At 40.8% G+C, this 274904-nt stretch overlaps 34 protein-coding genes across 38 annotated transcripts; 20 read left to right on the plus strand and 14 right to left on the minus strand.

Moving 5' to 3' along the window:
• Nucleotides 1-13052: 13052 nt before the first annotated feature.
• LOC145899566 (3-galactosyl-N-acetylglucosaminide 4-alpha-L-fucosyltransferase FUT3-like) lies at nt 13053-21576 on the plus strand. Its single transcript, XM_082988412.1, has 3 exons — nt 13053-17388; nt 18296-18527; nt 19069-21576. Exons 1-3 carry the CDS (start codon nt 16901-16903, stop codon nt 19675-19677), a joined length of 1329 nt encoding a protein of 442 aa, XP_082844538.1. The 5' UTR covers nt 13053-16900; the 3' UTR covers nt 19678-21576.
• Nucleotides 21577-23205: 1629 nt separating this feature from the next.
• On the plus strand, nt 23206-25775 carry LOC145901660 (kinesin-like protein KIF6). The gene is made up of 2 exons (XM_082989420.1): nt 23206-24681; nt 25091-25775. Exons 1-2 carry the CDS (start codon nt 23279-23281, stop codon nt 25347-25349), a joined length of 1662 nt encoding a protein of 553 aa, XP_082845546.1. The 5' UTR covers nt 23206-23278; the 3' UTR covers nt 25350-25775.
• A 787-nt stretch (nt 25776-26562) lies between these two features.
• On the plus strand, nt 26563-37053 carry LOC145897992 (uncharacterized). The gene is made up of 24 exons (XM_082986449.1): nt 26563-26763; nt 27048-27159; nt 27324-27423; nt 27792-27944; nt 28167-28284; nt 28443-28608; nt 28919-29048; nt 29321-29544; nt 29872-29979; nt 30330-30443; nt 30682-30801; nt 31132-31236; nt 31676-31803; nt 32058-32207; nt 32760-32993; nt 33787-34092; nt 34539-34637; nt 34728-34865; nt 35268-35377; nt 35519-35726; nt 35826-35946; nt 36201-36358; nt 36609-36779; nt 36847-37053. Exons 1-24 carry the CDS (start codon nt 26626-26628, stop codon nt 37051-37053), a joined length of 3618 nt encoding a protein of 1205 aa, XP_082842575.1. The 5' UTR covers nt 26563-26625.
• A 217-nt stretch (nt 37054-37270) lies between these two features.
• Nucleotides 37271-39296, plus strand: LOC145898003 (RWD domain-containing protein 2B-like). Its single transcript, XM_082986459.1, has 4 exons — nt 37271-37701; nt 37805-37901; nt 37992-38257; nt 38760-39296. The coding sequence occupies exons 1-4, from the start codon at nt 37271-37273 to the stop codon at nt 39007-39009; spliced, it is 1044 nt and encodes a 347-aa protein (XP_082842585.1). The 3' UTR covers nt 39010-39296.
• Nucleotides 39297-39514: 218 nt separating this feature from the next.
• LOC145911508 (peregrin-like) lies at nt 39515-47713 on the minus strand. The gene is made up of 18 exons (XM_082998889.1): nt 47327-47713; nt 46746-47133; nt 46441-46617; nt 46035-46286; nt 45630-45965; nt 45384-45499; nt 45128-45284; nt 44778-44921; nt 44391-44584; nt 44181-44289; nt 43792-43897; nt 43320-43455; nt 42501-43207; nt 42266-42416; nt 41855-41979; nt 41388-41524; nt 40785-40939; nt 39515-40424 (listed from the first exon to the last, which is right to left on the minus strand). The coding sequence occupies exons 1-18, from the start codon at nt 47665-47667 to the stop codon at nt 40199-40201; spliced, it is 3957 nt and encodes a 1318-aa protein (XP_082855015.1). The 5' UTR covers nt 47668-47713; the 3' UTR covers nt 39515-40198.
• Nucleotides 47714-48968: 1255 nt separating this feature from the next.
• LOC145912862 (phosphatidylinositol 4-kinase beta-like) lies at nt 48969-61082 on the plus strand. The gene is made up of 14 exons (XM_083000356.1): nt 48969-49793; nt 49947-50137; nt 50349-50656; nt 50852-51050; nt 51626-51755; nt 53300-53525; nt 53811-53962; nt 55118-55299; nt 55819-56032; nt 57816-57947; nt 58166-58317; nt 58749-58881; nt 59041-59161; nt 59652-61082. Exons 1-14 carry the CDS (start codon nt 48978-48980, stop codon nt 59831-59833), a joined length of 3138 nt encoding a protein of 1045 aa, XP_082856482.1. The 5' UTR covers nt 48969-48977; the 3' UTR covers nt 59834-61082.
• A 522-nt stretch (nt 61083-61604) lies between these two features.
• On the minus strand, nt 61605-70738 carry LOC145917714 (glucose-6-phosphate 1-dehydrogenase-like). 2 transcript variants are annotated; one of them, XM_083002984.1, is made up of 12 exons: nt 70565-70738; nt 68525-68562; nt 67755-67863; nt 66330-66547; nt 65435-65593; nt 64865-64990; nt 64454-64547; nt 63922-64138; nt 63209-63417; nt 62736-62812; nt 62579-62671; nt 61605-62359 (listed from the first exon to the last, which is right to left on the minus strand). In XM_083002984.1, the coding sequence occupies exons 1-12, from the start codon at nt 70688-70690 to the stop codon at nt 62272-62274; spliced, it is 1554 nt and encodes a 517-aa protein (XP_082859110.1). In that variant the 5' UTR covers nt 70691-70738; the 3' UTR covers nt 61605-62271. The 2 variants fall into 2 exon arrangements, with proteins under 2 accessions (XP_082859110.1, XP_082859109.1); XM_083002983.1 differs by lacking the exon at nt 70565-70738 and adding an exon at nt 69143-69435.
• Nucleotides 70739-75415: 4677 nt separating this feature from the next.
• Nucleotides 75416-76222, plus strand: LOC145889635 (uncharacterized). Its single transcript, XM_082980630.1, has 3 exons — nt 75416-75566; nt 75634-75813; nt 75936-76222. The coding sequence occupies exons 1-3, from the start codon at nt 75416-75418 to the stop codon at nt 76220-76222; spliced, it is 618 nt and encodes a 205-aa protein (XP_082836756.1).
• Nucleotides 76223-76866: 644 nt separating this feature from the next.
• On the plus strand, nt 76867-80876 carry LOC145902161 (vacuolar fusion protein MON1 homolog A-like). The gene is made up of 10 exons (XM_082990034.1): nt 76867-77166; nt 77464-77717; nt 77786-77879; nt 78036-78150; nt 78215-78386; nt 78637-78768; nt 78956-79099; nt 79393-79507; nt 79814-79969; nt 80182-80876. Exons 1-10 carry the CDS (start codon nt 76951-76953, stop codon nt 80320-80322), a joined length of 1539 nt encoding a protein of 512 aa, XP_082846160.1. The 5' UTR covers nt 76867-76950; the 3' UTR covers nt 80323-80876.
• Nucleotides 80877-81373: 497 nt separating this feature from the next.
• On the plus strand, nt 81374-84848 carry LOC145907003 (prostaglandin E2 receptor EP4 subtype-like). The gene is made up of 9 exons (XM_082994447.1): nt 81374-81621; nt 82443-82544; nt 82814-82951; nt 83075-83236; nt 83463-83560; nt 83651-83789; nt 83853-83972; nt 84202-84326; nt 84512-84848. Exons 1-9 carry the CDS (start codon nt 81442-81444, stop codon nt 84732-84734), a joined length of 1287 nt encoding a protein of 428 aa, XP_082850573.1. The 5' UTR covers nt 81374-81441; the 3' UTR covers nt 84735-84848.
• Nucleotides 84849-84892: 44 nt separating this feature from the next.
• Nucleotides 84893-99466, minus strand: LOC145891647 (zinc finger SWIM domain-containing protein 4-like). Its single transcript, XM_082981986.1, has 22 exons — nt 98927-99466; nt 95685-95751; nt 95350-95509; nt 94782-94974; nt 94336-94457; nt 93487-93634; nt 92823-92978; nt 92208-92396; nt 91571-91723; nt 91379-91507; nt 90769-90851; nt 90236-90344; nt 89550-89664; nt 88819-89087; nt 88319-88488; nt 87945-88061; nt 87450-87606; nt 87110-87245; nt 86841-86983; nt 86516-86638; nt 86159-86310; nt 84893-85892 (listed from the first exon to the last, which is right to left on the minus strand). Exons 1-22 carry the CDS (start codon nt 99450-99452, stop codon nt 85758-85760), a joined length of 3552 nt encoding a protein of 1183 aa, XP_082838112.1. The 5' UTR covers nt 99453-99466; the 3' UTR covers nt 84893-85757.
• A 2403-nt stretch (nt 99467-101869) lies between these two features.
• Nucleotides 101870-106032, plus strand: LOC145906594 (uncharacterized). The gene is made up of 5 exons (XM_082994050.1): nt 101870-102102; nt 102705-102772; nt 103268-104070; nt 104271-104409; nt 104871-106032. The coding sequence occupies exons 1-5, from the start codon at nt 101993-101995 to the stop codon at nt 105917-105919; spliced, it is 2169 nt and encodes a 722-aa protein (XP_082850176.1). The 5' UTR covers nt 101870-101992; the 3' UTR covers nt 105920-106032.
• A 352-nt stretch (nt 106033-106384) lies between these two features.
• LOC145897451 (uncharacterized) lies at nt 106385-109826 on the plus strand. Of its 2 annotated transcripts, none has more exons than XM_082985757.1 (13): nt 106385-106552; nt 106652-106787; nt 107277-107421; nt 107501-107571; nt 107628-107727; nt 107903-107965; nt 108028-108198; nt 108363-108439; nt 108516-108727; nt 108785-108898; nt 109080-109292; nt 109360-109495; nt 109625-109826. In XM_082985757.1, the coding sequence occupies exons 1-13, from the start codon at nt 106459-106461 to the stop codon at nt 109743-109745; spliced, it is 1653 nt and encodes a 550-aa protein (XP_082841883.1). In that variant the 5' UTR covers nt 106385-106458; the 3' UTR covers nt 109746-109826. The 2 variants fall into 2 exon arrangements, with proteins under 2 accessions (XP_082841883.1, XP_082841892.1); XM_082985766.1 differs by having other exon boundaries at nt 107906-107965.
• Nucleotides 109827-109873: 47 nt separating this feature from the next.
• Nucleotides 109874-111503, minus strand: LOC145897466 (small ribosomal subunit protein eS28). Its single transcript, XM_082985777.1, has 4 exons — nt 111455-111503; nt 111345-111392; nt 110637-110760; nt 109874-110134 (listed from the first exon to the last, which is right to left on the minus strand). Exons 1-3 carry the CDS (start codon nt 111488-111490, stop codon nt 110638-110640), a joined length of 207 nt encoding a protein of 68 aa, XP_082841903.1. The 5' UTR covers nt 111491-111503; the 3' UTR covers nt 109874-110134; nt 110637.
• Nucleotides 111504-117367: 5864 nt separating this feature from the next.
• LOC145887754 (MAP kinase-interacting serine/threonine-protein kinase 1-like) lies at nt 117368-124060 on the plus strand. The gene is made up of 11 exons (XM_082978966.1): nt 117368-117630; nt 118038-118357; nt 118454-118572; nt 118659-118841; nt 118904-119060; nt 120311-120471; nt 120581-120780; nt 120855-120962; nt 121043-121190; nt 121423-121563; nt 121872-124060. Exons 2-11 carry the CDS (start codon nt 118234-118236, stop codon nt 122109-122111), a joined length of 1581 nt encoding a protein of 526 aa, XP_082835092.1. The 5' UTR covers nt 117368-117630; nt 118038-118233; the 3' UTR covers nt 122112-124060.
• Nucleotides 124061-125093: 1033 nt separating this feature from the next.
• Nucleotides 125094-128748, minus strand: LOC145893940 (exonuclease mut-7 homolog). The gene is made up of 3 exons (XM_082982348.1): nt 128622-128748; nt 128426-128545; nt 125094-128075 (listed from the first exon to the last, which is right to left on the minus strand). Exon 3 carries the CDS (start codon nt 127993-127995, stop codon nt 125230-125232), a length of 2766 nt encoding a protein of 921 aa, XP_082838474.1. The 5' UTR covers nt 127996-128075; nt 128426-128545; nt 128622-128748; the 3' UTR covers nt 125094-125229.
• A 57-nt stretch (nt 128749-128805) lies between these two features.
• LOC145893958 (histone deacetylase 11-like) lies at nt 128806-131628 on the plus strand. 2 transcript variants are annotated; one of them, XM_082982371.1, is made up of 8 exons: nt 128806-129114; nt 129190-129335; nt 129400-129500; nt 129594-129620; nt 129929-130165; nt 130270-130442; nt 130785-130950; nt 131165-131628. In XM_082982371.1, exons 1-8 carry the CDS (start codon nt 129056-129058, stop codon nt 131321-131323), a joined length of 1068 nt encoding a protein of 355 aa, XP_082838497.1. In that variant the 5' UTR covers nt 128806-129055; the 3' UTR covers nt 131324-131628. The 2 variants fall into 2 exon arrangements, with proteins under 2 accessions (XP_082838497.1, XP_082838507.1); XM_082982381.1 differs by lacking the exon at nt 129594-129620.
• A 53-nt stretch (nt 131629-131681) lies between these two features.
• Nucleotides 131682-134909, minus strand: LOC145893949 (RIB43A-like with coiled-coils protein 2). The gene is made up of 11 exons (XM_082982360.1): nt 134891-134909; nt 134677-134817; nt 134538-134619; nt 134298-134475; nt 134167-134239; nt 134005-134098; nt 133818-133936; nt 133608-133747; nt 133374-133461; nt 132762-132928; nt 131682-131853 (listed from the first exon to the last, which is right to left on the minus strand). Exons 2-11 carry the CDS (start codon nt 134791-134793, stop codon nt 131772-131774), a joined length of 1140 nt encoding a protein of 379 aa, XP_082838486.1. The 5' UTR covers nt 134794-134817; nt 134891-134909; the 3' UTR covers nt 131682-131771.
• Nucleotides 134910-136223: 1314 nt separating this feature from the next.
• LOC145906518 (b(0,+)-type amino acid transporter 1-like) lies at nt 136224-139469 on the plus strand. The gene is made up of 7 exons (XM_082993953.1): nt 136224-136926; nt 136987-137134; nt 137195-137346; nt 137419-137618; nt 138110-138297; nt 138458-138664; nt 138823-139469. The coding sequence occupies exons 1-7, from the start codon at nt 136442-136444 to the stop codon at nt 139045-139047; spliced, it is 1605 nt and encodes a 534-aa protein (XP_082850079.1). The 5' UTR covers nt 136224-136441; the 3' UTR covers nt 139048-139469.
• Nucleotides 139470-139623: 154 nt separating this feature from the next.
• LOC145888041 (ADP/ATP translocase 3-like) lies at nt 139624-140811 on the minus strand. Its single transcript, XM_082979030.1, has 2 exons — nt 140188-140811; nt 139624-139980 (listed from the first exon to the last, which is right to left on the minus strand). The coding sequence occupies exons 1-2, from the start codon at nt 140779-140781 to the stop codon at nt 139663-139665; spliced, it is 912 nt and encodes a 303-aa protein (XP_082835156.1). The 5' UTR covers nt 140782-140811; the 3' UTR covers nt 139624-139662.
• A 618-nt stretch (nt 140812-141429) lies between these two features.
• On the plus strand, nt 141430-142761 carry LOC145888089 (large ribosomal subunit protein eL29-like). The gene is made up of 4 exons (XM_082979032.1): nt 141430-141458; nt 142117-142180; nt 142521-142585; nt 142642-142761. The coding sequence occupies exons 2-4, from the start codon at nt 142144-142146 to the stop codon at nt 142720-142722; spliced, it is 183 nt and encodes a 60-aa protein (XP_082835158.1). The 5' UTR covers nt 141430-141458; nt 142117-142143; the 3' UTR covers nt 142723-142761.
• Nucleotides 142762-144851: 2090 nt separating this feature from the next.
• On the plus strand, nt 144852-148600 carry LOC145888057 (uncharacterized). Its single transcript, XM_082979031.1, has 4 exons — nt 144852-144925; nt 145506-145672; nt 145779-145929; nt 147396-148600. The coding sequence occupies exons 1-4, from the start codon at nt 144853-144855 to the stop codon at nt 147536-147538; spliced, it is 534 nt and encodes a 177-aa protein (XP_082835157.1). The 5' UTR covers nt 144852; the 3' UTR covers nt 147539-148600.
• Nucleotides 148601-150778: 2178 nt separating this feature from the next.
• On the minus strand, nt 150779-153689 carry LOC145889646 (uncharacterized). The gene is made up of 12 exons (XM_082980641.1): nt 153564-153689; nt 153361-153495; nt 153066-153236; nt 152866-153002; nt 152697-152799; nt 152542-152631; nt 152268-152448; nt 152129-152206; nt 151965-152073; nt 151825-151902; nt 151583-151767; nt 150779-151522 (listed from the first exon to the last, which is right to left on the minus strand). The coding sequence occupies exons 1-12, from the start codon at nt 153687-153689 to the stop codon at nt 150966-150968; spliced, it is 1950 nt and encodes a 649-aa protein (XP_082836767.1). The 3' UTR covers nt 150779-150965.
• Nucleotides 153690-157098: 3409 nt separating this feature from the next.
• Nucleotides 157099-169181, minus strand: LOC145892753 (uncharacterized). The gene is made up of 17 exons (XM_082982032.1): nt 168951-169181; nt 168579-168689; nt 168378-168510; nt 168097-168206; nt 167868-168037; nt 167651-167804; nt 166984-167154; nt 164386-164547; nt 163389-163586; nt 162660-162750; nt 162530-162567; nt 161522-161642; nt 160838-161086; nt 159763-159891; nt 159254-159402; nt 158671-158928; nt 157099-158294 (listed from the first exon to the last, which is right to left on the minus strand). Exons 1-17 carry the CDS (start codon nt 169074-169076, stop codon nt 158163-158165), a joined length of 2502 nt encoding a protein of 833 aa, XP_082838158.1. The 5' UTR covers nt 169077-169181; the 3' UTR covers nt 157099-158162.
• Nucleotides 169182-171161: 1980 nt separating this feature from the next.
• On the minus strand, nt 171162-172858 carry LOC145889655 (beta-1,4-galactosyltransferase 7-like). Its single transcript, XM_082980649.1, has 4 exons — nt 172583-172858; nt 172391-172489; nt 172246-172329; nt 171162-171347 (listed from the first exon to the last, which is right to left on the minus strand). Exons 1-4 carry the CDS (start codon nt 172856-172858, stop codon nt 171162-171164), a joined length of 645 nt encoding a protein of 214 aa, XP_082836775.1.
• Nucleotides 172859-173955: 1097 nt separating this feature from the next.
• Nucleotides 173956-175594, minus strand: LOC145889664 (beta-1,4-galactosyltransferase 7-like). Its single transcript, XM_082980661.1, has 6 exons — nt 175236-175594; nt 175038-175164; nt 174873-174971; nt 174706-174789; nt 174534-174638; nt 173956-174156 (listed from the first exon to the last, which is right to left on the minus strand). Exons 1-6 carry the CDS (start codon nt 175592-175594, stop codon nt 173956-173958), a joined length of 975 nt encoding a protein of 324 aa, XP_082836787.1.
• An 807-nt stretch (nt 175595-176401) lies between these two features.
• LOC145900635 (uncharacterized) lies at nt 176402-190869 on the plus strand. The gene is made up of 11 exons (XM_082988871.1): nt 176402-176538; nt 176647-176782; nt 176938-177122; nt 177267-177403; nt 177763-177840; nt 178520-178666; nt 179778-179882; nt 181263-181364; nt 182728-183103; nt 185510-185563; nt 188495-190869. Exons 1-11 carry the CDS (start codon nt 176451-176453, stop codon nt 188500-188502), a joined length of 1416 nt encoding a protein of 471 aa, XP_082844997.1. The 5' UTR covers nt 176402-176450; the 3' UTR covers nt 188503-190869.
• An 18621-nt stretch (nt 190870-209490) lies between these two features.
• Nucleotides 209491-212321, plus strand: LOC145892380 (transcription factor Jun-like). Its single transcript, XM_082982001.1, has one exon. It carries the CDS (start codon nt 210256-210258, stop codon nt 211486-211488), a length of 1233 nt encoding a protein of 410 aa, XP_082838127.1. The 5' UTR covers nt 209491-210255; the 3' UTR covers nt 211489-212321.
• A 4654-nt stretch (nt 212322-216975) lies between these two features.
• LOC145901748 (acyl-coenzyme A thioesterase 11-like) lies at nt 216976-226111 on the plus strand. 2 transcript variants are annotated; one of them, XM_082989529.1, is made up of 16 exons: nt 216976-216998; nt 217385-217459; nt 217661-217748; nt 218209-218339; nt 218591-218692; nt 218812-218886; nt 219226-219362; nt 219469-219576; nt 219830-219949; nt 220624-220774; nt 221599-221802; nt 222240-222379; nt 223822-223956; nt 224284-224410; nt 224802-224945; nt 225338-226111. In XM_082989529.1, the coding sequence occupies exons 1-16, from the start codon at nt 216993-216995 to the stop codon at nt 225338-225340; spliced, it is 1746 nt and encodes a 581-aa protein (XP_082845655.1). In that variant the 5' UTR covers nt 216976-216992; the 3' UTR covers nt 225341-226111. The 2 variants fall into 2 exon arrangements, with proteins under 2 accessions (XP_082845655.1, XP_082845647.1); XM_082989521.1 differs by lacking the exon at nt 216976-216998 and adding an exon at nt 217114-217253.
• Nucleotides 226112-226715: 604 nt separating this feature from the next.
• LOC145889673 (uncharacterized) lies at nt 226716-233846 on the minus strand. Its single transcript, XM_082980673.1, has 15 exons — nt 233653-233846; nt 233305-233415; nt 232847-233050; nt 232125-232169; nt 231998-232060; nt 231446-231623; nt 230911-231059; nt 230291-230481; nt 229681-229837; nt 229013-229171; nt 228705-228881; nt 228186-228290; nt 227842-227940; nt 227324-227503; nt 226716-226951 (listed from the first exon to the last, which is right to left on the minus strand). The coding sequence occupies exons 1-15, from the start codon at nt 233774-233776 to the stop codon at nt 226716-226718; spliced, it is 2178 nt and encodes a 725-aa protein (XP_082836799.1). The 5' UTR covers nt 233777-233846.
• Nucleotides 233847-237088: 3242 nt separating this feature from the next.
• Nucleotides 237089-241000, plus strand: LOC145889682 (uncharacterized). Its single transcript, XM_082980683.1, has 2 exons — nt 237089-237179; nt 237291-241000. The coding sequence occupies exons 1-2, from the start codon at nt 237098-237100 to the stop codon at nt 240998-241000; spliced, it is 3792 nt and encodes a 1263-aa protein (XP_082836809.1). The 5' UTR covers nt 237089-237097.
• A 922-nt stretch (nt 241001-241922) lies between these two features.
• Nucleotides 241923-248914, minus strand: LOC145889691 (uncharacterized). Its single transcript, XM_082980695.1, has 16 exons — nt 248839-248914; nt 248689-248780; nt 248418-248598; nt 248135-248179; nt 247981-248055; nt 247817-247876; nt 246884-247079; nt 246506-246660; nt 245889-246079; nt 245248-245404; nt 244809-244964; nt 244287-244457; nt 243658-243759; nt 243061-243159; nt 242596-242775; nt 241923-242152 (listed from the first exon to the last, which is right to left on the minus strand). The coding sequence occupies exons 1-16, from the start codon at nt 248912-248914 to the stop codon at nt 241923-241925; spliced, it is 2166 nt and encodes a 721-aa protein (XP_082836821.1).
• Nucleotides 248915-249667: 753 nt separating this feature from the next.
• Nucleotides 249668-255252, minus strand: LOC145892348 (uncharacterized). Its single transcript, XM_082981999.1, has 13 exons — nt 255056-255252; nt 254752-254901; nt 254215-254426; nt 253908-254087; nt 253522-253622; nt 252811-253238; nt 252688-252744; nt 252108-252307; nt 251692-251797; nt 251272-251409; nt 251087-251185; nt 250612-250790; nt 249668-250484 (listed from the first exon to the last, which is right to left on the minus strand). Exons 1-13 carry the CDS (start codon nt 255191-255193, stop codon nt 249851-249853), a joined length of 2622 nt encoding a protein of 873 aa, XP_082838125.1. The 5' UTR covers nt 255194-255252; the 3' UTR covers nt 249668-249850.
• Nucleotides 255253-256690: 1438 nt separating this feature from the next.
• LOC145892364 (DNA excision repair protein ERCC-8-like) lies at nt 256691-271535 on the plus strand. Its single transcript, XM_082982000.1, has 12 exons — nt 256691-256854; nt 257031-257114; nt 257358-257468; nt 257872-258004; nt 258336-258417; nt 258720-258785; nt 262008-262074; nt 267760-267863; nt 269510-269620; nt 270257-270474; nt 270917-271080; nt 271380-271535. The coding sequence occupies exons 1-11, from the start codon at nt 256763-256765 to the stop codon at nt 271076-271078; spliced, it is 1230 nt and encodes a 409-aa protein (XP_082838126.1). The 5' UTR covers nt 256691-256762; the 3' UTR covers nt 271079-271080; nt 271380-271535.
• Nucleotides 271536-274904: the final 3369 nt, after the last annotated feature.

Consider the following 274904-nt stretch of genomic DNA (forward strand, 5'->3'; position numbering starts at 1 on the left):
TACCCGACAAAATGCGATTTCGCACTTACTTTCATTTAAGAATTTTGGTTATTCTGTCTTGGTATTGAACGTGTCTAGTTTGTTGCCAAAAGCCTGAAAATGGCCGAAGTCCTAAAGGACCTAGTTTATGCGCCTCCAGTGGCAAAAACATTCTCTTTTATGTTAGGAAATGTGAATTTCTTGCTTCCAGTAACCACCAAAAAATATTTGGCGAGATAAGAGCCGGAAAATCTCATTTTATAAAGGTCATCAATGTTATGATGCAATGTATGTTCTTCCAAGTTGTTGGAAGAGGTTGAAGGTATGATGGTGCGAACTTTGGACTCGGTATCGTCGGCATTTCACATTTGCGATAATTACGACGATTTGTTGTGTGTACGTGTGAGAGGCATTAGCAAACCGCCCTGAAAGATCCAGTCTGCGCTGTTGCATGCATTGGTGATCGCTGCCGCATCGAGGGGAGCGCAGCGCGCGGCGCCGTACGCGGTGAAAAGCCGCGACTTCGGCGAATTTACCGACCCGGCCCAACAGCCTGTTTCCACGAAGAGCGGGTTGTGTTGTGGTGCTCGGCGGCCGCAGATATTTCAGCAATTCGTCGCGCGACATCGCGACACCGTTGCGCTGCGCGAACTGTTTGTTGCGCGACCGGAGACGAAGCTAAACCGCGAAAAGCTGTCCGCGGCGATGCTGTTTGACGACAAGCGCAGTGACGTCATCAAGAGAATTCGTGCACAACGAAAGCGGGAAGAGACGGTGTTTTTGGTTGAGTTGACAATGTTTGGGCGGGAACGCGGGATGCAAGATCCCAGCGGCAGATTACGCCGAATGGGCGCCATTAGCTTTTGGTGACGTCGCGTGGCCGCTGCGACCCGCAAAGCTATAAAGAAGCCGTCGTGAATGCGATAGACATCGCATTGATTTCAGTCCAGAAGCCACACCGAGGAGCGCCGTTGTGGGACCAAATACGCTTTTTATTCGACTAAGAAACTTCGCTCTGTTGCCGCAACGGCCAACGTGTCGCGTGACGTCATATGAAATGTTGCGCTTGTCGCAAACATAACCGCGACGATTGCACGCTTTTCAGCGCTTTTGCTCCAATATCGCTAGGCGCGGAACTTGCAAAACAGTCCGGCGGTCTAAAAACACCTGTAAGAATACCTGTTCTTGCAGGCAAGAGTTTTGGTGTTGCGATTTCCGCCGAAATACACACACGTATGAACGTAGGTAAACAACGTGGTTGCACAAAAAAGTATTCACAAAACATGAAATTTTGACGTTTTGCACATCACAAAATATTAACGATTCTTGCGTTTGTTTGTCGTTTGATCATTTTGCGTTATATTTTTGAAGGTTGTTCAACATTCTACGCCGATTTGGAAAACATTCTATGAATTTCCACGCATGCATACAAGTTATTGTTTTTTTTCGTTTATTTCGGAAGTTCGCAAATAACGCACCCGTTCACACGAAAGAAGAAAATCCTGAGTGAACGACATCAAAAACAAATATTTTGGCACAAAATCCAGGTTGGCCGACCTGTACCACATTGATCTGCAGTGATTCCGATCCATCAATGTCTCTCTGGTGGCTCCAATCACCCTTCCGATTGCTAGAAAGTCAACTAATTAAACCGCACATTCGGGCGGAACATAAGTCGCGCTTTGTGCTTTGAAAGCTATGACCTCGCACTGGCACAGGGGGTTCCCCGGATGAGCTTGGCCTTCCTTGCGACAAAAGCAGCTTGTTGATGTTTGCAAAATGCGCTTGCTCGCCTTGAGAAGCGATTACGCGTCAGGGAGCGACGCTAGGAATTCGAGTGTGGCAACCGGTAGTCGCTGAGTGCTTTGCCATCTTGACACAATCGAAAACATATTTTGAGAAAATTTCACGATAACATGGCCGTGCGAGTATGGCGAGATTTTCTCAAAACACGTTGGGGGCATTTTTTTTCTCTTCCTTGCTTCAAAATTCCATTAGCTCATTCCTAAAATTATTTCAATTTGCATTAGCTCATTCTGAGAATTATTTGAATGTGTGAATTTTATTTCTAAACAAAACTTTATTTGTGATAAAATTGCTCGTGAAAATGGAACCAATTTTGTGAACGCAAGAAGGGATTCGGTCCGCGGGGCCAGGATTTTCCTGGAAGTAAAGTGTTTACCGCTGCCGGTGAGAATCAGTTCGCTGCAAGTTATTTCGCCGAGGACCGAGCGTCATAATTAGGAAGGCGAGACCCATTTAAAGTGGGGGCAAGAGTCACTTGCGCCTTTAATCGCATGCATCTATCTGCAACAACAGCCGCCAGTGATGGCACTTGCGTTGAGGCGGTCGGGCCGCGAAAACCTCTCCGTTCTAACAGTTCGCGACCGTACCAGCAACGGTGGGGCATCGTGAACTTCGTCTTTCCCGGGAAAGCGGCACGAAAACTCGAGAGTTCTGTGAAAAACTGAATGCTTTCAAACAACTTTTCAAACAAAAGCTCGCGCGCGGAAATCAGATTAGCTGTGACATAGACCAACACTGTTCGGCGTGGGATGATTTCCCACACGGGATGAGACGCAAAGTACAATTACGCTTTACATTCCCAGAGCGAAATAGCTCACGAAGTCGAGGTATGCTTGAGGCAAAGCTCCAATAATGGCGTGTTTTTCAGCGTATTTACCTTAAGAGCCAAGAGGCGTTTTTTTTAGGTGACGTTTCTCATTATAGTTTTCTTATGTACATTCTAATGCTTCTGCAAATGACAATGTCTTTTCCGTTTGCGATTTTTGTGTCCCGCTCGCAGAGATACTGCAGGATCTTGCACTGCGGTATGGAAACCCCGGATTTGCCAAAGTTGCCCTCTTGAACTGGTGGTTTCACGGTGCCAGTAAACGTTACACAATCGCTCCATTTTTCTCCGGCTGAATCTGGTAAACATTTTACTAAAACGAAACCTAAATATACCGCGCAGTGCTGTGGCTGGTTTGTTTCAAAGTTTCAAGAAATCTGAAAGATGCTGATTGGTTTAAAATCTCATTTGGATTCATTTGTCATTTTCATTTGGTCGCTATCTGGAATCCGTCACGATTCACCACAAATTTATGATAGTAAAATTGTAAAGGTTTATACTGTCAATATGCGCTGTCGCCACCGCTTCGCTTGCGTCTTGCTGCACAGTAGCCGTGTTTGCATTCGCCCGGGGTGTCCACCCATCCAAGCCCGTTTCCCAACCGACACGAGAACAGCAAAGGGAAACTGACAAAACCAGTGATTAATCGAACCAGTGTTTGTTCCACAATCGCGACCTGTTTGCATTTCGCCGACGCTGGAACGCGATTCAACTTCGCCGACGTTCATTGTTGCGTCACAAATCGAACCCTTTTTCAAGCAGGTGCGTCCCTACGGCGTGGCTACCGCACGTAAAGCCCATAATAGCCCAAAACGGAATTTGCCCGTTCGACGTAATTCGTCCAATAGAAGCGACGTGATTTATTTAGAATTCGGTCTGTGAATGGACATTTGCGGACCTGCCTGCCTTTGTGTCAATATAAGCGAGGCTATATTGGGTAGTTAGTCGGATCGTTTCTTCCAACTTAACAATGGCACTATTGAGACAATCTTTTTTACCGTTAATAAACAACGTTGGAACCCTAAATTGCATCCACTGTGAAATTTATTGCTGCTGCCTTGCGGAAAAAGTGTGTAGTGTTGTTCTTTGTTATAAAATGGCGGCGATATAACGAAGGTGTAATGGCCACCTGCCGTTTGCGCTAACGCATAGCTGATCAGCGAAACAAGCAAACATGTATGATTTACTAACTTGATAAACTTTGGATTATGAATATTTGGTTAACAAACAAGTTTTACAAAATTATATTATGTTTTTTGCCTTCATTTCAGAATTTCTTTAGGAAAAAAAGTGTTGCATTTTTATACTTTGATGAAAGGCACTTTTAGTGTTCCGAATAGAGCGCAACAATGTATTTTACAAAAGGTTGTATTTCGTTATATAGCTTAGTTGTAAACGTCGTAAGCGCTCGCTCAACGCTTCTTGTGACGCAGTGTGGGATTATAAATTCCGGTAGAATGCAAACACTGCACAGTTTTAACGGGAAGTTCAATCGCATTAAAGCGGGAACGTCTTCCTGTCAAGCCAGCTACTCAAACACCCCTGCAACCGCCGTCGGCTTTTTGACAAAACTCCTGGCAAACAAGCGATGCGGGCAAGCTCGAACAAGTTCGGCGCAATAAACGGGCAATCGACGCTTTCCGTTGCGGGGTGACGCTCACGCACACACGTCATAATGGGCGCGTGTTTAGAGGGGCAAACAGGGCCGGACGTGCCTTGGCGCACGGGCCCACGCAACAGAGGTAAAGTTCAATGCAAGGCTGGCTTTAGGAGAATTGCTGACTGGCGATGCTATTTGCAGGGAGGGTATATAAGATGCGGCGCGCGCCGTCAGTCCGGCCGGACGAACAAATTCCACTGGCGGAGGGTTTATTGCTGGTAACGAGAGCGCTGAGACAACGGTATTACTTGTGCGGGCAAACAGACCTTTGACGACATTGCGTATGACAAACCATTATTTGTGTCGTTAATATCCGAGTAGCCTGAGAGTTTCTCTCATAAGTAAATTCGTCTCCTTTGCTGTGTCCTAAGGTCAACCTGGTACCTTTTGCATGACGGCCGCTTTCCAATTACGCATTTTACCGAGTGTCTAAAATGCGTGACCAGGATTACAAACAACAATTCAATCTTAAACATTTGCTTTCACATTTCCTTTCATTTTCTGGTTGTAGTTACCTTCACCATAACCATCCACTGCTGTGAAGCTGGGGTTCTAATCTTCAGCTTTTCTCTTGACTGCACTTGGTGTAGCGCTTTGGCTCCGCAAATGGCAAGAATGTTTACGATCAAATCCAGAAAACAAATTATTTCGATCATGTTAACAAAAAACAACTGGTTGCACAATTTCTGTAATGTCATGGGACGGAATATATGTGACATGTATACTTAATAAGCCACAAATGTTTTTCCTTGAATTCTTCTTGCGAATCGAACCGTGAGTGGGCGAATTCGTTTGCAGATGTCAATCAAATGTCAGAACTTTGGCATTTACGTGGAAAGGGCGACCTCGGTTAAACCATAATAGAAGGGTTAAGGTTCGGCTGCGGCATTTCAACAGAGTTACACTCACCAAATTAAGCGTTGTATATTTCATAAAGGACTACAGTACATCTTTCATTCGGACCGTGGCGTTGTTGTTTTTCGAAATCGGTTCACTAAGGGTGAATAATCTCCAGTGCGGATATTGAGATATTCTTATGGAACGGGTGAGCGCCTTTTCACGCCTCCATGCCAAGGCCGCCCAGTGGCATTTTGCCGGTTGGCCTGTTTTGAATACGTAGTCATACCTATAGGGGCAAGCTATATGCACGCCACTTGAGATATTAATGTTCGTAAATGCGCAAAGGATGATTTGTCTTTTAAGTGTTTTCACATTTTAAAAGAAAACTTTTAGTAACTTGGTTACTGCGGCCCACATATCAACACACATGCGTGAAAGCATTCAACAAAAGCTTTAAATTTATACATTGCTGAAATGAATATATAGCCAGCCCAAGGTTTATCTGCAAAACAGGGTTATTTGAGAAGTTGCATAGGAAACATCTGTGCAAAACAAAGCCTCTTTCATGTAAACTCTAAAGAACACACGGAAGATCTCTTCCCAAAGCGTGCAGCATCACAGTCTTGGGCGTTGCTTTAAGACGAATTACCGCACTGACGGACATATTTCAAAAAAAATCGTTTCCGTTCTGACAAGGAAGCCCGGTTGTTTACTCCCGCACCCATAAGTAACGGTTCACGTCGAAACGGAATCCTAACCACCTACGCACGTTGAACTTTCAGCAGCGGCTTCTGGTTGCACGGAATAGGGGAAGGGGCTGTTGGACCACAAACGCCAATCGACATAGCTACGTGCGTGGCCAGGCCTTCAGCCTCAGTCGTGCGTTAAACCACAAATAGCAAGGCACCGAGGCGCGCTTTACGTGGGCATTAGGTCAATGCATGGGCAAATCTCAGTCGTCGCGTCATTACACGCGAAGCAAAATGCACGTTTTTATACATTTAATGTGTCCCCCTCGCGTGGCCCCTGTGTCGGTAGCTCCCGGTGCCCAGGTCAAATGTCAAGCGGTGTATTGGTTTTGGGGGGTGTCGGTCATAACTTGCGTGAGAAGACATCGGGGCAGTCCAAACTTTACTGTTCTTAACAGATGTGTTTTTCTTTAAACTCAATGAAGGTTTCGTTTAAAGCTTCGAAGCTTAAGGTCATACAAAATAGTAAAGTACTATACAGTTTGGGTTACGTCCAATACATTCATCAGCTAAATAATGCTCATAGGCCCACGACCAATCTTACTAAAAAATTGTACTACATTTTGTTTAAATTCTTTTATAAGAGTAGTTGGTTATGATGAATTTTGGGAAATAGTTTTGATTGCGCAGAGCTTGGTACAAAAAAGAAGGTTTCTCCACATAAACGTTTAAGTTTATTTCGAGCCACCTTCATTCAGCACTTTTCCTAAAACGTTGTTTAGCAAATTTCCCAGGGTTACTTATTGGAGAAACTTTTCACAACATCTCGTCACCTGTCGGCGCACGGGGCACGAAGAGTCCACGCGTTTGGCGCATGGGCGTCCACTTTCTCCCACAATAAATCGCGTCACGGCGCATTGACGCGCGGCGCGAAAATTCGCGATCTCCAACAATGGGATCGCGCGGCAGGCGAGTCCACGTAACCGCCGGGGCAGTTAAATCCCGCATCGCGCGATAAAGAGAGGGTTATAAGCGGGGAATGAATTCTAATGCGGCTTCATTAAGTTGCGCGCCGATCTGCCCGTCGACGTGCGACCGTACGCGCCGGCCGACCCTCGTAAACACGCAGTTCGTCACGCCGTTGGACATCCGTTGGACTTGTAAAGTTGTACGGACGTGTGTTTGTTTATTGGCGCTGCGTGATCAAAGCACCTGACTAGCAAAGAAACTTTCGCATTTGCGCGTCGTTGATCCTACACAAAAAATGGATACGGACTTCATTGGCAAAGTCTCGCAACAAGTTCACCTGGCGCACCTTCGGTAAACTACGTCATTTCCCTGTTTTATCCCAATGTTCAATTCTTTATGAGAGGCGCCTCTTACTCTTTTGTTTGAAAATGACGCACATTGAACAAGAATTTCGCCGTTAAAACACGCAATACCCCATGTCCTTTTCTTAATAGTCGAAGTGAAAGAAACAAAATGTAAGCGTGTATACTAAATATTTAACAAAACAGAGAGAAATTGCACCGCAAAAAGATGGCTTTCCATATAGGAAGTGACAATTGGCTAGAACCTTAGGCCAAAAAATTAAAACATCCAATGCACTGACATAAGGCCTACATGCTTAACATAAGGCCAACACATATTGATGTTTTGTTCAAGCAAAAATTCTTCCCCCTGCTATCAGTCGCAATATACGCTCAAAGGCAAAGGTAAATTCATTGTTTTGTTATTTTAATTTTGTGATAAACCACAATAACTGAGGCTGGTTAATAGAAAAGCAAAGGAAATTTACGTCTCGATCAATTGGAAACGTAAGGTATTTGCTCCGGGTTCTGTTAGTTGATTGATTGTCGTGACTCTTCAGGGGGCCAAATTTGGCAGGTTCAGTGACTTGCCGCTCCCTATTATTGCGTAAGGCGTATCAAACCGCAGGCATCTGGGAACGTCAACACCTAAAAAACGCGCGCACGCGGCGTGACTCCGCGTAATGTCAAGGGATAACGCCTGTATACGTTTACACAGAGCAGCGACAGTCGTGCTCCAACTCAATGGGAAGATCCGTTCACTCACCTTTCCGACGGAACTTGTAAATTTTACTGCGGAGCGTTTGCATCACAGTTGACCACACAGGACGGCAGTAAAGTACGGCGTCACCTTATGGACGATTCCGCTCGCATTCAGCTGAATCAACAACTTACTGCGGTCGATAATACCCTGAGGACGCGCTTGCTGGGTTCTGTGGCACGTTTTCTTGTTGGTCGAGAAGAGAGGTTTTGTTGCCCTACCGTTTACTTATCCCGATGGAGCGAACGGCCGCTCTTGTCCACGAGTCGACCAGCACAGATAACGGAAATTAACAGAGGCGCTGGTATTTGGACAGATTTGTGATTGGAGTTGTTGCTGCCAAAACCACTGCCCGCAATTAGGACCAATAAATGTTTGTTTAGGTAAATGTCGATCGTGACTGGGCGGCAACCATAGAAGTATATTCGCCTCCAAACACCCACGCATCTTGCTGCTGAGGCGCCCATGAAATTAAGGCTGCGCTAATGGCCCGAATCCAGGTTCTTCCGGGTAACCGTTGACGTAACAAGGATTCCGGGGCAATGACATATTCCGATGCGGTAAGTAGCGGCATCGCTCGCGCCGATGGAGAAGAATCGGCGATAAACAGTTAATCGGGCCTTGAGTTGCAGGGACACGACTTTGGGGTCGACGCAGCTGCGCTACCAAACACTACAAACAATTTACGTTGTTTGTTGAGCGGTTGCGCGGCCCTTGGCACGCCGCAGCGGAAGGGCCTCGCCATGGTTATGCGCTCTTGCAAATGTCATTCACAAAGTAAAAAACTTTATTTAAATTGTAGAAAATTTTTGTGGATTGTCTTGATAACACATTGCAATGTCACGGTGTAAAAAAGCATCCACATTTGTCCCACAAACAAGTTCCACATTTGCTATACTATAATACACTGTATTCAACGATTGTGAGGCACAAGCAATTGCAACAAAGCAGAAGGTCCAACTTATTCGCCGGTTTGCCAGAAGTGGGTTACCTATTTGGCACGCTCCAATCATGTCGTTACGAGGATATCAGAGTGGCACAGGCTGCCGTTCAGGGCCGGACTAAAATTGCTCTAATTTTTGCTCATATCTAAATTTTCTCGATCAAAGTCGCCGAACTGCCTTTTGCAAAGGAGAAAGGATACGCGTCAATTCGATCGTACGACACCATGCATTATTGAAATGAATTGCATTGTTATTGTAACTTTTGCAGAAATAAATGTAAAATACATTTGCAGAAAAAAATTAGATACATATTTGTAAAATGCTTTCTTTGTTTTGTAATATATATATTTCGCATTATTAACTTTGTTGTTTTATCATGCATACAAGTGAAAAGCCGTTTAGTAGACATGTTTTTAAAGTTAAGATAACACGGAATCTTTTAAAAATGCACATTTCTTATGACGTTCACGAGTGAGCGGCAACAACAAGGAAGAGCTTTTTGTTTTAAATCAACGATCAAAGTGAAAAAAATTATCTACTGCTTGTGTCTGTTCTGGAAAGGCTGCTTGTGTCTGTTCTGGTGCGTTCATATCCAAATACAAACCGATTAAAACGCTTACTTTTTGGCCCAATAGCGGTAAAGAAAGTCTGCAAGAACCAGAATCGATGGATCGTCAGTAATCGTACAATTGCTGTCATTAGTAAGAAGTCGGATGGCACCCGATTCTCGGCGGCGACAGTCAACACCACTTACGCTATTGGCCAATCATAGCTGCCTCATCGGGTAACAGCTTCAAGGTCACGCGGTCATCGATGGACTGCGACTTGTCGACGCGCAGATGCGCGCACGACCGAGGGGGATTAGATCGAAATGGTTCGAAATTGGAAAACTATTTGAATTGGGTTATAACTATGTTGTGCAAGTTGGACTGATATGTTCTGATGCGAATTTGACACCTTATGATATTCTGATGATTACACTTATGGCAATTTGAACAGGCCGGAGCCGGAAACGGACCAGGGACGCATTTCGGCCAGATCATCACCATTTGATGGGGCCAGTTTTTCTGTGTAATAATTGGACAACCGTACAGGAAGTAATAGGCGGTTCTGGTTGGCCATATTATGCACCGACAACCGTATAGGCGAGGTATTTTTGCAAACGTTGGCATAAGCGCCTCTAGTATAATATTGAGAATATGGGATTATATTAATGCTCGTACCGATAATTATTTCCTGGTACAATCGAACAGCATAATTGATGGCAAAAATACGGTGATAAACTGACCGACCAGTCATGTCTTCCCAGTCCAGCATGGCAAAAATTAGTGCATTAGCGCCACACTGTGGACACAATTAATTGTACCGTTTACTGCTTGGTGCTGCCACAGTTCGTAAAATTTTAAGTTCGCGTACTTTGGCTTACGTGCTCGCCACAAATTAAATAAGTAGCCTATGTATGTATTACAATGTGGGATTTGGACAACAAAAAATTAAACTTAGTTGTCTGAGTTTATAGTGACCATTTGGTGGAAAAAACTTGTCTAAAGTTTACACAGAAAACGACGGGCTCTAACTGTCAGGTAGCGCGACAACAATAGACGGAACTTTATTGTTTCGACACGACTTCCGTGCCTGGGCCAATACTGACATCAAACTTCCCTATTTTGTACGTTATGTCATCGTAACACCAATTAATGATAATTATTTTTGTTTTTTTATTCATCATTAACAACTTGCGCTTAAATCAGCAGATATACTGCAAGTTAAGGCAGCAGGCTGCATTGCATTTTATTGATTACCGATTTCCTGGTTTGAATGTGTGGTGCTGCGTCCTGTATTTGCCTGCCTGTTTGTGCTGTCCTTGGCTATGCCTATTCCTTGTTGCTTTGCTTTAGTGCACAAAAATCATAGCAGAGAAAGTCAGGTTATGTACGTTCATGCTGCAAAAACACAGCATGTAAAATAAAATTGAATTATTGCACTAGCGTAGTGTTCATGATGTTGATGCAGTAAGTCGTAGTATTTAAAATGATTGAGCTGTATATTTCACGTTGACAGTGTTTTCAGCACTTAATGCTGTTTCCAAACGCTGTACTTTTCACCTAAACAGGATTATGAGTATAGTTGGACTGGTAATGCCGACAATACTGGATTATTTGCGTTTTTGTCAGTTAACAATCGATTGTATTGAGCACTTTCCTTGTTCAGCAAATGAACAATTTGAAGTACCAACTGGTTCATTTTCGTTTTATTTGGAACAAGTGAATGTGGAATACAGAACGTAAGACTGTAGTGCAGCCATGTACAGTTTTGTCACATGTGCTGCAACGTTTGATACGATAAGCCAGGGCCAAAGATCGATACAACGCGCCCTATGTAGCCTTGTCAGGAAAGCAGTTGTAAAACTGTTTAGCAAATGAAAAAATCGCTTTATTGTAACTCTTTTTTATTGCACGCGCAGAAACGATGTACCAGATTACCAATTTGGTTTGGAAAAACCCAAACTTCAGATGTTTGTTAGCGGTCATGGCTTCTATGCCCATGCAAGCACTCTAACTGTACGTGAGGAAAAGAACGAAAAAGGTTTACAGACAAACATAGCCATGCTTATTAAACCTGAGTAAAAAATTCTACCTAGGAAAAACGGTTACTTGTATTTTGGTCAAATCGACCGCGACAGGCTGGGCTGGGCAATGGGGCACAGTCAGAATGTTACCTTTGTTTAATGTGAACAAAAGTAGGCATCAAGTTACATTAAGAGACTGGTTTAGTTGTTGAGGTATATAATTGAGAGAAACATGATAGTTTAGCATGGGTTTACCAGTAGTTCCTGTTTTGTTCTATTAACCTGGCAGTACGTATTAAGCGTCCAGTAATGGGTCTGGGTGTACCTTGTAGAACACACCTTGTAAATAGAACTGGCTACTGAGACCAACGTGCGAACATGGTGTGCGCATGTTTTATGTGCGTCATTTCAAAAACAGAACATTGATCAAGTCTTAGCCAACCAGCATGCCATAGTAAGTTTTTATGTCCTATGGAAGTGGTTCTGGCCGTCATTACATTAAACGTTGCAGTTTATGCGTTTTGTAGTGTATGATTAGGCGGCACATTGTCCAAAAAGCCTATTCAGTAGGTTACAGCTTGAACCTTGTCAAAATAGGGCCGACGCCATTTTAAATGATATGTTGTTTTTCATTGTGAGGCTTTCGTGCAAAACCTATGCTGCCAGGAATAATAAACGCGTTTTGCGAAGCCTTTTTATGGTTGAAAGAAGCTCTCTTTTTATATTTTGTATTTCAAGGGAAGATATTGTTTAGCATTACTTTGTCTCCATTCTCTTTACGTTGATTAAATCCAGCCAGTGCTGAAAGGCTGATGCCTTCATGTTGATACTATTACACAACCCAGATGCACAACTCAACGTATTTGAGATGCCTCGACGTAATATTGCGCTTTATCATAGGGTATAAACACTGCAGCACCGTATAAGGTGTACAGATATTTACCGTACGGTGACAGTGACAACGCAAAATGGTTATCGTGGTTTCAGCCTATTTATAGCATTGTTTAAACAGGAACCGTATTGTTTTTCAGGGCATGATATATACAGACTATAGCGAGACTGACAGGGAAGTCGGTTTGCAAATATCCAGGAAGTTAGATTAACTCAATTGAAGGGTATACAGATGACGACAGAAGCGGTTACAAATTGACTGACTGGCTGGCAGGGCCGAATGGAAACAGTATGAACGTAATTGCGCTACATCCTGTATAACAGTGGACAAACGAAAACCGGCCGATGAACGCATTTGTCTATTTGCTTATGATAAGGCACTTAGAGTGTAAGCTTTTTTCTGTATATTATTAACTGGATGCAAACTTCAATAATGTAATTATGGACTGGTTTCGACGTAACTGCTGTAGACCTTACAACGCTGCAGTTTAAAGTGTTTGTTTTTGTAAAACTATTCAGTTACTTGTTTACAAAAGTGTTTACAATGGTTGTGTGAAAACATCAAGTCGATAATATATTATTTAAGGGTACATTCGCGAATTAGACACAAACTTAGTCGTCCTGTTGGCGTTTTACGGAGCTGGATGAAAAACATTTAAGTATCACAAAAAGGAAAGCTTCAACAATAATTGTGAGCCACATAATCAAAAAAATGGAAAAACGCGTGCGTTTAATCACAATTTTTTCGGGGCAAATTTTACCAACATTAAAAATATGTATGATCTATGTATTATTTACATGTCTTCTAATAGCTACAAGGCATGGGCTAGTTTACATTCTGACATTAATGATAACTAAGCCGTATTGTTATAAATGCTGTCAGTAGCTGTTATTATTTCCTGGTACAATCGAACAGCATAATTGATGGCAAAAATACGGTGATAAACTGACCGACCGGTCATGTCTTCCCAGTCCAGCATGGCAAAAATTCGTGCATTAGCGTTACACTGTGGAGACAATTAATTGTACCGTTTACTGCTTGATGCTGCCACAGTTCGTAAAATTTTAAGTTCGCGTACTTTGGCTTACGTGCTCGCCACAAATTAAATAAGTAGCCTATGTATGTATTACAATGTGGGATTTGGACAACAAAAAATTAAACTTAGTTGTCTGAGTTGATAGTGACCATTTGGTGGAAAAAACTTGTCTAAAGTTTACACAGAAAACGACGGGCTCTAACTGTCAGGTAGCGCCACAACAATAGAACGAACTTTATTGTTTCGACACGACTTCCGTGCCTGGGCCAATACTGACATGAAACTTCCCTATTTTGTCAAAGAATTGCTGGCTTGTCGTGTCATTAACAGTTATTTTTTGTGATTTTCTGCTCGCGGCTTCTGAGGAATGATTTTACCGTACTGCGCTTGTTCACAAGCCGAAAACACTGCTTTTTATTGATTTAAACTGCAATTGTCAACACGTTTATAAAAGCGTCAGGTGTATGTTACAAATGTCTAAAAAAAAATATCTACCCTGCAGCATGGAAGCATTTCGCCCAGGTATTGTGTAAATGAATACGTGTGACGCTGTTATACCAACACTATACTAGTATTCTTTGGTTATACACAGCGGGCGATGACTAATAGTTGTGCTTGTACAAAATTTACGCACTTCCTGCCGAAAAAGTTCGGTGTAACTAGGCGCGCCCCCCCTGCGAGCTTGCAATGCCTTTTCAATATCCCTTGGGAATGGCTCAACGTTTAATTAGTTTAAAGACAAGTTTTCCACTTCCGAATCGATTTGAGTACGTTATGTCATCGTAACACCAATTAATGATAATTATTTTTGTTTTTTTATTCATCATTAACAACTTGCGCTTAAATCAGCAGATATACTGCAAGTTAAGGCAGCAGGCTGCATTGCATTTTATTGATTACCGATTTCCTGGTTTGAATGTGTGGTGCTGCGTCCTGTATTTGCCTGCCTGTTTGTGCTGTCCTTGGCTATGCCTATTCCTTGTTGCTTTGCTTTAGTGCACAAAAATCATAGCAGAGAAAGTCAGGTTATGTACGTTCATGCTGCAAAAACACAGCATGTAAAATAAAATTGAATTATTGCACTAGCGTAGTGTTCATGATGTTGATGCAGTAAGTCGTAGTATTTAAAATGATTGAGCTGTATATTTCACGTTGACAGTATTTTCAGCACTTAATGCTGTTTCCAAACGCTGTACTTTTCACCTAAACAGGATTATGAGTATAGTTGGACTGGTAATGCCGACAATACTGGATTATTTGCGTTTTTGTCAGTTAACAATCGATTGTATTGAGCACTTTCCTTGTTCAGCAAATGAACAATTTGAAGTACTAACTGGTTCATTTTCGTTTTATTTGGAACAAGTTAATGTGGAATGCAGAACGTATGACTGTAGTGCAGCCATGTACAGTTTTGTCACATGTGCTGCAACGTTTGATACGATAAGCCAGGGCCAAAGATCGATACAACGCGCCCTATGTAGCCTTGTCAGGAAAGCAGTTGTAAAACTGTTTAGCAAATGAAAAAATCGCTTTGTTGTAACTCTTTTTTATTGCCCGTGCAGAAACGATGTAACAGATTGCCAATTTGGTTTGGAAAAACCTAAACTTCAGATGTTTGGCAGCGGTCATGCTTCTATGCCCATGCAACCGCTCTAACTGTACGTTTGGAATAGAACGAAAAGGGTTTGCAGACAAACATAGCCATGCTTGTTGAACCTGAGCAAAAATTGTAGCTTGGAAAAACGGTTACTTGTATTTTGGTCAAATCGACCGAGACAGGCTGGGCTGGGCAATGGGGCACAGTCAGAATGTTACCTTTGTTTAATGTGAACAAAAGTAGGCATCAAGTTACATTAAGAGACCTTTCAATTGTATGATTGGCAAGGTCTTAGACTGGTTTAGTTGTTGAGGTATATAATTGAGAGAAACATGATGGTTCAGCATGGGTTTACCAGTAGTTCCTATTTTGTTCTATTAACCTGGCAGTACGTATTAAGCGTCCAGTAATGGATCTGGGTGTACCTTGTAGAACACACCTTGTAAATAGAACTGGCTACTGAGACCAACGTGCGAACATGGTGTGCGCATGTTTTATATGCGTCATTTCAAAAGCAGAACATTGATCAAGTCTTAGCCAACCAGCATGCCATAGTAAGTTTTTATGTCCTATGGAAGTGGTTCTGGCTGTCATTACATCAAACGTTGCAGTTTATGCGTTTTGTTGTGTATGATTAGGCGGCACACGATATTGTCCAAAAAGCCTATTTAGTAGGTTACAGCTTGAACCTTGTCAAAATAGGGCCGACGCCATTTTAAATGATATGTTGTTTTTCATTGTGAGGCTTTCGTGCAAAACCTATGCTGCCAGGAATAATAAACGCGTTTGCGAAGCCTTTTTATGGTTGAATGAAGCTCTCTTTTTGTATTTTGTATTCAAGGAAAGATATTGTTTAGCATTACTTTGTCTCCATTCTCTTTATGTTGATTAAATCCAGCCAGTGCTGAAAGGCTGCTGCCTTCATGTTGATACTATTACACAACCCAGATGCACAACTCAACGTATTTGAGATGCCTCGACGTATTAAAAAACTTTAGGTGCTGGAAACAGGGAAATGTGCCAGCTGTTTCAAACCGCGAAGGTGCAGACTAAAGAGACCTGTGCAGGTTTTATGTTTGCAATTTGTCATTGCGCTTTATCATAGGGTATAAACACTGCAGCACCGTATAAGGTGAACAGATATTTACCGTACGGTGACAGTGACAACGCAAAATGGTTATCGTGGTTTCAGCCTATTTATAGCATTGTTTAAGCAGGAGCCGTATTGCTTTTCAGGGCATGATATATACAGACTATAGCGAGACTGACAGGGAAGTCGGTTTGCAAATATCCAGGAAGTTAGATTAACTCAATTGAAGGGTATACTGATGACGACAGAAGCGGTTACAAATTGACTGACTGGCTGGCAGGGCCGAATGGAAACAGTATGAACGTAATTGCGCTACATCCTGTATAACAGTGGACAAACGAAAACCGGCAGATGAACGCATTTGTCTATTTGCTTATGATAAGGCACTTAGAGTGTAAGCTTTTTTCTGTATATTATTAACTGGATGCAAACTTCAATAATGTAATTATGGACTGGTTTCGACGTAACTGCTGTAGACCTTACAACGCTGCAGTTTAAAGTGTTTGTTTTTGTAAAACTATTCAGTTACTTGTTTACAAAAGTGTTTACAATGGTTGTGTGAAAACATCAAGTCGATAATATATTATTTAAGGGTACATTCGCGAATTAGACACAAACTTAGTCGTCCTGTTGGCGTTTTACGGAGCTGGATGAAAAACATTTAAGTATCACAAAAAGGAAAGCTTCAACAATAATTGTGAGCCACATAATAAAAAAAATGGAAAAACGCGTTCGTTTAATCACAATTTTTTCGGGGCAAATTTTACCAACACTAAAAATATGTATGATCTATGTATTATTTACATGTCTTCTAATAGCCACAAGGCATGGGCTAGTTTACATTCTGACATTAATGATAACTAAGCCGTATTGTTATAAATGCTGTCAGTAGCTGTTTGAATATGAGTCAGTTTTCGAGCCTTTCAAACCTGGCTGGGTTGGTCATGATGATATGTCTGCTGGGATTGGCCGCTATGTACAGGTGGACCGCCCTGATGCCAAACATTGCACAACCTAATTACCGCGTCAAGTCCATGGTAAGACATTTGGAAAATCCCACTGTGAACACGGATGGTAAAGGTACCAACAACAACCAATCCAATGAAATGGAAATTAACAACAAGACTTTGGCGCCGGAGGTAAAGTTACCCACTAAACAAACACTAAAACAGCCCTCTACTAGCACTACCACCAGTACAACCACCACAACGACGCAAAAGCAAGTCATTATATTGCAATGGGCTCATCCCTGGGGAGTTGACAGTGAACCACCGTATGAAGGACAGGAGTTTGGCAATTGCAAGGTAACTTACGACCGCTCCAAACATGCCGAGGCGTTGGCAGTTGTCTTCCATTACACGAATGTGCCCCAACCTTACCCTTTGCCAAGGTAATTTCCTTAGATGTTTTTATTGCCATAACAATGTCAAATATTTAAGTATTATAAAGCGATAGAAATGTTTCATGCAACCGCACGGCGCAGTGTTGCCTGCTGCACAGTTCGTTTACTTTGCGATCACAGTTTATCTTATCGAGATCATTATAAACCGTTATGAAGCGATATTGATTAAAAAACGTTTTTTAAGGTCTTAACTTTCACAAAGATTTGTGTTGGTAATGTAAGGTGAATGCAAGGAGGACAAACCATTTTAAATTTGCAATTGCTTAACACTGATGCCAGCGCTGTCAAATCTTGCAATCCAATTGCTTGATCCGCTACAGTTCTTAACTCGGGATACACAAGATTTTCCCAACAATAATACATCCGCTCCCTATTCGACAATTAGCTTCTAAATATAATTTGAATTGAACTGATATTAAGTGAGACATCAGCAAAAATGTTCTCCAAATTGCTCATTAGTGGTGGGATTCGTTACGATTCTGGGCAAAATATCCATAATCTACCGCCAAAGCAGTGTGGTATTTTCAAATGTTGTTCACACGCACCGCTGGCATTTTCACCTCCTTTTCATCGTTCGATTTGTAACAGCTGTGTCTGTGGCATTCCGAACTGAAGTTAGACGTTCATCAAAACCCGAAGAAAGTTGAAGAAGTTTATTTTTCAACCCAATTACCTTTAAGGGTCAATGACAGTAACCTTTAACGCGAGGTTCACTGTCGAACAACAATAAGTAAAGCGCTACTTAATGCATCCGTTGCAGATTTCACAGTGTTTAAAAAAATTGGCCTGGTGATCCACGGACCTTGACCTAATATTTCCAAATTTCTCCTGGCTGCTTTCATTTCGTTGTTTCATTGTATCGACACATTATAACACATTTTTCCTATTTGTCCAGAGACCCGAAGCAGTTTTTTGTTTGGTATTCCTGGGAAAATCCTTGGGTTGTAAGATGGATGGAAAACAAGGACTTACACCAGTTCGACAACGGCTTTTTCAACTGGACGATGACGTACAGAAGAGACAGCGACGTTTACGCTCCGTACAGCCTGATGCGCGATGTCTACAATAACTTGCCGAAGGGAAAAGATGTGGTCGACAAATTGGTGACAGAAAAAAAGAAAATAGCGGTAAAAAATCACCTGATATGTTTGTCGGCTTATACCTAAACGTTATCTTCTAAGACGTTGACGCATTTCTTACCCCGAGGTTACATTTTGAATGTTGCAAGGAATTTTCCTGGTATTTTTTATTTGATTTGGGATTTTTGGTTGTCTATGGGATAAGCATTTTTTAGGAAGTAGTCCAAAACGAGCCAGCCACTGCAAGTGTGCCCTGGCTATTGAAATCGTAAGATAATTTACAAAATTGGCTAATAAACAAACAGCTAAAAGCAGTAGGCACGCCACTATCACCAAAATACTAGTATCTCATATGCTGTCCTTAAAAAAAAATTTGGACTTAAAAGTTTGCGAACCATTGATTTAAACAATGTTATATTGAGCATACTCAATCCTTTTTTTGTTTTGCGTCATTTCTTTTGGTAAAAAAATGCGAGACCGACTATTTCGTCAGCTCGCCTGTTATGTGTTTTTGGTGGTCGACGAGAAGCATGGGTTGTTGCCATACCATCGTATCAAATCTCTGTACTGAATCGATGCCTTTCTTTAGGCGTGGGCTGTGAGCGAATGCAAAGGCAAGAAAGGCGCGGTTTGGCGTATGGCGGTCGCGGAAGAGATCTTCAAAGTGATTCCAGGTCTTGAGCGATACGGAAGATGTTTCGGTGATCGATGGCCTCACTCCAAGATGGCAGAAGTCGTGCGCGAGAGCAAGTTTTATCTTTCGTTCGAAAACTCCCTCCACTGTCGAGATTATATCACTGAAAAATTGTATAGAAACGGTTACATGTACGGTTCCGTGCCTGTAGTGTGGGGCACAGCAAAAGAAGATTATCTCGCCATCGCCCCCCCTCATTCTTACATCCACGTTGAGGAATTCGACTCTCCCACGGAGCTGGCAAAATATTTACTCTATCTGGACTCAAACGATACCGCATACAGGGAGTATTTTAAATGGAGAGAGGATCCTGACAAATCGTGGGACGACCAGAGAGCTGAAATCGAAAGGCTTAACCCGGGAGTTACGACTCCAGACAGTCACACGTTTTGGTACAGGAGACTTTGCGAAATGGTCTCAACCGGGGCGCCGCCAAACGTTATCCCTTCCTTGAGAAAAGTGTTTCTGGAAAACGATAGTGAAGATTGTGCGGCGAAAAGTTAACGTTCTAAAGAACTGTCCTTCTGAGTTACGTAGATTTTGTTGTAACCAAAGTTTCGTCTGTCATCTGGCGAGACTTCTTCAGGGTTATGCAGCAGCATTTACCATGTACCGTATTTACTCGATTGTAAGCCGCGGCTTTAAAGTTTTTTAACCTACCGTTTGTGGCTTACAATCGAGGGCGGCTTACATTATTTAATGTCACGCAGATATTTTGTCTGCGCTCTGCTTTTAATGAAATTTACCATCAACTCGCTCCATCGTACCAAAATGTTTTACCTCCCAAGGTTGTCAGCGTATCTGACAATTTTGAACGACAGATTTGTTGACAATTATTGTTGTAGGGCACCTAAGTTTGTCTTTAACATTAACGTGCGGCTTACATTCGAGGGCGGCTTATATTAATTTTTGAACACCTTCACATGCGGCTTACAATCCAGGGCGGCTTACATTCGAGGGCGGCTTACAATCGAATAAATACGGTACGCAGCACAACACCACAAAAACTTAAGTTTTGCGCAATGGAAAGTGCTTCCTCTGTTTCACTTTATCATGTTTTTTTCTGGCATACTCGTCTGCAAGGGTGAAGTTATTTGAGCATTTTTGTGTGCAGTGATAGTGATGTGTATATGAAGAAGTATACACTTGGTCATACACTCTTATTCCATTACCATGTCACCAAGCTATGTAATCGTGATTATTAATTCTCGTTTTACGATTCATGTGTTTTTAAACATTGGCCTTGCTCGCCTTTTACCTTTTATGGTGTGTTCGATTATAACAAAGGCCGGCCAACCAAGACTTTTGAGCCGCATGTGTTTTCTTTTTCATTCTTCAGTACTTGCTCCACAAAAATCGGCATCCTCATTTAGAAAAAATAACAACAACGAAAATAAATATTCATCATTTTTCGGTGCGCTTTGGCTTGTCTACACTTTTTGAGTTTCAATGATATCGGTGCTGGAAATGATCACTGTTTGTTTTATGTGCGGCAATGCAAGCCCTTGCAAACTTAAAATACTGCTCTTCACGTTACCGATTTGTGGACTAAATTGTATTGATGTTGTTTCTTGTTCATTCTTATGATATATGCGTGTCTGTGGCATTTGAATATTTCTAGGGAATCTACTCGCCTCACAATGTGATTATACCTGATGGTGCGTTTTGCTGCTATTTTGATTACCTTGCATAGCTAAACACGTGAAATGAGTTACCTACAACCTTTCAACATATTTAAATACAACTTTCACCTGAAAGTAGAATTCGAACATCTTAAAACGCCAAGGTTAAGCAAACGCGCGCTACACACACTCGGTAAACTTGAAGTTCGACATTGTTCATGTGTCAATATTGACGCCGTCGAACGTTGCTGGCTAAACCACTGTGAGAAAATCACGTGACAAACTGATTGTTAATGCTGCGGATGTGACTGTTTGTACGTTAACATGAAACACAGTTTGAGCTGGATTTTTTCACAAAACGTCTGTCTGATGTTTACTTTTGGCGCAGAAATCCTTTTATATTCTTACTTGTTTCTTCAATCCGCAAAATGTGTTGGATTTGCGTGTTTTATTTGTGCCACTTTTTGTAAATCTCTTAAACATTCCTGTTTTTTCTCACAAGTCCATTATGAAAAAAAATAAAAATTGTACACACATAACAATTTTTTTACTACGACTTCAACAACAAACATATCGTATCTCATTGAAAAAAACGTTCCATAAATTATGAATGCTATTGTTACAAATCCTTGGTTAGTGATGTTGAAAGTAGGATAAACATAATTCCTTTCATTGTATACGCTTATATTTTCCCTGGCATTGTCGCCAATCCTCCCACTTCTGTGTTTGTTTACTGTTGGCAGTGATGTAGGCCTAATGCCTTCCATGGTTATGCATCAAACAGTGTCTTTGTAACGTAATTTTACGTTACATATCAATGTGCATTTATGGAAGTAGGTTGCATGGCCAGTATGTCATTGTTCGGAATTTCTCATCATTGGGTAGGGTAAAGTCATAAGTAGGGTTGTCTTGCCAGGCCTGTTCATTTCATACATTTTCAGTACGTCTGATTAAATTGTGCAGTTTTGTGTCACTGTATTTTAGAGAGCTGAAAACGTAGCTACCCATGTCGTTGGGAAGTTAATGCATTATTTCTCAGAGTTGGAGACATGAAAACGTTACTTAGAAGCATTTTTGCTAATTCCAGTATTTCATTAGCATCCTGAGATTGTACGTCAATGATAGTTGGCTGACTAGACTTAATGGAAAAAATTTTTTTTGAAAACATCTTGGTCAAAAATATTGAATGCAAAACAAAAAAATGTTTAACATCTTGGTTAAAAACCACACCTTATATGTCTCAAACGAAGTCTACAAACCAATACGGACCGCTCAAGTCCTCAGCGATCGGTTTGTGAGTTTAACCCTTGAGATAGCAACATCTAAATGGGCGCAAACCACTTGAAGACGTGAAGGTACAACGAGCTATTATGTCATGTTTCAACAGTAAGTGAGGTCGGCACGCGGCATTTCCGGGGCAATAAAAGACGAGAAAAGACGAACTACAAAAGCCACGGAGCTGTGAAAACAAAGTGAAAGTGGCTCCTCTTGGGAAAACCACAATCCCTACTCACAGCGAATCTAGAGTTCGCTGTCCAATTGCATTTGTACTTTTCGAATCAACGTTAATATTGTCAGTTAAAACAATTGGATCCGAGCTGCATGAAATATCAATAAACGCAGGCGATCAGTTAGTTTTTACTTAAGAGATTAGAGAAAGATCGTTACAAATTCGAATGCTATACCCAGGGATTACAAACACATAACCGTGTGAGCCGTAACACGGTGTTGTGGCATTCGTCCACACAAGAAACCGACCACTATTGTTAAAAATGGTAAACTGACACTGTGTAGTACAATGGCTGAACACATTCTCCCCGTGTAACAGGCTGGCATTGAACAGAATCGACTTGTTTTTTTGCCTGTTCAGTCGTTGAGCGTAATGTGTGCTGAGTCAATTTGCGTAAGCTTGTGTGAGTATTTGCAGTTCAACTAATTAAATCAGTTTATTGCAAGGTATTTCCAACCAGTACTGGTTTATTACGTCGTAAATGATGGAGAACATGAAAGCTTTCACGAAAATAGCCTCGGACGTTAACCGCTGATTGTATGTGAATAACCAGTCGACCCACACCCAAATCTTATAGCTTGGTCGCCATGATTCAGCAATACGACGAATTTCGAGTGAGCAATTCATGAAAACCTAAGTGCCGATACTTGAAGGTTGTCCCCTATACTATTAAATAGTTCAGACCCTGGTATTTGTTTGCTGTATTATTGGCTGTTTACCGAACATACCTTGTCAGTATTATGGAAAATATTAACTCGACAGCAGAGTGCACAGGACGTTTTCAAGTGAGTCAAACAACAAAAGCAGGTTGAATAAGACGCGTTTATTTAATACAGCACAAAGCTGAAATTCTAACTTTTTTGCGTCCAAGAAACTAATTTTATTGTTGCTTGTAGAAATAGTTGTGCGACGATAAGTCAGGAACGTGTTTTTTCGTCTTGTCATACCTTAAAGCAATCACACGAGGCGAAAAATGATAAAAAAAAGTTTAAAAAACGACCCGCAGCTGCCCAACAGCGAAGTTATCAAAGTATTTTTGCGTGTGAAGCCCAATCTTCGACCGGAGGCGGTGGAATACGAAGTAGACGAAGGCGGACATTTTCGCGGCGCAAAACGCAAAGGAAAAGTGAGCACAATTAAATTTGAGGCGCCGGATGACTTCATAGAGAGACACGCCCTAATTCCCGCGTACAAGTTCTCGTTCGACCACATCTTCGACCAGCCGGCCGAGCAGGCTGAAGTGTATGAGGAGGTAGGGAAACCGGTGGTCGAACAGGCATTAGAAGGTTTCAATGGAACTGTGTTTGCCTACGGACAAACGGCAACGGGAAAGACCCACACCATCTTGGGGCCTCCGGACATGAATCTGGAGCTGATTCTCGCCGATATGACGGAGCAGAAAAGAAAGGCTCGCCGACTCGAAATGGAAAGGGTGAAAAAATCGACACAACGCCATGCGTCTGATGATGATCAGCTGGACGAAGGGGTGGCTGATGTGTTTGAAAACGAAAACACTCCAACGCCAGAGGAGGAAGCTGCACCGACCCCGGAACCGGCCAATGCCATTCCGTCGTCCTGCGGCCTCATCCTACGCGCCTTGGCACACGTTTTCTCCTTCTTGGAGCTACAGGAGGGCCAAACTTCGGTGGAGATTTCGTACATGCAGATCTACAACAACGAGGGTTTTGACTTGCTCAGTGGCAAGCCAGGTATTGGGGGTGTCCGGCACCTGAAGGACTTGACCAAGATCACGGCAATGACGGACGCCCGGCAGAAACTCCACCTCAAAAACCTCTCACTGCATATGGCAAACACCATTGAACACGCGACTGAGTTGTTGCAATTGGGCAACGCTGCCCGAGAAGTGGCCGAGACGCACATGAATGAGATGTCCTCGCGCTCTCACTGCATTTTCACCATGCATGTTGCGTACAAAAGGCGCGCCGACGCCACAATTATCCGCTCCAAGATCAACCTCGTCGACTTGTCGGGGTCGGAACGTGTGAGCAAGTGGGGGAAAGTGAACAAAACACGACTGAAAGAAACTCGCAACATCAACCTGTCTCTCCACCACCTACAGCGAGTAATAGAAGCGCTGAGTCATCGCCAGCTCACCACTAATCCGCATCACCGTCACCAGCACGTACCTTTTCGCAGCAGCCTCATCACGCTGGTGCTAAGCGACAGCCTCGGAGGCAATTCTGTCACCCGCATGGTGGCGACGGTTAGCAACGAGTTGCCGAACCTCGACGAAACGATATCGACTTGCCGTTTTGCTCAACGCGTCGCTTCGATCCACAATAAAGTGATATCGAATCAGTCGGCCGATTCGGATTTGCTTATTGCCCGACTGAAGAAGGAAATTGCGGATTTGAGGTCAGTTGTTGCGTATGTAACAAAAAGAAAATCATGCACCGGTTTACCGTTATCTGACCGGACTGGGTAATAAACACAGTATAAATAAATAACGAATGTAAGTTATAACCCTCATAACGCCGTATAAGTGAGGGCTTTGGCAAAAACTAAACAGTTATTAGTGGCTGGATTAAGTGAGCATCATACGTCTACGCATTAGGCGTGTGGCATTTGTAAATCATGGCCAATGATTTGTTCTTCCTTTACGGACTATATGCAAATGCCTGTCCGCAGCTCCGTGGTTGGAGGTCGCTGATTTAAATCAATAAGCCACAAAAAATAAAACATTCGAATACCTACAACACTTAAAAAAAAGAGGAAAGTTTACTTGTGTCATAAAAATTTTCACAATTTGGTAATTCTCTTCAAGGCGGAGCATGGCAGACAGTAACACCCCCGAGTCACACGACGGACGCACACAGACCTCTCCCGTGGAGTTTGACGAGGAGGAGCTTGAGGCTTTGGTGGTTAAGTATATAAACACCCTCGACAAAAGGTCGGTGCTGGACGTTGGGTTGCAAAACGATGTGGTCCAGTTCTGTTACCGCAGGATTAAGAACCAAGTGTGGACGGAGAGAAGAGGAAAGTCGGAACCGACGAAAAAGTCAAAAACCTGTACGATTTTGTAGCAGATAGATGCACTTCTATAAAAACGCGATTTACTGTGAAACTACATATATATATATAAGCAAGCTGTGAGCAACGTGATTTCCCTCAAATGCTTGAACATATACTGTATTGTAACTCACTTTAATTGCTTCGCATAATGACGTTTGTCGCAAAGACAAGAAAACCGTCCAATGATCTTTTTGCGCTTTCGCTGCAGTTTTTCCAAGTTTATGTCAATTATGTTTCTGTACGTATTCAATATTGGTCGATTTCTCGTGGTAGAAAATGACGTTTGTATTGTTGATAGTGAGCATTGTTAACTCTTGGTTAACTCTGAAAATCTACTATCTTTTTATTTACTATGTGAAAGTGTTACGTTTGTTTTAATTTTGTATTATTATTATTACACTAGCATTGATTTGACTTTCTTGTTATACAGTGGCGTAATATACAATGAATGTTCTTATCTTTGAAATGGTTTTGCTCTGTGAAAAAGACCCTCAAAAGCGACCTGCAAAGATTGATGGACAAAATCAATTATTTAATTATTTTAAAATAATACCAGATTATTTTTGCAACGATAATCAGAAACCGTCTATTGTAATGTAAACACGTTTTAATTTAATTGATATTTTTGGTTTAACCAGCGGTTCCCACCCTTTTTGCAGTCACGAACACCTTTTAAAAAATCATCCACAGGTTTAACTAATCAAATTCAACACCAGCTAAGTTCACGACTGTAGAAAAATCCAGTTGACGAACTTGTGTTTGTGTAAAGCAATCTGCAACAGTAAGCTGACGCAATGCACTTTAGCTCGATCCCAGCTCCCAACAACACCTGGATTGCGTTTACTTGATGCTGGATATGTCCACGTATTGATTGGCACATCCCTTGTCCTTTGTATGGAATAGTCTTATGATGAGGAAACACCTTCACCTAACGAGCTTATCCCCCGTTGTACCTGCTTCCAGTCGGTTCTTTTAGCATGTTGTCTGGTATGTACTTTAAGATAGTCAGTCAGGATTTTATCATATGTAAGTTATGATGGCGAGTGGAGCAGACTGGAGCTGATGGTTTTTACCAACCGGTAGTTGTTGTGAATGAAATAGTTGTTAGACTCGTTATCATTAAAACTAACCTCAAGTAGTTTTTTTTAACATAAAACTTCTGTGACAAGTGTTCAAAAACTTACATTAAATGATATAAGTTTAAATAAGTTGTGATGCAGAACAATAAAACAGGTTGCAAGGTATAATGTATTTGTAAGCAATCTTGGCTACACGTGTTGTCAGAATATGGAAAAACAAATCTCGATGCGGTTTCTTCTCATCATAACGGCATCGCTGGTTCTTGCAACAAGTGAAGCAAAACGCTTGCGGGGTGGAACCGCCGCATGGCGTCCAACACACAACTACGACGACCAAAATCCAGAGGTTAGTTGTACACGAATAGCAAACAAATCATTTGGAAAACTTTTTTTAAGATCGTCCAGCATTTTATGTGGTAAACGTGCACATATAAAGAAAGTCATTTTATCTTTTGTTTTCTGCGATAGACTATTATTCTGATACAGTTTTAAGGCTACATTTATTTTCAACTGGTAACCAAACAATCACCTATGTACAAGTCATAACGTCACGCTTTTAATTTAAAGTTCTTACTCTCAGTTAAAAAATTAAAGCGATTTCGTGTCGTTAAAACAATCTTCCATGCTAAGATCGCAGTCGTGTTTCGAGTCGGCTTTCAGTTGAATTTCTTCAACGACCAGAACAAAAGTGAAGTGCTGAAGTGGAGATGCACCCGCGGATGTTCCGCCAACGTCCCCAGTGGTGAGGCTTAACCAAAAAATGTTGTAAACCGCCCGTAACATGAAAATGTTACATTTACATTTTCGTCGCAAGATTTTAACAGAGATATAATATATTTTTCGATCTGAGATAAATTTCAAATCACTGCCGCCCGCAATTTGCAGCCGTAATTTCTTTTGTTTTAGAATTTATACCGATTGAAAACTGCAGTCGCGCCAACTGGTTGTGGGGTGGGAACCAGTTTACACTGAAACTTCACAAGCAAGCCCAAGACTTCGCACTCATGTAAGTAAATGTAGCAAATGTACTGAGTAGTAATATTTACAGAATCTTATTGTGAAAAAACATTCAAAGGCTGAGGTATTAGCTTTTAAAAATGTGCTTGCGATAATAACCTCGTGTTTTTGTTGCCTCGTTTAATTTTATGAAGTTTGCAATTCCAGTAGAATTATCATGGGGAATATATAGCCGTAAAGAGTGATTCTTCTACAACTAACATAACAGGTTTCAGTTTTAGGCAAAATTTTCTCTTGATAAAGCATTAATTAAACTCCCTTGCCATTATTCATGCGAACCTTATTCTATAACAAACAAACAATTTAAAAATATATAAATACAGCTTAGTTTTATCCTAACCTCCAGATGTTTCACAGTCACAAGTACACTGCTACACCTGGATTAGAAGGAAGTATGATATACCGCTCAATGGTATTTCGCTCCATAGAAGTGAGCGGAAAAACGGGAATTCGTTCAGACACGGAACGCGCGAATTCATCACCTGTCTCCAATATGCTTCCCCTTGTCACGTAAAAATCTAATTCCGTTTCAATAAATTCTGTTACAATGGATTTAACATTTTTTCGCGCCACAAAAATTTACAACAAATTTTATTTTTAGCAAACGCGCCGTTAACAAACGTTTTGCAGAAATTTTGTTTCCTATAAGCCTAATCGCAGCTATGAGGGTACAACTAAACAGACTAATACTGTGAACATTTCACCAACACAAGATTTTTTTGTATTTTCCAGGCTGGAAAACACTAACACATCGATAGACATTCCAGTGGGAGACATAGACGGGGATAAGGTGAAATGTTTCTTCCAGAAAGGAATTCCTCAGATGGAAAGCATATTTTCTATCGACAAGGCAAGTGCTAATAAACGTTACGTACGTTTTGTGTCGTACGTCCAGCCTATCGTTAGTTAAAGAATCGTTTTTAGTTTTGATTTTTATTGCTCTGCAAAATTCGTTTAGCATCCTCGAGCATACGTGTCAATATGTAAAGTTAAACAAACGTTTTGTAGGAAAACTGCAAGCTGAAATACGTACAACGCGACATTCCGCTTGAGGAATATGTCGGAGTTTATTTGATCATCCAAGATTATCCTAGAACGAAAATCAACCTACATGGGTTTGAACACGGGATACACAAACCTCTCAGCGAAATTCCGCTACAGTTTTTCGTACATTGTGAGTCAAACGACACTTACATTCAACAAGCCCAGGAATGCAACATGTATTCTTATAATAAACATACAGCCCAAACTGATGTAATAAATGTTTATATGTCATAAATGCCACAATAAGTAAAACGTCTGCTTTTATTCATTGGGAAAGTTTAATTGGTATTCCGTTCATTTTTACAACTTAAGTTTCTTGGAATTTTCCCCCTGGGATAGACTCAATACTATTTTAACGTGTTACAAAACTTACATTGAATTTACGAAGGTCACGACCAACGTTTTTCGAAAAGCTTTTCAATGTCCAAAATTTTTCACAGTTGTATACAACGTTACGACACCGACCGACCAGGATGGTTTTATGCCGCAAAACAATTTGCCCGCGCATTACAAAGCGAAAGTAAACTCAAAACTTTTGATTGGCCCCATCCCGATACAATTTCGCAAAGGGTGAGTTTTACTGTTTCTGCCGTTGGTTGGGCATTTAGACTTCACAATCTTCACATATCCTGAGTTTGTCCGGACCATACAACAGACCATTGGTGCTTTGAATAAATGATGAAGATTAATCTCATTTAAATTGGGAGTCGTCGTCGTTTTAATATGACAACTTTTTCCACCCAGGGTTGAAATCCCACAGCATTTTATTGTGAAGTTTATTTTAAAAATAATACCTTTTATGCATTATATATGCTTACCTTACTTTAATCTTTCTCCGACAGCAAACCGCATTTAATTGTTGTTGGTGCAAGCGGGTTGGTCCAATTCGTCAGAAGGCCGAAAGTTGAAATATCGAAGACGGGCGGCAAAGTGTTCGAGGTTTACGTGAAATGGAAACCGAAGTCTCACCAAATTGGGTCGTACGTCCTTTGTATGACCTTTGCCGACAGAAGGACTTATCTCTACGGAAATCATAGCATAATCTGCACAACCGTTTTTGTTACAGGTATAACAGCAAAATGGCCTAACTTTAAGCTGTCTATCGTACTAAATGAATTAAAAAAACAGTTTGAAATTTTCAGGAATGTAACGCATTCGTGGGTATGTCGTTTTGGTCGATTCACAATGAACTTACTTTCTGCATTTTTAGCCCTTATAAGGGGTTTGCTGGTTTGCGCCGAAAGAATTTGCGGCCCGTGATGCTTTCAAACTTAGAAAGTTATACCAAATATTCTCAGCATTGAATATGATATGACCCAATTATTGTAACATTACCATTAGTGCCGTTGCCGAGAATACTCGACAGGCAAATAAAGAAAACATTGTGATGCAGATCCCTGTTACCCGAACCGCTGCCGACAGGGCGGTCACTGTACGGTGATGAAACGTCGATTTAAGTGCGATTGTGGAGTCGGGTTCACCGGGAAAAAGTGTGAAATCGGTAGGAGAAAAAAAAGTTAATTTGCCTGCTCGAATGCGTGTTTTGTGTGAGTATTTTAAACGACAGACACTATTCTTTGCTTGCCCACATTCTGCGAAAACGATATTTTTGTTTTTGATGGCCAATTTAAATAACTTGCCGACCACAAAGATGTTCAACTTTATATTACAAGTTGAATACTTAATGCTTTTGATTAATGGTAAAACTCTGAACTGCGTAAAACATGTCGTCCCCGTACTTTGCTTATTATTGCATGAACTCCTGTTGGATTAGATTGTTGTTGGCGAACAAACAGGGCACTTTACCGTTTTTGTTTTGTTTTTAAAAACGGGACAATTTGTTTTTACTAGAAACTATTGAATGCGAGCGTGGAACTTGTTGGAACAGCGGGTGGTGTGACTCGCAAGCGAACCCGTCTAGATGTGTTTGTGTCACAGGATTTCAAGGAAAACATTGCTACGATGGTAAAGCTTTTGATCTCAAGTCGTATCTTTAGTAAAGAATGGTATGGAAGTAGGAATACTCATTGTAGCCCTTTGCTCGCAAAAAGCCTACTTGAATGCGGAATAAATAACGTGTACTGCTGTGGTGAAGTAGCAAAACATATCAGCTCTGCCATAGTAAACAAAAAATAATAGCGCATTTTGCAAATGATTTTTTTCTGTTGCTTTGTTAATCAATAGTTTTGTTGATATGTAATAGACGTGGACGAGTGCGAAGCTGGAGCTTGCGCTGAAAATGCAATTTGCAAGAATGGGTTCGGGACATATTCTTGCACATGCAAGCCTGGTTACAAAGGCGACCCGTACAAGTACTGCACAGGTAAATGAATGTGCCTGGCTTTTGGGTTTTGCCAGTAATATTTTATTAATGAGAATTTCAATTTGCGATATAGAACATTTAAACAGAATTGTTCTTGGCTGTTGGAGCTGTGTACAACTGTAAGCAAATTGTTTTTAAAGAATGCCAAACGCGGTGTTCAACACAACCGAACTTTATGTTAAGTAACCAGGCAGATTTAAATTCGAAGGGGCGCTTGCTAAACATATGACAATGTATTTTATTAGTTAGTTTGGAAACACTACAAAGCATGTGTGTCAGTAGTAGATAATAGTTACCATCCACATTTATTCGGCCATTTTGTGCCATCAGGGTTCTGTGCGAACGAGATCCACTTCTCTGACAACGGCACCTTCTCCTTCCCTTCTATCTTCGCCAAGCTGACGGCGCTGTCTCTCGAAGTTTGTCATGACAGCAGTAAGTGTTCGGCCTGTCTTCACTGCCCGCACGCCACACCGAAGTTTACCACTTATCTGTCCTTTTCACTTGTCTATGTCGCGACTCTGGTGTTTTCCCACGGTTTTGCGGAGTCCTTTAGTTTGTGAAGTCCCGTTATTTGAATTACGTCTTTTCGTCTGTTATTTCAATGGTCGTTTTTATTTTTTCGCAACGGATTTTGCGATGCAATGTAAGCGAACTTCTGGCACCATGTACCTGTTTTACCTATTCGTGACTTGTGTTGAGCGTTCGGCTTCCGCTTCCGCTTCTATTTCATTTGTTTCTGTTTTGCTCTTTTCGCCTTCGGATTGTTTTTCGCAAGTACAACGTTCGCACAACTTTAAGCTTTACCTAAAAGATTAATTTAGACATTGTTAGACTTTGGTCTGTGTGTCGTCTAACCGTTCCATCTTCTCAGATCGGTCGATAGCTTCCATGAGATGCGCGAAAGGAACCGACGAGAACGGAAACGTCGTTTTCAGATTTGATCCAAAATCGTTTCACCATCTTGCGTGTGACGTCACGTTGGAGGCGGTTGACTTGGAGGTTCGTAAAAATGTAAAGGTTTTTGATACATTCACAAACCTGTCATTACTGGTGAAAAATTTTGTTGTTGTTGCCAACAGAAAAATGTATTGCGTCATTAAACACTCGGATTGTACCCATCCGAATCTCTTAAATGTTATTGCGCGTCCCGGTACTAATCGAACAAATAGAAACAAAGATCTTAATATTTTTACAATATCGCAATGAGACAACAATTTGTGCTTTGTATTTGGAAACACATGATGACGTCACAGTTGAAATCAAATGCAACTTCGACTGCAGCTGTGAGCAATGCGGTAAAAAATCTGGAGATACTAACAGCGGGTGGAGCTAATAACAGCAACGAGGAAAAGGCAGCAGAAATGCTGAAGACAATCAGCAACCTTGACGTCACAACAGACGTGGTAATGATTATCGTGTTCTCCAAATGGTTTCAATATTTAAGTTATTATAAGAAAAAAAATTTGGGTCATTTGTCATTATGTTCTTTCTAATATATATTTTGCCTATGCAATTAGGCATCGTCAGTATCACTTATTCTCACGGAATTCCACAAGTGACTTAAGTTAATTCTAATATAAGTAAACGAATAATCCACACACTAAGTCTTTGTTGCCTATAAGACTGTTTGGTGAAATCCGTTATAATTCAAAAAGTTCTAGAAATATGTTGATGAAAATAAATCAAGCCATTAATGAACAAGATTTGTAAAGAGCCCATGTACGAAGAGACAAAATATGCGGTTCTTTTGTTATAAAATTTATAAATACACCGAAGGCGCTCTCCATTTTTCATCTGACCTGGTGTTAAAAAATTAGAACTTTTTTCTTTTTTGCTCACCAAAAAGTGATCTGTTCTTGCACGATCAAGGAAAAAATGATATCAGCCTAGAAATCAATATCATCAAGTTTATTAGTTTGTCATTTGAAAAATCAAATTTCTTCTTTAATTTGTAGGAAATACTCACCAACTTCGTGAGCGCCGCCAGTAACATAATGGAACACATACCAGACACAAGGCAAGAAGCACAGCCGGAATCCTCCGACCTAATGGACGTTTCTTCCATCGATCAGGCCACGTGGTTACAGAGAAACTCCATTATAAATTCAGTCATGAGTTTGGGGAAAAAGGCCCACCTTCCTTTGAAAGAAAGCAACGTGCTCGTCGACACAGCCAGGATAGCAGTTGAGGTGGGAATTTTGATTTATTAATTTTCCCCCGTTTTGCCTGGCGAACACTTCACAATGTTGGTTTGGAAAACATCATATATTTTAAGCAATGATATACACGTACCTTTATTACAAGCATAAACGTAAGTGGAAAACTGCGGATTCAACCCTTCGTGACTGTTGGGAGTCATTTATCCCCACGTCGAGTTTCTGGAAAACTTGACACGAGTTGTTCAGACTCTGAAAGTAGATGAGTTCTACTTGCGTCACTTCCAGGGAGGGGTTGACTTTAACACGAACCGTTTTCGTTGTTTCATTGGTGGTGATGTCAAACGCAAAAGTTTTTGTGACACTTCCTTCTCCGTTGCTGTCGCCCACTGGCGTATTGGTTGTATTCACTTCTTGAGGCATCGGGATTTCCTCTGTATGACTGACGTTTACTGTGGGAAAATACTGGGGTTATATGCTATCACTGTGAACCGAAATTGGTATGCGAGAACAATCCCACCCAAACGGTTGCCATTTTACCACGCAAATAATTTTCAGTGGAGATTACGTGAATGTGTGTTAATTAATTCAGTAAGTCCTCAGTATATTTATTTTCGATTAGTGAAATACTCTTTACAACAGCATTCAAGCACACAAATATGCATCTAATTTTTTACGATATTTCTTTTATCACTTTTTGCGTCGACACACGCGTGGCGAATCTGTAGAAAATGCAACAAATAGTAACAAGTGCAAAGTTACCCAACTTCAGAACGACGAAGCCCTACAGCTAGTTCACATGCTACTAAACCTTTTAATCTTTCAGATAAAACAGCTGGGCAGCGACGACGGGGACCTCGTCGAAGAAATGTTGGACTTGGAAAATGAAACGTGGCGTGACGTAGTGACCCTGTCGCCACGGATTTACACAGACGCGAAGCTTGGGGTCCAATCGAACCCAGTGGCCCTGGCTATACCGAAAAGCATTTACCAACAACAAGCCACATGTAAGGCGTCGACGGAAAAGTGTAAGGGTGATTTCGCCACTAGCGGCGTGCGAGCGTCACTGGTCGTGCACAAATCCACGCCGGGTGGAAAAAATGGAAATTCTATGGGTGATAGTTTAAACCAGGTGGGTTTGTTAAATTCTACATTGTGGTTGACACAGATGTAGTAGGAGTAATATCTTCCATGTTGATTTAATTGTTGCCTCATGAGCGGCAAAATGTAATCTTTCGTACAAATAATTCCCGACTAGCGTGATCAAAGTGGCAGTTAGCACATTATGGCTTTTATATGGTGAACGAATCAATCCCGTTGGTTCTGTGAACTTCGCTGTTGTGAGCCAGAACTTACCATTATTAAAGGTCATTTTTAAGGGGATCTGGGCTCTTGTGAACTTAATATGATCCCATGACAGAATGTAGTATCGTGAAAAAAACAAAATTTTGCGACATGAACTTGTCAAGAGACACACAAACTGCATTCAAGTTTCAACATTCTTGTGGGAAATGTAGTTTAATGAGAAAAACTTGGGTTTTTGGCATTTTACCCTTTGTTACATTTTATTGTCACCAGATTGTTGCAGTCGAATTATCATCAATAGACACGTCATCACTTACAGAACCGATCGCGCTCTCTTATCGGGCCAACAAAAATGAGAACACAAGTGTAGAGGTGAGCATTATATTCCCAGTGGATCCAATTCAGCTAAGAGACAAACAAAATGAAACGATAACAAATATTGTGTTTTTTCATATATCGCAGGACTTGCCCAACTTTCGTTGCGTATTTTGGGACGAAACTGCCTTGGAATGGTCTGGTCGTGGTTGCACGCTTCGCTCATCCAATGAAAACGCCACAATTTGCGAGTGCAATCACATGACCACCTTTGCCCTCTTGGTGGTAAGTAATGCTTGAACCAATAGGCCCTAAACGCATTTCAATATGGGTTACCGTCCCTTATGTTATACTGCGCTTGATTCATTATTGTTGACATAACCCTGGGGAACAATAACCCTGGGGAAGTCTCGCCGGATGGCAGACAAACGTCGGTTTCAAACAAACACTTTAGAAAATCAAGTGCAAGAAGAACAATTCTGATTAGTCCCTTATGTTAGCTTATAAATATGTTGCTGCATGCAATAATTGCAGCATGCAACAATAAAATTACAAGGAAATGCCCATCGTGTGATAAACATGTGGTTTGAAACCTTTGTAGCAGTCTTTATTATATGGAGTTCACACAGTACATGTTCAAACAAGATTACCCCTTTCTACATATACATATTTGTATTGTGCGTGCAGAGCGTCTCCGAACCTAACGTCGATAACATACTCGACATTGTGACACAAGTCGGATGCATTCTTTCATCAGTATGCCTGGTTCTCACAATTGTCATTCACCTCGCCATAAGGTACCCGTTTTCATGCGAAAACAGTCAAAATTCATAATTGTGTGATAATTCTTTGTTGGTAGTTAAAATAAAAATGATCACAAACATGCAGTCACAAGAAGGGTGTGGCACCAAAATAATTATCCTTCGTGTTTACACAAGTCAACTTCGAAACCGTCGTCCCACTCCTATCATGGTGAATCTATGCGCAAATCTGCTCATCTCGTACTTGCTTTTCAATTTCGGGGTTGAAAGATTCGAGTCGAAGATTTTGTGTCACATAGTCGCCGGCGTACTTCATTGGTCGCTCCTGAGCGCTTGGTGTTGGATGGCAGTGTACAACTACTCCATGTACCTCGCCTTCGTTAAAGTAAGTGCACGGTTTTAACTGAACTTGCTGGATTGATTTTTTATAAATTGTACACCAAAAACTTTGGGGAAACAGACTCGCTAAATTTTTTTAATTAAGGTTCTGAACTACGTGCGAAAGCATTTCTGGCTGATGGTGTCCATGTTTGCCTACGGCATACCCACAATTATAGTAGGTACGTCTGTGGGCTATTTTGTGGTTTACATCGACGGAAACGCAGGTGAGAAATAATGTTAAAGTTAGCATCGTAGTTGGCACAATAATAGCAATAACACTCGATTTTCCACGTCTAATTGTGGCATTCAATATATCGTGTCCGATATTGAAACAAAAGGGCACATGGTAATTATAAGCATTACAGTAAGTGCCACTGTTTCTACTTATCAGGTCTCCAATGCAAAAAAAAGACAAAAAGAATGCGACCTCAGTGATGCTATCGACATAAATCACATTCGCACATGTTTTTTTACGCAGTAAACGGTACTGAGTCAGTTTACCATCTGCCTGAATTGTGTTGGCTAAGAGACGACGCTCTTTACTACACATTTTTGGCTCCTATCGGTGTCCTGCTGTTATACAATCTTGTCGTTTACTTTCTTGTCATAAGGAAATTGACGTGGAAAAGAACGCAGGTTTGTTTTCACTGAATGTCACTCTGTTGAAAAGAAATATTTTACCATTTACTCTCACAAAAACGTCATACAAAAACATGCATCCATCTGTATACAGGCCATTTCACACTTTTACGTCAGAATTAACTACCACATAAAGTTACGTTTTTTTTTCATTACAAATTGGCGAAACAACACATCCGTCAACACCAAAACATTTAGATCATTATTATGTGTAAGCGTAACTTGTTATTTTAAATCTTCAACCCAGATTCAATCTACAGTGAAGAAATCAAGTACATCTCATGAGTTGGCAATGGGGATTTCACTGGCAGCCTGTCTTGGCCTACCTTGGGTATTTGGATATTTCATGCTTGTCTCGACCGACTATTACTTCCACATGATCATGTCGTGGCTCTTCACGGGTTTCAACGCATTCCAGGTAACACATCTATTGCCCTGAATGTTGAAGACCGGTCAGTATTTTTAGACAACTTCCTTTATTGCAGGGCCTTTCTATCTTCATTATTAGCTGCGTCCGACAGCAGCACGTCAGGAAATTGTGGGTGAGGTATCTAGTGCGTTCCAGGATATATAAAAGCATCACCAGAAATAAGAATGGGAAAAGTAGCGACCAACAACACAGCAAAGCCTCGCCCACTCAATTTTCGCGAATTACACCGAGCGATCGCACAATCCGACGTAACTTTCATTGACCGAACTCGAACCCTGACAAATTAAATGGAGCTGCTGCACTGTAATTGCCTGTATTCACTTTTTCGGTTCATCCGTTTACCACTTAGAGCTACGCTCTGCACATTTCTGGTTTACCAGACGAACCATGTATTGCACAGCTGTACATGAAATCCTACTCATGTAAATTATATGTCGCAAAAGAACTACAACAATGTGAATCACTAATACCGCTGTCTTATGTTGAGTGTATATAAATTTCAATGTGATGAAAATATTGTATTATTGTTCAGGAAAAAAACATGCTTAGTCATGACACGCACTAGTAAGTGTTTTGTGACGCGGCAAATTGTCGAGATTCAAGGTTTGTATTTTGCCGAAAATAAACATCAGTTTCATGGAAAAATGGTTGACATAGTAGAGGTTCAGTTGTCAGAAGTTGATGTGCTGCAGAGCATATTTCCGAACGAAAACGAAATAGTAATCGAAGATGTTGTAACTTACTCCATTATGAAGCGTTTCTTGGAAACTAATGGTGAAAGTGTTAGACCAAAAAAGATGCTTCCTCTCATCCTAAATCTCACTTCCGACGAACATCAATGTCCGATCGAAATGAAAGTATCCATGCCTCTGAACTATCCCGAATCTGAGTTGCCAGAAGTGTTTTTAAGGTGCTTAGTTAGTGTAAGATCATTATTTGTGTTCACATACTTGACAAAATTCATAAAAACTGTTCATAGCGTTCTGCTTAAAGAAATCGATTTGATTTTTAAGATGTGACAAACTTACGAGAAGTATGCAACAAAAACTGAATGAGGACTTGAACAACTACACAGGCACATTTGAACTGGGTGAAACTTGTTTGTACCAGGTAAGAAAAAATGCTATTACAACTTTTATAAACTAGCTCTTGCTTCTGGCTGCATGGCTTACTAAACCGTTTGTTACTCTTTTTTTATAGATTGCCCAATGGACCATAGACAACATTGGAAACTATTTGATTATTAAACCAAGTGACACACCAGAAACCGAAACCACAGCGCTTGTTTGCAATGCAACTTTCACAAGACTGTGGATCTATAGCCACCACATATATAACAAGGAGAAGAGAAAGTGCATTTTGGAGTGGGCAAAGGAATTGTCACTGACTGGTTTCAGCATGCCTGGAAAACCTGGTGTAATTTGCGTTGAGGGCTTACAGGAAAACTGTGAAGAATATTGGCAGAGGTGAGTGTTTAAATCCGTACTAAGGTGCAGGACTTCCAAATCTTATCTTGGGTAAAACATGTTCAGAGTTAAGCGAATGAGCTGGAAACATATAGAGATAAGGCACAGAGACAATGTCCCAGTTGATTTGGAAAGCAAATTTAAAGGAATGCATGAAGTTAATTTTGAAGTTCACGGCCATCGCAACAATCATATGGATATGGGAGCGTTTTTTGCCTTTTTGCTGGAGCACGATTGTGGCATGATTTTTAAATATCTATTTGGCATTGAAGGAAAACTGCCAACTACAAAGTAGAACACAGGGTGTGTGAATAACATTATCTGTCATTTACTGTGGCAATATACAAGCTAATCTATCTGTCATACGAAGCATAATGATTTTGTCAAAACCAAATTGGTTTAAAAGGCTTTTATGACAAAATTATTTCACAAAGTCTGAATTGGTGTTGCTTGCCCAGCATTAGCAGCACAATTTTACAGAAGATGTTGTTGTGCTTTTCAGACTGAGAAGGCAGACATGGAAAAGATTAACAGTTGCTCACAGAGAAGAAATAGTGGCATCGCAACAGGGTTCAATGACCTTGGAAACTTTTCGTGACTTTCAAACCCCTGTAGTTGAGATGGACTTTGGTGTGCACGGTGGAAGAGATTATCACATGGACTTGGGAAAATTTCTCCAGTTTTTGACAGATCACAACAGCAAACACATATTCAACATTCTGTTTGGTGTAGAAGGTACGCTGAAGGCATGAGTAGATCTAATGGGTAAATTCCAAGTACGTGGTGGTCTACAAGGCATAGAGGGTACGCAAAAGTGGGGAATGATGTGGCGGAATAGAAACTCACTTGAGCATAAGCTTGGAGATTGATTTTGCAAGATGGAAACAAAAAGACAAGAATACTGATGATGCTCGACTCAAAATATCCTTTGACCTGATGTTGAACTCCCAACCACAGATTACATTTTCTCTTATTTAAAATGGAAATTGTCTGTGGTTTGTCTTGTATTTTATTAAACTAAAAATGTATACTTTTGCACAAAAAGTAGAATATACTCATGGTGCTTTGTTCTTTAGTCTAAATAACAATATTTGAAATATTACACAAACATTTCTTGCAATATGTTAAGGGCTAATTGAGAAAAAAAATGAGGATTTTTTCAGATACAAAGCCCCTTGTAGTCAAATTCATATTAAACCACTGAAAAATTCCAAACTGACTGTCATGTATGACCTTTAGGATATCACACTCACAACATCATTGTTGTCATTTTACTATAAACAATATCAGAAAAATGCACTGGAAAAGTATGGTATGCATACAGAAGTGTGCACATCCAACCGAATAGCAAATAAACCAAGAAAAATTTGATGCAACATAGTGTGGCAGTTAACATTAACATGACAAAGCTACAAGGATAAACATAAATAATTTTGCTAAAATCAGAAGGTACCATTGAGTGTAGCAGTTAATTGTTGAATACAGTTTTCATGCCCCAGAATTTTAGCACATTTTTGCTGCAAGAATATTTTGTGGTAGGAGCTTTGTTTACTTTTTGCGACAGAAAAATGTGTAACCAGTTGATAAACTGTGATGTGTAGGAGGAGCAAAAAGACGGCATTTCCTAAACCAAATGGACTTTTGTTGCTGATTGAAAGGCAAAATTATCAACTTGTCTTAACACTTCTACAGGCCTGTTCATAGATTTTACTTGCGTTTGTGAGAAACCTCACCAAAGATTTCATTTAAATTCCACTCCAAAAGTGAAAATTTGTGTGTCTTTAAGCATAAGAATACTCCAACAGTAGCGATCATTATCATGTAAACAAATTTCCTTTCATATTCTCACACTCTACCCCTCGAGCGTACAAACTTTCGACGTCACAATAGACAGCAGCTATATAAGTTAACGGACAAACCCCCCAACAGTCCAAACGTTTATCACGCCTGCAATGGAATGTTTTCCAAATCGAGAAGGTCCGAGTCTTCAGTTTCCTCGTCACTGTCAGGTATCTGACCGGTTACTCGGCTCCGGTGAAGCAGGGCCCGCTTATAAGCCGCTTCCACGTTCTTCCGAATACCCGGTCTCCTGCCTTCCAGAAGCTTCGACTGGTCGGCTTTCTCGTCCACCCCGAGAGCCTCGAGCTTGTTTCGCGGCAGCCACTGCCTACAATCGGTTACAATAGACGTTAACGACGGACGATTTACAGCAAACGGAACAAGGAATGCATGATAAAATAAGGAACGCCTTATCGTATAGATGGTGTTATAAATTTGTATTTTTACAACAAGACCGACTAGTGTTTTTATACTAGTGCAACCTGGCTAAGCTGTTGGAAATGTGGGGCCTTGTAGATATTTGTGGTCAAACCGGTCCTGCTACACGGACGTCAAGCAACATTATCCCAGCTAAACAATTGGCGCAAACTTAACAAAGTTCAAAACACAGCGCACCTAACTGTAGCAAAACGGTAATTATACAAGTTACAAGTTAACAAGCAAAACGCGAGCACAACATGGAACATACCAAGTACGTTTTGTGTCGAAAAACAACACTAGATACAGGCGACGATTTCCATTCTCAACGCGCTTGTCTCCAACTTGCAGGACATCCAGTGGAGGAACAGGAATAGGGACACCGTTGTGCAAGCAACCGTTGCGCGGCATCTTCGGGTTGATCAGCTGAAATTCGACAAATATTGAATTAAAAAAAGCAAATCCGGAAAAAAAAACAAATCCAGAGTGCATATTTATTAAATTTATTTCACGATGTAAATTTGGTCCAAACGGATTGTTTCTAAATTTTACGCTTTTTTTGGGAGCAGTGTTTTAGAAAATAAAAATAATCTTTTTTATTTTTTTAAATCCAGGTGGATGTATGTAAATGAAACATGTCAATGTTTTCTGTAGTAATGGTCAGTTTCTTCATTCTCAGAATTATTGAGTGAATTATTAATGTTTATAAGCCTGTTAACTTTTTACAAATGCTGTAGGCCTATTCTAATCTAATTAAGGTTATTTCACACAAAACCCCATAATTATGTCGTAAATAATTAGTAAAAATAGGTAAGTTAAAATCCACAAACAAATTTCAAAACTAAGATATTGCGTAAGTATGGCGGTTACTCACCAGTGCAGGGTAGGGGGGATATCCCCGACATTTTGCCCACACAAGATCGAGGAAATCGATGTTGGGAAGATCGTCCTCCTCCTCAAGCTCATCTTCCGTAGCCGAAGCGCAACTTTGCTTGCGGAAGTGGTCGACACCTGTGGAAGTTATGACTCTTACATATTTGTATGTCGTACTTTAGTCGCTGCATGGCCACCATATAGGCAAGGAAACGTTGTAATTGACGTGAATACGCGTGACTTTCTTGGTTGGTAATATAATTATAACTTAACTTGCTCGGCAATGCGGGCATACAGCACGACTACGATAATAATCAAGCTGTATATGTGGTGCATTTGACCACAAATTAAAAAGAAAAGTGTTCCAACGTCGGATTTCACAGTTTGTCTTTCGCAGAATACAATGAACAACACCGATAAATAACAATAGATTGGCGACGGCGTTTCATGTTTAATAAAACTAATTACCTCGATTATCGCCGAGTCCGGACGGTTCGTCGTTGGAAGTTTCACTCGTACCGTCCGACACCGTAGATCGGATGAGGACGTCGCCACAACTCTGACTGCGTTTCTTTTTCGGACTTCTCTTTTTTCTGCAAAAAAGGTTGGTTTTAGGCGAGAACGTGATTACTTCAGATAGATGCGTCTTTGCAAGGGTGCAAACAAACATGTATCGTTATGATAAGCAATGTGGAGACCTTTTAGGTCGAAACAGTGGCCATCTGTCTGCAGCTTACACACAATGTATCGTTATGTTACAAAAATGCAGGCAACTTGAACAATTACGCTCAAAAAATAAAAACCATAGTAGGTTTTCGAGCAGAAAACCAACAACAAAGTTTTCACACTAGAATTTATCCGGTTTGTTACATGTGGTACCTTTTAACCGTTCCATTGACGCTTGCCCCAGATGACGTAGTATCAGAATCCGATGTACTTCGCGTTCTCATTCCCGTGTGCCCCTCTCTGTAGACGTGAAAGCTCTCGCGTCGTTTGAGGAGAGGGCGGTCTTGGAACGCACAATCCTCTGCTAACAAAATCCGTTTTTTTAATAACTAATAAACCTTTTTTATTTTGACATTAGAATCAATTTGTGAAATCAAACGCGTTTTACCTTGAGCAACATCAATGCCGTTGTACAACACCTCCTTTTCCTCAACGCCCAGCGACGAGTGCTTGCGCTTCTCCGGCACCAGGTGACCACTGGTGGAACGCCGACGCTTCAAAGACGCAGCGGTCGCCTTCGGATATTGTGAGTCCTCGGGTGTGGCGTTACCATCCGCTAGGAAGCGCCCGTTCCCTCGCGCGCCTGTCGACGGCCGCCTGCCCCTGGGTTTTTTCTTGAAAAGTACGGCGGTTCGGCGACTCACACTCCCGCTTCCACTTCCGTTGCTGCTCTCGCACGATTCCGGATCGGGTGACGGCCGCGGTTCGGTCTTGACTCGCGCTTCAAGGTCAATGTTCTCGCAAAGGCGCTGTGAAGCCGACACCCCGTTCACGACCTCCTCGGTGGGAGCGGGGCAGCTGGGAGAACGCGCAAGGCGAAGTTTTTTCAATCTAACGTCGGTGGTAGCTGGGGACCTGGCGGACCAGAGCCGTTTGCGGCCCCTTCCACGACGTCCAGGGGCGTGGAACCTTGCTTTGGTCGCGGCGGATTTGAAAGCTCCGACGTCTGAGGTAGCGGCGTCGGTATCGGCCGTTGACGAAACGCTGTCTACGTCATCGGCCGAGAAGCGTCTTTGTGAAGTTGGGATTCCGTCTGATTTCGGTTTCTTTTCGGTGTGTGCGTTCGCCTTTGGTCCATTGTCTCCAGACATTTTTCTGCTCGACGGCAAATAATTAGCATTGGTGTCAAATAAACTGCAATAATCGAATAAGCTTCTCAAAACAAATACAACGGATGTGGTAAAGGTTTCATTCTATTGTCGCAAACCTTCTAATATTGTTAATCTCTTGCCGAATCTTCCTCGTCTTTCTACCGTTCAGGATAGCGCTGTCGAGTCGTTGTATCATCAGGTCGAGTTGTTCCTCAAGTGGGAGCTGGAGTCGGGTTTCCTCGTCTATGGAAACTAAAACATCACATGAAGTTTTTTAAACGTGCGAAAACCAGAAAGACAACAACAAAAACTGCAAACGATGACAAGGCGATCACTGCCCTTTTTAGTATAATAAAATAATAGTAAGCCTGGTTGGCCTAGTTTTTAGGAATATGCATATTTCGCCCTATGGCATCACTTATAGTCAGTTACTATTTCAAATGGAACCTTGTAGCGAAAGGACTGACGATGCCCGTAGGGCGAAACACACATTTATGAAAATACCCAGACTGATTCTATTTTAAGACTTGTGCTTTATGTATAACTCTGTATCGTTGTTCGTACGTTTCAATCACAGTTATTCCATACCTTGTCGAATCACTTTGACTGGAGCTTTTTCCAGCAGCATCCCTGTCTCAGGGTCGAACCCCGTCCTTTCCATTTCCCGTTTGGCCTCTCGCAACACAGCGCCACCCTGCGGACGTAAAAGAATCGTGTCACGCTGATTTTTAAAAAATGCACATAATTTCAGTTACGAATCAACCTCAGTAAATAAAAATTCCTGTCGAGCGAATATTAGAAGCTTGAAATTATTGTGAAAGAACTTTTTAATCATGCCACGCAAAAGAAAAAATTATTTCGAAATCTATTACGTTTTTGTTAAACTGCGTACCTTAGCTTTGTAACGGGTTCACAGTCATGAAAATAAAACTGGTCACGTGGTAAACGGGTCTTAAACTGTGCACGTTACTACTTACGAAGTCGCGCATTCGAACGGCGAGTCGGTAGAAGATGGTTTCCCGTGTGTTGTACAGCATACAGTTGCTCACAACCATGTTGAAATCGTCCTCGAATTGCTCGAAAGACCTAAAGTAACACAGAATAATCACTAAATGTTCGTATATGTTTTATTCCCAAAACATTTACGTAAAGCCTGAACTCGGAGCGATTGTATGACCCAAACTTACTGGTACTTGTGCGATTCCAGCTTGGAGCTCATGGTGGAAAAATCCATCGGTGATTTAATAATCTTGAAGTAATCTGGGGCCTCCTTGGCCGTCACAGGCTCGGCGAAAACTTTGGCTACGTCGATCGCCTTCAGCCGACTGAGGGCGCGTCGGAGCAAAGTGAGGAAGGGAGCCAGACGAAGTTCCGAGGCAACCTGGGGTGAATTAACGCATTGTAAAATTATGTTCGGGCGCTATCTACAGAAATAGTACATTCTACAGCTATTTTTAAGCATATTTTATGCACAGTGTCCCAAAGACTTTTTCTAATAAGTGGTAATTTTATTCAAAAAAAATAAGAGGTTTGCTTTGGACGTAAAAACTAAACAAGACACAGAAAATATTTACCTGTGAAATACGAACTGTTTCCCGTTTTAACTTTTCTCGTTTCCGAATCAGTTCGATGAGTAACCGGGCTCGTTCCAAGTCGTGACGTAAGCGGTGCCAATACTTGAGTTGTTCTATTAAGACGTGCTGTTGCGATTCAGCCTCCTGTAATACAAAAAGTATGGTGAATCTATCCTTAATGTACGTTCAATCGGTTTTAATGGAAAGAAACCCGCTCAGGTTTGACATAGTCATTTAACTCGACAATAAAATGCGTTTTCCAAGAAAAACTTACATAAAAACTTTCAAGGAAAGTGTATCGGATGAACAGCTTGATGTGTCAATAAGAAGGTTTGTAACAAATAACTTACGGGGTCTTTTGATTTGTGCGAATGGACGTGAGATTGCAGTCTTCTGAGGAGAGGTACCCCGTTACGCGATTGTCGTTTCAACGTCCAGTAACTAAGCAACCGCTGAAGGAAGGCCGCTTTTTTCTGGATCATCACGTGACGCCCAATGGACGAAATCCTACACAGTAGAAATAAAGAGCAAAAAGTCTTCATATGTTATTTTCAATTTAATATTGATAAAATATGTGTATAATTTAACCCCATAATTGGAACTTACTTGTCTCTTGGGATGTAGGGTATTGCTATGTGAGGCATTTCGTGACGCTTCTCGGCAAGAATTTTTCTGGCTTTCTTCATTTTGTCCCCACTCTTTTTCAGATCTGCCTCAAACGACTGTTTACACAAAAATATAAATTTGTGAACTTAAAAAAAGAACAGTCCCATGCCATAAATATGAAATTAATAATGGCATGATTTGAAAACCTTTTTGTGACACAAATATGTCAACAGATAGACAACTTACAAAAGGCCCGTTTAGGCGATTCTGTCGTGGTGAGGCATCTGGAGGAGTGTGTACATCGCAATACGCTTCTTTTTTTACTGTAACTGTCATTCCATTACGACCAGATTCCCTGACAGGCTCCATTTTCATGTACAGTCCAGCTTGTTGGGCACATGTGACATGGAAGGCTGTGTAGCAGTTTGCACGGTGGCACTGAATGCATGCGCCAACATTCCTTTGTTTACAAATATAGCATGTAAGGCGCCACCTTGCGGCGGGAATGTTTTTGAGTCCGTCGATCGGTTCCAAGAAGACAAGATTGGAAAATCCAACTTCAGGTACCCACAATGCACATACCTGTGATATAAAATATCAGAAAATAAAGAAATGCATTTGTTTATAAATACATCGAATAACATCACTTACAACATGAGCCCAACGGTTGTCATCGGTTTGTTTGAATGCACCACTGCGACTTGGGCACAAACAACAGTCCACAGGACAGGACGGTGACTGGAGACATCTTCTACAAAGCCACTGCCCCTCGGGTATGTAAGGAACTCCATAGCACTCCTGGTGGACAGCAAGGTTGCACATGTCGCAGAAGAGAATCACATTTGAGTTCTGGCATTCTCCGTCATTGCAAACGCAGCAAACAGCATCCTCATCAATCATTGGCTGTCATTAAACAATTTCTTTTTCATATCATCACTTGTTAGAAAATTACCAGCAGCTTGTAACTGATTTGTTTGTGTATTTTCAACAACAAATGGTCAAGTTTCGATGATTGATTAATAATGGGCCATCACTAATTACACAAAGAATTTTGTACCTGTGTTCCATGACTGCCGCTACCATTCTTTGCTTGTTCAAAGTATGATTCCTTCTCGAAGCGATCCATCAATAGTTCGAGTTGGTCATGACTAATTGAAGCAATCCCATCTTTTTCACGCTGCTCATTCATTAGTTCCAGCCAAACGGCATCTTCCTCATCCATATCATATTCAATCTGGGTTAACAAACAACACTCCAGTATAATCGTTACACAGATGTCAAGTTTCAATAAAGAGGTCAAATAATTCATTTAATATACCTGACATCACAATTATATCTATTATATATGTACATAATATTCACCTCTTCTTCCAAATCTTCCACTTGTTTTTCTATGTACCGATAATAGGCTGAACTACGAGATGGTGCATCAGGCTGGTCGCTTTCATACTCCGACAAAACACGAAATGATGGCTTGGGTAGTTTTGCAGGAGAGGTACGATTCTTTGGCTGTGCAACTTGTAAGTTTTCACTGTTATATTGAGGGATTGTCACGTTTTTTAGGTCTTTGCTACTGATTCCAGTTTTTCCTGCAGGACTGGAACCTGGCTTGGAACTTCCTGGCTTGCTACTGGTCGTGACATTCCCATCATTCCTGTTTTCAGCAATATCTGATCCAGATGTAGTGCTATCATCATCTTTGTCCACGTCGGAGTCAGATATGATGTCCAACTTGTCACTGATGTTTAATCTAACGCAACAAATACAGGTATATACAGTGCATACAAATCTTGTAAAAATCTAAATTAAAATATTATTTTAAGTTATCATTTATGTAAATTTATTGTTCATTAAATTTACAATAAATTGGCTGTCGTTGCAACAGCAAACACAGTATAAAATCTCACATCAGTTTATTAAATACTAGTTTATCATTACTTTACCTAAATATTTTTCCCTCTGATTCAACTTCTACCATCTTCTGGGCCTCAGCCCATGTTAGCGTTTCCCTCGCTGGTGTGTTAAACTGAATAGGTGATGGTGACCTTCGGGCGATGCGACTGTTCTTTTTCTTCTTTGAAGACTTCAGTTTGGATTTCCTAGCAATGACTGATGCTGGTTTTTGCACCGGGGTCTGAGCAGTATGGTCAAAATTCAACATGTGGTATTCCATACCACTGCAGCTCTTGTAGACCTTCTGGCAAATCGGACATTCCCATGGCGGCTTTGTTTCTCTCAAATTATGCAGAAACTCAGTTACATTCACATTGCCAACTTCAGCCATTGCACTTAAGTTAATTATGTTTCATTATACAAATAATCTACATTTTCCTGCACTGGGAATACAAGACAATTTTCACAGAAAATGTTCATGAAGTAGTCAATTTCATGCATTTGCTTTGTTTGAAGATCCTTTAAACAAATTTTGTCATAAGCAAACCTGGGTAAAAACACAATAACAACAGAAGTTAGATTTATCATCACTTGGTATAGCCTATTTTATTTAAAGTTATAAAAAACCTGAACTGTTTTTATGAGCTATATAGGTTTAAGACAAGCTTTAGCAGTTTGTAAAAATGGACTTCATAAAACTTGATAGCATATAACACTAGTTTACATCGAAATAAATAATACTGATGAACCGTTGTGTTTTCCATTGTGCACTGCACAACATGCCATTTTCACATTAAAACTGTAGGTTTCTACCTTGATATTTGATATAATGGGCTAATTACCGGAAAATTTAAACATAGACTACACCACCAACTTCTACCTGGTCAACTTCTTTAGCAATTTATCACATTGTTTACAATTTATAATTGTAAAGTAAACTGGTATTAGATCTATAGATATAGACGGGCAGGAAGTTTTGTCGGACTGCTCCTTCTTTCACTCAAATTCAGTCTCGCCAAACGTTGATGTTCCGCCTAAAAGCGAAATTCAAACCGAGCCGTTGTGAAAAAGATATGATACTTCAAATAGAAATCAATTTTAGTATGTGAAAACATTGCCTCAAAAAAGAGTTTACAAAATTTTGTGACAAATAACTAAATACTCAAAGTCTATAAAAGTATTTAAATTTAAAAAAAAGAATTTAGAGAACTTTTTGTTTTTTTTGCCGGCATTGTGCTACTACTCATCCGATTATATTTGTGCACAGAAACATTATTCCAGAAAAAATAAAAAAGGAATCTCAGTGGCCAGTGCGAAGTTCGATGCTTGTGTTGACAAGTTGGCTATCACGCTTTTACCTTTTTGAACAGTTACACTGCAGTATAGGCTTGTATTGTTGTCGCCATAGATTGAGTTAGTCAATAACTTTTTTCTGAACTATATAAATAGTTGGTAGAGACATTTTTTTTCAAACTCTTGCAATATAGGCTAATTAAAATTCTTTAAATTAAATAAATTTATGGTGGACTTTCACTTTATATCGTAGCAGGCCAAACATATCACGTAAAAACAACACCTGATAAAAGTCAGTCTAATATTTTTAGCTTCTTGCCTTTTCCTTGTGTACAATGTTAGTGTGTTTTTATGATAATTTGTGTCAAATTACATAATTTGTGTATCATGTGCAGGTAAAAAGCAAATATGAATCATGCAGATGAACAATGCAAGCTGTTATCTGCATTGGATGCCATCACAATTGAGAACAATCTATCCAGTATACCAATCAAATCGTTAGTCCACAACGCGAAGACTACATCAATATACACTGAAAATCAGGCACCTGTGATTGATCAACCTCAAGTAAAGACAGTCGTCCGGGAAAATGGTTTTCTGCCTACTGTTGACAAACCAGTTTCGAACAATGGTGGTGACCTAGAATGTTTGGATGATACTCTTACAGATAACGCAGTGCCAAATGACTTTGACGACTCATTTGTGGAACCAACAAAAGCTGATGGGGTTACAAACTTAGCATTTGAGTGTGAAGATGATGTGGCCACACCGAGACCAGATAAATTTGCCGTTGAGTGTAATTGCTCTTCGGCGAGTGTTAGTGAAATCGTTATTGAGGAACATGAAGTGGTGATTGTGGAGAAGGCTACAAATGCACCAAGTGCTCCAGGACGTGCTTTGCGTAAACTTGACCCAAGAAAACTTAACTTGACACTCGATTTATTTTCTTCAAAAAACAAGAAGAAAGACAGGGTAAAGAGCAGTGGAAGTTCTTCAAATGCCAGTTCATTGTCACCCAAATCTACCTCACCATTTCAATCTAGCACAAACATTGCTACTACAGACAGTAACACTGAAAAACTCACTGCCGCTCCAAAAAAGACCATAAAAACACCAGCGAAGACCTTGCCTGTCACTGATTTAAATTCTATACCGGATTACAATATTGTGGAGCAACCCTTGGTTCCTAAGAAGTCATGGCTATTAAGACTCTTTGAATCACAGGTACAGTGGCATGTATCCGTAAGAAAATTCCTATTTATGTATATTTATATTGACAAAGATGTCATGTAGAAAACTTGTACATGTTACCATCAAAGTAATGTTTTTTTTATTTGCAAATTTGCTAATGTTTTATTTATGATAAAATTCTTGTAGGTGTTTGACATGCCAATCGCGCTGCAATATCTGTTTCATTCAAAAGAACCTGGAGTTATGGCATATCTTGGAAACAAACTGTTTATGTTTCCCAAACATGAGGTTGACTTTTATTTACCTGAGTTGCTTGTTATGTACATTCACATGGATCATGATATGAGGGAAGCTATTCATCCCTACATAGTAAAACGGTATGAATGCTGAATTTTGTTGGTATGCAGCTTCTTTGTTTGTTATCCAATTCACCATATGCTATTTAATGTTGTAGTTTGCATAATAGATGGATGCCATATGTTAGTACTCTAGGCGGTACACATCCAGTGTGGAGTAAATTGTGATTGGCTAAACACATCGGTGATCTATATCATAAACACGTAAATTTTTATCTAAACTCTTTCTCAGGTGCAAAGAAAGTATAGATTTTTCCTTGACCTGCGCTTGGCTTCTTGGTGGTTATTCCTACACGCGAAACAAATTATCGAAACGAATGACTCGAGCTCAAAAGCTCAGAAACTTGATTTTAAGTGGGGAACTGCACAATCCAAATGCGGATGTGAGCAGTAAAAAGGACAAAGCACATTATGCCATTGGTACCACACCAAATCGGACAAGTTCACCAGCCTTAAGCAGAACCGCAAGTGCAGCTGATGAAGCGCATCGCCACAAAAGAAAACCACAACACAAAAGATCGAAATCAGATGTTATGTCAGGTGATTCCCATTGAATGAAAAATGTATTTTGTTTTCAATACGGATTTTAAAATCAGTCTACACACAAAATCTTAAATTAGGTATTTGGTATATGTGCTAATTACATATTTGTATCGTCTTTAAATAAGAGTGTATATGTGAAAATACCTCCAGTACAATTTAAGGTAAATGGCAAAATGTACACTTTTGCTATAGCAAACAATGGTTCAGATATGAACTACAAACACCACAAGGCAGGTAGTGAGTGGGATTTATCGACCGGTCATGCCTTCGAATGTCCGTGTGATGCCTCCATAGCTGACAAATTGGTGCCAGAACGTGAATTTATGAAGGTTTTAATGCAAATTGGAAAACGACTTACAACTCAACCTACCAAAGATGCTAAGACCCACAGGTTGGGCTATTTGATTATTTTGTTTTGATTAGGTTGTGTTGTGTTATTGGGCCTAGGTTGGATAATTAATGTTTAATTATGCTGAACTTTTGCTTTATTTTATATATATTAATTACTGGATAAATAGTTGTGAGAGAATTTTTTAAAATGAGGGGAAAGTTGCTTGTATTTAAACTAAGTTGTTTAAACTAAGTGGGGGGAGGTGGAATGTTTTCACTCTGCTGTTGACACAAATCCTTGACCCACTTAAGCACTGCACCATGAATGGACTGCATAACAGAGTTGTAAATAATGCTGGTGGAAACATGTGCAATCACACAAACACCAAAAGTTCATTTAAGAATCCTTGTTTCGCTGTTATCACCCCGTTATACTCTTGGTTGTAAACTATTTTAATATGTATGAATTGTATACATTTACCTGTATATAGATATAATTTGTAATTGCTCCAAAAGTGTATGTACTGTATAAATTATGTTTATAAATTCTGTTTTCTTAACTATTATTTAAATATTTGATGTTGAGTGCATGAAAGTAAGTGTTGTATATTTATATCCGGTGCCACTGTTCTTTAGGTTGGTTGCTGAACTACAACTACTGAACCTAAACCTGCCAGCAAGAGTGTGGCTTCCATTTGGGAACTTGCACCATCATATTGTGAGGTTACCACCCTCTGCTGGAGTTGTACTGAACTCAAAAGATAAGGTATATTTACCGTATTGATTTTTACGCACAGAGGCCAAATTAATGCAGCGGTTTCTGAGGTAATGATTTTTTTCATTTATAATTTTTTTCTGGGGCAACTGTATCAACAAAACTAAAATTGCTATATCCAAACTGCAATTGGGATGTTGCTTTGCAACAAGCGAACTGTTCCATATTGGTGCAGACTTTATTACAACATTGTTGACCTCTTTGTGTAAATTTTACATTGCCTGGAGACAAACTTCTCAGTCAGGCGCTTATCCATCTTAATCAGCACTTTCCTTCTCAAGCCAATGGTACTTTGTTATGATGTCATTGCTGCCATTAAATTCAATATCTAAATGAACAATTTTGACTTAAATCCAACTCAGCTGGTTTAACACTGGCCGGCAATCTTGGCATGAGTAGGTGGAAGGTGTACAATTATGTCATTACAGCAGCTTGTTTTAATTTCCCTCCGCCATGCTAGAGTTAATTAATATATGGCCAATAAAAAAATGTGCGTCTGCAAATGTTTGCTTCTTCATATGGCGACCAATCAAATTAAGCAGGCTCAAAATAACTATTACTGTACAAACTAAATCCCCGTGTCCCAAGGGTAGAACAACAGTTGTGTACACTTGCTTTACTGATTTAAGTGCTGTATCTTTAGCAAGAAGTTGTTGTATTGTATATTTGCTTCCTGTTAGACCCTCGTTTTTATGTTTGGGGTAACATGCCAGACACAGGAAACTAGCATCATACATTGACTTTACAATTTATCAATCACTTGTGTTTATTGGTATCTTTTTTGGTTTTGAGGAAATACCAGCTTTGCATTGTGCAATGAAAACCAAATCATCATATTAAACTCGATAAAACACACAAGCATTAACCCCATTGAACAAAAAATATGTAAAATAATTCAGCAAGTGTTAATATTGCCAATTGGTGAATGGTCATTCTGCTGCTGAATCATGACGAAGGAAATAGTTGTAAAATGCATATCCTCTGATTGATTGTTCGTTCATGTCAGTAAATCATGACAGATTCTGAAAGCAAGCCAACTCTGTGTATATTACCTCCTCTGTTTGAATTACAAAGCTAAAGGTACCCTTTGAAAGGCAGTCTGCCTTCTCTTGGCACCACATGACCCATCCATTGTCAAGTACTCTTTACTATCTTGGTTCTTGTGACTTTTGTTAGCAACTCAAGTCAACTAAAGGTTCTTATTAGATATTAGTACAAGTTACATTTACCATACATACAACATTTTTACAAGATGTTGTATATGGTTTGAATATTCTGCTCTGTGAAACAGTGTATATTTGATTGTTGTTTACAATTTTATATTCTCCTTGACCATATATTAAGTGATTAAACTATGTTCATCATGTTTTATGGCATTAGCTTACAAACTTGTTTAGTTCTAATTGTCTGTACTTACACATAACTTAATGACAAGCAAACATACTTGTTGATAAAGCCAAAATAAAAACTTATATCCAAATGTGCCATGTAAAGTTCTTGTGTACTTATTGTCTAAATACGTTTCATGTCTCCAGGCTCCATATCTTATCTGCCTGGAAGTATTGGAATGCACGGACAAGGAAAATGATGAAGTGCCAGCGAAACTGTTGGAGAGCTCCTTGCGACTTGCGCTATCAGAAGAAGATCTGAAGTCCGATACATCCCCTCCGATCATCCATGAATCTGCATCCAATGGACACTTTGTTACTCGCAAAATGAGCATTAGTTCAGTTGCCAGTGGGCAGCCTGAGAACAATACAGGTATGCTTAATGAGATTGCTGCATTGTGTGTGTGTGTAAGTTCAATGTTTTTTTTTTGTGAAGTTTTTGTCGTTACAAAGGCTTTGGCTTTATACTGGTGTCATGTTGTATGTGCAAGTATTCCAGTTCAGTTAACATGGTATACCACATATATTTGTTCCTACTGAAAGATACAAAGACTTTTGTGCACTAGTTACCATCTTGTGGACATTTGACTGTGCATACAATATTACAAGCATAAAAACCTTACCAAGTGCCAATGTAAACTTCCCACACAATTATTAGATGGTAAAATGGAAGTGGATGTTGCCAACTCAGTGGAGAACATGGAGGCGGAGAGTGGGGAAGGAGTTCCGTCAAACAACGAAGGTGAATCAAATGGGGTCGAGGATGACGACGAATGGTCACAGGGAGATATCAACGACCTGCAAATGGAGGTAGATTTTGCTGCAACTTGTGATACAACATAAATTGTAAAGCATCTGGTAATATGTGGTTATTTGATAATGTTGTTGAAATTGTATAGATCTACATTCTCGCTTGCAATATGTTTTGCATAATTGATGTCAGTCAAGAACAGTTGATACATACCCATTGTGGAAAATATGTTACTCTTTTTTGTTTTGAGCCATATTTAATCACACACAGTTTTTAGTAGTTAATTGGTCTTAAATTAGCAGAAATTAAACTGTTCGTGCTATACATAGCACTCATTAGCGGGTGAAAGCACATTGTAAATCGCACAAGCCGCTCATACACGTTTGAGAACACCTACTTTTCATCTTGTTACATGAAATTCCTAATTTTTGCTGCCATAACAGCATTTTCCAAGTATTCTTCTTACATGTTCACTAAAGTGTGTTCAACGGTGTCCGAATTTTTCCTTGTTTGTCACGCAACAGCGAGCACATCTATCCTAGCACAAACCAGGACACGCACACAATTAAGCAAACAAGGAGTAAACTGTAGTTTAAGCGAGCCTTTTCTCTCATTTGTTTATTTCTAAACATTACATTCCATTCATGACGCCTGGGGCAAAGTATAGGACTGCAGATGCACTGCAGCGTTAAATGGGCATATTGGTAGGCATGGTAGCTATTGTTTTGGATACATCTCTTGGAAACCTCTTTACCACTGTTACTACACCAAAGTAGTTTTCAGCTTTTACACATTAAATGAAGTGTAAATGACATCAATGGAAGTACTAATTTGTGCCTTATGTAAGTTGTGTGGCATTCACAGCAAATTGATGTGATTACCTTGTACAATTTGATGGTCATATAAATTTAGTCTGAAATTTAAAACAATATTTTGTATATTTAGGAACCATTTCTTTATATGGCAGTAAACACAATTGCTTTCTTAGCTTAAATGATCTTTGGCAGTAGAATTTACTACCTGGGAGCCAGATCGACAATCACAATTGCCTCATTATGCATGGCCTTTCTCTTACTCCAAAGCACATGACATTACATCATACAATGTGACACACAGTAACTTCACATAGTGGGGTCTTGTTTAAACACAACACACTCCCTGCAAAACCACTTGTCCAATAATAAAACTAATACAGTGGTTCCGTTTGTTTGCAGTCGCCAAGTCAGCAAGGAATGCGTCGACCAAGTCACAACCAACATACCAATGGAATCACAGAAACCAGCAGTGATTCTGTGTCGCTCTCACGGATGTCAGTCCTCTCATTGGATAGTATTGTCAGTGGGGATGCAGTCAGTATTGACAGCCACGAAGTTTATATTGCTGCTGGGGACATCAGGTGTGTTTCCATCTTCAACGCAAACAATTTTATTGAGTTTACACATGATTGTATTCACATGTATTGTGCAAGTTGACCAATGGCTCAGTCACATTAATTACAAATATTTGACAACTCCATAATTGATGTTATGTATGTCTCATGTTTTGGCTTTGGTAGATTGAAGCAGTGCTTATTTAGTTTTGGTCACCCCTAATCAAGTTGCGTTGATTTTATTCACCCAAATGTTGTACACTGTGTTTTATTTTTGTGCAATATATTTTTAGGCTAAACATAAGAAGGAGTGATGTCAAAAATCTCGCAAAACAATCGTCACAAAAATAATTTTGTTAAATATTACAAGTAGCAACAGTCTGTAAAAAAATCAATTCTCCGTGAGCTGAAACTTAAATTTCACATTTACTCAACAATTCACCCCTGCAAAAATTTCCTATAAACACTGTGGTTTTCACCATTCACCCAGCTACGAAATACAGGCTTGAAGTAATCAATACTTATTTCAATAATCATTTCTTACAGACGGCGATTAGCTGAACAGCTGAGTGGCCAGTCTTCCACCGGTTTTCGGCGTGATCCAGATGACCCATCTGCCGCAGCCCTCAAAGAACCATGGGAGGAAAAGATCAGGAGAATAAGAGAATCTTCTCCCTACGGACATCTACCAAACTGGAAACTTCTCACTGCCATTGTAAAGTGTGGGGACGATCTGCGCCAAGAATGTCTGGCTTACCAGGTGGGTTAGTTGGTAAAACATTTTTCAGCAGTGATTAGTGTGGTAACTGTCCCTAAGAGTTATAAAAACATTGTTTTTTATGCTGTTGGATGGTAGACCTTATTAATTAACCAAAGAAAAACAATTGCATGTTAACCATTTTGTAAAGTAACTCAGTGAAGAGTCTGAAAACAGACAACCCCATGTTATGGTCTGCGGTGAACAACAAGCATAAATTCCCAACAACAATTGTTTATTTCTGCTTCAGACTCTCATAGGTGTACTTGCTGTTTTGTTTTGGCAAATCATGCTACGATTGTGCCAAAATTTTTGAGGTTTCTTTAATATAAGCCCTAAAGCGTGGCAGATGCACCAACGTCGTTTCGCAATCAATTACGCACTGTGTTTGTGGATGTTTGGACTTTAAACCTTGCACAGGCAGTGCTTTGAGTGTGGCTGTGATTGCTGCAGAAACCACGCAGCTCTGTTTCATAAAAGATTGTCCTCTCAGTTTGCCAAGTCGGTTCAGCCAAAGTACTTAGGATGCCTTTGATCAGATTTATTCTCAAGCTGGGCATTTGTCCAACTTAAACCCCCGGGCTATCCCTTGCTACGAGTTCGTGCTAAACGCGGCTTAGGATTATGTGGATTTGGTTTGCCACTGGGCTCTAGTGCGTTCAATACGTGCATTTGTAGTGTTATGTGAGTAGAGCAGTTCCGCGGTAGATTCAAATCAGAAGATGATTTACTTTTCAATAACCCGTGTTCAGGGTTTCGTATGCTAGGGTTCGTGCTAACGATTCAACTTCGATGCCTCTATAATGTAAACCGTTATCATGTGATATACTGTACATGCGATTGGATCAAAAACGGAATAACGTTATATCTTAATTCGGAGTATTTACGGAACTGCGGCTAAATTTATATGTGTGAGGTTAGAATTTCATAATGGGAAATACATTCAACAAGCAATCCTTAGTATCCTCATTTAGAAATACCTGACGTGGTTGGCCAAGCACGGAAATTGTTTTATGTGTAGTCGCCTTAAACATGCAGCGAACCGAAAAGCAAATTTGTTAGTGTCTAGTGTTGCGTGTATAGCTCACAACCTGAACAAAATGCAACGGGGGATTCACGTATAAACGCGGTAAGGGCTTTTTCCCAATGGACCTCCCCGAACTTTATACCGGGGGCGATCGGTTGTTTGGGTGATTCACGCCCGGCTGATGGACTGTGTGTCTTGTGACGATCGCGTAAAAGAATTTCCGGCTTTCAGCAGCGATTGCTTGTTGACCCATGACCAAACGACATCCTGGTTATCTCAAATTTCATTCAAGTTCTTTTCCGATTAGTAAACCAAGTTTAGTTCATTGATCCGTATAAACCTTTGTAAGGAAGAATCGTCAAATTGTTGTAGACTTATAGGTCGAAATAGTGTTTCACTGTTGTCTGCAACTCAATGAATTTTATGGCGCTTTTATTGTAGACTTATTGTGTAGAACTGAGGCGGTTATTGTTCCTATGTGTTTATAGAATTCCGCATGCGTTATGCTCTTAGTAATTTGGCCAGCGTGTTGTACTACTATGCGCTTTTTACGTTTTTTCGAGTATTTTAAAAACCCAATAACCCAACGAACAACAATTCTTTGTAACAAATTATCTCAAAGCCTTTTATTGTCCAGGTTTTTAATTATATACATATAACCGCAAAAATCTTGCCAACTGTTGTATGTTGGTGCTGTGCGGTCTGTGTGGATGATAAGCAAATAAAACCTGACCATATTAACAAACTTACACGTTACAGCTTCTGGTGCAACTGCAACAGATATGGGAAGAGGAAAGGGTTAACTTGTGGGTTCGACCTTATCAGATCATCGTCACATCAACTGACAGCGGGTTAATCGAACCTATCGTGAACGCCGTTTCGTTGCACCAGGTGGGCAAAACCCTGTCACAACCTTTGATCGAATAATTGCCAGTGAGATGTCGTCGTTCGAAGCAATTCTTCATTTTGTGTTGTTGTAATTTTGACAATAAATACACTTACTCTTAATATGGCTAAATGTCAAAAACCTGCGCCTTTTAATGATTGTGTATCTACTGTGTGGTTATTACGTTTTGTAATTTTTTCGTTCCGTTATTTTCTTCTGTTAGATTAAGAAAAACAGTCAGTGTTCATTGCTCAACTACTTCTACCAAGAATACGGGGGACCAAACTCCGAGGGGTTTCTCACAGCGCAGAGGAACTTTGTGGAGAGTTCGGCCGCCTACAGTCTCATCTGCTACTTACTGCAAGTCAAGGACAGGTGAGAAACCAATTCGTTTACTCATTTGCTTATGTTGGGATGTTCGTCGTATCGTTATGCACGCACAGGATGTCCACTGACAGCGTATTAGGTTTACAATTGGTTCCATATTCGGTGTGACAGCTAACAAGCAAGGTCATCGCATGCGTGGCCGCTTCAACACCAACACTTCTCCGCGCTTGGCAAATATTCGCATGGTCGGGAAAACTCAGGATAGGGCATAACTTTTTACAGTGCAATATTATTTCAAGAAATGCTCGTTCAGTATTGTAAAACAAAACTGCTTGCATAATCGCAGCATTTCGTTGCTAAACACACCATCCGGTTTTCCTCAAGCCACTTTCAGTGCAATTGTGCGTATTGAATTTTATGCCCATGATAAATTTAAAAAAAGCTGCATGATTGAATTTACAAGCCTTCTTTACCCCCAGGCACAACGGTAACATCCTTCTCGACGCCGATGGCCACATAATTCACATAGATTTCGGATTCATTCTATCGAGTTCACCGAAGAGTCTCGGATTCGAGAGTTCCCCATTTAAACTCACAAAAGAGTTTGTCGAGGTATTCAGAATCCTTTCCTTTTTCTGTCCTAATCGTGATTTTAAAGGTTCTAAAACCTACAAAAAAGTGCGGAAAAAGATTCCCATGCTTTTTAACTAATGTATAGCATAGAGCTTTACGTGTCTATGACGTCATAATGGCGTGATTGTGACGTTGTAGGTAATGGGAGGCTTGGAGGGCGACATGTTCGAGTACTACAAGATTCTGATGCTCCAAGGTCTGGTGTCGGCTCGCAAACATATGGACAGGATCGTCCAGCTGGTGGACATCATGTCTGCAGGTTTGAATACATATTTTTTATGCAAATATGCAATTGTTCTAAATACATACGCGATACAGAAAAATTTATTCGGCCACAAAAGATTCAACAAAACTGAAATTTTGAAATTTGGCCGCTTGATATGAATAAAAACAATGCAAAAATAAGATGAATGCTCGATCTACAATGCTGATATTAATCGACAAAACCAAACATTAGGCCAACGTTTAAATTACTGTTATAAATAATGATATTTACCATACCACATTCACAATGCTCAGAAGTACTAACATATTAACCTCACAAAGTAACATCAAACCATAAGGTCACAAGGTCAGCATCATCCATACCAGTAGGGTACACAGTTAAGGTATAAAAAATTCAAGGCACCACAACAATAAATATTAAAACCCAATACTGGAAAAAAATATTCCGTGCGGATGAATTGTAAAAGTTGGAGTAAATAACCACGGCAACAGTCGTGTTGTAAAGTCTCTTTCTATTTACCCAGGGCCGTCACTGGCGTGTCTGCACGGCGTGAGTACAGTCCGTGCCCTCCGCGAGCGTTTCCATCTATCCCTCACCGAAAACCAGCTCCACGAAGAGGTTGAGAATATGGTGGAAGGTTCCATGAGATCCTGGACGACTAAACTCTACGACAACTTCCAGTACTTGACCAACGGAATCCTCTGACAAGATTTAACAACAAGAAAGCTTTCGAGATTGTCCTCCATGTCGCTCATGAGAAGGTTTTAATAGAAAGAAAATACAGGGTGCTGTTTTTCGAATGATTTTGACTGTTGGCGCATCGGGCGGCGACAGAGTTGGCGGTGACGTCATTTATACACCATTCCTGATTTGCGTGTATTGTATGTATGTATGTGCGTGTGTGTGTGTGTGTGTGTGTGTGTGCTTTTTTTGTTGTCTTGTGCGTGTCGTTTTATATACACTTTTCCTAGATGCGAGTGTTTCTTCAAAGTGCCAAGACTAAAAAATATTTTTTGTCGGCGCTCGAAATTGCGGCACGCGTCGATTTAACCGAGCAATTTCACCCGTTGTTTCAAGGTTGCAAAATCCTCCATCTCATATTCCCCAATCATGGGGTTGACGTCGGAAATTTTCCGTAAAAATAGATTTTGAGCGAGAAGAGCCAATGAACTGTTTTGTAAATCACTTAAATCAGTACGAATGAATTTCACTTTCGTCATCTTACACCTCGTTCATAATTTTTCCTCCGCACTCTTTCCGTACTACTCTAAACTCCGTGTACTTTTCCGCGATCGCCTTTACTGACCTTTAAAAACTTCTCGCCTAATACCAAGTAACCTAAAATCTTCACGAACAACAAACTTTCATCCGGTAACACTTGGGTTATGACGTCACAAAAATATTCACATGCCACTGCTCCTGCCACCAACGGGGAAATACCTAAACGGCGCCAGTATTACCGTTGTTCACTGTTTATCTGTTTACCTGTCGAGTTCAACTGTTGTTGAGTATGCACAACCCCACGTGCTATACTTCCGTGGCGCCAAGATAATGTCCCCAATTATATTTCCCAAATATCTCATTTAAATTTAGTGAACTTATCCTTTGCGGTGATGAAAAATCAGTCCGGCCTTTGATGATTAGACTTCAACACTTGCTGCCCTCAACGCAGCCTCGTTAAATACATATTCGTTCTCACGTTGCGAGCAACAGGAATCTCTTTTTTTTCTTACTTCCAAAATGCAATCTTATTTACAGACGGTGATTTAATCAGTGTTAACTTGTTCGTGCGCTAAGGGCTGCTTTCCAAAGCGTTTCTTCCCCCTTTCTTGCTTCGGGCCGTATATACCATCGTATATTTTGAGTGTTCGCCGAAATTGTACTGTTATGTTGTTGTGCTCACTTCCGCTTACGCGCTTTCGCTTTTACTTAACATTTAACGTTCGCCACACGACCAACTTGTGTTTTGGCGTCAGTGCAGGTATTGAATCGATTAGACATGCAGCGCGTTGAGCAGTTCAGTCGATTTGCAGAAGACACATAAACTGAAATGTGTTTAAAAATAACTAAAACAAGACTAGCCAGTTTCGACTACCTTAAAATCATTTAAAACTGTCTCAAATGATGGATAAATTCCAGGCAGGATGCAGACTTCGACAACCAGACTTTCAACTTCTGTATATTAGATTAAATTTGTAATTTTCGCCGGTATGAAAATTCGCCCTGAATAATTATAGCTTTTTTTCAAAAACGGTATTTCAAACTTTAATGAATGTTAAATTTCCGGCCTTTTACTTAAAACAAGTGAATTAGGTCTAGCTGCACTGATGAGACCTTTCAGGTCGAAACAGTGTGTACACCTGTCTGCAGCTCTCATTGACTATTACGGCTCTTTTGCGCATATAATAGGTCTATCTTGTTGTCAAAAGTCTGGTATGGGATATAACACCTTGGACCGTAATTCAACAATTCCAGAGATATAATTTTATTGGATAATATATCAGCGAAACTTGCAACACGGCGACTGTACAGAAGTGCAAACGGTTTCCATTCAGCACGGTTTGTACCGCGCTCCTAACGAAGGTAACAAGTTATACGAAAAGAATACAAATAAGATATATTTCGCAGGTCTACTTCCAATACCAACAGCGGGGTAAGATTTTGGATGTGGAAATGCAAACAGGCAACGACGTGCCGTATACTTTTTTTTGCAACAAAAATTAATCACTTTTCACATTGTGCTTTCAGCAGGACGTGGTACCACATGTTTTAAGTGTCATGAAGAAGTGGATGTATATAATATTGACATCCTGCACACAGATTGCATCCGCCAACATTGTGACTACTGTACATCAGACATTTGATCCTTTCCACTAAGCTAGAAAACAAATGTACATAGTCTCGATAAATGCAAATGCAGCAACATAAAGAAAATGCGTTTCTCTTGCGAAAAAAGTGTGGTGTTTTCCACACATGGGCACAAACATTCAACGTTGCCACTTACAGCACCGTCTTCAGTTAACTGCATATTTTGCGCCCCGCGTAATAAAGGCAGGCATCAAAGATATTTAATTCATCGCAGTTTCGGTTGAGGGTAAATGCAGGCTTGGTGCAGAGGTGTAATAAGAAGTAGCTAACGTCCATTACAGGTTGGGGTTCACCCATTTGTAGGTGGATGAGTAGAGAAACCCGGCTTTCTTCACAAATTCGTCGGCTTCCTCTGGTCCGCGCCTGGTTTCACGAAAAAGAATAAAAGTGTGTAACTTATTTCGTGTTTTCGTGCAACTTACGAAATACAAAAATTAACGGAAAGACGTTTTACATACATTCCAAATTACATTTAGCATTTGACCGGAACAGGATTTTAAATTAGAGAAACAAAAAGTTTCGCAAGCGGGGTATCCCCCAACAAAAAAAATATTTTTCGTTACGCTTTATGGGTAAACTCACGTTCCGAACTTGTAAGGAATGGGTTTGATTTTTTCGTTCTCGATCTGGTGAAGCACGGGAGTGAATATTCTCCACGCCTCCGACAGCTCGTCACTGCGGGGCACAATAGAAATCGTATTTATTAAAGCATCACATAGAAATCATATGTGCAACGAACCTTCGTACGAAGTTGAGTTGCGAGCCAGTGAAAACGTCCAGTATGAGGCGCTCGTAAGCGTCCGGCATTTTCACATCCTGAAATAGAAAAAAAAACGTTTGACTGGTGCAAACGTTTGCACAAAAGACACTCAATATGCTTTAGTATTGGAGATATCCGTCGTCATAGAGTAAAGTGAATAAGTAGTTATTGAACGTACGTCAGAATGCCACTTAAAATGTCAAAATATCAAATTTGTATGACTTTTCTGCTCAAACGATGCATTTTGGGTCATAAGTCACTTGAAAAATGAAGAGTTGTCGGGGCTAAGGCAGTATTGCATGAAATTAATTACTGAGCGTTACAGCAAAAACAACTCTTATTAACAAAATTATATGCAGAAATTCGGACCCCCCAAAAAAATGTTCCTGGGGCTCAGGAGCAGAGCCTTTGCGGTAGAAATCTCAGTTTTTATATATAACTGTGGTCTTAACCTTATATCGCATATTGTAACTCAGATCCATTTCACTTTCGATCGGTTCTACGTTCATGCCTGGCGTCTTCGTCATCATTTTGCAGTAGACCGCCTCGTTCGGCTGGACACGCATGACTAGTTCGTTCCGCTTCACCATACCCGGTGTGAAAATATCGCCAGGAACGTCACGGAATTGCACCCGGACTTCCGCCTTGCGTTCATTGAGTGCTGGGAGTAAAAGCGTTCAAATTTTGAAATTTTTAAAATCTGCCTAAAATTATAAATTGCCAGAACAGCAAAATCACACGCACGTTTGTTCAACTTTCCGAACACAGAACATGTTATCATCTGTTATTCTGCATGGAGGACATATACGAATATATCAGTGAAAAAAAATTACTAACAAATTTTTTATCACATTCTCAGACGAGAGAACAGATTGTTGAATTTTAAGCGAATCGAGATTTAAACCCATTAGTTTTTTTCCGATTAGGTTTTCTTCTTGGTATATGGGTAGGGAGCCATGACCGACGTTGCCGATCGAACACCCTATTTTTTTAATTCCAATTTTGAATAAACATACAACGACATTCTGTCTCCCTCTAGTGCAGTATTTCTTAACCTTTTCTGGATCACGAACCCCTAAAACATTCTTTAAAAAGCCATAGGTTAATAACCCCTGCTCTAGTGGGTGGTTTTTGACGAAGGCGCGTTGTTGCAATAAGAACCCACCTTTGCCACACTTTAGAAGAAAAGGGACACCATCCCATCTCTCGTTGCAAATATTGAATCGGGCAAGTGCAAATGTGGGGGTGACTGATCCCTTGGGTACAGTTGGGTCGTCAAGGTAACCGTCTTTGGCCTCGCCTTCCCCTTCGGGGTCTCCGACGTATTGTCCCAACACCATGTCGTCCAGCGTCAGTGGCTTGATGCTTTTCAGTGCTTTAACCTGTCGCAAAATTCAATGAATTTGATTTTTCATGATTTTTTATGTGAAAGTGGGCGTATTTCGCGGAGAAGGAAGTGCACAGAAAAGAACATAACAAGAAAAATGTACAAAAGCAACTTTATTAAGAGCACTTTGACCAATTCTACACGTTTCCGAAAAGCATGCACTTTTACCAGTAGTAAGAAAAATTATATGTTATTACACTGTAATCATACAGTGGCGACCACCGTCGTGAATTTTACATCACAGCTTGAATGCAATTGCTTTTGACATTTTATTACAACGATTTGTTATTAACTGATTAAAAATCACGACCTTTTCGTCCCGAATGTCGTCGGCGCTGTTGCTGACCGGTTTTTCCATTGCTGTAAGCGACAATACTTGAAACAAATGGTTCTGCATGACGTCCCTGAAAAATTACGTCAAACTTAAGATCTACCAAGGAGTTTCCCCTTCTATATTTCTATATTTTTTTAATATATTTTTATATAGTCTATATTTTATCACAAGTGATTTGCCCTATTTTATCTAGTTGTATGCCCAATATATTCGCGACACATTTTAACAAATTCTTAAATTGGCTGTAGGTGGTATTATGTTTGAGTGCAGCTGTGTGTGTACAGGCATTGTGGTTAATTAAAATCGTTGAAAACGACCGAAATTAGGACCCTTGTTACTGCACCTGCCAATGTCAAAGAAAACATTTTTTTAGCATTCAATTCACACCTGATGATGCCAAATTGATCGAAGTAACCTCCCCTGCCCTTTGTTCCGAAAGGTTCCTTAAAAGTAATCATCACGCTCGCGATATTGTTCCGATCCCACAGAGGTCCGAACAATCGATTGGCGAATCTGCGGAAATGAATAAACTTGTCAAGCAAAACAACGGAAGGATTTTGTCAGCGTAGAAAAGATCGAACCGAATCAATATTTGTGGTCTTTTTTTAACCAATACAAAGAAAACACAGAAATAAAGAAAAAAAACACAGAAAAATTCTGCAGATTTTATTGATTTTAACACAAACAAAACGTTGGTTAAGAAAGTATCCAAAAATATCGATGAAGAGTGACAGACAAGCAGCGCCAGTGGAATTCTTTTACTCCTCTTAGAACACCTCGTTTTGAGTTTTGTTTTTATATCTGGACTAAATAAAGGACTAATCCGTCGGTCCGCACCCAGCAGCAAAGGCTGATTCCAGTAGTTACTTTTTTGCATTTTGGTTTCAGTTAAAAATGACTAACAAAAAGGCCGGTGGCATGTTTCGTTGCACAGAAGTATGTATCACGTGATCGTACCGGAGGACCAGTAGGTTCTGCACCATTTCCTTGCCGAGGTAATGATCGATACGATAAAGTTGATCTTCCTTGAACAAACCAGCCAGGTGGTTGGAAAGTTTTGCACTGGAATCGAAATCTCGCCCGAATGGTTTTTCGACGATAACTCGATTCCAACCGCTGAAAAACAAAACGGGTAAATTTGATAAAAAAAAACACAATCCAGTAAGGGCGCTAGTTTTGCAACGCGAAATTTGATCAAGAAAAAGTGCAATACTTCAAGCTAAACAGTTACGAACACACTTCCAGCAACTTTTTGTAATAAGTTTTTACCAAACCGCAAATTGCGAAACGTTTTTGGAGTTGTTGCGACCCGTTTTTGAAATTATTGCGACGCAACATGAAGCAGTTGATAAGGAGCCGTATCCTTCTTTATCTATTCAATCGTACACGCAACAAGCGCGGATGCAATCAACGTTGTTAACTTTTTATCGCAATGTCAGCGACTATTTTCTTTCAATCCTCATATTTTGTCGAACCTCTAATGCACAATAAATACTTTACGGAAGTCCATAAAACGATGGCGATGTATTACGAAACAAATATTGAGTCAACGAGTTTATAACAGCAGGTTTTAAGCGTAGTGCGCAATTGCGTACTAAGCAAAATTTAAGTATTGGAATTTAGGTTGTAACGTTTTTTTACCGCTAATTCGAACCCTGTATTACGGTAATATCAACTTCTAATAAAACTAAAGCAAAATTCGTTTCGGTAAACTTGTTGTGTAACTCGGCTCTATTGTCATCTATTGTGAGATTTTGATAAGCAGTAGACAATTAACTTTTTATCAAACAACTGCAGACATACCCAAAACATATTTTGTGCAAACAGCACCAAAGCAGTCAGCAAGTTTTACCTGGAAGACATGCAAGTGTCATGGATGTTTTTCGTGACGTCAGCAAAAACGGTAGGAGGCAAAGCCAGGTAGAAGACACGGTTGGTTGCACACGAGTTCGGTAGAGACTTGATTGCTTTGTCAAGTTGGGAGAAGGCCGACTTTTCGGTGTAAGAACCGGCCACGTACGACATGCTGGCGAAAAATTCGTCCGCTTTGGCCTTCTCTGTTTCTTTTAGCTGTAATTGTAAACAAATTGCGTTGAATGAAGGAGGCTGATAGAATATAACGAATAATTTCTGTGAGCTACAGACAGATGGCCACTGTTTCGACCTTAAAGGTCTCATCAGTGCAGCTGGCGTGACTATCAGATGACTTTGCTGACCAAACGGCCAAGCAAAGACTTCCACTTTGTAGTGACTGTACAATCACCGCCATTCGTTGGGAACCAAACTAGGTGCCTTACGGAGAAAACAAGGTGGAAACACTATGGCCATAACGAATAAATTACAACTTGAATGATGTTTGTCGATTTAATTTACTGTTTGCTGTGTAGTCGTATAGAAGTAAACCAGTGTTTTTTCCACTGTAGTCACGTTCTACTTATAGGTAACACAACCTCGCCGCGTACCACCAAGTTCCATTGAACGTAATCTCTTTTTGATTCTCAGAAACGAATAATTTCAATGCAACAACGAATGCAGTTTAATTTAATGCGCGATCTGAATTTTTTTGCTCCATATTTTTCTCAAAATCATTTTCTGTTTTGAGCAAACGCAAGTTTATATATATTAAAAAAGACTGTTGTGTGCAGAGCCACGATCTTTGAACACCTCAGATAGTCAAGCACTGTGGGCTTATGTCATTGCTATCACATTTTTTTTATACACGATTAAACTACATGGAAAGTGTGCTGTACATCTCTCATGTGCCGCTGTATAGTTTTTTGGCTTGCACAAGAACTTGTCGTTCGTTATATTCTGAAATAAATTGCTTCCAACGCAAACAAAACAGAAGTTCCGTGCCATTCATAATTAATCAATTTAATCGCTTGTGGCATAGTCGGGTACACGGCCATAGCAGGTCGAAATGGTGAATTTTTAGCTTCACAGAAACCCCCTTTCACCCTGGTTTTTCTGTAAATTGTGTTGTACATATTGGGCAACATTTGTTCACAATTAATTCACGTATTATAAGTAAGAAAATTTGCTATCTGGCAATTTACAACATACATTGAACCAGGTTGTCAGCAAATGTGAGGCAGGCAATTTTAGAGCAAAACTTTGAAAAAGGGACGATTTAGTAATAACGGTTAAAGACCACTGGTGTATGACGTTTTACCGCTAAACGTCGACTATTAGGTGAAATGCAAAATTCGGCGAGCTTGTGTGTTTGTCCAACAAACCCAACAGATGCGTTACACAAATATACGAGACGGTAAACTACCTTCATGAATGGTTCAGCCTTCTCGCGGATATTTTGCACCGTCATCTTGGACCTTGCGTAACCGACGAATCGAATGTTATTGGGGAGAAGGTCGTCTCTAAATAACCACCTGCAAAAAACACACAGCAGTTTACTAATCATAAACAGAGGTTTGCGGAATGCCTCGGCCTATAATTGAGCACGCATTTTTTAACGTAGATAATAAGGCAAAATGTGTTGAGTAATTACAGGTGTATGTGGTTACAGTAAAAATTAAGTAGCGCGCCGGGTCAGTCTCTGTTTCCAACTTCTATAGTTTGTATTGCAGTATTTGTGAGATAATAATTGTCCATTTAATTAATTTAAAGCTTGGTACGGGTATTATGGTAATGTAACTTACACAGATTTTACACAAAATAAACGAAAATTAGAAGAAAGAAAATTGAAGGAGTAAAGTTTTTCGGTTATGCATCGCCGAAATTCCAACGTCCAAGTCTGCGACCTTTGATTATTCGTTTTAGCGTTAACCCGAGGTCGCTATCAGTTGCAGCGCGACCACAAAACACGAAAAATGCACAATCATCAGCAGCACGCGCCCGCCTCGTGGAACCCCCTCAAGCACGTGGTAAGTGCTGTCGGTTGAAGGCGTGATCGAGACGTGGAGGGAAAAATACTACAGACGGGTGTTATTAGCAAACAAGCGGACGGAAAATATGTGGATTCGGTCTGGCTTACGCGGGGCAAATTGAAAAAATTGAAGCTTCCGCCCTTTTTACATATATTCCACTTACCACAGCGTTGGGATAATCTTCTTCTTCGCGAGGTCGCCCTGAAAGTGGAAAAGGAAATTGTAAAAACGCGTAAGAGAATATTACGTTTGTTATCAAATAAATATATTTCTAACAAATATCTGTAGGGCGGGAGTATGATAAATCCTACATAGGAAATTGCCCACTCACGATGAGAGTTAACACTAAGCAGCCATTGTTTTGTGTCCTATGGGTGTGGTGTCGATTACCTACCTTCGCGTTTCGAAAGGGAAATTTAAGGCGCTGTTATGAAAGTAGTCGCGAGGTTGTGCCTGTTTCAGAACGAGGACGTTATAACTGTACAGGACGAAGCAACAACAACGTCAAATAAACATGAGCCTGAGGGTTGACATACCCCCGCGGCAATGAATTATTGAGCCTTGGCGGATGCGTACTGTGTTGTACAATGCACATAATCGTACATAAAGGGTTTACAATTACATGTTTAAAGGTTGCCTACATTATTGAAACAACATTAGGAAGCAAGGAATGTACGCAGATGCAGATACGTACGTGGTGACATTTTTTCTCATAAACTTCGTGAAACTAAATTCTACCTATAATAACAGACAATTTACAATATGCAGAAAACTGTCGTACCGAGGCACCCAGCAACACAATTACATCCGACACACCACTTTCAGAAACGTTTCCGTTGTTGTTGTTATTTAGACATGCTTTGCAAGCTGACAAATGCTCAGTCAAAACGATGTTCTTGCAAGATAGGCAGGAACCAATCTCTTCTTGGCGCCCAATGCCCATTTCGCCAGTTTTAACGGTTGGTCGCACACTGAAAACTTGCGTTGCGTGACAAACAAATGCAAGGTCGATGGAAAGAATGTCGAACAGCAGTGAGAAATTTGTTTTTCGAAAACGCTAAACTTAATCTTATAGTGGCTGTTAAATAAATTAGAAACTATTTCAAAACCAGTTCGTCTACATTCTGCATTGTCGTTATGCTTTTTACCACATGTTAAGATTTTACCGAATGACTGAAAACCTAATATCAGCATACAGTTTAATAGTCTACCAAAGCACATATCTAACTAAAAACTGATATCAAATGAAACAAAGGTGCTTTGACTTAATCAAGCATGATGACATTAAAGCCATTTCCTTCCTAATAACCCAAAGTAATTACTACGGCATCCGAACATTTATAAAAAGCTTTAACAATTAATTTAGTCATGACTCAATCTAGAAGCCCCAAGTAACAAACCACACAGCGACAGAAGCCAGACTGACTGAATGCAAGCGAGAGAAAAAACACGCGGTATTTGACTCCAAATGAGATCACGTGATCCACAGGAGGAGCGCGCAATAAAGAGTTTCCAAACCGCGCCAGAGAGGTTGTTATTGTTAACTGTTAGAATCCCAATGGGAATGTTGGCGCAAACTTCAAAGTAAAAGAAAAGGTGGCCGGTGTACTGTTGTTTTTAAAAAAAAAAATTATTTCTCATGTCACACTAACAACCATCATTGTACTATTGACTTTTTTACACCATACTTCACTTATCCAACATAACTGTTACTTTATTTTTTAAAGTATTACCAATCACAACGTTATTTCACAAAAGAAACAATCTTGGAACAGAGCAATTTTTGTGGTAAAGTTTAAGTGAAAACAATCGGTTTTATCATTAAGAAAGGCTGTCGAGTTTCGGCTGTTGGCGCAGCGTCGTATGCAGCACTGGTCCCAGTTGCGTCATTCCTGTGGCATTTCGGGCGCATGACAAATGATCAACATCTTCTGCCGGCGCAACTAAAGTGCCAGCTTCGACAACAGACAGCACTTTTTATATTCTACCCTCTCGCTACACTGTGTCAAAGGCATATTACGTAACATATCCTAGCAGTCACATCCCAAGCTGCTGCGTCATTATCCTCATGTTTACTAAACGCCAGTGCAAGTGCTCGAAATCTAAAGTGTAAACAATGACTAAGGACTGTTTGAGTGTGACGACATAAGGCACAATGCCAATGTTCATAATGTTTGATTCTTGATTTTAGCTCTTAGCTTACCGAAGCTCCAAGAATCACGAAAACGTCGCTTTGAGCTTCCCACTGGACGCTGAGGGCGCGACGTAACCGCGCCATTGGATCGAACTTTGGCTGGTCTTTGGCATCTTGTAAATCGGCATAAGACATATTTAAGGCAAATTCACGTTGTTCAAAAACTGGTGAGCTAACACTTAAACACCTGTGACAATAAATGGAAAGTTTGGATTTCAAATTAGTTTGTTGTGATTATAAAACCTTGATACAAAATAAAGTGTTCATACTATTGTAAATACACATGCAATTCTTCGCATGCAGTTTCATGAGTTTTATGGAAAGACAACATTTGAATATTTCACAGTCTGTAATCTAATCTCTACTCTTAACAAAGTGTTTTTATTTTATTTTTTTCCTGTGTCCTTATCTTATCCGTGGTTTCTCAAGGCTTGCATGTGGCAGGTTTTTAGTTGTGTAAAGGGCGTGTTGTGAGGTAGTGGAGAGCCTTTACTTTATTTGAACCTAATTCTTAATTTGCTTTTATAGACACTGATGATGCTTTTAACGAAGCGAAATGTATATGTCTAATTAAAGAAGACTGAAAGATTTTAACCTGAAACGAAAGTTTCCTAGACAGTTGTTAACAACTTCAATACAACTTAATCTTCAATACAAAAGATGGTTTGGTAAACAAAATAAATTAAGCCACACCACAATTAACGTAAGCACTGCCTGCTGCTTTACAATACTGTTGTTCAGCTTCTGTATGCTCAGGCCTGATTAACAGGAATAAAAACTCCATCACTGCACCATCCAACAGAAGGAAGTGATCATATTTGCAACAGCATAAGTAATTGCGATAAACTGGCTTCCTGAGAACATATGAGCAACAACATGCCATGCATTGATCAGATTAAAGCTTTCTGAAAGCATTTTTGAAAACGATAAAAATGTACAAAAGATTTACACAGTCGTAAATAAAGAGTTTCATTATTTTGTTTAATTAGGTCCATGTTACCCCATAATGTTTGGGTGGGTGTTGTTTTAATGTTTATTAAAAAAATGTAGTTTGGACTATGGCTCCAAGTTATGACTAATTATTAATATTGTAATTGTTCGTCATAATGTACAGCGGATTGATAATTATTCATAACGTATTCCCATGAATACATTCTGTACAAATCAATATGTTTTGCTGCATGGTTGTAGGAAAATAATTGCACACATCACCTTGCCAGCTGGAATGCAATAGATTTGATTAATATTTTTGATAAATGGTTACTACAAAAACTAAATATTCATGCATAGTAAACCATGCTGTCGCCCCACTCAACATCAGCTAAATAATACTACTAAAATGGGCCTACGACAACAAATAATCTAATGAACACAAAATAGAACTGCAGTTTAAGTTTAACCAATATTTTTTTGAATTAAACCACACAAAATAAAGTTTGGCAATTTTTCCAACAACTGTCAATCTTTATCATGAAATTGAACAAAGTAGTTACACTTCCAATCAATTTGAAACTTATTTTTTACTTCTCTTCTACCTATTCACAACAATCACAAGTAACATGCCAAACACTTTTTAATGCCATGAATATTTAACCAGAATCTACCATTGTGTTTTGAATGTCACAGTCACCTTTATTCAGTGCAGGGAATGCTGACAAAATGAAACTAAGCTCTTATATTCTATTATTGCCGCACAATAAAACTCAGTGGTTAATGAGTTTCTTTTAATTTAGGCTAAAGTAAAACTATTTTAATGCTACATCTGTGCCTTCCCGGCTATACCCAGTGTGTTTTGCACAGCAGTAAGGCACATTTTCACCCAGTACTACAGAAACCATCTCAATCTGTAATACGGCGTTTCGCTCTGTTGACAAAATTAAGTACCAGTGCTTTCGTGAATGGTTGCTCCCATCCGCCCATCCGGAACATATAGGCATTGTCACGCTAATGCAAATATAAGTTTGAATTGCACCTTTAGTATGCTCGCCCAATGACATCGATAGTAATACGCCTTTGTAATGATGACAAAGCGTTTCAGCTTAGCTGTTTCTCACAAACCCAATCACTGCAGATTGTCTTTAATTTTACGAGCAAAACTTACTACAATGACTAAGCAATTTTCCAAGGATTTGTACACACGGAAGAATTTCACTTTGGGACTGTACAATCCGAAAACACGCAAAGTGTTTTGGTAAATTATTCCTATATGTTCCGTCAAGGACTGATTTGTTTTAAAAACAGCTTATTCTGCAGATCACACACATAACATATTTAAATCGCACGAGTATCGTGACGAGTAAAATTAAATGTGACGTGCGTTAATGAATGAATGTTGGTTAAACAATTAACAGCGATAAAATACATTACAATTCACTACAACAGCCACCGTTGTTGTAGGAAATTGGTGCAGAGTTTGTTGTGGTGAATTGGCGCTTCACCGGTGCAGAATTCGTGGCAGGAGTGAAGCCAGAAATTTTGGTGGGGCCAAAAAACAATTTGTGCGTTTGGTAAGTTTTAACACCAACCCCGTGAAACGCAAAACAATTAAGCATGCTTGCCTCAAATTACTTACGTTAATTAACACTTTAAATTTCCTTGTACTTTAAAAAAAGGTGGAAATCCAGACCGAGAGACGGGTTGCAATATCAAACTTGATAAAGAGACTTACAATATCAAACATCTGTAGGGAATTCTACACATCTTTGGGTTTTTGCGCATTTAAGTGATTGTTTCAACCATTGAAGTAGGGTCGGTTCAACGTTTTCCATCTCCTTAACGTTTTCCATCCCGCATTGCTTTTTTTCCATCCCAAACTGCTCGTCAAAATAGCGTCGAATGAGTCACAAGTTTTAGACATTTGTAAAACATGCTGCATATACGCGGCGTAGAACAGTGTTGCCACGTCCTTATTTATACGAATTGTCCCCAGGATATGCCATAAACATTATTAAAAAAATGGAGATTTTGTCAGAATGGTGCATCTGTTCCAGGTGTACACTGGGATCAATTGATTTTTTTGGTTGCGGTGACGTCGTGACACGCTTTTGTGCATGGCAAGCGCTAATATCCACACAGCTATTAATATTGCATGGCGAAGCTGCGTGCCAGGATACACATTCTCCAAAGAACAACGACAATGTACAGTAGAGAGTAATTGGCATTGGCTCTGCACAAGTATTGAATAACAATTTTCGCACAATATTTGTGAAAGGCGCTTCAAACAGATAGAGTATCGTTTAAACAGACTGGAAACATTTGTTGTTCTCTTCTAATGTCTCCAGAGGCACGCATAGTATCTATGAATAAGAAATTGAAGAGATAACTATGATGTAAACAGCAGGTGGTAAGGAAATTTATATTACTTAGTAATTATATCGTTTCTTTGAACGATCTTTCATATTTCATGATGCGAGATAATAGCCTACATTAAGTGTTAGGCCCTTTGTTCGTTTGCTTGGGCTTTTTATAAAAAACCCGTGGTGTGAAAACCGATAAAAACCTGCTGTAAGCGTGGGGCAGGGACAAGTCGCTCGGGCATAACAAAAATACTTTTCGCAGCGAAGCTTATAAATTATTCCAGGCCAGTGGCAGCTTACTCTGCTGCTGGCATGAAGCTTGTAGCCGCCAATGATCAATCTTAACCGGATTCTTGTTGATTCTGTTGATTGCGATGCAGGAAGACAGCAGGTAAACAGTAAGCGTTCGGTTAACAGTGAGATTAGAAAAAATGTTTGGCAATTGGAAAGTTGCATGGGGAATTTGCGCCACGTTACTTCATAGTTTGCAAGTTGAATGGAACCGTGCTGCATTCTTTCAGATGCGTTCTGTTGACTGAATTTACAACTAAACGTTCATTTGATCTGCTCGACGCTTTGCAAAACAAAATGCAACCAATCATTTTTAACAGCAACTGATCCAATACGTTTTTGCAGACAGGATCACTGTTGCGACCTTTGAGGTCTCATCAGTGCAGCTGGATGACAAGTGTCGGTCTTGCAAATTAAATAGCCAGACAAAAACTTCTACATTGCCGGGACTTCCTTTTTATTTTATTTGTAAAAATTGGTTGAAATAACTGCGAGCCTAATTCGCCAATTATAAGCTGCCGGGGACAGCCAGAGTTCGCCTAGCACAGAGCGCAGTATAATAAGCATGGGGCAAATCGAGCAAAAATCGATAACAGGCCCCCGACAAGATCTTGAGCAAAAAGAGAGTAATTTTATTCCTGTCAAATATTTTGCTCTAGACGAACTCTGTAATACCAACTCCATCGATTCTCGACAAAGAGCTAATTTTGTACAAGGCTTCGACATTGTGTGCATGGAAGCTTGGTCGATTTTTGTGTATGCTTTGCAAGATGTAGGGTTGGCACCCTTGCAAGACGTCACTCACATCCCGGTATCGTATTGTTTGAATCAGCGTTCATAGGGGGTCGCAGGTTTATTAGAACCTGTTTGACAGGGACTGTTCCTGCCAACGGTGGTAAATAATGCCAGTTGATTAGGGCGTGCGTTGAGTTAGCAGCTGGGTTTCTAATGGACTTCGTTCTGTTTGCTGTGCGATTTCACCTATTGCATCAATGCTATTATACGTCAAAATATATGCACACTATGTTGGTTCTAATATTAATTAGTGTGTACATTTTATGGCATAAAACGTGTTTATTGGGGATCTCTTTTTAAATAATACAGAGTTATTTTATCTTCAGGTTGATATTTTTTTAATAGGCTGTTATTGAACAAGTAAGATTTTCTGGCTGGACTTATTACTTAATATCTTTTACGTAAGGTGCATTTAACTTGATTAATAAAACAACATCCTTTGTCGTAACTTTTATGATAAGGCAAAATTTCGGTAGCCATGAACACGATATGGTCGGGGTCGCACATGCATGGGAAACAAGGAATGACGTCACGGTTGCAACGTAACTCGCTCGGCGATAATTCCATGCTGGGATGGAATTTGACGAAAAAACGCAACAACGAAAAGAATCGAAGGGTGAGCTCGCCAGGTAAAGTGAAGCAAGTTTGGGCAAGCTGCCAACTGAACTAATTTCGGTAAATTTTCTATACGTTCAGTGATTATTCAGCATTCACGCTGCCCTGCGAAAACCAAATCAAACGAGGAGATTGCGATTAAACAACGAAGGAGCGGCAACCAGCTGAACGCTCCGCCGGATTTATCTCGCCCAAATTCTCAACCGGAGTTGGAAAATCTGAGAGGAACGCCATGTTGTTCTTGCACAGGAAGGGAACCGGGTATGAATGGCATTACTTTTTGCGTTTTTTTGCACAATGTTACACTTGTATTTTCAAACCATATCATACTACTTTTAATACTTTTGACATAAAACTGTTGCATATTCTATATTTGTTGTCAGGTGCCACCCGGGAACAAAAACAACAATTCCTTGAGGTTCCAACAATGTTCAGAAGTCCAAGCGCACCCGACGTTTGTGCACCATCTTTGTCATCAGCACCCTCACCCATACATGTAACAACTAATGAACAAGAGAAACAGGACCAAGCCAAGCCGCCTGGAATGCATCTGGCAAAAACTGCTGAGAAACACACACAAACTGATCTTTCTCACAGAAACCGGGTTCGGGACATGTCGCAAAAGTGCAAGAACGGTGAAAAGTTCATCTTCAAAGAAACCAGTGTTTGAAAAACACAAAATATATTTTAGTTTCGAAATGGACTGTTAGGTGTTCGATGTTCGTTTTGTTGGTATTATGTTTTCTATTTTGTATGTAAAACATAAACACTGTTGGCAAACAAATAAAACCATGAACTAATTGCTTTCTTTAAAAAAAAACTCATATCGGTTTTTACTCAAACATATACTGTACATATATACTTCTCCTGCTAAATAGGTGTGTCCGTTTTCCATGAAAACCTGCAGCCATTGTGCTTCTCTTTTGTTTCGAACTGTCATGTGTTCAAAAAGGTAAAAACGCACAGTGGGTCCCAATGAACTTGTTTTGCATGTGTGTTTTAAAAAACAACCGCATGGAAGAGCTAAAGGACCAAACAAAAAACATGCGCCTGGAGGTCCCACATTTGAAAACATTGAGCGAAGACAGAGGCAAGAAAACAACTAAATGCAAATGCGTGAATTTTAAGGCTTTATTTTTATACCATTCACATTGCAAATACGGTAAATGCTAAAGAACCGTCATTTTTTGGATTATTTTTTACAAACTCAAAAATGTTTATAAATTTTATTGCAATATTTCTATGACATGTACCTCACTAACATGATACTACCAATCCTTCAATTACTTAATAGTAAAACCTTACCAAGGATTTTTTGCGGGAAAAGATTGTATTGCTTTGGTTTAGCTTAAAACTCGAAAAATATGTAACTAAGTAAAAGAGTATGACCGCATAGTCATGTCAGATAGCGAGGAACCGTGCTCGTCCAAGGACTTGGTTTCTAACCATGCAGACCCAATACCATGCAACGATACTACTGGTATTGCAAGTTCGGCAGCTGAAAAAATATCCAGTCTGTCTTTGGAAGAGAAACCAGTGGACGCCGATACATCTGTGGAGTCTTTAGCTTTAATGGACGACCATTTCAAGACACCACAGCCACCGTCACCACCAGTAAGTGTACATTGGGCAATCAATAATCATCAATGCTTTTTGAATTATACTGTAGTCTATATTTGTATGAAGCAAAAGGCTTTTTGGAAAAGCTAAAATCGGTTTCCACTACATAGACATCATCTGCAAAATATGAAAGCAATCTTGAATTCTTTTTTTCGAGCTGAAGAATTTATTGCAACCTTTTTATCATGTTTTACGGCAGGACTTCATCATCACATACTTAATGTTAACAAATTAGTTTTATTGCATTTTGTTGTTTACTGATTTCATGAAACAATTCTCTAACTGTGGCAGGACCTTGCTCGACAAGTGAGTGAGGATGAGATGTTGAGTCGACAGCGTCATCTTAGCATGCTCATTGCCGAGGAGGAGGAATCTGAGTATGTGAACTCTGCATCCTGGCGTAACCAGAAACGCCACATCTTCATTCTTACAGAGGCTGGAAAGCCAGTTTATTCCAGACATGGAAGTGAGGATAAACTTTCCGCAGTTATGGGCGTGATGTTGGCTTTGGTGTCTTGTGTGCATGACAGGAATGACACATTAAGGTAGGATGTGTGTTTCTTCCCATATTAAGCAATACATTGACATGTTGTTACTTTTCTGTCTGGTACAGGAGCATTCATGCTGGTGACCACCAGTTTGTGTTTCTTATAAAAATGCCTTTGGTTCTTGTTGCAGTTTGTCAAATGCCCCTTACGGTACCACAGGTAAATTGAGGATATTTAAATTATAAATATAAAGTGCTAAAATTAACAAAAACCAACAAACAAATCTGTCTATAAATAACATGTTCCTCTTTTGCTGCCATTTGGAAATGTGAGCTATGAACTTTGGTTGTTTTATTTTTTGATTATTATTTGCAGATTATGACTGAACTTCACTACATATACAACACTGTTATAAGTGTCGTCACATTGACACAACTAGATCGAATTTTTTCCAAGCAAAAGAACTTTGATTTGAGAAGATTACTCTCAGGTGTTTTTTGTCATTATTACCCCAACCAGGAATAAAAGCCAACAATGTAGATATGTTTTTAAAGGGACTGACAAGTTTCTAGACCATCTTTGTACCTCACTGGATAATGACCCTCAGTATCTGCTTGGGGCAATCCAGTGTTTTCCAATACATGGGACTGTCCGTGATGCCATTGGTCAGTCCCTCCAGCAGGCCAAGACTGATGATCTTGCATTTGCAGTTTTGCTGTGCTCTGGGTAATAAAATAATTAACAAACATTAAAAACAAATTAATCTTATCGTGATTCTTTATGTTACTGAGAGGAAATTGTACTGTATCTGATGAAAAATATTTTCTAAAATAGTTTTTGAATGAAAGCTATGTATTAGCCAACTGTATGTGTTTTAAACTTTATCATACCGATAACCAATTTGCCAGTATTGTGTATTCTAAAGCATTCTGAAATGGGCAACTGTGCAATATTTAACTTAGTCACCTTCTTGCAGTCAGGTGGTAAGTGTATGTCGAATGAAGGAGCACAACATAGAAACGTGTGACTTGCAAATCCTCATCAATCTTATCACAGCATCCACTGCTTTCAATGACGGTGAATCTTGGCTCCCCATATGTCTTCCCAAGTAAGTTATTTACCTTTCTTCACAGAGCAACTAGTTTATGTACAAAACATCAACAAACACAAATATTCTAAAATTGCATACAAAAATTACTGTAGAACAACATTTTTTTAGTGTTAAGGTATTGACTTGTGCTTTTTTTTGGTGTTTTTTATTGGCGTTTGTCGCAAAAATCCTCCTTGCTGTTCAGATTCAATCCCAGCGGTTTCCTTCACGCCCACATATCCTATTTGGACGAGGATAGACATATGTGTCTCCTCCTACTGTCAGCGGATAGAGACGCATTCTTTAAACTGAGCGAATGCAAGGAAAAGGTCGTTGCAAGACTGAAGCGGTAATAGTGTGTTAATAAATCTCTCATTTGTATTAGTAATTTAAATAACGATCTTCCGGCAAAAACTCGCGTGAATTGTATCCTGATATATCATGAATGATTGAATAATTATCAGAACAGTGACAAGAATATTTTTTTTTTGCCAGAAGAGCATTATTCGAATTTAAAGCGCTGAAAAACGACGTGAAACCATTGCTGTTCTTTAACTTACCATAATTCCGATTTGATGGCAGGTTTTTGCAGCTGATGTATTTTGTATGCTTGTGTTTCAAACAGTTTTTACTTTATTTTAGATTCGACTGCATCAAAGCGTTGAAGTCGTCTATTGGCAAGTCGTCCTACTGCGTCTCCACACTGGACATTCCGGAGTTGCGGCATTTTATTTACAAATCAACAACCTTATCTCAGGTGGGCGAATATTCGAAAATAATCTTTAGATGTCACCCAAAATTTCCTCAACAGCATTGCTTTGGTCAAACGGCCGCTTGATGTCATATCACCATGTAAATAGTGCGGTGAATATAACAATAATTTGAGTCGTGTTATTGCTCTGAAAATGTAAGACGCAGGAAATAAGTTCCGCACAGAACAAACAAGTTGTAGACTGAGATTTGAGCCCACTTCACCTGTATCACTGAACTGACTCCGATGCATTTTATGACTTGCTTGTCTATGTTTATTTCGCCAACTTCACGTCAACCCCATGTTTGTCAGTTTACATACCCGACTTTTACCATCCCGTATACGATCGAGGAGCATCGCATGCGTTTGTTCGGCCACTACCAACATCTGCGAGGCAAAATCCACGACCCCGACTGTCCTGTGAAACTGGTGTACGAAATTACCGAACATGAAACCATGTTAGCTTGGGTGAGTGCGGTCTTAAAGCTGGACGCACAGCGACAAATTTCTGGTCATTTTTAAAGAAAGTCCGTGTTTTTTATTTTTAATATTAAGTTTTTGAAATTCCAAGCACAAAAATCTGTGTTGTTTTTCCAAAAGTATTCGTGACACTTTTAACTAAATCGGTCCTCGATCGTCACCAAAATTACTTTTAAACCATCTGTAAACCATTTTGAAAGGTGGCATCGGGCTTCGAGCTCTACGCAGCCTACAGTCCCCTTGTTACGAAGAAGCAAGCAATCGCCGCCGTCGATCGCCTACTGCGTTGGGTGAAATCTTGCGACGACGAAATCTTCATGCAGCGTCCACCCACGTTTTAGGGCGCATGCGCTTTCTCTTCGTCAATTTTTGTCCGTTTTATTTTCCCCTATGTCAGCTATGCACTTACGCCTTGGTGAGGTTGCACATTCGGCGCAGCATTAGGCAAATTCGTTTCTGACATTTCTAACGTTCGATGCGTCGGAAACCCTTATGTCGAATCCGATTCCCAGTTCTAAAATCCTCGTGCAATGTTCTCATGTAACAGTTACGCGTAAATTAGAATAAGTTCCTTATTTGTAAAAGTTCCGAAATGCTTTCAGCGAGGTATATCATCGTAAAAGTTGCTTCGTGGAGCAAAAAGTTTGTTTCTCCACGTTTGAGAAAAACTCGACCCCCGTTCTCCCCGTTTTACCTTAAATCTTTCCATTTGGACGTGTTCCACTGGTGCTGAGGAAAGGACGGCACGCGATCCAATTTATTCCCTTGACAGACTTAATACTCGCTTTTGCTTGCTAAACTAAATGATCAGTAATTATACGGGACAGTATCGTATATTAATTTATGCTAAGTTTTGCACGCGACCGTTCAAATCGATTTAAAATACAGTTGACTGCAATTTTGTGTTTCCGATCATGGCAGAGACAACCCAGCTCAAATCAGAAATAAAACCAGCCGAGAGGTTTAGATGTAACTGATCCAAGAGGTTCATTGGTTTTTAACCAGGAGCATAAAAAATACAAAAATATGTGCGAGAATTACTGGTTTCCCTTTGTACGCCATCCTGCACTGTTTTTGGCTATGATTTCTATGTGGCCACACCAGTCGACATGTTGCAAATTCCTGTTCCGGGAGGGACTGGAGCTGACAAACCAGCGTCGTGTGTGTCGACAAATGATACCTTTGTTACGAATATCCACCCGAGTCAAAAGTTCGTTTCAATTATTCATTGGTGTCCAATGATCGTAAACCGCGGGACGATACGAATTCACACACAGAAGAACTCTGTTGTTTCAACTTGCGATTGTTGATGTCGCGTCGAGAAACTTTTAATCGAATTAAGCGCGTTTAAGTTGGCGACGACGCGACTCCAACTCCATTCCGTCCGATCGTCGACCCCTGCCGTAGTCCGTGAATACAAGCGGAAGAAAAGACTGCTTTTTATTGCTGATAATAGTTGGATGAGAACTGATTCCGTCGTCATGAACTTGACCGTTACGCCCGGAAATGAAAGTTTGAACGGAACCACGTTAAGTTCTTCTCGTTTAACGATGCCCATCGCCACTTTCACCACGGGAGTGATCGGAAACATTTTGGCCATATTTGTCATTTGGCGCAAACAAAATCGCTCGGACAAAAAGGTGAGAAATGTAATTTTTTGGTAATATATATTGATTTCATACATGTGTTTTTTTTTATCGTTCGTATGACATGGAATTAGTTTCCCGTTAGAAATAGGTGTTAGTAAGTTGTGTACAATAAGTCTTCCGAGCTGGGGGTCGCTACACTGCGGGTGGTCTCACGACGAATTTTGTGGGTTTGAAAGGGTTTTATCAATTTCACACAAAACATGACATTTAACAAATAATACCCCCACCTACGTATATTACGTCACTAAAGGCCTTTGAAATATTTCCGTCGCGTCAATAAAATTGCTGCTCACTAAAAAATCTAAAAGTTGGATGACTGTCAAATAGTGAGGTTCGCGAAAATTTATATTAATTGCACGAGGTCACAAACGAAAAAGTTTGAAACGTCCTATGGTGTAGAAAGACGGGAGAGACGCCATCTTATATGACATAAATGTCAAATGCAAATTTATGAATTTTTGAAAAATATGTGTGGGTCGAAAAAGAATTACCTAATTTACTTTGCAAATTTAACGTGTAAACAGCAGCAAAAATTGCAGTTTTTTTGAAACATTTCACGCATTCGATAAAAGCGAACATGGTTCACCGCGATTGTGTGACGCCAAACTGAGATCTTGGAAAACAAGCGCGTAGTGATTGTAAACCTAATTAAGCTACGCAATCCGAAAGCTTTCAAACCTATCACGTTTTTGTGCATACGTGACAGATGAGCGTTCAACCGCTCGTGATCAATTGTAAATGAGTTAAATCAGAATGGTGACGAATTTGACTTGTGGCCGCCGGAAAGACGTGCGTGTATATTCTTTTTCCAGTCGGTTTTCTACACACTTGTTATGGCGTTAGCCACACTGGACCTTACAAGCACCTTGGTCACATCTCCCGTAACATTCCTCGCCTATCACAACCTGGAAAGTGTAAGTGGTTCTTTAGTGGTATCGTGATGGTAAATCATGTTAGAAATGCTCAAGATCATTAGACACCAGGTGATGAAACAAGGTTTGCCGCATAGTGTTCCGTTATATAACGTTACAGGGGAGGTATGACGAAACACTTCTTGTTTGTGCCCATATTTCCCGCATCCTTTTCGTGTTTCGTCAGACCTTTGCTACGTTATACAGCAGAACACTATATTTCATATTGACAATGACGAATGGAAAAACAATTAAGTTACTCACATATGCAGCTGACGGATTTGGGGGGAAGCTATCTGTGTCATTACTCCGGTTTCACTATGACGTTTTTCGGTGTGGCGTCGATGGCGTTGGTCTTCTTTATGTCCATTGAGCGCCTCATCGCTGTTCGATTTGCTTTGTTCTACCAGGTAACGTATTGTTGTGATATTGTCGATGCGACGCCTTCATTAAAAAATCCATCGAACGATAGCGAAAAGTGACTTTCTCTCTATCTCAAGAGCAAAGCATGAGGTTATTTATGCGTTCCACAGACAAAAATCACAATCGCGCGCACGAGGTGTATTATTGTGCTGATCATGGCGTTCTTTGTCCTGATATCCGCACTACCCCTCATCGGATTCGGTCGAATTGAACAACAGTATCCGGGCACTTGGTGCTTTTTGGATTGGAAAAGCAAAGAACCTTTTCACCAGGTTGGCAACAAACCATTTGATAGTGTACGTTGTAACATACAGCGACAGCCGCGTTTAACTTGTGTTCAAGAGGGACAAAAGAACTTTCGAAGCAATCAATGGAGCAAATTTACAAAAAACTAGATCTTGTTATTCCACAAACACATTTTAGACTGTCTCTTCTTTACCTGATTAATTTTTTACAAGATAATTAATCACTGGTGTTACTCAACTTGTCCTCATTTAGACTTACAACCTAATGATTGCCGTTATGGGTTTGATCATGATGCTGGGGACAATTTTCTGCAACATATACGTCGTAGTACGAGTTGTACGAAATCGCAGGTGCGTAGCCTTTGGCCACATATACATTTGCTGCATAATTTTCTATGTAATCTACTGACATTGAGTCATCACCATATCATTATTATGTAGAAAAATGGAACTCAGAAACAAGACAATTCAGATACTAAGCAAACGAAAGCTGCGCAAGATGGCCTACAACGAGATACAGATGATTGTATTACTTGCCGTTATGACCACAGTATTTGTCCTATGCTACTTGCCTCTACTGGTAATAATAGTGGCTTGAGCGTTTGCAGCCACATTTTAAATCAAAGGGTTATTTACGTTTCAGGTACGCATCCTAATAAACCACATAGCAGCCACTGACTCTGCGGAAAACGTGGAAACTTTGACCAAGTGGGACGGGTTTGCAGTGTGGATGGCTTCGTTTAACCCCGTGCTTGATCCATGGGTAAGACGTGCCCTATAGCCGACCATGACCAATGAAAAATATATGGCAGTGGTTCCAAACCTTTTTGTCATTGCGGACCCCTCATGGTGACGACAGAGTTGTCGTGGAACTTTTTCAGAGTTTTTTAAATCTGCTTCTGCTTGAATAAACATAGCGATATTTTATTCATGTTTGTGTCGTCTGGGTCTTTTTAGGTTATCTGGGCAATACATTTATTTAAATAATCCAGGTTTACATCTTTTGTCGTCGCTCCACCCTCATGCGCTTTTTCGGATTGGTCAAAATGACGGTCACGTGCAAATGCAGCAAAGAGGAATGCGGTAATGTCTTTAGAGTGGGAAGAGATTACAAGAGGTTTGATTGTAACCTGTTTTGAGAACATATGTTGTCAGATTTAAGATTAAACTCAATAAAAAAAGTTTTGGTCAAAGCTGGATGCGACCAACACGATAAAGTGTAACGAATATTTTTTTTCAGGAGACTTTTTACATGACTGAATGCACGGCAGCATCAGAAACTTTTTGTGCTTATTTTTACAGACGTGCTTCGGTAAAATCCCGGACGAACACCTCGCCAGCCTCTTCATCCAAACGAGCACTCATGTCATTAACTCCAACACCCAGTCCTGCGCAATCCGCGCAAAAGTACGCCAGCGTGTGGCGGAACAAAGCAACGACTCCAAACCTCACTAGACTGGCAGAAACCACTGCACTGGCAAATTCGTCTAAAGGCTGTACGTCTGAAAATGGACAAATTGCCTAAACGTATATTGTGATTTGTGTTGTGCTTGTAACACACCGACTTTGTTAATACGGCGAGTCCCACTGTACATAGGCTATACATGCGTTGCGATACTGCTAAAAATAAACGTCGAAGAGCATCAGTCGGATTTGCACAAAATGAAGAAATTTATTATTCGCAGAAATCGATTGAGCTATATAAGGATCAAATCAAAGAAAAAAGCCTATATCAGAATATCGTATGCATGCAGATCGAACATTCAGTTCTGGGAAGTAATGCAAAAAACGGTAACGAAAGAATATTAACACAAAAGCAATAGTACCGACAACAGGTGGTCATGTGCTTGGCATAAGAGGTCATTTCACTACAATGTGTACTATATTCTAAAACTCAAAAGAAACACAACAACACGTTAGCATTCCCGCCTAAAATATAACGGTTTCGCAATTGGATGTTCTTAGAACCAAGGTGCACACTGAAGGCGGAATGTATTTATGTATCGTCTCTATGTTAACCCAAGGGGGTTTGAAGAAGTTCCACACAGTGGTGAGACAACACTGTGATATACAGTGACCTTGAACACCGTTATGTGCGGGTTGTATTCGTGGTTTTCAATTTGAAAGCGATCGGTGAAACGTTGGCGTTTGTAAATACGACGCGCGGTCGGTAAGATTTTTTATCACGAAAAATGAAGGAACACATAGGGTACTGAAGATAAGGATATCGTCTGAAGCGAATTGGCAGCTCTTGTGCATAAAAATTGTCGCCATGTTTCTGGGTTACAGCTAATGGGCGGAATAGGACGGTGACAATATACTGTAATAGACACTTACTTTTTTACCTCAATACAATCAGATGCGCAGAAAGGGCAAATACGAATCGCTACCAAGACGGTGCGGTAAGTGTGAAGAACTCTGTATATATGAAGAGACAATGAAGAAAATACTACAAGACGTTGAAGAAACTGCAGGCTCGTAGGATCGGCCGACCGAAGAAGGCGATGATTGGCAAACAAACAAACAAACAAACAAACGGCGAACGCAGTTAAATAAGCTCCCTAAAGCGTTTGGAGACGAGATTGAGAAGCTTTTTCTTCCCTCTGTAGTTGGTTTTGAGGTCGGCGAGGAGACGACCGAACTGAGTGTGTCCATCCGGAGCAAGAAGGAAGGTATCTCTTGCCTGTGATGAATGGAAAAGAATTAAAGTTATGGCGTTGAGCAGAACATTTCAGGATAATAACCAAATTCAGTGAGATTTTACAAAACCATAAAACAATTAAAGATACGCATCAATTGTAAAAATGGTGTCAAGCGAATAAAAAACAAACAAAAATGACAGATGTGCATGGATTGGGGTCTAAACTTGCCTAAATCGAGAACATGAAAGTTACAAACACATTTTGGAGTCTGTTATGGTGTGGTACATACAAACAAACAATAACCCACCTTGTTTAGAAACTCAATAAATTCAGCGTAATGTCTTGGACTGATGTGGCTCAGTTTGCTGTGTATTGTAGCGATGTATGCTTCGACCGCCGCTTTCAGTAGGGGGAGCAAGGGAGCACGGTCAGCGCGAAGACCACGGTTTCCATAGTTACCTGTAATTAAAATTATTTTAATTAGGCTTTATATGCGTAATTATTCGCCGAATCACCCCGTCCAAATAAATGATGCGTATTCTTAAATTTTGGAAAAGTGTTTACAGCAGATATGGGGGAAATTCCAATAATTAATACTGTTCACCGGGATCGCCGAAGGCAAATATAAACGAGTTGAAACCAAATTCAACTTTTGCGAACTTACCGGAGCAGTTGGGCAGTCGACCGGAAATGCTGGAGGTGCAAGTACGGAGAACGTCGGCGAGAACGGACGCACAACTTACTTTGACAACAATCACGTTAATGAGCTCCTCAAGTTCTCTCATTCCTGCTCGAAGAAATATTTTCTTAATACTGACTAAAAAGCCTCTGTTATGGCTAAGAAAATTGCATTAGAATATATGTGGCCATTTCGATTTCTCATCTTTTTAAGTACTTTTTAGTACTGTACAGGTAGAGCGTAAGACAGTACTTGTTTAATAGTACTTAACATAGCAATATTGGTTAACATAACCCACATTAATACATACCAAGCGACTGCGCTAGTTGGGTCGTCCACAGCAGGTCGTTCGCCGCCGGATGGGCGTCGTGATTGAAAGGAACGCGCAACCGCTTGGTGGCTACGTGAGCAACGGCAAAAGCTCTGGTGTGGTAACCGCGTTGATCGAGGTATCTAGAAATAAGACCAGAACTCAAATTGAAATTCGGCTCACGGACAACTGAGGCTGCAGAGGTGTTGTAAAGGTTGCCGTGGATATTGCATATGCATTGTTCAGTAGTAAACACTGAGTTTTTATACCTTGCTATGGTGTAGAGTTGTGTCGACTCGACCCTTCGCTTGTTTGAGACGTCGATTATGACGTTGTACACGGCGTCGAAAGCGCTCGATATCGATTCACAGAGAGTAAGGGCAGACAAGGAGCAGTTTTGGGGATCTGCGATAAAACCAATGAGATTCAGTTAGTTCTGGTTCGTGGTACAGGAATACGAAAGCCATTTTAATTCTCGTTGCACATGCAGTGCACAGTGAAGGGCGTAAACCGTGCAAGAATTTCACGAAAATGTTAATGAGAACTTTAAATTCTCAAAAAAATGGATTCGTAAATCCGCACCGAATATAATTAAAACTTCCCACGAACCTTTCACTGCGCACTGGACTGCCATCTGGCAAACGCACTGCACCACTTCGTCACGTTGTGAAGGTCCGAGTGACAGCCTCATAGCAGTGTTGGGAGACACGACACAACCGGCTACCATCGTACAAGCTTCCATAGGGGTGAAGAGAGTGTACCACGACTAGAGAATGATAAAAAAGCTGGGTGAAAACAAAGGCCTCATTGGCTCTGATCCCGTCGGCCATTGTCTGAATGAGTTCTGTTATTTTTTACATATGACGTCAGAATGAATTTAAACCATAGAATGTGTTTGCCTTCGTGCGTTTTTGCAAGTATATGTCGTGGTAAAACTATGATTTTTAGAGCTGTTTCAACCAACGGTCGCGAAAAAGTGTTAAAAATACTGGTGCCCTTCTTAAACGCACTCAATATCATGTAGGAAATATCCATGGCAGAAAATCAATTCAGTCACCATTGAACCCCGGCAAGCCTGCGGTTCGAGGTCACAAAAATTCCCACCTTAATGATGGACAACAATGCGCAGAGGCCGATCTCCGTTGCACATGTGACAAGCCAACCAACCATTTCCGTCCTTCGACGACCGCTTACTCCACCGTGCAATGTCATCTTGAGGACCTGTGGAAAATCAACGTTGCTGTTATTCTGGTGTTATGAAAAAGCGAGCATGACATGTGATGAGGTTTGGAGACCTATAGGTGTGGAAACAGTTTTTCAAGCACACAAGAGAGGAGTTTGCCAATATGTGAGGGGGGGGGCTAAAGAAACTGCGTCGTTGTTGGCAATCCAGATTTGTTTACCAAATATAATTTCGCCTCAACTGAATTTGAAGCTTTACATGTGGTGGAATAGTTTAAATACAGACAACACCATACCTGCTTGGCAAGTTCCATGGCCACGTTAAGAAGAGTGGAGTCAGCCGGCGCGGCTCCTGGCTGCAAGGTGGCGCACTTGAAGGCGTCGTGTGAAAGTTGGAAAACGTGCGATCCATTCCTGATATGACGTTGCACACTTTCCACAACAACACGCAACGTCATGACCTCACCTACACAGAGAAAGACGTTTTGTGGAAAACTGCCTGCAAAGATTAGTTGATAGAAAAGATAGAAAGATTTCGGTGAATGCTTATAGAAAGTACAATGCAACAATGAAAACCTTGAACTACGTGACTTAATGTTCAGTAAATGTATATACTGTATACTACACAAGCCTAGGATTACATGCCTCATTATATTGTACGTGATACAGACATTCCCTGCTTTAATAAATATAATGTTAATGTCGCGTGCCAAGGCTCAAATAGTTTGTAAATATAGCATTAATTTTTAATTATTTGTACACATACACGTAGTATTACATGCACACACACACACACCTTTGGCTGTTTGCATAAGTTCCGATGCAAGAACGTATTGTCGTTGTTCTAAGTCACGCATCACTGACCATGACGTCATCTGCAGGAGCGGAACGTCACCAAACATGTAAGGATGAGGGTTGTCAAAAACCGCCATCGCATGGGGGCGCCTTTCCGCACCTTCGTCTTCACCCATCGGAGGTTGAGCGCCGTTAGAGGGCGCACTGTTCCCTGCGGATGACGTCGCTGTGTCGTCCATCACAGGCATGCGCATAGCTTGGAGTCCAATTCTAAATGTAAAACAACATGGTTACCTCATTATTTGCTACACTTTAGAATTTATTAATCGTGTGCGCAACCAGTGTGTTTCGCATCTCAGACAGGTTCCTCTCTGCATCCGTTTAACAAATATTATCGGAATAAAAATGGAGACTGAAGGGCAAGAAAGTATGGTGGAATTGGATGAAAAAATCTGTATCAAAAGTGTTTCATGCTTCATGCAGTGGCTGATCCAGCTTGGCTGCGATGCCAGCGAACCTAACGGTCTAGATTAGATGTTTGCTATCGTTGCCAACTTGAGCATCTGCTATTTTAGCCATTTCGTTATTTTTTAGAACCACCAAACACTTTTTACTGCTCCGAGGTTAAAATGCGTTAAAGGTGGCCGCAGAGCAAGGTTTAGTTGCTAAGTCTGGAAAATTCTCGTGCCAAAACACCCAACACTGGAAAAAAATTCTACATCAAATTCGTACCTGAAAGCCAGATCTCTGTGATGAGGGAGCAGAGCTTTAAATAAATAAGTGGCGAACGAATGCATAGGAACTGACTCGCGGTGTACTCGGTTTCCAAGACCGCTGGCTGGGCCGCCTGCAACAAGAGAACATGTGATATTGAAGCTTGTATGCCAGAGGTCTTGGTGTTGGCCCATAAAGTCCATGAGAATGTTCACATAGTGATATGGTTAATATATGATGACGTATCCAGTCGGAAAAGTTTGAGGTATGAATAAACAGAAAAGGGTAGGGTTTATGAAATTTAGCCACAAATTTGATATTTGGAAAAACTCAAACAAATTTTTAACTTAAACACATTGGGGTGGTCATATGGCCCGCTTTACCCAAACCTGTGGCAACGTCAACGGTTCAATGGAAAAAGTTTGGTCGTTCTTAAGCAAATCTATGAAGCGTTTTAGTCGCGCACAATGAGATTCGCCACCAAAACACACACACACATACAAACACACACACGGTCATTTGAGAAATTAGTTTCAAACAAAAATTTTCGTCAAACTGTGCGTTTCCTAGCAACGCAACGGCCCACTGTCAATACTTTCCAACAAAGCAAGCCGTTGTTTTGTATTTCAGCCCAGCACAGTGGACGAACAAGGCGTGTAAATGATAAAACCGCGTTACGATCGATCACTGCACCCTGCACTCACCCTCCATCAACAGCGTGGAGACGTCGTGCAGCACCCCGATCAGCTCCTGGTCCAATTTGACTTTCTTTAGCTGGTCAAGTAGAGCTTTTTCGCACTGAAGTACCTTTTCCTGTAACGACGATGTTTGTGTTATAATGTTAAACATGTTTGTTTAATCAGATTTTTCTGGAGAAATAATACCGTGTGTTAGCTTTGACGGTAGTTCCCCGAACTGCACGAATTTTGCACGTTGGGTTGGGAACTCACTATAATTCATTTTAAATGACCGCAGCAAGCAATAGTAAACTGAACATAATGCCATGGCAAGCTTCGCGGTTGCTATAAACTGTGCCGACAGCATATAGTTGCTTATATATGCTTCATGGCGTCCGCGGACTGATGCATAAAACATAACCCTGCTTTACGTAAGCCCTACACAACGGTTGATTCGTTCCTTCAAACAATTGGTTTGTCGGTCTTGGGCGAACTACAGCACAGATTTATGCTCGCACAGATTTCTGCCCAACCGTTGGTATTGTTAACTCTCCGCATACCTGGGCTCTGGAACTTGTTGGCATGCTCCGTTGCTCTCCAATTCCCAACAGACAAACTTCGAAAGCCTCGCGTTTCAGAGATCCTGAACACAAACAAACGGCCTTGAGCGGAGGAAGGGGACAATCAGCACGGATGGAAACGAGTGCAATAAGCGGTGAACACGCCACACGGACCAGGAAGCATGAATTGACTTCACGCCACAGAAGCGCGCGTCGCACGATTAAATAAGAATACGGTTTTTGTTTCAATAGTCAACGTTGGCATGTCTCGAATAAAAGTTGTTTTAAGGAGGATGAGTGTGTGTGCAACTTCAAAAGTAAGGCCAAATTTGCGATAGGCACTGGACCCACGCGTAGTATCATTGTTGGGGTCGAGGGGGATAGTTAGGTCAATACAGAGGGTCAAACCCTGTACACGCTGTTGCGATAAATGTGGGAACTTTGGATGTGATTTCCGTCAAAAACTTTTTTAAGTAATGGATTGAAAAGTGCAACGGAATTAAAAAACGCAATACCTTCTACGTCAATTGCAAACCACTAACAACTTATACACAGTTTTCTGTCCTATTTATCGGTACAAAGAGAACGTCAGTAATTTGCTTGAACAAACCGTCTTTCTTTTCAGCAATGGAATAGGCAACCGCGTCGGGTGATGTCAAGGCTTCGAACAGGATCTTTATCGGGTTCAAGGGATCGCCCACCAGACCGTATCCATTGTTGCGTTTTACAGAGACTGAGTCTGTGATGACAAAACAAAACATAATGAGCTGCTCCTGCACAAGTGATCAAGCCTTCAAAGTACCTTGGTGAGATAGTGTTTCCCGAAAGAGTTTGAAATTGCCGACAGCGTTTTCGCGTATCGTCCTGGCAACGGCGCGCGCCAATCGGATCGCCTCCTTCGCGTAGCCATGGGAACGAAGCGCCTCGACGCGTGCACATGCCATGGCGGTGTTTTCTGAAGATATAATATGTCCCGGACTGAGTGGAATTGGAATAAAATGGCAAGGAAGAAAAAGATTTTTTTGTATGCTTTGTTCAGCTACTGTTTCTTTTCATAAAAGTATCATGTATTTTCACAATTTATGCATATGGTGGTGATATTAGGGGGAATAAAGCAGTAACCTATAGTAAAATTAAATGTACATATTGCAAATATTTCAGTCTCGTGAGCATTGTGCTCTCACTGTTTTGCAGGACTGGACTGAAAAGAGTGTCTCTGGGACAGTCGTGCAAATTACATGAATGGAACTTTTTCAAAGGCTCCACTAAAGACCAATTTTTCGCAATTTGCTCATCTGGAATAACCTGTTGTAATGGTCAGCACAGTGCATTTTTGGCGAACTTTAACTATCAATCGCCTAATGTCAGCACCAACACATATTTGTTGTTGTCACACATGTAGATAAACCTTAATAGTCATCTGTTGAATTTTTACTCACCGTGCCAAAGCGGCTTTCCGTCCGGGCTGAAATTTGCGAAACCGCCTTGCCTTGGTTTTGTCTTCTCCCGAGATCCACCCCTGCCAAACTCAGGCCTAGGAACGTCTCTGTCCAGCAATATAAGTCGCAAATGAGGGTCGTCCCACCTTAAACTACCGGCTTCGATGGCACGGAACAACACGCTGCGAGCTGGAAAGGAAAAACAGGAGATATAAAGTTTCGGTCGAACAAGTCACTCGTGTTAATTTTTTTCCAGAAGATTCCTCTGAGTAGGTAAAATGCAAATTGTTGGTCACTAGTAATTTGACAAATTTTGCCGGGTGTAACGTAAGGTTATAATACACCAATAGAAAATGTATCAACACTACAAGATTCACTGGCATCTCAGCAAAGGCATTGCAGCCTAGCTGAACCAGCATCTTTTTCTGACAAGTCGGAGCGGGATCTGAAAAATCCAGCTCCCGGTGAGTTTTGAACTCACGACTAGTCAGATTGGCTGCGATGCAAGTGAACCTTATGATCGCAACACAAAAGCTGTTCCCGCCTTGTCACGCAAAAGCTTCTGCAAACACTATAAAAAGTATAGTTTTGGGAAAAATTCACGCGGAAACTGACCGCTTCTGCGAGATGCGTGCGCTTCTCCTGCTTCCGGGAGTCCATCCTCATACGGGCAATGGCCTTTCGTGGCCCATTTCTTAAGCTGGGCGATGACCACGTCCCGTTTCGTGGAGTGGCAGCGAGGGTTAAGAACCACACAGATCCATAGCAAACCTATCAGAGAAAACAACGTTGGGTAATCAGCACGAAGGGAAGGTTTGGGTCAACATATATTTGGACGTAGGCGACTCATACATCGTGCATGAGATTTCCTACGCTTAGTACAAATGTAGTTCTGTAAACAAATATTTTTTGACATTATTTAACTGCTTGTTTATTGCAAGGAAACTAAATTATGGTGTTTTAATTATTTATCGTTTTTAAATCAACGACATGCGGAACGTACCAGATCATCTAATCAATTCATACCACACCCTTGTTTTTGGATATAAATAAAAACAACGATCGCTTTCAAATTAGTCAATGTTTGCTCTGTTAAACGAAGTAACCCAGTTAAAATAGGGTTTACGACAGGGCAATGCGAAAAATCGTCGCACCGCAACCCAATAAAATATATTATGCAGCGTGTGGACGTTCCTCTGTCCGGGTTAACAACAGGCCAGGCCTCAAGCTCTAAAAAAATCGTTGGGAATGACTTTAACACAATCGGTACAATACTTACTGATTTGATCCCACAAACGACCGTATAAATCACAGTGCTGTTGAACAGAAGGTGGAATCTGGGAGGCTCCCTGGCGCAGTAGCTCCTTGGTGATAAGCGTCAGCAATCTGGCGCCATTACAATCGCGAACTCGCATCATCTCGCGAACCTGCACGTAAAGAGAAGGGGAATTTACACAAAGGGCCCGCGTTCCACGCCTCGCTTCAACCCAACAATCGGCCGGTCGTATCTAAAGCGTGATTCACATAGCTCCGGCGCAATTTTGCCGACTTATACGCTTACAGGCAGGCCCACTGGTAAACATGCCGTAACACCGGCTCAAAGCAAACAGTGGCGGCTGAGTGTGTGCGCGCGCGGCTCCGGGGTGCCGGGATCCCAGACCCCGCGGCTCGCCGAACAACAACGGCAAAAGGCCCCAATTGCAAAGGAAACCGGTAGGTTTTTCACCTGCGCGTGCTTGACTGATGGAGTCGGGCCATTCTTGTGAAGAATGCTTAGGAGAGAAGAATGCTAAAAAGCACACGGGGTTTGTATTTGTCGCCTGCCGTTCTGTGCCAACGCGGATTGGTCAATATAAAACAAGACACCGTGACGAGATAGCATTGTCAACTGAACAAAGGTCCGCTATTTAACGGTCTGCGTTTCGCTCGTTAAATGGAGGCCAGTAGCACATAAGTGCAAAATTCCCATCCACAATTACCGACTTTGTACATATTTATAACACACCGATATTCGGTACATACGAACTGTTGATACATATTTCATGTATTTCACCACATAATCAGAGGATAAATATACAGTTGCACGAGAACACATCAACTAATTACTCTGTCATTCAACTGTGCCTACCTTGCCCAACATGCTGTTGATTTCATTGGGGCAAGTTTGCTTGCTGGGATGAAGCATGAGCTTCCGGATGTATTCCCTCACGTGACCATCGTCCAGACTCCACCGGTCGTCGTCGTGGAAACCTACAAGAAGATTCGAGTGATTTACAAAAAAAAACCTTGGGTTCTGCTATGACACACGCTTATGCATCCCGCGTATTATAACAAGCAGAAAACGTATAGCAGCAATAAAAGTTAATAAATGGCCTCGGATAGCGGAAACCAAAGGTGACGTCATAATAAGTTACGTCAACTAAACTTATTCATGAACAGAAACTTATCCCAATTGTCTCCGTGGAGTATACAAATAATGTGACGTGGGGGTCATCAATTTTAATACAAGCACCTTTTGACGCAGTTTTCTTAAAAATTGTTTCTTATGAATACATTTTAACGTTACAAACTAACCTGCTCCAGCTGTGGGATCCGGAGCACCGTGGACTTCGTTTATATTTGAATCCGGGTCAGTAAAGTCATCGGCGATTTCCTGTGCCGTGGGCAACACGGATGGATGTCTCGCGAGTAAATACTGAGCCAGCTTTTGCAGTTGATCGCGACTCAATTGCTGGAGTGTATCAGAAATTGGAAGTCGAAGTCGTACCTAAAAAACAACAGGAGGATCGTGATCTTGCATAACAAACGACATATTGTATTAAATTAATCGTCAAACCGACGATTGCAGCTTTTAAATAAACACAAATACAAGTGTATGGGGCACGTGAGTTTTGGTTTAATCGATGAAAGCGGTATATCATTGGACAAATAATGGTTGTGGTGTTTTTACCACAAACACGTCCTGTGATGCTCAATGGGCCGAGGACAGACACGACTATCGACACGATATGGCGAAAAACGGCCAAAAAAATCAACAAACAAACAGTGTAAGTTTGCGTGTTGCGCGCGGCGGAAACTGAGAATGTTTAAAGCTTTTTCGAACGTGTCCGAGTGCAATCCCTCAACACAGCAAAAAAATAACCTTTTCCGCCCTTCGTATCCGGTGTATGAGCAGCGCCACCACATGACGGCAGAAGAAGACCCCGTTGCCATGCTCACAGTCACAGTTTGATGACGTCACTTTGCAACGGTCGAAGGTCGCGGCCACCTGATGGACTCGATGCGTTCCCGGCGTGTGGCAGCTGGGAACAAGAAGTCGGTGAATACAGAAAAAATGGTTGAACAATATTTGTAGCGAAAAGATCGCGACTCTGGCCATATTGTATTTTTTCCTGTTCTCTATTTCATTAAACCTAAGTGCTTATTTCCTTTATCGGATGTCTAACGTTTTGACAAAACAAGTAAAGGTGAACGTACTTCGTTGGAGATGTTTGACATGAGGAAATGGAAACCGTTTCGTGGACCACACCGCTGAGATGAAAACCTGAAACGAATAAAACGGTTAAAATGTGTACTAAAAAATGTTCAACAGTTTATGATACTTTTTCATGTTGCGCTGTCAACACAGCAAAAAAAGCATTTATTGCATTTGTAGAAGGCTGTTAAGGGCCATTTTGACAACGAATTCAGACCACAACGCAGGTTAGTTTATTGTCTCCGAGGATAGACGCTGACCAACATATTTCATGACTCCTTTGAGAACAAGATAAAAGACCATGTAGTCATGACAACATCCCAAGGTTTGTTTTTATTAGCGCAGTCGAGCGTAACAGACATTCCAAATCATTTTCGGTATGCGCTTAAGCGACGCAACGCTTTCCGAACCGAGCGTTAGCGCTTTGCGTTGAAGCGTAAAGGCACAAACATATGGGGGCAGAATTCAGGGGGTAAAGGCGTGGGCGGTGTGCGTGTGGGGGGAGGGGGGAATTTAACTCCATTTGCACCTGCTCGTGGTGTTCCTTCGCTTATAGATGTTACAAACGTATGTCGATTGAAATTCGTCCGGGCGTTTCGTAAAAAGGGTTTGGGCGCGATTTAGAAGATGACTTCCTGACACATGCCAGGGCATCATTTGGGTCTTTGGTTGTTATTGTCATCGCCAACGCATTGTGACGTAATGCGAAGGCTAACATTCTTGTTTGTCGACGTGAATCAAACCGCAAACATACACACACAACCACACACGTCCGATATTTCGCAAGGAAACAGACGAATGGACGCGTCGTTAAATGGCGATGACTAAGTGATGAAGGCGAGCGGCAAACATGGCAAAAAATCGAACCGGAGCCGAAGCGCAACAGCGGGGTCTTTGCTTTCAAGCCAAGTGCAAACGGCCGTGCGACAGCGGTATTTAGGCTAGCTCAAGCGTTCTGATCCTTTGTGTCGCCGAGCAGTTTATCTCGGCAGTTTACATTCGTCATCGGGCCTCCGCGCTACGGTTCGCAGGGCGCCTGTATGATCACCTTTGATGAGGGGCGACGTGCCGTGTCCCCGCAGTCGCCCCGCATTGCGTGTACCGCCAAACGCGCTAATACCAAAGAAATTCGTGCAGTTTCCGCGTGCCAATATTTGCCTGTTCGCCCGTCAACTGTAGGTTGGCTGGCTATTGTGCCGCGACGGCCGGGAGAAGACTCGAGTAGGGCTTGTTTCAACATTTTAAACGGGTTATGTTCGCAAGGCCGCTCACCGTGACGAGTACAGCTCATATAACTTAGATAAGGCCCCTCCTGCAAAAGAAAACGAGTCAACCGACTGCGCCCTGTATACACGGACTGCTGCGCAGTTTGATTGTGCCGAAGACTTCGATCGCGCTTCGTAATGGCTGTTGACGAACCACTCGAAAATTTACTAATAAGCGCGCAAACACTCCAACCCGGGGAGACGTTATAGACGAAAAATAGGGCCGCTCAAATTGCCGTGCGTAGAGTGGGGAAGTCCTTCCTTATCCCTGGGATGAGGCAAACCCTCTCGGAAACCGCTCTTGCGTGGCAACTGGTCGATAAGCACTAGTTGTACACAATGCAAAGACATGGGAAATTCGCACCAGGTATCAATCGGGTAACGTGACACCAACGACCCCGTTACGCTACAAGGGGCCTTCAAATCGTACCCCAATTAAACGGCGAAAGTGCAGAAAGGCCCAGCATATAGTATTTCAGCGTTAATTGAAAGCAGCGACCATCGGGGCCTCGCTTCGGGGTTTTTTCGTTATGGGAAACGGCAAGCCGGCTTCGAGTTTAAAGAAACGAAATACATTGAGTTAAAGAGGCGTGTCGCCTAGGAGCGAGTCTACACAATAAAACACAACCTGGAACGACGATTAACGGCCAGTGACTAAACCTTACTTACAATGCCGAATCCCAAGTCATTTTAGGCTCTTATAGGCTCTACGTATTGGGGACCACCTAGGTAAATAATGGTCGTCCTTTCCGCATCGAACGCTTCATGGCATTGTCGTAAGCATGCTGTCTAGGAGTTTGTGTTTGTCAAGGTTGCAAAATAGATTAAAAGGATTTTAAAAAACAGATCCCTAACTTGAAAATTCGAATCGGTATAGACACGTGTTTAGTGTTATGGCACACCAAAATGTATCCCACCACTCTATGAAGACAATATCCCACCACTTTATAAAGAATCAAAAAATCCGATTTCAACAAAAAACAGATACCTCAGACCATGTTGCGGGAAACACGAACCGAATGACAGAACAGAAGCGCGATTCTTGCAAAGTGTAATACGACGCGCAATGCGTCCGGTTATGATGCACAAGAGGAAAAAAGTGGCAGTGGGTCACTCTTCTTTCAGTAATGGGCCTTCCTGTTGCAGCAGGAGAAACTATGTAAGGAGGCTCTCATTACCGCATTTACCGACATCCGCTTGCTGTGTGCCGTATTGTCTTGTTAAGTTTCCCGAGTCCAGTTACTCGCTAATTTCCTCACACTAGGAGAAGTGTGTGCGACATTGGAAGTGTGTGTATTCTTTACCTACTGTGCCTTCGCTGGGCGTAAAACTTAAGCTTTGGGGAAAATGAAGGAACGCGTGTATATCACATCAAAACCTTTCATACGATTAAAATTGATTGTTGAATTGTGCATTTGCCATGGAATGAGGATTATAAAACTTCCTATGATGAACATTAACATTTTGCTGCGTACAACATTTTGTTTCGGCTTCATCACTCCCATTTACAAAACCAGAGGCGAGCGACAAGTTCTGTAACTTCGACACACGCGCGAGCAACGGATAGAATAGCTACACACCAAATCGTCGAGATGGCCATGAATTATAAATCGTGTGCCCAAAGGCACCGAAGCCCTGAACAAGCGCAGCAACAGCAGCGGGCAGTCGCCGTGCCCACGGGGTGCTTACTATATCTCAGCTGGTGGGGTATAGCAAAGTGACAGCCGAGTTTCGGCGCCTGAACAGATGGGAGCGCCGTGGCAGCACGGTAAATCTGCCCCAAGGGCCCCAATCAGCGCCGGCTAATGAATACTCGCAGCATGTTGCTACTGACTGTATTTGAGTGGCTACGCGGGTTGCTTTAAGGGTTACGACATCACCTTTACATTTGAGGGGTATTGACTGGAGTCTGTACAGCGAAACGGCGTGATAAAACCAACATAATTGTGCCAAAGCTGGCGGGGCACAAACAAACTCACCTATTTGCATAGCCTGTCGAACAGCTCCACTCTCGGCCAGACTTACACCTAGGTTGAAGGCCTTTTCCTGGTCGTCCACGCTTTCATCCTGTATATCTTTTGTGCCATTGGGCCTGTGAGACTCGGTTTGGCCGACTGCTAGAATTGGGCCATGTTTGTGTTCGCATGCGGCGCACGACAGGGCACTGTATCGACGGATGTCCGTCTCAGAGCGAGGAAACGACCATTTGATGAACTGTCGCACCACGGGCTCGGGTATGCGCGGGTAGCGCACCTCGACAAGCTGAAAGGGCGTGTGGGCAGCAGCTACCATAGCCGCCAACGTTGTCAAAGTATCTGGGCAGCATTTCCCTCGACTGTTGCTGCATCTGTGGCCTGTGCGCATTGGACTTCTATCAGCGAGCTTGTTCGTCGCGGCGCTCCGGCCTATGTCTCCATTTTCACATTCGTCTGACACCCGCAGACGTTTGCATGGGCCGTGAGGGGCGAGCAGCAACAAATCGCCGTCGCACCTTGAACGTTTCATGTTCTAAAAATCCACTAATCTGCAAACCAGCAAAAAGATTTAGGTGAAAATATGAAACACAGCAGTTGTTTAAAATCGGTATGTGGTCATCAACAAAAATAGTTTTTTCAGACAATTTGTGTCACATTAAATGTTTGAAACTACTACAGGCAGCAAGAAATAACATAAAGTCGTGATTGAGATGTCTTCGATCTTATTTATGTCCCTTTGTTTACATCATAATCCATATTCTAAAACAAACGAAGAACTCGTTTCTCTCCAGCAATTTTGAAACTAACTGACTTCTAGCTTTCCGAACTTTCCTTTGCACAAGTCGAGCAGCTTTTTGCTGAATGTTTGTTACATACTCAGACAGCAGACATGCATCCAAAGCTAAAACTGCTTCTTTTCGACAAGTACATTGAATATTGACTCGTCCACGCTGCCAGCACACAGCCACACACCGCACACCACACGAGGAGAGTTTATGCGCACCCACCACAGCGCCTGTGCGAATAAAAGCGAGAGATAACAAAGCAAGAAAAAAGCCCGTCGGGAAATTGGCTGCCTCGGCACTGTCCTCGCAAGCTAACAGCAGGCGAATTTTCCGTTTACACGCCAGTGCGTCGGAAAGTACATCGCAAGTTGTTCGAACTCAGCTCTCGCACCAAAAGCTACCAATTCTGAATGTTTTGTTGTTGTTGAAAAATGTATGGCGTGGACCCATTGTTCCGTCACAAGTAAAAATAGGTAGATTTCCGAACAAACAATGGAAGGTTCTAAGCTGAAATTTACGCACTATCTCTTCAGCTCAGCGCAAGAACGCGGTTCAAGATTGACGTTGTGGGTAGGAAGTACCTATTTTTCTCTGCAGTGACGGATGCAACCGCTGGTGCCCTGAAAGTGACACGCGTCCGCAGACCGCAAGGGCTTCAGCTAACAGATTGACTGGCTACCTTCGAATTATCTGTGAAAAGAGACCGCAAGTATCTTGTTCTACTAATATCAATCACCAATAAAGATACTTTAAATGAAAAACAAGTTCGTGGTCCTTTCATCTAAGAAAACACATCATAAAACTTAAATTACACAACGGGAAAAATACGTGCCCCACAAAATGGAACTAGAATATTTCAGTTGACGAATCTTTCCTCTGGCATTGCTTGGAAAACGCACAACACACATGACGTTTTCGCAGCTTGGTTCAGTTTTAACGACAGCTTTTTTCTGCCACCTAGCGGAAATGTTCACATTTTTAAATGATTTATTTTATTATCAGAACAAAGAAATCACATCAAATATCCACTGCGTTATCCACTGGGTTTTATCATTCCATTGATGCAGCGAATGTGCTTTTTATTTTGATTGATTCATGTGCCGATTAATTTCATTTGCCGTTTGGTTGCTCGGGGCTACCCAAAAATACAATGTTTGGCTTGCTATTGAAAAGATTGTGTTTGATCTTACCCGGTCGAGTCATTGTCAACATATGGCTAGCTATATTTCATATTGACCTGCGCAACTAAATAATGGGAGTCACAATTGTCAGGATACAGGTAAGAATGGCCATGAATTACGTTTTGTTTTGTGATGAGGGCAATCAAGTAAAAAACGCGATATGAAGATTCAGAATTTAGTAAGTTTCTGCTATTTTGTCTTGATCCAAGTTACATGTTTGTATTATTACTAAAACATGAAGCACATCAAAAAGTTACAAAAAACATACCTTAACTATAAAGGCAAGTTAGATTAGAAGGTATTTTGTATGTTTCTTCCCCGTAGTTTGTTCATCACCAATAGGTTAAGAACAAAATTTTTGTTTCTAATCTACAGGGAACGCTTACAACGTAGGGAATGCTGTGTTAAAAATACATGGAATGCAATGCAGGGGAAAATGTACATTGCAAATCATCTGGCTCGACGCTGACATAAGAAGAGGGGCGGCGCACCCGATGCTATCGAGTTACCTTCGTCGCAATACATAAATACGCGAGCGAACCTAAACAATTGTGGCGTGTTGGTCGACCGCTTGACAGCACTTTGGTCGTCGAGTGCTGGTTAGGACTGGTGCTCAAGGGCAGTTTAGTGTGGACGTACTGACGAACCTGTCACCCAAACGTTGTTGTTGACTTTTGTAGCCCAAAAATCCTGGTACTTGGTGGCTAACAGCACAGCAGTGACTGAGAGTTTCCTTGTTAATCGAGGTAGTGGAGCGTAAGTCGCTCGATCTGTATTTTGCCCAGGCCGGCTAAGCTTCAATAAAGACATCAAATAACGGAGTGTTTTGTGTGTATAAGAATCAAGGTGACGCCGTAGCGCTGGTGTGTAGCAACAGACGCCCGTGGGAGAGACGACGCACGGCTTTCAAACAGGGTGGTTGCTGTATCAACATCACGTTGTAACGTTTCGAACATTTACACTTCAGACGTATAGCTGTAATATAAGTGACCGTTGTTGTATGATGTAGGCAAAATCTTTGAAGACTTTATCAAGGAAGAAGAGGGCGTCAGTAACGAAATTATGGATTTTCGTTTCTTGACCCAGTAGGTGGATATTAGTCCATGACCCCAGACCCTGCAATGTTTGCAAGTGCAACAACCTCAAGAGCGGCGGCAGCAACGAATCGACGTCACAGAAGTTCGCACCACAGAGGAAAGACAGCGAAATCCAAGTAGGTTGTTCTTTGATGTCTTGCTCTGTTCCTCCAGTACTTATACCCAAAGAGAAACGTTCTCCCTGTTTTTTAGGACAAGATTACGTGTACTTGTTACACATGGTAACATTCTGTTTATTATTTATGTGTAAAAAGTTCAACCACTGTTGTGAAGTAAGCGCATGTGTAACGACTTTACGACAGATTCCAATGTTTTGTAAACAGTCGGCTAAGGTAACAATACGCGTAGCAGGCGAGCTTTCTCGGTGCTTAGCTAATCAAGGCAAGGTCGACTTACTCTGACAGGACGGCAATCAGCGTAACCTTTGCCTGTCAGTGTCACATTAACCTTTTATTTTGTCCCTTTAAACAGGATTGTCCAACAAGAATTCCCTTGTCGATCAACAATAGGCGGGAAACTTTATACCGTGCGGCGCGATTACGCTTTTGTCGATTGCATTTCACGTGATTTACCGAATATATTGTAAAAACATATAGGAGCGGCAATTCGAAATGCTTAGTCAATTCGAAAACATACTACAAAACAAAAATACTGCCGCTGTCATAAGAAATGTGGTTTAACGTTGATTCTATTAATATACTTTATCAATTTTTTTTAGAAAGAAAAAGTTGTGGGCTCAATTTTCTCCGTGGGACGCATCGAGGGAAAGCGATTTCGAAGACGACGGTGAATTCCTTTTGACTTGACAGAAAACCTGTCGGTTTAACGAACAGTGCAATTGTATTGTCCCAAAATGTATAAGCAGTAGATTAATTGCAATAAATATGCGTGCCATCTTTGTATTTAGCATGCAATCACATGGACGCGTTGCATAAGGTAAATTGTTAAATGCAATAAGGTAATGATGTTTGTGATGTTAATCCGGTTTTGACCGACAATCAGTTATAGGTATTCGTTTTTGAACCAGAAAGTAAGGAACGGTCAGGGACGCCGTCCAGACTAAAGAATTTTTGTCTTGTTTCCTCCCAATATTTCATTATTCCACCCAACAGGAAATTTAATAATTATTTAGAAAAGTATACTGCATGACGATTTTAACGTGTAAACAACCCTCTATAAGCACTTAAACAAACCAACAGAACAAAAGCGGCACACTGCACTACCTCATTAGCGCGAAACAAACAATTCCGAGAGTCCATTGACGGTTTAAACTTCTTGTAGACCTCGTTTACTTCTGTCGCTCGAGGGGTATTAGCAAGTCGCCTGTAGCAGCGACGAACACAACAGCTTCAACAACCGCACCATCAGGGAGAGCACAAACTACTAATCAACTGCCGGGAAATCGCGACGTTTACAGACAACGGCGTCAGACAACCGCACTTCCGATCCAAGCACAAAGAGTAAAGGCTGCTTTGGAAAACGGCGAGGTCAACCACAAGCCGGAAACGCTTGCACCCGAGGCACGCGTGCCAGCATCGCTTTGTGCCTCGCTCAAAGACAAAGGGAAGTTTGTGCGCGAGAGCCGTTCTCTAAACGTAGACTCCCCAAACGAAATCAAGTCAAACCAAAGTGGGGAAACTCACAACTGCCAGAAACTGCTCGGAGAATCGTCTCCGGCTCCTCCTACAGAGCACAATGACGCGGATGCCGATTCCACAACAACAACATCCGAAGAAAACCAATCACAACACAGTGGCTCAAGTCTGCCGCGGTTGTTAGGTACCAACCTCACACAAGCAACCCACGACAAACGCCAAACTTCACTCTCCCGAGCCAGTGGAGATTTTCGACGCCAAGGGGCCGCGCGCAAGTCTGCCAAGGAATGGAGTGCAGACGTGGAAACAGAAATTATGCGGCTTTACGAGAATAGCGGACCAGGTTCTGGTTTGTCGATCTTGGAGGCAAAAACCAATGCCAAAACGGGGTTTAAAATGAAGGACCACGTGGAATCGAAAGTGAACAATTTGGACCATACGCCCAGTTACGTTCTAGCGCTTGCCAACTTGTTTCGCAGGAGAATGCAGGTAGTGATATACTTTCATACAGAAATAGTTACAAATGTTTGTGTTGTGCATTTTTGAAACATTTTCACCACAAGGTTTGCAGATTAGGTTGCATAAACAACCAAAATTTACGTTTCAAACAAACAGGCAATAAAATTTGCTTAGATTATTTGCAGTTTCAACGTTACGGAATACCACAAAACATATTGTTTAAATTTTAGATTCGTAAGGAGTTCAGTCAAGTTTCTGGTGAAGGGACTGAAAGTTCATACAAGCCCTCTCTGCCGGGCTCGTATTCAATAACCAACGCTTTTCCCGCACACAAGAACTCACCACGTCCATGTTCCCACAATCCCCACGGTAAGGGGAAATTTATTTACTTTAAACCAATCTTTTTTTTGAATCGTTGTCTTTGTTAAGCAATGTGGCCATCTGTCTGCAGCTTATACAAAATTCATATTATTGGCTCCACATTGTTTATCATATGATTATTGTGACACGGGGCCTGACGGCACTATTGGTTGAGCTTTGCTTGGCTATGGTGTTTCCACCTTGTTTTCTCCGTAAGGTTGCACCTAGTTTGGTGCCCAACGGATGACGGTGATTGTATAGTCACCACAAAGTGGAATTCTTTGCTAGGCCGTTTGGTCAGCAAAGTCGTCTTATAGTCACACCAGCTGCACTGTTGTCTTTGTTATTAACCTGTTTTACCGAGTCCCATGTTTTCCACACGTTTGCGTTATCTATAAAATGTCTTAGGTTTGTTAATTCTGTTAATCGGAACTTAAAAATAATTCGAGTTTTGTGCCTTTTTCTTCTAGATGAGGATTCTTCACCAGTGTCTCTAAGATATCACCACGTCACGACGATAAACGGAACATCGGGCGCAGTCCAGGTTGTACCACAAACAGCCGTGGCCAAACCAGGCTCTGTGACGTTCTGTTCCTTCGCAACTCCCATCAGCACCGGGAGTCCGGTCGTTGCAGTCAGGAAGAAGTTTGACAAATCAACCGACCTCGATCCACGATGTGCAGAAACCGGCAATGATACAGGCCAGGGGGAAGGGTCCGTTGCTGATACAGCGACATCTGCCGGTACAGGGTTAGCTGCTGCTGCTTCAAAACCACACACCGACGAAACACTCGAAACTTTGCTGACTGTTTTTCCGAAGCCGCCGCAGCTGAAGTTCGCGACAAGCGTGGAGTGTGGCGCCACCAAGCGGCACGCGTCAAACGCCCTGGAAATCCAGAAGACCATGAACGAAACGCCGGCAAAGGACAAAACCGACACCACTTCACTTATTATGTCAGTGGCTGCTACTCGTAAAAAGGAGCCGAAAGTCACGCTTCCGAGCAAGGAAAACGACGACCTTGGACTCAATACGAAACATTTGAGACGCCGAACGGAGCACAAGCCCCTGAAGCCACTTGGTGTCGCCCGAAAGTGTCATTCCGCGGAAACAAAACAACAGGACGGCAGCGAGTACAGCAGGCAGCAAAAGGGGTTCGATATGACAGAATTTCCCCCGCGCAAAAAGGTGAGGGAATTTCTGCTTTTCGACAAAGCAAGTAAGCCTCAAAGCGTCGACGAAAATTCCCCCCTCCCTACTGCCTCTACGAAAGTGCGCTGGTCCGGGTCGCTGGGGACATTATATCCGAAGCCGAAGATACTCGGTGAGACTGTACGATGTGCTGCCCAAGCCGACGCAATCTCTCCAAGACTTATGGTCAACCGGCTAATGTCAATTTGTGACGTCACTTTGACAAGAGGGGGAAACGGCAAAGTTAAACTCCCAAGCGACTGCCAGCCAAAAACCGAACTGATGACTGTATCCCCGATAGACAAACAGAAGAGCGCCATCGCAAGTTAGCTGTACTTTTGAATGTAGTTGCTGCCCGCTTTTCGTCTTTTCCATGGTTGTGTCGTGAACTGTTTGCGCACACTCGAAACACGGTCTTCAAGATCTTTGTTTCTTTACTTTTTTTACACTAACTTCAAAACATTTTTGCCTTGAACAGAGAAAATATGATAAAAAAATATCATTAATGCCAGAATCCGTAGTCTATTTGTATTCCTCGGAAATATTTTCCATTTCAAAGTCAGCATTAATTTTAGCGCATGTGGTGTGACTGTTGTCAAATGAAGATACTAAACACTGGGGCACAGATTGTCAGCATCTACGATCAACATATAAGTCTGTGTGATATACAAATCGTTCGGGTGTTAACGGCATAATTTAGTCTTGTATTTTAATCAAAAACGTATGCAGGGAAAACAAAACAACTAGACCGTGACGTAGTTAGACTGGTAGCCAGTCATCCGTGCAATTGTAAACTGGAATCTATTTTGAAGCTGGGCTATTATCAGTAAAGTAAAGAGATTTACAGAAAGAAACAATAAAACATCACTATGAATCCAAACAAGCTAAATCGACAACTTTCATCTTCACCGACCGGTATGAGTGCAGACAAGTGGCTACAGTCAAGAAAAAATTCACAGACAAGTAAGTTGTGTGAAGGCTTGCTGGGCTTGGTGGGTTATTGCCTGCAATATTTGTATCTTGTTTGAATACAGAATATTCATTTATTTTTACGTTGTTTAGATCAAGAACCAAGCAAGTATTCATTCATGAATGACAGCTCAAGTGATGACTCTTACTCTGTTTCCCGTTTTATAAAGAAAGATGCAACTAAAACTCAACCCTCAGCAGAAACATCGAATAGGGGACTCACCAAAACGTAACGATGGGTTTTATGTTTTATTTCGCCTGAAAAGGCATCATCAGTTTCTCCAACTTATCCTTATAGAGCTGTCCACAGAACATTTTGTGAAATTTAATATATAATTAAAGTGATTTGAGGTGTCAAAACACAAATGGCTATGGTTAATTTTTTTGGGGAAGTAATATTTTAAATTGCATGATATTTTTTTTTGTTCTGTAAAAGTAATACAAATGATCATAATGCTAGGTTAAGTCATCCAATCAAGACTGTCTGTATGCAAAAGGCTTATGTTTTGGTATATTCAATGATTAAAGCAACCATGCAGCTTTTTGGTTTTCATTTTTTATATATCCCAAAGTATATCCTAATTTAAACTTATGGAAAGAGCACAACAATAATGAAAATCTCTTGAAAAATATGATAGGTTTTGGTCATTTATTATTTTAGTGGTCAGTAGGGCCCCCCAAAGCGCTGTTTATATTTTTTTTTACTATTTCTCCTTAGCTTCAAGTCTGTTGAAGATATCAGGCCCAAAACATCTAGAGGAAAAGAAGAACCACAAGTATCAAAAACTGTGCAGAGCAGAAGTGCTGTCAATCGATTCGCTGAGTTGGAAAAACAAATCATGTCCCGACACAAGATAGAAAAAGTGAGTGCAACTTATAATTGATAGTTTGGTTACATTGATAATTTTAATTACGCCGATAACCAATTATACTGTAATGTAGGTGTCCCTCTCTGTTTCCGATTTGGATATTAGTTCTGATTTTGAAATACGGAAAGAAGCTGAAGATATGAGGTATGTCGACCCTTTGTTCTACAATAAAATCATCTATCACAATGTGGATTGTGTAGGGAAGAAAGAAAACAGGCTGCAAACCAACAGTTCACATTTCTTGGTGACGAAAACTCTGCCTCAGAGGAAATGGACTTGAAATTTGTGAAATCTTCTCAGGTGTGATAAATTTGCACCCACGCTCGTTTGTTAGCTTTACATACTAATCATGTCATCTTGATCTTTTGAGGCATTCCAATGGTTTTCCTAATTTTATAGTTAGAATGTGTTTGGTAAACAACTATGGACACTGGCCAGCCTAGTAGGAAAACAAACTGTGTTTGTTTTGCTTTAGCAGAAACTAACTTCTAGTGCAGTTGACTCCGTTGAAAAGACTGGCAGTCTTAAAAAGACAGTGGTAAGTTTTGTGTGCTTATTTTTTATCTACAAGTCTGAACAGTTTTTTTGATATATTTGCAGTCATTTGCTTCAAACTTGGTGCAAGATTCTCCAAGCGAACGTTCCCTGGATGACTTTTTGCCTAGTCATCCTAGCAGTGCTGATGACATCAGCAGTTTGGACGACATTCTTCCTGCTTCAGGGTTGCAAAATCTAAGAACGCTTGATGAACTCTATCCAGATGAAGAGTTGGTGGGAATAATTATAATTTTTCTTTTCAAAGTTTACAAAGTACTTCAATTGATTTTATATCAATGCCTGTTGTGATACTTGTAAAAACTTATTGTAAGTTCCAATAATTGCCAGCAATGTTGAATACACAACACTTGAAAATAAACTTGGATTATCCATTTTAGGAAGGATCTCAAACAGACCTGTTCAACCTGCACACAGTTGATGAGTTGTTTGAATCAAACCAGATAAGTGAAGAAAGGTAATCACTTAAAGTAGATCAAAAGTAATGGCTTCTAAAAATCCTATTGAATATTCCAAAATTGTTTTGTATACAGCTCAATGACTGTGTCAGAGGGTGGCAACTTTTTCAACATTCACTCCGTGGAGGAATTGGAAGAACCAAAAGAATTGGGAGTACCTCCTCAAAATCAATCACCAGTCCAAGAGAAAGAGAAGTCAACACCTGTCCAAAGTGTTTTCCATGCTCAAAAAAGTCAAAAATTGCCATCTAAACTAATCACTCCTAATCTGTTTAAAGCAACTGAAGGTAAATTGCAACTGTTAGATGTTACAAGTTAATGTTATTCACTAAAATATGTGCTAGTTGTCCGTGAATCTTTGGAGGGTGTGTCAGAAGTTGATGAGTACACTGATGAATTTCACTCCAGTGATGACACGCTGAAAGACACAGAAAGCATTACTCAAGACATTGAAACAGGTGAAGAATCTCATTTTAGTTACATAGAAATAAAGTTTGGCCCACGATGCAGAAAACATTAACATGTTATGTCCTAAATAACTAAAACATGCTAGATTTTTTCTGTCTTGCATCTAAATTTTATACCAATTAGCATTAATTTGTTGTCCTGCAAGTCTAAACTGTGCCTATTTTTATGAAGAAACCAGTCGTTCCTCTTCTTCACCTGTGACCATATCATCGCACTCAACTTCAGTTGCCCAAGATGTTATTGCTTCATATACAGAATCATTTGAGCCAAGCACTGAAACAGACTCTATTCCACCAACGAAGCAAAAGAAGGCTTCCAAACAGAACAATGTCAGCATTCAAACAGAGCCATTGAAAATTTTTCAACCAACTTCTAACATTCAAGGTTAATAACTTCTAAAATGGAAAATGTTCAACATTGGTTCTTATTAACGGTGAATTGTGTTTCACAGATATATCACCTGCTGACAAAATGTTGTTTGAACCCTCACGGCTTTTAAATAATGAAACCCTTGCAACATTGACAACCTATTCTCCTGCTGTGCTTGCACTTCAAGATATGATGAAACAGCAACTTGCATTTACAAGGTTAGCCAGATTTGGTTGTTCAACTACAAAACCTGGTGATACCAGTGGTCATTCAAATTGATTTGTTAAATGACCTTTTGCCTGCAATGGATTAAAAGAAATAACTCTTCAAGGTGATGCTTTTTGTAGGGACTTCATTTCACGTTCTGAAAATTTACACAAAGCAGCAACAGAGTCCCTTGTTCCAGATTATCAGTACAGTACTTTGGAGGAGGCGCGACAACTTATCCGGACATATAGGGCCAAGTAAATGGCCAGACTGATGTTGAAATAAACTAGTGCAGTGCAATATGATTAACCGTTACATTGGAAATAAACTTTTATTTTTCTATGCTTGTTGGTGAAAAGTCTAATAACAGGTAAAAACATCACACAGACTTCATCAAGGCATTTTAATTCCAGTTCCCAACAAGTACAAACATAATCATCTAGTTAAGCAGAGAAGAACTACAACGTGTATACAATTTTTATGTATAACTGATTTAAATATACAGTCAAGCTCATTTGGGTGTTTGCTTTATGCCCCCTTGGCAACTAGAGTTGCTTCGTGGGTTGAGGCATTCCGGTTGAAAATGCAACGCAGGAAAAGCTTATGTTGCATGTTGGAGCTCTACACCGTTGGGAACTGGAACAGAATGCCTGAAACAGATAAATAACATGATAAACAACAGTTTTACTTGGTAAAGTTTCAGAAAACAGTTCTGCATTAGAGTCAGTCTGCAGAATATGGCAGTTGACATCTCGGATGTGCAGGACTAAATCTTTTCACGTGCGTACATGCACGAACCCCAAGGCCGCATGCAACTAAAATAACAAAAAGGCTCGGGTGCTTTCTGTTAATTGTTATATTTTTCGACATTCGAAAAATTTTTCGTGCCGAAAAACACAAAAATTTGAAGGAAAACTTGCATGTGCAGCTACCATACTTTGCAGACTGGAATTAGACTAACACAATTAATATTGGTCGTTGTGTGATCAACAACAAAATAACACACACAAAAGGAATTGAAACTTCGGCCCAGTGTCAGACAGTGACTCTAAAAACCCAATACATAAATTCCGGAAGTAAAAGATTGTCGGGGTTAGTTTCATTTTTTGAGGTACAATATGGGGCAAACCATGTTAGAAATACAAAACGTACCTTAGCGAAGTCTTCTGGCTTCTCTCTCAGACTCCAGGAGAGTTAAAATGTCACCTTCCCGAACAGGTCCTTTTACATTTCGGATAATTGATCGACTAGAATCATCTAGAAACTCCACGCGAACCTACACACAATACCTTGCAAAATTAAAACTGAACTATTGGCAATTTAAATGTAGACATAAACACATAACAAGCAACATTCGCAAAAACTGCACAGGTTAAATGCATCACGGTGTTTCTCTTGACTAAATTCTGTTCACTATGTTTGGTTGGAAATGATTATATTTGCACAAAAAAGATTGTGTTGGATTTCAACAAGTGGGTTTTGACTATAAAGTACCAGTGACATGCCTATTCCTTAACAGTTACCGGCCCCACACAAACTTTGCTCATCTAGAGTTGGATAAATTCGCACACACAGTTTGTTTTATTTCAAGGCCAGCTACATAGTATGATATACCAACTGGACTGTTATTATCGTTATACACTGATTTTGTGTGTTCATCATTGACACCGCACTTCAGGCTAATATGGCACATACATTTAAATTCAGAGACAGTTTTTCGATACATATTGATATCATAACAACAAATTACGTCGTCACAATATAACCGCCCTCCTTGGAAGTGTAAAAACTACACGCCTCCGGATATACCCTTTAGCCACAAGTCAAAGTCGCTACAGTACTCGTTATAAATGACTTTACCTGGGTACATTGTCCTTGTGAACCTGTTCTTCCGACCACTTTGGTCACCTGGAAACAATTCGGAGATAAAAAATGTAAAAATTTGCGCAAACATCTTCAAAAGAACCTACTTTAGCCAGCTTTACTGGGGCAGCAGCACGATCCATATTGACTGCGAAGGAAAAGACGAATCACGTGATGCGCATTGCTGTTTTTGATTATTTTCACTTTACTTCACTCACGCTAATAGTTACGTCCACTGATTTCTATGAGTCTCGTCAAAGCAGGTCTTAAAACTTGCCAGTTTGCTTTTATCTTTATGACTTTCATTTGGTATAGGCGTTTATTTTTATATCATTATAGTATGTATTTTTGTTTTGATGTATTTTAAAATTTTCTTTAGTTTAAATGCCATGTTTGTTTGAATAAGTAAATTAGTTTGACAAAATTCACATCCAGTATATCTAGAACTATTTTTGTTACTTTGTTTGTTTGTTTGTAGTTTAAATTTTTGCACGTTTTTTTTAATGCAAGATATTTGGTGAAACTTTTAACCGCCACAGGGCAGTGAGGAGTAAGATTTGTCAAAATTTGAACAAACCATGATCTTACCAGCAGTTGTGCTTTGTGATTTGAGTTCAGCTTGTGTGAAGGTACAATTGCTACAATATTGTTTTTTAGGTGCATTTAAATATGTTTTTTCATTGTTTTTGTCACTTTGAAATGAAGACTTTTTACTCCAACTCCAATTTAAAACATTTACTAAATCATAAAGTGAATAAATGAGTTTCCAAATAGGCCTAATGTAATAAAATATTTTGTTAGCCATAGAACATAAAAGAAAGCCTAAATTGTCTTCAATAAAACCACTGTTGACACAGTTTGGTTATATACTAACTACCACATTCAATGTGAGAAGACAGTTCGGGCTTGTTTTTTTTTTTAAATCTTAACCAGCTGTGTGCTGTATTGTCATGTTGTTACAGTTGTTAGCATTTGATCAACATAGACTTCTAATTGTTTATTTTATTATTATGAATACTTGAACATTTTTTACACACAAGTATATTACCTACTTGTGTTGTCAGTTACAAAGTTGTGCAGCTTGTAAGTTGCTGGTTGTTAACTTGCTATGTAATGAGTGTTAATACCATAGGTATTTTTCTTGTTGGTTTAAATCATCATTAAGCTGTACATTCTAACAGTTGATCATTAATGGCTTGCACATGTTTGTGGTTAGTGTGTGCAATACCAAGCAACTTCATGTCAATTTTAGCAAGTATTGTGTCCATAGTGCTAAGTTTGTGTGCCCATTGTCAAGGCATTTGTTTGATAAGGCTAGTGGAAAGTTTCAGAATGATACACAATATTCTCCGCCTCCAGTCCCTCAACAATTCCCTGCACCTTTACCGAAGGTGATTTCCCAGGGATTCTTTGGGGGAAACTGTGTAACGAACCCGAAACTTGAAAAGTTTGTCCTAATAATGGCTGGTGTTGATATATTATGAAAGTTATCTACAAGACACGTATATTAAAAAGTTCTACAGTTAAACTTGTTCAAAACAAAGCTGAACTTAATTCGCTGAATTGTGCGTAAACATGGCGGGTGATGGCGCGATTCTAGTCAAAAAGAAACAATCGGCGGAACGAGTCCTAAGAGCGCTTTTCGTACCTATTTCTTTGTAAGCGCATTTTGAAGGCCTGGAGCGTGACGGTGAACCGATTTTTCCGTGACCTGTTGCAAGTCCTTTCTCTGTACCAGAAATAGGCCGTGAAGTTGAGTGCCGGAGGAGTTGTGCGTTCTTGTCTATCAACCGTAAATCCTCGTAAAGCGCGGCACTGCGCGTTGTTTATGCACGCAGAGGTCGGCTGCGTGTGACTTGTTTTTCGCGAAGCGATATCTTGTGTTTCGGCTTGTGGAAAAAAATTTCAAACTACTGAAGGACATAGTTGTCACGTGCACATATCGCTCCTCTGCTTGAGTCACACTAATACACATAACACGCGCGATCAGTTGCGACGCCCAAAATAGCTGATGCAATTTTGTATCAGTCTACACCGGAAGCCCTCTCTGTGCTGGAGCCTTGCCAAATATGTGCTTGAATCTATTCAAATCGCGTGCACTATATTCGAAACTTAGGACGCCTCAAAAAGCTATTGTATACATGTATGCGCTTCGAAACGGCGCAGTATCCGCGAGCGAACTGTGTTCTTCTTGCGCCCACTTGAAAATCGATTTTGGTCTGGCGCTTCGGTCTTGGCTGAGTCCCGGCGAGACCCAATGCATGAATTTATGATGTCCTGGAGTAACACCATACTCCGAAGTATCACAATATGAACTTCTATCCGCGCGAGCGATTTGCAAGTCGAAGCGTCGCTCTGTAACTGCAATGCTTACGTGAAAGCAGGAACGTGACAACCGTCACACATCTTAAAAAACTTGCCTCGCCTGAGTTGTCATTCGTGTACCACTGGGTTGTAGGGAAACGTGCGTGTTATAAATTTTCTTGGAAGCGTCTCGACCTCATCGTGATGTCTAAACGTCATCGCTATTTCCGTTTGGGAAGTCGGGTAAATTTTGTTGTTCCCGGAGAAAATGTAGTTTTTTGGGGGTTTATTCCAAGTAAATATTAAACGGAATTATGAAATATTTTCGACTCGTTGTGTTACCTGACCCGTTCATAGCAAATCATCAACAGTGTGAACTTGCATAGAACAATCTGATGTTGTTTACTGAGAAGAAACGCAAAGTGCCTTAAAATGTATTCACGCATGTGCCGAAACACACCAATATATTTCAGTTGGCTTGCGTATTTCTAAACTGTATCGAGTATTTCTTACAATATTTTGCAACACCTTCGATTTTGTGTTTGGGCTTGATTAATATCATGCCCATTTAAGCAAACCACAGGTCATTTACGCGTTGCAAGACCTTGTTGGTGTCAGTGTCACCGCGCAGTTTGATATGATGAATGTGGGGTTTGTTGTGGCAAACTGGCGATTAACTCCACTCTCCACTGCACTGTTACCATGGCCAGACTTTTATAAAAACAGCGGGAGGCGTTTTTTGAATGGGAGCGAGAACTTTCGCTCCCAATCCCCCGACGATAATTGCGAACCTCTCATCGGATCCCTGCTGCGCCCACGCAGGCGATAAATGCGATTCTCTGGTTCTGTGGGCAGGGGTCGAAAAGTTACGCCAGAGAATTTGCAGAGATCCACAATTCCATGACCCTGCGGGTACACGTCACCGTTTAACAGGTCCAAGGATTCTTGTCTGATAGCAATTGATGTGAGGTCACCTCAACATGATACATTCCATAGCTTTCAAGTGGTGTATTCCATTGCCTGCGCTTGCAAAATATGTGTAACGTACGTTTTTTCTACTTCTTGCCGATCGAATGGAAAATGCGTCCTTCATTGCGTTCATGACGCACATGTCAGGTTTATTTTTGTTTTCGCCATAGACATGTGACTGAATATTCCCAGTCGGATTAGCTTGTTTTGATGAAATCTGAACTGTCTTTGGCGTGTTTACATTCTTCGCTGTGTGGGAACCAATGTGTTTGAGTTTCGCATTACCATTCATTTATTTAAAAAGGATTCTTCTAAGGTTACGAATGTTGGGTCAGTCGTTTCCAAATTTGCTTTTCTCCCTGGACCTGTTGAAAATTATTGACTCTGTCACCGGCCGCTTTCAATTTACGTCAGTATTACCCGGCCGGCGAACGCTTTTAATCCTGAATGAAATTACTGTGCGCCTCCAATGCAAATCAAGAGTCGGTGCCCCTTTGTCCTGTTTAAATGGTGGCGAACTCTGTGTAATCCGGTTTGTCAATGCGTTCAGTGCGACTCGATAGGTTGACAAACACCGCAACGTGATGGAGAGTGTTTTGCCATTTAAACAACAACAAAAAACAGTTCCATGATATATAAGTTTGTGGTAACGGTCATTGTTACACTTGTTGTATTTTGGGACACAGTGTTACCGTGGAGCATGTCTCACATACGTGTGCTTGTGTCAAATTGGTGTTCATTTGCCTGTTTTTGGGAAACACGCGTTCACTTTTATTCCAACTACATCTTGTGTTTTCAAAGGCCTAAAATGCGTGGAAACTGGGTTTTCATTCCATTTTCAAATCATTTCGTTTTACCGAAACTCCGAGCGATAAGACGATTGCCGCAAACTGATCGATTTGCGGGACGGAAGAAACGCCTCTCAGATGGGATATCACAAAGCAAGCACCAGTTGGCCTTCCACAAATCCTAACTGCGTAATTTAATTCCTGCTCTTCGCTGTCGGCGGCCCGTTGCTGGCGTTTTCACGCATACAGATCGGGTTGCACCCTCTAAGACTCTTTACTGTCAGCTTAAATAACAGTCAGCCACGTCGGTTGATTTGCGTCATTTTCCCTTTCTGAGCAATTTGTTGATGGAGACCAAGCGCATGAAAAATACATGGTGATGACGATTGCCGCGTTGTGACTGTCGACCGTTTGCTTCTGATTGAGGACCGTCTTTGTGCAAACAACAGGATGCACATCCGTTTTGCTTCCTCCATAATCATTTTCCTGTATGAATAACAACGGCATATTAGCCCTCAGATCTCAGGTACACAAGTTGCGCCTTTTTCGCTCCCGGTTGTTCTAATTATCAAATAATCTCCTGATAACAAGTTTTTGCGTGCCATCTTACCACGCTCTTGTATTCGCCGCTACTTTTAATCCGTCATTGATCAAGTTTAAGTCGCAACTTGTAAACAGACTTCGTGTTAAGCACGTGTTTGTAGTCGCACCCCTGCAAGCTCGACGAACCCAGTGGGTAAACTATTCCTTTGTCAGACGTCAGGCCAATGTTTTTTAACGAAGTGACTAACCAAAGATAAACGGAAAGACCGGTTTAATTTTGGTTCTGCCTATTATTAGGCCGTTTCATTCATCAAGAATGCAATTTCTTATAGTGTGTGATGACCTTTGGCATCGGCGTGCGTTCTTTTTCTGCAGCAAAATGCTGACTTGATTTCTAGGTAAGGAGGCTATAATCGCGCGGTGTTAGGTATAACGCGAATTGCTTTAATCTGAATTCTGAACGCGACCCCGTGTAGCAACGTGGTATTGCTGACTCTGCACCGACTCGAAGCACTCCCGCACAATTCGCAGTGTTTGCCGTCAGCAAACGGAGGAAAAGATTTGCTCGATTCTTAGCAGTTGCCCATATCAAGGTTACGAGAGTCCATTGCTGAGGCTCTGCAAAATTATGGCCTGGTTTATTTAGCCGGTATTGCTCCGCCGGCCGCCGCAGTGAACCGAGTCTGCATTTGAGAGCATCTTGTTGACAGCTGGTAGAGGAACTTGTTTATGCAATTGGTCAGTGATCCCCGTATTTCGGCCATTACCAACCCGGAAAAGCGCTGACGCGTTCAACGCTCATTCAGGACGGATGTGTGTAATGAACGAATCCGCCCGAGTTTGTCAAACAGTTAGCGCCGAATTAACAACACCACCCAACCTGGAGAGACTTAACGTATGCGCGTTTTGTTATTTTTCAACAGAAGATTGGCCACTCCACCGTGCTGTACTTTCGCGTCTTTCAATTCAAATCGAACCCGATCGCGAGCGTGCAGATCGCTCGTGTTGCCGCAGCCCAATGACCCTCAGTCTGTCGAATGTTTGCGTCATTTCGCTCTCGCTGTTGTTGTCGAGCACCCTACGTCATAGGGTCGAGGACCGTGCTTTTCAAAATAACACCGTCACGTGCCTGAACGCGCCGCACACACATCTGGCCTGTTGAAGGCTCCACAAGAGAGCGTTTGTTCGTGTGTATGTCCGACTGTTTAAAGGCCCAAAGTAAGAGCGCGGCGAGAATGAAAGAAACAGCCAATCTGCTCTAACTCGATGTGGCGTGATCGCCGTGGGAGAGCGGAAATTGTGTTGGAAGAGAAATAATTGCGCCACAACGAGAGAGAAAAAAACGCGCGTTGCCTTTTTTCCCTTCTCGAATGTACTTGCGAACGAACGCTCGAGCAGAGTCGCAATTCAGAATACAAGAATCGAAGGTACGACTGGTTGGGTGCTGCTGTTGTGGACGAGAGTGTGGTAGGATTTTCGCAAGTCCGGCCTCAAAGGCTCAGGAAAAGATCGCGCATATCAGAAAGTTTTAAGGTCAGCAGCAAGCGAAACGTCGCAAGCCACCACCAAAGGTCACCGGTTGACTGGTCGTTGATTGTATAACACAGCGTCACGTTATTTGCTACCAGATGCTAATTCAATCATAATTGAGCGAAATTGGATTTCCACACTGTGAAGAGGTTGGTCTCCTGCTTAACATAATTGTATTCTTTCGATGCTTTTTTCTTGTTTTTCGTTAAGTTTAACATCATTTGGTCAAAACTGTTCCAGTCAGTTGAAGTAGGTGAATTAATTTTTGTTCCAACATGTAAATTTTAATTTTTTTTTTCTTTTATTTGAAATTTTGTCATATGTCTTAGTTGATATTATTATCTGTGTTTAATAAAAACCATTATTCTGAACTATGTTTTTTGGTTTTGCTTGTCCTCTAAATTTCTTTGCTTTGGCAAGTATGAAAGTTATCAAGAAAGCATTACGTTTTGAACCTATATTAACAGAGTTACTTTTTTAGAAAACATTGTCTCATTTATTGTTTTATGCACAAACTTGTGGTGCTCTGTAACTAAACAATAATGTTTTTTTGCAGTGCAATATCTACCTCTTGAGTATTTCAACGTATTTTCCATCTGAGGATTATAATTGTCAGTCGAGTGAAAAGGACAACTGTGAAGACCCTTGTGACGAAGAAAAAAGAGCAAACCATCGTTTATGATAAGCTACTGCCTGTTTAAGAGTTCTTGCTATATCACCGTGCCTATTTCTTGAATCCACTTGTCGCCGAGATGCATCTAAGCAAGGAGATTGCATCAAAATCAAGCCATTCAGAAACTGCTGAAGAAAACAGTTCATTAAAGAACATTGAAGATGGCTCAACAGAAGAGACTGTAATTGACAACAAAAACAATGGTAAGCACTTTCAGACGTTTGTGCAATTCCTTTGTTCATGCCATGTTATCAGCAGTTGTAAAACAAAGGACCATGATGCAATATTTTTGTTTGTAGAAATGTATTCCAGTGGATCACTAAATAACAACACTAACTCCAGTACCACTGATGAAGACTCTGTGACTACTTCCAGTTCAGTCAGTAATCCAATTGAAATCAATCCAAGTCGAATGCAGGTTAGTTTTGTGTAACTGCAAAATAAAATTACCCTTGAATAGTGGCAAGGTCATGTACTTATGCATGTCTGTGATTTCCATTACAGGTTGCTGCACAGGCTGCCAGGCAGCGGAGGCGCAAGAAGCGCCGAACACGAGCTGCTGACAGTTTTTGCAATGGAACTTTTGATGACTTGTACTGTGTTACTGGTGAACTGCTTGGTGAAGGTGCCTACGCCAAAGTGTGGACCTGCATCAACAGATACACCCATAAGGAATATGCAGTTAAGGTACGTACAACTTTGTAAGTAGTTTGGCACACAAGGGTAATGTGTTTTAATTGCATTTACAGATCATTGAAAAGCATGTTGCTGGTCACAGTCGCATGAAGGTCTTTAAAGAAGTTGAGTTGCTTCATCAATGTGCAGGCCGTTCCAACATTTTGCAACTCATTGAATACTTTGAAGACAGTGACAAATTTTACTTGGTGTTCGAAAAGATGTATGGAGGTAAGACTACAGCTTAAAACCCTTTATTAGTTTAATTAGTGATGCAATGTTTATTCGGCGCTGGCGTTTTATTGGCAAACATGGCACCGTTTACACACTTTGCGTTTATGAGACTTGCGGTATCACGAATTTAGATGGCGTTTAGGAAAATGACCATCTTGCGATGATCGCCTCACCGTAAAATGATGCAACATTTTGTAAACTGGAAAGCCACAGTGACTCATCCTCACAAATAGGTCTCGCTTACAGAATTCCCGCATTCCGTCACCCAGTTAAGGAGTTGTGTTTGACCATGTAGCGCAGTCTGATATAGGGTCATTAACATGTTCTGCGCGTGGTACGATGCCAACACGCCCCTCCACACAACGAATGGAATTACGCCGTTGTGGTCGATTCGCCTTTTCGGATTTGGTCAGTGAAGCGATGAACTTGCGCACGAAAAAAGTTAAGTTAGTTTGTTGTAATAGACTCATTGCGGTTTGTTGCACCACATTCCGCTCTCCTGCCGAACTACTCGTACGTGATTTCTTCACCATTTCAACTGACTTCATGGTCGCTCTTGCGCGAAAGGCGAGAGCCATGATGTTTTTCTCTTGCCATCTTGCCGCGAGCATTGCGCAGCGCCACGTTGCACCAAATTGCGTTGCACCGATGCGCAGCGGACTTGTTTATGCGCAGCCTTTTTCCCTTAGGCAATTGTAGTCTCCAAGCAGCTCGTTTCGGGCGATGACGTGTTTTGGCTCGGCGCAGCCTTTCGAGCGTCGAGCAGCACAGAAAGGAAGGAAACGACTGAAGTGCTCAATGAGAAAAAGGCTGTCGCTCGCTCTGGCCTTTGTTGTCACGTCTATTCCGCAGGGCCTCGGGCATCCACTTACAACAGTCTAGTATTGTGCGCGAAGCCTAATTACAAAAAGCGCTGGCTAGAGCAAAACAAAAGCCCACAGTCTCTTTGGGATAAACTAAAGAGCGCCTGTAAGGCTCCGACCAACGACGGCGTAGGTTGGGAGGCTAAATGCTGCGGCCTAAATTGTCGTGCTAAGCCTGCACCGGTTTGACCTATTGATTCTTGCGGGCTTCGGCCTCGAATGACCGCGGTGTTGTCCGGTTAGTGATCAAGCGCAGCTGTCTATACACACACCCCTGCATGCGTTTTCGATGCGAGCGGAAGTACCTGACTGACAGACTATCGTAGCCCCTCCCCCCAATTTGTCACACCACGTCCTCCAACTGTTGTTGTTTTTCTGCTGCAGGCACTCTGCTGCATCGCATCGAACGCTGCGAACATTTCGATGAATGTGAAGCGGCCAGAGTTGTGAAAGATATCGCCACGGCCCTGGCCTTCCTACACGACAAAGGTATCGCCCACCGGGACCTGAAGCCAGCCAACATCCTCTGTGAGACTGTCGACAAGGTACAGATCCATGTTGCCTGTCACCCCTTTTTTCATAATGTCCCATAAGTTTTAAATGTTTAATGCAATTGTGAAGCACTGGGAAAAATCGTCTATTATCACGTTGCAGGTTTCTCCCGTCAAAATCTGCGATTTCGATTTGGCGTCAGGTTGCCCTAACAACCTGATGGAACCAATCAGGACCCCCGAACTCTCGTCACCTGTTGGGAGCGCAGAGTACATGGCCCCAGAGGTGGTCGACACTTTCGTGTTCGAGGATTCTCTATCCTATGACAAGCGATGCGACATCTGGAGTCTTGGCGTGATCACGTGAGTCCCGTCCCATTTCGATATTTTCTAGCAAGTTCTTGATTGTAATTCCTTGCTTTGTTGTGATGCCACAGTTACATCATGTTGAGCGGTCGTCCGCCCTTCGTTGGCGAATGCGGGGAGGATTGTGGATGGGATAACGGCGAAGCGTGCCAGGCCTGTCAGGACATGCTATTCGCCAGGTAAGCAAAATTTCAATTGCTGCAATCCTGTGCGCCACTGATATTTGACACCAGCTTATTCTTCTGTGGTTGTTGCGCAGCATCAAGCGAGGTGAATACAATTTCCCCGAAGAGCAGTGGGGCGGCATTTCCAACGACGCCAAAGATCTTATTTCCCATCTGCTGGTTCGCGATCGCTCGCGTCGTTTTAACGCGCATCAGATTCTCGAGCATCCGTGGATTAAGGGGGTAAGCAACTTGTCATATGCTTTTGGCGCCACAAACTGGCACAAATAACTCCTGCCAGCGGTCGAAAGTCGACGAGCAATTTCGCAAATATACGTAGACACAATGGAAAGAATGGGCCCGTCTGTTGGGCGAACCAATAAAGCTGCTTTAAATAATCCGCTCCATTTACTCGCTCCCCATCCGTCACCGCCCGTCATACATACCTTCAAGTAGCGCCTTTTCTTGTCAACAGAGTGCATCGGAAACGCCCCTCTCTACGCCCCATCTCCTCTCCCGTCGTGATTCGTCGACTCACGACCTTACACAGTTTGCTGCACACGCCGTGGCGTACGAAAGGAAGCTGGCGTGCAACGACAACAGCCCTGCGATCCAGGTTCGTGCCATGCCTTGTTATCATTCCCCCTTAGGACCGGGACACGGTTAATGAAGCTGCAGAAGTTGCAAAGAACGCTGCAGCATTTGTTCGTGTACCGGCGCGGTCGCATTATGCTTTACAGTGGTTTGATTGTGTTATCGCACCAGTTGTTTTCTAATTGGAGGTTATTTATATTAGCCTTCTCTTTACTGTCCAGCAATATCTGTGAATTGCACGCGCACTGTGTTTAATCTTATAATAGGTTACCTGAATAGGTTGTAAGTCAAACAGTGTCCACGTTTCTTTACGTCGCTGTGTTTACACAGGAGCTCTCGAGCTTGCATCTGGCCGCCCCTGGCTCTTCGTCTTTGGCCAGACGTCGTCAAGGGTCGTCATCATCTACCGGTGAGACGACATCTAGCGGCGAGGAGCAAGGCAACTTTAAGGTGCCTCAAAAGTCGACTCCTCAGCACTCTTGTGCCGCCATGGCCCGTCTGGTGACCAGCGCGCAAGTAGCGGCTAAGACCACTCTTGGTTTTGGCCTGAAGAGCATCCAGGGGAGTTAGCCAGGCTCGAATGCTGTTGGTTTGTTGTAGACAGCACCATGTAATATTCTTTACTCTCCGAAACGCGCCGCCATTTCCCCGCTTTTTTTCCATTTGTAAATGCCCAAATCCTCGGCGCTTTGCCTTTGTTTTCCGTTACAGATTTTTTTGTTTAACGTTTTTTTTTATACGAGCGCCGACGGAGCGCGTCGGTTTGCTTTGCGTTATGTTCGATAGTTTGCGCTCGTTCCCCGGTTTCAGCTTGTATATTACCCGCTTCGGTATTCATGCTTTCCTTGCGCCAACGATCTGTGTACAGATATACTGCTAAATAGTTGCGCTTTCTTCTTCCATCGACGCTGTAAAAAGTCTTTCTCGCAGTTCACGCTCGCGTCATTGAACTGCATTTGTGTGCAGTTCGTCGCTTAAAAAACCGTGACAAACGTCAGACGCACCATCGTCTTTTTCTTGTTCGCACTAAGGATTTGAAACAATCGCTGCTTTACTATATAGTGTGTAGTGCTTCGCCCTTAAAGCGCGTCTGGCTCGGTAGTTAGTTGGTAACTAAGCAACGCGTTGCGCCGCTTCTCAACATACGCTCTATACGAGGTACGTTTCACACGCGTCCAGGCTTTTTTTAACAAAACGCGCGAAAAAAAACGTAAAAAAAATCTGAATAACTTTTCGCCCGCTTCAAGCTGACAGCTTACTCGAGCTGTCGGGTGCTCCGCCATACTTTGCCAAAGCCCTGGAAATCTCGCAACCACGCAACTTTAGTATCCTGGGACCAAACGCATTCTTGTATCTTACCGATTTGTCCGTTTTCGAAGGTGTACATTTGTCTCGCGTCGTAATAAGTTTGTAACCCGCGCCCTGAACGCTTGTCCGCTATCCAGGTGCTACTACGGCGCTTACCGCCCCCGCGACATTGCGAAAAAGGGAAATACCCGTGCCCCTCTCTTCAGTACATAACCGCCAACAACACTGTGCAACAAATACCAAAAATACGCTCTTTGCGCGAGGGAAAACTTTTCGAATCGTTCTGCGGATAATTTCAAAACGATGCCGGGGTTTAACCTAACCGTGGGTGCAACGACGTCTTTACTTATTGCGTCAATAATTTTATCGAAACGGAAAAAGCAAATCCGCTCACTGTGCTAACTGTAACTCGAGAAACGATAGTCGCCGTACGTACACCCAACGAGGTCTAACTTCAACCGAACAAGACCCCTGACAAAACGCTTTGTGCTCTGTGTTCATTTTGTCTGCGCGTTGCGCATCTCGCAAGTTCAATGGCTGCCAAGCAACGTATGCCCAACGTTTGGACCGCTTCGTGCAGCTCAAATCGCGAACAGATTTTGGGCCACCGGCACAAGTAGAAGTGAAAAACGATTGGGTTTCTTTACGCCGGTATGCTTGGTGGTCTCAAGCTGCCATGTACAAAGAACGCGCGTCTCAAATTAACAAAAACCAGCAAAAAAAATAATTTTGTTCGTCTAGTGCCCGAGCTTCGGTGCGGGTACTGCTTACACTGTGTCGATACGCTCCAAATTTCACCGTACCCAAATATATGTATAGTAGCCTCCAATGAGGTGTTGCACAAATATACAGAGCGTAGATGCTGTAAATAGCCCGAACGGCTTTATAGCGGATAACGCCAGACAAAACAACCAGCATAGGTTCACGATCATTTCAAATCTTCCCGACTGCAACTTCATTGCGATTTCGCAAAACTTTAATGTGTCAACAAAAAAGGCGGTGTTACCCACGCGAAAAATCTTTGTAAGGAACACGCGTGTCTTTTTACCACCAAACCCGCCAGTATTTCGTTTATGTTTTGTCCTGTGTCGTGTTGTTTCTGTGTGGCCGATCGTCGTCCATCTACCGGACGTTCGTTCGTGCGATCAAAGTTCGTTGTTCTCGTCTCAGTGCCTAAAAGGTTGCCACTTCCCAATACCACCGCCCTGCACCTTGTACCTGTGCACCCACCCGCCGTCATTGCGACGAGCGCCGCTCTGAGTTAGTTTGTGTAACTTGTTTTAAACCAGCACAACCACTATAAACACCAGCACCATTATGCCGCTCTGCACGTCGAAAAGGTGCTAGCGGCCGCCTTTTATTTTTTTCGACTGTTTTCTTTTTTCAGGATCTCGTAAATGTCACTTCCTCTCTCCTTTTGTCTCTTTCTTCCCTCTGTTTTACAAAATTACCGGTTTATACGTTTCGCTCACCCGTTTTCTTTTGCATCATCGAGTAAAACAGAATTGGAAATAAAGCAGGTTAAAATAAACTCAAGGTTTGCTTTTTATTTCTATGCAGCTCCCTATTATTGAGGCAGGTTTAACCGATTATTTCCAACTCGGAAGGTATTTTCGACCAGGGCAATTACAGCTAAATCGAGTCTAGCAATTTGAAACAGGGCAGTAGTTAAACCAGTGACAATAACACGTTGAGTGAATAATTTTCCCGTGACGTCCGTGTGTTTACCGGCCGGTTGGATAAACAAGCGAAAAGTCGACTCCACGGGCAGGTTTCTGAAGCACATAATATCCTTACGTAGTCAAAACGTGTTCACACGCATCACAACTTTTTTATTTATTTGTTTTCTTGTATTCATCCGAGTAATTGTTTCATCGCGCATGCCAGCAGTGCAGCAACACGCGCAACGCTCAAAATTCTTTGTATGAAAGCGATAATTAGGACTAACCACGGAAATTTGATGGCAAGTAGGGAAACGAGGCTATTGTTTTAAGAGCATCACTCGACAATCGCTTGCCAAGCCTACTCTCGGGCGCTGGTCACGTGAAAAAGTTAACAGAATGTTGAGGAACCCGGTCGGGTAATTTAAATCGCTTTCAGACACTTCTGCGTATAATTTCGAGGGCACTTGATTATAAAACGTTGCAAAATCGTTCATATCTGCAGCAATTAATTGCCGCAATGCTGTCCACAGACAAAATCTGGAAAAAGGGGTTCTAGACGGCTGAAATTTCTTAAAACAGGTAAACATAACAGCATTTTTTTATTTTTGAAAACCAACGCAATTTTTTGCACGCCAAGTGAAAGTTTAATACACAGCATTCCAAAGTACTTTGCACCCGAAAGCCACAGTACTTGCTTTTCGCCCAAAGCCAGTATTTCATGGAGCAAGAATGTGTTGGTATTTGTCGACCACATTGCCAAAGTGTCGGCCGGCCCAATACACTTTTCCACATCCGATGCAACAATAAAACTCCTCCACCTCCCCACAAACCGGTTTGGGAACTTGCTCGACCAACATACCGACTCTGCGTTCTCCGCCTCCGTTCTTTTCATTGGTAACAATGCTACAATCCACAAAGTCCAAGTGTGAACGGTCGGATATGGAATCCGGGCTTATGAAGTAACTGAGCGCTGTTTTGTCATTTTTGCTTGGAGAAACCGACAACCCTTTAAAACAATTGGGCAAGTGTGCATCATCTGTTTTGGAACTGTTGCTGAGAAGTTTCGCTTTCGCATCCGGGCATGCGGAAAAGTCCCGTTCGCTTTCGCTTGAACTGCAAAAAATGTCGTCGTCATCCGCATCGTCACAGTAGTCATCGTTCGGTTCTTCAACAGCTCGACCACGAGTGGTTCTGCTTCCAGCCTTGCGAGGGTTATTGGAGGGGTTCTGCTTTCTGACAATATCCCACGGAATGGAGCCAGTCAGTGGCGTTGTCAATGCCCTTTGATTACTTTCAATAGCTCGGAGCATAGCAGTAGAAGACAATTTTAAATATTTGCCGCAGTTACACAACTGACAACGACTGAAGATATCAAGCGGCGTCACACTTACGTTAAAATGTCTCAGCACCAACGCTGCCTGATCCTTGGCCTTCATATCGTTCGGCACGTTCATACAACGCCCGTTCGGAACTTGCGACGCTAAGAAAACGTGAGGAGCACCTGAGGTTAGAATAAACCGTCTCTGTTTTCGTGCCAGTACAGCAGCGCGGTCGTGGCAATCACCGTTTGCTAGGATTTCGGTGTCGATACCGCAGCACCGTAACTGACGCCCCAGTCCCTGCAACATGGTGTCACAGACCACTCGGAAATCTCTTGCTAATATCGACAACATTGGTGGATTTGCCTTTGCAACTTGGGCACCGGCATATTGTTCCCGCAATGCTCGCCCACGACCTCTAGCGGGGGCAATTTGTTTTGATTTTAAGACAACGATGTTTTCAATAGTTACTGAAGAGTCAATGTTTTGCAGACCAACCTGGAGTGTTTGACATATTTCCACCAAGCAAAATGCGTCTAGAGCTGCATAGTCAATTTGGGACTGTCGCAAAGGTCGCCTTTCCCAATCTGATATCTGTTCACTTTTGTCCAAGGGCAAACCCAAAGTTTGCCAAACAAGCTTAGATAGACCTGTAAGTCCTTCTTGTTCCTTCGCTGGTCTTTTGTTTTTCAATAGTTCGGGATACAGCCTGCTAATGTGCTTGGTAACATTGTGCAGGTCAACAAGACGTGTGCAGTTTTTCACTGCGGTAGAAACACTTGGTAAACTATCAGCAAGTTTTCGTAAGTCTTCCCTGATTGCATATCCCACTTTCATGTGTTGTTTTGACAAAAACATTTCTGTGACGAACGTTGTTAACATGGTACCAAAGTCACACAACATGTCAATTAAAAATACAGAGTCTTCTGTTGCTATTTGAAACAAAGCAATTCTGGTATCCTTGCCATAACCAAATGACCATTCTGCATCAATCCCAATCATACCAGGCTTTTGAAGCACATTTAACCAGCAAAGTTCCAGTGCAGATACATTTGACACAAAATGCACATTTGACGCTGGCACCATAAGGCAATGGAATTTTTGCTTGTCGCAACTTGATGCCATACTGGATTCATAGTTACATGCATCCCATTCATCTTCAATTAAACCACTTGTATTGACATCTGTGGGTTGGTAAAATCCATACAGTTTTTCCCAGTAAACAGCTCCAGCACTATCACAATAGACTTCTTCTACAAGTTTAATAATTTCTTTTTGAGCAAATACATCATCGCCTACCATTTTCTGTACCAATTCTTTTGTGTTCTCGAAAGAAGCAACCTTCTCAATGTAATATCGATAAAGAATGTATCGAAGTTTGGCCACAACATGTCTCTTGCATAAATTTGGACACAGTTTATCCTCCATCTCCTCCTTGTTGAACATTTTTAACCACCTACTTAGTGTTTTGTCAAGAAACTTTGGCTGGAGAACCTCAATTTTAGCAGAGGAAAAGTGATGTTCAGTCATGAATTGCACCAAGTCAAAATCTTCAGCAAGCCATGTATCAACCAACTGGAGTAATTTATTTTGTGTGGCATCACTCTTATTGAGATACTGGTCAATTAAGTTGACCTTATTTTGCAACAAGGCTGGTATTGCCATGTCAAACATGCTAAATTCACTTTGAATGCACAATTCAGCTGTAATGGCAACTGCACCATTTAGGTTGCCATTCCTAATACTAAGAATCGCAGACTTGACAAGCTCAAGGTTGGGCTTATCAACATGAAAACACTTGATAAGCTTACATGCAAGTGTTTTATGTGATACAAACGCAATGTCTAGTGCTTGGTTCTTTACGTCCTCGTCAATGCCCACTTTTAAAGCAGGGTGTAAGCTTTGCAATGACTCCAAATGACAAACAACATGAAGACCAATGGATTTGGGTCTTTTCTTTAGTTTCGAATAAGACACTATGTCGAGAACAACATTCAAAGGTGTACTGGGTCCAATCGTGGAAGATATTATATTCTTTATTTTTTGTTGATTGTGCTTGTCCCAACATGCATTAAGTTTTGCAGCAATTGTTTGTGGAGAATTCATAGCAGAGAAAGTGTCTAGACAGTTGCTTGTATGACATGTTTCAGCAGTAGAATGCATTTTGTAGCGAACACAGTTTATTGGCCTTTGCTTTTCTTAAATTCTTGAACCATTTCAATTTCAGCTCGAATCATATCTCTCTAAGAAAATTAAAAATAGAGAATAAACAATAATATTGTTAAACATTTTCAGTAACCACACAACATTATCAGCGGAGTTGATGTTTTACGAGCAACATGATTTTATTGAAAAGAGTATATTTTTATTGAGCAACAAAACTTCAAATTAATGTCACTAGCTTATTTTAAATCAATGTATTTGGTAAAGAAATTGCTGCTGCCTGTAGATTTAAATTTTGTGCTTCTGGTAAACCAGCTGTCAATGGTCAAAAGGCTATTGCTTCAAAAAAATATGGTTGATTTTTATAAATGTATGCAAAATGGATATTTAAATGACTACAGTCCCATCGCCTCATTAATTTACCGCTTACACGTATTTTTCGTTGTTCAATGACTTCTTTGGTTGGTGTTCTCCATGCATATTTATCAAATAGCTCTGGTGTGTTAGCGACGTAGAATGTAGCTATGGGGAACGATAGGTAGAGTACCATCTACAGAAAATTAAAGTTGTATTTAATATCTACAATACTACATCAAACACATAGCAACACACTGACGATTTCTTACCCGGAAAAACTCCAATCCATAACCCATGCTTGACAATTGAGATGTTTGTGACAAAACAGTTCAACGTATGACCTTCGAGATGCGTATCTCTACATCGACAAAGTAGACGTAAAATTATTCCAAATCAATGAGAGGACGAACATTTTGTGTTGTCAAAAAGTTTGCAATTGCTTTATTTGTGGGATCAATCGCCCAGTGATGGTTAAAATATATAAAAAAAATTAAAACAATATTCTACGAAAGCTGTAACTACAACCGCAAGGTAGAGATATAGAGCATATCCAAACAAAATAGTGCGACTGTGTAGTGCGATGTAAAAATCACAGGGAAAGGTTTGATGATGATGATACACAACTGCAATCAAGCATTGTAACAGATTTGGACGTGAACTTAACTCAAGCAAAATACCATGGTGGTATAAATCGCATTGAGAAATGGGCAAGTGTTGTAAAGAAAAACCTCAGCAGCCTGCCTCCTCAACAATTCAGTTGCGGTAAGTTTAAAGATTTGTTTTACTGCTGTTTGTGAATAATACTATCCAGATAGTATTTATTTTTGCTTTCTGCAGGAAGTCGTCTTTGTACAATTTTGAATTGCAACCTAAAAGCTGGCCCATAATTTACCATCCGGACTACAATATTACGTTTCTTGGAGTCGAAAAACTGCACCCTTTTGATTCAAGCAAATGGGGAAGGGTGCATGGGTTTCTTATCGGTATGTTGTTAGGTTATGTTAGCCTCACTCACACTTACACATTTTTGTCCATTTGTTACAACAGAAGACAAAGTTATAAAACAAGAGGAGACAATCACACCACTAGAAGCAAGTGAAGCAGACTTGCTTCTGGTGCACACCCAGTCATACCTCAACAGCCTGAAGGTAACTCATAACTATTTGTCAATGTTGTAAAATTGTAATGATATATTAACATACAAAAATACAAATCACTAATTGTCTTTACATGCAATCAAGGGTCAGTCTATAAATTTTGTTCGTCAGGTATGAATAACAGTTGTTTTATGTTTGTTTCTTAAGTAGCTGCATGTTGCTCTACATCTGTACAACTGTATTTTGTTTCTAAAGTCTCTTTCCTTGGCTTGTCGCTTTATGTAACTGTCACGGTTTGTGTTTCCTCTTTTGTACAAGTAATGTATATTTTTCATAACAAAAAAGAAGACCAGAAACCTCCCACCGCATGCTAAAAGCAACATAAACAAACTTTGTGTTTCACACTGTTCTTTATTATGTGGTGTACCACATGTGATTTCTTTCCTTCAATATGAACCTAAATATTGATTTTCTTTCAGTGGAGTATGGTGGTGGCTCAAATCACTGAAGTTCCTCCAGTGGCATTGCTACCTAACTTCTTGGTTCAGAGAAAAGTGATGCGTCCCCTGCGTCTTCAAACTGGTGGCAGCATTATGGCAGGGAAAGTTGCGATGGATCGTGGCTGGGCCTTGAACATTGGTGGTGGGTTTCACCATTGCTCTGCTGAAAAGGGTGGAGGATTCTGTGCTTATGCTGATATAACATTACTCATAAAGGTGCATGGCAGTTATCATTTATTGATGGTGTATGAATATTGTAGGAATGCACCAAAGTGTTGTATGATGTGGTGCACAGATTTATTACAGTTATTTCTACTCAGTTTCTTCTTGGTAATTTTTCCTCGGTCGAACGTGTGATGATTGTAGACTTAGATGCCCACCAAGGAAATGGGTATGCCCGGGACTTCATGGAGGACAACCGAGTGTATGTCTTGGATGTTTATAATCGGAACATACACCCCCATGATGGATTTGCAAAGGCCGGAATTAACAGGTACAAACCAACTGTCTAAACCAGGTGCACACAACCTTTTTATTAATGCTGGCCACATCACACAGACTTTATTTCACCAACGGCCGCAAGTAAGTCCAAACTGACAATTTCACATTTACTTGCCTGATAAGTAATGAATGTTTTTTTCAACAATTTTTCCTACATAAAACTACATGATCTTATTTTTTTCCTAACAAAGACTGATCAATTTCATAAGCCAAACATCCAGGCAAGTGTTTCACAATGCACAGCCGACAATACAAATGTGGCAGACACATGAATGGGCAGGTTGTGCCACCTTGATCTAAACCAAAAATACTGACATTTACATATTTAAAACAGAAAAGTCGAGCTGAAATGTGGAACAAAGGATGCAGAATACCTTCCGCTTGTCAAACAAAACTTGTACGAAGCGCTTGATGAGTTCAAGCCACAATTTGTTGTGTACAATGCAGGAACAGACATACTTGCTGGTGACTGCCTGGGCCTGATGGATATTTCCCCCAAGGTTTGCTTTAAAAAAATGCATTTATGTGGTCCCCCAAATAACGGTTCTTACAAAGTTTGTTGTAAATTTAAATCTGAGAATGACGTGATCCCATAATGTCATAGAACTGTAAAATGCTTGCAGTTTGGGGAAATGCAAATTTACGCCGGTAAATAGAGCAAGGCGAAAAACGAACCATTGCAAGAAATGAATCTTGACATGCCTTTCTGCTCAGGGCGTGATAGAACGAGACGGAATCGTGTTTGCGGCCGTGCGGGGACAAAGCATTCCAATCGTAATGCTCACATCTGGCGGTTATCAGCGTTCCAATGCACGTATCATCGCAGATTCGGTGATTTCCCTATGCGACAGCGGCCTTATTGGTCCGCCCTAAACTCGATTCGTTTTTATTGTTCACGTTCCTGCAATATTCTTCACGGTTCTTTTATTTCGATATATTTTCGTAGCGCAATCACTAACATCCATCTGCAAGTGTAAGACACTGTATCTGCTTTTGATTTGGGTGTCAGGGTATATATGTGTGGCATTTTACAGGCAACACCTTACAATAATCAAATCCCTTGACTTCACTTTTCAATTCCAAGACAGTTTTTTGGTTATTTGTCGCACTATGTTACACTGTAAACTTGCGCTGATTCTATTTTTTCATGTACTTTGAGAAATAAATATTGTAAAACGGCGTAAGGATTCTTAAACCCGTTTTCAATGAGGCACAGGACACTATACTGTTGGACATTTTATTTCTGTACAAAACGTTACATATTGCCAACGAGTGAACAACAATCAACAGACGCCCACCCAACGTAGCAGGTAGGTCTTTCCTAGCGACTTGAAGTGTTGAACTGTGCGAAGTACTGAGCTGTGGGAGGATTGACGTATACCTCTTTGTCCAGAAACTTTTTGCTAAAAGGAAAAATATTACATCATATACACGGTAACCTGCTGATGTGCTTTAAAATGTTTGAAAATTAAAATAAATATGGAATACTATACATAGGCCTACAGCTGTTCATCAAACATTGTGCACGCCAATTGAAATTGACTTTGACCACGGGGTAAAACAATTTACTTCCGTGTAAGGTTTTGTTGAAGGCAAATTGTTTGGTGACTGAACACCTGCAGCCCATGGGCAGTGGAATATATTCAACCAAACTCGTCGCGTCATTCATTAATAATGCAAAGATGCATCCAATGAGTCACTCACGGTCCCAAGTGATCCATCGCATACGAACAGAAAGCAAAGTGTTTGATTTTTATTCAAACCCAACCTATGTTTATCAGACTGGAAGTTAACAAAGTTTTTTGGAATGTAAACGAGTACGCAAAACTTTTACTTGACATTACTTTGTACGGCAAAATCGACGCAACGCAGCGTGAAAAAATTATTTGTTATTTCATGGATTTTATCCCAATTAGTCGCAGCCAACCATTGATTATGGAAGCGTTTCTCGAGGTAGGCGAAAGTGCTCAGTCAATAGGTTGCTGGCCTTTCCAACGCATCATTAGTTGTTACCACTTGGCAATGTTATAATCAATGCCATCAGCAAGCTCTTAAATCGCCGCAAAAATGTTGCCCTCGATACTGCAACCACAATTTAAATAAATGTATAAACTTGTTTATGTTTAAAGCATAAAATTTTGAAATAGATTTTCCATCTAAAGGAGTTGCAGCAATGCTTGGCAAATAGCAAAAGTGGCCGAAATATTATAATGCAATTATTTTTTGGGTCTTGTTTTTTACTAGTATCAATTTGTGCATAACGGAGTCTTGTGGTAAGTAAACTGTTAATTGTCATATATTGGACACTCACTGAGCTTTTTGCTCTGCGCTGAGGTGTATGTTGGCGCTGTCGTACTCTCGTCGAATTTCCTCTTCAAGTCTGTCGTGGCGTTTTTCAAGAATGGTTCCCGCTTTGGCAACAGCAACTCTCTGGCGATCCCACTCCATATCACGCTGCCATTCTTCCTCTTGCAATCTCTGTTTATAAAGTGTTTTGTGTTTGGGCGTTGGTTCTTAATGACTGTGTTCGTCCATGTTTGTACCCAAGCAAGTCCGACTTAAAATTTTATGAGGATATTTAAAAAAGTGAAATTAAAGTTTCTGTTTCAGGTTACATCAATTCATATTTTGATTTGTAAGTTAATTAATAATGGAAATAGACAGTTACATTTTATTGGACCGTTAAACTACTTAACTAAAGTTTAAATGAAAATGCACACTTTGAATACTACAGGAAAATATTGTTTTTTCATTTTCAAGTGGTAGTGGTACAAGTCACTTTATCATAGCATTTAAAAGTGGTAGTGGTAAAGTGGTAGAAGAAGTAAATGGTTAAAATGCTAAAACCATGGATAACTGCTATGATAAAGTGATAAATTTTCCTCAACCAGTACAGTTAGTATATTTAAAAGTTAAAAATAACCTTCTTTTCCTGACGTTGTTGTTCCTGGATGCGCCTTATTTCTTCCAGCTGAGCGGGGCTCATTCCTTTCCACCTATCTGGAATTACTCTGCAAGTATATGGTATAATAATATGTAGTTAGCTGATGAAATGAATATTTATTTGGAGAACAGTTGACATTACCAACTTTATTTGTAATCAAAGTAATAGGCTGGAAATGTACAAAAGTGTATCTTTAGTAAAAAAAAAACTTACCGATGGGGACCAAATGCACTAGATGCAACAGCAGGATTTTCTGTCAGCATGTCACCAAACACATGATTTGAAATCTCTGTGAAATTGTCATCTTGTTCGTGTCTTGCATTGAGGTTTTCCCTTTCCTTGCGCTCCCGTTTCTTAATGGGTGAAATGTAGTAGGTAATTAAAAAACAACTTTTAAAGTTGACAGTCCAACATGGTAGATACCTGGGCTTGATTGAAATCCTTAGTGGAAATTTCAATCTGCCTCCTACATTCCCGTTCCGATGTCTCAAGTTCCATTGCTCTTTGATCCAACTCAATACGTTTTTTGTCATAAAGGTTATCTGCAAGTAAAATACCTCACATATATGCAAAGTTTAAAGCAATATGATTGTTAATACAATCCGCCCACCTGCATATTGTTGCTGGGCCAAAGCATCTTCTTTATCCTTCTTTTGTTTTAAAGCCCATTCACGAAGCTGTTCCTGTTGCAACTGCTTTCTGGCCTATAGGTAAAATTGATATATACGACTCACCAAGTAAAATTTTGAAGTTATTAAAGCCTAATATGTACCTTAAAGTTCAAATCCTCCCCATCGAACTTCTGCAAGCTTGAAATACCACATCTAGGATCATCATCACTTACTCTGCAAATTTATGTACTTGTATAGAAAGAACTTAATTGTATTGGTATCATGCACTCACCTTGAAGGCTTGTCCTTCTTTTTTGCATCAGGGTCATAAAGATCAAATTCCTTTCTTGTTTCTGGGCGCTGGTACCTATCTCGGAACTCATTCAGAGCCTTTTCAAGATTATGAATGTCCTGTTCTTGTCGTTTTTGCAGCATCATAACAATTTTATCATTTCTGACCATGTCTGACACTGAATGAGTAATAAAATTACAAGTTTAAAGTGTATCAAGATAAAAAGGCAAAACATATTACTGAAAGAGGCATCTCTGGCATCTTCAGTTGCTTCCTTTATTTTTCTATCTTGTACTTGTTGTGACAAAGCATCCACATCAACCTTTATTGAAAAAAAAACATTTACAGTCAAATACAATGAAAAGTAGCATTCGCTTACCCCTATTGTTCGTATTCTGGGATTAAAAACCCTGTTTTGCCTTTCTTTTTCCAGTTTTCTTCTCCGTTCAATAGCAGCCGCTTCTTTGAAGTCAATAGGTATGTCCAACTTGTACATTTTTGCTTATTTTCTTTAACCTGCCTAATTTCGTAAATAAAGTATAAATGACGGGAACGAAAACAGCAACAAATTCTGTATCAACAAAAATCTTTACCTTTGGTTACCTTGACAACTGTTTTGGTCATGTCGCCACCTAGTGAATAAATGCAAATTTAAAGTTTTTATTGCAAAAAAGTAAAAAACATGTGTAAAACTATTGATTCACTAACTTTTCTAACCCGATTACCAAGTGGCGGTGTTGTAAAGTGTCCGCATACCACCTATATCAAAAAGGTTAAACTTTGTATGTCAACAACCAAGGGATTTTTTCATATATATTTTAAACAGTAAATGAATATTATTGCTGGGTTAAAAAACAGATAAGGGCCCATAAAAAATTAGAACAGCACAAAAATATATTTTTGATAAGATTGGTGCAATGTCACGTAACGTCTTGGCGTTTCCATTGAGCAACTTCTTGCGTCGTTTGAAATTATCACAAAATGCACATTGCTACGTGACAATAAAAGCGCCGTTTGAGTAACTGCATTCGCGGGCCCGGTTAGTACTTGGATGGGTGACCGCCTGGGAATACCGGGTGTCGTAGGCTTTTTTGTTTCTGTCAAACGCTGGTTTGAGGGGTTATTCAACACTACAATGTTTTTTATGGTTGCGATTTCGCGTCAAGAGTATATGAGTCTAACTTCTTGATGCTTTAGGAAAAGATCAACCGAAACTTGGTTTGTCTTTCGAGAAATTGGACCTTGGTTGGTTTGGAAAGATAGAAGCTTTCAACGCGAACTAGGCAAAACCGCTTCGGGTCGGATAACCTTTTGGATTGATGAGGTAACATGCCATTTACCATGTAATTAATTAGAGTGATTTGAGTGGCAGGAAGTTGTTCAATGAAGAAAAATGAAACTTGCCAATAGATAGGGTGCAAAATGGACTTCGTGACCTTTGTGCGTTTAGTTTTTTCCTCCAAGTGAGTTTATTTGTTCATAAAATACAGATCATTGGTTATAGAAGGGCACGGTGCTGGACGTTTTCAGATCGACCGCCTTCAAAAACCATCCTGACAAAAATTAGTAATATCCTTAAAATCCGACGGTGTTCTGACACAAATCCGATATATCGGCTTCAAAATTCAGCGTGCTTATTTTTTAGTCCATGTCCATGGCAATCCTGACTATATAGATTGGTGGTTATAATTTTGCAACTTTAGTGCTCATGCTTAATCAAGAGGAACACCTGCCGAAATCAAATTCTGCACCTCCACCCGCAGATACGTACCCTTGTTCGTTTGGAAGATACTTTTACACCGGGTCACAAAAATTCCGCCGAATTTGATCTACATTTTAGCCTACGTAACATAGAAATCTGCGCAAATATTCACGCAATATTTTAGTGTAGTATTTTAACTCAAATATACAACTAAAATTACAGGTTTACACCTACCGTTAAAACTCGCACAGATTTATATTTTACGCAGACTTGCATGTGAAACAAGCTTGGCAAAAACCGTGTGACGTGCGTCACACGTGTGACCCGATCCCGATGTTGTTGCATTTTCCTGTTCGATGCTGCGTCTGCGTTTTCTTGTTCGTTGCAACACAGCACAGCAGCAGTACCCAGTTGCAGTAATCTAGTTCATTTCAAAGTGTAGATGAGTACTTCAGCAGTGCGCTATCGTGCATTGCAAAATGTATCGGACGACGAAATAGACTTGAACCTAGCACAAGAAACAGAAACCACAACTGCAGCAGATAAAGATCCACTTCTTGGAGAAAGCGATGATGACGAATCAAACGTGGACAAAGTCGTTCTGCAACGAAACGTCGGCATATTTGCTGGTGCCAACATTGTTGTGGGTTCAATGATAGGCTCGGGCATTTTCATTGTCCCTACTGGCGTTTTGAAGCATTGTAACGGTAATGTGCCAATTACCATGCTGGTCTGGGTCATTGGGGGACTGATTGCAGTTATCACGGCATTATGTTTTTGTGAACTTGCCACCATGCTTCCGCATTCTGGTGGTAGTGCAGCTTATTTAAGAACAATCTACGGTGATTCGATTTGCTTTGTGTACATGTGGTTAATGATGTTTGCTGTTCAGCCACAAAGTACTGCAGTGCAAGTTATTGCCTTGGGGTGCGTTTCTATTTTAACATGTTTTTTTCTGGATTGTTTTATAAATATTTTTGTTTCTAGTGATTACATTACACGAGCTATCCAGAGCATTACAATGCAATGTTTCTTGACCGAATCAAAACTCATATCCAAACTCATAGGCTCAATTTTTTGCATTCTTTTGCTGGTTTGCAATATTCGTAGTGTAAAGCTGGCCACTAAACTACAGGTAAAGTTGAATACAAATGTGCAAAATGTGGTTTGCTCTGTCAAAATGTGTTTTTTTCAGGTGCTATGTACTGTTGGAAAAGTTGCAGCTCTCTTTGTGATTTGTATTTTTGGAGTAATAATGTTGATTGTTGATACGTCTGTCATAAAATCAAACTTTGGAGTGATGGAAAATAATATTAGTTACCTGGCACTTATTCCAGACAAAACAAGGTAAAAAGTATTCTTGAATAATTATGTCACTATATTAACAAACACACATTTGATTTTGTTTTGTTTTTGCAGTGGTCTTCTTAATTCAGTTGGATTCACTGAATTCAGTCTTGCTGTGTTTCAAGCCATGTGGGCTTATGATGGCTTTGACAACATCCTATTCATTACTGAAGAAGTGAAAAGGCCGAAAAAGACTTTACCAGTCATAATCATCATATCTGTCCTATTTGTTATGATGTTGTATTTGCTTGTCAATGTTTCCTACTTTGCAGGTATTTTAAAAATAAAATTCCATATGTGAAAATTAATCCCCTTAAAGCTATTAGTGCTGAAACCCTTCATAATGTATAGTATTTTTAAGCAATACAGAAATAGAACCTTAAAATGATTAGCAAAGATGTAAAAATTCAGTGAAAGTATAAAACCGCAAATTATTCATAAGGTTCTACAAAATATACATATGTATATAAATATATATATATACATAATTGCGTAGTTTTACCCAATACAAGTTGGTTATGTCTTTGTGATCAATGGCAAACATAGGGACATTAATAATATTATTGATCTTTTTTTTCGTGACTCCAATATTGGTGTTTTCTTGTGATGTGTAATGGGTATTTTAGCAATGATAGGATTTGTCGACCAAAATACTAATGTAACAATAACATTGTTTCACTGTGTGTAATATGCAACAAATGTATAACCTTGTAATATGTTTTTTAGCTGAATGTACACTAAAATTGTTTTATTCTAATTTAAGTGTTAACAGAAGAAGAGATGATTACTTCCAATGCCGTTGCTGTTAGTTTTGCATCCAAAATCCATCCTGTATTGACATACGTTGTGACTGGTGGTGTCTGTCTGTCAATAATTGGTTCCTTTAATGTTGCTTATCTAACATCGGGAAGGTTGCCTTACATTGCAGGAAGATATGGAATGATGCCAGAGGTACAATGGGTCTACAAAGGCCCAGAAATAGTTAATATTTGTTTCATTTTATCAAAACAAAGGTTTTTTTAATAATGACAATTTGTAGTAAAGAAAACTAAGCAGATGTGTTATCCCCAAACAATATTTTTACTGTTTTTTAATATTTTTATTCAATCAGGTTCTTTCAATGGTTCACATCGACTACCACTCCCCTATCATCGCATTACTTTTTATTACACTCATTGTTGGTATAATGTTGATTCCAAGCAGTATTGAAATGTTGCTTCAGGCAGTGGTTTTCACTGCATGGGGTTTTAGAGCACTGTGTGTTATCGGCATTTGCATAATGCGTAGAACAGACCCACATGCAAAACGACCCTACAAGGTAAGTCATTATGTATGTGATAAATACCTGTTTTTCAGTTATTTTTATGTTTAAATGTTGAATTTATTTTTTAATTATTATTGGAATGATTATAACTATTATTATAAACCTACAAAATGGAACAACTGTTTTGATTCTTGCAACATATTTATGTTTAGGTTTATTTGACAACTGCAATCATATCTGTGTTTATAACTTGCTACCTGACAATCACACCGTTGGCTTACGATCCACAAGCTCTCTATCTTATCACTCTTGGTTTGGGTGGAGTATTTTTCATTGTGTACTGGCTTCAACACTATGAAGTTTTAACAATTTCGGGAATAGGCAGAGTTACGATTCTTTGTCAAAAACTGTTAATGGTGGTTACTCCAGAGGAGTGAAAAAGGATCAAACACTATGGTACCATGTTTAGTTTCAATTTGTTGATTCCGTTTTCCCAATAGGTGCGGACTTTTTCTAAATACTCTTTCAGTTTATTTTTCCACTACTTTGAAATTAGAATCATTTTTTATCCTACTCCAGATGCAATATTTACTTTGTCCTACCTGTATTCCCCATATCAGAGTTGATATCTACAAATGATTTTATTGTTTTGAAAAATTATATATAAGTTTATGTTGTTTACATTCACATTCCTTATTGTGGCCAACATCATTGTGGATGTCGTTATTTTTAGAATTACTGCAATACACAATCATTATTAAATATAAACTTGCCTTATTTCATATTGTTTTCTAACATCCTCGCATATTTTCCTGCTCTGCAATACTATATTTTTGTGAATAAAACAGAGGTGTAATAAATGGGCTTGAAATACTGTGGGCCTGTTTTGTGTGATATAAACTCGTTACGGTTTAAGAACAGATCGAATACAACTAGCACAATCAAACACATTTATTTTTCCAAAGAACGGCAGAACACAAAACGGGTCCAAAAGTTATTCACAATTTGCGTCATCAACACGAGGGTAGGGACGATTTGTCAGTTCTTAACATTTAGTGAACAGAGGTGCCAAAGAAGACGCGTTTTAGTTCGTCGTAGAGAACCAAGACTAAAGCGCCACCGGTACCGCGAAGAACGTTGGAGAAAGCCCCCTTGAAAAAAGCTTTACCACCCTCCTGTTGGCGGATCTTACGCCAACAGTCGATGGTGCCCTTGTACATGATATCTTCCTTTGCACGTCCGGATTGCATCATCATTCGACGGCGGACGGTATCGAATGGATAAGACATAATGCCAGCTCCAGTGGTAACACACTGGGCAATTAGCCAGCTTACTACGATTGGAGTGTTCTTTGGGTCGGGCAGCATTCCCTAATTGAAAAAAATTCAATTTTATCAGCGCTCCAATTGAAAACAAACCATGTCGGGACCTTTTTACATCAAAATAAAGTACATCAATAATTAATTAATTATTATAATCAGAAGTTTTTGTTGTTGTTGATTTTGTATTCAGGAGTAAAACTATACAATTAGAAAACAAAATTAACAAAAGTATGTATGGCGTAGCTAGGTGCTTACCTTAACTGTGTCGTAGGTACCAAAGTAGGCTGCGCGATATACAATGATACCCTGGATGGAGACAGAGAAACCCTGGTAGAGACCTCGAACGCCATCGCGTTTAGCAATCGTTGAAATGCAATTGGCGAGTCCAGTGAACTCACGAGAGCTGCCTTTGCCAATGTCAGCTGCAAGACGGGTTCGGGCAAAGTCGAGTGGATAGACGAAGCACAAACCGGTCGCTCCAGCTGCTCCACCGGAAGCGAGGTTGCCAAGGAAGTAGCGACCGAACTGAGTCTTCTTGTCCACTCCGGCCAAGAAGACTTTTTTGTAGGTGTCCTTGAAAGCGAAGTTCAGCGCTTGGGTGGGAAAGTACCTGATTACGTTGGCGAGGTTTCCCCTCCAGAAAGCCTGGAAACCTTGTTCCCGTGGAATCCTAACGAAAGCGTCAATAATACCTTTGTATTCGGTACCGGCCTTGATTTGCTTTGATGCGGCTTGGACTTGGAGAAGCAGCTTCACTCTCTCAATTGGTGCAACAATGGTTTTTGAGATGGCTGCTGCAATACCACCGACCGCCAAGTCCTGGAGAAAGTTGGTTGCGCTGAATGGCATCTTTTCGCGTCTGTTTCCCGAACCTCTTGATTCTCGATAGTTTGTTGTAAGCTACTCACATCAGTTATGCACTGGGCTTTATATTCAAACACGAAGGTGAGATACAAAAAAAGGCAGACACCTCTGCAGAACGAATCGGTCATAGGTGTAAATTTAGACGCTTGTAGTCAGCGATGACAGCTAGGTCAACAAACAAATAGCAGATGTGACCATTTGCGTTGTCATCTGTATAGTAGGTCTTACTATAATACTAAAACAGACAGCCGAAGCTAATGTTGCTATACATTATGTGCAAAGTTGCGCACACCCGCGTCCATCATAACTGCAATTTTTTGCACTAAACTATAAAACTGTCCGCCCAAATTTCATGTAACACTATATATCTTACACTAACACTGTATGCTATAAGTCTTATGATGAGTTCCTATTTTTTGACGACACAAACAATTTAATGGTGATTTTCCACGCTTTAGCATCACGTATGGTTTAAAAATATCTTTTCTTTTGTCAATTGAACATTCGTTTTATTTATTATTTGTAAGTAATATTTTTAAAATTAAAACATAAAAACCTATTTTACCCGGTTATCGAAAAAAAATCGTTATTGAAACGTTGTGATAATACCGAATTCAGCGGTGCGTGTCCACGCTGTCTCCTTTCCGATTTTGTGACCACAGGTAGGAAATTAACGTTTTTATGGATGTTAGGACTGTCTGTATAGGTATTCCGAATTCTTAATTTTTACCGTTTTGCGATGCATATTATTCCACAGCCAGTATAAAAAGCAAACATGAGAAATTGAATAAGTTTAAAATGTCAGTAGCCTATACAATTGTTGGACGTAGGCTAAATTTATATTTTAGGTCCACACTACAATAATTGTGTTGTTACAATAAGAAAAGATGTCGTGAGTAATAATGTATCCATAACTTCTTAGTTCAACAACTGGACATAGGTATAATTTGTGGATTTTTTTTATCAGTAAATTTTAAAGGAAATACTTTATCTTCCTGTGTGTATACCTACCATACCACAGAATGTGGTAGGCTACCACAAACAACACTAACACTAAAAAAAACCTTAGATATAATTCATTTATATGCATCATGTTAATAGATTACCAATGACATATTCTTTAATTACTTGTTTGTTCAAATCAAATATTATTATAAGAATCCATGTTTTTAACATGGTGGGGTAGGGGATACATTTTTGCCAGGAAATTGTCTATTGAATACATGTTATATGTATCAGATGCAAACTGACCGCAGAAAAATAATACCAGTTCATAATACAGGAGGTGTACAGGCTTCATAATACACACATATGTTTCAGACATAGTGAGACAACGAAGGTGGTATAATGGCGAAGTCAAAGAACCACACCAATCACAATCAAAGTAAGTTATCTGTATGCAAAACCTGTTGGAAGCTGTTAATAAACTAAATAGATTTATTTGTTTTTCAAATTAATAAAAAATGATCTCCATGCCGAGACAAGTACAAAATATACCTACTACATGTGACAACACAATATACAATCGTATGGTACTCCACTGTTTTCACTGCCATTTTTTATCATTATATAATGGTCTGATATTACTAATTGATTTGCATAAAAAATAAAATTCAAGTTAACAAAATATCGTAAAAGTGGAATTGTTGAGATCAACTTTTCACTTGGGCAGTTGAACCAGTGCGTGTTTTGCAATTCTAAATTACAGTGTTTGTTACGTGCAGATAGAAAATACCACCGAAATGGGATCAAGAGGCCCAGAACGAACAGATACCCGTCGTTAAAAGGGGTAGGAGTACAATTACAACAAGTTTACAGCAAGTGGTTAAATCGTTTATGTTGTAGGTCGATCCGAAGTTTCTCAAAAACATGAGGTTTGCAAAGAAACACAACAAGCGTCATGGCGCACCCAAGAAAGTGTGTTAGTTTCGTCGCTTAATAAAACCTCTTGGAAATGCGAAGTAACTGATTGGATGCCAAACTAAGCAACCAAAGGGCCAGAGAACTAGGATAATAATTTACATTCGAATTGCTAAAACGCTGGCTGGTAAACCGCTTTATTTAGATGAGTTTTTTTTCAAATCCCGTCGGTTAAACTGACACCAATAAGCTATGGTCAATTGGAGCATAGCCTACTTATTACGACGTTGCAAATCCTTTTGGGTGTTGCCCGTAAAACAATATTCGACCCAAATAAGAGCATATGCGATTTTTCTGTCAATATTTCAACACTGCGACTGTGACGCAGAGTGAAAAGTAATTATTGTGACTTCATGCAAGCGATGACAAGGAAAACGCCAACTACATTTGAATGTTATGTGAAAGAAAACTTCGTAGTTATATTTAGGGTTTTCACGAACCAAAATTGACTCGCAGCCCACAATGTGGCTACCCCTGATGCGAGTAACTCTTATTGTATTCTTTTTCCGCGCATAATAAATGCTATAATACACCATGGAATACCATCAATGCAACCGGAAAACCGAATACGATGAAAAAGTAACCTACTAGGGAATTAATGTAATACAAGTTAACCGCATCAGAAAACAAGTTCGTACACAAAAGCTGAACTGGAAGCAAGCTACCACATTATTGTAGGGTAGGCCTACTGGTCGATGTTTGCAAACACTATAGATTTCTAGCAGATTAACGTGGACACGCAGCCACGTTTTTAAGTTGGAGGTTTGCTTGAAGCTCACTTAGCTCAATAGAATTTACATAAAGCATACAAAATGTATTTTTTACAAACCAGAGCAATGCTCAGCAAATATACGATTGACGAATAGGCAGACTTTTATAACAAAGTATCAAAAATGAAAACACAGTATACTGAAATTTGAAAGCAAACATCAAGCTTAAACTCCTCACGTATACTGGAAATCCGCACCGGACCTCTGCAAATCGTAATAATTGCCGTCCATCAATTGTGGCGTGGTCGAAATTCAAGATACGACTATTACGTAGCTTTAAAGTTATTATACCTGTGCAATTTTGTAAATGCAAGACTATTACCTTAAAAAGTCAAACATTTTGTTACCACTATTTCAGAACAGAGTGAAATCACCCGATTCAAATTGTTTTCGACGCTTGAAGCGTGATATAAGATAGTAAAAATCACCGCTTCAAGCGTGCTGTGGCAGCAACACGGGCAACATCTGTTGCTCTCTTCAACGCTTCAAGCGTTCGGAGCAACAACACAGACGTATCTTCGTTGTAGCGAGTTTGCGTCGCCTGCTGTTTTTAATCGAACGCATGTTATGTTGCCGGTTGTCGCCGTAAAGCAGTTTGACCAGGCTTGCCATTTGAATTGCCCGGCCTTTAAAAACGTATTTGGCTTTAGGCTTATATCGTCGTAATTCGGCCGTTTTTGAAATGCAACTTATTTTAAGCCAAATGTTCGTGAGATTTCAGGAGAAAATTGCATTTTGTGAACATGAAATGTTTTCAGTGCAACGGGATAGTGAATTTAGGTAATTTGGATTCGGCACTTCGCTAACTGAATAAAAATTTGTGTTACACCCCCATGACAAAACAACCTACATTTAATAGTGTTAGTTTGTTATGATACCAACATGGAAGTGGGGCATTCATGTATAATGCAACAAAAAACAACTTGTTATACAAGCAGTCTCTTTACAAAATTGATTTTCGTTATGAAGGTGCACAAACTTGAACACAGTCAAACCAAAAATATACCAAACTCAAATGAAATTAATGTGACATGCCGTATTGAAAAAAAAAGAAGTTTTACAATTGTATTTGAATTATGTGGCCCCTCAAAAACAGTCTTTTGTCGATTGCAAAATCATGTTTGTGCATTTCGACAAAACCAATGTGTGAAACACTAGTTTAGTTGCTATCCATTACCTTTCAGAAACATTTTTATATTTATTGATTATTATGGTTTTTTGCTTGATGTAAAAGTTTGGCCTTGCAGCATTTATAAATGTGTTAAACATCAGGTTGTTGCTGGTTCACCAGCTATTTGTTATAAGTAATTCACAAAAAGTAAAGATCCATTTCTAAACTACCTTTCTTTATTCATACAGTTACTTGATGTATAAGCAGAGAAAAATGTATAAGCATATGACTGGCTACAATTTGTTCTGTTCGTCTCTTCAAGGAAACTGTAAGTTATCAGCATGGTTTCCACATGTTTTGTATATTTTATAAGAAACTATTTTTTGTCTAATTACTAGTACTTTTGCCAACCATGGTGCTGCAACATACGCCACAGTAGGTAGTGCTTCCATTAGGCGAAGAGTTCCTGAGTGAACCTCACCTTGAAGTGTACTTTAATACCTCAGGGCAAAAAAACTGGTTACCTTGTACTTTTTTCAGTAATATAATATTCTCAGATGTCTGATCCAATCAAAATATGTTTATTCTTTAGGCCTTGTGAATCCAAACAGTGTATGTTACAGAATTTGCATTGTCCGAGTCTCATAGTTTAGTATGGTGTAGACTAGAATAACCAACACCTGACTGTCATGCAGGCAGCACAGAACACTAACCGGTTCACATGGGAAACATGATACATATACTTAATAATTTAGCTTTTTAATTATAAGGTTGTTCATGTATAAAAAAATAAAACTTGAAAATATAAAAGTATAACAACTGTTAAGAAATACCAAATTTTCTTTGCGTCAAGAAAATTTATTCTTAAACATTTGTATGTGTTAATAATATCTATGTTGGTTGTGAAGCCAACATTAAAGTCTTCAGTGAAAAATGGCGACAACTAACCAATTTGGAACGAAAATCTTGGAGTGAAAAAGCTCACAACTTTAAGGAAAGCCCACCACCAACCGACATGACTGATAAAAAGCTAAAAAAGTTTAAAAGACAGCAGCTGGAAATCATCGAAAATGCAGTAAGAAAATATGTCCATTGCCTTTTTTTTGTTAATATGTTGAAGTATATATTTGAACTGTGCATAACTAATGCAGGAAACAAATAAATTGCAACGTTTATTTTAGTGCAAAGCACTACACCAGGTTAATTGCGAAGTAGGTGGATTGGCATATGCTGATGGAGAATTACAAATATTTGGGACCCCAAAGTCTGCTCAAATGTTAAATAAAAATTTGGAGTTGCAGCGTCATTTCGTATTAAATGCAAGCAATCAAGGTATGAAAAAGCAAGTCTGTAATTTTATGAACTGACAAGCTTTGTGACAAGGCCAGTAATTATCCACAGTTAAGTAAAATGTATGTAAAAAAAAATTAATTATTTTATTTTGTGTTTTAGCTTATATCAGATATCAGTTTGCATGATATATATAGTTTCTATTAAACCTTGCATGAATGTGGCCAAACTAAATGTAAAATCCTATGGTGAAGTGGTGTATCATTTTCGCGTTTTAAGCGAAAGACCTTGGTTCGATTCCAAGTGGGATTCTGGTATTGGTTGCGAATTATGTTTTAATTTGGGTCTGTATGCATTTAATTTACTTAACATTTTAATTTTGTTTGTCGGATTTCAACAAATCTTATTTGTTACACATCAACAAATAATGTTTATTTTGAGATAAAAGTGCCATTGCAGCTAAGCTACACATTTAAACAGCAATCGTTTTTGTAAGGTGTGCTTTGTGGTTTTATTCCAAGTGGAATTCTGGTTTTGGTTGTAAAGTGTGTTGTTGGCCAGACATAATGTTCGATATTCAGGCCTATTTTTGCATGTTACTGTTTATCATCATGTTGTGTTTTACTTACTTGTCCTGATGAATGTCTGTTGCATAACTACCCAAACATTGGCCAACCGAGTATTTTTTTGCCAGTTGAGCCTCAATTATTAAATGTCCCTATGTAATTTGTTGTACAGCAAAACAAAATACTGGGGCAACTCAAGGCCCTTACACACAAAAGATTACTGGATTTACTCATTGTCAGCCCCTATCATAAGTTGAAATCTGTTGCCAAACATTCCTTGATTGAATATGTGTTCTTTCCTTGGTTGTCCTCTTAATATATTTTAAGTAACAATCATAAAAATTACAGATGAACAGAAATTTAAAAGTACTGTTTTGCTTTAGACACAGCTAAACACTGTCAACAAGCCAGCATGGACAACAGTGTTAGTGACTTGAGGAAACAAGTTCAGGCAATTTTTAATGAAAAGTATAGTAAGTAGCCAAAAAAAAAGTTTTGGCAAACAGTTTATAGTTTGTATATTAGCAAAGTGGAGCCAAAAGTATGATTTCTGTGAGCTGCAAACCAAATGTTTGTAGTTTGTCCAGATAACCTGCAAAACATAGTTGCTGTTGTATAAACTTACTTTAACACAATTTAACTCGCAAAGGTTTAGCAAAAGGGGTAAAGGCCAGAATGCCATACAGCCAGAAGAGGAAACTACAAGTGACTGGTCTTCCATCCGGTTTAGAAATTAAATATCCATCAGCATATGGGAAAAAACAGTGCTTAGACATTTTAGGCTGCAAAGATGAGATCACTATTACAATCTTAAATGGTAAGGATTAAAGGTGTTAGGAAAAAAACTGATAGGAATTATACTACGCAGTAATTTCTCTGATGTGTATTGAACCAATCAGACAAAATTTAATACATTTTAAGTTTGTTTTCTTGTATTGACAGATGAAAATTCAAATAAGGAAGCTGCAGAAACGTCCTCCCAAATTGTTGGATTGAATGACCAAAATTTTATGACCATAGATATTCAGACATCTGCAGAAGTTGGACTTTTTGACATGTTTGCTGCTGAGGGGTTTAATGTTTAAGATTTTGACTAATTTAAGCTTCCAAAATGACAATGATGACAAAATTAAATGTTCCTAAAATAATGTTTTCTATGCATAAACTCCTACAGTTTTTATACACTACACCGAAATTGTTTTTCCTGCCGATTTTTTTAATGTTAAATTTATGTTTCATGATAAACAGTAACAAATTTAAATATGTTTAAAAAGAAAAGCCAAAGCTAACATGCTACTAATTTGGCAGATGCTTTTTAAACCTCTGCATGTACCCTGCTGTAACTCTTTCTTGCTTAGCACTGATGAAAAACACAATGACTAGCATATTAGCTTTGGCTTTGATATTTTGACTTTGGCAACTACTTAACCGACAAGGCATTGTTTATTTAATTCTCCTTTAGGAATCAGCAACTACGTATGCTTTAATTTTTTCAAGGCAGTATTGCACAGTTGTAAAACGTAATCGGAAACAGTGGTTTTTAATTCTGAGTTTGTATTAGCTTGTTTAATAGTCAGCTGTCCTGTACACCGTACTGCTGTGTTGATTTGTTTTGACAGGTTTACAGAGTAACTTACTTGGAGAAACGTTTCTGCAACCTGTCACTGTAGACTCGGTAGACGTGCACACTCTGTACTAGATTAACACATGGGATAGGACTACGTGATGGAACAAACGCAAGCTGCACATGGCCCCTTCCACATCAGAATAACCCATCTCTTTTGCTTTGTTCAGCAAGCCGGATGGCCAATCGACTGCGATCCTGTGTTACTAGCGTTTGGCACCGACCACTAGATCGATCAGAAATGTGTCAAAGTGATTAAACAAAAGTATCTTTTAGCAAAACTGTTGGTTGTAGAAAATTGTTGTTTTTATTCTCTACCTCATGTTTTAAATCATTACATTGCAAAAGCACTTTCCCCTGTGTTCCGTGTTTTTTCCCGTGATTATTCATAATTATTGCGTACCGCGTTTTTTTCGATTGATTTATGCCTCAATGAGTTTGTAGCAGTTGTTTATTTCATTCATTGCTTGGTTCATTTTTTGCCAAAACACGACAGTAAATATTACGGTGAATAAAAGATATGGAGAACGTCACCTGTAATTACATGAACAACACAAAAAAGAGAAAACCTGAAGATAAACACGAAAATTAAAGGAAACGGCCAATAGGCACAAGAAGTAATGTAATTTGGCTGTAAATATCATGAGTATTTCCAGTTTAGTTTACGTAACGCGCTCAATAAAGTACAATGTCAAGCCGTGCTAATTACATGAACAACACAATATAAAAAGGAAACACGGAAGTTGTAAAATATCAAGCCGTGGAAACAGAAAAGGTTACGCTTGGAATCACTACTATATGTTTGTTTAACGTGTTTTAATTCTTTTACGTGTTTTAATTCTTTTATGCTATTTCCGCTTGGCCATTAACGCATGAAATTGCAACGTGCCTTCGCATGGAAGGGCATGACCATTGGGCGCTGGTTTGTCTCGACTGACAGCAATCATGTGCTGTGCGTTTCTGTTGACTACTCAAAAACGGCAGCGTTAAAATGAAAACGGCTTGGCAGAACAACTCGAATTAACACTTAGTTTACTTGTTACAAATTTCAATCCGAAAGAGTGAGAAACAAAAAAATTAGGGTGGCACATCATAGCTGCATGGAAGGGCATGACCATTGGGCGCTGGTTTGTCTCGACTGACAGCAATCATGTGCTGCGCGTTTCTGTCAACAACTCAAAAACGACAGCGTTAAAGTGAAAACGGCTTGGTAGAACAACTCGAATTAACATTTACTTAACTTGTTACAAATTTTAATCCGAAAGAGTGAGAAACAAAAAAATTAGGGTGGCACATCATAGCTGCATGGAAGGGCATGACCATTAACGCTAGTTTGTCTCGACTGACAGCAATCATGTGCTGTGCGTTTCTGTTGACTACTCAAAAACGGCAGCGTTAAAATGAAAACGGCTTGGCAGAACAACTCGAATTAACACTTAGTTTACTTGTTACAAATTTCAATCCGAAAGAGTGAGAAACAAAAAAATTAGGGTGGCACATCATAGCTGCATGGAAGGGCATGACCATTGGGCGCTGGTTTGTCTCGACTGACAGCAATCATGTGCTGCGCGTTTCTGTCAACAACTCAAAAACGACAGCGTTAAAGTGAAAACGGCTTGGTAGAACAACTCGAATTAACATTTACTTAACTTGTTACAAATTTCAATCCGAAAGAGTGAGAAACAAAAAAATTAGGGTGGCACATCATAGCTGCATGGAAGGGCATGACCATTGGGCGCTGGTTTGTCTCGACTGACAGCAATCATGTGCTGCGCGTTTCTGTCAACAACTCAAAAACGACAGCGTTAAAGTGAAAACAGCTTGGTAGAACAACTCGAATTAACATTTACTTAACTTGTTACAAATTTTAATCCGAAAGAGTGAGAAACAAAAAAATTAGGGTGGCACATCATAGCTGCATGGAAGGGCATGACCATTAACGCTAGTTTGTCTCGACTGACAGCAATCATGTGCTGTGCGTTTCTGTTGACTACTCAAAAACGGCAGCGTTAAAGTGAAAACGGCTTGGTAGAACAACTCGAATTAACATTTACTTAACTTGTTACAAATTTCAATCCGAAAGAGTGAGAAACAAAAAAATTAGGGTGGCACATCATAGCTGCATGGAAGGGCATGACCATTAACGCTAGTTTGTCTCGACTGACAGCAATCATGTGCTGTGCGTTTCTGTTGACTACTCAAAAACGGCAGCGTTAAAATGAAAACGGCTTGGTAGAACAACTCGAATTAACATTTAGTTGGCTTGGTACAAATTGCACAAAGGCTTATTTTTAAAAATAACCAGATAGCTGCATTTGGGAAATTCAAAACTGTGAACTCACGGACCCTGTGGACTCACGGGCGTATTTAACGCAATTACTGTGGTTAGTAAATGTGATTTTTGTCGGGTATAATTAGGAGCAAAGTACCATATGAATTGATGAGTTTTATATCGGTGTTTGTCAGTTCGTTATGGGTTTGAACCACATACATGTTTTACTTCAACTTGCTTTAGTTGTTTACACACAAAGTCAATTGTTGTTTTCTGTGACGCACTTAATGGTAACAATGATAGTGTTTGAAAAAGAAAAAAGCTGAAGGACTCAAGGGAATGGGGCTACTGCGTAGGTTGGTATGGTGGCCGGACAATTGATTTACTTTTCTACCTGTCTGTATTATGCTAACGTATTTTTTCAGCAACAACCATAATCCAATTATGTATTGCGATAAAAATTAACAACACAATTAGAGGCTGTAGTAAACAGATTATTGCCTCAACAACTGCAAACTGGATCAAATTCTTGCCGATTATTTGTTACAAATGCAAGTCTCTGAGACGCACCAAAACTGGTTGAAAAAAGGGAACGCACAGCGGACAAAATTCACAATTAACACATGTCCTCGTCGTCAGAATCTAGGTCGTCATCAAAATCTTGAACTGAAGTTTCGGGCAATAAATTATTGTATATATCAGCCCACTCTGAATTTTCATCGTCATCAAAAAGCAATTTGAAATACAACTTTGGTAGTGGAAAAGTTACATGCATTTTAAAACTTTTATACAAATGCCACAGCACTGATTCAAGCTGGCATTGGAGTGAAGAAAGATATGCTGCATACTGGCTGCTGGTACAGCGCAACATGTTAATTTTGTCAACTTGCTTCTGATAAAAAATTAGGCAACTGATCATATCCTGTTTCACAATATTAATTTCTTCGGAGGCTCGCATCATCAAAAAATAGTTTTCCCTAACCAGTTTGGGTAAAGCTGTTTCATAAGTTTCATTAACAAAACTGTTCTCCACAACATCTGTGAAATTCAAAATTCCTGGATGTTCTGCATCAGGGTTACCTTGAAGTTCATTGTATTGCCTAATTCCTTTTCTTATGTTTGTGTTTGTGCGTCGTATGTTTTTCAACAGCCTGCTAGCTACTGATTGACCACCTGGAAATAATTACTTTGAAACACAGTTGAAATAATAATGTTGTACAGTATAACACCCACCGGGATACTTTTTTAGCAATGAAATTAAAAATTGCCTTTCTTTTACTTCTTTTTGTAATTTTGTAAGAACTGTTTTTTTTTGCTTTTTTGTTGCATTTTTCAAGTTTTCCTGAAATATCATGTTTGTCATTGTTTGTCGTTGAATCTTTTGTTTTTTTTCTATTGCATTAAGTTGCTTATCAAGCCTGCAATCATCAACACAATGTTATTTTTAGACCAGTTCACACAAACTTTAGCAATACCTAGCAACAGATGCAGCAAGGTCGGCAATTTCAATTTCATTGATTCCATTTTGATTTTCAGCACCAGCCAAAAGGATCCTAAATAAAATAAAAATACAATTTTTAAGTACCTAAAGGTAATTTTTTTGTTTAGTACATACCTTTTATTACTCCATTCATTTAATTTAAGAGCGTACTGCTCAAGTGGTTCTAATTTGTTTTCCGTATCAGGGCCTGGTTGTTGTTGTGGGCCAATTCCCTGTATGTTACCTACAAATGTATCTGTGGTAACAAAACTAAAATATAAAAAAATAATATTATGGACCTGGATAAGAAGAAACACAAAATGATGTTTCTTCGTAAACTGCTTTTGCCCTTAGCAGCTTATGTGTCAAACTAGATCCTATTCAATACAAAAAGGTATATTTACTAAATCAAAACCTGAAAAAAAAATAAAACTTAACCTAGTTTTGAACGTTGCTTAGAGGTGTAGTGCAACAAGTTGTCACAGATTAGATCTAGTCTGTGCTCTGGCTTCATTTCTTTGGTCATTTTGCTGGAACCTCTCAAATATGACCACATCCTTTCCATTCCCTCTCCATCGATTAAACCAAATCCTTCTTTGTTACGAGGTGAGAATTTTATCTAGGTGAAAAATTTTGAATACTAGGCATAGGTTTAATTCAGCAAGTCTGAAGATTTTTTTTTATTTTTGTATCATGTAAAGCTCATTCATACCTGGCAGTCTAATTTGTGTCCATATCCATGAAAAACAGGAACTGCAAATTCAACCCGGTTTAAAATTTGACTGTTCCTTTGAGGTTGTAGCTTCACAGAAAACGGCAACAGTTATTAACAGGTAGTACTAGGATTACCTTGCAGTGCGTATTTACCAAACAATGACTGTACAGGCGACAAGCCACATCATATAGAACTTTAACATCATTTGGTGTTTGAGACAAAATGTTTCTTAATAAACAAACAGGATACGCAAACCTACAAAATAGAAAAAAAATTAACAAACAATCACATCACCAAAAAAATAATAATTACTAGGTGTACCTTTCACCATGTTTTAGATTCATAAAAAATTTGGGTATTTCATGTCTGCAACATGAACCAAACACTCCTTTTATATCTAACTTTGCATTTTTTCCTTTGGAACGGATTCTGCTTCCAGCTTGAAAGTCACTGCATTCCTATTATATGAAAAAAATATTGGATTGTGAGAAAAAAGGATGTAAATATTTTTATTTTTAAACCATTGTTTGCTTGTGTCTGTCATCATAAGTTTCAACAAACTTATCCACCATTTCATCAGGGAGAAAAAATCTATTTTTGTGGTGAGGTTCTAAGCTCTGATCGCCTGCTGCCTTTCGTCTTACCAAACCGAAGTTAGCATCCATGCAGATGAGATTATCACAAGCTGGATTCTTAAAAAGTAACAAAAGGTATGAGTTGAGTAAAGGATACTAAATAGACTTTCTGTCATTGAATAATACTAAATATTATGCACATTTGCAAAGATATTTTTACAGAACAAGTGTGGCGCAATACCCCAGCACATGCAGGACATGATGTGCCATCATCAACATCAATAAAGTGACCAGACTGGGCATGTTGCAGTTGATATATATGATGCCTATATGACTCAAGGGTTTCCCGAAGAAGAACCTTCGACAGGTCCTTTACCTAAATTACGGATGTGAAAAAATATAGGAAGTAAAAAATATTTTTATTGTTTAAAGTAAATCACATACATAACATGGTTGACCAGGTGTGGGACAAAATCTGTACTGTAGAGCATGGCAAAAACCTTCCACAGACAGATGTTTTTCCATGTTCAAAACTCTAATTGTGTCCAACAATTTAATGCTCAGCGCCATTCTTGGGTGAACTGGAGAGCAAGCCCAGAGATTTAATCGCAGTAAGGTCGTTGCTTCACTTTCACATTTGCAAAATTGAATGTTATGTTGGTGTTGATTCCCTGGAAACATTTTAGTATTTACATAGCAGTAGAAATATTTTGTGTAGCATGACTTGAGTGAATATGCTATCTGTTGCATGTGTTTTGTATTTAACAACATGTATTGCTTATTCAACAACACACAACAATTGTAAAGCTAACTTACCAACAGAATCAATTATGACCATTTGCTTGACAAAATTTGTATTACAGATATGTTGGTCCGGTCTTTGCAGCAATTTAGGTGTTGGCTTAATAGTAACAAACATGCATTCCTGAAAATCAATTTCCCAAAGTGTGCAACTATGTAAGACAATTTGTAGGCCTAATAAAAAACTACATTTTACTTTACCTGCCACATTTCAGGTGTATGAAAAGGCAAGTTGATGTGTGTTTTCTCCCAACAGCTTTGACAGAAGTATGTCGCAACACCACAATCATTGCAACGTAGAATATTTTCCAAAATACAATGGCAAACTGTGCACTCATGTGACTGGGGATTATGTAACTCTAATGCAACATTTAATAAATTCTCCTCTTCGGCCCTCCAATTTTTGCTTAACTTTGCTCTTGTAGCAACGTATGGGTAACTTGTTGCACATTTGCCATTATGTGACAAGTAGCTTGTACTTGGCTGTTCCTTTATTTCTTTTTCCACTGCAGTAGGCCTAGGTTTTAAAAATGCTGGCCTCTGAGATTTTGCTGTCCCATGTTTTTTAATGGAAAATAAAGTTGATCCTCTTTTCTTTATTGCCTTTTAAAACATGTGTGTATGTTAAAAAAAACACCTATGTTTACATGAATAACTAAAAAGCAAATACTGAACAACTTGAAATGCTAGAAAAATCTTACAAATTTCTTCATTTTCTTTAATCACTTCTGCTCTTGATACTGTTAGTGCCTAACTTTACATTAGCTTTGACAATACCTATTCAGCTGATAGTCCTGTAAATATTTTTTGTAAAATGATGTTAAACTTTTTTTTAATACAATGAATTTTACATGCAAAAATTGCTTGTATTTGCGGAAAAATTAGTAACCAAAACAGCAAACTTAAATATATTGGTAAAAAGGAAAGAAATTGACAATCACAACAAAGAATCCAACAATCCTTTCATTAAACAACAGTAGTACAGCAAAAAGATCATGCTTATTTCAAAAAACAAAATATTAAAAAAAAATTATCAATCAAAACAAAAGATGTTTGCACAATGAAATTGCATAGGCTAAGTTTGCGACCATAACATAATCCCACTTGGAATCGAACCAAGGTCTTTCGCTTTTTTAAAGCGAATGTGACATACCACTTCACCACAGGATTTTCAACTGCAAATTGGCCACATTTGTGTCAAGTTTGAGAAAAATAAGCCAAACTAAAAGTATTCATGCATAGCAATTTGGTACCACTACATATCGTAAGAAAAAAAACATGCATGTTTTGAATCTGAAATAATTCAGAAAATAATACAATGCATAATAGTAATGGCATTACCACCATTTGTAGGAAATGGACCCGCATAGGCCAAAGCAAAGCAACTGATGCTTATTCATATTGTAGAACAAATACGAACCAGTTTCAAACGAAGGTTTTCACCACCCACTTCTGTTGCTTTAAATCTAGATTTTTTTGGCGCCCATTGTTAATCGTTTATTTGCAGTGTAGTTTCAATCCAATTAAAATCCAACGAGTCCCCTCCAATAACGATGTACGTCTCAATGGCAAACATTTTGCGTCCGTCGCAACGGACGCATTGCCATTCTGGTGCAATACAAAAAATATCGTAGCATTTCAACGGTATCACGCGCAGCAATGATGCGTAACATTTCTCGCTACAACGAAGATACGTCTGTGTTGTTGCTCCGAACGCTTGAAGCGTTGAAGAGAGCAACAGATGTTGCCCGTGTTGCTGCCACAGCACGCTTGAAGCGGTGATTTTTACTGTCTTATATCACGCTTCAAGCGTCGAAAACAATTTGAATCGGGTGAAAAGGAATATAATCCGAAACAATAAATTACCTCTTATATATTCAGTCACATTGAAAAATTGATCCTAACTGGCACGATCCACTGCTCTTAGTGCGTGCAGAGAACAATATTTTACTTTTTTTTTGATAAGAACTTTTAAATCCCAAAAATTTACCAACCACTAGACTGCTATCAACATTTCTCCACTAAAATGTTCTTGTTTTTTACAGCAGGAATCCCACCTTCGCCGGTACAGACACTCGTACATGCCAGAAGTGCCGGCCACGACACCGGAGCCGATGATGTTTCACGAAAATCCAGTACTGCGGGTTAACGTTATAAACGACCACCTCGTCTACGATGAAGACGACAGTGTGGTCTTGGAGGCAGAAATGAGGCAAGTTCTTGACGGGGCCACAGCGGAAGCAGGCGATAAATCAAAGGGAAATATCATTAAGGGATCAGCACACAGAGGTACTTTGTTATCGGGCTTGAACGGTCATTCAAGAGGTGGTGGTGCTGGGCCACGTTTTACAGTGTCGCCTGATTTTGTGGTGCGTCACAAAGACCCAACTGCCAACCGTGGGACTCCTAATGGTGGAATTTAATGTATGTATGAAGATGGTAATTCTTGGTTATGTATTTATGTGTTATATTATTCAGCCATATTGTTTCGTGTTTTTGGTTATGATTGTATACAGTGTTATATGTTAATAAAAATTACCTGAGGAAGTTTTACGGTCAGTGCAGACACTAAAACAGGGTAAAACGATCGGCCTTGAACATAGACGCATCCAGGATTTTTTAAAGGGGGGAGGGGGTTCGATTTTTTGGGGGAATTCCCCGATTTTTAGGTGTAAACTAAGGTTAATTGTGGTCGAAAATCGCAAAAAACGAACGTTCGTGTTCGCGCAAATCGTCACATACACGGTGGCTTTCTGGCTTGCGCAATTGTGTAACGCTATGGAACATTCGATGCGAGTTTTTGCGGTAGTGCTTGTGCCGTAGTTTTATTACTACTACTTTCAAAGAAAAGCTTGAGTATATGAAACGTGGGCTTACGTTATCAAGAAAACAAACAAATAAAAACTATTTTCCAAGCAGTAGCCTTATATTCCTCTTTGCACCTATGCGAGCGCTATCAGTTGTTTTCAACATGCGTAATATTGGCAACGTGTTTAACAACTAAACTAATTGACTTTTACGCAAGTAAAACGCTTGTCATTACAACAACGTGAACACTAAAAAAAACGACTGTTGCGCACCATATACAGAGAAAACCACTTCCAGACAAGCTCACTTGCTCTACGCACTGGCCCTGCACTCGTCTAAAACAGAACGACACGGACAATTGTTTGGCAAATTTGGTTTGGGTTAAATTACGCCCAGCAGCGACGACATGGAGGGTTATTCTGCCACAAAGCTTGAAAGTGAATTGAGATTGTATAGCGAAGGTGGTAAATTGTGGAATAACGTTTCATTTTCACACCGATCTGTGGTTTTAAGTGCACGAATTAAGACCGTAAAAACCACGTGAATAGGACTCAGATACGTGCTTAAAAAGTGAAAATACATAGATAGGACACATAAATCTTTTTAGAAAATGTATATAGTCATACCATCGGGTCGCCAGACACGACTGTGGGGCTCCTAAAAAACACTAATGCGCCTGTGGAGCCAGGGGGAGGAATGTATATAACGATAATGGGCAAGAAATAACAGGGACTGGACGACCAAATTCGCTGGGTTTTCGAGAGAAGCCACAGGCTTCAATCTGAGCAGTTTTCATAGCGCGAGTTTAAAGCGTGAAAGCATGAACGAAACGAAGGTGGGAAGAGACAAAGTGATAATAGGGTGTCATGTGTTTATACCCTGCTGCATGTTGGAGATAGTTAATTGAAGCTTTGCATCTAACGCACACACTGGTGATAACAGCAGCAGCTGTGTGAAAAACTGGATCAAACGAGCATGTGAGTCTGTGGTTCTGGGTTATTATCGATGAAGGGAGGTTGTGGAAGAGGATTAACTTAGGCAGTAACGTTTTGTGTCAAAATGCTTTGTACATGACTTCTGGTATTGAGTAACGCATTTTGAGATGTTTTCGATACAGTTTAATTGGTATCAAATAAAACTTTGGGATGATATTGTCGAAGGCGACAATGGGAATGATTTTCTTGTCAAGAAACACAGGTTCATGTGCAGGACACGAGAGAAAAAAGTTCACCAAGCTGTTCGTGAATGTAATAGGGCATAAAAACCATGAAAATAACGAAAAAAAGTTGCCGAAGACAAAAAATGGCGTATACTCCCTTCACCTCGCTCGTGTAACCCTATTTAAAGATCCAATATGAGGATCAGAAACTCCGCGCTCCCCAAGTCAAAACTGAAATAGTTGTCAAGCAGGGAGATGGGGAAATATGTTGTGGGTCAGCCCTGTTTGCTGAGCGCGATCGCAAGTTCGAGATCTTCCTGCTCCTGCTTTTGTTTACGTCGTCGTTCTTCCTCCGCCTTGCGACTCTCCTCTTGTGCCCATGCGAGTTGTTCTGCTTCAGTCATTGCCTGAAAAAATTGGTGGACGAAATTGTTGAATGAGCCGACTTGTACCGATAAATATCAGGGGGTTTTCATCTGAAGGTGATTTTAGAACCCAATTGAGTTGCGTGTTTTAATTCGGTTTACACAATGGTCAGGAATCTTGGATTATTAGAGGTGTACTACAACTAGACCTCTCTTTTAGACCCTTGTAAAACTTGGATTGCATGAAGTTAATAGTCAAATATATCGCAAAATAAATTGATTGACAAATATGTTAAGATTGATAATAAGTCTCCCTCTGAGCATAACAAAAACCCGTTTAACGAGGATGTTAACACACGAAATTTCCTGCATAACTTTCGATTCAACTTCACGTTGCCTTGGAAGAAAACTCACAAACCTTATTAGTCTTGTGGTGCTTCGACGCTCCCTTGCTCGCCTTGGAATCCGTCTTGGTGGAACCTTTGGGCGCCATATCGTCGGGTTTCGCGGGTCGGGGTGGCGCTTTTTTGTCCGATTTTACACCCCCGAATGCGTCACCGAACGGGTCGGATCCACCGCTTTTTGACGTCATAAAGGAGTCGCCCCCGAAAGGATCGTTGTCGGCGCCCCCTTTTCCCGAGCCACCGAATGCTGATCCCCATGGGTCTGATTTGGTCTAAAATCAGAGCATAGGACACTTATTAGACTTATTTTCATGCTTTCTTGTTTGTTTTTGCCTAAAGAGAACTCATAAAATATGTGTAGAAATCTACCGTCAGTGTTATAAAGACTTGGTATCTGATATTTTGATTCTATTTGAATAAGCGATACTGACGATGCCGAATTGTCGACAGAAACCATGTTTTTGTATCATATAATGTAGCATGTATGCTCGCTATTCCGTTTACATTTCAAAATACTCGCGTTTCTCGGCAAATATGAGCAGATTCTGTATTCGTAAATCCCAGTTTCCGAAATTTTACTATTAAAGTTAGACTCACGTCTGCACTTTTGCTTTGCGGGAACGACAAGTCGTTGAAAAGACTACCGGAATCCTTGCTGTTGTCCGAGAATGTGTGTGCAAAACCACCAGTGTCAAATGGACCGCTGACGTCCTTGCCAGAAGTATTTGAACTGGTCGTGGTTGTGTCTGAACAAACACATCACGAGTTACAATGCCAACTTACCGCAGACGTGATTATCCTTCCAAGGAAATTCTTGGCCTACTTGATTACGATGAATAAGATACACACAAACTTGCAACGATGGCAGATGACATGTTTTTTATGGCGCTGCAACTACAAGTTTTTTGGCCAACAGAATCTTAGCAACCAGATGTTGTCGCGTCTTAATGCTTCCATTGTCAATGCTACATGTGGGCAGCTTATAATAAACCAACCACGGCAAAAGTTTTTTTTTTCAAACAACCGATAGCGACCAAAACAATACCGACAACATTTACAATAACGGTTTTGGGGAATAACCAGCTTTCGTGAAGAAACCAACATACCTAACTTATCAGCACTCTTTTTGTCGGCGTTGTTTGTGGTGCTGGAGAAAACGTCTGCGCTGCCCCCGAAGGGGTCGGAGCTAAACGTTGAGGAGGTTGTTTCGTCGAATGCTGCTGTACTTGGCGAGTCTGAAAAATATAGACCACCATTTATTGCAGGTAAAATGTTTGTGTACTTTCGTGCTAACAAGCAGAGCACGAAACGACATTAGGTCAAAGGTACAACACCTATTAAGCAATTCCAGGGAATCACTTCCCATTATAGCCCTATTGTCACAACGATTTCCACCCTTTGGTTCTGATGAATGTGGCCAAAGGTATAATATACCTTTAACAACAACCAAATGTTTGGAACCTTGCTGTTGTTATCATCAACTTAGGCAACTACCTTTAATTGTCTTGGCATGAGATAACCTTGGATTTGTGCCGAAACCGCATGCAGAAAAGCCGCAAACCTGCACTAGATTTTTGTGGAATACGTCGGTTTGTAACAGAATTAGTTTAAAGTCTAATAGGATTTAAGTAACAAAAATGAAGTTTTTTATACATTTTTACCTGTATATTTGTATACTCGCTGTAAGGCAATGGCTGAGGATATATACATGGTATAAACTATAGACAACGCGCTATAAAAAGTCGGGAACAGTTAAAATGTGTCACGGATGTAACGAGATGTTGCAACGCGACAGCCAGAAATTAAAATCGAGACAAAACTGATTTCAAGTCACGCAAAATACGGGGCTTTGCCAGAATCGACTGCATGGCGAGCACGTTTTAAGCTATAAATATTATCCGCAATGCAATTTCCTGAGATTGGAAATGTGGGTAGATTTGATTAAGGTTTAGGATGGAGACTTTGCAGACATCCACACAATTCACATGCGCATTCCACTACACCCGCTAATATTTTTGCACCTAAACATTGTGTTCTTCGTTTGCGTGTAACAGATTCTCACATAATAGTTGCGATTTTGCATTGAAAAACTCGATATTAAAAAGGGAAAAAATTCCACCTTTTTATCTCAGCAAAAGATCGCTTCCGCGGCGATCACAAAACACATAAACAAGTGCTTACTATTGGAGAAAGGGTGTTGACCAGAAAACGGATCCGACGAATCTTGCGACGGAAACGGGTCAGACGAAAAAGCGGAAGTGACGTTGGTCTTGAAAGGGTCGGTCGTTGTGTTGGAAGAAGTGGTGGATGAGGCGAAAGGATCAGACCCGGCAAACGGATCAGTGGAGGGTGTAGTGGTGGTTGGTGGGGCAGACGAGGCGAACGGGTCCGCACCCCCGAATGGGTCGCTACCCTCAAATGGGTCAGCAGCTATAGGACAAGATTGTGAATAAATGATTATCTATAAAAGTTACGAATGTTTGTAGATGTGACTGCAGTTAGGAATAAATGAATCGTTTGTTTGTTCTAGAGCTTCCCAAACTGGGCTCGTGACCCTGAGGAGATTCGCACAACGAATGTTTGCGCTAAAAGAAGTTTAGGAAGCTTTGTTACGAAACATTGCGAGCTAATTAAATTTTAAAAGTACAATGTACATTTTTGTGTACAAAATATAAAAAAATGACCCCTTTGTTACACGTAAAGATCCATTACTCCAATCGTTCATCTTTTTCAACAAAAAAAATTCAATATTGCACTTTTTTTAGTTTAATTAAAATCCAATTTTTTACTTTTAACTCCATTCGACTAACTAATAAACAATAGCAATTAGATTGCAGGTGGTACGTAGAAAAAGTTTAGACATACTTTTAAATGGGTCTGGATTGTCTTTAAACGGGTCCTCGCTAATATCTTTCTGAATGTCGTCGACTTTTTCCTGCAGTGCTCCCATGCTGAAAACGCTCTCGCTTAATCCAATATTAGAAGTCTGTGTAAAAAACAATGAAAACATTTTCTTCACGAAATCAACCTATTTGATCGGAAACTTTATTGTAAATTTCTGAAAACATGTTTCGCTTTGATAAGCATTTTCAGTTCTGAAAATAAAATTATTAAATTATTGAAGGTGCCGTGTTTACACCTGATGAAGCGAGGGAAATTCGCGAAAGCTAGTCTACTTTTTGAATACAAAACTCAGTCTTTTACAAAAGAGTGCCAAATCAAGAGAATTTAGTTTGAAAACAAAATTAACAATGCCGCAGCTTTGCAATAATATGGCTTTTTTGCACATAAAATTACACAATGTTATAAAAAATAAAAGCGTTGTGGAAATGGTTTTATAATATTTTGAAATTGCCTCTGTACACAGAAATAACATCAAACTCAATAATTTGTGAAATTTTTCGTGTATCAAGGAAGGATCGCTCCAAGGCAAACTCAGACGTTGTATTGAAGGGGTGGGATCACCCGTCTTTGGCCCGCGTCATGTTAGTTCGGCGTTTGCTTAACGTAGCTTATCTCAAAAGTATGTTGCGTACTTTTGTTGCGCTTATAATGATGACTAACGCAAAACTTTTATAACAGGTCGCGCTTATAATGATATTATAATATGATCTTTTTGAAATACATATAAATGAAAAATATCGATTGTATATTATTATTTGCAAAATTGCCTGAGGCAAATATGGTCCAGAGCATTAAGATGAGTTTGACACCCCTGTAATATTGGGCAGTGAATCAATTAATATCAAGATATGAGGAAAACTCGCAACGACTCATTGGAGTTATAAGCACACAGTTTTGTGACTCACGGAAGCTGAATGTGAATAAAACAAATAGCCAAGAGGCCGCTATTATTAAACAGTGACTACTCACCGAGAAGGCGTCGAAGCTGAAGTCGCCGTTCGATTCACCTGTCAAACAAAGCGTATGTATATACGTGCGCATAAACCACAGGAGCCTGAAATAACGTCGCGAGCAAGCAACTGTTGTTAACTGTTCTTACTCTTAATCGCGGCAATGGCGTTGTCATATTGTTCGATGTTGGCCGTCACGTTCTTTTCTTGCTCTTGCAGTTGTTTGAGCTTCGACTGAACCTGGAAGGAAACGTGACGTCATGAATGCGCGTGTGTTTCGTAAACTCGATTATCTAAGGTTTTATGTGTGCCCATGCTCTTCTATTTCTTGTGTGTATTGTTTATCCGCGTAGTATAGTTTTTTAAGTACAAATAATTTGATTTGATGTGAATTGGAAAAGACGTTGAAGTTTTAACTCAAAAAATCATGTACAAAATGTTTTATGTAAACCGTATAACAGATAAATACGAATCCCCTTCGAAGTTTAATAAGTGACATTACTATGCTGAGAATATAAATATTTTTTTTTCAAGGAAACAGACACACGTAGGAACGATATTGTGTGAGCACGGCTTATTTCTCCACGCAATTTCAACAATCTATTTGATTACACTATTGATATTCTATATTCAAACAGGGAATTGATACGTTGTTATCTATAGGCTCTATTATATAGGGGCTTTTGAAGTAGGCGAGTCGCTTATTAACATAAGTCAAAATATTTCTTATGACAACATATCGGGACATGGAAAAGGGCAAACAGATTACCCTTATATCGGACAGAAATTAGTTTAATATAGGCCTTTATAACGAGCAAAAGGTATAAGAGGTAAAGGCGAGAAATACAATAAACTGAAATGTAAAACTTGACACAAACCTGTGCGATTCCATCCTGTGCTTGTTTGGTCGATCGGCCGATGTTTTCCTGTTGTTGTTTTCCAGCCTCCAACCGTTGCTCAAGTTGGGTTTCTTCTTGCCTCAGTTCGGTCAGATCGTCACGGATTTTGCGAAGATCGGCTTCTTGTTGGTTAACTGAGGCCTCCTGCGCGCTTATCTGCGCTCTGAGGCTTTTTATCTACGGGTTGCGGTACATGGTTATCTTAATTCGTGTGACAGTATCCTAAGTTGGGGTGTTTTTGAGTTGTGTGTGTTGGGTTATATTGCGGAATAGGTAAGGTACTATAACAAGAGTTTATTTGGGTGCAAAACTCTTGGAACTTATACTGCGTTGAATAGGAAAGCCAAAGCTTAGAGCAATATAGCCCTAATAAAGAACTTAGTTGTCTTTGAAACGTCAGCTTAATATGTCTTTGAACAGACTTTGGCAATCCCATCTTAGAGTTTATTAATCGCCAGGTTATGTAAGACTATGTAAAACCGTTCAAAAACATCTGCCCACTACAACATTAACACTTCACTAGGGCCAATTATACTCAATTGAAACTTAGGGTTCAAGTCCCCGCGTTAGGATAACAATCAAACCGCATGGCAATAATCTTAATTAGTCTTGTCCTTGCAGGTATAGGACTCACACAGCATGCGCCTGCCTTGGTAAGTATATCGATCGTGATTACAATACGCCCAACCCACAGCTTAATACCTCACGTCAGTCACGTAGCAATATGCAAGTTAAATTGCGGCAATTACAGAAAATGTTAAACTGAATGAATAGTTGGAAATTAGGACGGGCCGAAATGGCTTGAACTTTAACAGAAATTTCCTTTAACATTCAGTCAATGACTGACAAATGACACAAAAACACCCAGAACGGTCGTCACGCATTTACTAACATTAAATATTGTTGGGGCACATTTTGTGAGGAAAATAGTGTTGCACCTATACTGTATCACAAGCAACATCAGCAAGATACTTACGTTTTCATTTTCCTCCTGCAGTTTAAGCCGAGCGTCGGCCAACATCGTATCCAACTTGTTACGTTGTTGTTCCAACTCTTCTAATCTGGTGTGTGCTTCGGCCTTGTCACATTCCAGCTGGGCGAGGGAGCTGCTGTCACGATCTAACGTGTCCTGTAGTTCCTGAAACCACAAAACACAACTTTCATATTATGATGTGTACCGTGATCACGGGCTAACAACACCTAAAGATAACATGTTATAGTTTTGAAGTTTAAACTGTGCCTTAAAACTATGTGTTACAATAGGACATGTTGGAAACAATTGCTATGTAGAGACTTGGGCTTGTGCGAATGCATTCACAGGGAGGTGATAAAAATGTTATTGACAGGCTTTCAAGTAAATAAGAAGGCCCAAGTAATCAGTTAGTTTTGCCCTTGGGCTGCAGATTTGAATGCTTTCAATTTCAACAACAAAATAGGGGTGAAAAAAACAGTTTTGCACACATTTCAAAGTCAAGAATACTAAAGAGTAACTCCTACTGAAAACAAGTAGGGTAAATATGTGATTACAGATCATGCACATTACGCTGCTGAACAGATCTGACAGTAATCACATAAAATGCGTTTAGTTTTGTTTGCATATCAACAAGAAAGGAATTTCACGAATGCATTTAAGCACAACAATACTTATTGCAATAAAGTTGAGATGGGTTTGGTAGTAGACAAGATTGGCAGTATTTAATTCACTTAAATATTTCTCCTATGTAATTTTTTCATCTTCCTTCCTGGTTGATGTTATTGTTGTCATCTTAAATTAGTTTACGACTGACGTCATTTATGCAGAACATAAGTGGTGGGCGGTGTTTGACAGTGGCTTGCTCGAACACCATATTACATGCAACATATGAGTGACCGATAAACCTTCATATTCTCAAACAGGAAAATAGGTTACTATATTTAAAGGTTAACATGACACTTTGGGGATTTCTTTCCAACTAAATAACCTTCCAGTGTACCACTGACAAAAAAAGGATTGGAAACACTGCCCTAGGGTTAATGTACTCAAGAAAGTTATTGCCTTTTCAAATACTACAGAATTATGTAAACAAAAGATAAGAATTGGGAAGCTGTGACCGAGGAAATGGATCATTTATTTCAATGCCCAGTTTCCGCTATCTGTATGCTTTGTATTCTTAGTTCCATTTTCACTTATACGTGACTTGTATAAAAGCATTTTGCTCATGTAAAAGCAACATGAACATTCACTACAAACAGACAGAAAATTTTAGACAAACGGTAGAAGCTATGTATACTCAACTGGTCTTTTGCCACACAACCCTCCCATATCACACTCAAATTCTCCTCAAAGCATGTTGTTTCTTGTTGTCAAACAATAATTCCACATAAAATATTGTTGCTACATAAGGCTTCCCTACATTGGCGCCAAGAAATTGGCACTGAAAGACAGCATGGGCATCCTAACAGCTATGCTGAGAGATGGTTTTAGTCAGTTGCTTTTAAACAAGCGTTAAATATTAATGAGACTTATTCCCAAACGTCAGAGTGCATCGGGCTGCTGTTCTAACCACCTACAATCCAAATCCCCAATCCTCAAATGTAAGACCTGGAATTAACCTCTTAAATCTGACCCATTTTCTAGTAAAAGTACCAAATGTTGCAACAAATTTTCAACATCAACTTTCGAAGTTCCAAAAAGTTCATGGCTTGCAAACTGTATATAGCTAATGCATTCCATACAGACTGTTTTACTTCACATATAAACCTTTCTACTGTATACAACAAAACATAGCAACCTTTGCAAAATACTACACACAAGTACAGAATGTTTGCAATGTTTAACTCTTGGCTTGATTTTAGTCATTCAGCAATTGAACACATGCACTCAAGACCAAGATGAGTTAAATAAAAACAGCAAGTAATGCTTTCCCTTGCAAGTAGGTTAATCAATACAGTCAAGCATCAATCGGTCAAGCAAGGGCACTAAACCTAATTGCTTCCAGAGACTGTACAGGGCATTGGATGTTATGGTTCATATTATCTCACCAAGGCAGTGTAATATTATACATGCTTTCCAGCTCAGTGTGTTGTTGAAATGCTAGACTTGTGGTATGTCATAATATTGTAACCACGTGTGTGGGTATTCATGGCTAAGGATCAGTGACAAGCAGAAAAGAACAGAATCAACCAATGTTGCAATAAAAGTTATAGGGTTAGCTTGTTTCTAGCAACATAGCATGTATAATATTAGAGACTGGTTTCTTCAGAATTTGATTAAAAAACTGAGGATGCCCATCCAGGCGAAATCAATTTTTCATGATTGTTAATAAATCAGCTGACTGCAGTTTGAAACTTCTGTTAGTTTCATAACATTGATCTAATATTAGAGTTGTTTTATAGCAATGTCAGATTGTTTTCAAATGTTTAAGCTAGTGCACAATATATTAAAACTAAAAATATTTTGTATTCTACGCTAAAGAATAAGAAAGGGCACAAAACTGTTTTAAGCAATTACCAGTGTCACACCACTGTTAGTGCCATGTGACATTTGGACACACAACAAAAAAACAAAAAATGAAAAACAAAGCTGTTTTATTACCTGAACCTCATTGTTAACTGATTTAATATTGGCCTCTTTGTGTTGTATTTCAGCTGTTAGCGCTTCTTTTTCCCTCCTAAGTTCTTCAATTTCTTGGTTAAGGGCATCAAGTTCTCTCATCGCAGCAGAGTCTCCGATTCCACTGCTGCCATCTGATATGCTGCCTGTGTCCTAAGAATTAACAGTCGTTTACCACAATATTATGGATCTCCACTCCATTTTATGAGCAAACACTGAGGCGGAGGCTGTGTCTCAACTTCACAACACACTATTTACACAAACAAACTCAGGTTATTAGTTTGAGAACATTAACAATGACTTGGTTTGTATAAACAGCCTTCAGATATATGTATAAAATAAATTACTCAGTTTTCATTTTGCTATGCTGCTATTTGGGGACTTTGTTAAAAACATGGCGCGGTCAAGAAAAATATGGCCCTGATGTCTTGCGCCCCAAAAGACAGAAAAGCACATTTAACTGTTAATAAGCTCAGCTTGACGCAAATGCAGTGTAACTGAACTTGACCAAAATATATTTCACAAGACAATGGATCAACCCATTATCAGGTGTCTCTGCAATATACAAGCAGCAACCTCTAGATACAAAAAGCTCCTGGGATAGTGCCTTTGTAATTTTACCAAAGAATCAAGAATTCACACAGCTTACCCCAAATCCTGAATCCAAACTGCTTTGTGAAAGCATCTCCGGAGTTATTTGGGTAGGAAGTTCAATGCCTTTAACCTTCTGTGATATAAGGTGCATGGCCAGAACAAACTGCTCCTGTCTTAACTTGCCGACCTGCTGGTTGTCACACATTCCCCTGTACAAAAATATTTCGGTTGGGAAAACACACCTGTGGTTTTTGGTACAGGGTTGGTCTTACCACACATGGGCTAACACTTGCTGGGATAAACCACTTTGCAAAAACACATCTCTTGCTGCAGGACCACTTATTAAGCCATCTGGTTCTTTTTTCTGTTGGAAAATGCCACCGAAACGCACACGGTCAGCTTGACTTACAACCCATTGTGATGGAACACTTGTCTGAGGTGCCTGATAATAAAAGGAAGCTACTTACAAGCAAAAAATTGAAGAATAAATAAACAACTTACTGCAACCAAATGCTTTGGTGATATGCCTGGTATGCTGCTGGATGTGCTACCATGTCTGGAGAGAGACAAAGCTGGAGACGATGGCATTGGAGGTAAAACTGCAACTGCCCCTGCAAATAACATCAGACAAATTTATAAATTGGCCTTCCTTACAAACAAGTTTAACAGAAATACTATAAAAAACTGAGCTAATGTTTGCATAATCTATGAATTAAGTGTAGCTTCAACCTAAACTTCGTAACACATTTATGGCAAAATTCGAGGAGTGATATTTTACCCACCAGGCAACTTTTTATCTGCAGATGATGGCACAGCAGCGGATGATATTGTTCTTTTGGAATGGGGCACTAGATTCACTGAAAGAGTAGCAGGGACTGGCTCTTTGTCAATTGCACGATATACTAAATGCATTGCCTTAAAACAATAAGATTGCTGTAGGCTTTGATAGATAAAACAGGCATCTAAAGGATATTTATATTTACCACACAAAATTCCTCTTTGTCCAAATATCCGTCCTTGTCGATATCTGAAAGTTCCCATACTTTCCCCAATGTGTCAACAGGGAGTTTAGAGTTCATTAACACTGGACGCACCTTAAAAGGAAACAAGTTACATTCTACCACCATCAAAAAACATTTGTAATACTGATTAAAAGTTTTGAATCTTGCACTTTTTTAGTTAATCTTGACTGCTGGGACCACTCCATTTTATTTTTTCGCATAATGACGAATAAGTATTAATACTAGCATGTAAAAACATATGTGCTGAAAATTTATCTTAAGTTTTCAAAACTGGTTTATATGTAGCCTACCTATTGTGAAGTGACAAATAACAACACATCCTTATCTACCCACCACATCTCCAGAAAGCTTTCCACTGATAGGTCCAAGACTGTCAAATATATTCTCATATTTTACTTTTTCGCTGCCCTGAATGGACCATGCCGGTTCTGATGCATTATGGCTAAAACCAAGGGACATCTTTGGATGGCAGTGATTAGATTAAATAGGGTTACATTCGAAAATTGTCAACAGATAAACTTGATTAACATTAACAATACTATTCATTTACAAATATATATTCACTGCAAAACATGCAGAAAGGGAAACTTGTGTCATAAAATACATTCTAATAAACAAGCATTGCAATCACAACGTGCCAGATACAACAAACCGGCTGCAACATCGCAATTACGAACTTGCCCAGCAAAAGCAATTTGCCTAAAACAGGCACAACATGTAAATAACAAACCCTTTATTAAAAAAGGGCGTAAAAAACATTTATCTGTTATCTCTGTATCGAAAATATACATAAATATTTTCACTTACATGATAAACCTTGATATGCGCAATCACATAAAAATTATATTTCGGGTGTATCATTTGCAATTTTTTTCTTTTTATGTTGTACTTTGAGTCAAAGTATTTTTTGATTGGCCGTCAAGGGAATCACAGTAAAGTTATTTTTTTTTTATATATTTCCCATCTTGATATTTTAAATTAGAAACCTGTTTGCGTCAAATTCATTTTGTAAACTTAAAACAAAAAACAGTGTCAGTGGGGAATTTAATTTGCCACCCAAATCCCACAAATCATTTTAGTTTATTCGCAGGCCTCGTATCGAGATTACTGGGGTAGGTTTACTCTGGCTTTGAAGCCAAATTGGATCAGCAACGTAAAATCAACCTCACTGGAAGCTTAATTTTTCACTCGCAAAAACATGGAAATTGTAATAAAAAAAAAACAATGTAACATTTCCAAAGTAGTATACAAGGGCTGGATAATGACGATAAGCAACAACTATAGAGACATGCAGCAGTTGTTCCCCAATGTGGTACGACAACACTCAAGTTGACACAATGTCATATTTACTTTCGTTCCAGTCGAACGGTTATGACGCCGTTCAAATAAGTAATTAAAACTAATTCTGCTTTGCGCGGCTATCGAATTTGACTCCGTGAGCAAACGTATTGTATTGAATAGAAAGACTCGTTGCAATATCAGTTGGTTTGAATTAAATTGTCCGAGTGCGCCAATTTTAGCGAGCTATATTACCAAACAGCGTGCTGCGTAACAGCGCGATAAAGAGAACTACTATACTAACTAGTGCCAGATAGTAAGTTAGTGTCAGGTCTAGTTGGGTGATAATAAGAATAGGCGAATGGATAACAAAGTAGGTATTTTATAACAAGGTATAACTTAAAGGTCTGTCGCCGAGCCGGATGCCAGAAGGCTGTGGGATTTCTACAGGAAGGCCGAATATCCGCCTGCATCCTTCGTTCCGTCTGCGTTCCAATTGATTTAGAACTTAAGTCGGGAAACATGAGTGATGGTAACGCCACACTGACGTTGTTAAACAGAAACGTTATCTAATGAAGCACCTTTAGCCCTTGTGTAAAAGCACCTTTAGCCCTTGTGTAAAAGCAAAGCAGTGACATAGGGAATCCTACTTGTACGCTGCACTACTGCAGTAAAAGGTCTCAAATTAAAAATATTTTACAACAATTCGTCTCGTCATTGGCGCAAGGCACAGTGACCTGTTTGGTCCTATTCCTGTAAGTTATCAGTCAACCTGTGGCTCTCGGTTGAGTTTTTAGCAGGCCGGTCAACCCAATTACAGTTCATTAATGTAGGCTTACGGAAGAAAATCCAAAGCCAACAAAAAGCGTTTTGTTTGATTAGACTACCTTTTATCATGTCATATATAACACTCAGATGTTCAGTTGTGGTGTCACGCCGAATTTTTAACGTTAAAAAGTGTGATGGTAGGTGCAGTGATAAAATGGTGTAGAGAAGTGGATGTTTTCTGTAACTTGCGTTTAAGCGGTATAGATGTACGTTTGTGTTACAAGCGCTTCATTCATTCAAATCACATAGGCCACGAAATACCAAAAACAACTTTTAAACGATTTTAGTTTTTGAAACTGATCAATTTGCACTGTTGGCCTCAACAAACAAATCAAAGCATTTTAACTGAATGACGCAGCATGCAATCTAGAAATAAAAACTTTACAAGTAAGCATTTCTAAACTAATACAATAAAACCAATAAATGTTGTTTGGTGGATTAAACAACCGAATGTGTTTTGTTTCCTTCGTAGTTTGGATCGCACCATGGAGTAACATTTTTGTCACATTTCAACTCAACGTTGTACAAAAAAACCGGGGCTGCATCGATCATGAGTTGCATTTTGTTCATCAACTTGTACTCCACGTTGTGAAATCCGGTTTCCCGTTCGATCTTCAACACATGCTGCAAGTAAAAAAAAAATAATAAACTTAAAGGCAGAGCTTCCCAATTTTTTCGCTCGCAATTGCTTTTGATTAAAATGTACTGCGACCCTTGTTGGATAGCCATCTAATTTTCTATATCTGTTTCATAAATAACTTATAATGAAAAGGGTCTTTTCACCCAGGAAACGTGTTAGGAGACGTAGTTTGTGAAAAAGTGCATTTACATGTTGTATTTTGTGTGTCATACTACATTGCGACCTTCAAAAATTTGTCACACAACTCCCGCATCTATGGTCGCGAACCCTTTTGGAAGATTCCAACTTTCAGATGCAAAATTAATGTGCACAGCAAACCATTTTATTGGTTAAGCATTGCTTGGCCATAGTGTTTCCACCTTGTTTACTCCGTAAGGTTGCACATAGTTTGGTGCCCAGCAACGCATTACGATGGTTGTATAGTCACCACAAAGTGGAAGTCTTTGCTTGGCCGTTTGGTCAGCAAAGTCGTCTGATAGTCACACCAGCTGCACTGATGAGACCTTACAGGTCGAAACAGTGGCCATCTGTATGCTGCTTACATATTTTATTACTGAATGCCCTTTATGACGCAAAAGGTAAGAATAGGTTTCAATACGAACCTTTGTTTCCTCGTGATTTCTTGTTTTATCGCGGCCTCGTTTTTTGTCATCGTGGATATTTAGAAAGGTTTCGTAACCAGTCGTCAGTCCAGTTGGTCGATGGATCTTTCACAACAAATAGGCCTACAGAAAACTTCGGAACATGCGCTTTACCAAGAAATTATAATGTTGCTGTTGCTGCCAAGCACATTATGTTTTAATAGTCTGTTCTTCTGGCACATTAAAACGTGACTTATATTCACCGACGTATCGCCTGCTATCCAACAAGAACTTATGTTACCTCAAATTTTGCGTCCTTCATTCTGAGACAAAACTCATCGTCTTCTTTCCCCCACCCCCAAAATGTATTGCTCATTCCGCGACACTGCAGAAAAACTTGTAGGTTAATGCAAGACGTCTCCGAGCACGCTTCAAAACACCTTTACCTTTTTGAATTGTTCGTGGGTGAGAAGCAGTACACCCGAGCAAAATCTTTTGTAGTGGTATTGCGGATGATATTCCGGCGGAGACATGAGGTATGGGCCCTTCAATAAAACCGGATATGGAAGTGAACATTTTTATCAGTATTTTGTAACTGGTCGTTCATTTAGAAACTTATGAAGATAAGGTGCGAATACTAACAGCTCGTCGAAGGCTTCTCTGTAGGGAACAAGCACCGCGAGTCTATGGGTTCCCCATTCTGTTCTGTTGCTAAACTCTGATTTATTGCTAGAATCTTGATGACTAAAGTTCAACCTTTCGATGTCAGAATGGTTGGAAATGACCTCATACTTAAATTCGGTGAATATCTTGATCTTGGCGTGGAATAAAGTCAAAATCATGGCAAATGCAGCCACTACAACAAAACACACTTTGATCTTCCAAAGCATGGCAAGTAGGGATTTTCTGATCATTTATAGGCGAGCCCAAAAGTTGTACGCTGATTTGTCCCGGAGCAGAAATGGTTTTGCCCGTTGTATCTGATAAAATCAAAGGGTACACACATACAGTATTGGGTACCCAACATTACACATTTGTCAAATATTATTTAATGAGAGCAGAAAAGATGTGTCACTATAACTAATAAGTTTGAAATATCATACAAACACCAGCTCAATTCATGCGGTTGTATAGCCTACCTCAGAAATTGCAGAAATGTTTGCAACCAATTTGTCTTCTTGATCAATGATTTTTACTCCCAATCTCTTTCGTTCCACTGTATTTTTGTTAAATTTCCCTTTCCTAGCTGCTTCAATTGTTTATCTCAACATGTACCTTTGGTTTTGATTCTAAAAAAAGAAAAGCAACAGGTGCGTTAATTGTTGTTTAGCGATGACGAGAATGCTTGAAAAACCAACAGTGACAAAAATATTGTATACTTTGACTCCTCGTAATTGTGAATATTTTGCCACGTTGCCTGTTTGTTTTAACTGCTTCCGTAATACAACAAGACAATGGAATCTGCGACCCTAGATTGACAGCCATTGTTACACGAAATAGCATGTATAGCTGCCAAATACTCATAAAATGAACACAATCAAATCAGCAGCTGTACATTTTGACGTCAGATGGTGTGGCCAGCACAGAGCAACGTGGAAAGCTTTACAATCGACGCAAGTGAAGATAAATCTGTGGCGTTGCGAAACCACTTTACAAGAGAGCACATCACCACGCTTATTTAAACCCAACATATCTGATCGTTTCTTCCACTTTTTTTTCTGTCCAGTGAAGAAAGTAAAAAACTCTTTTACCAGAATGATTAAATCTACACGAAATTAAATTATTTTTCAGGAACGCCGTTTTCTGGCTTACATTTAACAACAAACTGACCACAGCAATTCAACATCTGTAAAATTTTCCTTTGCTTGTGGGCCTGCGAGTTTGCCCACGGCTGGCATATGAAAAATGTATAAATAGTATTCAATCTTCACATGATCTTGTCGAGATTATAAATGCACAAAACGCAATTAAACCTCTTCCAACAACACAGTATGTTTTTTTGTTTGGCGGATTAAATAGAGGGTTCGGTTAGATTCCTATAAGAATTGTTTCCTTTGTAGTTTGGGTCGCACCACGGGGTGGCATATTTGTCACATTTCAACTCCACGTTGTACAGAGAAATCGGGGCTTCGTCGATTGTGAGTTGCATTTTGTTCATCAACTTGTACTTCACGTTGTGAAACCCGGTTTGTCGGTCGATCTTAAACACATTCTGCAAGAGAAATGTATAGTTTATATACCAAGGATTTTTGTTTGTGATACCTTTTAATTGCTATACCGCGGCACTTGTTTGTCATCAGAATTCCCGATATATTTTGAAATACAATCATAATAAAACGACTGACGGGTTTATGTATATTGACGTGGCACACGTGTCTAGAGATGTAGCTTGTGAAATATTAAAGTTATATGTTGCATTTTGTGTGCAAATTCCAGCGTCGCGACCCATAGTTTGAAGGCCCTGATTTTTAAGACACAAAAGAGCAGATTCCGACTTTCGAATGTAAAATCAATATCAAGCACACAAAACTCATTCATTTCCGCATGACCTTTATGACGCAAAAGGTAAGAAATGATTTCAATACCAACCTTTCCTTCCTCGTTAAATCTTGTTTTATCGCGAACTCGTTTTTTGTCATCATGGAGATTTCGAAAGGTTTTTAAACCAGTCGTCAGTCCAGTTGGTCGATGGATCTTTAAAAAACAAGTAGGCCTATAAATAAAACTTCAGAACACGCGCTTTTCCAAGAAATTATGTTACCTCAAGTTTCGCGTTCTTCATTCTAGAATAAAACTCGTTGTCTTCTGCTCCCCATCCCCAATATCCATTGGTCATGCCGCGAGACTGCAGAAATATGTTGTATAGGACATATAAAGTGTAACTCTATGCAGGCCTACCTCATAGATAAATCAATATACCAAAGATACCTTTTTAAATTGTTCGTGGGTGAGGAGCAAAATGCCCCCGACGAAACGCGTGCCATGGTATTGCGGATGATATTCCGGCGAAGACATGTGGTAAGGTCCCTTCAAATAAAACCGGGGATAGATATTACAAACTTTTATCAGTGTTTTGTCTATAGGGTATTGTACCTTTTCCGGGTAGCTGTAGTTTAAGTGAGGATTCACCGGCAAAATGTCGATATCATGTATCGCCAGATAATCGAAGTTATCTCTCGACATAAGATATCCGATATTGATCAGTGATCCTTTATTAAAGCTATGATTGCAAAACAGTTGTTGTTGTTGTTTTTTTAATTTTTAATACTGTTGGTAGCCTAGACTACTTACCGGAATGTGTCCACCTGGTGTATTACCATGATATCGTGTCTAACGCGGCGTTCATTTAAAAACTTATGAAGATAAGGTGCAAATACTAGAAGTTCTTCGAAGGCTCCCCTATAGGGAACAAGAACCGCCAACCTGTGGTTTCCCCATTTTGTGCTGTTGCTGCTAAAATCTGATTCCTTAATATCTGGACATCTTGATGGGTCTTCTCGAGGTACCAACTCTGCAAGCTCGGTTTCTGTGACAATTCTAGAGTCATATTTGACTTCGGTTAATAGCTTACTGCCAGCTTGCAGGTAGAAAATTGTGAGAACAACAACAGCAGATACTGCCAGACAACACACTTGGTATTTCCAAAGCATCACAGGCTAGTTTTGTTATCATGTATGGACAATGCTAAAATTTGTACGTTGATTTGCCCCGAGGCCAAATTCGTTTGCCCTAAGTACGGGTTGGGTCTGAGAAAATGAAAGGTTATGTAGTTTAGGTGACACATTAGTATGTGTGTATTTCATATTTGTGGAACATTGGCGAAGGAACATAGGTGAGAACGCAAATTGCGTTTTAATAACGTGTCTTGAGGTAGCAAAGTTTTCCAATTCAAATGGCAAAAAACTGATATAAATGCTTGTTGAAACGTTTTTGCAACCTTAAGGAAAATGAGAGTCAGATAATACTCAAAAGTGATTTACTGGAAAAAGTACGAAGTTTTTTTACAGCATGTAGTAAAATAGAAATCATAATTAAATGAGGACGTCTGCCTAATAATTTTGCAGCAAGGTTGCATATTTTTTTCGTTAACGTGAAGTGTCCTTCTTGATATTTTAGTTTAGTGCATAGGAAACCTATTACTTTTTTACCTTACTAGTTCCTCTTTTAAGGAAAATGTACTTTATGGGTTGTCACGTAATGTGGTTCATGTGGTGGCGTGATGAGATGAACGCCAATGAAACGTCGGGAGGCGGAGGAGAGGGGCATGACGCAGACTGGCCCTGGTCACGCTCACGCATATGTGCTATTGATTGTTATTGATTGCCGCATCTTTAAGCACACTAAGAAGTTAGCGCACCAGTAGTTACGGACCCACACTGATGTTTGTTTGGTATTGACGCTTTTCAATGACAAATCTCAGTGAACAACCTATTTATGTGATTGTGGATTGTAGCTTGTAGGTTAAGCAAGTTTTTGTGTAAACTAAGGGTTAGTTTTCTGGATTCCATGCCTACCAATGCTGGCCTTAGGACACAAAAGTTTGTGGTTGCTGGAAAACGAATGAAAAAAAGAAAGGAACTCGATGCCTTAATTAGTAAGCAAACAAGTCGTCCCTGGAGCTAGAATATTAGCCTACCTTAGCATCAAAATATTTTTGAAATTTGTGGAAGTGGTTTTATCAAAATATTATGTTTTTGTGCAGGTGATCGACCAAAATCTGGTGGTTATGAGCAATTGCACAAATCTTCTCACCATTCGAGCAATTTTGTCAGTTCCTCATCCCGTGATGTTGACACCTATTTTGCCCCAATGCGACCATATGAAAACATGACATCTAGGTAATTTTATCAAGAGCAAGTGCTTTTATAAACCATAGTTCACAAACTACTCCTTGAGGATTTGATATTAAACCTAGCATAACAGGACTATGTGGCTTTTTACCATATGAAGATGTGAATGTTGTTGAAAAGATGCTTTTGTCTTTGTTTTTAAGGCATAATCGACCGATAACACACCATTCCAAGGTTGGCTGTACTTCAAAGAGGGCTTTCCACATATGCTTGCCAGCTTGTATTCTGGCTCTTGTGGCAGCTTGCGTTACCAGCTCCATTGGAATTGTTTGGATGCAGGTCCAACTTAAATCAGATTTAGACCACATCAAAGACAGAGTTTATAAAAGTATGTAACTGTGTTGCTGTAAAGATGGGTTTTGTTTGGAGCTAGACTAAAGTCACTGCACAGTAATTTATGTGGTTCCTTGTGTTTCATTTTTTTATGTTTTGCAACAACTTACATAAATTAATTGGTATTAAAATAATATAGTTGAGAGGTGGAAATCAGACCAACCAGCAACATTAGTGGATTTGCAGTCTGTTGTCAGTCAACTGCAGCGGGATATACAGCAAGGCAGTAGTGACATACAAGCAATCCAGTCGCATCTTGCAGAAGTTAATTCAAAGGTAGGCTAAAATAATATAAACACATTGGTATAGAGATTTACTGTGATGATGTGCCTTTTGATCTTTCATGTGTTGATTTTTACAGATATAATCAAATGCAAGTGCTATATGTTTTGTATATATTTGTTATAAACCATCAATATAAATAGGAATTATTCATATATTGCTCATAGATTTTGGAAAATATTAAGTCTAATGTTTGTAAAAGATTTTCAAGCTAAAAGTTAAAAGTAATTGTCATGCATTATTGCTGTGTAGGGTTTACGTAAATATACATTATTTTGTCGAATGAAGGCAACTGACCCTTGAAAGTTAAAAATACAACAGGTATCAGTCTTTTTCACACTTATACTTTTAAGGTGGAAAAGCAAATGCCAGCGGAGACTTTTGCAGAAGTTCTTCCTGTGCTTCAGGAGGGACTGGGTTCTTTACAGAGGGTAAGCGACTAAGTTGTATCTGACTTTGACAACATTTACCCATAAAACAACTACAGGCACCGCCCCTGAGTCAACACTGGTGGCTTAAATGGCCCAAAGAATGTTTGATTGCTTAGTCATTGCATCAGATGATTACAGTGACTTGAGGCAGCTGACCCTTTGTGGATTTTGTGTCTACAGGTTTTGTTATAATGTCCTGGCCCTTACAGCCATATTTATTGACTGCACATGTATTTTGCCTTTCAAGATTAACATATGTATTGCCTATTGATATTATATGTAAAGATAAAGTTGTAATCAGTTTTTTACAACAATCATGGAAGGCGGAAATGGTTATTGGATCTTAAATTTAAAATGACTTTTGTTTGGAAAATTTGAAAAGCACATGCCAATACAACCAAACTTAGAGAATGTAAAATCGAGTATGTTCTTAACCCTTAAAGAAGCACTTTGAAAGAATGGGCAAGCACCACATTCAAATCAAGGAGTACATCAGCGTTTTTTGTTGCCATAAGAAGCTTTAATTTGGAAAGTGCTCCATATCGATCTTATTTGCCGAAAGGGCGACGGCAAACACGGGGTAGCTGAGTATTTCCTACACCGAATGCTGCGTCAGCGCTATTCCAACCACAAAGCATCGCGTTGATTCACAATTGTAACTTTTCGTCTTTTCGTGCAGGATGTAAACGATATCACGTCACAAATTGCACGTTTGCGCGATTCCTTGCAAAATGTCGACTCATCCCAACAGGAGGTTGATGCCCAAAACGATCGCATTTCCAAAGAATTGAACGCTCTGGGCGACTTAGTGAAAGCCAATCATCAGGTATGCACCCGATTATGTCTTATAATTAACATATGGTGTCTTGGACATGCTCGCTATATGCTTTACTGTTTATAGGACCTAGTAATAATTAAATGATAAACCAATAATAAAGAATTATGCAGGTATACAATACTGGGTTGTAGATACTAGGGAGTTGCTAATAAACACACTTTTCTTATTTGTGCGCTAGGTATAGTGTTTAACAATGTTAAGACTCCGAGACATTGCTTGAAGACCATCAGAATGTCCTTTTATGCTTAAAATTTAGCGACAATTTTTTCGCCGGGGGCGCGGTCATTATTTTATAGGCGGTAAAAAGTGGCATCAGCGTGCATATCCTTATATTTTCGATCAGTACAATGCCCTGAAGCTGTTGTACAAAAGTAAGTGCCAGGCTGTCGGCCATTGGTTATGTGATTTCGTGCGGACATAGGCCACTATTATTGTATTTTTTGTAGAGGTTTCAAAGCCTCTTGGGCAGTGACCAGCCCAATAGTGTTTTAAAGAGGCCTTGATTGAAAACTCTGCGCAGCTGTTTTTTGCCACAAGCCGACTTAGAAGTTAATCTTCAACCCAATAAATATTTCATATTTCCAAGCTCCGCCATGATTGGAATTGTAGTTGGAGCGGACAGTATCATGCGGTGTCATAAACCATGTGTCAAATTAGGTCGCCTACGTGAGTGTTCATGACTGCATAGTGATATCAGCCCATGTGTGTAACTTTTACGTCCGTTTTGCCCGTGGTTATTGTCCTATTTGTTTTTGTCATTCTCAATCCAGTCTGAAGCGCAGTTTAAACTCCTTGCACTATCAACTTTGATGAACTGAATAAGGAATAGTGGTTTTTCTTAATCAAATATAATTTTATTCACAATAAGGTGGAGCACATGCCATACAGGGTCACATAAAAATATTCGACTTTGCATGTGTAGTTTGAATATTTTTCTTAGTGTATAAAAACTAGTTTGTAAATTGTTGTGTTGTCATTTGATATGATGGTAGTGCATTAAAATGTAAAAGCTTAAACGAATCGTTTTTCTATAGAGTGCTTACAAGGCATGCATTTTACCAATGGCGTGAAGGAAACAGTTTTAATTTCGTTTTTTCAGGAATGGACGACTGGCAACCTTCCGCAACGTTACGCAACTGCTCTGGAAAGGCACGACCACGCGGTAAACGACACAATGGAAGCTTTAAGACGCAGAATTGAAACGGTATGCTCATCTGTAAAGCTCGGTCACACTCTTACCACTCGCCTCGTCGCGCTCGTTTGAGCATAAAGGGAAGTTATTTAACTTTTCATTCCACAACAAAACGCCTGTGACGGCAAAAATAAGCATGATTATGTAAGGCGTGTTACTTATCGAAAGTTCTCCTCAGGTTTAGGCATAATGTAAGAAATGAGATATGTGCCAAGTGAGCCTTTCCTGTATCGAAACTATATTTTGCCTGTGCTGTCAATCGATATCACATCTGGTCGCATAAATTTGTGTCTAGAAAACGTGTCAAATGACAGTCCATCACAATTCTTTTTTTGCAGCACGTTGGTATCATCATAACAGTTACCTGCGTTGGTGACTACTTACTACTTCTGCAGTATCACAACATGCAACGCGTTTGATGCGTTCTGTGCATATGAGGTGGCTTGCAGCGTCAGTTTATAGGTTTTTGGGTCACCCTTGCTCAAAAATTTTGCACAGACATTGTGGTCAACTTCTCGTAACAAATTTTTGTAAAAAAAACAAAGTAAAACTCCACCATTGCTGAGTAAAACTTTCAAGTCAATTTTTCAGACAGCTCTTTTAAAGATGTTTTTTTTATTGTTAGCCATTTTCAGGACGAAATGAATTTTTCGGCTAATAATAAAAACATCTTTTCAAAAAAAAGATGGACTTGAAAGTTTTGCTCAGCACTCATTGTTTTTTCATCAGCGTTAAACTCCACTACATATCTTTTTTGTATACTCGGAAATACGGCTGTTATTTAGTGTTGTCCAACACCTCTAGTTTAAATGTTGGGTGTAACACAATGACCCATTACCACACTACACTTTTAAAGGATTTTCAACATTTTTCATTGGTTGTGCTGGAGATACAACGAGTTTGTAGAACTGAAAGTAAAATAGCCCTTACAGTAAAACAGGGGTTGGCTGCATATAGGTCGGGTACTTGCATACAGGCATTTCCCACTGCGTAGGTGTGTTCAGTCACGGCACCAAACAATGTCCATACTTTGATGGATTCAAAACAAGGTGATTTTTCAGGACGCGGGGTTTTTGTCAAGTGCCTTGACTTTTTGCTGACGAACATTCTGTGGGCGCTCTGTGGCTGCAGCAGCAATGGTTAAATATTTGGCACATATGCTGATTGATTAGAACCGGACGCACACCATGCACTGTATTAAGATGGCGTGCACGTTGAAATAGGTCGTACTCGTAATAAACATCAAGGAAGTTATTGTTTGCATATTGTTTCGTAACAGTAAAGACAATCGTGTCCACGGCACCATGGAAGTTGTATTTATAGGAATTACACAAAACATATTTCCTAACAATTTGGGCTTATTGTAAAACACTGTTATGTTTTCCTGTGCAGCTCGAAGACCAGACGGACGACGTCTCCGCCCTCAACCAGCAAATCACGTCACTTGCAGAGGATCAGAAGGCTACACATGATGACGTAACACGAGTGGGACGGGTAGGTGATTCAGTGCTTTTTGTATGTTGTCGCAGAGCGCTTGTTTACAAGCCATTTCCCACTATTGTAAGCAAACATGCGATACAATCGATTGTAACCTGTAACATAAACAGGCTTAATCACGCTGTTGTTTATGTTGCTATATGTGCACGGCGCCCGCCGCATCCTTTGCATTGTTTTTCAATCAAACCGCACCGGATGGTCGAAGACCAAGAGTTTGTGTTTCACTTTCGGTAATTCCCCAGTTCGGAAGATCCGTTGTGCTTCGAACCCTGGCTTTGTGTCAATCAACTTTGGTTTGGCAATCCATGTCCACATGTGAAAAATTGGTAAAGATTGATATCTGTGTCATGTAGAACCGGTCAGAAGCAAACCTTAAGTTACGTGAAACGTTTAGTCCGTCTTGTATATTAACATTGGCAACATCAAGAAAGATCACGTCAATCGCACTGGTGTTGTTCTATGGCGAAAGGAACTATCTTGACCTACACGGTCGTTTACCTCACAAACACCCCCACACAATTAAAGCAATCAAGCCATTAAACCTAAAGCATAAAGCCGTTATTGCAACCCCGTGACCATTCCATGGCATGCGAGGCAATACAAGGGCAATAAATTCAATTGTTGTTGTCATAAACTGAGCCATTGTTGTGGGCTTATCGGTGGTTGTGTGCACTCGTTTCAACGTTTGTGGGATGTTTGGTATTATGCGCTAAGAGCAGTGGTTTCCAAGCTGTAGGCCACCACATCTTCAATGGAACACAGTTATTTACAGATGCTACTTTTTAGAAGATATTGGACTGTGTTTTGAAGGAAATATATTTTGTAATGCATTTCTCAATGCTGCTGTCATGTGTTGTGTTTTTGTATATCTGTTTTTGTTTTGTTTTTCAAGTTCAGAATGCACTGGACTAAGGCGAGCGTTTAATTCTGAACTTGTCTTCGCGAGCCGCTCGTTGGAAAGCGGCATAAGTAGAACGTGATAAAATTGGGAACATCAATAATTCACGACCAACTCCTGGAAGACCATCTTTGCCATGTGCCCAACTTGCGCTTGCTCTTAAATTTGGACCACATATACCACGTCGAGCGTCTTGCGCGCAGTTGTTGTTTTATACCATGCACCAGAGTTCCCAAAATGGTGCGTCGGTTTAATGTAGCTGGGACATCGCAAACTTACTTGGAGGCTTTACGAAAATTATTTCAAAATCATATTACCTGACTTTGCTGTGATAAAAACGACATAGTGATTTTCGGCGATATAACGCACTTATGAATGTGGTTTTATTCAGGCTGTTTGCTTAACTGACGTAGTTTAAATAATTCAAAGTTTAGTTACTCACGTGTACTTGTTTTTTTGCAGCGACTCAAAAATCTCAACAGTACACTAACCGTCCTGGTTGAAAATGATAAGGAGCTTGACAACCGCGTTACTGCTGTCGAGCGCGCCGCGGCGTCACCAAGCGACCAGAATCAACAGACAATTGAAGAGTCGCAAGCTCACAAGGTGGCGGAAGAGAGCAATAAAGATACGAACTTGCCAGCGAGGTCGCAAAACGCGGATAAAAGTGTTTCTAAATCCAATAACGAACACGGTTCAGACCGCGGCACGGAAACTGCACCTTCTCATAACACCAGCGTCAGGGTGGGGGACACGACGACGAGCTTTACGGAGCTGCCTATACGGAAACGACACGCTCCCAGTCACTCAAAGATTGTGAGAAGTCTAAGGTTAAAAAGTAAGTGATATAATGATTTATGACCTATTTGTTTGAGAGAAAGGTAGATTTGCTTACTGTTGATTAGTTTCATTTTGAGATCGAATCTATTTTTGGCGATTTTTCAATCTGATTTGTTCAAATTCGATGAATAGGTTGCGAAAAAAGTCCATAGTTTGATGCGGTTTTTGCGTTGGATCTTGTCAACATTTTTCGGGGATGTTTTGGAGTCTCATGAATTCTGTGAGCTACATACAGATGGCCACCGTTTCAACCTCTTAGGTCTCATCAGTGCAACTTACTGTGACTGGAACAAATAATACCACAACAAAAACATCTAACCATGTTATGATTGTTACGCACGGTGTTTGTGCTTTTTGCAGATAACTTTTGTCATAAGCTGCCATATTTAAAAACCATGCATGTGGCGCCTGGCATTGTTTCGGACAAATCTCCCCTCCCCGTGATCAACAAGCAAGCCGCACTCCGGTTGGTGTCGCAGTTGTGTTGTAAACTGCCGATTTGGTTGTGAAAAAAAATGCCCGCTAATCGGTCATGTGAGATGCACCGGTTGCTTACTCACCGTAAAATTCCCGCGTTAATTTTACTCGCCTCGACCTGACTTAATTGCTACTTGCAAACCCGCTGTGTAGTTTTCAAGCAGGGAAAATCAGCCAACTACCTTGTAACAGTGGCCTATAACGAGTGCAAATAACAATTAAGGGAGGTCAACTTGGTTTGCTTTTACGACAAGGTGTGCGTTTAAAATGCATGGAATTTTTGCCACTTACTGGTTAAATTGGGCATGGGCTGATAGGAAATTGGTTTCAATGCCACAAGTATTTCAATGACAACCACCGCAAGCTTTTAAAGATAAGAGCTTGTTAGAAATTTTCCAATGCCACAAGTATTTAAATAATGAACACTAGTGACAAGATATTGCGAGGCGGAAAAGAAAGTATGTACATCCTTTTCTTCCCGCAAGAACACTTGAAACTTTAGGCAATACTTTGATGGAATTGACAATGCGATAACAACAACACGTCAGATTCAGCTTTGCAACCATTGGGTCAGAGTATTCGCAACTACACTGAAAATCTTTACATTGATTCATCTTTAAACTACATTAATGTGGGATGGCTGCGCATTGATTTTCCAAAATGGTTGTGAACCGGGCGATCGCATTTACAATAGAGCTACAATTGCCCTTGTTCAAAGTGTCATTGCAAGCACAGCGTGCATACCGACTGTGCAATCGGTTCTCGACAAGCACCTGTTTAAATATCCTTATTGGCCTATTGCACCAGGCACCGCGACCCCATTATGCCTGTATCGGTAACAAACAATAACCTATATTAACGACAGTGGGTCATCGCACCCATTGATTAAGCATGATATCAGACTCGCGAGAGCGAACAAGATAATCTCTGTCAATCATTTGGTCTCCGAATCGGCTTGCAGTTGGCGGCAAGGTGGCCTGGTGCGTTCCGAACGCCGTCTCGTGCAAATGTGATTCTCCGACAGGCGGGTGATCCTTAGGGAGGTTCGCTTCATCGATTTCCCGTCGCTCGAACCGCGAATCTCTTCGTAACAAGTTATGATCTGACTCTGTACAGTCGGTGCATTAAACAATTTAGACCTACGTGTATTTTTTTTTGCGGGGTTAAAATTTTGCGGCATTGTTTATATCTTTTCACTGAAGCCACTGTATTAGGTTTTGTGTTGCGAAATACAAGGTTTTGAGAATGTCCTTGATCGTGGAAATTTCGCAATGCTCAAGTCCAGACTGTCGCCTTGTTGCGTATTTCCTAAGCTAAGGCAATATCAATCGCCTGTTCGACCGCATGCAAATTCATTGTGTCGCGCAGCTGCTTTGTCCTTGCACCACTCGCCTTATTGATCAACGAGAACTGCGCCATGTAATAGCCATGCAAAGCTGGGCGACAGCCAGCGTGCACTTATCGGGATTCGCGCTGACATCGACCGACCCCCGCCGCCCGTTTCCCCGCCGATGTATTCCCTTGGGACTGGGGAGCTCATTTGCAGACTTGGCCGGGGTAGACGGCTGGTATAACAACCTTACCACCGCAGCTTGTTGACAAAATTATTATTGTTTGCTCTGGTCAGTTCCCTGTAATTCAATGATTGTATTCAATAACGTGACCCCAATGTCTACAGCGCAGCGGGGCCAGGGCTGGCAATGTTTTTTCACCTTTTGCAACTCTGAGTTGGTAAGTTCCAAACAGCTAGGCTTGTCCTCTATTCCCGTCGCGAGGGTGCACGTTTTCACCTGTAACGACCCAGCCATCCGCCTAACTCGGCTTTGTAATCCATTTAGCATCACTTTATCGCATCAGATCGCCGCATTCGCGCTATTGTTCCCGGAACAATCCAAAACCACACTCTGACCCCACCTTGTGTTTTTAGGCGGAGCTCCAGCCGTGGACGAACGTCGACCGCACCACGATTCCAGAGACCACGGTAAGTGAGCTGTATTCTCTTCTTCTACCTGTGTGTCGTAAATATTTAAGAGCACAGGTTCGGCCACACCTAGAACGCTAACAAAAGTCCTGTCTTTTACATCCGCCGACCACAAACCGCTTCATGTTTGAACGTGACCCGCTTTCATTCCGTTCATCCCGGCTTCGACATTGAACCGTGTATCTGGAGTCACGATGTTGGCTTCTAGGCGCGTTTTCTCCTAATGGAAACTTTAAAGCGTTATGTCAACGGTTTCAGGTTTATTGGTAAAGTCGCCCATCCACATTCGTTACGCAATGACCACTCAATTCGACATATGAAAGGTTTTACAACGCACAAAGCTGCAAAAGTTACTCCCTAAACTAATACGACCGTTTGCCCTAATTTCGGTTTCTCAAAAGATTACAAATTCGGTCTTAAAGACGTTATATCGACAACCACGCATGTAAAATTGGTGCTAGTTCGTCATTTAGGAGATTTGCCACACCAGAAAAATTTTACCTTCGTGGAATAACACTATATACTAACCTCTTTAGTTGCGTTCAAATGGTCCTTTTCCTGTGCTTATTTTGCCTTTCGTTTTTATAAAAAAAATTATCTCCTGTCACTAAAAATTGAGACCAAGAAAAATCGAAATTCGCCCCCTTGTAACTTCTGACGTACACAAGCCCTTTGTCAGTGCACATAAGATGGGTCACCAAAATTCCTCAAACCCATCTGTAATTACCGGTAATACCACTTTCGCACTATACATGGGCTTTGCTAATCGTGATGCACCTCCAAGACCCCTGCGACCACAATCCGTTATCCTGCACCTAAAAAAACCCGAACCCGTATAACCTAGACATCCGGTGCGCTTGACCCGGAAGCTTGAGGTCGGCCATTGTGTTGGAGTCGCATCAGTTTCCAGATGACATGGGATATTAAAATATCGACCTCGGGGTCGTTTTTTGTGCGTGTTTACTCCACGTAAACGTCATTTCATTTGTCCGGTCGAGCTGAAATTAATTACTGGGATTTTTGGAAGTGTTTGGTCGTAGTATAATTTTCCCCTTTCTGTTGGGATTGGAAAAAGTGACGTATTCCCTTTCGTTACGCAGGTATTCAGGCTTTTATTTCTTGTGCTTTTAAAATGTTCTCTTTTTTACAACAAGGAAAATTCAGGCAGCATTCCGAATGTGCGAATTTTGCGATAAAAACTGATACTTTTGAGACATTCGAAACAACGAAAACGAGATTATTGCGACAAAACTTCGTCTTCTTAAGAATAAAAGGTTTAATTGGTATCATATTTATCCTGAAGCTCCACATATTCGTTAAATCCCACGTGTCGTTAAAATACCGCCGTCTGCTGTTCACCGCCTGGCGGCCAGATTCGACCTGATGTGAGTCTCGCCATCTTGCATTAGCATGAGTTGAGTCGTTGAAGTTCCGAATCCCAGCGGATATTCAAGGCGTTATATCCGTCTCTGAAAACTGGACCGGCGCCATTGCTGAGTCGGCTGTGGTCATATATGTTCCCTCGGTTCCAACGTGATCCCGTGTGCGTTTCTAGATTTAATTAAATATTGTGATAAGTAAGATACGTTGTCACAGAGAGACGGACTTTGTATGTCGCCAGTATTTGCCTCGATGCAAATTTGTACATGCAAAAGGAGTGGAAGTGGGCCAGTTAATATACAGCGTAGGACAGGGGGTAGCAAGACGAATTTCATGGGTCGCAAAGAGTTCGCGAACGCCACACAAAACACATTTATTTCCCAAACTATACCTAAAGACTGCCCGGGCTCTTGGCCACCGTACGCGAATTATTTCGTTCGTGCTCACTTTCAATTGATCATTTTTTCCGTCTCTGTATATGCTTGTGAAGTTGTTCGGTCATTTCATTAAACTTATTGGATACAAAAATTATGGGACTGTCAACCACGAAGCGTAGCAGAAAATTTTAATCAACTGATGGGGAATGCGAACGTAACAGTTTGTGAAACCCCGGTACGGAGTCCCACCGCTTATAGCATGTTCGTAAGTTGTCGTTGTAGCAACCACAGATCGGTGATAGCGATATTGTCAACATGCTTTAACGTCAGTTGAAGTTTGCGGTCTTGATGAATAATCAGGTTTTGGTCGCGCGCCCCTCGAGCGTGTAGCGGGAAGCAAACAAGCAGCGTTGCCGATTTTCCGCTGCAAGCAACGACGATCGCGTTACGATAACCGTCCGTGTGCCATCGATAACCCGACCAACTCATTCACACACCCGCGTTTTCCAGCAGCCTGTCACTTTCCGGTGGAAGTCACATTGATTTCATTCCGTCCGTATCGACTCGGGGAATGCCCCCATTGCGAGCTCCCGTCTCGTGGTCCGACGTGTGTTACTCACCCAATGAATTATTAACGCGCGCCCTTTCGACTGAGAGCCAACCCTTCGTCACCACTTCTTCCGCCTTCCGGTCACATTCCTATGCGGGAAAATGAAAATGGAAAGGAACTTGAAATTTTGCGTTTTTTCGACGAACCCTTTCTCGTGTGTGTGTTGATTATGCGAGGACTGACTTTCTGTTTCGAAAGAAGAAGGCGCTTTATGTATGTAGCCCTGTAACAGAACCGTTTGCAAGTAAAAAAAAACAAGCAAAGCCAGAAATGATTTGAAGAAACAAACCAATTTACCAACCCATGTGAAGTTATGGTATAAGTTTTTTTAATAACCTTTCTGTTTTGCCCCGGACACCCTTACGCAGCAACGAGCCAAGCGGGTGCTCAGTGCGTCCTTGACCACCCCGCAGTTAACCTCGGGACGCACCAAGAATCCGACCAAAAAGGTTGGCACTCTCCCACGGTGGCCAGCACGTCGCCAAATGCCCACGCGAACTTTTCGAACCCCGGTCACCTTAAAACCCACCCAAGTAACAAACGCACTGTTTTTGTATTTCACAGATCAGTAGCCGGCCCCGCGCGACCCCACCGCCGATGACGTCATCAAGGAAGCGGCGGGCTCGAATGCGTTGGGAGGGTGGTGGAGGGCGTGTGGAACCAAACCAACGGCGGGCAGTTTTTAAGCGAAAATCCTACGGTTTCCGAACGTTTATCGACGCTGGCGACGGGAGAAAAGGACGCTCTTGATGTTGGCGCCGAATGTCAACAAGACGTCGCACCCTAGTCGGGCTGTGGTGGGAACGGTGGCTGTCGTCGTCGCCCTTTTACCGTCAACAAACTTCAACCGTCTGCCGTTCTGGCCTTCTCGCGCCTGAGTACATCTCAGCCCTCGGATGGGAACATGTTGACCTTCCTGCAAATGTTATTCATTGCCGGACTCGACGCAAATAGTTGTAGCGTAGCGGAGTGTGTGAAGCCAAGACGTGGCGAACGTAGGCGGCGACCATTTGGTGAGAATTCTTTTTTCCATAAACATTAATAGAGCGAAAACCCCGACCAAGTAATTCAATAACAATAATGGAGCAAAAGGTCCGACTAACGAGAAAACCAACCACGCGCAGCCTTTTGCCAAAATACGTCATCGTAGCAATGAAGCCTGGTTTTAAAAATATTCGTTTCCCCTTGTCGGTCGTTATTGGGCAAGCGTCCTTATACAGTAGTACATGCAATTGCCAACACCATATACAGTGTTCGAATCGAACATCTGTGCTTTAAAAAAATCCGTTTTTAACCGATTCGTTTTTTGTTTTCGTGAATGTTTTTTTCCGTTCCGCCAGCACCTGACCTCGCGACCCTGGTATTCTCACAGGCATGTTACAGCTGTGCGGTTTTGTTTCAACCCGAGTTGCCTTTTCCGCTTGACTCATGGGGACGTGGGCTCGTATGGCGAACGCGTTTGGCAATTCTCATACTCGTGTACTTGTTCCATCGGGAAGGGGTTTTTTATTCGAGCCATATCGTTGTACCACTGTCCGTCCCAGCTTAACGCCTAACACCCGTTTACGCTTGGCGGAACGCGTTGTCTTACGACTTCAATCTTTTCTCACGCTGGAAAATTTCGACCTACAGGAAAACGTGGGGCTTAATTCCGTTGTTTGTGAGAAAAGCGACGAACAATGGTTTGTTTAGTTAAGATCGGCGTCGGGGTATTTCCGAAATGGCATCAGTGAAATTTCGCAATGATCAGCGGAATGTTGAGGAACAAAAATAAAGCCCATCTGCTTTAACGTTACCAAGAAAATCTAACCAAAGTATCCTAAACGATTGCATTTTGAAAATAATTCGTTTTTTTTTGCGATAAAAACTTCGAAAACCCAATGTGTTATGCAATTTTCCGGCGTTTTTTGCCTCGTGCAAATACGGATGGGTTTCAGCTTCCGTTCCTACATAAATAGCCACATAACCCTTAAAAACGTGTTGCGGTTTGGCACGCATCAACCGGTAATGGCGTTTCAAAGGGAAATTTTCCCCGGCTCTAGAAAAACTTTACCAAAAAATGAGTCCCTCCTCGTTTTTACCGTACATGGAATTTTCATGCCATCAAATAATAATGACGTTTTGGACTCGGTATGAACCCCGCCTCGACTCCGCCAAGGCGCCAACGCAAGAAACTGATCAAACCAATCGTTGCGTTCTATTGGTTCTTCCATAAACTTTTCAGACCATCCTTCTCTAAGTAATGAAACCCTGTAGGTCAGTGGTTCCTAACCTTTTTTGCATTCACGACCCCTGAAAACCATCCCATCGAACCCTTTGCGTTCGCGAACTCCATGTTGGGAACCACTGACATTAATAGATGTAGAACATGAATTTTGATCAAAAGTCGTACCTGTCAGCAGTGTTGTACCTATTCGACCGAATTAACTTCTGCGACGATCGAATAGCTTACTTAAAAAAGTTTTGATTTGTTTTACAATTTTATGATATTAAACCACTAGTATTGTGGTTGTACTATTTATAATTCAAAACAGAACGGGTCATACGATGCCAAAAATGCTGAATCAAATTGACTTTTTAATTAACTGTTTTCTTTGTTTTTGTAGTCTTTTGTAACCGTACCTTGCTTTTTAACCTTATTGCGTAATTGTACCTTTTTGCTTCGATTCTACCATGTTTCATGTTTCGGGTGATTTTTTTTAATCTGTGTTTTTTGTGTGTTTGAGCCCTATCAGTATTAACGATCTCAAATCGCTGTCCTGTTCTACCCCTGCGGAATTTGCTTTCGTGCTGACCATAAGACTGCGTTTTGTCGATATTTTTCGCTGTCATTTTTTGCTGTAGAACTACTTCGTTACCAGTGAATTTAACTGCCCCGACGGTGTGTTGCTCTTAGACAAACTTCGCGTCACAGCAATAAATGTTACATAACATTGTCAGTTTTCAGGTTTCCTTATCTCGGTATCCCCACGTGACAAATGGTATTCGAAATCTCCGCGGTTCCCAAAAATCGTTCTACGCGACGCCCCGGTGCGTCATTTTGAACTTCCATGGGCGTCGCGTAACAATTGAAATAAAGAACATTTTAGTTTTTAGTAAAGCTGTATGCAAATAGCGAGGTAAATCTGCCCTTTGCGGTTGAAAAATGGAAAAAAGGAAAAAAAATCATCCGAAAGATTTGTAATTGCTGCTTCCGAAAGTGCATGCGGTGAATCTTTCCAAGTGCCTATACGCTAAAAAGTATGAGAACCACAATGCTGCAACTCATATGCGTCACCAACCACCACAGGCAGCGCTCTGTGACCATAAACCGGTTCACACATAGAGAAGAAAAATTGGCCATAATTTGAGGACACTTTGTATACATGCAGACAAAAAAAATTCAATCGAATATAACGATGCTATAGCAGGTATTGTCTTTGTCAAGGCACCCACAACTATGACAGCACAGTGTTGCAACTACGTGCGAAAAAAAATGTTGTGTACCTCGGCTGACTTAAACGAACTATAATAAAATACTAGCAAAATTTACCACTAAGTGTTAATTTTAAAGGTCAAATACTTTCAAATGGTGCGGCTGTACATCGTTTAATTGCAACACACGTGTGATTTAAAACACTGCGCGCCACGCCTTTGTCACCCAACTGCATTTGCAAAACAATCAGTTCCTTGATTGCTGTTCGCCGGTTACCGCAATCTTCGGCAGAGGAAACCGCCCAGTGAAGGCACTCGCTAGTTTTCTTATTGTGAGCAAGACCAGTGTTATGCGGCCAAACTCGTTTCCAGCCGCAAAAGGTCTTGTTTTCCAAACCTGCATCCCCGCGTTATATTCTCGTTCGGCGTTCTCTTGCAAATCCTTTCCGCATGTCCGTTAAAGTTCGTCTACGGCAGCGCTTACCTGCTGGTCTGCAGGATTGAAGTCGAGCAATTCGTTTGTCCATAAACAGCTGATTTGACCGTTTTGGCGCTAAACAACAATACGGCCTTGGAAACTGTGAGACTGGCGTTACGGGTTCGAATCCCGCCGTAAACATAACGAACTTTAACAGTTTGAATGAAAACTGCGCGTTATGGAAGTGTCGAAATTATTGTGAAGCAATTTAAATGTGGCTTTTTCTTTGAATGAACGTTATATTTTCGCATTTGCAAATTATAACGTAACCCTCTATCGCCGAGAGTCGCAACAAGCACTTTAAAGTGGTGTAAATATTTACCGCCAAAACCGTATAATTGGTAAACCGCTTTCTGGCAATAAACCAGCTGGGTGGGATCCAGAAAATCGTAAACACCTCATAGGTTTACAATAAACGCTTGTTGAAGGTCGCAGGCCGGGAACTTACGTGAACCGAGCGGCGAGAAAAACAACAACAAGTAGAGGAGCCGGTCCGGCTTTCCTGGTCACCGCAAAACACACATAACAGGCAGTTTGCACTACTTGCAACTCGTTCTGACGCAAATTCGCTCCGGGGGTCGTTCTTGTCGACAGGCGAAGATGACTCACAGCGCCCATGCTGGTATCGCCCGTCAGCGCTCACCGTCGCTAATTAATCCGACTTGCGAGGTTCAGTTTTTTTGCAGGTGCTACGGAAGGGGAATTCGTATCCTTCACGTTGTGACCTTTTTGAAAAGCCGAGCGATGTTTCAACGAAACCCAGCGAACTTTCTCGTGATTAGGTCGGTATGTTGTTCAACGTTGCCCGAAAAAATTGTTTCGAGGGCGGCGTCCTGAACCTGTGGTTTCGCTGCAAGCACAGCGCCTTGATTCGCCACGCCAGTGAAAGGCACCGTCGCACTCGCCACAAACACAGCAGCTTGCGTAGTAGTCGGCGATACCATCACCGCCTAACAGCTCCTGCGGCCCGGCACACCTCACTGCATCTGTCAGTTTTGTTGCTGCACAAGCAGAGACGGTTGGATTTTTCGAATTCCTGGCGTGTTTGGGGGCCATGCCGGGCGTTTGAGACAGGCAGCTGCAACAAGGTCATGTACCCATACATGATTAGCGGGTCTATAAACTGTTGCTATGACAGTTCTTTCGTCACGGAGCACGACTGTAAAATGGTTGTTTGTTTGTGAATTGAATTGAACTGTGAGAATTAGTATATTTTTTCTATACCACCAACTCAACGGTTTCCGTTTGTTGTAGGATTTGTATGCCAATCAGAATTTAGGTTTATACACTCTTTTGGGCTACATTTGATTAGACCTCTGTTAACTCATCGTAAATTAAACGTTTACTTGCTAATTTAGTTTACTCGCCTTTTGTGGTGTGAGCAATTGGTGTCAAAAAACACTTTTGTTATTAACAGGCGATTAGAACAACCATATTGCTCATCACACTCCAGCACCAATATGCTTCCGCTCTGCATAACAGCCGCGAGTAAACACGTTTCGCGCGCCTTTCCATTCCCCTCTCCCACGCTTTGATTGCGTTCCAGCAAAAAAGTAACGACCCTGGCCCACGTTTCCGTCGGGCCCACACGCGGCTCTTTGAAATAAACAAAAACACTTGCTGGTAACTTTCCGGGGCTGTATAATCGCGGCACGAAGCAGCAGCGCGCTGGTGCCCTATTGACTACATTGGTTTTTACGAGGGATGCGCACACTGGGACAAGATTCGGCCGCATCCGAATCCCTGCAAACAATAGGTTATTCGACCGAATCCGACTTTTTAATTACGTTATATGTTTACCCATTTGTCGTAAAAATCACACCCTAGATATTTTCTCTGTATTGTTTTGCTGTCGATATTCGTGCGCTATAAATTCACTGGGGTTTGATTCGCACGATCTCATTTTGGCGCAATAATCTCATCAACAATGCGTTATTAAAGGAACTGTTGTTTAAACTTGGGTCAAATACATCGCGTGCATGACGCAGTCCATACTCGGTCGAATCTTGACACTTGGCCATTGTTTGAAAGATTGGCAAATTCCTTTCATCCGATTTTCCGATTGAGTGTTTACGGATTAACGAATCGTCTGTTTTTGCACATTATACAAACATAAGTACAGTTGTGGATCTTTTGATGTCACTGCCACTTGTGATAGTTGGTCCTCTTTGGGACCTTGGGGGTATATCTGACAGGCTTAAATGGAAGCCTTGTGGTTTGGCCAGGACGTGTTTTAGGTGAAAACTGTTCTGTTTTAAGAGGTTAAATTCGAAACAACGTTTAATGACTGCAGACCGTACCATTTTTCCAAGTATTACTTTTTATGCGTGACGATCATCCGGTTGTTACGTAAGTTGCACAGGTTTTCAATACAATCCTACCTCTATATTCCTGTGTCCATATATAAATAATCACGATACAAAATGCGCACTTTTGGCAATTACATTGGATTTTTCAACCGCGAAAGGATTTGAATTCGCAGTCACTACGGACTTACGGAGGTGCGGCGCAAAAATCAGATGGTTTACTAATTTAAAAACGCACAGTGTGTTTCCACAATTGCCGCTTGCTCACGTACAACTCGCAAATTAACCAACTCTCGATTGCCGCAGAGCCAGAAAGCGCTTTCGATCTTTCAAGATTCCATGTTTGTGTTTTGGAACCTGTCATCACGACCAAAGACGCGATCGCTGTTTCGAGAATTCGAGTTTGGAAGCTGGTAATTTGGTGTTTAATGACAGGGTAGAAGCTTGTAACCGACCTCGGCGGCAATCCCATGTGGCCTCTTACAGGCTCGAATCTAACACACAAAGCAGGCCTTTGAGAACTCACGGCACGTTTCTTATTATTTCGATTTTTAATGTTACTTTTGCTTTTTCCCAAGATGTTTTTTCAGATGGACATTATAGCAGTGGTCAATTTAAATTCAGTTGTTTATTCAATTTGGAACCTTTTCGAGCAGCACGTCGCCCATCGCCGTAGCCAACAAGCAATAGGAACTCAGTTTAATGGGAAAAGTCTTTGTAACAGAATCGGCTCAAATGTACTCAAAACACCGATTTTCAAATGTCGACAACAAGGCAATAAAACACCACTAAGCGCGAACCTACAACCAAACAGCGTTTATTATTGTGTCACAAAACCTTGTTTTCGAACTCGCGAAGGCTACCAGGGGGAGAGGACATACAATTTTACCCGGATTTCTCGGAACGAATTGCGCAAAGCTAACCGCTCGAGTGCGTCGCTTCGAGAATGCTCCCATTGTTCACCTGATGGGAGAAAGTCTCTCAACGATGTGGATCAAGCTAATATTTGATCAGCCACCCCTGGTTAAATTCGGCAGCTCGCTGCTTTGGTTGTTGATTCGCAGTGTGCGAGGCAGTCGCCTCATAACGATTGTTGGACTTCGGAGCGCACAGGGATTTATTACCTCTCACGCGGGCACATTTTTATGAATGAGAATGGGATCCACAGGGTCGGTGATTTCCCCGGCGAAGAGCCCGACCGACCATCCGGAACGCCTTCCTGCGTAAATCCATACCACGCGCATATTTTCGCGATGATTCCTCAAGGGTTAGCGAGCGGAAATTTCCTCGTGTTGTTTTGCTGCCAGTCTTTATATGTTTTGTGTAACATCGAAACTCCGATTGACGTAATGCCACAGTAAATGTAGCCGCCAGCGTCGACGTGCGGTCGTTGGCACACACCTGAACATGAATCGAAACGTTTCTGGCATACCAGGTTTTCAAAGGAAAGAAATTCCATGCCGGCCATGTCGTTTGTGCGCTTGCGGACTCGCCGCATGTTAGCATGAACTGTCGCGGATTTAACGATATCATGAGGATATTTATACGTTTCAATCCACTGAAGCTTTACTTTGAATTTCAAGTTGGAAACTGATTTAAAATCCTAAATCACTTGTGGACGCGCCGTGTCTCCATGGTAACGTGTTCCCGATTTAGAAGGGGGATACCCGTCGATGAATAGGATTCTTGCGCCCGTGACGTGAAAGATATTTCACGAAATACTGACCGTATTTTTCAAGTCAACAACTTCCAGAAATACCCGAAGTTTTTTCCCGATCCAAATCGGGTTCTGTTGTTGTGCAATTTCGAAACGCGCGGTGTGCAATTCTGACAAAGGAAAATTGGGTTTTCGCCTTTGTGACATTTACTGGGGGTAAAACAAGAGTTGTACATTACTGGGGGTAAACAAGAGTTCGGATCACCACTGACTTATAACACACACTTGTATATATATATAGACAGAGCAGAATTACCAATTGTTTATGTTAAGGCGAGGGAGGGGAGGGGGGAACTTCAATGCGTGTTAAACACTTAAAATCCGGGCTAACAAATCACAGAGCACGTACTATTCAAATCATATGTTGAAAAATTGGTGGTACCCATGCTAAAAATGCACCAAATTTTGTCGCCACGCATACGTTAAGGCGGTGGGGAAATTTCGAATTTGCATGTGGCACGTTTTGGCTTCGAAGTTGCCAGAAAGTTTCAACTCAGCCCATCAAAAACCCTCGGTCGACTTCCGCAAACGTGAGCTCCAACCTAAGCTGATGCTCCTAAATCATGCCATAAAGCGCAGGAATTTTACCGGAGGTCGTGTCAAGAAGCACAATAGAAACTGTTGTGGGATCGCCGGGGTTCCGGCTGGCGTCCGTGGCGTCCCGTGTGTCCAGCGGGCTCTTCCGTTCGTTTTGTTTTCCTTTACAGTCGCGTGACTGATTCGGAAACCGCTCGAAGCCGTGATTAATATTGTCCGCTGATGACGCTCCCCCTCCGTTGCCCGGATGTTTATCGTTGTATGTTCGGACGCGAAGCTTTGTGGAGCTGCTGCCGGGTTCCTTTAATAAATAAACACACAAACGCGTGAGGAGCGAATATGACAGGAACATCGCCCAGCGCAATTCAACCGAATCCTATATCCATCAGATTTACGCTGGATTGTTCCATAGTGTGAATTTGCATGTTTGTAAAATAAGGATTGGTCCATTTTTCTGAAATAAATTGATTTTCTTTTCTCTATGCTTGTCGAAGCAGGTGAACTGTGACAAAATTGATAAACATATGTTTGGTTGAAAACTAGTGGCTAAAAAAAACAAACACATATGACTCACTCACGCAGAAAATAACCATCCTCCACACCAAGCACTTCCCCACTCGTGTAGTCGCTTTCAATTTGCATCGCAATCTCGTTAGGCAAATTTCTGCGTTGTGACGAATGAGCTTTTCTGGAAACACCGCCAGAAACCGACGGCGTCAACCGAGAATGAATAAATTTTCGGTGTTCCAGCGTCCTAATACGGCATGGCCGTCCGATTTTTTTATGATTTACAGGGCAATAGCGTGCGCCGATTTGCATGCATTGAATGCATATTAACCGGAAGCTAAACGTCTACCGTCGCCAATTTTTGCGGAACATCTTGGACGTACTAAATATCATATGCAGTGCATTGTGGGTCAAAAGCGCCGTGAATAACGTTATTTTCCAAACCTATAACTGAAACAACGCAACACGTATCTTATACAGCAGGTGTACGGTATTGGAGCAGTTAGAAACATTTGGTCGTTTAAATTCAAACCAAACATTCACGTTATACATCACGCAGCGCTATTAAGACAACTGCTCACAAATCGGAAATGGCACAATCAATGCATTATTTGTACAAGCCTGTTACTGTGCCCATTGCACTGTTACGCGTATGGTTGCGCATGAGTGAAAGGGGAAACCACGTGGGTCAAACAGTCGACCGGAAACCCTCCGCACAGTATTATTGCACAAACAAACCAACCGTTTGTGACGTCACAAACAAATTAGACAATTACTTGTGTAATAGGCTTTTAAGCCATTAAGCAGATATGTCATATGACTGCCTATAGTTTACACACAAATCTGGCCGAGCGAGTTTTGGTGTAGCATCTGGGTTATATTTGATTTGTTTTGTTTCCAATAAACTGAAATATCGCGGTCGCGCACGGCACGGAGAAAGAACTTGTAGCCGTTACGCCATATTTGCGCAATGTTAATCTCCCATGACAAGTACATACCCTTAATAATTGAATTGTTCTCTTTTGACTAATATTAGTGCAGTTGCCAGCACTGTTACAACTGACTTTAACCAACACGAAATCAAGAAACTTAATAAAAGTGCCCGCCCACCGCACGTCGCTTTGCACAACATTTTAATGTAATTCCACAACAACTTACGATCTATATAATCGCAACAAACGCCCCCTAGTTTGTGGCGATGACATTAACATGTGACGTCATTCAGGCACCGGAAGGTCCCCGCACCATTAGGGCGTGAATGGCGTCCTTCAACAAAACGCCCGATCATCATCGCATTGTCGTTATCATGCGGAAACCACCACCGGCGGTAATTGCATGAAAAATTGACACCCGGGTACCAAGCGCCATCCGCCGCTTCAGAAGTCCTTGGTCAAGGGCGCCATTGTTTTAAACGTAACTCGAGAGGATTCGAAATGGGTCCCAGTGATTTACGCGGTCGCGCGACAGCCGCAGGAAGATGTGGAGGCACAGGCAAAGGTCGTTTCTGACTCACGACAATAAACCCGGTACCAGGCGTCCGGTGATGGCGCGGCCTGTTAATAAAAAATACATGGGCGACGAGTTTGTGTGATGGTCATTCTTTTTTAAGCGACGTGGTAATTTGGTCAACCGGTCAATATTATCTGCCCCATGATCTTGCGCTTACGATTTGAAACCTTGTCATAAATTCAAAATAAATACATTATAATTACACGTGTATGAACAGGTTAAAATCTGTCAGGTTTTACACTTAAATATGTTTCGCTATAAAAGCATCATCAGCATATTATTCAAAAATATAAGAGGTAGAAACCGTCAGAGCGATGGAAATAGAATAGGAATAATGCCATAACCGACAAACAAGAATTATATACATTACACTGAAGATCTATATAAGATGGAACTCTACAAAATTGGCCAAAATGTACTATATCCCTAATCCTTAAATTTGTACTTTTCAGTAGACATAAAATTGTTCCATCACAAACCTCAAAGCAACAAAAACTTCTGCTGCTTTTAGTTCAATAAAAAAAAATGGGCGAATATGTCAATTGTTTGATTTTATGACGTCATGTTTTTCTTCGGCAAATATTTTGCGGTGTCCTTATATTATTTAAGGATAAGATGTAACAAAGGCAGACACGACCAAGGCTGTGTTCTAGTTGCAAGCATCCATCTAAGAATTATAGAACTTAGTAAATAAGAGGATTGGTGCGGTGTGTTTTGGTTTCAAACTTTATGAATAAACCAGTGCTTCGCCAACGTAAGCAAACACAAAAAAATAATATCGAAAATCCACTTATTGTTTCACAAAAAAGTAATTTTGGGACGTTTGTGACAAATATAGTCCAGCCCCGAAGCCAGATACAGCGTTTTCTCCCGCTGTCTGCGTAAAACATATCAGATATCCCATCTCAAAGTCAAGTGCGCATTCACCTCTCTCGTATGCGTCATACGCAAGCGGAGTGCGTCGGCAACGGTGCCGTGTGCAGTCGAAACGCTTGCGCTTCTGGGGCGTTAGCGATTGTATTATCCCGATCGCGCGTATTCCTCTCACACTGCTCGCTACACTGTATTTTTTCTTTTTGCTTGGGTTTTGCATCGCGGGACATATCAGGTAAGACAAGTTCAGGGCTCTGGTTCTTTTCTCGCTATTGCTGTAACCACTTAAGTAATGGAAATCGCATTAAGGTTTTGCTATTTTAAACTTTTTAGAAGAATGCCAAATCAAGAGAATTAAGGTTGTATTTTAAACTAGTATCCGGACACATACAAATACATCCACTTTTGCTATTTAAGTGACGTTTAAGATATTTGGTTACTTGAACCCAATGTAATTTTCGGAGCATGAACACACGTGACTGTTTCTTTAGCTTCAACACAATCGCAGGGTTTCTTCGAAGAAGTTATGAAATTTCCTATAAATGTTATACTGCGATTTAAAACTTCTTCGGTCTTGGACAAGAGCAGGAGTCCACTGTGTGAATTCACCAAATCCAAAAATACTCGAAAGAGTGGCAGACTATTAAATGTCTGTCACGTAGGGACTGGGCCGTCACCACCACGCAGAAAACCGAAATCCTGTGTAGTTTTATTACATTCTTCCTAATGAAAGAGGAACCTTGTCTTCATTTATGGCAAGAAAGGTGCAATCAGCAGTTTTTTGCAACCTTGAGCTTGCATGCAAGTTGGCCTGCTGTGACCTTTCCCAACCACCGCTTGATCGGAGATAAATTGCTCCAATGAATCATATCTGCTGCTGGCAACTTCGGACAACTTGTGACGTAGCACGGTAATGGACGAACATTGTTGGTAGTTTATCGATAGCGATAACGAGAGGTCATGTCTGCTGTTTGTCATGTGCTTATTAGGGGAGTGGCGAACGGAAAATAGGGGGGTGGAAGGTTACACAAAACATTGAACCTACAATACAAGGCGTCTGGTGGGTAACGGTTTATCCCGGGCAGCCGTGGTGACAAAGAAAGTACCAAGTTAATTTTGGGTTGTTTTGACTGACTGACTTAAAGTGGGGCGTACCGAAATTGGTCAAGCATTTGAGACACCATATCAACACAGAGGGTAAACTGTTCAGAAAATTGCCTATTATTTTGTTGTTACACAAGACGAATGAATAAGCCCTCGTCAAATTATTTACAAAGATGTGTATCTCGTGAGATTTGGCGGCGCTCAATTCTTATCGTTCGCGACGCGATTCGAATTCCGACAACCACATCGCGTGCATTCAAAACAAGCTACTGTTGTGTTTTGAAATTCGAACCAACGCAAACCGGTGTTGTTGGCGAATACCTGCGGCTGTGAGACCTCCCAAATCCCGTCGATCTTTTCGAAATCATCTCGAAATCCCACCAATACGCGCATGAGTTTGATGCTTGTCACAGGCGTCAGCCGCGGGGCATACTTACGCCCTGCCCATGTCACACCGTCGCCGAGATGACAGACTTTCTCGCCGTAAATCGTTATCCGACGACTTAAAAAAATACGTTAGCCGGTGCTCGAACGTCACAATCGTGGCTCGTCGTAAGCGTGTGTCGAATTCGAAGTATCGTTGATCGAAATAGATTGCAGCGAGTATTTTTAACCCGTCGGCACTTTTTAATCCGCCGTTTGTAATTTTTCTGGTGAGTCACCGTGGGTGTATTTTCGTATAGCGTATAAAAACAAGAGCATCCAGTTTTAAATGTTTCGTTCGGTTTCGATCCAGCAACCGATGCAACCTAAAATTAAGCCTTCTGTTTACTGTTCGCGGACTCTCTCGAGCGAAACTACAGAGATAAAATCGAACCTTTACACTTTTCGCACTCTTGCCAGGGTGTGGCATCAAAGAAATCGTATCCCGTTCGGTCCTGGATCGCTAAATATGGAGTTGTGAGGATTTTTGCGTGGGCTATAGTGTTGCAAAATGACCGGACACGCTTTAAACACAATTTATGCCAGAGTTCTGATCCCTGAAGTTGCGTCGCTGGTTGTTTGTGTTCGCGGGTCCATATTAGGTCGCCGTCCGTTCGCTTCTCGCCGGGGCGGACGAGTCGACGCGGATAAATCACCCTCAGAAAATCGATACCAAACAAAAAGCGAGTGGGGGCTTTCCGATAATCGCGCGCTCGCGACACAATAGCTCGTTTGAGACTCTTATGCCTACGCCTTGAATCCGCGAAAGGGCGATTTCTCGAAAATATTCAGACTCGCTCCGTTCCGACAGGAAGTCAATAGTAGCGTCGCGCGATGCGATCTCTGCCTGACAAACAAAAAACGATCGCCCGAGCCGGCGGTGTCGGTGGAAAATTGGTCTCGGCGAGGTCGTCATCCGCCTTGCTGACGTAAAACTTCGCGGGCGGCCGGTGGTCTAAGGACCCGAACGCGCCTTTTGTATATTTGACCGAAGATTAAACGCGTGTCGGACGGGAGTAAGCTCGGCTTTCGTCACGGAGTCCGCGTGTTCCATATCTATCACCAACCGCTCGTGTTAATTCGTACCCGAATCGCTTAGGGCTGTTTGAAGTAACTGAAACATCCCTCGTCGATCGCAAGCCGCAAGTTCAAACCGTATATACTTACTCTCGACATCATCAATTGTGAGATTTCTGTACATTGCATTGTTGGTACGTTTACCAGAAACGTGTGAACCCTGGAACATCGAACCCTGGCTAATTTCAAACCTTTGCCAATGCCTAGTATATATATAGTTATTTTGGCGACTAAAAACGTCAAATGGTTAAAACATTGGAGTAAAACACAAACAGTTAGTGATTGAGGTCGCTCTTGCAAATTGCTATTTTTTTATATAATCGGGGAGATGTTGTTAATGTTGCATGAAATATATTTTAGAAAGATCACAATCCTGGAAACGTAATGGTGGAAGTTTTTCCCACTGGCGCTATTAACATATACACGAGGATTTGTCAGATTATCCCAAACACAAAGTCGGTTTAATGCATCCGCAGGTCACCTGCCTCCACTCGGGTGCACTTGTAGTGCTCTGTAAGACTCTCTGTGTCTAAAAGCCCATCGTCCAGGCGACGGATGGCGAAATCGTCGGCGGCGTGAAAACAAACCTCCGAGTGGCCTTTCAAGTACCGATTCTGACGTCAGCGATCACGTGATTGGAAAGCACCGGCCTCCGCAGGTACTGGGATGTGTCCCTCTCGTCACTAAGCGCGGCGGCTGTCGCTGGGCCCACGTTAAATCGCATTTCGAACCCGAATGTCGCGGCGTTGGCGAGCATCTGTCACAGCGCGCCACAAACAACTGTTGTTAGTGCAATATAGTATATTGTCAGTATAGAACTAAACGAGCCAAAGCAAGGCGAGGCATCGGGCGTGGGAGGGGCAAAAAGCGAATGGCCCACCTACCGCTTGTCCAAACGTTTGTGTGCGCGCGTGTGTGGATTGGAGCGGGACCATCTCTCTCTCTCTCTGGCAGCCTCAGCAACAGCAGGAAACCGGGACGCCCACCGAAGCTTGCTGCGCAACATGTTTTCGTCGTTGTGAGTGAAAAGCTAGTGCAGTGGACCAAGGGGTTCGCTAATGGAGAGTGTGCGCTGTCTCGGCCCATCTCGGCCGTCGTGTAACTCGATAGCCGCCTATCGGTTGCTTGATAGACGTTAGCGAGCTCGAGAAGGGTAATGGTAAAATAATTATGCTTGGTTTGAGTTTGTTGTTTGTCCGATGAAGCAGCTGAGCACGCGTTTGGTCGGAGCGGTAAGTGCGTGATTTTTATGTGTTTTTGTCGAAACCCGTGGCGTTGGATTTGATAAGCCGGCGTAGGAATTGGTGCGCCAATTACGTCTAACAATTTGAAATAATCGATAACAGTTTTACTTTTTTATTAATATTTTATAACAAATTGTTTAATGACGCTGACAACCATTTTTTACTTTTATTACGTGGTCAAACTTGCTTTTTTATCAAGAGGTTGTAAATTATTCAAGCATGAACATAAAGTTATATCTGTGTACATGTGAAATTGTTTTTGTACGTTTTGTTTTTCAAAAAAAAAAAAAATTATGCAAAACAAAGCCAACAACAGAATGATATTGTATGTAAACATGGCGGCGTAGCAGTGGGTGCAAATTAAAAATATTATTCAAAAATAAAAAAGACATATTCCTGCCTTGGGCTTTGTAACAGTAAGTTATTTGACAAATTTTCTGTCTTGTTTTGTGTTTTTCGTTCTTAATCCAAAACTATCATGACTCACTCTCTGTGGTTGGAAAGGGTAGGGAGAGTCGATCCACATGAACGCTCCCAATCTTTTGCCTCCACCTCAAACCGCCTCTGTATCGCACGATATCGCACACCAACGTTACAGAATCCTCAAAAAATTCGTCTGTTTGATGCAACCTGCCCTCCTGTACCGGGCCGCGGTGAAATATCGTGATCAAAATCTCGCCAGGTTGATATGGGATTTTGTGCTTGCAAAGGACCGCAAGCTTATCTCAGATTTTCGCCGAGGAAGTTGCTGCTGTTTTTGTCGTAGATTTCGGTCGTGGTGCTTCGGCGAGGTCACGGTGACCTTGAGCACAGTCCACACAATACTTCTTGAATCAAATAAACCCACAATAAGAAATATACGTTTTGATCAACTATTGTTCTGATACAAGAATATTTGACAAAATTATCCCCGGTCTTAACCGTTTTCACTCTTTTTTCAAACTTTTTAATCCCTAAAATGAAACAAATTTCAGTAGGAAATATCGACGGGTTTGGGAGGCGACTAAAATTGACAAGAAAACACAATCGTGAACCTAGTTTACTTCGTTTCAATGAAGGATTATTTGAACATTAGTTTCAAGGTCCGCTTTCACCTTGACTCTTGCCAACTGGATGAGTGATCCAAAGGTGTTTACGGTTCACTTGAAACTAAGTGCTTAACGGCCATAAAACCAACCTGGCCACGCGGCCTGTAACGTTAAACTGTGTGGATGGAAAACATTTGGATCTCCGTCGCTTAGTTTGGTTTCCCTTTTGTACTGGTTGGACCCTTTCGAGGTTCAAGCCACCCGTTCAAAACCCGACAGTCGCGACTTGGTGCTCTAGCCGTCCTAAATAATGCATGCGGAATGGCGGAAAGTTACCTTGTTGGGAAACTGAATCGATACGAACAGGCCTGATGGCGTGGTATTGTTTATAGCAGCTGTTCTATCTCCCAGTTTTAGGTGGAAGAAACTAAATCCGATGGGTTTTTTCCAACCTATTTAGAGTCGGCCCGGTTAGGTTGGCTAGGGTCAGTCTGGGTAATTGATGGTGAACTTTGACCCCTAGCGTTATAGAAGTTATCCAACAGTGTATAGAACAATCATAATTGTTTAGGAAATCTCAATGGCGTTAGTCATGAAAAGTTAAGTGCGTTGTTTCTTTAACATATGTGCAGTCATGTTTTTTTTTGACATTTGGGCGTAATAGACAGATACGAAAGCCTTTTTCCGTTTACAATAATTCCACAGTGTATTCACGAGGTTGAAGATTCTGCGCTAAAAGAGCGTGGCGTAATAATTTGGGTTTTATTAATGTTTGACAGATCCACACAAACAGCTCACAGCTAGACTGTTTACACGGAACCGAATAATTTCGAGGTAAATTCTTACAACACAGGCACGTGCGGAATGTGAGATTTATATAGAGGGCTGCTCTTTCCAACCAAACATCTCTATTTCCCACTCTTGGTTGCGACACAATCCTCTCCTTCGCGCCAACGATCAACAATTCACGGGTTTCGACAACTTTCGCAACACAAAAGCCACTCGGTGAGGCGCGGGGTTGGGAGAAAGGGTAACGAGCCGGGCGGCATCGAGTCGAGAACAAACAGACTTCGTTGCGGGGGTGTTCGTGGCAGGGACCCCGGTATTCGAAGAATGTAAAACGACCGCTTAAGGTGTCACTGAAGGGGATGTGATTGGTGATGAGCGTCGTTGTGATAGGATGTCAAAAGTTGATTAATAAGAGGGGAACACTTGTTTTATGATTGTCATACACTGGCTGCACATATGTATGCTATATGTATTGTGGAATGGTGTGAAATGTCCTTCTTATACTGCTGTCATGTTCGCAAATGATGTTCTGGCAATATGGGAAGATTTTTATATTAATGTGCTTAGTTTAAGATGTTCTTCACTACTTTAAACTGCTGTGCAATTTCCAGTGTGTTAAAACATCCTCTGTTGAACCAAATCTTATTGTAAATGCCTGGAATACCGCCGGCGCTTTTTTACGGTTGGTTGGCAACAGAAGCGTTGTTTTGCCTCCTCCGTTCCCAGCGTATGTTCTTTGAACCAGCGCTTCCCGACCATTGGGCCGCGAAGTTATTTCAGTAAGTCCACAATGCGTGTTACCATACGTATAGGCCAGTTTCAAAGTTCACGGTTTCTGAGAACGCTTGGTTATGTTGTACTTAAGGTGTAAATGGCTGAAGTTGCCCACTGTAGGAGCCTTTTACATGAAACATATCGAAGTAATGTACCAAAAGAAATGTTAATGGCTAAGCGATTGGCAACATCGGTCAAGCGCCCGAACTATATACCAAAACGTGATCTGGATGTCCAGGATATCCTGGGTTCAAATTCCGGTGTGGTCAAAAAAACAGAATTGCCGATTAACGTGGGTCGCAAGCTCCAAAATCTTTGAGAACAACGGCCTTAACACATGCGAAACCATCCCACGACGCGAGTGTACCGTGCTCACCTTCTTGCCTAAACCCGAAGCGACTTCGTGGCTTTATCTCTGGCACAGCGGACGGTTGTTTATCGCGCCCTTGCTTCTCTTTATCCGGATGTCGCGCTTCTCAATGAGTCACTGTCTCGTTAAACAACTCCCGTCGAGATCAAAGAGCTGCGGCCTCTCCCTGAACAAGGCGGGCCCTCGTGTTCCCGACACAAGCCCGGGCGCTCAGGCGCTTTTTGCGACGGCTGGTTCCCAGTTTCCGTCGGCGGATGTTGTTGTTGTTGCGCTTTTCCTGGATCGTTGGTTAATTGCGACTGATTACTTTTAATAATCCCTCGATCAAATTCGCCAGCCGGCTGTGGTTTGAAAGAAGGATAATCGTCACAATATGTGAAATTGTGAATCGCTTAAAGGGAAGTTATGTTTGTGTACTTTCCTAATCGCATTAGGTCGTGGAAATTACCAAACCAAACCTCGACTTGAATAAACATGGTCTGAAGGGTGGGTGACAAGATTTTGGACTTGCGAAATGTTTGCCGACATCTTGTATTTAAACACTGAGCGCCGACACACCAACATGTTTTCCTCGCAATGTACCTTACCTCATACAAACTTGGCACAGAATGCTTGGCGAAGGTATTGGGTTGTAAACAGGCATTAAATGGAGTTTAAAGAGTTCGTTCAAACGTAAATGATAGATGGAGGCCGCCCCAAATGTGCCTTTCACCTCAGAAGCAGAAGCAAGCAGTAAACAGATGAGTTCAGAAGTGCCGATGTAACCTTGAAAGTTGCACAAACAAGGGTTAAATCAGATAAAAAAAAAGCCGAGTTGCTTTTCCGGTAGGAACCTAGAGCGGTATCTGTTTTGTTGCGATGTTGTTCGACTCCTTATTTAAAAAATATTTTGACGATGTATTCCTGGACTTCATATAATGGCCATAATTAACGGTTAGTGCGCGCCGCAAATTACAGGCTTTCCAAGACTTGTTTTGGTGGTCGGGCGTGACCTTCCCGGTAATGTTTGTTTCGTCGGACACATATATAAATCTCAATTTACAACTTCCCGGCCCTAATTGAAATATTTAACTGCGCCACGAGTCGCCAAAGGGTATCTTTTGACAGACAGCCGCCAGCTACTGTGGCAAACAAGCTGCCGAAGAAGGCTCTTTTCGCGCTTCGGTAGAGAGCTGCAGAGCGTCTAGAGCAAGGGGGAGAAGTTGTTTTCGACTCGTTACCAAGCGCCTGCGCTTCGGGAAGTCCCGCGCTCTTTTTTCGGGTTCGTCCGCGCGGAACTCGGCAGATCAACCTGCGAAGGTTATCGCCGGGCGTGGGTCCTTCCTCTTCGCGTTGACGTCATCGTTCGGTTACGCTCGTAATTCGAGTTCGGCAGGTTTCAATTTTTAACGTATTTTTTTGTGAATTCGATTCGCTGTGACAATCAATTACAAACTGAGAGCTGTATGAATACACGAATGATTTAAGAACCGTTTTGATCCAACGCTTATGGCAGACAAATAAGGCTCCCACGCAGACCCGCTTGTTGTGATTTGTTTTGGGTGAAATTTTTCTAATGATGAGTGAGAAGCACCCGCACGATTTTAAGGCCGTTTCCGGCGAGGCGGTGCTCGTTTCGCGACCCGTGATAAGTTTCCGGCACGCTTTCCCATGCAATGGGTAGCTTAGCGCCGGTTTCGAAGCCCTGTAAACAACAATGCAGCTCTCCTGTTGTTGTTTAAACTTTACTCAGTCTATTTTTCGGGTGTCCTTCTTTCAATATTCAAAACATATAAAGAACCATGGGCTTTTTTGGATGAAGTTTAGCTTTACCACATCGAAAACAGACTAGATAGGGTATTCATGTACACGAGACAAAGCTACCTGTCACTTTACAACCCTATAATGTGTGGTAATGTTTCGTTTTACTGTTTGGTTTTTGTACAATGCCGTCGACTTTGTCACTGTGACAGAAATTGTTTTTTTATCGACAAACCTTGCTTTGGTCGATTAGTGGCGCCGCGATACATGCTTGCGCTTTCGTTCTTGTCAGAATTAATTGATTTTAGGAAGCCTAATATATGGAGAAATTCAATTAAACCGCTCTTGTGCTTTTCGGATTTGTGCTTTTGAGTCCCGAACAATCAATAAACGCCTTCCATTTTGTAAAGAGTATTCGGTACTATCGGTTTCAGGGTGAATATCTGTTGAACATAACGGCAAGCATAGTGTTACTGCTGTTAAAAGCTCACCATTGCGTTTAACTGTCAACAAATAGGTGTTACGAGACCAACTTCAGGTCGGCTGTTTTAAACCGGTTCAGAATTCGGCACGGAGCTTTATATAGCAGGGCAGACAAACAAGTCAAACTGCGTTTAAGCACACAACATCGAGGCACTGGTACACAAAGTCGTTTCAATGATCGTTATCTCTCCAATTGCCGACCCCGATTCAAGCACGTGACTGAAGCCTTAATTTAGCCCATTACGATTGCGCAGTGGAGGTCTGTCACGTGTCTCGCAGTGGGTATAACACGGCTTGTTGCGTCCTTCTTCGCTCGATTCGCGGAGAGAAGTTTGTAAAACGCCTGTCACATAAGTTTGTCAAAGCGGTCAGTATAAGAGTTTCTCTGTATCGTGAGGGCATTCATTTGTACGAATGCGGACCCGGCGGCTTGAGGTGAAAGCGACGGGGAACTGAATATGAAAGCGACAGATTATATCAGAGATCGTAAAGAGCTATATGCAGGGCCTGTGTCGGGCCAAATTTAATTTCTATTCAAGACAGGTTTCCGAGCAATCTGTGTATTATAGTCGGGCGGTGAGTTGAAAAGGCCCAAGTTTAAGGGCCAGGCGCGCGAGTAGACCAAGGGTCCGTAATACACAGGAGACACATCGCTAAATAAACAAAGCATCGGATAACATCAGAATAAATTTCATTGTTTGTTTCCCGATCTGTCTATTAGTCTTTAAAGAGAAAATCCCAGGTATAAAAACGGATCAACAAGATACAGAAGCAAACATGTTTTTCGAGAGAATTCGCGTCAGGTAACAAAGCAGGTGTAGCGTAGCGAGTCAGGTTGTTGCGCACGGCGCGTCGCGTGAAAGAACGGTCCGTTTCTCCTACGGTCCTTATTGACGTACGACAAACGCAAGGTGCTCGCGAGCGATGCGATCGCTAAGGGCCCGCTCTCGTTGTGCCATAGCGCGAGAAGAAGTCCATGCTTTCTCCAACTCAACTCTTCTTGTTGGCGTCTCTGGGTCATATGACTTGCCTGACGTCATGAGCGGCCAATAGGCGGCGCGCTGAGAGACGTCAGTCGTTAAAAATACTCGACTCTTTCTCCCGCCGCCGCTGCTTCGGGCCTATGCATTCAAGGCCGAAAAAGGCTCCCGAGTTCGTACTAAATCGCATTGCGCTGTTGTCGAGGTGTTCAGACGTGTTGGACAGCCGAGCCCAATGGGACGCCAAGGCTTCCCGAATATTCGGGCATGGTTGCTATGTAAACACGTGTACTTGATATTAACTTCGACGCTCGGTTTGAATGCCAGCATTCAGAAATTGCAGTGGTAGTGAGATGTTATTGTTTTTTCTAGTCGGTGAATATGATTTAGTTTATTAATTTGTATTCATTTAACATGCTGATTTCTTTTTCTGTTTACCAGACGCCTTAGCGCATTTAAGCGACATAATCAACTGTGTTGAATTGCTTTAAAACGGAAGAAGGCCTGTCTGGCTGCTAGGAAGCGTGCTTGAAGAATCGCAGCCATCCATCTGGGAGCAAAACAGCTAATCGTGACAGAAGTTCGTGACCGATCGTCCGAAGCAAACCAGCCTTTCTGAAAAGGGGAAATTGTCGGAGCAAGCCTTGCGAAACACTGTAGTGACGCTGTGAAACTTTTTGACAGTGTCCCTTATTTCTTGCAAGTGTATTTAGACTTGTGCACCCACGAGCGTGTAGCACAATCGTCATCAGCGAGCTCTTAGTCATCTCCCACAACAGCAAAGCATCAGCGCCGACCAACAGAAACTACATAGGAAGAAGACTAGTCATTGCCCACTGCTACCAGCTTACTCGGAGCCTCCTCCCTCTATCTTCTATTGCTCTTTCGCGGAGCGAAGCAAGCCCCGCTATTGTTTAGACCGCCGCGGTCTCCTCTGCTACCTACAATACCAGTGCACGCTGCGACAGCGTAATGGAAGTAGCGTTTTATCACGACGACCCGAGCAGCAGATTATCAGGCGCGTACGATCCGCAGTCTTCTCCGGGCTCAGTGGAAAGCATAAACAGCACGGACGCAGGTCCTGTATCCGCAATAGCGACAGTGCCGCCTGCCTATCGCCATTACAGCGGACACGACTTCAACAAGGCAGCTGCTTTGAAGGGTATGAGTTTAAGTCTAAACGGACAAGGAATAGATTACGGAAGGCCACAACAGCATCATCATCAGCAGCCGCAGCAGCAGCAGCAGCAGCAGCACCTTGGCACTCTACCGAATGGTAGTGTCATTACCACGAATCCGTGCACAGCCAGCAGTTACCAACACACCGGTGTTATAACGAATTCGTACGCCGCGTTGAACGACGCCACTGCCAGCAGTTTAAGTGTAAACATTCCCGATAACGGTGGAAACCTGAGTGCCGCTGCTATATCGACACCCGACGTGTTGAACATGCTCAAAGCAACGACGCCGGACTTTGATAGACCTCTGTCGCAAAGCAGCCAGATCGAGGCCAGCAACAGCTTTTACCGGAACGTCACGCAAGAGCAGGAAATGTACGCACAGGGCTTTGTGCGAGAGCTGGAGCGCTTGAAGTCACAAAGCGGCAGCAACCCGAACATTGCCGCGTCGGCGGTAGCCCACTCTCCAAGCGGAGCTTCGCAATGTTCCGTAATAACGTCTGGCATGCAACAACAACAGCAACATCACCACCAGCAAATGCACCCAGCCTACGGCTCGCCGGATACCTACTACGCCGAACAGCAACAGCACGATAGCCCGGGCACGAGCGGACTGGGCACGAGCCAAACCATACACCACATGGGCGCAGTCATGCCTCACCCAAACGCCAGAATCCCGCAACACGGTTCCGTGATCTCTCACATGAAGGAAGAACCGTCGCAGATTGTTCCCGTGATCTCAAAATCTCCTCCAATGTCACCGATTAACCTTGAGCACCAGGAGCGCATCAAGACCGAGCGTAAGCGCATGAGGAATCGCGTGGCCGCCAGCAAGTGTCGGAAACGCAAGCTGGAGCGCATCTCGCGTTTGGAAGAAAAGGTGAACAGCCTGAAGAACCAAAACCTCGAACTGTCGACCAATGCTAACGTTTTGAGGCAGCAAGTGGCCGAGCTTAAGTCGAAGGTTATGGCGCACGTTAACTCCGGCTGCCAGCTCATGATGAGCCAGCAGCAGGTCACCTTTTGAGGTGCGTCCTTTGGCCCTTACAGGAGAGAACTTTGCCACGGGAGCAAGTAACCGGCCGAAGAAGAGCCATCAAAGTACCGCCGCTGCGGACAAACGATGCCGAGGGCAAAGAAACCACACGAAAGACGAACGAGTACATTTTCTTGATATTTATTTATTATCCCGCGCAGGGTTCGCCGTTACCTTTTTGCCACTGGGCGTGCCGAGCGCGCTGCTGTAACTGTTTTTACGCAGAGAGATACTGTATTCACATTGTACGCGCCATTAAAAGTGTAAGCCACCACATGTTATTTTTTTATGTGTCCGCATGAGCGTCGGGCACGTGATTAAGTTCCCGCGTTAGCCCCAAACTGCTGCTCTCACCCCCTCCATACAACCAGAGTGGCTGTCCTGACTTTGCACGTATTCTGTTCCTGTCTATTTTCTCCTATTGTGTGTTCGCGTCCTTCGAATGGTTGAAGTGCCTTCGACGGTTGATATTGCTCTGTAGGAAAGAAAATCACTCTATACTATAGCGCTCACGTATTTATTTGTTCCGTCTCATACACCATCCGTCGTTTAACTTCCCACCCGACGACGGTAAACGCGCTTTGGATGTTTTAAACACACGCAATCACACACGTGTAAAAACGAAACCCTATTTCTTCGTCACCCTGTGTTCTGCTTGTACGCCTGATTCGTGTTGAGACAAAATGCACTATCCACACTTGTTCATCATTTCGTTCTTTTCGTTATTCTCCCTTTTATTCGTTCGTTTTCACTTTATTTTATTCCTGCAATGAACAAGTGATTGCCAATGCAAAAAAAACGAGAAAAAACATACAGAAATACTGGTTGATTTAAGTGATTTGAGTAATTGAGGAAGGCAAGGGCACATACACAGCAACAACAAGGCGATTGGATTTCTATTGACAGATAGGATTGAGCGGAGCGGAGTGCACTCGGTACATTTGAGGCCGTGCGTAGTAAACAACCCGACACAGACCTGTCTTAATTGGCGGTCTGCTCTTGACGCCTTTGCAACGGCGATGTGGAGGCCCAGGGCGAAATCAGGTCTCGATAAACTTCCCGCAGCAACGTTGCAGAGACGGAAATGCGTAAAACGTAATACGTCAATAAAGTGCTGAAATTTGCCGAAACCAGGCCTGGTGTAAAGTATTGTTATAAACAACGATAGTCTGTTATTATGAAAAAAGTTGTAGCCAATTCAATGAGTGGCAAAGTCCATCGAACAGAAACTTCCTACAAAGTTTAACATACGTCACGAGGCTCCAATTGCTGCAGTGAATCTTTTTTGGGCTCCCTGGGCCCTTTGTATACCCGCCGCCAAAACGCAGACCCGACACGCGGCGTGATAGGTTGCAGGGCTCGCCTTTTGAAAAAAATTTGTGATAATGTTCACGTTAAAGGCGATGAAAATGTTAAAACCCTAACACTGAGGCTGACGTCTCATCCCAGACTGATTGGAAATTTACGGTTATATTTTTTGGTGAAATTGAGCTTGAAAATACCAGGGGTGATATAAGTCTATTTGATGTGCATAACTATTCACGCCACCTTTTTGCTAAACCGACCACGGTGAAAACAAAACAGCAGTTTCTTGGGACCGTGAACACCAACAAAACCTTTTTAGGGTTAAAATATTGTCACCTGCCACCAGCAGCTTATAAACATATTTCGATATGGGTTTGTGTGTTTTTTTTGTCCAAAAACCCTTAATTGAGACCGATGAAGGCGTGTAGGCATATCGTCCCCAATGAATGAACGTGTAGCCCACAGCCGGTGCGAGTGCAACAGCTGAAGGGAACGACAGGAAGACCTGACGTTTCCATGTTTATGCGACGAAAATCCGGTGTGGGGATTCTCCGATCAGCCGACCGACCTTCCAGCCAATAACCCCGGGAAAGATATTCAATCCTGTTGGTGCAAGTCGCTCTATGCAACGGTTTTGGTCCGAGAAGTGATCGAGCAAATGTATCGCGCGCTCTTTTCAGCTGCGGGCCCACATCTATCGAACCCGCGTTCCGTTACGTCACAACTAGATTGTGTCAAAACTTCCGGCGCATGCGCGAGTTACTGCGCATGCCTGTGTGTGTAAATGCGTGGCGGTACGCCTGCCTGCTCGCTGGCTCGATTGAGCGCACAACAACATAAGTGTTAACGCGAACACCGCGCTGCAATTGTCCATTGTGTTCGGACCCGTACTGCTTCCAACAACATTACCGGGTTTCGCACAGTAATCTCTGACAGTGACGTCACGAATCGGTTCGGGTTCGTTGGGATTTGGTTTCTGGTAACGTTGAGAAAAGAGGAATTTGCCAAACCGCATTAGAACCGTATACACTCACATACACACTTTGTTGATTGAGCTGCGAACAAAGGTGTTCGGTGTGTCGGGTTGTTACCCGAATGTTCAACATTTATACCTTGTTGCAAATATATTTCTGCACTGAATACCATTTTTGCCTGCTATCAAATGCGCCTCGGAAATCACTGACAGCAACCGGAACTGGATGTTGTTTTTCCTTTGTCTTTTCGATTTCTTTTGACATAAATGATTTATGAGTATCCGCCACAAATTTATCGCGAATCGTACCGAAAAGGTCGACCCACTTCTCCTAGTTCATCGGGACGGGAGAGTGCCCGGGGAGCGGAAAAAAACGACAGAAATCTCCCAAACTCCCTCCGTTTTCGCGCAAACAAGTAATGCGGAGCACCAATTTCAGGTTTGTGGATTGATACACCGCCTAATCCCATGAGAGAAGCGCTCTGGGCCGCCGGGGCCGCCTCTGTGATTCACCGTCACCAAGAAGAAACGGGCCATTGGTGGTCGACAAATCAAGTCGAGGAATTTCCCGCTAGACCAAGAAATACGATTCCTCGCCGGCGATTTGGATGCGATTACAAACCGCCGCGATGCACGGGTGCACGTGAACTTTCCGTGTTTGTGTCGTCCGGTTTCGGAATCGAAAGAATGCGAATACGCGATGGTCGTCTTGCGCACCATTTTGCTCACTGACAGAAAGCTACAGACCCCCAATGACCTTGAACAGTTGAGTGCTTATGTTCTGTTATTGGCTGCTGACCTTGAAGTTTGGTTGTAAGTATGCCTACAAGTTAAAGCATGTGGAGATAAGTCACAGAGTTATGAGGACTGAATACTAAACTATTCGTTCTTCCGGTAAAAAAACAATAAATATACACCTTTTGTTTGAAAATTATTGTATTTTTTGACGTTTCGCCTGTACGATCGACTAGGCTTCTTCAGAACTGTTTTACACAAAAATGATTTTACACAATCCACCGTAATAATTATTAACTACATTAAACACAGGAAAAAAACTTATTTCACCTATTTTTGTGTAATGTCGTAAACACATGGAAAAGACGCCGCGCAATTTGTCCCAACATTGGTTAAATATCAGACTATGTTACAATGTACATGTAGAAGAATTTCGCTCGAATTCGTAAGCACAGGTGGTCTTCTTTAAATTAGCGTTGATGCATGTGCATAAGTTCCATATTTTTAATATGTCCGTGGAAATTGACCCAATGATCTCGAATCCACATTCTCCACTCCGCCTTCATTACCGTGCCCGGGGATGGGCCATGGACCCTTTGGCCCCTTTAACATATCGGACCAATGTTATTAAAATATGCCCTTTAGCGTTTTCTTTCTCGTGGGACGATAATTTTAACCCAAAACTTTCACGGTTGGCTAAACTTAACTTGACAAACATTCGGCTACCCGGCCAGTGAAAAAAATGAAATGAAAAAATACGTTTCTCCGTCATATCCTTCTTGGAATTATCGTTTCCCATACAATTTTATTTCTTGTGTTTGTTGTTTCTCCGCGTGGTAGTTTTTTGTGCCAAATATAACTTATTTGATTATAATTTTGATTCGTATGAATTACCGTAAAAGAAACTCCATTCAGGACAATCTAAATTTGTAATTTTATGCAATTCATATTAGTTTGTACCATGGAGAGCTCAATGGGAGTGGTTAATGTTTCTATCATTGCAATAATAAGCCATTATCTCCAAAACAAATTTCTTCCTGGCTTTATTTGACGGACAGATTTCGGCGTCCCCCTCCCCATCCATCCACCCACTCGCGTTGTTTTTTCCCGTTTTCACGGAAGTCGCGCGCGTTATTCTCATCTAATCACAATCAAGTCGCCGAGGTTCTTTCCGAAGTTGCGTCGAACTGACGTCTATACCATACATTGTTCGGCGCTAACTAATAAGGGAAGAGGGATGGGGGCCAGCTGTGGTCACTGCATGCCTGCGGTCGTGACAGGAAGATGGCAACGTATTCACTTCCAGGATCACGATTTCGCCTCGTGGAAACGGGGCCCATTTCGGAATTACTGCTAAAGGGGTTTCGCTTTGGGGTTATGTAAAGGATTTGATCTGATCCGCACGCAATATTGTTGTGCTCATCCAAGTAGGGGTATACGAATGCAAATGCGGTTGCTATTGGTCCTTGTGCGTTTAAAAATAGAACCAGTGGTTGCAAATAGAGTCCTGACGTTGTCGCATGGCAGTTATTTTTGCCCCCTGCAATTATACCTTAACTGTGTTGTGCTCTACTTTTTTGTTCCAAATTCAATCCGTACACACACGACTTCACCCACCATACAAGCTGGTGGCTCATCGTTATACGTTTAATGTCATGTTATTTTGCCGTGGCAGTGACAACAGTATGAGGTTGTTGCAACATTCTTTTGCCAGAAACACGATTAAACCCACGTAGGTATTGTGACGTCATACTCGTTGTAGTTTAATTACAAATTTACACAACATCCGGGTGTTCGCGGGTTGTTGTCAAGCGCAATAATGATTGCAATGATCATTGGTCATTGACACAAACCCGGTTTCCGGGTCATGCTGTTGCGAGTAACCCCTGTGACGTACGACCTTCATATACGAACGATTTTTCGCGCGGAACAAACGTAGAATCTCTATATCAAGGGTATTCACAGTCCGCAGTGACGCAAGTTTCAAAGAGTAATTGGTATGATGAAATGATGACGTCGTTTATTGCAATGTCATCGCGCAATGGAATTGGAAAAATCGAAAACAACACAAGTTTGGCACCATTCCTTGGTCCTGCAAGATGCAAATTATATGAAAATGTTGTTTTGCTTGCTAGTGGAAACTTTCCAGTTCCAAAGCGATGCCATGCCATATTTGGGAATAAAATCGCACTGGTGACATTTTGTACTTTGTTTAGATCGACGTTAGATCATGAAATATGAGAATAGATCGTCATATGGACGCCCCTTAAACTCAAAACCGTGCCAGCAAAATCGTACGCAAAGGATGTTAAACTCTTTCACCATCTAGCGGTCAACCACTTCCACAATATTTTCAGCTAAATGTCAGCCTCGGCAAGCAACTTGTGACAAACAAAACGCAAATGAGAAAAATGATATGCCATGAGTAATTTTCGGCTACCGCGCAACATGAGTAGGCACTGTGACTTGCCGTTGCCACACGATGCAGGTATGTATGTATGAATTAATTAATTCGGGTTTTAGGAAATAATTGTAATGGCATCGTATTTTATGTTTGAATCCGCAAGGTGCTCGGGGAAGCCCCTGATTTAGATGTCGAAATAAGAAGATTGCAGTTTGCTGTGTTTGCTGCATACAATGTAGTTTTTGAATTGTTTTAGCTTTTTGTTAATAAAAAGTGGGCATGTTGACATTTCATTTCGCGCTACAATATGCGATTTTAAAGTTGTGGAAGGCACCAAAGGTAACCATAGCACTTCGACTGCAAAAACTAGTTGTAATTATCGTGTCTTTTGAGAAGAACAACTTGACATTAAAATTATCGGTGATATCATGACACATCACTTGTGTCAAATAATTGCGTATTATTTGCAGGCCAATGCGAAAACATGCTCCATCCAAGTGGAAAATGTTGTTTTTCCATCAGAAACAAGCATTCGAATGAGCCAGGTTAATATGTCATAGCATCTGTGTAAGCAAGTTTCAAAAGTTTAAAATATGAATTATTTGCTACAACATCAAAAAGAGTAGATTACAACACTGAAAATAAATTAGTTAAAACAATAAAATCAACATAATAAAGAGTCACATCATTAACATTTCATAAATCCATATGCATAAAAAATAATAATGCCATTTTTTAATTTGCAGGTAATCCAGTCAAACCACATTAACAAATACAATGTATTAGATGGAGGGCAGTTGTTAAAATGGGTTGACACTTGTGCTTGCCTGTCAGGTAAGCAAGTATATATCTCTCTTGTTGATTTATAATGTGCAAATAATAGTCTTTATGATGTGTGGGTATAAAACTTATTGCAGTTTCCTGTGGGTAAAGTTTAACTAGTAAAACTTGACACATCAAACCATTTTATTTTGTGCCTATTGGTACAACATAAATGACAATATATATGGAGAAGGAAAAAATACAATGGGCAACAAAACCATGTAGGTCATCCAGACACATATGTTAAGATGTTTTTCTTCATAGAAAATACCTTTTTGCCAAATAATCACAGCTGATATTTTGGTGCTAATTTATTTGCTGTCTCGTTTATTGACATCTAGTATTGTTTTTTAATGCAGTACTGTTTGGGTATATGTAAAGTTATGTAATTGCCAAAACCCTCAATTTTGCATTTCTATGATCACCTGTCTTGTAATGATCTGTAGATGTTGTTTATTTGTTTTTCCTGTAGCTGAGCGACTGGCAGGGCATCCTTGTGTAACAGTTTCTGTTGATGATCTGTATTTTGAAAGTGAAATCGAACTTGGACAAATTATAAACTTGCATGCACAAGTCAACAGAGCATTTACTACTAGTATGGAGGTACAACAATAGTTGTTGAGAATTTATATGCATACATATTCTAATTATTACTTGGGTACATACATATTCTAATTATATACATATACTAATTATAATGTATATATATATATAAACGTATTATGTATATACTTATTTTTATGTTTTGTGTTTAGCAACAAGTAATGTATTAAATAATGTTTATTGGCAAATACTTATTTTGAGATCATTGTGGTGTATACACTATATTTAAATGCATTTTAACCTTGCAACAGGTGGGCATCAAAGTTACATGTGAAAGTCTGAAAGAAAGGAAGAACAAGACCATCTGTGAAGCATTCTTGACTTTTGTTGCTTTGGATGACAATAACAAAAAGGTAATCATGCACAAAATGAGCATTATCGAGCGAAGCGCCAAACAATTTAATAAAATTATGGGGGAATGTGCACATGGCAGCTTATGTAACCCATTCATGTTGATGCTGCTATTTTCTAGGTTCCACTTCCACGCTTCACATGTCAGAGTGCTGATGAAAAGGAATGCTTTGCTCTTGCCAGCGAGAGAAGAAAAGTATGAGCTCATATTTGAATCAGAATGCAATAATTTCACTACGAAATATGGTTGTAACAAGAAAATTCTATGTATATTTTACATATAGTTTAAAATAACCGTTCAACACCAATAGAACCAAAACATGCAACATGATGTACACTCAAAACAGTTAAACAATGTGCTGTCAATTGCTCATTTCTCTGACTCACACTAATCTGTGTTGTTGGTTAATGAACTTTTCAATGGATCCTTCTGCTATTTTTTGTTTTGTTAAGTTAAAATCCCCTTGCTTCTATTGCATATTTACTTGGGTCTAATGTGGGTGTCAACCTACGATTTTTACTATTTGTTTTACAGCTCCGAATTCAACATGCTAAAACCATGAAATCTCTGCTTCATGAATTCCAGTCAAGCCCGATGAATTCACCAGTAAAAGGAAAGCCTCCAAATGGTGGTGTTTTACCATCTAATATGGTCCATGGCGCAGACACCATGTAAGTTACAAAGTCAGTATATTTGAATGTGGTTAAAATTTTTCATCACTCTGTGCTGCTGGTGGGTTGATATTGTGAAGTTTAATAACTAAATTGTTCGTGGCAGGGTGGAAAGTGTTGAACTTGTTTTGCCTCCTCATGCCAATCACCATGGCAACACATTTGGTGGTCAGGTTATGTCATGGATGGAGAATGTGGCTTCAATTTCTGCTGGGTAAGTGAAAAAGATGTTTTTGTGGCGAATTGAACCCTGAAAGTTATCTGATTTTGTTGCAAATATTTCTTCGGCACAAGGCAAAAAAAAGATTGTCTTGTGGTTCTGTATAAGGCCTAAAGTTGATGAAAGAATTGGTGACAATAGCAATGGTTGTATCACAAAATCTGCCGCTATTGCAATGCTCCTTGCCCTGCAGCCAACACAAATTGTTGTCCTGGCGTTAATTGAACCTATGCATTGATCTCCCCAGGCGTTTCTGTCGTGGTTTCGCTTCACTACGTTCTGTCGATATGGTTTATTTCCGCGGACCAAGTACTGTGGGAGATCGGATTGTGCTTAGATCCGTAGTAAACAACGTGTTCCAAAACAGGTGATAATTTTTTACATACGATATGCTTGTACACTAACTATGTGCGTAATTTTGTACCATATACGATACCCATCATACATATATGCATTATACAGGTGTGTCATTTTATGTAAATTTATGTTTTGGCCGCATGACGCCACATACTTGCGTGGTATTAACACGGCTATTACTGTGACCGTTGGACCGTTAACCTCCGAACGCTGATATATATGAAATGGTGTTGACAGGCGAGTAGCCCGTTGTGTATGGAAGTGGTGTTAGGTTACTGTTGACCGGGGCACTGTATATATATCGCTTCCTTTGTTACATAAACATTACATGGTTGATGTTGTACATGAGTTTTACTATGTATGGGAGATGGTGAACGTGATGCAAAATTCAGTTTTTAGTTGATTTGAACATAGTTTACCCTTTAACTCTCCGAATAAACTACTTTCAAGAATATTTTGCAAGGTTAAATTGAACCATACAATAAACCTGTGTCCCTGGATTACTTCGATCTTCTTCCATCGATCCCAAACTCATGGGTGTATTGCTGAAGAAGACAAAATACAATACAACCCAAATCCTATTTATTCACGCCAAAACACGCGCATCTTTTCCAGCAGTACTAACAGCACGGTTTTATTATATTGATCCTCCAATACACTAATACACATGCATTTGTTGTTCAGCCTAGAGGTTGGAGTGAGGGTCGAGGCTTATCGCTACGACAACGGGAAGATTGGAGAACGTCGCCATATTAACAGTGCTTTTCTAACATACGAAGTGCGAGACGATGACCAGACCGGTTCTCTGCTTCCCCAGTTTCTACCGGAACCGGTGGTAGGTTAATGAATGACTGGGGTTTTGTGTGGTGTTAAGCTATCTGGTTTTATCAAAGTCAATGGGAAATGTATCACTATTTTCCATAAAACGCACCTTTCACATTATGTACATATATATATTAGTCGTATTTAGGCACGCGCGCGAATGCCTGTCCTACTAAAACGTTGTGTTGTTTTACTATATTTATTTCCAATATTATAAGAGTATTTTGTGTAGGCGCTTTGTTGCAAGCGCGTGATGGGTCATTTCCACGCAATTAGGCCTACGTACCTATAAGCATTCCTTCCTGTCATTGCTGGGTAGCGGCTATTTTGATCATATATCAGCAATACGTCTAACGAAAGGAAATGTCAACGTTACAGCAACGTTGTCTCGTTCTCTTATCACCGCTTCATCGAAACCTTGGGCGTGCGAAATGTTTGCTTGTGTTCAGAGAAAAACGCATTAGATTAATGTTGTCCAAATTTTTTGCCGCGGAGCGCATTAAGACTATTTAAACTAACCAAAGACTTTTTTGCTCAAAGCTAGAAAGCAGCTCATGGAACCCCCCGAATTTTTTTTATTATGGAAGCTTAAGGTTCCAAGAAAACCATTTTGGGAATCACTGATCTAGAATGTAGAGTGGTGCATATTTCAAACCTGGCTTTTACCTTTGCCAAGATTTAAGTATATAAGCCATACCAGCACTTTCAAAACAAATTGCTTTTCCTATCAATTTGTTGTATAATCATCAGTACCATGCAACTTTATTTCGGAACTTTCTCCAGGCAACGATGGATCGTAATAACAAAAAAGGGTTTTTTAATCTCGAATGTCTTTAGGACGGCCAGAGAAGGCAGCAAGAAGCGGCGGCGCGACGGAAAATTCGTCTCGATCGTCGGTACATCCTCTCATTCCGTCGCCAGGATCGTCTGTCAGTCACTTGGAGCAAAGCGAACGCCATGTATTTGTGCTACGGGAACGTCACGTCCCTCACACGTATTGCCGCCCGACGAGACTGGCAACTTGCTTCCTCCATTGAACAGGTAACGATCGTACTGGCGCTTAGTATTCATATGCTGAAGTTGATCTTATAAAGCGACTGAAGGGGCTTTGTCACATTAAGTTGTATTCTGTAGTTCCTATGCTCTGCAGGCCATATTTCCTTTGTACTCCCGTAGTTATATATATCTAAGATCACAGGTCGGCGACCCTATGTGTACCTGCTCCATTCAAAGCTGATGGGCTTGTAAGATGTCAGGTTTTGAATGTCGGTACGGTGGTGTGGTTTTTGTGAACATCACTTTCGACCCACTTTAATGTCATTAAATCCTCACGTCTACTTTTTAGTTCGAGGCGTTTTAGTTCAAATACAATGTCAGAGGCTTGGTATTATATTTAAGATCCCGCAACAATTAATTTCTAAAGGTTGTGGAAGCAACCAACCAGTTGTTTCAAAAATATTTTCACGCATGCCTTACAGGTTGTTCTGTGCACACGTGAAGAAAGTGGCGTCCTCTCGATTTCGGTGACTTTGAAAATGGAGAAACCACTTCAGGTGGAATCCGTCTTCTCCGTCCTGAGAAGTTTCAAGGCAAGATCCGAGTGGGATTCACTAATGATGTGAGTGTACGGCTTCCCACTCTTATGTTTTACATTAGTTTATTCCCCTGGCATACTGGAACATATAGTTACGTACTAATGAACACTATGAGGTATGCCGAGTTTTGAAGAGCATGAACATTGTATTTACAAGCAATAGGCCAATAATGATCAGTGAGCTGTAGATAGTATAGTGCACACTGTTTCGACCTATCAGGTCTTATCAGTGCAGCTGGTGACTGAAGGCGGTCTTGTCAGCTAAGAACGTTGTGTTTTGTTGTTGAAGATGTTGTTGTGGGTTTAGTCCCAACTGTAACATTTGCGGAGGCCGCATATTAGTTAATAGTTGCTGTATAACCCTGTATAATACACGGAGTTGTTTCGAATGGTGGAATAATAAATCTGTGTGTGTTAAAAACTACCAAATTTAGGTGTAAAAGCAAATTCTGTGACGGTAGAAAGTGTTTACGATGTGGTAAACATGGACATTATGGAGATTTTATTGATTGAATGCGTTCTTTGGCTTGAGAAGAATACAAAGTCTCTGTTTGTCAGTCAGCTTTCACAAGCAGACGAGGTATTAAATTATGTACCCACTGCTCGTCTGTATGTTTTCATACTTTACAACCTACCCGTACATAACGACCGTGGCCTATAACTGTGCTTCGGTGCGCAGACAATTTTGTCGTAAACGGAACGACCCGAATAATGTTGTGTGCACGTCACGACCTTTCCAAGAAATCGACCCGGGGTTGATGCATTGCCTGTCACGTGTTTAGACGCAATGTAGGCAAAACGTCGACTGACTAAGGCTACGCTGCACGAAAAGTAGTGTTAATATATTTACTGGGCCTAGGACCGGAAACAAAAACTTTCGCGCAATTATGTCGTCATAAGTGGTGACAAAATGCTTGTAGAATATTTTAAGACTTTGTCCACGAGTTTACTGTTATATTTTACCTACTGATTTGCAATTGCATCTGGCGGGAGAATAAAATTATGGTTGTGGACGTTTCTGTTATTATATTGATTGATTGTTGCTCTTCGGAAATCTTAAACGTTGCTGTATCTGTATGTATGGTGATTCTGCAGCAACATAGATGTCCTTGGTGACAAAAACTACTTCCTTTCCTCACGTTTTTGTGTTTCACCTTTTATCTTCTGTATTCGTAACGGCGACGCATGTGGACTAAACAAAGGAAGGTGATTTCGTAACGTTGGAAAGACATTCTTAAAACCATTTAACAAAACCATGTACAAGCAGTGAGCGTATGACAGATAGTTTTTCGTCAGCTGGTGATTGTAGCATTGATGAGACCATATAGGTGGAACTGTCTGCAGATCATTAAACAAAACGTTTCGCATTCACTACGTTATGCTTTGACATCGCTCGTGGACCAGACAACTTAAATTGAATGTGGGCGGACGTTTCAAATATTATCATAAAAACTATTGACTTTCAGATCGTACAAGCTGGTGGAGAAGGTGAGCGACGAGGACGCCATCTACCGGACAGTGATGAAGGGAGGGGAGAACGGTGGTGGCGCACCGAACGATTTCGTACTTCTCGTCTCTGACAGAAAACCCACCTCGCAAAAGTAGCATTTTTTGTTCACACTCTTTGGTGTTTGAAGAAGCTTTTGACAACGGCAAATCACTAGATTCCAATAAGCTTGTCGCAAAAATTATTACTGCTAACACATGTTTTGGGCGGAAATTTAATATCTGAACATGAGAAACAAAGTTGATCTTAGAACAAAAACTGTCGCAGTTTTGCAATAGCAATGCGTGTATCAATAACTAGTTTGGTCTGGTATTCATCTACGCTTAAATGCTTGTACACCAATTACAAAAATTGAGTATTTTTTCCCTAAGCACTGACATCTATTTTATAACCTTCATTTTCATCTATTTCCCCATTTTAGCGAACCGTACCAAGTTGCCATCCGCTCGGTGGCGAAGGAGAGCATCCCTCCAGTGGCGGGATTCACCCGAGCTGAAGTTGCATGCGCAGGTTTTGTCGCCCGTCACCAGAATGGCGTCTGCTCTGAGGTTTGTGGGATAGCAATTTCAAATAAAGCACAACCATATGCGCCCTATAAGGCATTACACAATGTATAATGAGCAAAGTGGAGCCAATAATATGAATTGTGTAAGTTGCAGACAGATGGCCACTGTCTGCAGCTTACACAATGTATGATGCTTGATGGTCTGTGTGTTGTAAAATGTGAACAACATGCAATTAAAACAGTTTTAAGCTTTTTCGTGTGGTCCGTCTGCTATTAAGAGCATCACAACTTTGTGCAAACTCTAGTGTTTAAAGTCATTCTTGTTTATTGTGGACAACAACGAGTATAATATAATGTTAGCGGTAACAATTCACCACTTTTGCTTGTCGCAAACGCCAATGAGAACAACGTGTCTCACAACTCCTGTGCTACAGGTGACTTACTACAATGAACTGAATCCAAAACTGGTTTCTTACATCACACGGGACATGGCCGGTTTGAGCTCCCTCTACTGCCAAGTGCTCAGTAGGCTCCGCTCCTACTTGTACAAAAACGTGAAACCGAGCAATAGACAAAAGGTAATGTATTTAAACTTAAACTTGATTATGTTGTGAGCAAATAGTATAATGTATGTGACCTGCAAACAGTGGCACTTTCTGCAGTGCTCTTGAACATGTAACTTTGTGTAAATGAAATTAAAAGCCCTTTGAAAGTCTCGTCGCATTTGTAATGACGCCTTGCCGCATGGCAGACGAAACGTTGGTTATATGCAATCTACGTTTTCTTTGTGCCAAAAAGTCAGTTATTGGCAATGGAATTAATCTGATTTCCATTCATAAATGTCTGTAATGATGACATTTGTACTGGTCTTGTTTTGAAAATATTTGTATGTGAAGTTTTTAAATGATTTTTTTTCTCAAGATTGTGACTATACTGGGCTACATAGGATAATTTTTTTCTTTTTCTGTAGTAAAACCTGGCACCGGTAAATGAGGAGGTGATTCCCGGATCAAAAAAAGCTGTATTGAAGAGCGTTGAATATGTATCACATTACACGGTTTCATATAACGCTATGCAAACTTACTATTATTTAGGCGTAATTGCTTCGTTGACTTCATCCGTTCCGATTTTAGAATGGAGCACTTAATTGTCTTCTGTATTACTTTTCATGCCTTCTGGCAAATCGCATCTGTATATAATTTATTCGCTATCGCATTAGTATTATAATATGTTAAGTTGTGCAACGTGCGCACTACGTTTACACGCAAGTATATAAGTGGTTGTACTTAAATTTATAACAAGGCGACTGTGTTTACGTACAATGATCTCATAATATGTTTATCTTTGTATGTGTATAAGAATATACAAGACGAGTCTTTGTAATCTGCCATGTAGGTGATTTTCCATGCGAGTAAATTCTTCTTTATTATTTCTATGCACGCGGCTAATTTCCAAGCGACGGACAATCCTCAAAACACACCGGCGCACAAATTTTCTTACACACAATCCTGCAGCTTGCTGTTCAAACCTCATTCTAAATACGTGTTCCACTCACATGAATGTTTGTAATCTTACACAGCATCGAGTATGTGCTGTTAACCTTCAGAGCAAAACGATTTTATTGCGCCTAGATTTTATCATTTATCAGCTTGTATTGTTTGTTTTGTGTTGAACTGTTTTGTTCCATTTTATTGCGTTGGTTGACTTTTATTTGTCTGTATTTGTTGCATTACAGCTGTTCCATGCTGCCAATTTGTGTGTTGCTGGCAGCGAATGTTTTGTTAAATTCATATTATATATTAGATAAGTATCAGCGCTTTCCTATCCAGCAAAGGAGTAACATTCAAGTTAATCACTGAGGCTACACAATTTCATAAACATTACCAAGGGGTTTATTCAGATGCTCTAAACCAGCGGTTTCCAAAGCTTCCATAACAAAATTTAAATGTTTTCACGAGCTGCTAATTAAGTTGGTTATGTAGGCAAAAAGTCTGGTTAAGCCTCTGGAAAACATAGATACAAAACCAAAGAGAAAAATTGCGCCGATTTGGTGAAAACGCTTGTGACATACTGGAATTCTTGTCAAAGTAAATAGCATTGCATGGTTCCGTGAAAGAAAAAGTTTGGGAAACACTACTCGAAAGGATCCTTTTTCTATATGATTCCGGCAAATCACTAATGAAATATCCGTCCCAACAGTTCAAAATTGCAGTTAAGAGAACAGAATCAGACTCGCGTAATATTATGTTACAAGGTCTCTGTTGATCACAGAAAAGTTCACGAGTATAGCTGAAGTTACCATCAAGTGCACATACGCTGGACAAACGAAAACAAAATAGCGAACGCATTTAATTGACGACGGGAAATCCATCGCACACGGCAGCCTTATAAGTACAGTGACACTCGTTCTGTCCGTAACACATCTCGTTCCATTCCACGCTAGGGCAGAAGGCTAAGCACGGCGCAGTGCAGACGGGAGATGTATATCCTTCGCATTCGCACGAGGACGGGGTTGTGGAGTTTGTGTGCACACCGGCGAAGGAATAACACTTGTTTTCACCGCACTTTACTTGGCAAATCAGGTCTGTCGAAAAATGTGCGAGTTTTTTACGACTTTTTATTCCACTAAACATCAATTTTTGCGAGATACGGCATTGTTGGGCCGCAACAACTTTTGACATAGACTTTCTGAGCCTTTTTCAGTTATTCGTCACATTAGTTAATTTTTTGCAATTATTAAACCCTCAAAAGAGCAATTGCCAAAGTTGGTTTTATGAGCAAATGCAATGCGGTGTCATGAACTACTACAATCGGGTGAACTACGGCAAAAACTGTTTACGTTTACTTGACGTGTTTTAGCCTCCGTGTCATAACTTTGTTGGGATCCGAGGTCAAAAAAGTTTTGGGAAACACTGCTCTTATACAAAAACTAATTTAACTAGTCTGCTTCCTGTACCTTGTTTAAAATCGGGCACTTCGTCTTCCCACTGTTTGGTGTTTATGGCCACGTTTCCGCCTGGCTCGTAGTGACAAACTGACACGTAAACATAAAATCCATTCGCTATGGCTTCGTCCGACCTTGCGGCACCACAACCCATCTTCGTCGTCGACTTCCATAACAGCTGTGTGAAGTGACCTGTAGGGATATAGGCCTATATTTAGAAATATATCAATGGTAAAAGTTTAAAGTCATTAACGATCCCTTTGTTTTACGTTTTTTTTTGTCCATTATGTATTTTATTTTTTGCTACGTGACTCGATGCAAACTTTGTGTATGATATCACAAAAAATATTTTCCTTTAGTTTCGCGTCATTTTTGCGTTACGCCACATTAGGGGGTAACTTGGCCATTTTGCTTGGCCAATATGGCCATTTTTCTCGTACTTACGGCTCATCTGGTGACCCCGACATTATTCGTCACAGTATTTATATGTGTTTATTCGTAATTTGTACCTCCAACAAATAAAGACTCACCAACAACGTAGTTCCCCTGGTAACCTGACAGCTTTTTGCCTGGATTGTCCCAATCATAATACCTCACCTCAGCGTAGTAACCTTTCGCTGCCTTCTCGCCTAAAACACGTCATTATTCTCACGAAATCCCGTTAAGTTTATTAGAATTGCTGTGTTAAATTAACATGGATTCCATAAAAAGAACGTCCAATATAGCGGTTAATATTGCACAAAATATTTTTGAATGTGCTGGATAATATATACATATTTTGGACATAACATACGTAGACATGGTTATAAATTCGCTTGTTTAGATACTTTAGCTGTTTTCCTCGGTCGTAAGTTAAAAGTTCCGTATCTCCTACCAGTCATGTATTGCTTCGCCGGTTCTTTGGTTTCTCCATGCTTGGTGTACGTCATCATTTCGGATACCCCATATCTTCTGTAAACCTCTCCATCATCACTCCAACCTGGTTCGAATGAAAAACGCAATGTGTATCATACCGATTGTCCGACTATTTTCGAGACTTTGATGGTTCGAACCCCGGTCGATCACCATAGCGGAAAGTTGAAGTACGTGGTCAAATTAGAGACAGGGCGTGTAATAGCACTCATATGACTGAATTTAAACTAAATCAACATGAAATGATATCGAATTTCAACTTAAAAATTATTGGCAAGTTTATGGCAACGTGTTCTTCGCATGCAAATCCTGTAAATAACAATATACTGAGTTTCTTAAAATAAGAATTTATTTAATGTATTTTATGTTGACTCGCTGTTTTAGGCTTTTTCACAAATTACCAAGGACACCCTTTTTCCGTGTATATTTTTGTGTGATAAATATGTTTTTAGTGTGTTCGGTTTTAAAATACAGAACGTACCCTGCGATGAATGAACGATGTCTGTGATTTCGTTGATCCTGATATAGTCGGCGTACTTTTGTGCGGTTGCAGCGAGAGATCTGTCCCAGGCAAGAGCTGGAGACTCGTGACCCCGTCGGAAGTAGTTGTGCCAATACAACATCTGCTCCGACCACTCATCTGGAGGGACTGATTGATCTGGAGGACAGTGGTAATGTTTTTATCTTATTTCGAATAAAGATAATTTAGGGTGATAATGCTATTCAAGTTTAACTTTATATGTGCGGTCTGCGTGCATGCGTTAAAAATCCCAACACACAAGTACTTACCCACGCACGGTTGATCTTTACAATCGCCAGTTTCAAAGTTTTTACCGAAACACCTGTCCTTGACTGGACACAGTTTGTTGCGTTTCGATAATCCAGTCCCACATGAGGAGGAACACGAAGCCCACTGCCCCCAGCCCGACCAGTGGGTGTCCCAAATCTCTGCAAAGCGAATATGTTGAGGTGTCATGAGCCATAACAGCCGGGATTATTAGCATTGGTCAAGCTCCCGACCCATATACCACGAAGAAAACCTCATCGGGATTCGTGGCCAGGATATCCTGGGTTCAAATCCCGGCGTGGTTAAGAAAATGAGTCACAACAAAGGTAAAATTTATCAAGCGCCGGTGTAATCTTGTTGAAGAGGTGAAATTTGTTCGATATTTAAACGTGCTGCCTTTAGCACAAGCTTTAGGCATAAAGGTTAATAGACAGGCAGTTTTTCTTTTAATCACCATTCCGTAATATACTTTTAAATATAGATCGGTTCTTTCAATCGTCTAACTAATGCAGCCAGTAACAATTTATTCCTATTTTTTTTACCGGAAAAAGATATTGGGTTTAAAGTTTAATTTGACTGATTCCCGTGTCTAATGACATTTCCCATGTATTTCCCATGAATGATTTCTATTTTACCGCATTGTGGGTAACATTACACAGTGTAAACTCACTGCATCCGGATTCCTGGCACTCTCCACACTCCTCAGCTGGGTACGTTTTAATCGTTCCCACGCTGACGTATTTCCCCGGTGGTTGGCGACCCTCCACGTATGGAAACTGGCACTCGTTCGCTGCCTGTCGACCACTTCCAGAGCAGAATATCTGGCCCTGGGGGAAGGTTATAGCGTTGTATGTTTAAGTTACTCGAAAAGTATTCATCATAGCAACGAAGTGCTGAAAGTAAACCGATTCCGCCCAGTACGCTCTGTTCCGTTTCAGAAAAAGGCTGGTGTGAATTCAAAATAGTTGTGAGAAACTCATGTTTAGTAAAGTTATTCACTTATTTAAGAAATATCACCTGGCAAATGAAAATATAATGTTTTTTTCCCGTAAATTCAATCGTTCCGGTTAGAATTTTTTTATTACTTTCAACTCTGTAGCAATACGGATCACTCAGCACGCCGACACGCATATGATATCACGTAAACTAATGACAAAGTGATGGACGGAATTAGGTCGCGACCTATGTGGTTTAAGAAGCCCATTACTACCACTTTACCCACAGGCTGCAAGCCCATATGTATGCCACAAAGGTTTAGTAGGATTCTGTGAAAACATTACCAGTTTGTAGCCTCCGAAACAGGACCGGGGTTCGTGGCACTCCGTGTACCCGTCGGTGGCACATCGGCAATACATGCCAGATGGCAACTGCCACGTGTCGCCGGGAAAATACGTGTCCAGTGTATTAGGGAAGTCAGAGCGTATACGAAATGCGCGTTCAACTTGCTTGCAGTGTGTAATGTTGTGTGTTTCTGCAAAGCATGCAAAAATGGTTATTCCGTGACCAAAACATCAAACCTGCTACAAGTCTTCAGACCATTTATGTTGATTGAATTTTTTTATTGATTGCAGTCAAGACATGAAAGGGAACTTCAGGCTCTTGCAATGCTAATGCGGAAACGGTTCATTGCTACAGATGCAATTGTTTGTGTTTAAAAGAATATAATTGCACCTCAGGTTATACATTGGCACTGTTTAACCATTTTAGTGTGAAACAAAAAAAATCAGTATTTTTATTACACCGTTGCTCTAACTGTATGTTGTCTTCCTATAGTATTAGCGGATCATGCAGCTTAAACAATATTGGAAAAGTACCGGTGTTCGCATGTAGTGTGTTTATGTGATTGAGTAATCATGACCACATAGACCGCACAACGTCACTTACAAAATACATTCCATACCAGCTGTGCAACAGTAAAGGTCCTGTTTCCACTCCGGATGTTCAGCGGTTTCACCCCAAGATGGGAAAGTTGATCTTGCGTAAGCGTAAGTCCAGCATGTCATGAAGCTGCCGTCCGAACCGACTTGAACCCAATTGTTTTCGATATCACTGCAAACGACGTTTTGCTTTTTTAAGTTGCAAAGTTAAACATTAACAACCAGCAGATCATTCCATAAAGTAACAAACAACCCTAAGGGTTTTTACTGTTTGCGTTTGTGCGACCGTGTTGTTTTCTAAAAGTTACAAAATGAAACATGCATAACAAGTAGATCTGGATCTTTAATACAAATATTTAGCAACTAAGACTTGTTTAACCAATAATTCGAAATTTCTTTCACAAATTTGACGCTAATTTTGTAACTATATATTTCCTAATATTCATGTTGTAATTGCAACGATCAATCGACCAATATAACATGAACAATCCCATATGCTAATCAGCCGTGCGCCCCTGACCCTTATTTTAAAAAATTTGTCTTTTCAGTACAACTTACTTTACTGGAGCCCATTTTTGTCCGGTCAACACCCCCGTCAAAACTGGAACTTCGTCGACACAGATTTCATCCGATCGACAGAGTTGTCTGCCGTGGCCTTCACAGAACTGCTCGGCAGCATTCCATGTCCTGCTGTCCCCCGACCATGTGTAATGCACCGGATCCGAGACACGCGGAGCTGACATATAGGTTGTAAAAGGCCTTTTTTACTATAGTTTTTGTGCTAGTAAAGCCTCGACAAAACAAACAAACAAGTCGCGTCGCTATAGAGTTTTTTTCGTTAATTATCATGTACATCGTCGTTGTTAGTGTCACACGATTACACCTGTTTTTGTTGTTTATGGTATTAAACATGCGTCACTAAAAAATTGTTAAACTTATAATAATTATAATGGCCTGTTTGTAAAGATTTTATTGCACGCCTGGCAGTCCTAAAAGTAATAGCTGATACTAGACCCTCAAATATGTATACGTGGTATTTTTGCACTGCATATTAATTAAATAAGCAACCTTAAGTGAAAATACAAAAAAAAGTATTGGATGTCCACTTACGAAAAGTTGGGCGTACGGTTGTCGTCGTAGTTCGTGCCGTTGTCATTTCTGGCTGGTCGTCAGCTGTTTACGTGGAAATATTACACTCGCTTAATACTCTAATAAACCTATGAATGCAATGTGTTACCCGGTGTCTCGTTGGTCGTCTCATCTTCGATTGCGATGGTGGTCACTGTTGGACAAAACGATCGTATTTAATTTGTTGGGTTTTGAACTATTGCGTTCGACCTCGTTGCCGTCCGATTTAAAACACTTCACTGCACATTATATTGTGCATTAGCGGATAATAGCGAAAATAAAATAACATTTAATTCCTCAAGAAATATTTTTAAACTTAAGTAGGCTCAGTTTCTCTCATGCACACTTTCAAAACGCTGTGACTATTTGTGTGCTGATGTAAGTCTGTATGAATATACCATAGATGCATATCTCCCGGCAGCTTCTCGATAACCGCCTACGGTTCAAAGCTGTTCGGTTCTCGTCAGTTCACTGCACATGTTTACGCCGTAATTAGACTGCTATCACGACGGAAAAAATAAAATTATCAATATCATATAGATTGGTGCTCTATCCGTCTAACTCTAACCCATAGGTTTTGGAACCTGTTTATCACGTTTACTCCTATATTGTCAAATGTCAAAAGTGTGTTATTGCGTAAAAACGTTCCTTTTTTGAAAAAAATGTCCTGATAATTTTGATCCCCACGCCAAGTGAAATTGTCCAGCAAGATATAGATTTACCCCCTTGTTGGGAACGTGTGCTCCAACCATTGTTGTTGGCATACCTAAGAGAGCGCATACAGACTTTCTGAGAATTACTATATCTGTGCGGTATGTTCAAGTATTACACCTTCGACTCCAAGAACTGTTGCATTTCCGATAACAGCGTCAGGGTCACTCGCTATAGCCACCACCGCCTCCTGGATTTCATCCAAGTCGAATGTGTTGGATTCGACAGATATAACAGCGATCGTGCTTCCCATTCGAAATTCGCGCAACGTCACTGTGACGTCATCGTCTGTAGCAGACGAAAGGTGTGCTTCTACCAGTTGTGCTACCTGTCCAGTTGTAGAGTATCAACAAACGATTTGAAGAACGCTAAATACACCTTGGTATACTTTCAACACATATTTTCTACCTTTAAAAATCCATAGCGTTTTATCTCCTTCTATAACACAGCTGGGTGCTGATCAGATCAATTTTAGCGAAATTCAGTTTCAACATATGTGAAAGATTAAATAAGATTACAGTCCTGACTGTGGTTGTCATCCTCGCTGCTTCTAAACGACCTAACAATGCTAAGAAAACCTACGTCACGCTCGACAATAATTCGTTCTTGTCTGCACATTTCACTGCTAGGGTCGAGCAGGTCTTCGTGGAATGGCTTGTCGTATTGGACAAGAAATGCCCTTTCCTGCCCTGCATACATTTGTAATGAATTTCCTTCCTTGCAATACTGGACTAAATCGCTAAGAAACTTTGGATTATATCGAACAGTAGCCGTGTGTTAAATTAAATTGCTTAAACAATGCGTTTCGATTAGGAGCCAGCTAGTTTATTCAACAGAAAATTCGATGTCGCCTACCACGGCATCGTCAGTTTCTTGTTCAAATAGAACCAGTAGCCGTGTATTCACTAACATAGACAACATTTTACCTGCAGCAGTGCCATCTCCACTGTTTGCTGTAATTCCAACGAAACTGATCACAAGGCACAGCGCAATAATAATGAGAATGGCGCTTGCCACCATGACGAACAACAACGATGTTGGTATTTTCATGAGCGCTTGTCGAATGTGAAAGGCAGTGCCGGGAATGCGGTGCCCCACATCGTCAATCCGTTTCGTCGGAGCGTCTGATACTCCCATCTTGACTGTTAATTCCTGACAAACAATTTTTAAAAAACAAATACATTTCAGTAGGCATTTTAGCTTAGATTATGACGTCAGGTGCTTTATGTCGTCACAAGGGAAATGTAACCCATCTAGTCTTCAAGAAGCACTGCTTTTTAAACAACAGAACCCTTTACTCATGTAATTAACAAGTAAAACAGGTAGATTTTATTGTATTCAAACACATTTTATTCAGAAGATGCCTATTTGAGGCTTTTAAGCACAACTGTTTCTTTGCGGAAGCATTTGTGCTTTTCTTTTTACTTGCCTTGTATAAACCTTGTGTGCTGTTGACAGAAAATACCGTCTGAAAAGCCAAGCGTCTAATAAAAGGCAACGTCAACAACTTAAATTGGTTCCTTGTGGTGGTCGCATGTGACTCAATATCACAACATGTGCGTATAGCACACGCAACCGCATCTTATTTACGCCCAGTTCTACTGCTACCAACACAATATTTTCACACATTCGTATTCTTAGGTTCACAACTGTTTTTCACATATTGCCATCAAAACAGCACTCCTGGACTGGAAATATAAGAAGACTATAACGGCTGGTTATGTGTAATTATACTAAAAACAACACTTATAAACTATCGCCATGTCACCGTTATTATCTTTGCGTTTGCCGTTGATACTGTAAGGTTTGAACCTCACCAGCAAACCGTTGTATCCGAATAAACAGTTTATTATCAGGCTGTGGGAATAAACCCAAGACGGCGAAAGCTTGTAGAGTCTCAGTAATAATAGCAGTGTAAAATTAATACGATAGAATAAGTAGAATCGAATGGAATCAAATAGAATGAATTTACCGGTCTAAACTGGGCTCTTTAACGCTCTCCATTATGAGAGCTGATTGGTCAATAATGTCACGTGATATCTTCAGGCGCTTGAAGTAATATAATACAAGAACATAGGTGTGATATGACATAAGCATAGGAGAACATATTATGTGGTAAACAGGATGTTGAATGAATCACTTTACTCGAGAATATTCGATGGCTAAATCATTTGGGTCGTATTATGGGATTATGCAGTACATGTGCAAAGCTGCGCGCAAAACATTACGCAATACAAGTACTGGTTTCTGTGACGTATGTTACAATACCTATCCACAATATTGCCTCGAAACACTCATTGCCCTTAGAAATATAACCCCGAAAACAATGGAAAGCAATTTGAGCTGGAATCCTGTTTTTCTATTGAATAGTCCGTTTATTAAATTGAAACGCAACCAAAAAATAAAGTGTTAAACAACAGGCATCCCATTGACACACTAACTAACTAACTAACTAACAGCTTTGGAAATCATTCCATACCGCGCAGGTGCAGAAGGCCATGCAGGGTGACGAAAATGTGTGTGCTGATGTCGTGTTGAGATATTTGCAAGAGGTCTTGTTTAAACCACCACTTGTTTAAACTTCCGCAATATTAAAATCATTCTCATTTAAATTAACTTGGTATATGAATCAGAAAAAGCGTTTCTTAAAACCAATCCTCAGGGTTTAAAAAATAAGTTGATATGAAAATGTGGTTTTCCATGCAAGATCACAATTTCATTGTTTCCCAAACTTGGCTTTTTTTTGCACTCTTGATGAGGAATAGGAAGTTTCGGTGTTTAACTTCCAGATAAGCATCCTGTGTTTTACTGTTCTCATCCATCCTGTGTTTCATTGTAAAAAGTTGATATGGTTCGGTCCATTATGTTATTAGGGCTGCCCACACAGCCTTACAAGAACTGTGGCCTAATTTGTTGTGAAATTGAGCCTCTAATAAACACGTGTTTCGTCTGTAAACTATTTAGGCATGATAAAGTTTCTGTAAAAATAACACTTTGTGTAGTTTGGAGAGATGACGGTGTCAAACAGACGCATCGTATGCAAATGTAAAATATTAGAAAGGGACTTTAAAAAACTGATTGAAACACACAATAAAAATTCCTACACGTGTTCGGTGGGTTAGGCATTGACAGCTGTGCGCCTCGTGCGCCTCGTGCAAGGTTTTTGCGACGTTGCTACAATTTGAATTAAACCTTGAAGTGCGTTTCGGTTTCCCTTCGGGCAAACTTCGGCAGGATTGAAAAGCACACAATGATCTCCAAAACCCATTCAAGGGATTAAGTGAAGAGTTTGGAGCGGAAGTTTCCATCCTGTGAACAATGTCGGCTGAATTGCGATGGAAACGTCGATCAAAATTAGCGTTTCGGAGTGTATTCAAAACCACAACAAAGCAGAAATTTCCCCACGCGCTGCCGACAAACCGTGGCGAGTATATCTAAAAACATCGAAACGTGGATTGCAAGTTAGCGCTTTGCAGGAGAGAATATGCTTTGCCAAGTTACTGAAGTAACTGTGAAACCTCCAAGTTTACGAGGCAAATCCATACAACGAACAGGCCAGGCTGTGGTTGCAGTAAGCACTTATCTGCTGTCAGTTGTAGATTGAAGTTGGGAGAACTATCTGCATGAATTTGGTCCTTGGTGCAGAAGAAAATGCTTGCTAAAATTTGTACCTTTATTTCCTTGCAATTGCGTCGGGAATGATAAAAAAAACGGTTGAGATTTGTTTACAATTCATATTCCTGCTATTTCGTCCGGACAATAAGCAGTTGTAAGAAGCCCATGGGCACCCGCAAAAAAACAAATAAAAGTTGTTGGAGGCACAAAATCAAATGCTATGTTATATTGTAAAATACGCTTATTCTGTCTTAAGGGGGTTGTGCCGAATGCCCCATCATGCTTCCACCTCCGGACGCCCATGCCGGAACCATATGACGTCTTCAAAATGAATTCCTGTCAGACGAGCGTCAAACAAGTCCAGAAATGTGACTTACGCGTAGGACAAAAAATGGTTAACTCACGAATTTGAAATGAGGCTGGCCCCAAACCAATACCGGACCTGACATAATTTTTAATTAATTAACAATCGCAGACGGTTTCAATAACCTCGTACCGTTACGTTTTATCATGATCATACATAACTCCACGATGTTCGTCTGTGTTGATTGGTGCCTAGTTTGGTACCCAACTTATTGACGATTGACCGAAAGGTACCACAAAGTGAAAATCTGTGTGCCTGCTAGTCTACCAGCTAGCATGTGCCACGGTCACCAGCTGCACTGTTGAGACCTTACAGGTCGAAAAAGTGTGTACACCTGTCTACAACAAACTAACTGCTAAATTTTTTAGAAATCGTAGATAATGTGGAAGCTAATGCTACTGTTTGTGTGGGTCGCTAGGGCGAAAGGTGAGTGTCCAGATGAAGACACAAGTCTGGCTCCTCTTCCAACTAGCAGTAAGTTTACTTAACTCCCGTTTTAACTTTTTCGCATTTGTAATATTTCATATTTATATTGCACTTTACTTTGTCTGACTTCCAGTTCAACCATGTTTACCTATTTAAAAGGAGAGAAAAATCTACCGGTTTGCGCATTTCCATACCGGGATCAACCCAACTGTACTTGTCCCTCGTCCATGTTCGAATGTGCTTGCCAAAAGATCGGCAGATGTGGGTGGATTCTACCGGGATGTATCGAGTGGTCGAAAGTTGTAGACGGATTGCGCAACTGTGTGGATTGGAGTGATGAGTTAGGCGATACTTGTAGTAACCTTAGATTCCAGTGCGATTGTTTTAACACAACTTGCCCTGGAAATGAAGGATGTATACGTAAATCGAAGCAGTGTGATCAAACAATCGATTGTCGCGATGGTAGTGATGAGGTTAACTGCACTTGCTCAGAGGATGAATTTGAGTGTGCGTGCCACAAAGCTAAAAATTGTGAGGGATTTGGTAAGGTTTGTGTTAGTAAAGATTTCCAATGCGATGGATATAATAGCTGCGGAGATTGGAGTGATGAAGAAAACTGCACATGTTATGCTTATCAATTTGAGTGTGCATGTTACAAAACTAAAAACTGCACCAAAAGGTTAAGGGGTTGCATCAGAACACAACAAGAGTGCAATGGAATTATAAACTGCCCAGACGGCAGCGATGAGGTCAACTGCACGTCATGTCCAGAGGATAGATTTGAGTGTTCATGTTACAAAACAAAAAACTGCTCTTCATTGATGAGTGGTTGCATTTACAAAAACAGTCAATGCGATGGAAGGAATAACTGCGGAGATTGGAGTGATGAGATTAACTGCACATGTCCAACGGATAAGTTTGAGTGTTCATGTTACAAAACTAAAAACTGTACTTCAACGTGGGATGGCTGGATTAGCAAATATTATCAATGTGATGGAAAAAATCACTGCGGAGATTGGAGTGATGAAGTGAACTGTACATGTCCAGCGAATGAATTTGAATGTGCATGCCACAAAACGAAAACTTGCACGTCAAGTAACGGGTGCTTCAGTAAATCTTCGCAATGCGATACATTTAATGACTGTGGGGATTGGACTGATGAGATGAACTGTACGTGTCCGGCGCATAAGTTTGAATGTGCTTGTGTTGGATTAGAACAGTGCATTGGAAAAGATTTAAATTGTATTGATCGATCCTTGTTGTGTGACGGAAAACCTGACTGTATTGATGGAAGTGATGAGAAACATTACACTTGTAACTGTTCTGGTACTTACCCCAGATGTCCATGTATTCCAAATAACACGCAATGCTCACCAGACGGCAGATGTATTCCATTTAGCTGGATAAATGATTCATTCGTAGATTGTGCTGATGAAACTGACGAAGTTTGTTCAGTTTTTGAAATCACGTGTCAGTTTTGTCGTGCGATCGCTGTAATTTGTCCAAAATATGCCAAGAATCTCATACATACTACTGACTCATATGCGTGCAATAATGTTGTCAGTAAAACGTGTACAATCGATGACAATAATTGCGGAGTTGATAAAGTGGTTTGCGCAAAATCGTCATGTAAAAAATCCTGCGAAAAATTATTTTTTTGCGAAAGTCAACAACTTATTGCAAGAGAATATTTTTGTGACGGAAAGGCATTGTATGGCTGCGAGGACAAAAGTGACGAAGTTCAACATGGGTTTGGGTTTAAATGTTCTGGATCAGCAAGAAAAGGTGTTTGTGTTTTGCCGCAAGCCAACGTGTACGATTCAGTGGCTCAATGTTCCGACAATTCTGATATTTGTTTCCGTAATGGACAGTTTAAATGTTTCCAGTGTTTGGACAGAAAACTCATAGTTTCAAGCAAGCAAGTTTGCGACGGTGTAGTCGATTGCTTTGATATGTCAGATGAATGCTTGTGTGAAAATCAGACATTGTGTCATGTTATACAAGGAGATTGTCCCCAGAACCAAATGCATTGTAAGAACAATTATACATGTGTGGATTTGGACGAGGTGCTGTGTAACACAAGTGTACAATGTGTTGACCAAACTAACACAAAATACTGTTTAACTGCTTCAGCATCAGTGCAAAGTGAGTGTGTAGCAGATGATAACATTTTTACACAAAGATATGTCGGCAATGAATCCTTGTGTTTGGCAGCTATGAAGTGGTGGTTTAAAGGACAAGAATTTGGAAGAAGCGGAGCAAAACAAATTTATCATCTGTGGTGCGATGGATCTATTTATGACATTATGTCAGTTACAGGGGAGCGTTGGTGTCCGAACAGATTTCAGTGTTTCAGCAAAGGAAAAATAAACATAGATAAACAAAGAGTCTGCGATGGGATAATTGACTGTGACGACAAATCAGACGAATTACTAACACTTTGTAACAAAACTCGCTTCTACTGCAGAAGCAAAGGAAAGATTTCCATTAATAGGAAACATATTTGCGACGGAGTAATCGACTGCGATGACGCATCTGATGAAAGCATGTGTCGTTGTGAGAATACTAGGTTTTATTGCACCAATCAACAACCTTTGTCAGTTGAATTGAGACTTGTACAGAACGGAATTCATGACTGCTCCGACGGAAGTGACGAATGTGTTAATTTCGCTGGAAATGCATTTGCAGACGTCAATGAAATGATCGCAAACCCAGTTTATCGAGGTATCTTCTGGGTGACAGGCATTTTAGCACTGGGAGGGAATATTTTTGTATTTGTTACAACCACACGTGACTTGATTAAAGTTAACAAAGACAAGAATTTGTTTATCAATACAAGCATTTTTATTCTTAACCTCTGCGTAGCTGACCTTCTCATGGGAATTTATCTTCTGGCAATCATAACACAAGCGACTAGGTTTTCTGGATCTTATTGTTTGTTCGATAAAAAATGGAGATTAAGTAGCCTGTGCAAAGGACTTGGAGCACTTGCAATTGTGTCATCCGAGGCATCAGCATTTACTATGACAGCTATGACCACATTCCGCCTAATATCGGTCTTTAAACCTTTTCTAATGCGAAATGTCGGTGTTGGTAAAATTGTGATTGCTGAACTATCTTGTTGGATATTCGCTTTTATGGTGGCGACCGTTCCTTTGTTCAACGCAACTTCTGAGTACTTTATTACTGGTGTTTGGTTTCCAAACAACTTTTATGCAACAGATTTTGTGCCAAAGGAAAAGATGTCGTTACTTGCACAAAGAATTTCCGCCTCGGAGCCAAAATCTTGGTACGATGTTAAGCGTGTAATTAAAAACGCCTTTCCGCGTAACTCCATTAAAGGGGAGTTTGGATATTATGGTGAAACCAGCGTCTGTCTGCCACGTTTATTTGCAACAACCAATGAGTTTTCTTGGGAATATTCAACTTTCCTCATTACATTCAACTTCCTTATGTTCATTTACATGGTGGTTGCATATTTTCTTATTTACAAGCAGAGCAACCGCATGAAAGGATCCAGAAGCACTGATGTCAGCTCCAAGATGCAGAAGAGAATCACCAGGTTGATTTTGACCGACTTTTGTTGTTGGATTCCTATTTGTATGATGGGATTTTTGAGTGTAGGAGGAGTAAAGATGCCTGGGGACGCTTATGTGTTGAGTGCTTCTTTGTTGCTTCCAATCAACAGCGCCCTCAACCCCCTGCTCTACTCCAAAGCATTGGGAAAGCAATTGTCTCAAATAAAGGAATGGGTCGCTTCAAAAATAACATCGCTACGTACATCAAGGGGTCGTCCGTCTCATTTAAACGTTCGTTTTAATCCACGTGCTGAACAGGAAGGTGGTGAAGTGATTAATATTGCTACATGAGATGCTGTGGATTCCTGCGACCCCAACTTTATCGTTTCGGTATGGTCAGAAACCAAACCTCTGCATGTGTTCGAACCACATTTCGTTGTGGAAAAAGGTTTAAATGTGCTCTATTGGCAGACCTTAAACAACAGGAAGTGGTGATTTTCTTTGTGTTTTCACACTATTTTGAAACATGTACTCATATCGTGTTTTCGCCGTGCATTGATTTTCGTATAAATGGATTTATTTTTTTGCAAAGATTAAAGTTAAGGCACAACTGTAAGTTGTAATAAAGTCCATAACAAAAGTTTGCACACGTTAAACACGCCATGTGTTGTCACCAATGTTATCATGGTAATATTTTTTTATTTGTGCCTTGCATAGTAAGAAGGTAATATTTTCTCATTGAACCGAATCCCCAAAGAGTGTCACATATCAAATGTTGTAAATTCACCCGTAAAGAGTAGTCTAGCCCTGTGTAAAACGCTTCTGCTATATAGGATTCAGTTCTTATCAATACGCCACCCAGAATCTTGATCTCTACGTTAACCGACTATTTGCAATAAATTCTGACCTGTAGGATATTTGGTTACTTGCTATACTTTGTCTCTTGTTTTCGGTTGTTTCGCTCCTGTATTTACTGTAGCCACAAAACTGTTTACCAAGTTTCTATTGTTAAACTGCCGGTGTAAGTACATGTGTAAACTTTGCAGAGTTACCAATATGTTGCATTTATCTTTTGTAACATTTATACGATCAGTGCCTCGAAACACGGCAGTCTGGAGGCAAACAATCTTGCTATGGCCATGTCCGTTTACTGTCTGCATAAATTGCTTGCTTATGTTATAGTCATTCGCGAACCAAATTGATTGATTTAATTAATTTGAACCCTTCCAAACATTCCTCTCCTTAAAACAGCAAAAAAGAGAAAAAAACTGTATTAAACAACAGGCAACCCATCACATACTGCAGCCTTGGCAGTACAGTGGCACTCATGCTCTCCGTAGCACATCTCGTTCCATTCTGCGCCGGGGCAGAAGGCCAAGCAGGGTGACGAACATGTGGGTGATGTCGGGTTTAGGCATTTGCAAGACGAGGACGAGTCAGAATTATGAAGACCGGCGAATGAGTAGCACTTGTTTGAACCGCACTCCGCCTCACAAATCAAGTCTGCAATATTAAAAGCATTCTCATTTACCGAAGAATTTTTTTTAACAAAACAACTTCACAATCAAACAACCCTGTTTTTATAACGCCTCCTCACGGATAAGAAATTTAGTGGATGTAGGTGTACGTGTTTCTATACGAGGTCATTTTAAAATATTGTTAAAAATTACAAACAACGACCCATAATATTCATATCATGTCCACGCACCGTTTACAAAGTGTTGAAAATCGTGCGTTTTAATGGAAGCATATTCTATCGCGGACAGTTCACAACATCCAAATTCATAATTCAAGCTTTAGGAAAGTTGTCTTATACAGGCTATCTTCAGCCACGTCGTAATTGGCACTCTTATAAATCCCCCCCAAAATAAAGCTGTTTGACCGATGTTTTAATTGCAAAATCCATCCGTTCCCGGCGACTGTAAATATGGTTTGTTTTGTTTTACCTTTGTTAAAATACGGAACCTCTTTCTTCCATTCGTCAGCAGTGAGAGCATCGTTACCTCCTGGTTGGTATTGGCAAACTGATATGTAAACGTACATTCCATCGCTTACAGGATCGTCGGAACCCATTAAACCGCATCCCATTTTGTCGGTCGACTTCCAAATCAACTGCGCAAAATGGCCTGAAAGTGTAAAAACAAATAATCCCCTTTGATGCGAACTATAAGAAAATCTGTATCTGGACTTTAGCTGCAATATTTCACATAAAATTAGTCTCGTTACTTTTATATTTTCATTTTTTAAAAGTTTTTGGTTGAAGTGGATTTGCATTAATAAGCAATCACAAATAATCACAAAATGTCTCAAGTCAAAAAAGATCAAAAGAATGAACAAGTTTTTTGCATCTAAATTTTTCACGTTTCGCTTAGACTTCCATACGTCACACGATTGTAGATATACCATCTTACCAACTACGTAATTCCCATCATAATAAGAAAGCCTATGTCCTGGATTTTCCCAATCATAATAACGGACTTCCGAATAAAAGCTTCTCGTGAAATCTTTGCCTGTCCAAGATGTTTGTTGTGAATCGATATTTTTCCACACATTTACAAACAGTGAGTCAAAAATGATCTGTGAGATGCAGACAGTTGTGCTAACAGTTTCAATTTACCCGGTCTCATTAGTGCAGCTCAGTCATTAGTGACCGAGTATAATCCCGGTCCGGATAGTTAACCGACAAGGGCGCCGTTATAGTCACCGGTTGCAATAATGAGACCTGGAAGGTGAAAATAGTAAGCACTATTGCCTATAACTCACGAATTTAACATTACTCTGAGGAGGCTTTCAGACATCAGCACATCCATCAAAACAGCGTTTAAATTTGGTTTATAACCTATTTGGTTTTCATAGTGAGGTGCAGACAGGACCTAATAGGTTTCATCAGTGCATTATTATTGACTCCATTACTTGTGTTAAGTTTTCAGTTGGGGACAAAGTTTGTAGCCAATTTATCGGCAAATTCCAATTTTCTCTGCCTCCTGCTAGTTACCACTATACTCTACCTTTCATATATTCCTGCACAGGCACTTTATCCGTCTTAACTTTGTAGGCGATCATTTCTGCGACGCCGACAAGTCGAAACATCTTTCCATCCGATGTTAAACCTGAAGAAAATCAAAACTTTGATGCAGATTTTGACACGAGATTCTGACTCTTCAGCTGGATTTTCATCCTCGCCAAACCACCATACTACTTCATATATAAAGTTATTAGTGCTTCCCACCATGGAACAACCATAAATTAATATTCAATAACTAAGTTTCGTAATTTGCTTTTCATATTTTTTTTTGTTAAATAACCTGCTGTGCTTATTTTATGGGCTCCACACAAACTTAAAATTTCGCATTTGGATTGGGCACAGAAAGGTTTTAGAACCAGTGCTTGAGACAAACCACGAACGTTAAATTTATACCAAAAATCCTTTTCAAATTTTGACGCAATTTTTAATTTACTCCTCTAGCCGCGCTGCTGTGTGAGCTATTGCAGTGTTGTGGTCAACTGAGTGAGTGGGCGTGGCAGAACTGCAGGGCGTGTTGTGTGGAAGGCTTACTTTTCAACGCATTTGTGGTTTTTAATAATACATACACGTTACTGGTTGAACCAGGTCCAACGAGCCTTAAAAAATACATACCTTGTGGCGAATGTACTACGGAGGTCGCTCGAATGGCCTTGAGGTGATCAGCGTAGCTCTGAGCCGAGGAAGCAAGCGCCTGATCCCACACCAGTGGAGGGGAGTTGTGGCCTCTTCTGAATCGATTGTGCCATTCGAGAATGTCGCGCGACCACGCGTCTGGAGGAAGGTCTTCAATAAAACGGGGAATTGTTATTCAGCAAATAAGCAACGGCTATGTATGTTGATTGTATTGCAAAGCGGCACAAACGTTTGCATATAACCTAAAAGAATTTGCAAGTGCCAAAATAATTAAAAGCATTCTACTTTTGTGGAATTTATTTCACAAATTCTTTATTTATATCACCGTTCTTTAAAAGTCGCAAATCTAAGATGTAAACTTTTGTTATGGCTTTGTTTGCCCCTACAACTAAAGTTAAACAACAATCCCCGCATATGCAAGTGATCTGCATGGTTTTTAGAAGAAAGATGGAAATTTCCGAACGCAAGCTTGCCCATCATTGCACACGTTGCACGCCTAACCTGTGCACGGTTTAATGATACAATTTGCCTCCTCCACATGTTTGCCGAAACAGTCGCCGATCCGACAAAGTCTGAACCTTCGCTTCATTCCTTCCCCACACCCGGCCGTACATTCCGACCAATCTTCCCATTCTGACCAATGTCCGCTCCATTTTTCTTAAATATGGATTTATTTTACGATCACGAAGTCAATTTTTTACCACAGGTCAAGTTTAGTTTTTTGAAAATACAGGAAAGAAAACTTTGTGTTGCGTAATCCGATTGACAATTTCGTCTGTATTTTGTTTGTAGGGATTCAAAAACTTGAAAAATTACAGTCGTATTTATTGTAAAGTGCTTACAATGTTTAAGCAGACACAGCCTTTAAAATGTGCAACATTATCGACCATGCACGGTACAAATAATATCATCACGTTTATTGCGTGTAACCATAACTTACTACAAGCCGAAACCTGACACACAGAACATTCAGGCGCGAAATGCGTTTTCATGTTTTCCGTAGCAACGTAAGCTCCACGCTCGGTTCTGTCTGAAATTATTGGGAAACTGCATTCCTGAGCAAAGGGTTGCAAGTTGCCGGAACAAAATATCTCGTTCTACACAAAGAAAAAATGCAATGAGAGGGCTTCGTAATGTTACATTCCGTCGAGGTCAGTGCATAGGATTTCTATGAGCTATGAGCTATAGTCTATTTTTGCTGCCAGACATAGTACTTAAGTCGAAACAGTGGCCATCTGTCTGCAGCTTATACACAATTCATATTATTGGCTCCACATTGCTTATCATAGTACTAATAAGAAAAATTCTATAAGTTGATCATAAAAATATTTAATCAGCTGATAAAATTCCTGTTGCTGGCAGGCATATTGCGATTTCGAATGTATCTTCTGTTAATACAGCACGTTTATTTTATGTCAGAAGAGCAGTACATTTTAAATAAAGTACTATATTTTTACGTTCATTTTTAACAGGCTTAAAGTTCGTATGGACGTGTTTTTTAACAAGTTTGTTCAAACAAGGTTTAAACATAAACCTTATGTAACTGTCCTCTTACCACGCGGCATACAAATATTTTCCTACCAGCTGGTGACCTCCGAGGCACATGCCTGGGTTATAGCACTCCGTGAAGCCGTCGTCAGCGCAGTGACATTTCATGCCAGAGGGTAATTGCCAGCTCTGGCCGGGAAAGTGTATTTCCGACTTGTACTGATGGTCCAACCGATGAAGAAATACCTCCTTTATCTGCTTGCAGTGCGTCGTTTGAACGCTCACTGCAGAGAAATGCACAAAATAGCGAAACGAACACCTGACTTATTTCATGAAAATTGCATTGTTTCGCAGTCACGGCTCTTGGAAAACGATGTGCTGGTACGAGGGAATGGTCAGCACATGTGAAATGCATGACTTTTTTTAAATCACATGGAATTATAGGTGTAACCCAGGCACTACAGAAGAAATCTCTTTGGGTACAAACCAAACAATTGTGTGCCCACTTTTGCTATTTATGGATCCCCTAAGACTGGTGTGGGCCCTGATGCGCACCAACTATACAACCCTCTCATGGGACCCAATGTATATGGGCTAATGCAAACTATTTGTACCATTTTTTAAAATATTTTTTTTTAGGGGAAACCAATTCTTCTACAGGCGTTCATTGCTTGACAAGCACTTCGTTAACAGACGGTAGCTGAACTCACACGGCGAAGGATGGCAACAGTAAATATCTTGTTTCCACTCCGGATGTTCGGTGGTTTCCCCCCAGGCAGGGAAAGCCCCTCGCACGAACGTGTATTCCCAGCAAGCCATGAATCTTGCGTCCTGTCCTACTTGGATCCAACTGTTTTCGATGTCGCTGTGGGATTTTATCACACATTTATTGTGAGTAGTCTGTACTTATAGCATCACACATTATACACTGTAGTCTGTACTTATAGCAGATGTTGCACATGTCAGTAAACAGTTATCCCATGACATTTTCACAATTATTAAACAATATTAGAAACAAAGAAAATGGGGTTGTTGCATTACTGTTTTTACTGTAGAAGGTGGCAAGAAAAGTCTTCACAAAAACTCACTTGGTCGGTGCCCATCTGGTACCGGGGAATCTCCCCATTACGACCGGTTGACCACTCCCGCAAATTTCAGTTGCACTGCAAAGGCGCCGTCCATCCGAACTGCAATATTGGTCGGCAGCCTTCCACGTTGGGATGTCGGAGAGCCGATGGTGGTACGATTGAAACGGGTAGGTCTCAGCCGGCTGATAATCTCGTTCTTAAACACAACACTTTCATGAGACCAAACAGTGGTTTACTAACAGATTGAAACACAATACTGAATTTTAACTAATCAAAGAACAATGTGTATTCTTTCCGGCAGATTACAATAATTTGTTGTAATTGTTATATCTTCTGCAATGTTTGGTGCCTCTGCCTCGAACACGTGAGTTGACAAGCGGTGTCAACGTTCCCTTTTTTTCTTTTTCTTTTGTGCCCCTGCGTGTTTCAGTGTGATGCAATTGGTGCGTTATACCTGATGAAGTCTCGCCGCATGGCAGACGAAACGTCGTAAAATACAGTACGTTTATGCCAGAAGAGCAGTACATTTTTAATTGCAATATGCCTGGCAGCAACAGGAATTTCATATTTAACTAATCTCCTTAGTCTAGGCAAAAATAGTCTAGGCAAGTCTTTTCTGCACTGTATTAATAAAACGCTTTCGTCCTAATTCCTGTTGCAATTTAAAATGTACTTCTCTTATGCTGACTTTTGGAAAAAAAGTTATGGTGCTGGTAGCTAACTTGCTAAAATAGTCTAGGCAAGTCTTTTCTGCACTGTATTAATAAAACGCTTTCGTCCTAATATTTGAGACAATGTCAAGTATATTTAGATACGAAAAAGCGACGTGTTTGAAACAAGTCTTTTGAAATTTCTTTTTTATAAAAACGTAAGTTGATGTTCATTGAATTATTTTATAAGCTACAGAAAGCCTTGTTGGCAAGTTTCTCTTACCTGTCGTGGTTGTGTGTGGACTTTCTGTGGTTGTACTTGTTGTGCTTGTTAAGGTAGATTCTGGACAACAATACAGTCCAGGTAAACATAACTTGTTGATATCAACAATGTATTTCTTTCATTATAACATATGTTCTTTTCGAAAAACATGTATAACTAACCACCTGATGGCGATAAAGGAAACAACATTCCCAAATTGATTCCACCGAAAATATTCCTCTGCTCATAGGCCTCCGTTGCTTGTAGAAAAAAGTGATTTAAAAAGGATCTGAGAGTTAATATGTCGAATAAAATTGTTATCAGGATAGTTTTTCTTACTTGTTGTGGTCGGACGGCGTGTCGTAGTAGTGGTAGTTGTAGCAACTGAAATAAATGTTTGTTTTTTTCTCACGAAAACATAAATATAAACCAACGCCTACAAGTTTGTGGTTGGAACATTGTGGAACTTGTATTTTATTGCGCACAAGCCACAATGAAATCGGGTTATTGGACACATCAGTATATTAAGGTATTTCAGAAGGGTGCACATGCACTACATCAGGACACCGAATTTTCAACGTAGCTTTTACGAAAGAACTGCCAAAGTATCATACGTACCTACCCACATGATTCACAACCTCCACGGGATCATATACAACTATCGGTGGCAACAATACATCTCCGATTCCTGGGTTCGCCTCTGCGCTTGTTACAATGGCCGCCTGCTGTTGTTCGTGTTGTTCTTGTTGCTGTTCAATTTCATTTGAAATCGCGTTGAACGCATCTGACATAACGTTGGAAAGCTGCAAGTGTGAATACAATTTGTCCAGCAAATCTGTGTGTTTTCAACGTAATAAACGTCTTAAATTGCCAATCGATTTATGAATTGTTACTTCACTCATCATAGATCCAAAATCGGGCGTATCGCCCAGAGGTGCAGCCGGTTCTTCTTCCGGTTGGGGACCGAAAAATCTGCCTCGCAGTCCTGCAATAATTTGTGAAGCGTTTTAGTTATGTTGGTTTGCCAAGTTATTTTGCTATACCTGGAACTATTCTTGCAAAAGATGTCGAGTTGTTAGCCGACGTAGTAACGTTGAGCGAGTCTGTGTTGGATTGCATTTAGTTAATATTTTGTTCTATTAAATTTTATGACTGTAACGAAAACATCCAGTAAATCAATATACTTTATTTTGCCCATGAAAGAGAAGTATTTTTTAATGAAAACCTCAACCAAGTTGCATGGTTAACGTAAAATAATAAAAACCATACAAAACTGCTCCAAACTTGTGCTTTTTCACAACAACAGATCCAAATCGACTTTAAATTAATACGTACCCGACGTTGGAGTTGCTGTCGCGCCGAAGAAAACAAACAGTATGCAACCCACAGTCACCAACACTACTGCAACTAGTGCTGCGAGGGGACCGAAAATTTTCTGTTTTCTCCAAATAAATCCTGCCTGCGAAGGATCAACGTCCAGTACACGGCTCCCTGATCTAACTGCGTGCTGATCTTGTGCCCTATCGGCTTCGCTGGAAGTGCAATACAACGTATTCTGTAAGCTTTGGTTTGGAAATTTTAACCATAAACGTAATGGACTTTTTTAAAAACAAACTTGAAACTTGAAATATTCAACGCCCAAATCAAGTTACTTACCTCATTTTGTTCTTTGTTTCTCGGAAAAAAACATTTCCTGTCGTTTAATTACAAAATGCTGCTCCAACAAACAAAACTTGCTTTTCTGTGACGTAACAATGACCGTTGTGGTTTATGCATATCCCTATTTAAAAAGTTATGGTTCTGGTAGCTAACTTGCTAACTTTTGCTAACTTGCCAATATTTAAGGGCTCCAGAATAATTCATGTACAGAAAAACCGTAAAAAAGCATCATTTAATTGCACTATAATCCAACATATTAAGCAAAATGCTGCGGTACTATATTTTGTACATACACGGCCAAAAAACGAGTTAATTTGACTCGTTTTTGCCATTATTTTTGGCTTCGTAATTGGAAAAAGTTATTTTTGGAAACATGCATGTTTCGATTGAGAAACTTCATTTCTTTGTCTTTTTCACCGTCTCTTTGCCGGAAGAAACAGCTTTTTCATCGGCACCTTCGCCAGTTTTTGATTCCTCACTCGCACTGGTGTTGACACCCTTTCGTGGTGTAGTCGGGGCCTTGCTTTTACTGTCAACTGGTGTACTTTGGTCGGCTGCACCTTTGGGTGTGCCTGGGGCACTGTCAGTGACGTTGTTGCCGTTAGCGGTTGATCTTGGAGTGCTGGCGGCAGACTTGCTACCTGCAGTATTACCGTTGGTGGATTTCGACTTGATAATTGGTTTCGTACTTTGCCTGGGAGTGCCCTCAGAGTTTCCTGTTCCATTTGCTTGTTTCTGAGAGCTGCTGTTGTCGGCCTGGGACGACTGCTGTTGTTGTTGGGAACCTTTTCGCGGAGTAGTGACGGTTTTTTCTCCTTCAGACTGCTTTGTCTTCGACTGGTTTTGTATTTTTACGGTGGACGGTCGCCTGGAGGGTGATTTCAAAGCTCCATCACTTTCATTATCGTTAGCGTGACAGGAAGCTGCAGTAATGCCGGTCGGGACCGATTTGATCATCACGTGACGTCCGCTGGCGCAACGCTGAACTTTGACCTCTTTTTTTTCCTGGGGTCTTTTTGAGCCTTTAACTCTGCAAAGTAAATGTGTGCAGTTTCGAGGCATATTTCCCGCCCAAGCGATACTTTAATACTTTATGAAAGAAACGGTGCTTTTGTAATACTATTTTGTTCCGCATAGGAGTGTAGGAGTCCACTTACTTCATCTCCATCATAGTTTTGTAATATTCCATTTGTTCGGAAACTTTGCGGAGTTTTGCCTCCATCGCGTCGCGCTCTCGCGACACCAAGCGGATTTGTTCTTCGTCTCTTTTACTTTTTCTCTCTCGTTTGTTAATTTCACGCCCTTTCAAGTTCACCTGCTTTTTGAAGTCGTCCACCTTTTACGTAAAACCAAAAGTAAAACGATTTTATTTTACCAAACAACTTTTTGGGATGCTTTTTTACATGGCTAATTCCCGCAAACCACTGGTTTCATCATGATCACTGTTGCAATAACCCTCTGTATGTTTAGTTTACATGGTAGAATTTGTTTGTGTTACAATATTGTGATAACTGAAAAGCACAGTTCCAACATGAGTTATTTTAGACATGCAAAAAAACAAATATCACCAAATATAAGGTAGCAGAGTAAATGAACAATTTATCATTACATTAGTTTTTGCAATGCTCTAACCTCCTGTTGAGCGTTTTTTAGCTTGCTCTGTACACTGGAAAGTTCGGTTTGGTTAACTGCAAGTGACTCCTCGGCCATACGGAGTGCTTCATGAACATTCTATGCCAAAAACACACACGTGTCACCCAATACGTGTCATGTGTCACATTGGTGCACACAAAAGGTTAAACACAAGCATTCGTTACCTTGTCCAATTGTTCGTCAGTCTGGGTTCCTCTCCTTACCGTCACTTTGTCCATTGATTTTATTTTGGATTCGAGTTTGGCAATCTTCTTCTTCATGTCCTGGTGCACCTTGTTCGCCTTTTTGGTGTTTTGCTGGATCTAAAAACGACTCATGTTCAGAAAAAAAATATTTTAGTTGATATTTGTTTCAGGTTTTCTTCACGTGGTCTAATACATTTTGGAAATAGGATGTGAAAAAGTGTTTTTTTTTGGCTTTTATCTGTCCGTGACAATTGGCGCAATTGTGAATTGTATCGCCCCACTTTACTATAATCGTGGGACACGAATCAAAATCTTTACTGATAAAATATCGCGTAAATGAAAAATTGTTAGACGAGGTTCGAAATGACTTTCATGCCAAACATTAATAAGTTATCACACCTGGTGGTTTCCCTGCTTCAATGCATCGTGGTCTTCCCTCAGGGATCTGTGTTTCTGTTGCAAGTCGCCCAGCTTTTGTTGAAGTTCAAACTCTTTGAACACGAACCTGTAAGGCATGAGGTTAACTTGTCACCACGATATGCATAGTTGGGGCAAAGACACAATTGGACAACCGGGTATAATTAAGTGTAATGTATTTGTAAATGGTGGCGGATACTGGAACGACATCTCTGCTACCTATGGAAAGTTCATTTTATCGTAAATGATGAAAAGATGGTGTTTTAATGGTCACACTATGTACATAATATTCAACTTCACTGCAAGTAGCATAAGTAAAAGGTCAAAAAGGTTGGAATTTAGACACGTGAAGAGTCTGCTTTTTCATGTTTACAGCAACGTAAAAGTATATAGCTTACTTGTCTTTTTCTTTTTGCATTTTGTTTCTTTCCTCGCTCATGGAACGCAACTCCTCCTTTAACTGTTTGGTGGCCTTGGCTTGACCTTGAATACCGGCCATAAATTTTTCCCTCTCCTTCCGTAACATTCTCCATTCCGCCACAATGTCGGCGAGAAGAAGGCCTCTGACTTCGTTCAAGTCGATCTCCCGGTCAACAATCTAGAAAAATATGTTGGTGAGGTGAAAAAAAGGGAGTTTGCTGTCTACTCCCTTATATATATTTTAGCAACGCTGGAAGCCTACGATTGATTTATTACTCTAGAAATATCGAATTTGCTTATTTCAGGCATCACGAGTATCTGCGAATATTAAACCACACACGAAAAACTAATTGACTAGCTGATAAAAATCTACATTGGTAAAATGTAAAATGTACAATGGAGGAATGGCGATTTCTGACTAAAAAATGTAGTAACGTCAAGAGTGGTCTAATTGGTATTGTGTTTTTGCGTCAAAACCATGGTTCGTTATTTAAAAAGAATGCATTTTTCAAAGACGACCCATTCACAAAATTCCTCATTTAGATAAAAGCTTCTTACTGGTGCAAGAGTATCCATAAGTTTCGTATGAGGCGTAAAGTTGTCGGTTGTGGGCATCTGTGAGTACAAGCATTATTTCCAATTATTCTTGTTATTTCTAAGGTTAGTCTACACTCAACAAACCTCGTCTCCTGATGTCCCTTGGTTTGTGACGGAATCGGCTCTGGATCTTTGTTCTTCCTCTTCCGTGCGCTCCTCGCGTTGGAATTCATCTTCCGCTTGCTTAACTTCATGGTCTGTCACGTTTTCGCCCTCCGGTGGCAAACGCTCTCTATCCATAATCGCGTATTCCTCATTTTCCCGCAGTTCATCCTTCTTGTTATTTTTATCCCCCGCAGTTCCCTGAATTACTTGCTTTTCTCCCTTTATTTCCTTTTCGAGTTGTGACGAAGATCCTTCGATGTGAAGATCAATTTTCTTCGGCTCGAGTTTAAAGTTAACGTGTTTTGGAGCCGGTGATGAGCTGCCTTCGCTCGCTTTGCGAACTCTTTCGTGCTTAGGGGATTCCCCAGGGTGAGTCGTGTTTCGTTCTACACTCGGAGATCTGCCATCTAGGCAATAATTATATGCTGGACAATTTTTTCAAGAAAACTGTGTGTTTTTATTCTGTTTTACTATTTCCGAATCTTAAGTGCAGTGGAACACTTTTTACGAGACATTTTGGTAATTTTTTTTTCACATTTGTAGAAAGGTGTTGATTTCCCTTGTTCGGAACTTACATAATATATGCTCAAAAATTTTGTTTATAACTTGATTTGTTTCATAATAACAATGGCCCTTAGAAGATAAAATATTTAAACTTGGGGTTTCTGTGATAAAATCAGTTTGACTTACCCCGCTTTTTAGGGGGTTTGGAAACTTCGCTACCAACTTCTTCGTTTCCTTGTGTCTCAGACATGGTCGATGGAGTCGGAGTTCTTCTTGGACTCCCGCCCCTGAATATCAAATACACAACCTCAACCTCAAATACTGACGTTGCTCATGAACAAACTTTTGTTGAATCTGTTTGACGGCCAGAAACCTTTGGGCCGTGGGTCAGTACCTACACAAATTCTTAATCCTATAATTGAAGCGTGCCACATGCCTAAAACACGCAACATCGGCCAGTCCTTAAAAACAGTGACGCGAACTATTGGATCCGTCATAGTTCAAGATGGTATAGCAATAAATCTATGGTGCTGTGCCCTTCCCGCATTTTTCAGTAAAATTTAAGGCCGCACCTTCTATTTCCAGCGCTTCCTGGCGGATCGTTAGCTTCGCTGGCTGCAAGCTGACTCCTATAAGCTTCTATTCGTTTCTTCTCCTTCTCCAGTCGTTCGGCTTCCTCCAGCGTCCTCGCCGCTTCTTCGAGGAGCGGGTCGACCTTGTCTTCAGCATTTTTAGACCCTTTCTTGCTTTTCCTGCCAACACAGACATACCGATTGTACTTTAACCGGTACGAGACGACGGAAACACAGCCGAGGGAGAAATCCCATTGTTCCGAATTCGCGCAGTCAAAACAGCGAGTACCCGCGACCGCTCGCTCACCCATTGTTGCCCGAGCTTGTGTTGTCCTGTTGTTGACTCGGTGCGGTGTTGGTGACGCGTTTCTTGTGCAGTTGAGCTCGTAACTTGTTTTTCATGCTTGACCCACCGGTTTGACGATGATCGACTCCTGACCGACCCCCACCGGTTGCTCCGTGGCCTGCGGTCGGGCGTTTTACTTCGGCGGGCTGATGCTGTTGTTGAGCCATCTGTTCCTGTTGCGTTGGGAGAAAACGATTAGTTTTCGTGTAGATTCAACAAAACTATTATTATTTTTATTGCCGCAAACCGTGGTTCTTAGTTTTTTTGCAAAACTGCCATGGGCTAATGTAATTTGAACTCTTCTGGAAAAGAATCTTATTGTGATCGATAAGGATACTACACGCTAGTAAACCAACACTGGCAAAACACAGGAATAGAATATTTCATCGCGATATATTTCTGCCTTTCAGCTACAATTTTGTTACGTCGTGAAATAGAGCACCTTCGTTATGTTTCTTATAAGACAATGACTCAAAAAGTCCAAAATAAAGAACTTACCTGTCTAAGCTTTTCCTGTTCTTCCTGCATCTTCACTTGTTCCTCGTGGACTTTGGCAAGCTCGAAGAGCGCTCCGAACGCTCGTTTTCCTTCCGGGGACACCAGAAACCCGAGGAGTGCAACCCTTTTTTCATAATCTGTCTCCCACTCCTGAAAGTATTCAACGTGTTTTATCTTTTTACTGTAAAACTTTATTTGGAATATGAGGATTTGTAGTGGACAACGCGGGCGGAGAACTTTCTTTAAGTTCACATTAATAAACATTAGGTGCGAACAATCTACATACGTAGAGCCATAAAAATACCTTCATGTCATCCAGCACATCCTTGCTCATCATCTTGGTCTGCCTTAGTCTTCCCAACACGCGATCCACACCAAGTTGCTCCACCAAGTTCATGATGGATTCTAACTTCTCCTGCTTCTGCTTGGAAAGACGAACCATCTTGCTTCGTATTCGTCTCTCGCCGATCAAAACTTCAGCGTTTATTTTTGTCTTATATATGTACCTTTATATATGTAAAAAATATATGTAACATGACAATTCCTTGATACAGAATTGATTCTGATGATAGGCAAAGACCTAACGTAACTCTCTACCACAATACAGTATTTTAGATAAGCTTACAGACACAGCTATAATTGATCACTTTACTGTATGAAGTACATGCTGTGAGCTCTACAGTCTAGATAATTTTCTCGCCTTGAATCTACTCTACCAACTTGACATTTCTACAACAATCTGCAACCTCAAAAATCACATTACAAACAGTTTAATATTCCGGAGATTCTGTTCCGCCTGTAATTATTGGGACTTGCTGTCGAGAGTGGACTGTGGTCCTTGGCCCTTCAACAAACGAGTGGGGCAAAATATTTACACCAAGCAGTTGTTTGTAAGAAAGGCGCGAAAACCGACCCGCGCCGAAATGCTCGCGAACGACCATAAAACAATTGTTTTTAAAGGTACGCGCGCACGCTCCAAACGTGCTTACGTGGTTCTGGGCTTTGTCGCCAATTCCGCGACATGGCTTTTTCAGTGTTCGATTTCACATCCGACGAAATGTGTCGCGATAGTTTCGCAATTACCTAAACGCGAGACGCTGGCGGATGATACGCGGTTTGTGTTTTACTTTGTGGTCGTTTCATTGGACACTCGCCGTAATTGAATATCTGTTTCTTCTTGTGGCTGAGGATTGTATCAGCGCCTCTGTAAGCCGCCGATTTTAATATGTGGGTGGCGTAGATGGGCCAAAGGCGACTGTTGATGGTTATAGCGTGTCTATATTCAGGAGCATATTTTTGGATGACCAACTATGCTTATGTAAATACAACTCTTGCAAAACTTGGAATTGTTGTGTTGGTAGGTAGGCCTTATGCCTGAAACAAAAATCTGACATGGCATGCTTGGAATTTCCTTCGTTCTTCCTTAAATTAAAACCTTCCGTGTCCAATCTTCGCTGTTCGTGTTCGAGAAAGCGTGATACATAGGCGCCAGTCTTCTCATAAAACCTGATCCATGCCTTTAATCATTTCTGTTATTTTAGCAAATGCACTTCAGTATCTGCGTCCACCAACCGATAATATTCCCGGGTGTCTGTGTTGTAAGTTCGAACAATATTTTGTGGAAAGCAAAAAATACCAAGAGGTTCAAGTTGGCGTAGGCCTGGATTTTTCTCCTTTTGGCGTTGAGCTTTGGTGGATCAAGTGATAAAAAAAGGTTTCCATTTTTTGGCACAAACTATTGTTCAAAGCATTTTAAAATCAAAGAAAAGCCTGAAAAAGCCGCCTAAATTTTTTTGTTAATTTTTTTAACCTCATTCTTGCCACGTGATTTCTGCTGTAAAAATAAAAATAGCCCTATGCAAAATTAAACGGATGAATGCATCCATGCTAAGAACGTCACGCTCGACTTCACATCTCAGAAAACTTGAAAGACATTCTGGGATTTTTTGTTTTGTTAATACCGTTGTTTGGGTTGTGTTTTTTTGGTCTGAATTACATTGTAGGTGCTAAAATGTGTGCCCACGCTTTAATACTTGGACAAGAAATCGGCGAATGCCATCCGAGACTCTATCGGCGCATCATTGTGTACAAAAGGTTATCGCAGTAAGTTTTCATTTCTTACCAAAATCCTGTGGCAATATTTTACCTAGCCGTGAAAACAAAACATGTACAAGACATGCAAATTCATTTTCCATGTGTAAAGCCTGTTACCCGAATGCGTTACATTACCGAATAAAAAATACTTCTGTGTTCTGTATGTACAAATTTGTGTTTTCCAGACTTGCAGTATCCCCTTTGCACATCAAGTCTTCTGATAGTCACAGCATCACGTCAATGGAACTTGACAAAACCGAATATCGTTAGTATGTGGGTCTGTGTTCGTTTAGTTGTTTTGGATTTTTATGTAGCCTAATTTAACTGCTTGTAATCATAGACGCCAGGATTTAATGAAAAAATTGCAACACATCAACACCCTTATTTTTCTCTTGTGTCTTTTGCTTTATACGGTTGGCTTTCTTTACATAAATTAGAAGGAATAGACATAGTCGAGCTATAAAATTATACTAATATTTTTAGTGCTGTATTGCAATTTGTTTCAATTTCAGTTTAATATCAACTGGTTCAAGCAAAAAGATCAGCATTCATGACACCTGGAATATATGCAAAAAACTTGAATCTGATCCACATTCTCTCCCTCTTGTAGCAAGTGTTGGAGGGTAACCGTTTTGTGACATGTTTATATTCACTCCTGACTCAGCTGCATAATTTTTATCAAATAAATAAACATATTGCAGACCCAATTTTGGCAATTTTTAATTTTTTTTATGACTGCTAGCAAAATGATTGCCTGATAGTCGGAAGGTCTAGGTCAGTGCTTCCCAACCGGTGGGTCGCATTTCTAAATGTTACAGTTTTCAATTAGATCACACAAATTGCATGTATATACATTGTTTCTTTTCTCATTAAATTGTTTTTTATTCGTTTGGTCATATCTCATTGTGGGTCGCACAATAAAACTTGCATAAAAAGGGGGTCGCGAACTGAAAAAGGTTGGGAAGCACTGGTCTAAGTGATAAATTGATATTATAGTTTTATTTTCAGTTTTACATTTTGTAACAGTTTAGAAAGACACCAGCGTTACATACACAACAACACAGTAAACTTTATCCAGTGGTACCCCAAGGACACCGGTCTCTTTGTCACCAGCTCTCTGGATGGAACGATTAAGATCTGGGACACCAACAAACTTAAAGTAAGATGAGTCTTTATTAATACCAGGATTTGGCTTTTTTTGCCAAGTTGGAAATATCGGGTACACGGATGCATGACAAATCATATAGTACTTTTTCAACTCGAAATACAATTTTCTAAGAACATCGGACTGTCTTATTCAATTGGAATCTCTTTATTCTGAGCCTGCAGTCATGTTTTTTTGTTGCTCTGTTGAGGAGACTGGTTGTTTTGTCATGTTTCGATTTTAGGATTTTTTTGTATATATATATTTAGAGAGAAATTATTTGCTTAACCTTAACAGCACTTTTTCTCTTTTTAAACACTACATAATTGTATGTTCAACGCTTTAGCCTGCAGAAACTTTGCAAATCAAAAGTCCGATCTATAATCATCACTTGTCACCAAATGCAACATCACATCTCCTGGTTGCAGGTGATTTTAACATTTATTGTTATGTTTATTTGGTAATACCTATATTATATATATTGTGGAATTTATGGAGACTTATTCTTTTTACTTTTAATACAGATATTTTTGCCATAAAAACTGAAAAATGAGCTTTATCAGTAAAATTTATCTTAGTGTGACTGTATTTGTTAATAAAAGTCATGCAATATAAATTCAGAATTTTTTGCATTGTAACTTACTTTTTTATGCTTTGTAATAACCTAGAAGTGAATTTGACCTTTTTCATTCTATTTTTCATAGTTTTTCATCCAAATTGTGTTTTTCAGCTGCCACGAGCTCTAGAATTCGGTTGGCAGATATTCGCGTCGGATCCACAACACACACGTTAAAAGGTGGGTTGGAATAAATCCAAATAACGTCGTTGGGACGTGGGACAAACGTTGTTATTTCCATTAAACATAGCTTTATTCAAACACTACTTATATCATGGGTACCACGGACCGGTAACGCTCCTTAAGGCATTTGTCACCGCTCCTGTTTTGGAAAATTATTGGCCATAATGTGAGAATGTTGCTCGCTTTACGTGCACGCAGCTACGAAAAAAGGTTGCAAACTTAATCTAAAGCCAGTACCATCTGTCGCATGGTATTGTGTTGGCCCCCACTTGTACATCGTTATCCAAAGTTGTAACTTACGTGCACTTCACCTTCATTGTTTATCTGCCACACCTTGATGGCTGGTGCTCTCAACTCTCTGCGTTAAACCAGTACGTAGTGGGAAAAAAGCTTGTGGACCCTGAGGTGAATAAACTAGTGGGTACATGTCCGCTGTTTCTAACACGTATAGACTTGATACCGTATTAAAAGCACTGACGGCATAACTATTGATGCGCTGAAAATAATCCACAGCAGGAAAATTGCACGGCACCTAAAGTCGCTCAATTCCACGGTGTTTTGTGTTTGGTGAGTAATTGTAGCGTGCACGGGGTTGAAGAAGACGGGGTCCTTCACAGACTAAATCTTACCTCTGTGTCTGACACGGCCAATTTCACTCGCAAAAGAACGGTTGGCGGTGAAAAGGTTTAGCGCCTTCTTGGTTTTGGTAGCACGAATTTGTTCAGACTTTTCATTTCAAATTCATAGCTGTCTGTATTTGATTGCGAAAACGCGCTTAAAAGTGTATTTTTCTGATGCCTTTTTACAATAACAAAGCGTTCAACATTTAGTTTTCCCAATAGACGAGATTTAGATAAAACCTCTCGTAAACAAAGGCACACCAGGACCAGGACCATGTAATGGAATTTAGCTTGTGGCCGTTGGAGCAATTCCCGACGGAGTAGCGACGAATCTCAAAAGGCAGTTCTAAAGTTTCGTTGCCGCCTTAAGAATTCATAAACTTTAAACAACCTTTTGCACTTCAACGGTTAAGAGATCCTGGTTGAAAGTTTTTGTCCCTTTATCTGCGACTCATTGTTTTGCTAAAAACCGACAAAATACAGTCATAAAAAAACTTTATAATTCTATTGCGATATAAATATGGGCACTGGTGTAGAGTACGGGGGTGCAGGGGTGCGCGCACCCCCGACATTTTCTAAATTTAGCAACACAATCGCATCGCATCTTTTCGGCTTTTGCCGGTTCAAACCGCAGCAAAAATGAAGGCGCATTTCTTTACTGATTACACTCACAAACGTTCTTAACACGCAGTTTTGTTTGCCTCGTATTCGCGACCAATAATTACGCAACACAAGTGAAATCACGTTGGTAAGGAACGTTAAAAAAGATGTTATCGTTTCTGTAGAGACAATTGACTGTCGAGTTCGTTGCGAAAACGACCTTCTGAAGTTAGTATTTTTTATTCGCTGCACCCCCGTTGATGTGCAAAACTCTACGCCAATAAATATGGGACAATAGGTTTAAGCACGTAATCTAATCAAAGGTCCGTTTGCGCGTTTGAGTAGGCGCTTAGTGCGACTTGGAAAAGTTTTACAGCCACGTGTGGCGCTATAGAGTAATAACTTGAGACAGTTGGTGTCGGAACCGAACCCGCGGCCCCGACTGTTTGTGCAAATACCAGTGTTTTCCATCTTTTGGTAAAATTTCTTGACTGTTCTTTCTGCGTTCTTTGATGTTTAAACTGGTAAACGGCTAGAAAACATCGAAATAAAGATACAAATAGTGTGTACGGTGGTTCCAAATGTTACAAACCCTACTTGGGGCATCTTAGTGGACACATTTCAGGCTGAAAATAGCGGAATAGGATAAAGCTCAATGATATGATCGTCAACAATGCCCAGGTTTATGTGCAAACAATAGCAGCATTTGATTAAACTGTGGAATTTCCCAACTGATCACAAAAACTGTGTAGTTACCCGTTCATCGTGTACGGAAAATTGCAACAAAATACGCCCTGAGGTACCTCAAACACAAAAGTCCCTGACTTACTGGGTGCAAATAACGACACGACCGCACAAATTCCAACGGAAAGTCGTATACGAGCCTCAACCCGTAGCGCAGATGCAGTCGGTGTTTGTCAACGCGTAAATCATCGCTCGCGAAACGGCGCGTTACGATCTACCTTCGACGCACGCCCCAATAACATGGGCCCCGGGCAATCATTAACAGTTTCCATCCCGCGGAGAGGCATTCGCGCGTTCCCAAACCGCCCAGTCAAACATTAATGCGCTCTCCCCGCTCAAAGGACGATATCTCCCCCCTTGAAACAAAGATACACCTTCCCGACCCGCCGGGAAATAAGAGAACGCCTCACATCGGCTGACAAACATCGACGCTGCGGGCGTGGTCGCATTCGTTTGTCAAAACTAAACGCGACAAGATCGCACACGATCAGGCCGGCCATTCTCCGTGTACACATGGGTTTGTGTGCGTTGCGGCCCCATCCCTTTGTTCCATCCCTGCTCCTCTCTGATGCCGGTTACTTTCTGCTTGGCGGTCGCTGCGGTCGTTATCCACGAAGATAAATTGCGACCCAACTCGTTCGGAGTAAAATTTTTCAGTTGGTATCGAACGTTACAATAGTTGACATGAGTTGTAAGAGGAATCAATCTTCATTCACGCCATTGTATCAATTAGTCCTATAGTATCAAGTATCAATTAGTTAAGTTCACGTAATATTTTTTTATTTTATTTCGAAACGATTTACTTTTAAGATTCAAAATTCTTTCTACTGTCAACCCCGTAAATCTACGAACAGGTGACACCACGTAAACAGTGTATCGATCTTTAGCATTGATTTCACTGCCTTTCAGCACCAAGTAACCAAAAAAATAATGTTGCCCGAAAAATTCAGCCAAAAGGTTACGTGTTGTTAATACAACTGAACATTGATTTGACAAAAGGTTTTGGCAAAATCTTGTGTTTTTTAGGTAAACATGATAGGCATATATTAGCTTTACCATAATAACGGCACAGACAATTCCTTGTTACAAACTGCACCTGCAAAAACCGTTTTCTCATGGAGTTGCAATCGTAAACCTTTTCAACCGGGTATAAAACAGTGTAACAACGAATGTTACAGCGCGTTGTGTCAACGCATTTACGACATCGTCAACCTATCCCACATTGTACTCACCTGCGCGTTGTGTGTTTGCGCAGGTCACGTGGGAAATGTTACCTGCGTCCGTTGGTCGCCGAAAGACGAGTTCCATCTCGCCAGTGGAGGGTGAGTACTTGATGACGGTAGATTTCAAGCAATGGTTGGCTGGATTTTACGATTTATTTGCACTCCAAAGTATTGCCCGGTGTACCAGCAGCGGCGTTACTGGGGTTATGTTGTGTGTGTTGCAATAGGCATACGTTATAGGAAATTATGACTGTACTAATGCCCAGCGATCAGGGTATTGGAAATTTCTCAACCATTCTTAATGAGAAAAAGAACCTAGAATGAACAAATCTTGTCCAAATACTTCGGGTGCAACTTTTTGGTTATAGAATATAAAAGCGATTTGATTTGGCAAACATACGTGGACGTGGTCACTATTGGACCTTCTATGTTTTTTTAATCAGACCTTATGGGCAATGCAAAGATGTTTACCAATCTTAGTCACAAAAAGTAGTTTTTTGGCTTATTTGGGAATCCAAGCGCACATTTTGTGACATATCCTTAGTTGTTGGAAAGGTTAATAGAAGTTGTAGCTTGGGGTGTATACCATCTTTGAAAATGATTTGAAAATCTTTTATTATGAAAGTGATTCCTAAATTTGGAACGGTAAATTGTCACACAAACACACAACATCAGCCTTGATCCTGAAAGGTGTCGTTTTTTAATCTTTTAATCGCTAGCAACTATAAACCACTCCGTCGCAAAGGTCGATTTGGCCTCGGCAGCGTCCCCTTTCTGAATGCAAAACACCTTCCATCTCGAGGCCCATCACTATGCTGGGTCTGCATTTCTTAAATTAAAAGGAAGCGACCTCCCGGCCATATCGTTCCACTTTTTACCCGGAACGGAGCGCTGCATCAATGCTACGACGTCATTTCCGTCGATTATTCGTTTACCTGGCGTCGTCAGAGCGTGACATGATGCGCGCCACGTTCTTGTCTATTGTCTTTTTCGGGAAAAATTCTTCTTTGTTTATGGAGGACTCGTTTGAATGCATGCTATCCACACAACTGTTTCCCACGCAACGCAAAGCTGCGCGACCGTGTGAAGCAACTCGGCGGTAAATTCTTCGTTAAAAGATTTATAAACCCCAAAAGTCACACCGACTTTAGTCCGGTTGGCTTTACAATTAATGTTAGCATTTGCTTGGTCTTAGTTGCTTCCATTTTGTTTGTCCCAGTTGGTTGTACCTATTCTGGTACCTCGGTGTCGGCGACTGCATAGCCACCGTAAAGTAGAAGTCCTCTCCTGCCCGTTTGGCGGACAAGATCGTCTCATACAGTCACCAAAGTTACAGCGATAAGACGTATATACGTAATAGGTTGTAGCAGCTCACCTATAACGTAGGCCGTCCGGTTTGAAATTTGTAGGTTGTACTTTTTGAACGTGTTCTTACGGCCGTGTTGTCGTGTATATAACAGGGAATCGGACAAAATGGTTGTTGTGTGAGGAAAATACTATTCCAAACAATCAACATCGACTGCTTGCGTCTCTTAACGCCTCAACTATGACCTCAACAGCCATTTTCAACCCTACTGTAAAACTTTCCGGCTTTTAAGCAAGGGAATATCGATTCCCGAAACGGCGCGTGTGCAATGGTTGGAGCATTTTGCGATTAGCGAATACAGCACCCCTTGCACCACAAACACAATTTCGGCATGCGAAATTTAACCAAAGGTCGTGGCGCAACTCTTCATGTCACATGCCACAAATCTGTCAGAGCAAAGTTGGCAGAAGAAACTTCCTCGACACCAACTCACAAACTAAAATTTATTGATTGTTACCCGAGCGTTTGCGAGCGGCCGGCGATTGCTTTATGACCATGATGGTATATCACGTTGATTATGCAGCCTTTCCTTACCCGTCTCGACAGGACGATTACACTATAACGGCGTTTCTACTTATAACTGCGGCTGTAATCAAGACATGCACTTTTCTGTATAAGCGATGTGGTCATTTTTTAGGGAGTTGACTGAGCCCTCATTCCGAGTCATGTATTTGCATGAAAGCTTGTTCGTTTTTGTTTGTAATTTGCATATTAATCATCACCACGGCCTTGTATGAATCAACCACCATATGTGCGTTGATGCATGCGTTAAGATCTCCTTCACGTGATATTTGCGACCATGACTTTGCTAATATGTTTTAAACATTGACACGGCTCGAATACGCCGGTCTCTTACTGTAAGAGGACATTGCTGAAATGTTATTCAGCAATGTTGAAACAGTTAAAAACAGGACAGTGAAACAGTTGAATTGCTTGTTGAGAAATTAACCGCTGCAGTATTGTATATCGTCCACACTCTTTCTCTTTGTGTTTCGAAAAAAATCAACGGTCAGGGCTTGTGGTGATGTGTACTTTCACTTTCATTAACAGTGCCATTGAATGCGCTTTATCGAAGCGAAAGAAAATTGACACGGCATCTCGAACCGGATACAGTGAATGGTTTAATATACAATGGGTTGGATGCAAGTCTGCTCAATTGTTGTTTATTTCACTGAGGAAAAACGTTCCTGTGTAACTCTAAGGGAAGTTTAATGATGCAAAAGGCGATAACAACCTCACCATCTTCAAGGTTTGCGGGCAAATCTCCGCCAACCAACACGCTTAACCGCCACGCAACGTCACCCACCGCCGCTACCCTCGTGCGCTGCATCATTCTCGCTAGCTTTGCTCTGCATCCGCGCTTGTTTGTGACGTCACCAAGCGCATGGCAGGCGCTTTGCGGCCAGGCTGAAGCAGCAGCAGTCGAGCGACCGACCCCTATCTCAGAATAGGACGCTTAAAAATAGACCGGGCGCTTGGCGTGTTGGCCTGTGTAGCCTTTCGGCTATTCGGAAAGCCGGGTGTCCGAGGCTAGACTTACGTACGATGGTAGATTGCAGTTTCCGGACAGGCATGAGTCCGCAGTGTAGCCCTCTCTGTACTAATACGTTAATGGTTAACCGTAGGCCTCGCTCTCAATGTACGCGTGTTTGCCGATCCTTGGCGCGGGCGACTGTTCGCTTGAAAAATGGGTAGAAGATAACGTTGCATCTTTAAAGAGCGTGTTGTCAGGCGTTGCCCAGTTAGCACACAGAGCGGCACCGCGCGAACGCGGGCGCATAAATCAAGCCAGCAAGAAGGCAGTTTCTTCCGTTTACAGAGCGACGTGCAAGGAACATCAGTGAAGGCTATACAGGCGCATAGAAGCCATGGCGAGTGGTTCACACGTCAATTGGTCAGAGTAAAAAGCGCGCCACTACTTCATTTCAGCCACTTCCCGGCCGCCCGCTTGCTGGTAGCGAGTTCGTCGAGGTGGCCTGCCTACTTCCTGAATGCTTGCGTACAAGCGTAGGTGGCTGCTGTTACAGTTGCGTCACTGTTTCGTATGTAGTACAGCAGTCAAGTATGGACAAGCAGCTGCTTTAGCCGTAGTTTCACTACATTAAGTGCACTTATGAAAATCTTTTATAAGAAGGTTTAGCAATGATCTTGTTTAGTCTTGCAGAAATGCAAACAGTGCCTGACAGTACCTTGCTCAAACTGAGGGCATGCGAGGTCATGTGAGCCTAAAAAATATTTTCAGTGTATTTCAAGGCATGTGGAAAATGCGAAGGCTCAGCCTGTCACTTTATGTATGGGAGATGTTTCCAGCTGCTTATCTTAATTTGAGGTTCAGTGCCAAGAAGTTTCGGTTTGCCTTGATAGAAGGCAGTAGCTAGTCAGGCAGAAGTTAGGGGAAAGGCACAAAAATGGGCCCAGTGCGTACACGGACCCGTGCAGTACATTCAAATCTGAAGCAAGCCTCGGTTCCGCTACTTCCTTGTCCTGAAGCGTCGCGGAAAAACGCAAATTACGTTCCTTCGTCGACCCCCTGCGAGGTAGCGCTCGCGAGGCCACAGTTAATGGCGGTTTGTATGTTAATCCGCGTAGTATTTCCCAACCAGAAAACTTTTAGCGAATCGGACGTTTGTACATAATGACTTTTCGCTTTAAAAGTTGTAAAATTTGGTGAAAAAATCATGATTTTGGATTAAAGTTCGTTTGCGTTTTCTAACACCGTTTTAACATAAAACGCACCATTTTTTTGGAAAAAGCATGGTTTGTATTAAACTGTTTGGGAAATACTCTATGCGTGTAAAACAATAAAACTCAAAACAAATACACAAACACTTATTGCAATATGGTAAAGGCCCGCCGGTGGTAGGTAAATCAAATTTCAGGCTGTTGTGATTTTAAAACAGCCCGAATTTGTTGCCTGCCATCGGCCTCGGTCATGTACTGCGATTGCTCGAAAGTTTATGGCCCGGTTTGTCCCCACGCTCGCCGCCGGCTCCATAAATACTGTTGATTGATTACTGTTTCGAGGTGCCGTCCTGTGCAGCTTCGAGCCTCGCAAGCTTGTGTGAATGAGTGCGAATACGAATGCACCAAATACTTACGGGAGTTTGGGCACTGGTTAATTTTTCCTGCGACGGGGGAGTGACAAAAGTGCGGTTTATTCGTTTGCTGTCGAGGTTGGAAAATTGACCTTGAAAACACACATTCCTTGCCGTTCTGTTGTTGCTCGGTTTGAATGGGAGCGTGGTTGTATACGTTTTGGTCTGGAAATGCGTCAAACAATGCAAGATACGTTTTTGTCTTGAAAACGAGCGAAATGCGTCTAACAATGCAAGTTGTAAAAATTTGGGTTTTCGTTCACGATGACGCGAGTCCGGTGAACTTTCCAAGGAAACAATGGCGTTTGCGCTAATGTGTGACCCTTTTACTTTATTGTACGTATGTAAAGCTTCCGATGGCCCGTCGATTTCCATACATTCCCCAGTGTCATTCAATCTGTGGTGTTTCGAAACGTGGAGATGTGGCCGCGTGGTCGTGTTTGTATAGAGCTAGCTGCCCAAAAGACAGCGAACACGGTAAAACAAAAAAACGGAGTCGTCTGCAAACAAGCTAGTCGCCTTCTCATTGGTCGATTCAAAATTTCAAAAAAAGTGCTCCTGTCTCGAAATGGGGTTTTATCGTGGTCGGCTCACAGATAGCTCATGTAGGTCAGCTCGTGGGTTGTTTGCCTGGACGTTCCTATCCCGTATCACGAGACATCGGGTAAATCATTAAACAGCGGTGAGTCATTCCCGGTTTGTGCGCCGCAGAATGACTGACTTCGCGGCATTTCGTTCTTTCTCTATCTTATAAGGACCTTCGTGTCGCAAAAGCAAAACTCCATTCACGAACGCAAAAAAATTAACTGTCTTGGAATTGTTGAACAAAACCTCATATATATATATATTGCCGCATCATGGTAACGAGTTTCAATTACTTTTCATTACGCTAGTCCTGGCACTGCAGTGTTGGACCAATCATCGATTGTATTAAATGACAAATTACAACGAATAAACGGCAAATAACAACGAGTAGAAGGACGGTTTGTCTCACGATATAAACCACGAATCTCACGTGCATTAATAAAAATGACCAATCGTTGTTTAGTGCTATTATGGGACCCTTTTCGGGTGTATGGTATAGGTTATGTCGTATATAGGTAGTATTCCCATCTCTGATCAGTCCGCAGGTAAATCTTTCAGCTTGTTGCGGTGCGCCACCAAGTGGTCCGCCAGGCCAGAAGCTGTGAGTTTTGCCTAAAGATTGAATGGAATCGCGCTGCACACGCACTAGAAACCGTCAAACCGACCAGACAATGCCACAAATCGTGTTAAAAGTAACAATTTGTGAAGTTTTTAATTCATATACATATCTGTGCACAGTGTGGACAACAAGGTCTTGATGTGGGATGTTCGTTACGCCAAGTCCATAGTCCGGAGTTTCGACCAACACAACCCGGACGCTGGCAGCGCTGGACCGGCAGGAGGTGAGATGAAATTCTATGACATTTCTTTTGTATATTACACACGTTTGTGTCGTTACCAATCACGAGATTTCGTTAAAACGGGCTAACGCGCGAATCCAGGCACGTTAAAGCGAAAGTATAGGATTTTGTGAGCTACATACACTGTTCAAATATTTGCCATCGGTGAATACGTTTGGTTGGGATGCGTTGCCACACAACCAAATGTAACGTGTTTCAAATAAACCCTTCCGTAGGGCATGTGATATCAATCTATCTTTAACACTACTACATTTTGTTTGTTGCGCCATAACTGCTAATAGTGACGTCATATATGTGCGTTGTGATGTGAGGTGGTCGTTCTTACTCTTAACAGTTGGTTTGAGTTAAAATTCAAGTGGCATGGAAGTGATTTGTTTTTGCACCTGTTGGTTGTTGGACCCCAGATAAGCTCAATCGAGTGACCATTAAGTTATCTTCGCCCCACTAACGACGCGTCTTGCGTTGGTATTGACTATAGAGTCTTTGTATTGCACATCAGTAAGGCGAATTGCTCATTACATTACATTCACTATTCTATGTATACACTCTGCTTCCTTCTGTTGTTGTTGCTTTCCCCACTTATCGAGGTTTTCCGGCGAAAAAAACACCCAATCCTTCAATCCCTGTATCACAGGAAGTGAGCATTCGATAGTTCCTCATCCTTCTCATTATGGCGTTTATTACCCCCCGTTTTCTTATGCGGTTTAAAGCTTTGAACGCCTGGGAGTTTTAAAACGTGTTGGTTAGCTTCGCATTTTGGTGGCGTTTCGGTTTTAGTATTTTTCTATTAAATGCACATTTTGATTAGTAGTATTGTCTTTCCCAAAATGACTTGCAAACAAGAAATAAAATCCTCAGAAACTTTGTTAAAAACCAAGGCAAATAACCTCAGTTTTATTGGAATAAGCTGTTTGAGTACGTTTTACCAAATATGGTTGGAATGTAAGAAACGCCCAATTCAAACACAGACCTGTAGAGTGGCAGTTTGCTTATCCGTTGAAACCAAACACTACAGCCATGCAAACTAAAGCGGCGACGGCCAACCTGCACAGAGAGCCAGTAAACTTCAGTGTAAATTACATTCAATGTCTTTCCTACCTCACGCCGTCCCGTTCACTACTTCCGCATTCAGCGCACAGTAGGCACTGTTTTAAGGGTATATTAATCTTGTACATCGTGCCTGCGCTATTTCGAACGCCACTTGTTGGCTGGCGTGCATTTGTTAGCTCATAATCCTTGTGCACTGTTCCGCCAGATACAAGCTAATCCTTTGCCTTACACACGAGCAAAGAAACCTTGTCCGCAATTTTGACAATTGTATCGTTTTTAGCGATACAGAGCCATTATGTTTATAAAATTGGCTGTTAGTTAGTGATCAAAATGGACAGACGTATGTTTCAAGAAAATGTTTTGTTCAGTTTGCTGTATTACATTCTGTCCACACAAATGTAATGTAGGTTTTTTGATCAACACCTGAGCCAATCCACTGGCGTTGTAGACTTTGCTTATATTCAGACCATTTCACGGCGGTAACTAGCGCCGAGACAAATTCCAACAGCCGTATGCAATACGCACTGACAAACAACACGTACATAACACTTGTTTCATTTGGTTGACTTCTTGTACAGCGGGCACGGCTCACTCGGGTTCGGTCAATTCCATACGTTTCAACGAAGATGGACGATATCTACTGACGTACGGTACGGACGACCGACTCAGACTGTGGAATTCAGATACAGGTACTTTTCCGACAACGTTACTATTTGTTTGTGAAAATTAACAGTAGTTAGGACTACTATAAATAGACCTTGATTTTGTCAAAAAGTGAAATGCTGAAAACGTTTTGGGCAGTTTTGCTTCCCTTTTAATGGAATTTGGTCATTACCCCCTCAACATTACACTTTCTGACCTTTGTTAATTAACAGGAAAAATAAACTTAGCAGTTCATACGTTTGTGGGAAATGTTGCAAATTTTGCCTCCAATATTTTTAGTTGTTGTACCTAATCTTGACGCTGTAAAATAAAATAAATGCTTTCTGTACCTTATGTTGTATAAATTTGCATAGCAACGAACAAATGTGGAAATGTTGTTTGTTATTTTATGACAACTGTTACTGGTAAGGGCGGGTTGTGCCCTTCTCATATTCGTATTCAATCAACTTCATGTTTTTATCTTTGGCGTGGGCGTGTCAAAACCAACTTTATCATGTACAGCGTCAAGAAACCAAATCTATGACACAAAAAGCTGTGAGGCTTCTTGTGTATGTTTCCTTCAATTAGCCATACACATACAGAACACGACACGAGCCTTTTTGAGAGCGCGCGTTAATATATGACCTCACCATATAACAACATCTGTGCGTTTTCACCCACAGGCGTCAACACGTTGGTGAATTACGGTCGCGTCGAAAACAACATGAAGCATTTGCCTCTTCACATGGCGATATACAACAGTGGACCCATGTCGTCAGTAGCTTTCGTGCCAGCCGGGCGCCAGATCCTTATGTTCGACTTGTACGCCGGTCACTTCCTGCGCCGCCTCACCGAACACTTGACCACTGTGCGGTGCTGCGAACTCAATACTAAGACACAGGTCGGTTTATAGAGAATGTGGAAACATCAGTCAATGCGTTCCACTCGGATAACAAGTTATAGAAAATCTGTTCGGGGTGCGTGACCCAGAACATCGTGGGTTCAAATCCCGGCGTGGTATAGAATAAGATTGTGATGGTTGTATCCCATTTGCGGCATAAAACCTGTTTTGAGGCAAAACTATGGTATGTTTCCCGAAGTATTGATCAATTTATAACTCAAGCAATACGGTATCACCCTAGCAAGCTTCTAAATGCTTCCAACGTACAATTTTCGTACATGGACTATAGTTTTTAGCCATCTTATTTTACTTCAGTTAACGTTATAATATTTCAACAAACACAATTATAGAAAATACATCGTTTCTACTGATCAGAAATTAAAGAAAACAATAAACCAACTTTCTCTTTTTACGCGTGTGGAATAAAAATTTGTTGTTGTAGGATTTCTATAGCGCTGCGCAGAACTCCAACATCCTGGTGTGGTCGCCCAAGAATACGGAAAATGACGTCAAAGCCGCCGACGTAGGTGCGACGACCACCAACGACCAGTCGCGCGAAATGATCGCAGATTTGTGGCGGGATGAGTGGAGTGACAGTGACTGAAGGTGCTTTCCTCACGTTAAAATCTAAATTTGCACCATTTCTGTGTCGCACCAGGGAAATTTGTGCTTTTCGATATAAAAAAACACAATTTTATTGTTCGTAAGGCATTGGACAGAATAACTGCGCATAGCTATTTTGAAATTTGATAAAATGAAAATCATTTATTCCCTCATAGAAAACCTTGGTCAAAATTTATTCAAGATCATTACGGAGACGGATATATTGCGGTTCATCACATTAAGCCCAAATTCGGGCTATGCAGAAAACACAATGGCGGCTAACAATTTATTTCTAATGACAGTAATGACAAAACACCGTACCCCGGAAGAAAATCATCTGCAAAGTGGCCGGCAATGATTACAGCAGAGGGCGCAAGAGATCTACAACATGGAGAAGAAGCAGCGGCTTGTTGCATTCGCACTGTGACAACTGTAGCGTTTTTAATAAAAGAAAATGCTATTAATTCTTTGAATTGTTCATTGATTTTTGTGTAGATGGTTGGTGTCAGTAAAGTTTCGTCGGTTTCCTTATTATTGGGTTTTCGGCAAACGCGGTCACACTCAACTGAGTTCAAAAATGTATGATGTTATAATCTCGTTTTTCATCGAAATGAGCAAATACGGTGCCATTCCCAAACATTGCGACTACAGTTCAGTGCACCGCTATGTTTCATCAAACCATTTAGTTTTGAGAAGTAGTCCACTCAAACCGGTAACTTATCGATACGGGCTCCCATAGGAAAAACAGGTTTTATTTTTCCCGCGGTTTTCACTTTGCGTGACTTCGGACATTTGACCATTTTATCGCATATCAAATACACTTACAAGACTCGGGAGGTATTACGGTTCTTCTATTCCGCCTGAAACACTATCCCTGTGTCCGAAATGCGTAAACAGATTGAACCGATGTAACAGTTTTGATGGCGCAGCACCGCCCACAGCAAACATTCCACTCGCCTAATGATCACAATGTTTTAATTGCCGTATAACGAAAGTAAATATTTTAGGACCAATCTGGGTATTAAGTCAGAGAAATCCTGTTTTCAAGGCCCTCTGCTGCAATGCATCTAGCGACTGTTCCGCTTGTTTCCCAGTGACAGTTGTTGGATCTTGTGACTTACATAGGGACCTAAAATTCTTCAAAATTGAAAAAAAAAATTTGCTCCTGGATGAGACTGTACAGAGCAAGGACTTGTTGGGCCTCCTGGAAGATCATATGACCAACAGGGGTGTATAAACAGCCCTGGGGGGAGGGCTTTGACACTTTTTTAGCCACTAAATTCGATCCCATTGCATAGAGAAGAGTTGGAACTTACAAAAATGCAAATGAGTAGGTTAAAAGATTCATTTTTCTGCAAAATCCAGTTCCAATTTTTGTTGCTTTTTTTTGTCAAAAATATTGACAAACCAGGGGGGAAAATGCCCCCAGGGGGTGGGTAAACCATTTTTCCAGTGACTAATTTTGATCAAAATTTCAAATCAAAGTTAATGTGGGATGGATCTTTCATAAAATCACAAATGATCGGCCACTTAAACGATTTATTTTTCCACAAACACAGCCTGAATTTTGTGCTCCATTTTCACCATAATTTTCGCATGTGCACTCATTCAACCGTAAAATTGACTTATATGCATCACTGGTTTGCTTTGTGATGTAAATTTTCTATTGAGACAAAGGTCTACACGGTGGGCATTAACCAGCACCGAAACTTATTTTCATAGAAATGCCAATATGCGTCCTTTAGTTTTTAATGCTGAAACGTTGGTTAGAAGTGTTCCAAATGTTTCAAGAACAAATATATCTGTGGCGTAACTTGTGTCAATTGAATAACTGCGAATAACTGACGTCTTTTAAAATCTCTGTGCACGTGACATTTAGTTAGTTCGCTGTTAAACAAAGACTGCTTCAAAATTGGCGACTTTAAAATACTCGTCTAGGCTCGTGTTTTTTTTGAAATCGAATTTAAAACTTTACTTTCTGGTATGAGAGTTTGATTTCTTTGAATCGCATGTATAGTCTCTATGGCTAACAGAGACCCAGTAACGGATTAGTACAACATATTATAAAAAATCCTGAGTCGTCTGTCTGTTTAAAGTTTCTGCGACATATATACATTTCGCCTGTGTTTGCAGCATTAAAAAACAACACAACTTTCTGGATTGCGTTTTTTTGTTTTTCGATGCAAATTTATAAGGTACCAATACAAAGTGGTCCCACCAGCGAAAAGTTACCAAAATACTTTTTATCCCCAACTAGTGGTTAAACATCTTTGCTTAGTTTTTCCGGTAGGTGGCAGCATTACTGTTTTTTGACGGGGCGAATGTTTGGCAAAGGGGCGGGTGATTGACAGCATTGGTCAAGCACCCGACGCGTATACCAAGAAAAAAACCTAATCGGTATTGGTGGCCAGGATAACCTTGGTTCAAATCACGATGTGGTCAAAAAAAAAGTAATGATTTGGCAAGACACCCGGTCGTAAATATATCAAGCAGAAAACCTGGTCGGAATTTGGGACCCGGTTAACCTACGTTCGATTCCCAATGCGGTTGAGAAAAACAGGCCATGGCACAAATTAAATTAATATGGCACAAATTAAAGTAGTGTATTGCAAATCTCTTCTGAGAGCTTAAGTTGTTTTTAAATGCAACTTAGAACCAAAGAATTGAAAACAAGGTTTCGGAAGAATCAAAAACAACCTCCAAAAATACACTTTTGCATTTTTTGTCTATTTTACTGTCTAGATTGGCACTAGTCACCAAGCAACGCTGATGAATCCCAATTAGTCGATAAACGCGACCCTGTTTTCCGCCCACTCAAACATTATTAGCTATATTGTTTATACGAGACACTTGCAGTCCAGTTCTTATCCTAATGCGACGACGGCTAAGAATTATTTTTCTGCGCATCCGATTCAAAGAGTTATAATTATCTCTGAACAGTGGAAGGTGGTGAATAATTTATGTGCATCCTGGTCAATAACAAAAGAAACACCAGACACTTCCGCGATCGCGTAGATTTGATTTTAGAACATGTCGATATTCCAGGAGTATTGTAGGAGTTCCGAATGTTATAAGTGTCGTAAGTGAAAAGAAAGAACTCAAGAAGTGACTCCCAGCCCAGGGTCACAGCGTTCGCAACAACAGTCCTGGTTTAATTCCGCCACAGTCACAGTTTTTCAGGTTTAGGATATAGCATACTTTGACTACATAGTGTTCGGGATGACGCCTCTAGAGCTAACCTTGGCTGCAGGACTGAGGTATTGTGTTTGCAATAAGGGGCTTTTGCCATTTGCTCATGGGCAAGTTTCCATTGTGTAATGTGTACAGCGCTCCAATCAATACCTCTGTTTCATCTGTTTGACAACAAGGTTACTTTATGTGGCAATGCTGGAAGTTGCTTAAAACCAGCTTTCGACACAAAGGAACAGCTTCACTGTACGTTACACATCACTTGTAACCAATCGTCAAAAAGGCATGCTTCGCTGCCTGTAAACTTAGAACCAGGTGCCGTGCAAGGAACTAACAGCACACTTCGGTTTGGTCTACTTGAGCTACGCTTTGTGTTGGTACTATAGGAATGCTATTTGATGTATGAGGTTGCAGGAACAACTGGATATGAGGGCCACGCCCAAGGTTTGCAGAACCAATCGAACTTGAAGAATTGTGAGTCGTAAAAAATTAAAAAAATTAAATACGCGAATTTAAAATAGCTTGGTGTGGTGGAAGGGATGGTTGTACTTGATGGAAAAACCCTCTCGCGTGTGTTTCAGCTATTTGGTTGTGTATGGGTGTCAGTTATATTGATTTGTAGGAAAGAAATTCAGTTG

Source organism: Ascidia mentula, chromosome 1, assembly GCF_947561715.1.
Source record: "Ascidia mentula chromosome 1, kaAscMent1.1, whole genome shotgun sequence".
Taxonomy (NCBI): domain Eukaryota; kingdom Metazoa; phylum Chordata; class Ascidiacea; order Phlebobranchia; family Ascidiidae; genus Ascidia; species Ascidia mentula.

What these genes read in the sequence shown, in the direction of transcription:
- LOC145899566 (XM_082988412.1), top strand. Translation starts at nt 16,901, where the DNA reads ATGAGTCAGTTTTCGAGCCTTTCAAACCTGGCTGGGTTGGTCATGATG. An exon ending in CAACCTTACCCTTTGCCAAG is followed by an intron (nt 17,389 to 18,295) that starts GTAATTTCCTTA and finishes CTATTTGTCCAG; the next exon opens with AGACCCGAAGCAGTTTTTTG. An exon ending in CAGAAAAAAAGAAAATAGCG is followed by an intron (nt 18,528 to 19,068) that starts GTAAAAAATCAC and finishes GCCTTTCTTTAG; the next exon opens with GCGTGGGCTGTGAGCGAATG.
- LOC145901660 (XM_082989420.1), top strand. Translation starts at nt 23,279, where the DNA reads ATGATAAAAAAAAGTTTAAAAAACGACCCGCAGCTGCCCAACAGCGAA. An exon ending in AAGGAAATTGCGGATTTGAG is followed by an intron (nt 24,682 to 25,090) that starts GTCAGTTGTTGC and finishes ATTCTCTTCAAG; the next exon opens with GCGGAGCATGGCAGACAGTA.
- LOC145897992 (XM_082986449.1), top strand. Translation starts at nt 26,626, where the DNA reads ATGGAAAAACAAATCTCGATGCGGTTTCTTCTCATCATAACGGCATCG. An exon ending in CCGATACAATTTCGCAAAGG is followed by an intron (nt 29,049 to 29,320) that starts GTGAGTTTTACT and finishes TTTCTCCGACAG; the next exon opens with CAAACCGCATTTAATTGTTG. An exon ending in AGGAAAACATTGCTACGATG is followed by an intron (nt 30,444 to 30,681) that starts GTAAAGCTTTTG and finishes GATATGTAATAG; the next exon opens with ACGTGGACGAGTGCGAAGCT.
- LOC145898003 (XM_082986459.1), top strand. Translation starts at nt 37,271, where the DNA reads ATGTTGAGTGTATATAAATTTCAATGTGATGAAAATATTGTATTATTG. An exon ending in TTGCCAGAAGTGTTTTTAAG is followed by an intron (nt 37,702 to 37,804) that starts GTGCTTAGTTAG and finishes TTGATTTTTAAG; the next exon opens with ATGTGACAAACTTACGAGAA. An exon ending in GTGAAACTTGTTTGTACCAG is followed by an intron (nt 37,902 to 37,991) that starts GTAAGAAAAAAT and finishes CTTTTTTTATAG; the next exon opens with ATTGCCCAATGGACCATAGA.
- LOC145911508 (XM_082998889.1), bottom strand. Translation starts at nt 47,667, where the DNA reads ATGGCTGAAGTTGGCAATGTGAATGTAACTGAGTTTCTGCATAATTTG. An exon ending in AAACAGTTCGTATTTCACAG is followed by an intron (nt 44,585 to 44,777) that starts GTAAATATTTTC and finishes AATTCACCCCAG; the next exon opens with GTTGCCTCGGAACTTCGTCT. An exon ending in GAGATTAACAATATTAGAAG is followed by an intron (nt 43,208 to 43,319) that starts GTTTGCGACAAT and finishes GCCGTCGAGCAG; the next exon opens with AAAAATGTCTGGAGACAATG.
- LOC145912862 (XM_083000356.1), top strand. Translation starts at nt 48,978, where the DNA reads ATGAATCATGCAGATGAACAATGCAAGCTGTTATCTGCATTGGATGCC. An exon ending in AAGAATGTCTGGCTTACCAG is followed by an intron (nt 56,033 to 57,815) that starts GTGGGTTAGTTG and finishes TACACGTTACAG; the next exon opens with CTTCTGGTGCAACTGCAACA. An exon ending in TTACTGCAAGTCAAGGACAG is followed by an intron (nt 58,318 to 58,748) that starts GTGAGAAACCAA and finishes CTTTACCCCCAG; the next exon opens with GCACAACGGTAACATCCTTC.
- LOC145917714 (XM_083002983.1), bottom strand. Translation starts at nt 69,304, where the DNA reads ATGGGCATTGGGCGCCAAGAAGAGATTGGTTCCTGCCTATCTTGCAAG. An exon ending in GATCAATTTGGCATCATCAG is followed by an intron (nt 64,548 to 64,864) that starts GTGTGAATTGAA and finishes GTAATTTTTCAG; the next exon opens with GGACGTCATGCAGAACCATT. An exon ending in CAACTCAACTTCGTACGAAG is followed by an intron (nt 62,672 to 62,735) that starts GTTCGTTGCACA and finishes TGTGCCCCGCAG; the next exon opens with TGACGAGCTGTCGGAGGCGT.
- LOC145889635 (XM_082980630.1), top strand. Translation starts at nt 75,416, where the DNA reads ATGAACACGATATGGTCGGGGTCGCACATGCATGGGAAACAAGGAATG. An exon ending in TCGAAGGGTGAGCTCGCCAG is followed by an intron (nt 75,567 to 75,633) that starts GTAAAGTGAAGC and finishes CTATACGTTCAG; the next exon opens with TGATTATTCAGCATTCACGC. An exon ending in TTGCACAGGAAGGGAACCGG is followed by an intron (nt 75,814 to 75,935) that starts GTATGAATGGCA and finishes ATTTGTTGTCAG; the next exon opens with GTGCCACCCGGGAACAAAAA.
- LOC145902161 (XM_082990034.1), top strand. Translation starts at nt 76,951, where the DNA reads ATGTCAGATAGCGAGGAACCGTGCTCGTCCAAGGACTTGGTTTCTAAC. An exon ending in TTTGAGAAGATTACTCTCAG is followed by an intron (nt 78,151 to 78,214) that starts GTGTTTTTTGTC and finishes ATGTTTTTAAAG; the next exon opens with GGACTGACAAGTTTCTAGAC. An exon ending in ATGAAACCATGTTAGCTTGG is followed by an intron (nt 79,970 to 80,181) that starts GTGAGTGCGGTC and finishes CCATTTTGAAAG; the next exon opens with GTGGCATCGGGCTTCGAGCT.
- LOC145907003 (XM_082994447.1), top strand. Translation starts at nt 81,442, where the DNA reads ATGAGAACTGATTCCGTCGTCATGAACTTGACCGTTACGCCCGGAAAT. An exon ending in TATGCTACTTGCCTCTACTG is followed by an intron (nt 83,790 to 83,852) that starts GTAATAATAGTG and finishes TTTACGTTTCAG; the next exon opens with GTACGCATCCTAATAAACCA. An exon ending in GTGGGAAGAGATTACAAGAG is followed by an intron (nt 84,327 to 84,511) that starts GTTTGATTGTAA and finishes TTATTTTTACAG; the next exon opens with ACGTGCTTCGGTAAAATCCC.
- LOC145891647 (XM_082981986.1), bottom strand. Translation starts at nt 99,452, where the DNA reads ATGAAACGTTCAAGGTGCGACGGCGATTTGTTGCTGCTCGCCCCTCAC. An exon ending in CTCCACGCTGTTGATGGAGG is followed by an intron (nt 89,665 to 90,235) that starts GTGAGTGCAGGG and finishes CTCTTGTTGCAG; the next exon opens with GCGGCCCAGCCAGCGGTCTT. An exon ending in TTATTGAGTTTCTAAACAAG is followed by an intron (nt 85,893 to 86,158) that starts GTGGGTTATTGT and finishes CATTCATCACAG; the next exon opens with GCAAGAGATACCTTCCTTCT.
- LOC145906594 (XM_082994050.1), top strand. Translation starts at nt 101,993, where the DNA reads ATGACCCCAGACCCTGCAATGTTTGCAAGTGCAACAACCTCAAGAGCG. An exon ending in AAGCGATTTCGAAGACGACG is followed by an intron (nt 102,773 to 103,267) that starts GTGAATTCCTTT and finishes AACTTCTTGTAG; the next exon opens with ACCTCGTTTACTTCTGTCGC. An exon ending in ATGTTCCCACAATCCCCACG is followed by an intron (nt 104,410 to 104,870) that starts GTAAGGGGAAAT and finishes TTTTTCTTCTAG; the next exon opens with ATGAGGATTCTTCACCAGTG.
- LOC145897451 (XM_082985757.1), top strand. Translation starts at nt 106,459, where the DNA reads ATGAATCCAAACAAGCTAAATCGACAACTTTCATCTTCACCGACCGGT. An exon ending in AATAGGGGACTCACCAAAAC is followed by an intron (nt 106,788 to 107,276) that starts GTAACGATGGGT and finishes ATTTCTCCTTAG; the next exon opens with CTTCAAGTCTGTTGAAGATA. An exon ending in TCTATCCAGATGAAGAGTTG is followed by an intron (nt 108,199 to 108,362) that starts GTGGGAATAATT and finishes TATCCATTTTAG; the next exon opens with GAAGGATCTCAAACAGACCT.
- LOC145897466 (XM_082985777.1), bottom strand. Translation starts at nt 111,490, where the DNA reads ATGGATCGTGCTGCTGCCCCAGTAAAGCTGGCTAAA. An exon ending in CCCCAGTAAAGCTGGCTAAA is followed by an intron (nt 111,393 to 111,454) that starts GTAGGTTCTTTT and finishes AATTGTTTCCAG; the next exon opens with GTGACCAAAGTGGTCGGAAG. An exon ending in CACAAGGACAATGTACCCAG is followed by an intron (nt 110,761 to 111,344) that starts GTAAAGTCATTT and finishes TATTGTGTGTAG; the next exon opens with GTTCGCGTGGAGTTTCTAGA.
- LOC145887754 (XM_082978966.1), top strand. Translation starts at nt 118,234, where the DNA reads ATGCATCTAAGCAAGGAGATTGCATCAAAATCAAGCCATTCAGAAACT. An exon ending in AATTGACAACAAAAACAATG is followed by an intron (nt 118,358 to 118,453) that starts GTAAGCACTTTC and finishes TTTTGTTTGTAG; the next exon opens with AAATGTATTCCAGTGGATCA. An exon ending in CAGGACATGCTATTCGCCAG is followed by an intron (nt 120,963 to 121,042) that starts GTAAGCAAAATT and finishes GTTGTTGCGCAG; the next exon opens with CATCAAGCGAGGTGAATACA.
- LOC145893940 (XM_082982348.1), bottom strand. Translation starts at nt 127,995, where the DNA reads ATGCATTCTACTGCTGAAACATGTCATACAAGCAACTGTCTAGACACT.
- LOC145893958 (XM_082982371.1), top strand. Translation starts at nt 129,056, where the DNA reads ATGGGCAAGTGTTGTAAAGAAAAACCTCAGCAGCCTGCCTCCTCAACA. An exon ending in CATACCTCAACAGCCTGAAG is followed by an intron (nt 129,501 to 129,593) that starts GTAACTCATAAC and finishes CATGCAATCAAG; the next exon opens with GGTCAGTCTATAAATTTTGT. An exon ending in GCAAAGGCCGGAATTAACAG is followed by an intron (nt 130,443 to 130,784) that starts GTACAAACCAAC and finishes TATTTAAAACAG; the next exon opens with AAAAGTCGAGCTGAAATGTG.
- LOC145893949 (XM_082982360.1), bottom strand. Translation starts at nt 134,793, where the DNA reads ATGTACAAGTTGGACATACCTATTGACTTCAAAGAAGCGGCTGCTATT. An exon ending in CCAGAATACGAACAATAGGG is followed by an intron (nt 134,620 to 134,676) that starts GTAAGCGAATGC and finishes TTTTCAATAAAG; the next exon opens with GTTGATGTGGATGCTTTGTC. An exon ending in GGCCCAGCAACAATATGCAG is followed by an intron (nt 133,937 to 134,004) that starts GTGGGCGGATTG and finishes TTTTACTTGCAG; the next exon opens with ATAACCTTTATGACAAAAAA.
- LOC145906518 (XM_082993953.1), top strand. Translation starts at nt 136,442, where the DNA reads ATGAGTACTTCAGCAGTGCGCTATCGTGCATTGCAAAATGTATCGGAC. An exon ending in AGCTGGCCACTAAACTACAG is followed by an intron (nt 137,135 to 137,194) that starts GTAAAGTTGAAT and finishes TGTTTTTTTCAG; the next exon opens with GTGCTATGTACTGTTGGAAA. An exon ending in CTTATTCCAGACAAAACAAG is followed by an intron (nt 137,347 to 137,418) that starts GTAAAAAGTATT and finishes TTGTTTTTGCAG; the next exon opens with TGGTCTTCTTAATTCAGTTG.
- LOC145888041 (XM_082979030.1), bottom strand. Translation starts at nt 140,781, where the DNA reads ATGCCATTCAGCGCAACCAACTTTCTCCAGGACTTGGCGGTCGGTGGT. An exon ending in GTACCTACGACACAGTTAAG is followed by an intron (nt 139,981 to 140,187) that starts GTAAGCACCTAG and finishes TTTTTCAATTAG; the next exon opens with GGAATGCTGCCCGACCCAAA.
- LOC145888089 (XM_082979032.1), top strand. Translation starts at nt 142,144, where the DNA reads ATGGCGAAGTCAAAGAACCACACCAATCACAATCAAA. An exon ending in CCACACCAATCACAATCAAA is followed by an intron (nt 142,181 to 142,520) that starts GTAAGTTATCTG and finishes TGTTACGTGCAG; the next exon opens with ATAGAAAATACCACCGAAAT. An exon ending in GATACCCGTCGTTAAAAGGG is followed by an intron (nt 142,586 to 142,641) that starts GTAGGAGTACAA and finishes TTTATGTTGTAG; the next exon opens with GTCGATCCGAAGTTTCTCAA.
- LOC145888057 (XM_082979031.1), top strand. Translation starts at nt 144,853, where the DNA reads ATGTATAAGCAGAGAAAAATGTATAAGCATATGACTGGCTACAATTTG. An exon ending in TGGAAATCATCGAAAATGCA is followed by an intron (nt 145,673 to 145,778) that starts GTAAGAAAATAT and finishes CGTTTATTTTAG; the next exon opens with TGCAAAGCACTACACCAGGT. An exon ending in ATTAAATGCAAGCAATCAAG is followed by an intron (nt 145,930 to 147,395) that starts GTATGAAAAAGC and finishes TTGTATTGACAG; the next exon opens with ATGAAAATTCAAATAAGGAA.
- LOC145889646 (XM_082980641.1), bottom strand. Translation starts at nt 153,689, where the DNA reads ATGGCGCTGAGCATTAAATTGTTGGACACAATTAGAGTTTTGAACATG. An exon ending in GCCTGTACAGTCATTGTTTG is followed by an intron (nt 152,632 to 152,696) that starts GTAAATACGCAC and finishes TTTTCTGTGAAG; the next exon opens with CTACAACCTCAAAGGAACAG. An exon ending in AATGAATGGAGTAATAAAAG is followed by an intron (nt 151,903 to 151,964) that starts GTATGTACTAAA and finishes TATTTTATTTAG; the next exon opens with GATCCTTTTGGCTGGTGCTG.
- LOC145892753 (XM_082982032.1), bottom strand. Translation starts at nt 169,076, where the DNA reads ATGTCCCTTGGTTTTAGCCATAATGCATCAGAACCGGCATGGTCCATT. An exon ending in TGCAGATAAAAAGTTGCCTG is followed by an intron (nt 168,207 to 168,377) that starts GTGGGTAAAATA and finishes TGTTATTTGCAG; the next exon opens with GGGCAGTTGCAGTTTTACCT. An exon ending in CACCAAAGCATTTGGTTGCA is followed by an intron (nt 168,038 to 168,096) that starts GTAAGTTGTTTA and finishes TTTTATTATCAG; the next exon opens with GCACCTCAGACAAGTGTTCC.
- LOC145889655 (XM_082980649.1), bottom strand. Translation starts at nt 172,858, where the DNA reads ATGATCAGAAAATCCCTACTTGCCATGCTTTGGAAGATCAAAGTGTGT. An exon ending in AAGCCTTCGACGAGCTGTTA is followed by an intron (nt 172,490 to 172,582) that starts GTATTCGCACCT and finishes GTTTTATTGAAG; the next exon opens with GGCCCATACCTCATGTCTCC. An exon ending in CCCACGAACAATTCAAAAAG is followed by an intron (nt 172,330 to 172,390) that starts GTAAAGGTGTTT and finishes GTTTTTCTGCAG; the next exon opens with TGTCGCGGAATGAGCAATAC.
- LOC145889664 (XM_082980661.1), bottom strand. Translation starts at nt 175,594, where the DNA reads ATGCTTTGGAAATACCAAGTGTGTTGTCTGGCAGTATCTGCTGTTGTT. An exon ending in TGAAGAACGCGAAACTTGAG is followed by an intron (nt 174,639 to 174,705) that starts GTAACATAATTT and finishes TGTTTTTTAAAG; the next exon opens with ATCCATCGACCAACTGGACT. An exon ending in GATTTAACGAGGAAGGAAAG is followed by an intron (nt 174,157 to 174,533) that starts GTTGGTATTGAA and finishes TTTCTCTTGCAG; the next exon opens with AATGTGTTTAAGATCGACCG.
- LOC145900635 (XM_082988871.1), top strand. Translation starts at nt 176,451, where the DNA reads ATGCCTACCAATGCTGGCCTTAGGACACAAAAGTTTGTGGTTGCTGGA. An exon ending in GACTGGGTTCTTTACAGAGG is followed by an intron (nt 177,841 to 178,519) that starts GTAAGCGACTAA and finishes CTTTTCGTGCAG; the next exon opens with GATGTAAACGATATCACGTC. An exon ending in TAAGACGCAGAATTGAAACG is followed by an intron (nt 179,883 to 181,262) that starts GTATGCTCATCT and finishes TTTCCTGTGCAG; the next exon opens with CTCGAAGACCAGACGGACGA.
- LOC145892380 (XM_082982001.1), top strand. Translation starts at nt 210,256, where the DNA reads ATGGAAGTAGCGTTTTATCACGACGACCCGAGCAGCAGATTATCAGGC.
- LOC145901748 (XM_082989521.1), top strand. Translation starts at nt 217,194, where the DNA reads ATGTTGACATTTCATTTCGCGCTACAATATGCGATTTTAAAGTTGTGG. An exon ending in CAAGCATTCGAATGAGCCAG is followed by an intron (nt 217,460 to 217,660) that starts GTTAATATGTCA and finishes TTTAATTTGCAG; the next exon opens with GTAATCCAGTCAAACCACAT. An exon ending in CATTTACTACTAGTATGGAG is followed by an intron (nt 218,340 to 218,590) that starts GTACAACAATAG and finishes ACCTTGCAACAG; the next exon opens with GTGGGCATCAAAGTTACATG.
- LOC145889673 (XM_082980673.1), bottom strand. Translation starts at nt 233,776, where the DNA reads ATGAAAATACCAACATCGTTGTTGTTCGTCATGGTGGCAAGCGCCATT. An exon ending in AACCGTACGCCCAACTTTTC is followed by an intron (nt 231,624 to 231,997) that starts GTAAGTGGACAT and finishes CCTATATGTCAG; the next exon opens with CTCCGCGTGTCTCGGATCCG. An exon ending in CATCGTTCATTCATCGCAGG is followed by an intron (nt 228,291 to 228,704) that starts GTACGTTCTGTA and finishes CATTCGAACCAG; the next exon opens with GTTGGAGTGATGATGGAGAG.
- LOC145889682 (XM_082980683.1), top strand. Translation starts at nt 237,098, where the DNA reads ATGCTACTGTTTGTGTGGGTCGCTAGGGCGAAAGGTGAGTGTCCAGAT. An exon ending in GGCTCCTCTTCCAACTAGCA is followed by an intron (nt 237,180 to 237,290) that starts GTAAGTTTACTT and finishes CCTATTTAAAAG; the next exon opens with GAGAGAAAAATCTACCGGTT.
- LOC145889691 (XM_082980695.1), bottom strand. Translation starts at nt 248,914, where the DNA reads ATGCAATCCAACACAGACTCGCTCAACGTTACTACGTCGGCTAACAAC. An exon ending in TTTTGCAAGAATAGTTCCAG is followed by an intron (nt 248,781 to 248,838) that starts GTATAGCAAAAT and finishes AAATTATTGCAG; the next exon opens with GACTGCGAGGCAGATTTTTC. An exon ending in TCCACACACAACCACGACAG is followed by an intron (nt 247,080 to 247,816) that starts GTAAGAGAAACT and finishes GTTGTGTTTAAG; the next exon opens with AACGAGATTATCAGCCGGCT.
- LOC145892348 (XM_082981999.1), bottom strand. Translation starts at nt 255,193, where the DNA reads ATGGTTCGTCTTTCCAAGCAGAAGCAGGAGAAGTTAGAATCCATCATG. An exon ending in ATGTGCTGGATGACATGAAG is followed by an intron (nt 254,902 to 255,055) that starts GTATTTTTATGG and finishes GAATACTTTCAG; the next exon opens with GAGTGGGAGACAGATTATGA. An exon ending in AACAGGAAAAGCTTAGACAG is followed by an intron (nt 254,427 to 254,751) that starts GTAAGTTCTTTA and finishes CCAACGCAACAG; the next exon opens with GAACAGATGGCTCAACAACA.
- LOC145892364 (XM_082982000.1), top strand. Translation starts at nt 256,763, where the DNA reads ATGTGTGCCCACGCTTTAATACTTGGACAAGAAATCGGCGAATGCCAT. An exon ending in GACAAAACCGAATATCGTTA is followed by an intron (nt 257,115 to 257,357) that starts GTATGTGGGTCT and finishes TTTCAATTTCAG; the next exon opens with TTTAATATCAACTGGTTCAA. An exon ending in GGGACACCAACAAACTTAAA is followed by an intron (nt 258,005 to 258,335) that starts GTAAGATGAGTC and finishes TCAACGCTTTAG; the next exon opens with CCTGCAGAAACTTTGCAAAT.